The sequence below is a fragment of the Ovis aries genome, chromosome 13 (assembly GCF_016772045.2).
Source record: "Ovis aries strain OAR_USU_Benz2616 breed Rambouillet chromosome 13, ARS-UI_Ramb_v3.0, whole genome shotgun sequence".
In the NCBI taxonomy this organism is placed as follows: Eukaryota; Metazoa; Chordata; class Mammalia; order Artiodactyla; family Bovidae; genus Ovis; species Ovis aries.
The window spans coordinates 5,027,618-5,315,975 of record NC_056066.1 but is presented as its reverse complement, the minus strand read 5'-3'; the positions used below and the strand labels follow the sequence as shown (position 1 = coordinate 5,315,975).

Sequence of the window (288,358 nt, the reverse complement as noted above, 5' to 3'; positions counted from 1 at the left end):
TTTCAGGCTCTCCTTTTCATCACTGTGCAGTATCCAGTTGCAGGAAGATGCGATTATTAGTTTATCTATTCAACAGCTGATGAACAGTCAGGTTGTTTCCAGTTTTGAGTAAACACGAATAAAGCCATTCTGAACATTCATATACAGCTTTTTGTTAAAGAGCTTCACTTTTTTTGAGTAAATACTTATGAATGGAATGGTTGGGTCATATGATAAATGCACATTTAACAATATAAGAAACTGCCAAACTGTTTTGTAAAGTAGTTGCTTCATTTTACCTTCCCACCAGCAGGCATGAGAGTTCCTGTTGCTCCACATCATTGCCAACACTTAACACTGTCAAGTTATTTTTTTTCTTTCTGATTTTAGACATTCTTCTTCTTCTTTTTTTTAATTTAAAAACCTTTAATTCTTACATGTGTTCCCAAACATGAACCCCCCTCCCACCTCCCTCCCCACAACATCTCTGTGGGTCATCCCCATGCACCAGCCCCAAGCATGCTGCACTCTGCGTCAGACATAGACTGGCAATTCAATTCTTACATGATAGTATACATGTTAGAATGCCATTCTCCCAAATCATCCCACCCTCTCCCTCTCCCTCTGAGTCCAAAAGTCCATTATACACATCTGTGTCTTTTTTCCTGTCTTGCATACAGCGTCGTCATTGCCATCTTCCTAAATTCCATATATATGTGTTAGTATACTGTATTGGTGTTTTTCTTTCTGGCTTACTTCACTCTGTATAATCGGCTCCAGTTTCATCCATCTCATCAGAACTGATTCAAATGAATTCTTTTTAACGGCTGAGTAATACTCCATTGTGTATATGTACCACAGCTTTCTTATCCATTCATCTGCTGATGGACATCTAGGTTGTTTCCATGTCCTGGCTATTATAAACAGTGCTGCGATGAACATTGGGGTACATGTGTCTCTTTCCATTCTGGTTTCCTCGGTGTGTGTGCCCAGCAGTGGGATTGCTGGGTCATAAGGTAGTTCTATTTGCAATTTTTTAAGGAATCTCCACACTGTTCTCCATAGTGGCTGTACTAGTTTGCATTCCCACCAACAGTGTAGGAGGGTTCCCTTTTCTCCACACCCTTTCCAGCATTTATTGCTTGCAGATTTTTGGATCGCAGCCATTCTGACTGGTGTGAAGTGGTACCTCATTGTGGTTTTGATTTGCATTTCTCTGATAATGAGTGATGTTGAGCATCTTTTCATGTGTTTGTTAGCCATCGGTATGTCTTCTTTGGAGAAATGTCTATATGCTGTTGTTGTTCGTTCACTAAGTCACATCTGACTATGCAACCCCATAGACTGCAGCACACCAGACTTCATTGTCCTTCACTGTCTCCCGGAGTTTGCTCAAACTCATGTCCACTGGACCCATGATGCCATCCAATCATCTCATCCTCTGTCATGCCCTTCTCCTTTTGCCTTCAGTCTTTCCTAGCACTAAGGTCTTTTCCAATGAGTCAGCTCTTAGCATCAGGTGCTCAACGTATTACAGATTCAGCTTTAACATCAGTCCTTCCAATGAATATTCAGGGGTGATTTCCTTCAGGATTGACCGATTTATAATAGTATTTAATTATGGATTTAATTTGTATTTTATTATGATTAATGTTGTTGAACATCTTTTCATGTGATTATAGGCCATCCATATATATTCTTTTGTAAAGTGTCTATTCAAGTCTTTTACTCATTTAAAAGTCAGATTTTTTAAATTATTGAGCTGTAAGAGTTCTTTATATAATCTAGATTCAAGTCCGTTGTTACCTACAGTCAGCAAATTTTTCTCCAGCTTGTGGCTTGCCTTTTAGTTTCTTTTATGGTGTCTTTCAAAGAAGTAGCGTCTTGTGCTTTTTTTTTTTTTTTAATGCTGACAATCTCATTTTACTCTCGAAACAGTTACTTAGATGAGTCTGGTATTGTTTTAACATTTTAGAGATAGGGAATCTTATAGGTTCACTGTTGTGTTCAAAGTCACACAGCTTTTCAGAGCAATGCCAGTATGAGACCTTCAGTTCTCAGATTCTAAGTCTATACAGAATTTGATGTGTTGACTCAGGAGCAGTTCAAGGTTTACCTTCTTGTTTGCATCTAAAGAGAACTACTTTATGGGATGACCTAGTCCCTGGCAGATGGAGGACTTCAAGGCTCTCGTGTGAATCTGTATTCCAGCTGCAGCTGTGTGATCCCACCCACGAAGGGAAACATGGAGAAAGAGCAGGAGCTACCAGCAATTTTAAATTCCTTCAAGCTGAAAGCTATTTATTAAACTAGACAGATGATGGCAGAGCAAGATCCTGCTCCCTCTCATCCCCTCTGACCTCCCATCAACTTCTGTTCCTGTCTTGGTCTTTTAAAAAAAGTGCTTTTTAATGATATCCATAATTCATAAAAAGAAACGATAAAATCAAAACATATTACTACTGGCTTATAAATGCCTGTGCTATTAATTATTAACAGCCCAAGAAGAAAGTTGGGATGGATCCCAAAGGTGAGAGAGATAAAGGCAAAAGTGGGAAAAAAATAAAGTTGATTGGAAACCTTTGGGTACCAACCTTTGTACCCAAAGGTTTCCAGTTTGGACCATGCATATTAATTAGGGATTTAATCCTTTTCTCAAGGAGCAAGCAGAAGTTTAGTGAACACGGGGCCTTAGCAATCACCTAATGAAAAGCTCTCATGTCACATAGGGGAAAATCCTGAAGCCCAAAGCAAGGCCTCCCTTGTTTCTCAAGAGAGTCGTGGATGGAGCTAGCAGTGAGACATGTTTCCTTTAACTGCCAGTCCTGTTCTGTATTCTATTCTGTCTCTTTCATTGCCACACTTGACATCAAGGGAGGATAAGTGTTTTCCAAAATAAAGGGACTCATTTTCTGCAAAGCCTAAGAATCAGTCCCCACTTTCACTGTTTCAAACTCAGGGCCATTTTTCCAATTCAAATAGAACCACTCTCTCCTCCCCTGGAGACAGGGAGCAAGAACCAGCCTGCCTGGGCAGAACCAATCTAATGGTGATTTACCTAAAGAAGATCAATATTCTTAATCCCTCCTAGCACCTGGAATTCTCTTATGGGAATATATTCTTTAGGATGAAGTGAAGTGATGTCAATTTCCCTATAAGTGAGAATTCATGATGTCAATTCCCCTATAAAAACTACTCCTCCCCCGAGTAGTGAAGACTTCTGCCGTGTCCCGCCCACTGTCTGCCGCACATAGTAAGGTGTTGCTCCAGGACCCTTCCTGTAAGATCCTATCATCCAAAACTATGGATGTCTCTGCCCCTGTCTCCAGGCTCTTTATCTGGTCTTGAGCCTGGGCAACTACAAGGCTTGCAGGGTGCAGCCCAACTAAGGGATGACTGTCAGATGCTAGAATTCTGCTTAGAGATGTTTCAATTGAATAAGGAATTCAGAACGTTGACTACCCAGACTGGATACACCTCTCCCCTTTTACTTCTTTGCCCAAAGGCAAAATTAACTCCAGGACTTTCCAACAGGACCTCAGCTCTAAGAGGCAGAAGACTGCAGCGTCAGCACTTTCTGGCAGCCTTTCAACCAGGCTTTCACTTCTAGCCACGCTATGATACCCTCTTCTATTTTTATTTTTAAAGTCAAAATGTATGAGATTTTTTCTCTTCACTGTCTCTATTTTGATTGTGAAAGGTACACAAATATGTAACAGCACCTTTTTCTTATTCCTAACATGCATAAGAGAAGACGATCAAACTAAACAATAATGATAAAGACACACAGGTACGTCCACTTGGGACCAGACACACCACCTCCATGGAAACTCCCACTCACCCTGGTTTCTATGGAAGGTCTGGCATCAATGAGAAAGGTACTTAACACTCTGTGGGGCGGGGGTGGGGGAGCAAGGGCCAAGTTATGTGCTGATGTGCAGGGGCTTGATTCTTAGTGATTTCTCCAGTCACTCCAAGATAGATTGTGTCTTCTATTTTTGGATTCACACTGGAAAGACAATTAAATTAAAGGGCTATTCATTTCACTATGTTTGTCTCCAGGCTACTCAGACAGAAATGCAAATGGCTTCTATTGAGTGAGTTTTCTGCCTCAACGAGAACAAGATTGTTAACACCAAACCCTGTGTACTTCAGAGTTCCACATGCATGAAGGGGGAGAAATACAAATTCCAACCCTGGATGCTACCTGAAAGCTCCTGTGAATGCAAATAGATATTATCCTAAATGAAGGCGTAGTTAGCATCTATGGCCACTCATGGGTCCTTAGAACAGTTGTCAGAAATGGGTCTGCTTACTGATATGGACATAACTGGGAGAAAGGAAGAAGAAATTCTTTTTTTCCAACTTCACTCAGGAGAGTGGAGAAATGACAGAAGGTACATACATTGCTCTGTATGATAATAAATAATAAACATAAAATAATAAGTACATAAACATCACTTCTTTGATGTTCCTTCCTTACACAGCAGCAGGTAGCCTTGCATCAAAGAGAGTTCCCAGCAAGCCTATGGCTCCCAGCTCCCAGTTTCAAATCCCACAAAATGGAAACAGTAAACTGTCTCAAAATTTCAAACCAAAGGTCCAGAAATGAGTTGTGCTGGCATGATTGGCCTGACTTACAATGACCAGATCAGAGGCTGAAGAGCAGCTGACTCAACACGTCAGGGCCCATGGTGAAGCCGTGAGGGAAGATGGACGGAACTGGGTCATTAAGGGCTCTTGAGAAAGGATGGGTGGGGAGTGGTGACCGAGGAGCTGACCCCACCTGTTCACTCCATGTGTATATGGCCAGGAAGGACCTTTAAAAAATAGGTTAACTGGTGGCTTGTCCACAAAAAGAACTAGAAGCAACTAGAATTTGCAATGTTTTCCCTTAGAGAAACATGTAGCATGTGGGACATGAGATTGCCCTCCAGTAGTCCTTGCTCAAAAGTAATTTCCATATTGAACAGATGACCTTCCTTAGGGAAAAAGTAAGACTTTCAAACTAGCCTATAGTCCATAAAATAACAGTCTGCAACCTGCCATTTGTAGATCATTTCAGGGCCTGGCCGGCCCAAATTGAAACTTGCCCATCACCAGCGGCAGATGAAATGTGAGGTTCCTCTAATAGCAGGGCTACCAGGGCCTCTGCGATGGAGAGGACGTGGGTTATGACGGTTGTTGTGGCCTTCATTATTTACAAAGACCTATCTGGCAGGATATAATAAGCAGAACAAAATTTGAGACAACAAAAATGTCTCAGTGTTTATGAAAGCCCAAACTATTTCCCAGGAAAAGAAGTCATTTAGAGCAAATTGAAAGCACTTGACTTCATCTTCACTTTTATGAAAAAAAAAAAAAAAATCCCCAACTGAGGACAATTCAACTCAGTCTTTGAAATTCACATCCATCTAAAAATGATTGGAAGGAAGGAAGGAAGAGGGGGAAAGCAAAGAAAAAAAGGGAGGGAGAAAGGGATCAAAGGCTGGTACAGAGCCCAGAATGTGAACAACATTTGACCATCTTGGTAACATGCCTCTCAAGTCTTGAAATCCACTCTTTTTTTTTTTCTCATATAATAAAACAAATGTAAGTTTGAGGCCTAATCTTCTATCAGGTAAATTCTCCTCTGAAAAGTCTGTGGTTTTTTGGCAAGTGCCCCAGCTAGTAAATTGGATCAAAATGAACGGGCAGTGTTTGATTCTCTTCTATTCCTACTACCCACAAACAAAAGCAAAGATAACGGAAAATGCAAGCCAACATGTATCAGAATGTTCACAGCAGGTCTACTCATAATAACCAAAAACTGGAAACAACCCAAATGTTCATCAGGAATAGAACGGATAAATAAATCGTGACACGTGTGCACAACGCAATACTAGCAACAAGAATAAACAAACTACAGCTACAGGCAACAACAGGAGACAACCTCATGAGGATGATGTTTAACAAAAGAAACCAGATGGAGTGGAATACTTATCACAATACTTCAATTACACTACAGTTCAAAAGCAGACAACCAGTTTATGGTGATGAAAGCCAGATCAGTGGTTAACCACTGGGGAAAGGGGACATGCAGGCACCCCTGGAATGTTCGTCAGGTTCTATTTCTTGATTTGAATGACAGATACACTTTGTGAAAATTCATCACGCTACACAAGTATCGCTGGTGCTTCTTTCTGCATGTATATTTTACTTCACTAAATACCTTCCTTAAAATTGTGTATGATATGAGTAAACTTTGGGGGATGATGGAAATGTGCTTTGTTTCAAGTTCGGTGGTGATTACAAGATCATACTAACCAATCCACACAGTTAAAATTGATGAATTTATTACCTGTAAACTATAGTTAGTAAAACTTATTTTTAAAAAGATTTTATGAAGAAGAGTTCTACTCTCTACACACCGAAGCAGTTTGAGAACAATTCAGAACAAAAGCAAGTACTTGCTTTTACTCCTGAGCTTTATTCTGTAGGAGGAACAAATCAAAGCCTCAAATGCTTAAATGTGTATAAATTAACAGAATTGTTGTTGTGTAGTCACTCAGTCATGTCTGATTCTTCGTGATCCCATGGACTGTCACTCGCCAGGTTCCTTGTCCATGGGATTCTCAAGACAAGAATACTGGAGTGCGTTGCCATATTCTTCTCCAGGGAATCTTCCTGACCCAGGGATAAAACTGGCATCTCCTGCACTGGCAGGTGGATTCTTTATCATTGAGCCACCAAGGAACCATAAATTATTAGAAGTCCTCAAAGGCAGAGATCCTGTTTATACTTGAATCCTGTTTATACTTCGTATTAGCCAGTTGGAAAACTGAGGCTAGGGATTCTCCTTTCAATCCTTATAATCCTCTAAATTTCTCCTAGTGTCACCAATGTGCCTGTTCAGTTCAGTTCAGTCCCTCAGTCATGTCCGACTGTTTGCGACCCCCTGTGCATCACCAACTCCCAGAGTTTACTCAAACTCATGCCCATTGAGTCAGTGATACCATCCAACTATCTCATCCTCTGTTGTCCCCTTCTCCTCCTGCCTTCAATCTTTCCCAGCATCTGGGTCTTTTCAAATGAGTCAGTTATTCACATCAGGTGGCCAAAGTACTAGAGCTTCAGCTTTAGCATCAATCCTTTCAATGAATATCCAGGGCTGACTTCCTTTAGGATTGACTGGTTGGATCTCCTTGCAGTCCAGGGGACTCTCAAGAATCTCTTCCAACACCACAGTTCAAAAGCATCGATTCTTCGGTGCTCAGCTTTCTTCACAGTCCAACTCTCATATCCATACATGACCACTGGAAAAACCATAGCCTTGACTAGATGCACCTTTGTTGGCAAAGTAATGTCTCTGCTTTTCAATATGCTGTCTAGGTTGGTCATAACGTTCCTTCCAAGGAATAAGCATCTTTTAATTTCATGACTGCAGTGTCCATCTGCAGTGATTTTGGAGCCCCCAAAAATAAAGTCTGACACTGTTTTCACTGTTTCCCCATCTACTGCCATGAAGAGATGGGACCATCCATGATCTTAGTTTTCTGAATGTTGAGTTTTAAGCCAATTTTTTCACTCTCCTCTTTCACTTTCATCAAGAGACTCTTTAGTTCTTTTTCACTTTATGCCATAAGAGTGGTGTTATTGGCATATCTGAGGTTATTCATATCTCACCTGGAAATCTTGATTCCAGCTTACGCTTCATCCGGCCCAGCAAGTTAAATAAGCAGGGTGACAATATACACTTTGACGTACTTCTTTTCCTATTTGGAACCAGTCTGTTTTTCCATGTCCAGTTCTAACTGCTGCTTTCTGACCTGCATACAGGTTTCTCAAGAGGCAGATCAGGTGGTCTTGTATTCCCATCTCTTTCAGAATTTTCAAATTTGTTGTGATCCACACAGTCAAAGGCACTGACAGTCAATAAAACAGAAGTAGATGTTTTTCTGGCACTCTCTTGCTTTTGCAGTGATCCAACAGATGTTGGCAATTTGATCTCTGGTTCCTCTGCCTTTTCTAAATCCAGCTTGAACATCTGGGAGTTCCCAGTTGAAGCTGTTGAAGCCTAGCCCAGAGAATTCTGAGCATTACTTTACTAGCATGTGAGATGAGTGCAATTGTGTGGTAGTTTGAGCATTCTCTGGCATTGCTTTTCTTTGGGATTGGACTGAAAACTGACCTTTTCCAGTCCTGTGGCCACTGCTGAGTTTTTCAAATTTGCTAGCATGTTGAACACAGCACTTTGACAGCATCATCTTTTAGGATTTGAAATAGCTCAACTGGAATTCTATCACCTCCACTAGCTTTGTTCAAAGTGATGCTTCCTGAGGCCCACTTGACTTCACTCCAGGATGTCTGGCTCTAGGTGAGTGATCATACCATCACGGTTATCTGGGTCCTGAAGATCTTTTTTGTATAGTTCTTCTGTGTATTCTTGCCACATCTTCTTAATATCTTATGCTTCTGTTAGGTCCACACTATTTCTGTCCTTTATTGTGCCCATCTTTGCATGAAATGTTCCCTTGGTATCTCTAATTTTCTTGAAGAGATCTCTAGTCTTTCCCATTCTGTTGTTTTCCTCTATTTCTTTGCATTGATCACTGAGGAAGGCTTTCTTATCTCTCCTTGCTATTCTTTGGAACTCTGCATTCACATGGGTATATCTTTCCTTTCCTCCTTTTCTCTTCACTTCTCTTTTTTTCTCAGCTATTTGTAGGGCCTTCTTAGACAACCATTTGGCCTTTTTGCATTTCTTTTTCTTGGGGATGATCTTGATCCCTGTCTCCTGTACAATGTCATGAACCTCCATCCATAGTTCTTCAGGCACTCTGTCTGTCAGATCTAATCCCTTGAATCTATTTGTTACTTCCACTGTATAATCATAAGGGATTTGATTTAGGTCATACCTGAATGGTCTATTGGTTTCCCCTACTTTCTTCAATCTATGTCTGAATTTAACAATAAAGAGTTCATGATCTGAACCACAGTCTGCTCCCGGTCTTCTTTTTGCTGACTGTATAGAGCTTCTCCATCTTTGGCTGCAAAGATTAAAATAAATCAGATTTTGGCATTAACCAACTGGTGATGTCCTTGCGTAGGGTCTTCTTTTGTGTTGTTGGAAAAGAGTGTTTGCTATGACCAGTGGGTTCTCTTGGCAAACCTCTATTAGTCTTTGCCCTGCTTCATTCTGCACTCCAAGACCAAATTCGCCTGTTACTCCAGGTGTTTCTTGACACTCTACTTTTGCATTCCAGTCCCCTATAATGAAAAGGACATCTTTTTTTGGGTATTAGTTCTAGAAGGCCTTGTAGGTCTTCATAGACCCGTTCAGCTTCAGCTTCTTCAGCGTTACTGGTCAGGGCATAGACTTGGACTACTGTGATATTGAATGGTTTGCCTTGGAAATGAACAGAGATCATTTTGTCATTTTTGAGATTGTATACCAGCACACTGTGGTGACTGTGCCCCAATGATGCTGCCAAACAACCAAGCACAGAATCTTCTTTACTGCTCACCCTTGTGGCTCAGCTCTGCTGATTGTCCAGGGCTTGCTCCTCTGTCTGGGGTCAGGCTAGCCACTTCCTGATACAAGTGGCCTCAACTGCAATGACCAGGGCAATGTGGCACGGTCGTGGTCCTCCCAGGTGGTCCTGGGGATACTCACCTCCTGAGGTCCATGCCTGTGTGCAGTTGCCTCCCACAGAACAAAGAGCTTCCTGTATAGAATAGAATCTTCCAAAGCTAACATGGGTATTTCAAGGCTTAGGCACAAAAGGCAATGTAACATCTGCCTTGCTCATTTGCATCACATAGTAAGTGAAAGCCAGACAGCATGGCATGGAGATAGACAATGAGCCCAGTGGAGAGAATTGGATGGTAAGGAACCAAGGCCTGAACATTCAACACCAACTCGCTGGACACATTCAAGAGCTGTCTAGCCCCAGCCAAGACTTCAGATGGCTTTAACCCCCGAGACAGCACCAATCAGCTAAACCACACCTGAATTCCTAATATCTTCTAGAAACACCAAAAGATAATAAATGCTTATCATTTTATGCTACTAATCTTTGGGATAATTTGCTATGCTGTCATAGATCACTAGCATTCTGAGCCTACAACACGTAATCCTCATTATTCAATAGACTACCCTGGGTACATTCTCATGAGAGCAGAGATGCAGGACAGTCAGTGAAGGAAGGCCTGCCAGCACTTTCCAGGTCTCTACTTGAATGCTGTCTCCAAAGATCCTTTTGGCCAAATTAACTCAAAAGGCTCAGGTCATCTACTGTAATAAGGCATTATAAAGTTACATGGCAAAAAGCATGGTTGGTGGTTTTGAAATGTGTTCACAAAGTCCTTGACACCACCTTATTTATTTATTTTTTATTGTTGTTGTTGTTGTTTTTTCCTGCACCTCATGGTATGCAGGATCTTAGTTCCCCGGAAAGAAATCAGATCCGCACCCTCTGCAGCAGGAGTGCAGAGCCTTAACCACAGGATCACTAGGGAAGCTCCAGAACTGCCCATTTAAAAGCAGGGACTATTTTCCTTCCTCTTGAATGCAGGTTGGTCTTACTAACTCTGTTAATTGCAAGTGTCTCACTTCTAATAAATAGAAGGATGGCACGTGAGCTAGGTCATAAAAAGGATAGCTTCTGCCTGGCTTTCCCTCCTTCACATTCACAGGTTTCTTGCTCTGGACAAACCAGCCGCTTGTCACAAGGACAGTGGAGCAGACTTGTAGGGAGTCTGCATGGAGAGGTATGTGCGTGTGCTAAGTCACTTCAGTTGTGTTCAACACTTTGCAACCCCATGGACTGCAGCCCACCAGGCTCCTCTGTCCATGGGATTCTCCAGGCAAGAATACTGGAGTGGGTTGCCTTGTCCTCCTCCAGGGGATCTTTCCGACCCAGGGATCGAACCCGTGTCTCTTATGTCTCCTTCATTGGCAGGTGGTTTTCACCACTGGCACCTCCTGGGAAGCCCACATAGAGGGGAACTGAAGCCAAATACCAACAACTAGCACCAACTTGTCGCCACATTGGAAGTGAATCCTCTAGCCCCTGCTCACATCTTACGTGCAAATGAGATCCTAATATCCAAGCTACTACAGAATATTCCTGACACACAGAAACAGGAGAGGCAGAGGTGTGTTTGTTTGTTTCTGAGAGTTATGTTTTATTCAGTGGGAATTTTTGGAACTTTAAGCCTGGCAGAGAGCATCTTGGTAGCCAGATGCCAGAATCTCTACCATTAATGTCCTAGAAAGCTGGATGTCTTCACAGCTCCCTTCACCTGAAATGGAATCTGTGCCCACTTCATCTTGCTGCTCTCTTCCAGTCACAAGTCTTGTGCAGGTAAACATTGTTGGCAGAGTTTATTTGCAAAGAAAGATGGGGACGTGAACTGTGAGCTCCCTTCTTAGGAAGGTGTTGTTCAAAAGATTGAAAATATCCCAGGAATAGGCAGGGTGTTGAAATGGCGCTGAGTAGGAAAATTGGCGAATTCTCACTTTTCATCCCCAGAAAAAGTCACCATTACATTACTAAAACATAGATAACTAGAGAAACTACTCACAGGTCTTTCTGTTTCCTGGAACCCAAACTGGCAAATGAGTGTCATCTCCAGAGCCATTTCTAATCATTTGGTAGTGCCTGATTGAGTTGCTAAGACGAACCCCAGGATCAGGTGAAAAGAGATCCGGGATTGAGTTGTGGTGATGCCTTAGGTGCTGTGTATTTCTGTTAAAATTAGGTACCTGCAAAAATAAATGTCCTTAGTCTCTCTAACTTTTCTCCATGTCTATAAAGAGGGGTGAAACACCCTTTGACCTTTTATAACTGTTTACATTAAAACTGTCACCTTTTAGTCACCTTTCTGAGGTGGCAGGCAGGCCAATGCACGCCCTCTTTATATCACTCCAGTACTTGGCAGAACCAAACACACAGAACAGCTCTTCTGCTGAGTACAGCCTCCTGCTCGTCTCCCTTTCCTCTCCCCACCCTCATGTAATTTCCCAAATCCCCAACCAACTCTTTTCCTCCCAGGACTCGCTCATTCATCTTATCTTTCTCTCTCCTTTCCCTGAAATTCAGCCAACGGTATAAATAAACTGTGGACAAACAGTTCCTACACTTTAGGCTTGCCATTTTCCTGTTTGGATGGTGTGGTCTTTCTCCATGTGAGTCAACTTGGCTTGATTTCAGTCACCACTCAGAGTCCAACTTTGGGACTGGCCAGAAGTCTACATTAAAGAGGCTTCCCTATCTCAAGACTAAACATCACACCTCTTGTGCAATAGTTTCAGTGGGGCAGATTCTCGCCTCTCCTCAGCCATGTTACAAAGCAGGGCATTTGCCTGGGCCTAGAGCAGTGCTTCTGAGGCTTCAGTGTGCAAACCAATCACCTGGATTGGTTTAAAGAAGATTCTGTTTCACAGAGTAGGGCCAAGACTCTCCTTTCCCATCAAGGTGATGGCAATGATGCAGATGCTCTGGTCCACAGACCACACTCCATCTAGCTATGTTCTGGAAGACCCAGTCTCACCCTCGTCCCGAGAACTTTCTGCAGTTTCTTCTTACCTCTCTCCTCTGGATCACATTCCTTCTCCATCCTTACCCTAATAATGCATGTCCATTCTTCCTCCACCCCTGATCATAATTACTTTACTTATTCGGTGAATCAAGAATCACTGAACACCTGCCATAAGTTAGACACCGCACTGGGCACGAGGGCAAACAACATTACTCCTGCTCATGTGGAACTTAACACTCCAAAGAGAAGACATTAACAAATAATTATTCAATAATTAGTTGCAATTGTAAGAATGCCAGGAATGAAAATTGTAGGATGACGTGAGAGCAAATAATGCAGAAAAGTCTAACCAGGCTCCTCGGTCCTTGGAGTTTTCACTTTGCACGATCTCCTCTGGTCTTATATAAACACAGTCTTGTCTACACTGAAGAAAAGCATCCAAAGGTTCTTCCGTGACCTTTCACCTTTCCCCTTGAGCATGGCCATCGGTGTGCAGTTGGTGTTGCACGGCTACCCTCACCTTTGGCAGGAAGACACACGTGGCATGGAGGTTATGGTTGGCAAGAGAGTCCGAGGCTTCCCTAGCTCCAGATTAATCTCGGGCCGCCTCATGCCATCCTTGCCCCTTGGCTCTGCTTCTTAACAGCACTGACCATCTGCACAGGCAAGCTGTTCACTCCCAAATTCTAGTCGGCCCTTCCCCTTCTCACAAAAAGACAGGAAATGTGATGCCCTCGTTTCTTCCCTCTCATGACCTCTTCTGCTGACCGGTGACTTGGCTATTGCCAGCAAATTGTGCTCATTAACACTTGGTCTTTAATAGTCTTTCCTCAAAAATGTCAAGCTCTGGGTCTACCTGTCGTAGCAGAGATGCTGGCTTCCTTGGACTCAGAAAGCTTCAACTGCAGTAGTTGCCCTTTCCAGTCTCACAGAGGATCACCTGGGCAGAAGAAGGAAAGGCTTGGAGATTACAGAGCCACTGTAACTGGTGTAGGATAAGGTCTTCCATGGTGTTTTCCCTATAGTTCATTTCTGTATGGTATCATATTCAAGGAAATAATAACCCATTAGCTAAAGGGTATCTACAGAGCAAGTTGAATCTTTTCTGAAATCTCTTGAAAAAGGATTTGTCCATTTTAACTTAAAAGACAATTTAAGGTCTCGATTGTGATATCTGTACTTTTTTAATATATTCACATTTATAGTAGCTTCTCCAATGTCTTCTTTCTACTCCCTCTCTTAAAACTCTCCTGCCTCTCCATCAGAACAGACCCATTGCACTTCCAGGCCCTTCATCACTAACCGTTTCCCTCCCTGGATTTCTTCTGCCAAAGTCTTAAGACGATCGCCCTCCCCTCTCTCCAGCACTGCTCATCTCAGCAAGGCCTACCACTCTGCCCCATGGCCTGAGTAGATCCAGGACCTGGAGGAATATCCAGAGCTCTTCCCCTGAGGATCCTGCCCCCTGGGAGGAAGGGCGGGCAGATGTGGACCCTCCCACCTCGTCTGTGCTGGGTTTTGCTCCTCACTGCCACCTCACTAACCCCAGGAATTAATTCCTTTTATTTCAAGGAAAAAGGTCAGGATAGTTATCAACATTCTAGTGTTCGATGATTAAGAAAATGGAGAAGGGCTAATATGAAATCATTAGCTGTTTATTCAGCTACTAGCACCTGCATTCAATTAAAAACACATCTGAGGGACTTCCCTGGGGGTCCAGTAGTTAAGAATCCCCTGTGCAACGCAGGGGCCGGGTGGACAACCCTGGCTGGGGAACTCAATCCCACATGCAGTATAGCAGCTAAGCCTGGATGCTACACTTACAGAGCCCACGTGCCTCAACCAGAGAGTCTGTGTGCTCTCTAATGAAAAAGTCTGTACAACGCAATGAGGATTCCATGTGCTGCAATTAAGACCTGATCCAGCCAAATAGATAAATAAAATAAACACTCTTTAAAATTTTCTTAAATGCATTTATACGTTCAGTTCAGTTCAGTTCATTTCAGTCGCTCAGTCATTTCCGACTCTTTGCGACCCCATGAATCGCAGCACACCAGGCCTCCCTGTCCATCACCATCTCCCGGAGTTCACTCAGACTCACGACCATCGAGTCTGTGATGCCATCCAGCCATCTCATCCTCTGTCGTCCCCTTCTCCTCCTGCCCCCAATCCCTCCCAGCATCAGAGTCTTTTCCAATGAGTCAACTCTTCGCATGAGGTGGCCAAAGTACTGGAGTTTCAGCTTTAGCATCATTCCTTCCAAAGAAATCCCAGGGTTGATCTCCTTTAGAATGGACTGGTTGGATCTCCTCACAGTCCAAGGGACTCTCAAGAGTCTTCTCCAACACCACAGTTCAAAAGCATCAATTCTTTGGCGCTCAGCCTTCTTCACAGTCCAACTCTCACATCCATACATGACCACAGGAAAAACCATAGCCTTGACTAGATGGACCTTAGTCGGCAAAGTAATGTCTCTGCTTTTGAATATACTGTCTAGGTTGGTCATAACTTTTCTTCCAAGGAGTTAATTTCATGGCTGCAGTCACCGTCTGCAGTGATTTTGGAGCCCCCAAAAATAAAGTCTGACACTGTTTCCATTGTTTCCCCATCTATTTCCATGAAGTGATGGGACCGGATGCCATGATCTTCGTTTTCTGAACGTTGAGCTTTAAGCCAACTTTTTCATTCTCCTCTTTCACTTTCATCAAGAGGCTTTTTAGCTCCTCTTCACTTTCTGCCATAAGGGTGGTGTCATCTGCATATCTGAGGTTATTGAGATTTCTCCTGGCAATCTTGATTCCAGCTTGTATTTCTTCCAGTCCAGCGTTTCTCATGATGTACTCTGCATATAAGTTAAATAAGCAGGGTGACAATATACAGCCTTGACGGACTCATTTTCCTATTTGGAACCAGTCTGTTGTTCCATGTCCAGTTCTAACTGTTGCTTTCTGACCTGCATACAGATTTCTCAAGAGGCAGGTTAGGTGGTCTGGTATTCCCATCTCTTTCAAAATTTTCCACAGTTTATTGTGATCCACACAGTCAAAGGCTTTGGCATAGTCAATGAAGCAGATCCTGTATGTGAGACAGCAAAAGAGACACAGATGTATAGAATGGATTTTTGGACTCTGAGGGAGAGGGAGAGGGAGAGGGTGGGATGATTTGGGAGAATGGCACTGAAACATGTATACTATCATGTAAGAAATGAATCGCCAGTCTATGCTCGATGCAGGATACAGGATGCTTGGGGCTGTTGCACGGGGATGATCCAGAGATGATATGGGGTGGGAGGTGGGAGGGGGGGTTCAGGATTGGGAACTCATGTACACCCATGGCAGATTCATGTCAATGTATGGCAAAACCGATACAGTATTGTAAAGTAAAATGAAGTAAAAATAAAAATTAAAAATAAATAAATAAATAAAAAGGCCTTTAATGAACATTCAAAAATTCAATAAAACTGACATAACAACAACAACAAAAAGCAGAAATAGATGTTTTTCTGGAACTCTCTTGCTTTTTCCATGATCCAGCAGAAGTTGGCAATTTGATCTCTGGTTCTTCTGCCTTTTCTAAAACCAGCTTGAACATCAGGCAGTTAACGGTTCACGTATTGCTGAAGCCTGGCTTGGAGAATTTTGAGCATTACTTTACTAGCATGTGAGATGAGTGCAATTGTGCGGTAGTTTGAATACTCTTTGGCATTGCCTTTCTTTGGGATTGAAATGAAAACTGACGTTTTTCAGTCCTGTGGCCACTGCTGAGTTTTCCAAATTTGCTGGCATATTGAGTGCAGCACTTTCACAGCATCATCTTTCAGGATTTGAAACAGCTCTACTGGAATTCCATCACCTCCACTAGCTTTGTTCCTGGTAATGCTTCCTAAGGCCCACTTGACTTCACATTCCAGGATGTTTGGCTCTAGGTGAGAGATCATACCATCATGATTATCTTGGTCGTGAACATCTTTTCTGTACAGTTCTTCTGTGTATTCTTGCCATCTCTTCTTAATATCTTCTGCTTCTGTTAGGTCCAGACCATTTCTGTCCTTTATTGAGCCCATCTTTGCATGAAATGTTCCCTTGGTATCTCTAATTTTCTTGAAGAGATCTCTAATCTTTCCCATTCTGTTCTTTTCCTCTATTTCTTTGCATTGATCATTGAAGAAGGCTTTCTTATCTCTTCTTGCTATTCTTTGGAATTCTGCATTCAGATGCTTATATCTTTCCTTTTCGCCTTTGCTTTTCACCTCTCTTCTTTCCACAGCTATTTGTAAGGCCTCCACAGACAGCCATTTTGCTTTTTTGCATTTCTTTTCCATGGGGATGGTCTTGATCCCTGTCTCCTGTACAATGTCGAACCTCATTCCATAGTTCATCAGGCACTCTATCTATCAGATCTAGGCCCTTAAATTTATTTCTCACTTCCACTGTATAATCATAAGGGATTTGATTGAGGTCATACCTGAATGGTCTAGCCATTTTCCCTACTTTCTTCAACTTGAGTCTGAATTTGGTAATAAGAAATTCATGATCTGAGCCACAGTCAGCTCTTGGTCTTGTTTTTGTTGACTGTATAGAGCTTCTCCATCTTTGGCTGCAAAGAATAGAATCAATCTGATTTCGGTGTTGACCATCTGGTGATGTCCATGTGTAGAATCTTCTCTTGTGTTGTTGGAAGAGGGTGTTTGCTATGACCAGTGCATTTTCTTGGCAAAACTCTATTAGTCTTTGCCCTGCTTCATTGTGCATTCCAAGGCCAAATTTGCCTGTTACTCCAGGTGTTTCTTGACTTCCTACTTTTACATTCCAGTCCCCTATAATGAAAAGGACATCTTTTTTGGGTGTTAGTTCTAAAAGGTCTTGTAGGTCTTCATAAAACCGTTCAACTTCAGTTTCTTCAGCGTTACTGGTTGGGGTGTAGACTTGGATAACTGTGATATTGAATGGTTTGCCTTAGAGATGAACAGAGATCATTCTGTCATTTTTGAGATTGCATCCAAGTACTGCATTTCGGACTCTTTTGTTGACCATGATGGCTACTCCATTTCTTCTGAGGGATTCCTGCCTGCAGTAGTAGATATAATGGTCATCTGAGTTAAATTCACCCATTCCAGTCCATTTTAGTTCGCTGATTCCTAGAATGTCGACGTTCCCCCTTGCCATCTCTTGTTTGACCACTTCCAATTTGCCTTGATTCATGGACCTGACATTCCAGGTTCCTATGCAATATTGCTCATATATACATAGGCTATTCAAATATCTTTATGTGTATGCACCCTCGCACACACATGTATAGATTTGGATTTCCTGTATTAAATGCCAATCCTGCCAAGATGATAACTCTCCCCATGACCCCTTCACCACAGTCCCTTGTCCATGGCCCACAGGCTGGAAGCCAGATATTCCTGTCACTTAATTAGCTTAGTGAATATTTAATCACACACTACCAACATTTTAAAACTTCGCCTTAACACATTACTTTTCATGAACTCTCCAAAGTGTTCAAAGTTGTGAGCAGATTAAGACTCATCTTGGCCCTAAGCATGTTTTAATTTTAGGATTATTGGAGGGACAGAGTTAATCAAGTTTCTTTGACATGTATCCACCTATTTTGCTCCATAGAAAGCCCCACAAATCCTCACACTGGTGTCAGTGCCGAGCCATCCCTTGTGGATGCTAATTGTACACAACACTAAAGGAGCATGTGGATGGCACTGGCTTCCTAACATGCAGCTTTGTGTCATAATCGCTGTTTACCAGCTGGGACATTGATGGAGCATTTTACAGCACAGCCTTCGCTACCCTCATGAAATATTATAATCACATAAAATGTTATGCTGTAGGATTGTAAGGAATATGGAGGCTGCTCTTGGCATCTGTACCTTAATCACCTCTTTTCATGGCTTTGCTGCCCACTTAGGAGTCCTTGGAAAGCTTCTTGCTGCATGAACAGGGGTGTGGAGTTGAAACAGTCACGCCCTGCAGACAGCCTCATTTCCAATTCCAGTTCGACAGCTCATGCAAGGTGGTGCCAGGAAGCTCTCTCGACTGTCCTGTGCTCTTATTTAATTGGCATTTCCTCAGACTCCAGAGCAATCATTTTTATCACTCAGGTATGAGAAACTCAGGAAGCCCTGATACAGATACTTAAACCAACTTAGCCACACACCTCTCAAAACTTGATCCATAGCTACCATTCAAGCTGCTCTGAGTCCTACCAAGTAGAACCTTGGCACCAGAAAAACAGCCCCAAGTTCTCACCTTAAGCATTAGCGGTGTGGATTGTCTGGGCCAAATACTGGAATCAGTGACAAAATTTTTGTCCTTATCCAGTCTGCAGTGACTCTGGGCAACAAAAATTCCCTGCTGGCTTCCTAAGATTTCAAACAAACTGTGATCCCAATGCAGACACAGTGTAGACTTTCCCCCACTGCCTGAAATCAACCAACTTTCTGGGGAATGGAAGAGCAATTTGTAGCAGGAGCACAAAAAGGCCTCTTGGTAAACTAGAGAGTCCACTTGGAGTATTACTAACTTCTGCAAAAACTGGAAAATTGGCTCATTCAAAGATGATGAGCTGACGTTCCTGGGTTCAGAGACTAGCTCTGCCCCACCGCCGCCCCTGCCCAGGGTAGCTAGCTTCTGACGCCTTGGGGGGTGCTCTCCCCGGGTCAGGTAGTGAGGGGGCCGGGCGGCCAGCCTGGAGGAGGAGCCACCCACACATTGCTGGTGTGGGTGCTATCATCCACAGAACCAGTGTCCTTTTGATTCCAAGGCGACCGCCTCTTCTTTATGTGGGTGATCCTGATTTTAGCCAAGTCACAAACAGACAGAAGTCAGACAATGGGGCTGGAAGGGGAGAAAGAGCCACTCCTGCCCACGTCCGTCAGGCCTGACCCGCGGGTGTTCTTTCAGATGCTCCAACACTCCGATATTAAATGGCTGGCCCTGTGCCCTTGGGCTCCAGGTTCTGTTGCACGTCCCTATCATCTGGGAGCCTTTTACAGTCACATCCAAAGGCAGGGGGAGGGAGCCAGGCATCGGCAGTTTTGAAAGATCCCCAGAGTGTTCCCACATGCACCAGTTTGGGAACCACAAGCAAAGTGGCTGCGAGCACAGATGGCAGCGACAGGGATGGGTCTGACTCCTCACTCCACACCAGCTGTGTGCCCTCGGACAAACTTCTGAAGCTTGCTGTGCCTCCATTTTCTCATTTATAAGGTGTAGTATTTTAAGAATAGTGCCAGTGTTTACCTCAAGGTGTTTCCAAGAGGATTAAATGGTGTGTTATTTGTAAAGTGCTTAGTTCAGCTCCTGGTACCTGCTAAGAGCTGTGAAAGTTTGTTAACAAGAAAAACACATGCAAGCTTGTTTCTGCCCCAGGGCCTTTGCTCTTGCTTTGGCTGAACCAAACCCTCCCTGAGTGCCATGGCAATAGGCAGCCCACCTACACTAGGTACACTCTTGGTGCCCTTTTTTATTCTCATGGCTTTCGGTGTGCATTTATTGAATATGTTTAAGTTGGGCTTCCCAGGTAGCGCTAGTGGGGAAGAACCTGTCTGCTAATGCAGGAGACGTAAGAGATGCGGGTTTGATCCCTGGGTTGGGAAGATCCCTTGGAGGAGGTCATGGCAGCCCACTCAAGTATTTGCGCCTACAGAATCCCATGGACAGTGGAGCCTGGTGGGCTACAGTCCCTGGAACCACAGAGTGGGACATGACTGAAGCGGCTTAGCACACACGCGCGTGTTTAAGTTGTCTCCTCCACTGGAATGTAAACCTAGCAAGAGCACATCTGCCCTCTGTCTAGAATAGCACCTGCATGAATGAGAGGCTGAAGGAGCATGAACACTGGGGTGAACCTGATTCCCCCGGAATGGGAAGGGCAGGTGCTGAGGTCCAGGCTTTGGGACAGTCACCCCTCCACAGGCCACCAATAGTTCATGATTCAGACATAACCTTGGGGCTTATTGTGGGCGCGATATCACTCACACACGTTAGCATCTCCAATTAAACCTTGTGCAAGAGGAAACTTGTTCATAAACAAGAGAAGTGGCCTCTCCCTGAAAGTCTAGACCCGAGGAGACTACACCAGATAAATCCCTCATATGAATTCTCTCACTTCATTTCAGCAAATACTTCATCTCTTTTATTAAGTTTACAGCTTTTCTATTTGCATTTTTATACATTGCTGTCCCCACCCAAATCAGGGTCCCCAGCTCCCATTCACTATGTGGGTCTGAGAAAATAGTCATCAAGAATTTTAACAGGATGAAATACATGTGGACCATATCAAAGATAGTGAAGATTTAGATCTTAGATGGATAGCATAGTGTAGTTGTTGGTACCAGAGCTGTCTCTGAGAACCTCACAAGGATTCGACCTTTCCATTTGTGTCAATCATGCTATGGCTATGCTCCATTTCACGTTGTTCTATTGTTCAGTTGCTCAGTTGTTTCCAACTCTGTGACCCCATGGACTGCAGCACGCCAGCCCCCTCTCTCCTGTACTATCTTCTGACTTGCTTCTTGCTCAGTCACTCGGTCAAGTGTAACTCTTTTGTGACCCCATGGACTGTAGACTGCCAGGCTGCTCTGTCCATGGAATTTTCCTGGCAAGAATACTGGGGTGGGTTCTCAGGGGATCTTTCTGACCCAGGGATTGAAATCCTGTCTCTTGCACCTCCTGCATTGGCAGGCAGGTTCTTTACCACTGTGCCACCTGGGAAGCCTTTAGTATCTCCCAGAGTTTGCTCAAATTCATATTCATTGAGTCGGTGACACTATCTAACCATCTCATCTTCTGTCGCACCCTTCTCCTTTTGCCCTCAACCTTTCCCAGCATCAGGGTCTTTTCCAATGAGTTGGCTCTTCACATCAGGTGGCCAACGTACTGGAGCATTAGCTTTAACATCCATCCATTTCATAGAAGATGATATGTTCTAACCAGGAACCTCAAGTGGATCTGAGGGTGATTTGAATTAGAACGTCACCTCCCTTTACGGGCACACATGTAAATGAACTGTGAATTCCTGCAGAGGAGAGCTCCCATTTTAGCTTATTTCAGATTGGAGCCACCAAGTGGCCCACTATGAAGTTGAGAACCTAAGTCAGCCAAAAGTCCATGGACATGACAAAGATCTCCTGAGTGTGTAGTCTATGAGATTTCACTGAAATTACTGAAATGCTGATGTTTCGGGAACGGGTTTGTAAAATTTGAACTTATAAACTCAATTCATCACAATGAGAGGCCATATGGCCCCAAGTCTAGTCTTTTCTCAGTGGTTTGCACCATGCTTGGCTGAAAGAATCAGAAGAAACCTCATAGAGGGGGCTCCAGACCCAAGTGCAGAATCTTCTAGCCCTGCCCTTTTGTACCTCCTCCACGTGTGGTGCCCAAACTTCTGTGAAGTGGTGTTTTGCAGTGGGAGATTGCCTAGCAGATATCAGCCAGACAGTTTCGCCCTTATCTTCATTAGTGCGCTCCGGAGGTCCAGGGTTCTGTTGCCACGGGGCCACCAGGAGAAGTTGCTACTGATCTGAAAGCTGACTCACAGTCAGGGACTTGGCCTTGCGCTTCCAGCTGCTTTCTGCTCTGTGTACATCTGGAAAACGTCAAATGCAGTGCTAGAATGGGTGTGCTCTGCTCACCAGGCTGAACTATCTCATCTGGCTCTCCTTCTATCCCCCACCTGGCTGCTCCTGGCCACACTCAGTCTCGGGCTTTCAGATCAGTGCTTCCCAAACTTTAATCCACACACACATCACGGGGGATGTCTTAAAATGCAGATTCTAATTCTGAAGTTCTGAGGCAACGCCAGAGACTGCTTTTACAACAGGGGCTGGAAGTGGGGGCAGAGATGAGATGCTGCTGACCAAGGACCACAAGGTGAACAGAAAGTACATAAGCCATCAAAGTCTAATCATTGAAAGTGACCTTTGACCATGAGGGTTCACATTAGAAGGGAGGCTTGGTGCTTTTCCATCCTCGGGAGAATCTGCCATTTATAAGACAAGAAAGGATGGTGTTCCTGTGAAATTCTAGTCTAGGGGTGGTCTCAGTTGGGGGCAGACCAAATTATCTGAAATCCTGATGATCTATGTCGCGAGGACACACTTGCACCCTGAGCAGCGCCTGTGCATGGTGCTGGTGCCAGATGCTCCAGGGGAGTGGCTGAAGCAAACACAAAGGGCAGGGAAGAGCCCCAGGGGGACAGGACACAAGCTCTCTCCTCCTCCACCCAGTAAACTCTGGACCTGAGCTGCTGCTTTCTCCTGCATCAGGACCACGGGGCAGGAAGCCAGGCATGGAAACCTCTTCTGCAGGCTCAGCTGGCCCATAAATTCTGCTTTAAGACCTATTCCCTGAAGAGACATCACCAGCAAAAAGGCAGTAGGTGGCAGGAAGTGGTTAAATCCAACTCATTGCTTTATCATCAAGAGCAGCTGATGGAGGAAGCCTGCATGAAGCTCCCCAACTGCTCTTTCTCCCTTGTTCTTCTTAGGATTATTTTATTTATAGCTGGGAACAAATAATTACCTACAGCTGCGCTTCTCAATTGCAGGGCACTTAAGGCAGCTTTTCCACCCACCAGGTTGTTCCTCCCGGAGTCTTCTCCTGGGAGGAACTGCCTGACCGCCTTCGCCACCACCCTGTGACCTGACAGTCTTTTTTTAGTCATAGGAGGACTCAGATTATCAACCAAGAATCTTCCACACGGGCCCTCTCTATGACTTGTCTGTAATGCTTAGATTTATTCCTTTAGCCCAGTGCATTATCAGAGGAATAGATTTGAAGACATATACACATAGCTCCCTACAGGGTCCTTCTTGGAATTATGAGAGACCCTGTGTGGTGATTAGTTTAGCAGGACTTAGGAGCTAGAGCTCCAAACAGACTCAGATTGGAATTCTAGTCTGTCACTTCCCTGGTGGCTCAGAGGATGAAGTGTCTGCCTGCAGTGCATGAGACCCGGGTTTGATCCCTGGGTTGGGAAGATCCCCTGGAGAAGGAAATGGCAACCCACTCCAGTATTCTTGCCTGGAGAATCCCATGGACAGAGGAGCCTGGCAGGCTACAGTCCATGGGGCAGCAAAGAGTCAGACACGACTGAGCGACTTCACACGCACACAGTTCCTTTAATTCTCAATTTTCTCATCTGCGTAGTGCAGACTATGATATAGTACCAACTCCACTGCTGCTGCTGCTGCTAAGTCCATAAGTCGCTTCAGTTGTGTCCGACTCTCTGCGACCTCATAGACGGCAGCCCGCCAGGCTCCGCTGTCCCTGGAATTCTCCAGGCAAGAACACTGGAGTGGGTTGCCATTTCCTTCTCCAATGCATGAAAGTGAAAAGTGAAAGTGAAGTCATTCAGTCGTGTCCAACTCCTCATGAGCCCATGGACTGCAGCCTACCAGGCTCCTCCGCCCATGGGATTTTCCAGGCAAGAGTACTGGAGTGGGGTGCCATTGCCTTCTCCCACCAACCCCACTGGTGCAAGGATAAAATGAAGGCTTGGCAAGTATTTACTTGCATGTTTGCACATAGGATGTAGTCAACAAATGCTAGCAGTTACTACATGAGTGGTGGTGAGGAAGGGATACACCAGAGACACCAGAACCACAGAATTAAAGCCGGAAGAGGCCCTGGAGGTCAACTAGCCCAGCACATCTCAAAGTTTATGGGGCCTGAAAATCACCAGGAGAGCAGACTGTTGGGCTCCACTTCAAGATGACTGGACTCAGTAGGCCAAGGGTTATTGTTGCTGTTGTTCGGTCACCAAGTCATGTCCAACCCTTTGGACCCCATGGACTGTAGCATGCCGGGCTTCCCTGTCCCTCACCATCTCCCAGAATTAGTTCATTGAATCAGTGATGCCATCCTAACATCCAATCCTCTGTCGTCCCCTTCTCCTCCTGCTTTCAATGTTTCCCAACATCAGGGTCTTTTCCAGAGAGACAGCTCTTCACATCAGGTGGCCAAAGCATTGGAGCTTCAGCTTCAGCCTCTAGTCCATGAATTTGCATGTCTAATAGGATCTCAGATGATGCTTTCAGTACCAAGTACCTAAACTAACCCTTTACCGGGTTATGAGAATCCCTAGTCCCATCCCTCCTATTCCTGTAAGATCTCTTATAAACTCTATTTTGCAAGTCCTTTGATGGTGAAGAAAAGGAAATCAGTCCTCGTTGGTGATCTATAATGAATCATGGCCTTTACATGTATTACCTTATTCTCACAATAATTTATGGAGCTATTTATGGTTGTTTCCTGTTTTGTTATTTTGTCTTTTCAAGATGAAACTGAGGCTAAAGATAACTTTGATTGCCTCAGACACTTTCACACAGTAAGAAATTGAAGAACCAGGATTTGAACTCTGAGACGTGAATTCCTCTGTCAGTGATGTTCACTTGTATCTGGGAATAATATTTGATTGTCCTGTCGGGCAATTCCTTAAAGTTAGAATATGTTTTCATTTTTCTACGGAGCAGTAAGCTTCCACTGTCAGTTCACAGGGCCTGATTCTACTAGATCTTCAGTAGAATTAAAAAATCTTAATATCATTTCGGTAAAGAGACAATAGTCATTCACATTGTTGCAAATCTGATAATGGTTAAATGTATAGCTCCAAAGCTTTTAATAGTATCCTCTAGTTTAAATTTTGACTCTCCCACTTTGTAGCTGTGTAACTTTAGGCAATTTCTAATTTCTCTGTGCCTCCATTTTATTAAGCCTGTAACATGGGAATAGTACTAGTACCTTCATTAGAATGTTGTGAGGAGAAATAGCTTTATGTATATATATAACAACACAGAAATTTTAGCTTTTATTATTTTAATCCATAAAGTCTTTACAAAGTCTTCATGAAGCCCTTTGTAGCTGAGATCTTAAAAATTGGAGAGGTCAGATTTTTACCCCCTCCTATGTATGGCTACAGTGTATTTAGCTGTATCTTCTTTGAAGTCCTTGCTTATGATTAGAGGTGATAGATAAAAAGAATAACAGGAGCAACCATATTTCATCAGCAAGAGGTATGAGTTCAACCAACCAACTTGCTATGTAGCTACTTTGTTTCCCTGAAGAGGTGAATCTGCTTCTTGTATTAATACTTTAAAGTAGAAAGATGGAGTCTTCAAGGTGCTAAAGGAGACCCCCCGTGTGTGTCCCAGCTGAAGCTTCCTACAACTCCAGGAGAGTCAGCAGAGGGGAAGATAGAGATACTTAATCATCAGAAGCTGGAGAACTTTTCAAAAATCATTTGTTAAGTTAAAGACATAATATAAACTATGAAGCAAAAAATTAGTATTATTTTTACCTCATCAAGATTGACCGGAAAAAAAAAAAAAAAGAAAAAGCCTGAATACTTTTTGGTCCCTCGCATTAAACAGTGGAGTCTATTTCCTCAACACTAACTCTGAGCTTGGCCAAAATGATGCAGCAGAAATGATGAGTGGTACCAGACTTGGTGCTATACCAGCACCAAGCCTGGGCCCAAGAGCCCTTGCTCTCTAGTTGGGCCTTTGCCATCACCTCATGAAGGAGCACAGGCTGGCCTGCTGGAGGATCAGACACACGCCTCCTTTCCCCCAGACGAGGGAGTGAGGCCATCCACGACCAGCCAGCCTCCTCCCTCTTATCAGACGATTATAGACCCCTGAGAAATCCAGTCAGGATCAGGCAGGTCTGGTCTAAAACAGCAGAACCACCCACCTGCTCCAGAGATTCATGAGAAATGATAGGTTCCTTGTTTGGTCCCTTCAAGTTTTTAGGGTTTTATTTTTTTTTTTTCACAGCAATAGCTAACTGATATACCCCCTGCAGTGTTGGTAGGGATAAAATAGCAACGATAACCATATTAAAAGCACAACTTGAACTGTCAGTTTTCTGCCATATTTGATTTGCAAAAATCACAACTTCATGTGGACCAGCGTAATATTATTAAAATCTTCACATGTGTCAGGTACTAAGAGAGACCTTTTTACCTGGATTATACCATTTAATCTTTATGAACACTCTGTGAGGTAGGTACTACTATTTCCATTTTATAAATAAGGAAATAAAGGCTCAATAAATATCAGTTAATGGAGTGAATAAGAGAAAGAGTAACATTTCTCAAGGTCACAAGACCAGTGCTCAGTGGGATAGGAATCTGAACTTTGTTGCTGTTGTTCAGTCGCTAAGTCGTATCCAACTCTTTGTGACCCCGTGGACTGCAGCTCGCCAGGCTTCCCTGTCCTTCACCATCTCCTGGAGCTTGCTCAGACTCATGTCCATTGAGTCGGTGATGCCATCCAACCATCTCATCCTCTGTCATCCCCTTCTCCTCCTGCTTTCAGTCTTTCCCAGCATCAGGGTCTTTTCCAACGAGTTGACTCTTTACATCAAGTGGCCAAAGTATTGGAGCTTCAGCTTCAGCAACAGTCCTTCCAATGAATATTCTGGGTTGATTTCCTTCAGGATGGACTGGTCTGATCTCCTTGTAAGAAGATCTGAGCTTAGATTGGCTTGCTTTCTCTAATGTGCTTTCTATAACAGGAAGCAGATGGTAATGACATTTATCAAGACTTCACTTGGCGTCAGGCTGTTCTAAGACCTTTACATGCTTTATCTTGTTTAACCATCACATATAAACCTGTGAGGTTGCTGTGATTCATGCACAGGGAAGCCAAAGCACTGCAACGCTCAGTGACGTAAACAAGGTGATGCAGAAAGAAAACTACCAGGCCAGAATCTGAGCCCAGGCAAGGCTCCGGGAACTGTTGTCGACCATACACGGCATCTTTCAGGGAACTGAGAAAGGAGAAAGTTGCGTTTTTCATAAGCAGTGTCCTTATAAACCTTTTGCATCTCTGAACTTGTCTCTATTATACCAGCTTCACCGTAGTGAGAAACTCTGGTTTTAAAAGGCTCTTCATTCTCAAGAGGGCATATGTAGTCCTTTTGCTTCTATCTCCACATTGCTGCTGCTGCTAAGTCACTTCAGTCATGTCTGACTCTCTGAGCCCCCATAGACGGCAGCCCATCAGGCTCACCCGTCCCTGAGATTCTCCAGGCAAGAACACTGGAGTGGGTTGCCATTTCCTTCTCCAATACATGAAAATGAAAAGTGAAAGTGAAGTCGCTCAGTCGTGTCCGACTCTTAGTGACCCCATGGACTGCAGCCTACCAGGCTCCTCCATCCATGGGATTTTCCAGGCAGGAGTACTGGAGTGGGGTGCCATATTACATGTCAATTTTGGGGAAACCAGGTTAACCTCCTCACGGAGACATGACAGATGTCTGTCCTGCAAGGTCCTTGGAGCAGCCTCAGAGTTCTCTTTGGAAGCTGACCACCACAGCCTGAGATCAGTATTCTCCATCAGTATAGCATCTCTGAACTAAGGCATTATCGCTAGAAAGCCTTTTTAAAAATGCAAATGTGTTACCTGCGAAGGTTAACATTAATTCATTTGCATTATGCAAACTTAAATCAAGAGACACAAACTTAGGAACCAACAGAGACCAGAAACATAAAGGACATGATGGAAGCAGGCCCCGTGTAGTGCAAGAGGGGGTGGCGGGGACTGTGGCAAATTGAGGCATGTATGTCCACTCTAAATGAAGATGCTGGTACTCACATCGAAGCAACTGCCACCATTGCATAGCAGATGTTTTATTTTACAAAAAAAAGATGAAACATCTAGATACTTGTGGGCAATTTCTCCTTAAAATACTGCAAGGAAGAAAATTAAGCTTGAATTGGTCCACAGGAGGCAGATTTGACATCTTATGCTGAGACCCTGTACCATTTCCTTAAAGTGAACCATCCCAGGTATGGTGCCTGTACCAGCGACATCAACATCACCTGGGAGCTGCTTAGAATGGTGAGATTTTAAGCCCTGTTCCAGAGGTCCTGGACCCAGTCTCTGGAAGGGTGAGCCAGGTTTCTGGGTTTGACAAGTCCTTCAGGTGATCCTTTCATACACCAAAATCCCAGTGACCCAGATGCAGTAAGTACCAGATGTGCAGGGTGTGGGCAAGGAGTCAAGGGCAAGATCCAGGGCTAATCAAGTGGAGGGACTCCAGTCCTCAAGGTCAAGGAGCAGAAAAGGGAGGCCAAGCAGGCATCCCAGGAGCTCAGTGAACTGGTCTGTCATCTGTGAGTCCCCTGGGGCCTTGCATGGCCTCTCAGTGGCTGCTCCTCCAAAGCCGAGGTACTGACTTTCTGAGCCTGATACCCCTCCCCTCCCAATTCCCAGGCAAGTGACATTGTGTTCCCCTGTTTGCAGAGCACTGTCAGGATGAAATCTGTCCTGAAGCATGTCTCCAAAGTTGTCACCGTGCTCAACTAATTAGTCAAACGTTTCCATCTGCCTCGCGGCTCACCACACTTTTCATATTAATTTTTTATGCAAATATGATTCTGGGGAAGAATGATGTCAAGCAGAATGGTAGGTACCTCACTGCAGCCAGAACAAGATACATGCAATCTGCAAAATCTCCAGAAAGGTCAAGTTAAACTAAGCATTTTTATTTGGGCTCCCCTGAGGCTTAAAGATAACTTTAATTAAAGTCATGAAAATGTCTGAGATACATATATATAGTATATATAACGGAGATATTGACATAACCTCCCCACTATAATCTTAACTGTATAAGAAGCTGGCCAAAAAACCAATCATTCAAAGCACAGTTCAATTAATTTCTCGTTCCTTCTTCTTTGATTCACCCTCATTTTTTGCTTAGCCATGTAATTTTATTCTTTCTGTCTTTATATTATTTGCTTCCTTCTTTTTTAAAAATCTAAGTTATCTTCCAATAACAAATTCCACTGTATCCGTGACCTCGAAGATGATAAGGCAGTAGATTAAAGCCCAGGAGCAGCTTGAAATGTCAGGGATGACTTGAAAGAAAGGGTCAATTGTCTAGTATTAATTCAGTAATAACTGGAGAAACGTGACTCTTATTGCGTCCTTCTGGGCAGAACTATCTGGGATCTGATGAAGCTCAAGGCCACTGCAGGGTAAAGGAAAGCAAATCTTGGATAGGGGCCAATTCTGACTCCAGTACTGACCCCATATTCAAATTCCAGCTACAGATAGGTCTTTGCTGGGATGAAAATGAGACTCAGGGTTCTGATCATTTCCTTTCCTCTGTATCAGGGAGCTAATGATGCAGACAAAGCATGCCAACACTTAGTGCCTCAAAACAAGAGTCATTTATTAAAGATCTGGGGGTCTACCCCATGGCTCTGCTGGTCTGGGCTGGGCTCCACCACGTGTCACCACTATGCGGTCACCTGGTGGGTCGCCTATGAACTCACTGGTCTAGTTTGGCCTCACTGGCTGTTCACTCAGCTGCCTACAGAGCCGACCTTGTTTCTGGGGAGACTCACAAAGATGGTATGGCCGAAACTGCTGGCACCCTGCCTCGTACCCCAGGATCCCTTCAGTTGGTGGGTTCCCCATGCCCACCCCCTTGGGTGAGTTGTGCTTTGTGCTTTGTTGCTGAGGAGTGGCCCCAGGGAATCTTCTCAGGGGTGCCCTTGGGGTCCTGGAGCTGGCAGTTGTGAGGGTTACATCCTACTTTTTTTTTTTTTTTCTGCCTGACTAATCTGTGCAGCTTGCATGATCTAAGTTCCCCAACCAGGGATAGAACTCAGGGCCAGCAAGGAAAGCAGAGTCCTCCTCACCAGACTGGACAAGGAATCCCCAAGTGACAGGGAATCCCCGAGTTACACCCTCCTGACCGTTTCTACCCAAAGCATGAAAACTGAGCTGCCTTATTCAATGGAGATAAACTCCAGAGCATCATTAACGCTTCAGGACAGCCCTCAGAGTCAGGCTGAAGCTGGCAGTTTGCTGGAAATTGAATCTTTGTTGGGCCTCTTCCCAGGCCCTTCCTGCTCCCCTGACTCCCTCCTGGGAGCACTCCCTCAAGAGACCGTTGGCTCACGTACCCTCACCTCAGGGGCTGCTCCAGAGAGACCGTCTAACCCCAACTGCCTACCCAGAGCACAGAGCAGCCTTGCTCATCTGTGGGCTGCATATATGGCTTCCTCACAGAAGTTCACGCGAAGGGACGTTTCCTAGCGGATAAGAATAAAACCACCTCATAAAGCCTGTTTCTGTCACTGAAAAGACAGACACATTGAGGTGAAGCAAATTCGTGGAAGGGACGCAGACCCTGAGGACAGAACATACTAAGGACTTGAGTCACGTTCTGATGCTAACCTGGGGACACCCATTGAATCCCAGGAGAGAGAGAGCATGCGTCCCCCCTGGGGTCCTCCCTCCCCGCCCCCTCCCTCCTCAGAGCCGGCTCCGCCCCCGGGTCCTCCCTCCCCGCCCCCTCGGTCCTCCCTCCCCGCCCCCTTGGTCCTTCCTCCCTGCCCCCTCAGTCCTCCCTCCCCGCCCCCTCCCCCCTCAGAGCCAGCTCCGCCCCCGGGTCCTCCCTCCCCGCCCCCACGGTCCTCCCTCCCCGCCCCCTCGGTCCTCCCTCCCCGCCCCCTCGGTCCTTCCTCCCTGCCCCCTCAGTCCTCCCTCCCCGCCCCCACCTCCTCAGAGCCGGCTCCGCCCCCGGATCCTCCCTCCCCGCCCCCTCCCTCCTCCCTCCCCGCCCCCACCTCCTCAGAGCCGGCTCCGCCCCTTCCCTGCTCTGTTCTGTCCTTTGCTCTCCTCCCCACCAGCCCCTCCTTCTCCCCCTCTGTCCCTTGGGCTGCCTCCCATGCTTCCTGCTCCTCCTCCCTCCTCCCACCCTTCCCGTCTCCCTTCCTCTCCCACTCCTCTCCCTCTCCTCCTCTCCCTTACCCCGCTCCACTCCCTCCTCCCCTCCCCCACTCCCCAGCTCAGCTCTTCATCATCATCGTCATCTTCCTCGTCATCGTCATCTTCTAGAAGATGCTTTCCCCCGGAAGACTTTTCCTCTATCAATTTCTGTGTATGGTCATCAGTAAGGGCTTGTGAGCCAGCAGTCTGGCTCAACGCACAAATCTGGCCTGACAGTAGCAGGGTAGCTGCTCTGAGGCGTTTCCATCAGCAGGAATGTCATCTCAGAGATTCACGGCCACAAAACTGAAGACGCAGAAGCAGCAGCCCTTTTCCACCAGGATTTTTATTGGTGTTGCAGTTTGCAGATCCAGAAGGCTTGATTTATCTAGCAGGAGATCAATGTGAAAATACTGTCAAGCTTCTGGAACTAGGAAGATATTTAGATCACTCCCCTCATGTACATCATATTTATGAAAGGAAAAGATAGTGGGTGGATTGTAAATTTGAAAAACCTGGAAGGAAAAATTCTATTCTTTCCAAAGTCAGTCTTTTATGAACTTCTTTTTAAAAGGTTGAGCTCGATGGTAAATACGTTGGTTGAGCGTGCCTTAATTTCTGGTTTTCCAGCAGTACTTTGCAAAAGGGGCATCTTTCAGGAATTCTGCCTGGGCCCCTCCAGATCATCCATGGCCATGTATGTTTCTACCCTTTCCCCTGCACCCCACGCAAGGGCAACCACCAAGCCCATCCATACACTGAGAGCTGGATAAGTCAGAGAAATAATTGTGTCTCTCCACCTTTCTGAGAAAGATGAGGCACACAAAGCAAAGCATATACAGAAAATCCAAGAAATGAACCAAGGCCCAGTCCTGGTCTGAGGGTCAAGGGTCCCATGTCCCAGACCAGATCTATTATTCTTTTGTGACCTCAGGCCCAGCATTGGACCCTGGGGGCCTCATTGTGGTTGATTATAAAAATGGCCACAATTGAATGTGTTTCCCCCATCTACGCTCTGTGTTGGTTTGGTTTTGAATATTTAATTAATTAATTTATTTGGTGGTTCTGGGTCTTAGTTGCAGCATGCAAACTCTTAGTTATGGGATATGGGATCTAGTTCCCTGACTAGGGATCAAATCCAGACAGCCCGCATTGGAAGTGCTGAGTCCAGAACCTTAACCTCTGGACCACCAGGAAAGTCCCTCAGTGCTCTTTGCATGTGTCTCTCCTGCATCTTCCATCAAGAAGAGGAGTCGGGCTTCCCTGGTGGTCCAGTGGTGAAGAATCCACCTTGCAGTGCAGGGGACAGCAGTTCAATCCCTGGTCCAGGATGATCCCACATGCAGCAGAGCCACTAACCCCGTGAAAGAAAACCAAACTGTTGGTTGCTCAGTTGTGTCTGACACTTTGCAATTACACAGTCTGTCCATGGGATGCTCCAGGCAAGAATCCTGGAGTGGGCTGCCATTCCCTTCTCCGGGGGATCTTCCGGACCCAGGGATCAAACCTGGTCTCCTCTGCTGCAGGCAGATTTTCACTGTCTGACTCATGAGGGAAGCCTAACTAAGCCCATCTGCCACAACTAATGAGCCACAACTAACTGCCCGTGAGCAGCAGTTCCTGGAATGCACACTCTCTGCAGCCCATGACCCACAACATGAGACTCCACCACAATGAGCAGCCTGCGCACCGCAGTGAAGAGCAGCCCCCTCACTGCACCTAGGGAGGGCCACATGCAGCAATGAAGGCCCACTGCAGCAGAAAAAAAAAAAAAAAAACAACCAGAAACAAAAAGGAGTCTATTTCCTGCCCCTTAGTCTGGTGGGCCCTGTGATTTGCTTTGGCCAATAGAATGCAGCAGGATGGCAGTGCCAGGTCTGAGACTAAGCCTCAGGGCCCTGGAACACAGTGGCTCCCTTTCTTAGAACCCTGCCCACCATCATGTGCAAAAGCTCAGGCTAGACTTTGAGGGGATGAGAGGCCGCGTAGAGCCCAGATCCACCATTCCAGCCCAGCCCTTCCTAGACCAGCCAGTTCTCAGCTGAGTGGGCGCTGCCCACAAATGCCCATGTTTAGCCCAAAGAGACAGTGAAAACTGCCCAGTTACACCCATCCCAAATGTGTGGCCAACAGTATCATACACTAAATACGTGACTGTTATTTGAAGTCACTGTCTTAGGGTGGTTTGTTATGTGGCAAGGTTTAACTGACATCCTCGGTTTATCTGCACAAAAAGGGGTAGGACATAAATATCTCATTTGTTAGTTGTTTTCTGAAAAACCAAGTCTAGGAAAAGTTAAGACCCAGAGCTGAGCTGTACAGAACGGTAGCCTCTAGGCACATGCAATAATGTAAATTTAAACTTGATTAATTGACATTAAATCAAAGCGAAAAACTGACTGCTTTAGTCACGCTGGCCACATCTCAAATGTTTAATAGTACCGTGTGGCCAGTGGTCACTGAATGGAGAGCAGGTACCAAACGTGCCTGTGATCCCAGGGCACTGCCCTGGAGGTGCTGGCAGGAACAGCCAAGAGAGTGAGGCTCATGGTGGACCCGACAAGGCCAGCTGGACGTCCTGACCCCACCGTCTACGGAGGCACTCCCAGCACACAGTTCCACGGCAAGCGGTTGCACATCCCCTTGAAACGCTCACATCTATATTTTGAGTCTTCTGCTTCACCTAGAGTCTCTAAAACATCAAGGAGTCTTTGGACTGACTGCAAACAAATTCAGAATGTTAGTAAGACCGTGGAGGAGAGAGGCTCTCCATGTAGCAAAGTCTTCAGACAAGACTGCAAGGTTTCCCTCCTTCAGGGGATTGTCCTAGTTTTTATTTTAAGCGGTTTTGTTTTTTTCTTTTCCATGTTGATTAGGTTGATAACTGACTTTATCTGCATTCAGTCCTTAAAGAGGATTGATGGTTGATTAGTGTGTGGGTGTCAGTGTGTACATTGGAGGTTTCCTCCCAATTCTCTTTCCACTTTTTTCCCCTCTCTAATGCTCAGGGCTTCCTCTGACTTCAAAGAACCAGAAAAGACTCAGAGGAAAAGGGGTGTCTGACCTAATTAAGGATATAGATTGAGATTTTTCTCTCTTGGTTGATAAAAAATTCCCTTTTCTTCACAAGCCTCTTTCCTATGTCCTGGATAAAGGAGACTCAGAGAACCACCTTCCTTCTGCTCCTGGAAGAAGTATTGTCCCTACAAGGAGCCCAAGGCGAGGAGGGCAGATGAGGCCCCGAGACAGTGGCGGTAAGAGGGGGCCATCAGCAGGATGGTGGGGACGGTGCAGCCACCTCCTGCCTCTGGGGCATCCTTGGTCTCATTACTTGTCCTCCTGTGCCCGGGGACCACATTCATTAAGGGAGGGGGGCAGCTGCTCTCACATGATAAGGGTTTGATGGATGAATACAAGAGAGGCCCTGAGGACAGCTCCTGGTTCAGGGCAACAGCTTAACATGTCAGTGCGCCGTCCAGGCCCTCTGAGAGCCAGGCCCTGGTTCGGGGCGTCCACGCCCTAGCTCTCTGCACTCTGTTGCTCACGGCGGGCACCTGAATCCTTTCTCAGAGGCCTGCCCCTAAGCTCCCAGAGCCACAGTACCCACTCAGGCAGGCAGCCTAGTGCCAGGTGTCATCCCAAGCAGTGACTGCTGGGCAGCAGTCACGAAGCCCAGCTCCCTTGACAGTGAGTGCTGCCCTCGGGATCGGGCTGAGGCTAGGGCTCTGCCTGGAATTGCTGCCTTGCTCCTTCCCCTTTTCTGTCCTGCTTCCTCTGCCCCCCAGCCCCCCCACGAGAGCAACTGCCAGTAACCCACGTGCACAGGAATCCTTAGCTCAGGCTCCGCTTCCAAAGAACCAGACCTAGGATGGTAGCAATTACAGGAATAATAATGATGATGATGATCACTATTTTTATTATTTGCAACCCACTGGATGTGCAGCCTGCCAGGCTTCTCTGTCATGGAATTCTCCAGGCAAGAATACTGGAGTGGGTAGCCATTCTCTTCTCCAGGGGATCTTCCTGACCCAGGGAGATTCAGGTCAGGAAGGAATCTGCATTATCAGGCAGATTCTTTACCATCTGAGCTGCCAGGGAAGCCCCTTTATTTTTGCAGTTATGCCATAAAGTAATTTAAATTCCTAAGTAAGGTGATGATCATAATTTCTCCAGCACTTTTCAAAGCACTTTCCTTTTCCTGTCAGTCCATTTTTAAGATCAGATGTTCTGGGAACAAGGATTCAATGAAAACCCCGTCCACTCCCTCTTCTCTTCCTCCCCCTGGCAATGACACAGACACGTTAGTAGATACGACTAAGCTTGATCCTCTCCCTACCATTCTCCAATCAGCCATCTCTTTGGTCCCAGACTGCATCTGTTAGAGCATGGTCCATCCTTAGAAGAACAAAACCTGGGAAAAGACCCCCACGGACCCCAGGTAGCAATGCTTCTGAATCTTAAGTCTCCTTCAGAATTCTTGCAGGGCAGTTAAAACACAGGGTCCTGGGACTTCCCTGGTGGTCCAGTGGTTAAGACTCTGCACTTCCAGTGCAAAGGGCCGGGCTTTGATCCCTAGTTGGGGATCTAAGATCCGACAGGCCACACCACCAAAAATTAAAAACAAAACAAAACACACAGACTCCTGAAGGGTCCTGATTCAGTAGGTCTGGGTGGACTCAGGAATTGGCACCTAACAAACACATAGACAATGCTGCTATACAGACCCAGCTGGAGGAGCATAGGCTTAAAAGTCCTGTGGCTCCATGGGGAGGGGCACCACAGGAGGAGGGCCACAGAGGGGCTGTCTCTGAGTGGCAGGGTCTGGGGCAGGGTCTGGAGCAGGGCCCGATTAGCTGGCTCTCACGTGGTGTGTTCTCAGCCATGCAAGAAGTCCAGAGTCACTCCAGGACTTGGGAAAGGCAGAGTCTGCCACATGGCAAGAACACGTGATGCTGGTTGCTGGTTGCTACTGCCACACATTATCACCAACTTAGCTGCAAAGCAACACACAAGTTTTTATTAGAGTGCTGGAGATCCCAAGACTGAATTGGGTCTGACGGGGCTAACGTCAAAAGCAACGTGTCTCGTGGAGGCTGGAGGAGAGAATCTACTCTTTGTCTTTTCCAGACTCCAGAGGCTGCCCCACTCTTTGGTTCCCGGTCACTTCCATCAGACCTCTGCTCTACGATCACTCCTCTTCCTCCGCCTCTGGCCCTCCTGCCTCTCTCCTGTCTCCCTCTTGCCTCTAGGCCTGGGCTGCCATTTCCTCCCTGCCACCATGTGAGCCAGCTTGGGCTGGGCTGCTGGAGGATTGGACCCTGTGTGGAGTGGAGGTGAGATGTCTGAGCTTACCCTAGACCATCAGTGCCCTGGTGACCTTTCAGATGCCTACAAATGCTTCCATGAGCCTAGCCAGACTCATGAGGAACCACAGTTACTCAATCCATTACATTTTGGGGTGGTTTCTTAAGTGCAGACCCCCTCCCTGGGAGGAGGGCTGGTGGGCAGTGTGGGTGCTTAAACCAGGTCTAGCTTACAGATGTCTCTTACCTGGTCACGACTCAATCTGTGAAGAATCGGGGGGCTTCTCTGGTGGTCCAGTGGCTAATACTCTGTGCTCGCAGTGCAGGGGGCCTGGGTTTGATCCCTGGTCAGGGAACTAGATCCCACTTGCAGCAACTAAGAGTTCACATGCTGCAAATAAGACTTGCTGAGGCCAAATAAATATTTAAGAAAAAAAAAGAATTTGGGGGAAATCATTTTAAATGTCAGACTTATAGCTCATTGCAAAATAGTAGAAGAGCTCATGGAAGGGAGCGTGAGGAGGCCTTCTGGGATGGTGAGGACATTCTGGTTATTGCTCTGGGAGGCGGCGGAATGGAGTGTGTTTAGTTTGTCAAAATCCATTGAGCTACACACTTAAGATTTTACTCTTTTCTGCAGATATTTCATACTTTAATTAAAAGTCAAAATAAAGTAAAATTTGTTAAAATAGGACCTATGACACAAATGGAAGGGCCTGATGAATTTAACTCCCTGATCCGGGAGCCCCAGACAGAAAGGAGGTCTCAGCCCTGGCCAGTCAGCTCTCCCCTCACCCCATCATCTCACCCTTGACTCATGATGTCAGGGGCCTATTTCCTACAGGCTTCTGAGTTTGCCAGTTATTGAAGGATGTCTCTTATTAAACCAGCTTCTAGAAGGAACTTCTGCGCAAAATACTGTCATGGGTTGACGCATCTCTGAGGGACTTCTCTGGTGGGCTAGTGATGAAGAACCCATCTTCCAGTGGAAGGCATGTGGGTTTGGGATGTGAGATTCCACGTGTCACAGAGCAACTAGGCCTGCGTGCTGCAACCACTGAGCCTATGGATTCTCTAGCTGCAGCCAGAGAAGGCTCCATGATCTGCAGCTAGAGAAAAGCCCTATACCACAACAAAGACCCAGCATGGGCAAAAAAAAAAAAAAAAAAAAGCATGTTACAGAACTAACTTCTATTCAAAACACTGCCATGTGTCCATCTCTCTCTGGTTCTCCTTGTTTGTTTAAATGATTTTGGCAGTAACAGTTGGATCCCTCTTCCCTCATGGGTGGTTGGAAGGCAGCTGGCTAAGGAGAGATTGTGTTCTCCAGCCCTGCTTGCATCCAGGGATGGCCATACAATGTGAGTGAGAGTGGTGAGTATCCTTTTCCCTTCCAATTCTGAGGTTAAGAAGCAGTTGGAGCTGATTTTCAAAGACATCAAGACCCAAGACACAATAGCCATACAGAGCCCAGGTCCAGGAATCAGCATGGGAAAGGAAACCATCTGCTGATTGGAACACCCCAGCTGGGCTCTCAGGTGAGTAAGCAATACCACATTATGATAAGCCACTGGACTATATTTGTTTCTGCTGCGGGAGTTACCCTGATCAATATGCTATTTCATCCCATGGTTATTCATGCGTTCACTCATTCAATAAATATTCATAAAATCTCATATGCAAGGTTCTCTGCCAGCTCTCTGCCTGCAAGGATCTTATATGCTGGCTTAAATATAAGGACAGGCTACTAATGTTTGTTTGCCTTCCTGTGTGGCAGTCCACAGATACGTGACTTTACAGAAATTAGAACATGTGGTCATCGTACTCATCCTACAAGATAGGTGTCATAGTCCCTCATTTATTAGTGAGGAACTCAAGGCTTGATGGAGTCCAGGAAACAGAACCTTCTGACTAACATCTGTGTTTCCCTCAATACATTATACTGCTTTACACTGTCAGGCGAGGGACTTCCCTGGCGGCCCATTGGTTAAGACTTTGCCTGCCAATGCAGGGGACATGGGTTCAATCCCTGCTTCAGGAAGATCCCACATGCTGCAGAGCAGCTAAACCCACGCGCCTTGACTCCTGAGGCTCGCTGGCTCCAGAGCCCATGTTCTGCCACAAGAGGACCTGCTACACTGAGAAGCCTGCGCATCACAACGAAGATCCAGTGCAGCCAAAAACAAAGAGATAAAAAGAACTGCCAGGCGGGTTATTGAGGGTTAAATGGCACAAAAGAGCACTGTTGAACTGCTGGGGATGTTCAGAGATCACCGACTCTTTCAATACTCACACTTTCCCTGGGCGCCACCACCCACTGATTCAGCTGCTTCTGTCTGTGCGCTGGCTGAGTCCAATCCTGGACTTTTCTGATGGTGATATTTCAGGGGCCAGAAAGGTCCTGTAGCCACCAAATTGTGCCAAAGTGGCAAACAAACAAACAAACAAACAATCCCATTTAAGGACTCCACCAAACGGTAACTGCAGTGTCCTTGTACTGAGTGACTGCTCTTGGCATTGCTTTCTTAACCTACCTTTTTCCCTCCATGGAACTGTCTTGGTAAAGCCTGGCTGGATGAGACTACATGTGGAACTACAGAATGATCTTACACATTATTCTCATTCATTCATTCAGCAAATAACTTAATATCTCCTCTGTTCCTGGTGATGTGCTCGATTTTTCTCCCTATGTTAATTAATTTCAGGCACATTCTACTCAGGAATATTCTCAGCATCCTAACTTGGCTGTAAAATTAGAGGCTTTGCATTGCCTTTCATGTAAATACCAGCGGGGGAAAAAAACCACATGCAGTTAACAGCATATAGAAGCTTCAGATCTGGCACCTTTCCGTGGGACTGGATTGGAGTCTTACGGAAATGGACAACCCACAGACATCAAGGCTTCCCGTCTTAGTTAAAAGAGATACAAATTGCTTCCCCAGTGCCTCTTCTCGGGGGAATTGCCCAAGATAAAATGCTGAGGTTGCATGAATCCTCTCCAAGTAGAAACCTGAGACAGATGCCATTACTTTTTCATGTCATTCAAATGAGCTTCCTTTGAAAAAATAGCAATGTGTTTGTGCTGGGGTCCTTGGTATTTTATTTATTTTTTAAAATTTTTATTGGAGTACAGTTGCTTCACAAGGGCTGTGTTATTTTCTGCTGTACAGCAACACGTATACAAATATCCACTCTTTTTTGGATCTCCTTCCCATTTAGGTCATCACAGAGCACGGAATAAAATTCCCTGTACCACACAGTGGGCTCTCATTAGTGATCTATTTCACACATAGCTTCGCAGTACATGTATATGTCAATCCCAGCCTTCCAGTTCACCTCAGTCTCTTCCCTCCCTCCATGCCCATATGTTTGCTCTCTCTGTCTGTGTCTCTATTTCTGCTTTGCAAGTCGGTTCATCAGTACCATTTTCTAGAATCCACATGTATACATGCACATATGATATCTGTTCTCTTTCTGACTTACTGCACTCTGTATGACACGGCTTCAGTAATGACTTTTTAGGATGGCAGAGCAAGACCAGTGGAGCACGAGATGTTCCTTAGACATTTAACAAGAGTTTCTTTTCGCAAAGGCACTTAGGCTTCTCTGCTGATATGAACCTTTGCCATTTGCCCAGCTTGGAACACTCTCGGTTTCCTCCATTCATGAGTCAACACATACTTGCGGAACCTGCACGGCTGGGCTCCGAGCAGGGTCCGGGGGTGAGGCGATGTGTGAGTGGCAGTCACTGCCCCTGCCTTTCAAGCTTGGAAAGGCTTTGCCTTTGAGGCTGTGTTCTCCTCGAGAGGCCTCTCCACCCTTCAGTTCGTCCATGCCCCTCCCTGAGGACTGTCCCGGACAGGGGCAGTCTGTGTCTTATCCACCTCTGTGTCTCTAATGGGAATTACAATGCCTTGCTTTTGGGGTGAGGGCAGCTGCTGAGCCCATATCATTGAATGAAGAACTGAATGTTCTACAGGATAGTTTGCTCAGATATTATAAAAGGAACTGTCTATTTTCTATTTCACACAAATAGCCTGTTTTGTTGCCCAGGGCCTAGAGATCAAGAATAAAATGACTGAAATACTCTCCCAGAAGCTCTTCTTTCTGTTCTGCAAGGGGAAAGATGTTCGTTTGTTCATCCTTTCAACAAATATTTATTGACTGCCTCCCAGGGCCATTACTGGGCCATTACTGTCCCAGGTCTAAGACACACACAGCCCTGCACTAGCGGAGCTAGCCTACACGTGAAGAGGAGTGACAGGGACCAGTAAATACACCAATAAATAAACAAGGTGATTTCTGACAGTGATAAACAGTGCTATGAAAAGTAAAAAACAGAGTGTCCTAGTTATTATTATGTCATTCTATCTCCTCCTCCAAATATGTCATACCAAACTGCTCCAGAAGCTAATGGCATTAAACAGACCATTTAACTATGTTCAGGGACTGGGTAATTTAGAAGTTTGGCAGGGCACAGTAGACATACATTGCTTCTGTCACGACACCTAGGGCTTCATCTGAGAAAATTCGGAGACTGGGGCACATGACTTCTGCAGGCTGCAGGCACCTAGTGTACGTCTCTGGTGGCTGATGCTGACTGTCACCTGGGACCTGGGCTGTGGACACCGATTGGGGCACCTGCTCTGTGGTTTGGGCTTCCTCCAGCATGGTGGCCTCAAGGCAGCTGACCTTCACCTACACAGGCTCACAGCTCCAAAAGCAAGCATCTCAGCAGGCAAGGCAGAAACGCCATGGCCTTTATTTAATGACTTGACTTCAGAAAGTACGTGAGCTATGCCATCATTTCTGCTGCGTCCTATAGGTTTTAACAACATCTTCAAGGTTGGCCCAGATTCAAGGAAGAAGAACTTAGGTCCCATCTCAGGATAAGAAGAGTGTTGCAGTTTATAGACATGATTTAGAACTGCCACACAGGGAATGTGATGGTGGCCAGGAAGTCAGAAAAGGCCACACTCAAAAGTCACTCAGATGCAAGTGACTGGAAAGCCATCTATATAACAATATGGGGAAGTGCTTTCTAGACACAGAACATACTGCCTACAGGAAGCAAGCATCGGGTCCAGTCCTTAGAATAGAGAGCCTACCCAGTGAATCCGACTACAACTGGGTGATTAAGCCTTTCCAAGCTTGAGGCTTAGTATACAGAAAGTCACCTTCCCCAAAATGTAAGTCATATTCTCCAATATCAACTTTATTTTAAAAAAATCCACCTCCATCTGACATTTTTATTTTTGGGGGAGGGGAGTGTGTGCCATGTGGCATGTGGGATCTTAGTTCCCTGACCAGGGATCAAAGCTGAGCCCTTGCAGTGAAAGCAAAGTCTTCACCACTGGACTGCCAGGGAAGTCCCCTCCACCTGTCATTTCTAAAATCTCACTTCTCAGTTGCTTCAAAACTTGGGTGAGGAGGAGGGATAATCTTTATGGATGCCCTTCTGAAAACTTGTAGTGAGTGGAGGAGTGCTCCAGGAACCTGGAAGAACATCAAGGGATGTCACTGGTGGGTCAAAGTGGCAGAGAAGTTCAGGATGCAGGCGGGTGGACACAGAAATTCCAGATGCCTGTGCAGGTCCTGGGGCTTGTCTGTCTTACCGTCTCACTCTGCATGGGTCCCCAGTGCCATGACACAGGCAGGTGGCCCTAAGCCTCCGGTGCCAGCCCCACAAGGCTTCACTCTGATACAGGCTTTGTCCATCAGCTGCAGATGGTGACTGCAGCCATGAAATTAAAAGATGCCTACTCCTTGGAAGAAAAGTTATGACCAACCTAGACAGCATATTCAAAAGCAGAGACATTACTTTGCCAACAAAGGTCCATCTAGTCAAGGCTATGGTTTTTCCTGTGGTCATGTATGGATGTGAGAGCTGGACTGTGAAGAAGGCTGAGCACCGAAGAATTGATGCTTTTGAACTGTGGTGTTGGAGAAGACTCTTGAGAGTCCCTTGGACTGCAAGGAGATCCAACCAGTCCATTCTGAAGGAGATCAGCCCTGGGTGTTCTTTGGAAGGAATGATGCTAAAGCTGAAACTCCAGTACTTTGGCCACCTCATGTGAAGAGTTGAGTCATTGGAAAAGACCCTGATGCTAGGAGGGATTGGGGGCAGGAGGAGAAGGGGACGACAGAGGATGAGATGGCTGGATGGCATCACTGACTCGATGGATGTGAGTCTGAGTGAACTCCGGGAGTTGGTGATAGACAAGGAGGCCTGGCGTGCTGTGGTTCATGGGGTCACAGAGAGTGAGACATGACTGAGCAACTGAACTGAACTGAACTGAACTGAGTAGACTTATTTGTGGAGGCAAAACAGTGAGCACAAGTGAAGGTCTCAGTGAAGGTGCTAACCTTGGTCACAAGGCACAACCTGACTCTATGCCACATAGACAGCAAGCGTCAGCCAAGGATTAGGGCTTGAGAAGCAAACACTATCATGGCCTCAGCAAGGAGCAGCCTCATTCAAGGCAAGATCTCCATGGGGTGGTCTCAGGTGAATGCTAAAGATTACATGCACTTTGTTCTTGGTAAATGAAGGGTTAATAGGGTAGCAGAGATGTGCCTGCAAACGGGTCTCTCTGCTCGGGCTGAGTGTCCTTGCATACGAGGCGTTCTGCCAAAGAGTCTGGACACAGCCTTGAGTTTAATGGTTTGCAAGGGAGCTCCCTCGTTTGCAAGGGAGCATTCCCTTCTTGAGATAAGAAGGAGATGGGGGCTTTGGGCAGACTCTGCAGTAGACAGAGATTTCACTCCCCTTTGCTATACGATAACATGTATGCACCTGCGCTGTACTGAAAAGGCTTATTCATGCAGTCTGGAACTCTGCCTAGGGGGCTTTTATAATAAACGCAACTAGTTGTTTGCCCAGTTCTGTTCCTCTGGCCAGAGTGGTGTCCTGTCTGTCTCTTGTGTGTCTCGTATGTTCTGTGTCATTTCACTCATAATCACCAGTAATCTACAGAAAACATCCCTACATCCAAGAGACACTTGGGGAGGATACTTACGCCTAAAGTCCAGTAACAACCCATGGACACTGTACCAGTGTTAGCTGCAGGGCTTGGTTGTGTTAGGAGGTGGGAGAGGGAGTGACGACGGAGGAGAGATGGAGAACAGACACTAATGGCCTCCACTGCACCCACCAACGGACTCACTTTTCAATGAGCATTGATCCTATATTCAAAGAATAGCACAGTGAAGGAAAGACACGGCGAGCTGGCCTCACGCCCGTGTGTCATGCTCCAGAGCTGGTTCTCCCTGCCCCAGGCCCAGCCCGTCGTGAAATCCCATGACTCAGAGCACAGCTCTCCACACTGACCTGGAACCCGGTCAGTTTCTACCTACCTGACTTAGTGTCTTCAAGTTCATCTTCAAAAGGGGAGGCGGAAAGCATGCCCTGGAAACTGAGTCACTCACAGCCTTTACCATCACAGTTATTCTCTGGGAAGACATGGTGAACGGAAGAGTGGAAGGGATGAGGAGAGAGTCGGGCAGAGAGATCCATTAGCAGTGGCAAGAGTTCGTGGAGCTTATTTATTGACGGTGGGAAAGGGCTTGATGAATATTTAAGCAAACAGCTTAGTGGGATGAAGAAACGCCTCTCCCAGGAAGGAGAGGAAATACACGTATCTGACTGATAACTGATTTCTTTCAGTCCGTGAAAGAAAGAGCTGATTGGTGGGTTTGGGATGGACACATCCCCTCCCCTTTTCCAGCCTCTCTGCTCACGTCTCCTGAGAGAGGCTTGAGGACAACAAGCTTCAGGGCTTGGGTCCTTCTCTGGGACAACAAAGGGGTCATGATATCTCAGACCCATGTTTTCCCTTAATAGGGAAAAGCTTGTGCTGGGAAACCGAACAGCCAGGGAAAGGAGACACACAGTTTCTGACATTGGATAAGACGGTGCCAACTCTATTAACAAACAGCACAGGGCGTTGAGTGTAGGGATGTCATATATAGGTGTGTATAGTGTGCCTGAGGGAGCCATTCACATCACAGACTACGCAAACATTGCTCTCCTCCGTTGTGCAGTATACAAACCACACTGCTGTACGTGACTGTCCCGGGGACGTGGACCTTTGTCAATTATTAAGCTAATGTGAAAATTCTGTGAGTTCCTTTGGTATTAGTCCTTTGAAACACTAACAGCTTTCTATTGGTGAGGCCTTAATCCAAACTTGATCGAACATTTGGAATAGCTTTTCTTCCTGAGAATTTGGGCAGGTCTGTGATTGTATATCATTTCCCAGGCTCTTTTTAGAGTGTTTCCATTCCATGCTTGCCTTCCCATCACAGTGGAGTGAAAACGACGCCCTGTCTTCCCAGCTGTATCACCGGTACTGCTGATGTGAATGCTGTATTATAAACTGCTTGCAGCTAGAGTTCAAGTCAGTCAAAAGTATGGCTTCCTCGTCTTCACTTGAACTGTTGAAGTCTGCGAGTGAGTGAAGGAAAGGACTGATTCGGATTTGATCAACAGGACAACTGTCCTAGGAAGTCCTTATGTGACTTGCCTAAGGCTTCACAGTCCTCCAGCAGCACGACTGGCCTTAGAAGCTTCATGTCTGGGAATCCTGTCAGAGCTCTTGGAGTTTGAAACTATTTATACATCATTTAGACAACGATGACTTACAAATATCCATTTGTTGCTTAAAGGAATGATAAATAGAGTAGACACTTGAGACTTGGGAAAAATATGTCCCAAGGTCCTTTGTGAATCTAGAACTGTTAAAATACTATTAAAGCTATAATTCTCCAACTAGGTGGGGGAGTTTGAGGTCAATGCCCCTAGAGATTTTTGTTGGAATCACAAAGAAATTGTGTATTGTTTAGGAAAAGAATATTCAACATACCAACTGTATTTTTAATATAAGCCATAGAACACAAAGGTCAACAAAATCTCTCGATGGGTGGAAAGAGAGAGAAAATAAGCTGAATGCCTTTCAAAAGACATAATTTAAAAGAAAAAAAAACAGCTTGAGTAACTGTCTACTGAAACATGTAATTTTTTTCCATAAGAGACAGTAAATTATAACTGAAAATTTTAAGTGACCCGTTCAGACTCTTGAATATTCCATAAATATAGGATTAAAATCACAGATGTGAGCTTCTGTTGCGTAAGATATTTTGCTCTTTAATTTATAGGAAACTTTGACTGTCCAACTAAGAACAGTCTCCCATGTACCTCTGCATTCTTTTGATTTCCACTGATGCACTAGCAGCTGAATTTCTTGGGGGTAAGGGCAGTTTTAAGGTAGTAACAAAAAAAAAAAAAAAAAAGCTATTGTTCAGCTGAATTGCAGTATCATTTAGGTATCTTTTTGTCCCAAAGAGAAAACTCCAATCATACAGGCTGGCACAATATCAGAATTTACTTAATTTGGCTTAAGTATCTGTAAAGTCCAGGAGGAGAGTTGGCTTGATTCAGTCCATACCATCATGAGGGCTGTGGCACCTTGCTTCTGCAATTGTGGTAGTTCTGTCCTTGTTTTGAGGCTGGCTTCAAGCAGCTCTTCCATATACTTCCTTGTTGATAAAGAGAAGTGAGACAGACAGAGGGATAGTCAATCTTGATCTTGACATTTCACTCTGGCTCCAGTAGACTTATTAGGAAAAGGATCCCAATTCTCCACTTCTCCCTGAAACCATGCCCTTTGCAATGTGAGCTTATAGTTCCTCCCATCGTGAAGTGGAGTCTGTATCTCTATTTTTTGAATTTGGGCTGGCTTCCTGACTTGCTTTAGGCAACAAAATATGGAATACGTGACAAGAGGTTAGTTCTGAGTAGGAGCCTCATGAGAAACATTCTCACTCTCACTTGGAATTCTGTCTCCACCATAAGAACAAATTAGGGGCAATGAAAGACTACATGGAGTAGAGATAAGCCATCTTCATTGAGACCAACCTCAATCAAGCTACAACCAACCACCCATATACATGTGAGAGTCCGGCCAGGAGCAGCAGGCCTGCTCCCTGATCTGCAGTGGACTACAGACACGCAGGTAAGCCCATCTGAGGGCAGAAGAACCACACTGCTGATTTGCAGAATTATAACAAAAGCTCATCACTTAAGTTTTGGGGTGGTTTGTTACATAGCAATAGCTAAATGACATGCAGTTCTTTTTAAATCACTTGGTCAACCCACAGCCAATCACTATGACTGACTCTAATCCAATCAAGGCCACCTTGAGCTGTGATGCCAAAAAGTTCATTTGGGTTTTTCCATAAGATGATACAAAAGCCTGAACGAACTTTTGGGCCAACTCAACAGAAGTGGAAACCAGAAAGAACATCATAGGTTATTAGAAAGGAGATAGAAGGTAGCTGGACAGTGGGGATGGTTGCACTGTGCTGTGCTGAATCAGTCATGTCTGACTCTTTGTGACCCCATGGACTGCAGCCCATCAGGCTCCTCTGTCCATGGGATTCTCTAGGCAAGAGTACTGGAGTGAGTTGCCATGCCCTCTTCCATGGGATCTTCCCAACCCAGGTCCCCCCACATTGCAGGTGGATTCTTTACCAGCTGAGCCACTAGGGAAGCCTGGGGATGGCTAGGCGGTGGCAACACCCTGGCTACCACTATAGCTTCAAAAGAGCTCCCAGGTGGGCGAGGATGGAACGGGAGGATGAGGAGTGCGCCTCCCCCTCGGGGTTGGGGGTGAGTGGCTCTTACCCAAAAGCCAGCCACACAGTACATTCAGATATTTCATCTGCCTCCACAAAGTTACAAGTTACTAACAGCCCCGAAACTTCCAGTTGCTTGAAAACTCTTGAAATGAATATGCCAAATCCAACAATGTCAACATTTTAAGTGCAAATGGTTTCTCACACTCCGTATTACAAATATATATATATATAGGCCAAATTCCACGTCTTTTAAGTTCAGAAAGCCTTCAAAGGAGAAAGCTGACTGCACTAACTAGGGCACATTTCCCCATGAGTATCTGATGCAGACTTTCAAGGCCCATAAGTCACACATCATTTTCTTCAGGAGCTTTGTGCAGCTGAGGCTTCCTCCTGCAATACAGATCAGTGCCACAAAACTGCCTTGTAACACTGTTTTCAGGGTTAAATTAAAACACCATCATATTTTGTTTAAATATGCCTTTCAAATTTTCTGTTCTAGGTGTTTTTTCTTTATGCAAGTGGAAAAAGATAAAAATTATGCTTAATATTTTTTTAAAAGGAAAAGAAAGCATATGCAATATAAGCATGCTAACACAACAGGTATAAATGTTGCAAAAAAAAAAAAAATCACCCAGGACAAAATCAGCAATGGCAGCTGAACTTCAAAAGGGCCAAGAGCTACCATTAAGGAAGGAAGATGGTATTTCTTTCCAGTTGGGGGAATAGATAATCATGGGGTTTCTGTGAGTCCACATCCCATGCACTGCATTTTTTCTCTTGAATCTCCCTTCTGCTTCTGGAAGAAAAAGACCTATTGCATGCATGTACTGGGAGAAGTGAGCTGCAGTCCTAAGAAAATGATTTAAAGGCACTTTAAAAATTGTATTTGTAAGCAGTCAGGCTTTTATTACTAGACAGCGTATCAAAGCTTAGGGGAAGCCTCTGGCAACTGATGAAAGAAGGAATTTTGGTGTAAAAACTGGCCAAATGGACTGGAGTGGATTTAATGTTAAAAACCCTGTGGACATTTAAGGACTCACTCATTAAAACTTATGGAAAATTGGATTAGATTAAACAGCTGTGGAAAACAGGGGCATGTGAATAAGAGGCCTTTCATCTTTAAAATGTTCCTATAACTCGACATATTTAAAGCGACCTCAGTAGATTATTGTGGTGCATTAACCATACTGATCGCCTCGATTCATCACACTTGCCTGTATCCATGTCCTTCAGTATCAGCCTCCCTAAACCCTGCGCTGGGACATGTGATGCTCTTTGGCTAACGAAACCAGAAAACCTGACACATACAGATGTTTCAAAAGTGCTCAGGTATGTTCTCTTTCTCTCTTCGATTCCTCTCATTCTTGTGTTTACAAGCCCAGCCTTGCCTGCTGGAGTCAGTCCATGAAGCCCACAAAGTCACCTCAGTTTCATGGGGCTTGAACCTATGAAAATACTGCATCCAGAAAATCTGGGAGAAGATAGTCATAAAATCTTTAAAGAATCTTTTGTCTGACCTCGCCTCTGCTGCCAAAACCTGTATTAGTTATCACTTGAGACATAACAAATTGCTCTGAAATGTAGGTAATTAAAAAACATTAAACATTTATTATCTCATGGAGTTGCTGTGGGTCAAAAATCTAGGTCCAGCTTAATGGGACCGGTCTGGCTTGGGGTTTCTAATGGAGCTGAAGCTAAGATAGGTGTAGGCAGCTGAAGACTTGACCGGGCCTGGAGCACCTGCTTTTGAGATGACTAACTTGCAAGCCTGTTGTCAGGACATCTCAGTCCTGAACCACATGGATCTCTCCCCAGCATGGCTTGAGGGTCCTCTCAACATGGCTGCTGGCCTCCCCAAAGTGAATGGCTGGAAACGGCAGCTCAGTATCGATGGTGTCTTCCATAGCCTGGTTGTCAGAATCCCACACCATTGTTTGTGCGATATTCTACTGGTTTCACAGATTAGTTCCATTCCATGTGTGTGGAACCTCACAGTGATTTGAATATGAGGACATCTTAGAGGCTGACTTCTGCATATGATTTTATAGATTTGATCTATAAGCCAGTGCTCAAAGAACCACGTGTCCTTCCAGATTAGTCTCTTGTATTACCTAATGTTTTCTCACCTTACCAGCGTGTAGGATCCAGGGAATGCTACTTCAGTGGTTTACCCTGAAACCTGCAGACTCACTGGCTACCAGACGGCAAGATCTCAGTCTGTCCCTTTCCTTGTGTCTCTCTGGCAGCCAGCAGCACTGGCAGATGATAGTCGTATTTGCCTCGTTTAATTCTTTATAACCCCTGCGTCTGTCAACTGCTGTTGCTTCTCTTACACCACTGGTCCACGTGGCCGTTTCTGCATGGAGCTGTCCTCGGCGCCTGTTCTCTCTGATGCTACTGCTGTTGCTGCTGCTGCTACCTGACCTTCCGTTCCCAGATGCCTCCAGATGCTCTGATGTTGAAGAGGCCTCCAGCAGGTCATGTTCTCAGAGCCACCAGCCCCTCTCTGAGCTGTGGTGCTCACCTCTCTGGCTGAATGGAAGGAACCTTCTTTTCCGTCATGTGTGCAGGTGTATGTATGTGCTTGCGTGCAGATGTGCACGGGGGCTTCCCTGGCGGTCTAAGGGTAAAGAATCCTCCTGCCAACGCAGGAGGTTCGATCCTTGCATTGGGAAGATCCCATATGCTGCGGAGCAAATAAGCCCACATGCCACGACTTCTGAGCCTGCACTCTGCAACAATGAAAGCCACCATTGTGAGAAGCCCATATATTGCAACTCAAAAGTAACCCTCACTCGCGCAACTAGAGAAAGCCCAGGTGCAGCACTGAAGACCCAGCACAGCCACAAATAAATAAACAATTTAACAAAAGAGGCGCGTGAAATGCATTTTTCTGTTTTAATCAGCCTACATTTCCCGCCTTACTATGATGCAGAGGAAGGTGGAAGAGGAAATTTTGAGATGTCTGCTTAAAGATTCAAATGAAGTTGTGAGAGGTAGCTATACACATGACCTGGGACTCAGGTCTCGGCTGGAGATATGAATTTAGAACTCAGTGTATACATCCCACCCCTAAGCAGTGGAGCTAGCTCTTGAGCTTTGCCATGTGCCTGTCATTTATACATTTTATCCTGTTCATAGGCTCTGTGGGCCAGTACTGGAGGAAGCACAGTGAGCACAGGTCCTCTCTGCCCCTGATGTCTGGGGCCTCTGCTGGAAGTGATGAAATGGCTGGGGCTAGAGCAGCAGGGCTGCAGAACCCACTTCCAAGCTGGCTTCCCTCTCGCATCTCATGCCTGGGCGGAAGGGCAGACTTAGCTGGGAATGTTGACCAGAACGCCAACATGCAGACTCTCCAGCGTGGTGGTCTCTGGATGTTTCTAATGTGACTATGCAAGGCTCTAGGAGTAAGCATTTCCAGTGAACGAGGTCATGTCCTTTGCTGACGTAGACTTTGAAGTCACACAGCATCACTTCCGCTGGACTCTAAGGACCACTGGAGTTCAAGCAAGTAGCCATTGACCCTATCTCACACTGAATGGAGTAACAGAGAATTTAGGGTCATGCTTAAAACTGCCATATCTGACTCATCATCTATCTCCTGGGTGGAAAGAAAGCTCTGTGATCCAGGGATTTTTGTCTCTTTTTTTAAACTACTGTATCCCCAGTACCTAGAAATAGGAATATTTGTTGAATGAATGAATAGGGATATAAAACCATGGAAACAGATGAGATCACTTAGGAAGAAAGTACTAGAGAGTTACAGAGCTCAACACTGAGCCCCTGGGGACATGCCAACATCTGGGGTCTGACAGAGGAGGAGGAAGAGACAGAGCTCTTTCCTATGGATCCCCTTAACCCTTGAAAATCAGTCAAGGGGACATGTCTTTCTAGAACATTTGCTTCAGTCTCTGGATCAGTATCTGGTTTTCTGGAATTCTCTGTCCTTGTGGCCTCCAGCTCACTTCTTCATGAGGACAGGACAGGCGAGGACTTGTGCACATGTAGGCCCCAGGGTTGGCCATGGGGTAACTGGGGTTGGACTGGGATGGATGGAGTTGAATGTATGGGCTGAGGAGACCATGCATGAGCAAGGAGGCCCCTGTTTTGTGCTGTGAGATAAAGACAGGATTCCTGGAGAAAGGATGTGGGCTATGGGCAGGAGCCCAGGAGCCAGGGACCCACCTCTCCTCAACCACCATGTTCCCTGGGGCAGGCCTCTCAGGGACCAAGCGTTCAAAATTTGAGCTTGGCCTTACAGGCTGCTACAAAGTCATACTTTTGTCAAGGTAGAATACTAGAACATATTTTACTTAGTGGTTTGTTAGCTGGAGTTACAACTTTTAATATTTAAACATATAATATTCAGGTAGCCACTTGCACAACTGTCCTGGGCTGTATAATTCTTCAGGTTGGGCTTGGTTCAATGGAGGGTCTGGGGTAGAAATGTTGGTGGTACTACTTCCAGAAGCCAGAATATCTCAGACTCAACTCCAGTTCAGACAAACACTCACAGCACTTGCAATTAAAATCTGCTAAAATTAGATTAGGTTGCCACCCAGGGAACTATAAGAATGCCCTAATGAAATCACGATCTAAACGTCCAGGCTTCTCCCAGATATGATTAACCAAGATCAAGACTGTAGAATGCTTTTCCCATTTAATTAAGAATTTTATGAAGTAGGAGTCTTCATTTAAGCAACTAAGCATACATGTCAATCCCTGCATTTAAGTGGATGTACATTTTGTTTTAAAATTCCAAAATCCAGCATTTATGAAAACCTTAGGCTACATTATATGATACCAGAGGTGGGCTGATCAGGGACCCCTTTGCCCATGTGTGTCTGAAAAAGCCATGTTTACTTTCAAACATGCTTTCAGCTGTAACTGACTGAATGGGTCCTGTCAGCCTAGCTAATTAAATTTAGGGGGGAAATTGTCTCTGTCTAGGAACTACTGTACCATGCATGACCTCTTTGATCTGATTCCGACTACAATTTAAAGTAATTTTTTATTATGGAAATTTTCAAGTATATACAAACACAGATTGTACAGCAAAATTCATGTATGTATCTCTCATCCAGTTCAACAATTATCAACTTTCTTTTCAATTTTAAGTTTGGTTGTAATTCTACACTTCCATAATTCTCAAACTGAATCCTCTTCTTGATTGAAAGCAATAAGTTTTTTCTCATTTTAGAATTGCTTTTCTTTTACATTCAGTTCAGTCCAGTCACTCAGTCGTGTCTTGACTCTTTGCGACCCCATGGACTGCAGCACGCCAAGCCTCCCTGTCCATCACCAACTCCTGGAGTTTACTCAAACGCAAGTCCATTGAGTCAGTGATGCCATCTAACCATCTCAATCTCTGTCGTTCCCTTCTCCTCCTGCCTTCAATCTTTCCCAGCATCAGGGTCTTTTCAAATGAGTCAGTTCTTAGCATCAGGTGGCCAAAGTATTGGAGTTTCAGCTTCAGCATCAGTCCTTCAAATGAATATTCAGAACTGATTTCCTTTAGGATGGACTGGTTGGATCCCCTTGCTGCCCAAGGAATTCTCAAGACTCTTCTCCAACACCACAGTTCAAAAGCATCAATTCTTCGGTGTTCAGCTTTCTTTTTAGTCCAACTTTCATATCCATACATGACTACTGGAAAAACCACACCTTTGACTAGATGGACCTTTGTTGGCAAAATAATGTCTCTGCTTTTTAATATGCTGTCTAGGTTGGTCCTAACTTTTCTTCCAAGGAGCAAGTGTCTTTTAATTCCATGGCTGCGGTCACCATCTGCAGTGATTTTGGAGCCCCCAAAATAAAGTCTGTCACTGTTTCCACTGTTTCTGCATTTATTTGCCATGAAGCGATGGGGCCAGATGCCATGATCTTCATTTTCTGAATGTTGAGCTTTAAGCCAACATTTTCATTCTCCTCTTTCACTTTCACCAAGAGGCTCTTCCCATTGTTAACCAGAGAGGAAAAATGCTTCCAGGAAGAAACTGGAAAGAAGACATCTATTTAACACTGCCTTTGGGGGTTAGTGCAAAATGACAGGACAGTAGGAAGCAGTAGAAAGAGCTCCCTCAACAAGAGAAGCTAAATGATTCTGAGACTGGCTCCCAATCAGGTGTGGCATTGACAAGGCCCTGATAATGACCTGTGAAAGACCGCTTTCTGGTTGCACTTGGTAATTTGTTTCTCTAACCAGAGCATCTTAGCAGGAGTTTAAGAAGAAGGTACAGTTCCTTGTAAATGGCAGGCACATGGCAAAGCCTGAGAACGAGTTCCTTTTATCTTTTTAGGCTGCAAGAAGCCACGTGTGCTGCCTCTCCTTGTCCGCTCTCCTGGTCCGAGATCAGGGGTCTGGCTGCAGTTGCCCAGGTTCCCACTTGCCCTCATCATGGGACAGGGGGCCTGTGGCCTCTTCAGGGGGGTCTCTGCCCCTTCCTCTCCCCAAACTGTTGTGAAGTACTCTTGTGTTGTGAGAGGCTAGGGCGGTTCTCACCCCATCACCTTTCCTGATGAATGTGGGCATCGGGTGGGGCGGGAATGGGATGGATTGCCTGAGCTCAAGGGTGAGAGCTGGAAGGCGGGGAGCAAGGGGGTGCTGCCATTGAGGAAAGACACAGAAAAGAGAGGGACACACGCAAGCCAGGAGGGTCTCAGACTTCCCAGATGAGGCTGACTTCAGGAAACTCGACACCATCAGAGGCTCCAGGTATTCTGAGGCTACCCCGAGCCACACTGGGTTCTTTCTTTCTTCTTAAATTTATTCTTATTGGAGTGTTGCTGCTTGACAGTGTTATCCCCGTGACCTCTGCACAACAGAGTGAATCCGCTCTCTGTCTACGTATGTCTCCTCTTTTCTGGATCTCCTTTCCATTTAGGTCACTACAGAGCACCGAGCAGAGTTCCCTGTGCGTTACAGTAGGTTCTCATTAGCTATCTATTTTATGCATACTTTGTACAGACTTGGTTCTTCCTGGTGAAGGACACATCCTTTCAGTGTCTCCAGGGCCCGAGGGCGATGCTTGACAAAGATGTCAAGGGGGGCTGATTTCTTGTCTCCCCCCTCATCCTTAAATAGCCGCTGGGTCCGCCCTACACTCTGGGCTCTATTTGGAGGCCCCAAAGCTGAAGAGCCTCTGAGCAAAAGCCCTGGGGAGGCCATTCACGGAACCCTAACGGACGGCTTGGCAAGCCTCAAAGGCTCCTTGGGGAGCATGGGAGGCGGGCCAGGGAGGGTCCCAGCCCTTCTTGGCTTGTTGTGATTCAGCATCACTGTTGCCCTTCCTCCTCCTTCCAAAGACTTGGCCTCTAGAGGAAGCTCTACATCGGTCTCTCCCTCCCTCTCATTCCTTTCCTGACTAATCTGGCTGCATCTTCCTGTTTCTAGTCACTTTCCTGCTCATTTCTGAAGCCGTCAGGAGTTGGAGGCCAAGGTGACCTGTAGATGGAAGATCTGGTTTTCTCCATCTGGTAACTGTCTGCCTGGAAAGAAGGGAGTTTCTCTGCCATTACAGGGAAGAGCTCTGTTCATCTCCTACCTGACTCTGGAACTCGGTCTGAATAAACAGTAAAGAATGGCAATAAAACCCACCACAGACACCCGAAATCCACCCCAAGTTAAGAGTTCTCTGCACATTTGGTCAGTCTGGACATGGGAATCTTACCAGAAATGGCTGCAGTCCACTCTGCTTTCTCGGGAGCTGTCTGTAGAGGGAAGCACATTCCTCCTGAGTGCGAAGAGCGGAGGAAAGGCGGATGGGAACCTTCCACCTGCGTTGCTGGGCAGAAATTCGCCCAGGAGATGTTCATGTTCAGCCCAGGCTTCTGATTGGTGGATGGCAGCCAATCTCTGGGAAGCCCCCGGGGCCTGAGGCACCCATTCACATTGGATGCTCCCTCCAAACCAAACTGGACCTATAGTCATGGGGCTTTTCCTAAGGGGAAGACTGATTTTTCTAGGGCATGAGTTGCTTCTTTCTGGATTTTTGATAAACCCACGTGGCAAATAAATCTGACATTCGGGAAAGGCATGCAATTTCCCCCCAGATTTATAGCAACTCTTTTAGCAACCGAGGCTCTGGCTGGTAACTTACAGTAACCAAGCATAATTCCTCAGTGGGGAACACAGGGTCTAGGATACTCCACCAGTGGAAACTTTCTGTACTGCGGGAAAGGAACAGAGAGAAAACAGGGACGCGGGTGAGGGAGGGGTTCCTCAGAGAGGAGAGGAATGGAAGCAGAATCAAGGGCATTGCCTTATTTTCCAAAAGACCGGAGAGGAAAGAGCAGACTGAGATATACACATGCGAGGTGACAAAGCAGCGTTACAAAGGCTACACAGAACACTGTTCACCAAGGTCACAGAAGACAGAGCAGGTCAAGCAGGTTCTCGCCAAGCAGACCTTAGGAAAGCAGGCGATACAGCCAGCCCATCAGCTGCTGGGCTCTTCCTAAACTTTTCCACCTGCTGAGATTCTCCTGGGTGGTCCCAGGTCAGGAACTCTCTAGAAGATGTGGAAGTGGGCAGCTCCCAGGAGAGAAGTGACATGATGTTTCCTGCTCACCTGAGACCCCATCCTTCCTCTCTGCTCCTGCTACCCGCCCCTATTTATATCCTCCCAGGACTGGCTGAGCTGTGATTCCCCAGTCCAACTCCCTCTTTCCTTCCTGACCCTCTGAGGGCCAACACTGCCCCTCTTGGTTCCTAGAGGAAGCTCTTGGACCAGCACAGGTTTCCTGGGGTCTTGCTGTTAACAGTGATGAAGACATTCGAAAGGGGACTTCCTTGGTGGTCCAATGGTTAACCCACCTTGGTGGTCCAATGGTTAACCCACCTTCCACTGCACTGGGTGCAAGATCAGGCTAAGATCCCACATTCCTCATGGCCAAAACACCAAAACATAAAACAGAAGTAATATTGTAACAAATTCAATAAAGTCCTTAAACATGGTCCATATCAATATTAAAAAAAAAAACAAAACACACACACAGAAGGGAAAGGCTCCTTCCCACCCACCTCCACAGCCCTTTCTTAGCTTCCCAGGGCCTGGCTTTTGAGTACAACTGCACAGCAATGCCAAGGGCAGGTATACAAGAGCAGAAGGGATGCTGTAAGTGACTAGACAAACATGATACTGAGGTGTCTACTAGCTCCAGGTGAAGACTCCAGGGTGAGGAGCTGGAGCTAGCGGGCAAGAAGTGGTCTGGGGAGAAGACACAGTTGTGCCTGGAGGACTGGGCACCTCTTGGTAGAACAACCAACTAGTTACCTAGGGAGGAGACCTGCTAAGGGAATGTTTCGGCAGTTCAAGGGATTCCTTCTCCTCTCCCCTACAAAATAATCATGTTCATTAGTGCCTTTTGCTCAAGTGGAGTCTCTGTGGACAACTTCAGCAGGAACTGAGCCTAGGGGCCAAGTTAGAAGGAGCACCGTGTGTACGTGTGGGCCCCTCCCACATTCCGGGGAAATGTGCTCACTGCCTGGTGACATAAATGGTCCAATTAAATGAAATTGGGTCATTTGTAGAGACACAGAGGGACACAGAGTGTCCTGTCCTACAGAGTGAAGTAAGTTAGAAAAACAAACATCCCGCGCTAATGCATATATGTGGGATCTAGCAAAATGATATAGAAGACCTTATTGGCAAAGCAGAAATACAGACAGATGATAAACACATGGACACCGAGGGGGAAAGGCTGGGGGCAGAACTGGAGTTGACACACATCCACTGTCGATGCTATGCCGTGCCGTGCCCAACTGTGTCTGACTCTTTGAGACCCCATGGACTGTAGCCCGGCAGGCTCCCCACTCCACGGGATTTCCCAGGTGAGAATACTGGAGTGGGTTGTTAGTTCCTCCTCCAGGGAATCCTCCCCACCCAGGGATCAAACTCTCATCTCCTGCACTGGCAGGCGGATTCTTTACCGCCACACCACCTGGGAGTGCAAAGCAACTACACTGCAGTAAGACTTAATTTAAAAAATCTACTAAAAAATTTTTAAAAGGAAATGTGAACATAAATAAATGGTCCGGTTAGCCGCCCCTACTTACTCACAGCCTCCGCCACATGCCTTTGCTGAACTTCTCAGTAAAGAGATGGAGCCTAAATCCCCCCACCCCCCGTATCGGGGGGTCTTCTGACCTATGCTGGCTGATAGGACACAAGTGATGACTCGCAAATTCTGAACCCAAGCCTCGACAGGTTCCCCCCCCCCCGTTTCCTCCTGATGCAGGTGACTTTCCTGGCCTCGGTCATCACCATGGAACCACACCTGGGCTAGCTTGCTGGAGGACAGACAGAGCAAAGTGACCCAGCCAAAGGTGGCCAGCCCTCACACGTGAGGCTGTCAGTGTGCAGAGCTGCCCAGACTGCCCGCAGCAGCTCCAAAACTTAGGAGCACAGAGGGATTTCTTCTGGCCGCTGAGGGTGTGTGTGCTTGTTATGCAAATGAATGTATTATAAGTACCGACAGCTACAGAACAGGCTGGACAGGAGCTACCACTAGGACCAGGGAGATCCACTGGGCCTGGAGTGGAGATCAGCCTGGGCCTGGAGGCTGGGAGAGGACATGTCAGCCCGAGTGGCTAGCACACTCCTGAAGGAGGTGGAATGTTCCAGAGACAGGGCTGAGAACTGGAGTCCCAAACGTGGGCAGGCACTGACACCAGTTAATGGTGATCTTAACTTAAACAAGTGGCATGGTCCGTGGGCCAGACACTGATGAAAGGGCTGGGTCTCTAAAGTTTGGGGGTGCAGGTTAGAGGGCTGGGGTACAGGGAGAGTGAAATGAGTGAGCCCAACAGGCAGAGGTCAGGGTCAAGAGGTCAAGGAATCAGAGACTGGGCCTTCTGAAACCCCGCATTTATTTCATCCATTAACACCGCCAACAGTGGTTTGGTTTTGTTTGGGGTGAACTGGAATGGCACCCCACTCCAGTACTCTTGCGTGGAAAATCCCATGGACGGAGGAACCTGGTGGGCTGCAGTCCATGGGGTCGCTAAGAGTCGGACAAGACTGAGCGACTTCACTTTCACTTTTCAGTTTCATGCATTGAGAAGGAAAAGGCATCCCACTCCAGTGTTCTTGTCTGGAGAATCCCAGGGACGGGGGAGCCTGGTGCACTGCCATCTATGGGGTCGCATAGAGTTGGACATGACTGAAGCGACTTAGCAGCAGCAGCAGCAGCAGCAGCAGCAGCGTCCATGGTTTCAGAACATAAGCATCAGACTGATTCCAGGGCGTGTGTGATGCCGGAGTCCCCAGCAAGGAACAGAGTGCAGAAGCTAGATGTGCACGTGTGTAAAAGTTTTAGCACAACTTGTCTACACCAGGGGTTCTCAACCTTTCATGGGCGTCAGAATCACTCATTCGTGTTGTCAGCTTTGCAAAGAAGTGACTGGCCCCTAAAAGAGAATCTCTGGGCGTGAGGCTCCTGAAGTAATATTTTGTAAAACAGAGAATACAGAATAAAGGGATCAGAAACGAACTTCCAGGAAACCAGGGCCCAGCACTGATCCTGCAGATGGGTGCATCGTGGTGGGGGGGCGGTGGAGTGCCACCCTCGGGGGGACACGACTCAGCTGCCAGGGCTCCTGACACACCTGTGTTTACCCGAGTAAAAACAATCAGCCGTTGAAACAGTCCCTGCAATAGTCACATCACTCATAATAAAGGTTAAACCTGCTCTCAACAGACAGCAAATAATGTCAAAGCTAAAACCAATTTTAATTCCCAAATATTTGGAGAAGGGGTTATATCCAAAATTGTCTAAGACTCTTAGCCATGAAAAGAGCTTACTTTGACTCTAGCAGAACTAGGAAAGGGGCTATTCTTTTACCTGCAAAACAGAGTCCTCCTAGAAAATGTCTTCAAAAGGTCTTTCAAAAACTCACCAAGTACTCTCACACCCAGCTTTTCCAGGGTATGTTTCTGAAGAATCCTAGGTAATTTCCTAGCACAGAAGCCATTTGATACACTAGAATCTATCTATCTCATTTGCCTCTCATATGGCACCCCACTCCAGTACTCTTGCCTAGAAAATCCCATGGACGGAGGAGCATGGTAGGCTGCAGTCCATGGGGTCGCTAAGAGTCGGACACGACTGAGTGACTTCAATTTCACTTTCACCATCACAGAATATAAATAATTATTAAAAATTAAGTTAAAATATGAGAATTCCACAACAGCTCCTTGTAACTTTATATACTCTCTATTCACTGGATATTTTAAAGGATAGCAACAAAATGACTTTAATTTTCGGCATTGACAACTTCCTGAAAGTGTGTGCAAACTGGTTTATGTACAAGCGTACAGAAGAGGAAAATGCGTGGGTTTCATGTGTGGCCTCTTATATTTTGTTTCGCATAGCACTATTATGATGCTTCCTGTTTGCCAGGTACTGTCACAAGCTCTTTAGAAATATTAATTTATTTAATCATCAACAACTTTGTGAGGAAGCACTTATTACTGCCCTCTTACGAGAACTGAGGGTCAGAGAAGTTAAGTAACTTGCCTGAAACCACATGCAATTAGAGCTTCAAATCCAGGTAGTCTTCCTGCAGCCTAAGTTATGAACCAGCACCCTAAGTGGATTTTCTTGTTTTTCTTCTTCCTAAAAAGTCCTGAGTGTTCACTGGAAGGACTGATGTTGAAGCTGAAACTCCAATACTTTGGCCACCTGATGTGAAGAGCTGACTCATTGGAAAAGACCCTGATACTGGGAAAAATTGAAGACAGGAGGAGAAGGGGACGACAGAGGATGAGATGGTTGGATGGCATCACCGACTCGATGGAAATGAGTGTGAGTAAATTACAGGAGTTGGTGATGGACAGAGAGGCCTGGCGTGCTGCAGTCCATGGGGTTGCAAAGAGTTAAAGATGACTGAGCGACTGAACTGAACTGAAAAGAATCTTAGAATCAAGGATAGGTACCTATAAACCATCTACAGAGGATGGTAGAATAAAAGCTGTTTTCTTTCCCTCTCCATAAATGTAAATATACGACAAGAGGCTTCACTCCAGTCTCACAACCCTGCTTCTGCCTGGATGGTGCAGCCACTGGACCCTGGCCAGAGTCTCTCCTCTGTTCCTCTGGAATCCTCATCCTCCTCTCCATTTCCCAGCCCTCTCTGAGCTTTGCGTGCGTTACTCATAGGTCCACCCTCTCCTCCTGCCTCTAGTCTGATCTAGGCTGGCCTTCCTTGCGTTCAGAAAAATGGTTTTAAAACATGAAACTGCTGCCTTATCTATCTCAAATATCTTCAATGTCATTGCTTTATTCTGCAGATAAAAGCCAATAATTCAGCTGAACGTGTAAGTGCTCCCCGTGCCTGCCCCGTTCATTACCCTGTTCCACAGCTGGCACACAGGAGGCAGTCTTGTTCTCCCACAAGTACCCTTTACGTGAGCTGTACTAAGCGGTTTCCGATACTATCCCTCTGCTCTCTCTTCTGGAATTCCTTTCATCCCTATCTGTGAGTCTGTGTGTGAGTGTGTGCTAAGTCACTTCAGTTGTATCCCACTCAGTGACCCTATGGATGGTAGCCCACCAGACTCTTCTGTCCATGGAATTCTCCAGGCAAGAATATTGGGTTGCCATTTCCTCCTCCAGGGGATCTTCCCAACCCAGGATCAAACCCACATCTCTTCTGTCTCTTGCATGAAGAGAGTTCTTTACCTGTTCTTTATCCGGTGGGTTCTTTACCATCAGCGCTACATGGAAAGCCCCAATCCTTATTTCTTCCCTTCTGTGTCACGAGTCTACGCTAGATGATTCTAACACATCCTTCCAAGTCCAGCTCAGCATTGCTTTTCTTCCACCAGAGGCTGATCTAGATGCTCCTTCTCATTGGTAACCAAGGCATTTTTCTACTGCGTCTTAGAACTACTGGTGTATTCCTGCACAGACTCCTCCCTGGTCATCATTCTCCTGGGAGCTACTCAAAGTGTGATCTGCAGACAAGGCTGTCAGTCAGTGTCGTGTGCAGGCTCCCTGAGAGGCCATTTCTGAGGCTCCACCCAAGAGCCACCAAATCAGCACTTCTGTGGGTGGGGGCCAGCCATGCACAAGGCTTGGCGCTAACAGGAGGGCAGCACCACACAAGAAGCCACTGAAAGCACTTGTCTCCTAGCACCTTACTGCCTAGGATGAAGCCAAGGATCCATAAACAGTCAATGAATGAATGAATGTTGAGTTAATCCCCCAAATGATCCATTAAACCTATCTTTCCTGGGAAGCTACAATACTAAAATTCCTTAGTCCACTAATGCCTCCAAATGAGGCAGTAGTATGAGTAGTATGAGTTTTGAACTGGATAAGGCTCAGGTGTTCTGAGTGTTTATTTCAGCACTATTGGACAAGGTGCAGAAAAAAATTTAAGTTTGGAGCTGGTTAAGGCAAGCACAAAAGTGAAAATTCTCTAAGATGTAAAGAAGAGTATTTTTATGGATTCTACTATATAGCAGAAGGTGGCACTCTCCATTTCAAGCTTTGAAAGATTATTTGAAGCTTCCTTAAATAGTTATTATCTTCCTTTTGATTACTTTTTGAACATAATAGTTTAGGAAGGAAAATGCAAATTGTACAGACACAGTGAAGACTGCTACATATCAAAATATTATTTTTGTACTTTTCTAGTTTCTCACAAAAGAGTCTTTATGCTGGTCATGAAGATTTACAGTAGCACTTTTTGATAAAATGAACAAGGCCTTCAATGAGGTAACACCTCAAATCAGTCAGAATGGCCAACATGCTGGAGAAGGTGTGAAGAAAAGGGAACCCTGATACACTGCTGGGGGAGGGGGGTTGGAATGCAAATTGGTACAGCCACTGCGGAAAACAGTATGGAATTTTCCATAAAAGACTGAAAATAGAGTTGCCATATGATTTAACAATCTCACCCCTGAGCAAGTATCTGGACAAAACTGCAATACTAAAAGATAAAAAAAGATAATTCAAAAATATACTATATTCATAGCAGCAGTATTTACAACAGCAAAGACAAGGAATCAACCTAACTGTCCACCAACAGAGGAGTGGATAAAGATGAGGTGCATACACAATGAACTACTACTCAGCCATAAAAAAGAATGACGTAATGCCCCCTGAAGCAACACAGATGGACCTGGAGACTGTCATACTAAGTCAAGTCTGAAAGAGAACACCACGTGATAAAGCTTACGTGTGGAATCTAAAATACAACATAAATGAACTTATCTCTGAAACAGAAATAGACTCACAGATAGAGCACAGTCTTGTGGTTGCCAAGGGGAAGGGGCTGGGGGGTAGGATGGATTGGGAGCTTATCAGATGCAAACTGCTATATAGAATGAATAAACAACAAGGTCCTGCTGCACAGCACAGGGAATTGTATTCCCCAACACTATAATAAGCCATAATGAAAAAAGAATGTGTATGTATGTGTTCAGCAGAGTCGCTCAGTGGTGTCTGACTCTTTGTGACCCCATGGACTGCAGCACGCCAGGCCTCCCTGTCCAACACCAACTCCAGGAGTTTAATCAAACTCATGTCCATTGAGTTGGTAATGCCATCCAACCATCTCATCCTCTGTCATCCCCTTCTCCTCCTGCCCTCAACCTTTCCCAACATCAGGGTCTTTTCAAATGAGTCAGCTCTTTTCATCAGGTGGCCAAAGTATTGGGAGTTTCAGCTTCAGCATCAGTCCTTCCAATGAATATTCAGGACTGATCTCCTTTAGGATGGACTGGTTGGATCTTCTTTCTGTCCAAGGGACTCTCAAGAGTTTTCTCCAACACCACAGCTCAAAAGCATCAATTCTTCAGTGCTCAGCTTTCTTTATAGTCCAACTGTCACATCCATACACGGCGACTGGAAAAACCATCGCTTTGACTAGACAGACCTTTGTTGGCAAAGTGATGTCTTTGCTTTTTAATATGCTGTCTAGGTTGGTCGTAACTTTTCTTCCAAGGAGTAAGCATCTTTTAATTTCATGGCTGCAGTCACCATCTGCAGTGATTTTGGAGCCCAAAAAATAAAGTCTGACACTGCTTCCATAGTTTCCCCATTTATTTGCCATGAAGTGATGGGACCAGATGCCATGATCTTAGTCTTCTGAATGTTGAGCTTTAAGGCAACTTTTCACTCTCTTCTTTCACTTTCATCAAGAGGCTTTTTAGTTCTTCTTCACTTTCTGCCATTAAGTGTGGTGTCATCTGCATATCTGAGGTTATTGATATTTCTCCCAGCAATCTTGATTCCAGCTTGTGCTTCATCCAGTCCAGCATTTCTCATGATGTACTCTGCATAGAAGTTAAATAAGCAGGGTGACAATATATAGCCTTGAAGTACCCCTTTCCCAATTTGGAAACAGTCTGTTGTTCCAAGTCCAGTTCTAACTGTTGCTTCCTGACCTGCATACAGATTTCTCAGGAGGCAGGTCAGGTGGTTTGGTATTCCCATTTCTTTAATAACTTCCCACTTTGTTGTGAATCACACAGTCAAAGGCTTGGCATAGTCAATAATGCAGAAGTAGATGTTTTTCTGGAACTCTCTTGCTTTATTGATGATTCAATGGATGTTGGCAATTTGACCTCTGGTTCCTCTGCCTTTGCTAAATCCAGCTTGAACATCTGCAAATTCATGGTTCACATACTGTTGAAGCCTGGCTTGGAGAATTTTGAGCAATACTTTGCTAGCACGTGAGATGAGTGCAATCATGCAGTAGTATGAGAATTCTTTGGCATTTGTATATTTACACACACACACACACACACAATGTGTGTGTGACTGTAGCTGTACAGCAGAAACTAACAACACTGTAGATCAAGTATACGTCAATAAGTTAAAGAATACAAAATTAAATTAATAAGCCCACTAGTATGATTTATTTAAAAAATTTTTCAGGTATAGTGTAATTGTTCTAAAATAAACTGATGTAAAAGAGATGGTCTATTAAATATAAACTGTTCATCAAAGTCATAAAAACAAAAAACACACTTCTATTTTGAAAGAATTTCTGTACTGCTGCTGCATGAAGTGAAAAAATCATCCCTGCCATCTAAAGCACAGCCCCTCCTCTTACCACTCAGCTTGGTTACTACTGGAGTTAGTGGGAACAAACCAACAATTCAGGGGTAGCATTTTAACAGGAAACGTTAACTATGTCCTATACACAAAGTACGGATTTGATACAGCTAATCGTGGGTTTTCTGTTTAACTATCTCTCTTGATGTTTGGCTTTTCAGATGGCCAAGTATAAAACAGTAGCATCTGCTGCTACAACTGCTGTCCAATGGATATTTTAAGTAAACAGGCAAATAGAAAACTACCATTATAAGGACATTTTAAGATCTGCATAAATAGGAATGGTACCTTCCCCACCACCCCCACTCAAAAAGGCTGAGAAGAAACAACAGAAGGGGTGCCCACGTTAGGCAAACGCACCCAGACTCCTCGGTGACTCATCTACAGATGCTAGAGTCATATACTGCGTGGTGTGTGTGTGACCAAGTCAACCACTGTCTTCCTCACAAATAGTTACACTTAGCAAACTGTATCTTGGCTGAGCAACTTTTCTCACCAGCCCTTCGGGTAGTTATAGAAATAAACAAAGAGATTCTATTGTTGAAATTTCCCCCTGGTTTGTTTTGTTAGATGATCTTAAAAAAATGGAGGATAACGTGAAGTTTTGAGCAAAGCAAGCAGCTAGCCAATAAATGTAAATGGCTCAGAAAATATGCTGAAACGTATTGATTAGAAATTTAAAAGTACAGTAATCTTCTACTACAGCACCTCAAAGGCAAACACAGTCCTCTCTAATACAAGATACTGCAGGCGCCACTTGCTTGTTTTGGCCTCTTTCAAAGTGAGTTTCATGCTGCTTACTTCCTCAGGAATAATTTTTCTCCTTCCTGTTTTGTTTTGTTTTTTCTCCTCAACGTTAAGTCCATGGCTTTTGTAGGGAAGTCAGAGTCATTAGGAAGAAAGTGTAATTTCAGTGAAGTGTGGATCCTGAATGCCAACAGTAAAGAAGGATCATTTCCAATTGCCTTGGGATATTGAAAACAAACACATGTGGGTTAAGCTTAAAGAGCACCAGAGAGGAGATGACGGCTAAGATTTTGCTGGATTAAAGATCTTTGCAATTCAGGCTGTAATTAAGCTGATAAGAATGGGTATTTCCAGTTCTCTCATTCTATGGAATAATTCCAAAATTCCTTTGAGCAGGTTATGTTATAGAAACTGAACCAAGTACAAGCAAATACACAGGGCTTTACAATAAACTCTAGTACAAAAGTAACAAAGTTATACTGAAAAAAGTTATAGTGAAAAAAATGCATGTATATAATTATGTGTGTATATAAATGTACTTGATATAAGGAAATATAATGGAAAACCAGTTGAGGACATAAAATTTTATTCATCACTATCATGTCACATTGATCTTTCTTCCTAGATGTAAGGTATTCTAACAGCAGGGATAAGCAGTACTGGCCACACTAAAGCTAGATGTGATTTGCCATCAACAGCAGTGAGCTCAGGGAGCTCTACAGGCATGTGAGCAACGAAGCCATCAGAATGCCAGCCAACTACAAAACTCCGCAACTGGAACATAAACGCATCCACTCACTCTCTCCCACTGACTTAACACTCAGGTTTTCAACAATGCAACTGATTAACATATTCATTATTCTATTATTCTTTACCGGATTTTTAGTTCTTTAGGGATCAATGATATGTGAGTAACTTAGCAAACAAATGCTCCTGCAAAAACCATCTCTGTAAAAGGTTAAGTGGCACCAAAATGCCAGAATGGGTTTTTTTTTGACCACTTTAAGGAACCTTCAAAAATCTTAAGGAAGACAAACATATGAACCGGTTTTATTTTATTTGCATTTAACATGATTATACACATTCATGTGTCTAACAAGATCTGCACTGTTACATTAAAAATACAGTACAATAACATTCAACATGAGGTACTTCATATTTATATATTTTTCCTTCATAAATAATGCTGTAAGCTCCTGAATTCAAGCACTCTAATGCACAACTGGCTAGTGTCTTGAATTAGCAAGCTTATTTAGACACCTTAAAAAAAAGACAGTTCAGTGCAATAATTATGTAGAAATTAGACCATTTACTTAAATACTATATTAAGATATGCTTAAAGATTGTTACATTAGAACTGCTAGCCTAGTTCCCCTTATCCCCAGGATATAAACGACAACAAAGACTGCCAGATACGTGGGGAAAAGCATCTACAGGGCAGTGTTTAATAAAATTGTGTTTATGCATTCCAGTTGCTTGCCTTGTCAGAACAATGATTTCTAGTTTTGAAAGCTACAAAATTTTAGATTATCAAAGAAAACAAAGCAAGCACAGTAGCCTTAATTCCATGTCACTGAAAATGCAGAAGGGAGAATAGGATTTAAAAGATAACATTTTTTTATTTTAAATACAATCTTCAAATTTATAAAACAGCTCTTGGCACCAGCCAATCAGATGACGGATTTCTTTTTCTTCTAGTGACAGCGATTATCATAAAATTAAGTTCTTCCATATCCAGTACAAAGGATCTCATGGGGCTCTCACCCAGCAGTTTCCCAGCCTCTGGAGGGCAGCTACTAATAGGAGCACTGGTCATGGGTGTTACTGAATGAACAAGGTTATCACACTCCTCCCCGAACAACAATCTAGTATAATGAAATTAGTGCTAAAAAGTTTCTTCTCCTCTGGCTTATAAATAAGTGCCTTCCAATCAGGTAAATCTATAGTCTACCAAATGTAAGGTAGCTATGAGTTACTGAAATGTTTAACCATAATTTATAAACAAAACCCTCTGTAGAAATATTTTTTAAAATTGAAAACCTACCTCCGTTTCATAGACAGTTTGCCACTACTACTATCTGTTATCCTGCTAATAAGAAATAACTGTTAGATAATTTTGGAAGCTTGTCCTGGGAGCGCTCATCTGTTAATCACTGGTAACAGCTTCTGACCCTCCATGCTAACAGACATAGATAAGGGCAAAGACGACTAAAACATTTCTGTAATCCAGTGTTTTTCCCCATCGGGGAAGCCGGCCGAAGCAGCAGCCCACGTCTACGGGGGAGAAGCAGCCCGGAAGCACAGGCAGTCCCCGTCTGCGGGCTGGGTGGGCCCGGCAGGGGGACCCTTCTGTCCCAGCCCTGCTGGCCGGGCAGCAGGAGACAGTTCCTGAGCCGGTGCACACGCACGTGCACGGGCACCCACGCACATACCCACCCCGGGACTAGCCCCCGCTCCAGAGCCAGCTTCGGGCTCACAGAACAGGAGAAGGAGGTGGCCAGGGACCACACTCTGGGTGGCGGGGAAGCCATCTCAGGATCACACTGCGCAGAAAAGTTGCCCAGAAACACACGGATACTTCAACTGGGAGCGACCACAGTGTACACCACTAGGGTCCCGGGCACTAAGCCAGCACAAGCCTTTGCTGAAGGAGAATGTTTTGATGAGCTTTTCCCTCCTTTGTTTACACTATCCATGGGGGGGAAAAAAAGAGAGGAAACTGGATGTGATGCTGAGGCAGTGAACATTGAGGTCTCATCAAGTTTATCACTCCAGACCACTTTTTAAAACCCTGCAGGCACATACTGGCTCGCTCAGATGGTCACAGGCCAGATTCTAGCAGTCCAGGAATGGGACAGAATCATAATTAACGAACAAGAGAGAGTGTGGTCAAAGCAGATTAAGTAAAATATACTTCAGATTAAAAAAAACACAAATGCATAAAGTATCTTATTACATTAACATGTGGCGCTACAAAACTACTGTTATTCCACTCATCTGAAGAAATCGTTTGGTCCTCTTTTCACGGGAATGGGGGAATAGGAATTCTATACAGTACAACTTTTGAAAACCAGCAAGTGGCAGGGATCAAAAGCTAAGCACGGAGAAAAGAGCTTGACTTTTTCAAACTCTGGATTATAATGTGCCATCAATTAAACTATTTGTCATGTGGGACTTTTTCAGGCTTCCTTTTAAGACTATTTTAGTTTCAATTAACAGACTTGCAATTTTTCTCCAGTTGACAATAAAGTTTTGCAATTTAGTTACTTCTAAAAGAAGCCTCTGTACTGGAACTGCCTGTCTTCTAAACTAAAGGAACATAAATCTGCTTGTAGCAAAAGTTGTGATCTAAAACTTCCAATTTCTTACTTGCTTTACCTTCCGTTGACAGCTGCAGTTTAAAAATTTAACAAACTTATGAATTTAGGATTTAAGAAAACGCAATGTCCAAAAGCAAATGCCCAAAATATTTAAAAGGAAATAAGAAGGTAAAGATGACTACTGTCTACTTTCTAAATTATTACTTATTATCAAGCAAAATGTCTTTCAAAATTGTACACTGAGGTTTATCTGTTTGGGGAGAGGGAGGGTTTCCGTTTAAAAATAATTGCTACTGTTACTTTAGAGTATTTCTTTCTCTTTGTCAAAATAAAGCCCAAAAGGAAATCTGAGGTGATCCAAAAATCTTCTTAAACTGGGAGGTCAGTGGGGCAGTTGGAAAAGAATGCAAAATCTCCCCGGGTGGATATATGCAACTCTAAGAACCACAAGCCTTGCTAAGAATTTGGCTTTCCGGCATACAGTTAAAAGCTGAGTGCTGCATTTTTGCCTGTACATAGCGAAAAAGGTTGAAAGAAATCAGAACCGGCGCACAGCTCCGTTCCTTAAGAACAGCCCGCGCCGATGGCTGGCTGCGGCCGAGCTGAGCGTGAAGCGGAGAGCCGGCGCGCTCAGGCGTAGAAGATGAGCTCGGGGATCTGGCCGCCCTGCACGCCCGTGCCGTTGGTGCTGTCCGACGAGCACTGGAACTGCACGGTGACCTTGCCGCACTGCACCTCCGTCATGCCCTCCTGCCCGAAGTAGCTGAGCTCATTGCCGTCCAGGATGACGCTGGCCGTGTAGAAGGTGTCCGGCTCGATCTGCACCGGGTACTCGAACCACACGGGGAACGTGCTGCTTGAGCCGTCCGAGAAGTACTTGCTGAGGTTCTGCCCCAGGACCACGCCCTGCCGCTTGAGCTCGATCTTGGCGCTGTACTCAGCCGAGCCGCAGCTGGAGCCGTACAGCCCGAAGCCTGCGATGAAGACCCTCTTGTCCACGGCGAACTGGATGCTGTCGCAGCGGCCCCGGTAGCGCCACTGGTTGCTCCGGTAGGCGCAGGACTGGAAGCGGTGGCAGCGCTGTGGCACCAGCCCCTTGCGGGCCTTGCTCACGAACTGCAGCTCGGGCTTCTTGGCCGCCGTGTACCAGAGGAAGATGTCGTTGGTCTCGTTCAGAGTCAAGACGCCGGACTGCGCAGCACCGTTGGCGAAATCGTCCAGGGCCATGGTCGGGATGCGGATCAAGTAGAGCGCCTTGCCCAGCACCTTGCGCTTGTTCTCGATGCTCAGAGCCAGATCCTGCCGCTGGCATTCCACCTCAGCCCAGTTGAGAGCGGCCTCGAAGACCACGATTTCTTTGGCATTCAGAGTTTCCCTGCGGAGGATGCTTTCCAGGGTCTGGAAGTCGATGTCGCAGAACCCCTCGGACTTGAGCGCCAGCTCGGCCTGGGCATCGATCACCTCCCAGCAGCGCTGGGTGAGGTCCGGCTCCTCGAACAAGCAGCTCTGGGACAGGAGCACACAGGCGTTCTTGGCGCTCAGGCTGGTCTCCAGGAAATTGACGCAGGCCCTGGCGAGGTGAGGGACGATGTACTTTTTGGCAGCATAAAGAGTGGCCAAGACTGTGTCAGCAGCCAAGTCAATTTCATCACAATAGATGTATCTGCAAGAAAGAGTCCAGCGTGTAAATGGAATTTTCACCAAATGAGCGTGTCCAGCAAGAAAAGATGCAGCTACTTTCAAATTAGTTCCAAGAAAATCATCTTAAGTGACAGTTATTACAAAAATGATTAGACATTATAACAACATCTGAAATACATTCATAAATCATGAACACTTCAATTTAGTAGAAAGTGTGTATAATTAAAGACATTAACTTCATGTAATCACTCTAGCCTCTATTTTAAAGCTATGTTCCCTGTCCTCTCAAAGAGGGAAAAAGAAAATTGAGGATTCGAGAACTGTTTGAGAAAGGACTGAGATCAAAGACAGTTAATATTAGGGAAAAAATAGCAAAATTATATATATATACACTGAATTATAATTAGAAATAATCCCCATGTTTTAGGAAAAATATATGTATACAGTTTTACTTAAAAATGTTTCTGTGCATTCAGATGGAAACAAATACATTTAATACTATAATGTTAGCAATGACTGCATCTTGATGCTTTTAATTAAGAATGACTTGGATTTTCCTGAAGCACAAAATAAAATCTGATCTTAAAAAGATATTTTTCAAGTAGTCCCAAGTTCTATGGATTTTTAAGTATGGGCTTCGATGCTTGATGCTATCTCACAGTTAACTTTATGTAGAATCCAATGCAGGCTTTGTATCTGCCTTTTTTTTTTAACTCTAAATTCTTTCTTCTCCACACATTCCTTCTACCTTCAGAATTAAAGAATATATTATTTCTATATATATTTAATTAAAAGACAAATAAAGCCTCAATATGCACTATTTGTGTGCTTCTCTGAAGTGTCTGTATTTCAGGAAACACTTCTTACTGTTTTGGGAGACAGTGGCAATCTCCCAGGATGGTATGTCAAGGCAGAAATCATCTGCTTCTTTCATATTCTATTGTTGACCAAGAGAGGTCAGTGAGAACTGCGCACAGGTGAAAAATACATATTAATAAACATAATTTTTAAAAAATTTCTAGCTAAGGTGCTTAGCAACTTGCTATTAAGTTTTCCTTAGTGAAACAAGAAATTAGAGGGCTTCTGGAAGAAAATACAAAAAAATATAAGGATGGCAATGAGAAAAAGGACCGCAATCACAAATGGAAGCTGCATTTTTGCTCCGAGGAAGCCCTTCCTTGTCTCTGAGAGACTAAGACAGCAACTGGCAAGATGGCAAGACTGCTGGACAAAATACCCACAGCAGTGATGCTCTGACCGGAGCATGGGGACCGTAGGAGGACTCTGCAGCATGGTCAGCACTTTGCAGCTCTCACCCTGGAACGGGCAAGTGAACAGTTTTCTCTTCCTTCCTGACAATGCCCTTTTCAGTAGTACTGGTGCTTCACCCACAAGGCAGGGCTGAAGCCAGCCTGGCCTCCGCTCCCCCAGGTGATCATGCAGTGCTGATCCAGCATGGCACGGCAGTAAATGGCACCTGCTATGCTTCTGATTCTCGCCGCTTTACATGGACTGCACGTATAATTTTAAAAGCTGTGTCAAGACATATTCTAGGCAACACATTTATAAGAAAAGATGCTTGTCAAATGATGAATCAAACGGCTTTGGTGAAATGGAACTTTGTGACTAGTACTCGGGCTTTCTAATTATGTACATATTTCTGCAGCAACAGAACACTCTACTTGACTACAGTGACGCCAAAACACCAAACTGGTGTCAGCATTCTCCTCTGCAACAGAAACAATGTCAAATATACAAAGCTAACCTCACCGGGGGCGGGGGGGGGGGGGGGGGAACAGCACACAAAAATTCCTAAAGGTAAGACAGGTTTCTGCAAGTAGATCTCTAAGAGATTACAAAAGTCATAAAGTCTCTGTTGGTTGAAAGTGGTGGATTAGTTTATGTTGTGGTACTTTACACGCTCCTTTGCCTCTAATTTCCCAACCTCTCCCACTGTGAAAGTTCTAAAGAGTAGCAGATGGATTTCAAAACTAGACTATAAATAAAGAATTACAACACTTTAAAGTTCAGGAATTAACTATAATACTTATTTTTCAGTAGGCAGAAAACAATATATATTAACATTTTAACTGTTTGTGGGATTACTGTCCAACTTGATCCAATGAATAATTTTTTTTCAACAAACACTGTAATGCATTTCAATGACTCAACATCCCCACAGCAGCACATACCCTTGAACTCTGATACACTTTGGTCTGCTAGAATAAGGCTCAACAAAAATCACCTAAATATCACTTAGAATAATCACTGGACTCTAATCACACACTGTAGACTATAACACTCTCCAGCATCAACCCATGTCAGAGAAGAAGATTCTATTTATCTGTTTAACCTGTACTGGATTCTGAAAAAGACTCATGAGATAGAAAGCTATTTTTTAAATAAATGTACATCTTATAACTGTATTTCTGAATGACCAATTAAAGTTTTTCCAAAGAAATCCATATAAAACTATAGAAAATTAATCAGATCTTTCAAAAATTTCTCCTTTACTACAAAACGCAAATGCTTCTTACCCTTGAGAAATGGTCCGTGACTTTATGTGAGAGCATGTGTATGTACATGTGCATCAAGATCAGATAATTAACTTTATATTTGTTGATAGGAAACAGTAACTCCTAGAAAACTTTAAAACCTCCTAACTGGTAGAGTTTAAATAATGCATACAATTTCTGGAATTGTGACACCAAAATATAATTTATGTGTTTTTAAAGACTTCACACAGAGAGAACATACTCTATTAGATAATCCTTAACCAGAAAGTTATTTTTAATTATAAGCCATTAAAGATGAAATCACTGTGTGCCTCTTGCCCCCAAATCCCATGCCAAGGTGTGATTAGAAACGCCTGCTTCATTCCACATGCTTTCCATGGAACGATGCACAGAAGTTTTCTTTGAAAACATTTATTAGGTAAAGCAGCACCCTCTTTCTTCATCGGCCTCTCTTTTGTATTACCTGGAAGTTACACTTAACTGTGAAGCCAGCAGAGCACAAACATAGCACAAACAAACTCTTTCCAAACATACGTGTGACGCTTACTTCAGCATGGCGAGAAAAGCAGCAGGGTCGACATCTGGTATACGGATCTCATCTTTGTCCTCGGCAAGTTCTCCGTAAAACATTGCATGGAACACAGAGCTCCCAACAGCTAAAACGTACTGTGGAGAAGGGGAAATCTTATTTCATGCACCAAATTGAAAACATTTTCAGCAAATCATTCCAGAAAAACAGCTCTAAAGTGATCAGCTTTAGCGAACACAGAGTACCTAACACCTGCTCTACTGACAAAGCCAAGGTCCAGAGGATCTGGCTGTGAAAGCAAAAGACAGAAGTTCATGCAAACCAGTCTCTGTGCTGCTAGTTATCCAGGCTTTCACAGGTTAATACACAAAGTCCCTCATTATAAAGTAAATGAAAGCACGTCTAACTGATTTCTAGAAGGGTCAGCATATGACTTTCAAAACCTATCACAACAGCTTCCCATGACTGGGGAGTGAAGAGGGCATGTTTTTGTGGGGGATATAAAGCAGGGTACAAGGAAACAAAGAAAAAAAATTAAGCATGGCCAGGGCCCTCTGGAGAGGCTGTGCCTGCTCTGTGATGGGGGGAAACCAAGCACTGCCTGCAAGCTGCCCAGCCCGTCCCGGGCTCAGGGAGAGGGTCCCTCTGTGGAGAGCTCAGGGCGAAACCGGTAATGCAGCTGTTGCTTACTTTGTGTCCTGGCAACCGCTGAGTCCCGCCTGGTGGCCCAACCACAAAATGTACATCTGCCATCAGATCATTATTGAACATCACCGCATTTCTATAAACAGAGGCAATTCATTAATTCACAGCATTGTAACACCCCCTCCCCAACATAAAAACCCAGGAAAGAGTCGCAAGATAAACAACCGTTGAGTAACTTCGGGGTAAAACTACAAATAAAGGTTCTAACTATACAACTGCATTTGTAATCACTGCAAACACATGGAAGTAACTAAAGTTTATTTTTTTTTTAAGTTATCCAAACTTTTTTTTAGACTTAAGGACAAAATAAGAGGTTTCTGTCTCCTATAACCCAAAGAAACAACCCTGTCACTTAAATGTTACAGCTTACAAAAACATTTTTATCTAAGAGGAAAACAGCTGTACTGCTCTGGAAAAGATACAAGGCAGTTTTCCATTACCAATAAAACTGCTGGGAAAAGAGGAAACACAGATTTATGTTAAAATACATTACAGGTTGTGCAAAAGCAGAGACTTCAACACAGGAAAACTTTTCAAGTAAATATGCTGGCCGGGCACTTACCTCTCCCTAATGGTGGGATAGAGCCCCTGCCAGTTCGGGGCAGGAATAAGGTTGTTGTTACTGAGATTCTGCTGGTGGTACTGCTGGACAGTGGTGCTGCTGGAGCTGGCTGGTTTTTTGCGGGGGAATATATCAGCAGCCATCTTCTTCTTCTTCTTAGTCTTCAAGGTAATTATTTCATAACAAACTGGAGGCAACTTGCTGCTGCTGTTGCTGCTGCTACTGCTGCTGCTGCTGGGATTTGTTTTCTTCGAGCTTTTCTTGGACCTGTTCTTTACCGTCTCTGGAAGCATCAAGAAGAAGGTGAGACATTTCATGTTCCTTTCCTTGTCATCTACCATGAGTACAGTAGGTCTCTCTTTAGAGCCAGATATCCCAAGTCGGTGCGAGCATCAGGGAAAAGAGGCTAGCACGAGCTGAGATGAAAACAGAAACCAACAAGCTGATATTTTGCTTCTTTTCTCAGGCAGGCAAGGTGACCTTTTTACTATGTTGAATGAGACACTGGTTTTAAGTTTTATCCAGTACTGGGTCTGTTAAATACATCCCCATCGTGATTCCTGTTTCTCTTATTTGCTCATAAAAATAACCCAGTTTCCTAGATCACCTGAAAATGCTACACTGAGAGGAGACGACAGGCAGAGAGAGCCGTAGTGCTTGTTTTCTGAATTAGGTTATCAAGATGTGCTGGAGCTGCGTGAGTCTGTTCAGCCGGCTGAAGTTGTGTGGTGAATGGACCGGAGGAGAGTAGGTATTACAGCCCTGCAGATGGAGTCAGACAGCCAGTGCTCAGAGCCAATAGCTGAAGTCACCAACCATGATTGGACCAAGCCAAACAGTGACACCTATTGTAGCGTGCATAGTTCTGACGTTAAAGGAACAGCAGTTGCATTCTCTTGGCTACTATGTGTACATTTAAATAAGATAAACACCTATGAAACATATTTGAAAACAGGAAGAGTTTATGTCCACAGATTTCTCTTCAGCAGACGTGCATTTTTATTTCCCCAGTTAAACAGGCAGGATCAATTAACAAAGCTTAGGGACTGATATCTACTCTCTGTTTCTAGTAAAATCCTTCTCCTGGCAGCATTTAGTTTCTAGTACTTCAAACAAAGCCCTCCATTTTACCAGCTAAAAGGGATTACACATAGAGAAGTCATATTAAACTCATTTATTAATGCTTAACATAATAAAAGAATGAAATTTTTCTTTTTCCATTTTTAGTCTCTTTTAATGCAAGTTAGAGTCTAGTGCAAAACAGGAGATGAGGTCATGTGTTCATTTTACCTCCCAGGGTTTTCTAGCTCTTATAATGAACTTTGATAGGAGTCCCAGATCACAAAATACTGTTAATTAGACTGAAATGATACCAGCAGGTTTAGCTGCACTGAAAAATAAAACTCATTCTGGATGTAAAAATAAGATTCAAATGAGACCAATCTGGTAATCAGCATTTAAAGGTTACAACTCACTAAAAATATGTGAAATGGGGCCCTGTTCAGAACTTCGAAAAATCCAAACTAAATGGTATGGTTACATTTAGCTTCATCACAATTTTAAAGAATATAAGCCACAAATTCTAACACACATTCATTAACAAGGCTATCCAAAATGATGTGTGTTCTGATGCTGTGTAGTTGAGATGCAAACAGGTTCCCTCTGCTTTGGATCAGAATAACACCAACTCCTGTGTGGTTTTCCGGAGAAGGCGATGGCACCCCACTCCAGTACTCTTGCCTGGAAAATCCCATGGACGGAGGAGCCTGGTAGGCTGCAGTCCATGGGGTCATGAAGAGTCGTACACGACTGAGCGACTTCCCTTTCACTTTTCACTTTCATACATTGGAGAAGGAAATGGCAACCTACTCCAGTGTTCTTGCCTGGAGAATCCCAGGGACGGGGGAGCCTGGTGGGCTACCGTCTATGGGGTCACACAGAGTCGGACACGACTGAAGCGACTTAGCAGCGGCAGCAGCTGTGTGGTTTTCACAGACGTGAATCCTCCAACAGTTTCTCGCTTTGCTGAGTAAGGACAGGCCCCACACACGCATAGGTACCTCCAGGGGGCCTGATGAGACAAGCTCTGCACTCTCGCTGCTCCCAAGGGCCGCCCCATCTGCCGCCCCTTCAGAACCACAGCCCGGGGCTGCACCAATGCCATCTGAACAGCCAGTGCCTGACAGCGAGGGTCCGTGAACGGGCCCTTCGGTCACTGTTCCAACCAACCATCTACAAACAGCACACTGGAAACCAGACTTTAACTCCCTGGGACTCTGGGTCACTGAAGTCAGTCGAGGAGGGCCCTGTTCACTGTCATCACTGTATTCCCAGACCTGTTTACAAAGCCTCTGCAGGACAGACTGTGAGCAGAGCACCACGGTCTTCAGCACAGGTTCTTCATCCCTGGTTCGTACAGACCCTGACGCGCTGCTCTTGTGCTACGTGTACCGCCTTCTCAGTCACAGGGTGAACAGACACGTGAACACGTGCGTGCGCACACACACACTTCCAACTGCCTGCAAACACACTTCACCACAAAGTGCGTGTGTGAGCAAGAACGACAGAGAGGGAGAGAGGGAGTGAAACACATGGAGAAGGGCACGGAGGAGGAGGAGCGCATTCCACCAGAGACTTCTCAGAACACAACTAGACCAGAGGGTCTCCGCAGGCTCCAGCACCACTGAGCTTCCTGACCACCACCGTCCCAGGAAAGGCTCCACGCCAGGCAGCGCCTTTTGACTGGGGATAATTCCCTGCGTATTTCTAACAAATCTAGTAGCTGGCTTTTTAGGTCAGAAGTAATCAATTAGAATGGAAGGGAAACGAAGGCTTTTGAGACAGACTTACCAGCAGCTGGAAGGACAAAACAGAAAAAGTATAACAGGCAGACACAAGCATGTAGTTTTGTGGGTTTTATTCATTTTTGCATATAGTTCAACAGCCTTCACCTGTGCCTAGAAAAAGCACTGCTCTTATGTGGCTAGAATAAAAGAGAAAGAGCACGTGATAATTTAAGAAAGAAAATTATATAATATTTTAGAAAATGCTCTTTATTTAGAAAATTAAGTTTTGCGGAGAAGCTTGGAAATGTGTGTTAAATTGGAATCACCTAAAACAGTGCTGCAAAGAGAAGTCTTGCCTTCCTCTCGGATGTGGGGACTGAGGAGCATGGCTGTTTTAAAGACGTGTCTTTCACTACAAAAACTAATCCAGTTTTTAAAAAATAAGAAAGACATTTTAATTTCTGTAGCCAATTTGGAAAGCCATGAAAACGCTAATACAACCCTGACAAGAGCTTACTGAGAGTTCCCTCTCACCGCGGCAATGAGGCAGTCAATACACGGCCTTGCTCCTGCACACGTGGTCCAGGGCGCAGCAGCAGCATCTCCTGGGGGGACGGGGTGGGGTGGGGGGGGTGTGCTAGAAACCACGGTCCTGGCCTGCTTCTGCATCAGAATCTGCGTTTTCAACAAAATCCTCCAAGTCATTTCTGTGACATTCAAGTCTGAGAAAACCTCATACAGATGATTAAGGGAATGTTGTAAGGTCTTCTCAAGGATCAGTATCAACATCCGGGGCCATATATCATATTCAGTTTTCAAACGAACAGACAGATAATTCAAAATAACTTCATTTTGAACCTTCATGTCTTGTTCTGAAATTCTGATTAGCCCCTAAGAGTCAGATTCTATGAGTCAGATGCGCATACTGAGAGGGCCAATGGGGAGGCCACCAAATACTTTTCAATACTCAGGAAAAGAAGCTCAAGCCCAAATTATTTTAAAGGGTGATGAAAGAGACAATTACTGGGAAAAATGAAGGATTAAAAAAATGCCAAGTGTGGAACAGATGAATAACTTAATTTTTAAAAATAATCCACCTCACAGCTACATTTCCAAAAATTAGCACTGTGGTGCAGCACAATTAGCAATCCAATAGTCTGGTTCAGTCCTGGTTTTACAAATTAGAGCTCTGTGTGTGTTTACGTGTGCATGTGTGCTGGCAGGGAGAGTGTCTGAACAAATCATTTAGCCTTTAAAGCGCCTACACAGTGAAGAGGTTCATCCAGAATTGATGAGTGTTTCTCAAACTTTATCCTCAATCCACAGTAAGAAATCTATTTTTGTCTTCAGACCTAGTACTGACATAAACACACAGATCTCTACACAAAGAAAACACAGGTTACAAAACTAAACGCCTGCTTGGCATGTTGTGAAACACTATGGTATTTTCTGTTTCATTCTTTTCTTTTAGATATTGGTTTTGATACAGTCACTTGACTTAAAGACGACAGCTGAAGCAACACTGGTCTAGGTTATTTCTAAGGACTTCTAAGACTTAACATCCAGGGTTTTTCCTACCGAGAATTTGGATTAAGAACCACCAGATAAGGAAAAGACAAGGCTGCATCAACCTAATGGAGCCCATGAAGCCCCTCAAACTGCACACAAAATTGGGAGTTTGCATTTATTGTTTTTGAAAAGAGAAGCCGTATCTGTCTTTTAGAATAATTTATGATGCAGAATACCATAAAATGTTATGGAAATCTCAGATTAATTTGAATAGTCAAAATATTCATCATATCACTTTTATTTTCTGCTTTTATTTCTGTAGTTTATTTATTAAACACAAATAATGGCTTCTTTCCTTCCCTTGAAATTAACTTCAAATAGTTAAAACCCCCTCTATTGAATCTGTAACCCAGAAACACCACCCACTGGGTTGAAGAATAAAGAATACCAGCCTGGTATCTACCATCAAATTTCACCTCTAAAATGTCTTTCTGTCTAGCATATTACTTGTTCCTACATGTCCTGAATTTTCAAAGCTGTTATGAGACATGGTTAATTTGCCCTAATAAAGTAAATAGATAGGTCAAGTCAAGAAGCCCATCAATTTTTATGAAAGTATTCTCAAAATACAACATGCTGATCATCCAGTGTAGCAGGTGTTGGGCATGCAAGGGAGACCAAGATTAGAAGCCAGGCTTAAAAGGTTAGCTAACAGCAGTGGATTTCAGGTAATTTTATAACTGCTGGAAAGTTCAATCACTTTTATCTCTTTCCATCCAATTCTCAGTAATAATAAAACTATGAACAGGATTTAAACTCACTTAGTTCATCTTCCTGACCACTGGAAGGTTTGCCAGACACCCTACCTTCATATCCCTTGGACTGCAAGGAGTCCCTTGGAAAACAAGGAGCTCAAACCAGTCAATCTTAAAGGAAATCAGTTCTGAATATTCACTGGGAGGACTGATGCTGAAGCTGAAACTTTAAAACTCTGGTCACCTGACGCAAAGAACTGACTCACTGGAAAAGATCCTGATGCTGGCAAAGACTGAAGGCAGGAGGAGAAGGGGACGACAGAGGATGAGATGGCTGGATGGCATCACTGACTCGATGGCCATGAGTCTGAGCAAGCTCCGGGAACTGGTGATGGACAGGGAGGCCTGGCGCACTGCTTCCACGGGGTGCGCAAACAGTCGGACGCAACTGAGCGACTGAACTGAACTACCTTTATATAGGAGAATCTAGTTTATTCAGTTTGGGGACTGGAGTAAGGTTTGGAACTAAAAAGATGAGAGCAATGATTTAATGCAACTCTGTCCCAAAGATAAGGTAACCAGGGGGTCCAGAAGATTAAGGGATTTGAGAAAAGGCCAGAGTTAGGTTGTGGGCAACGTCTGGACTAGGGTGCAGATTCCCTGAGTGCTTTTTCAACTGCGTCTATTCTACTCACTCTAATTTTCGCCCACAGTAATCACCCCACATCCTTATGTAATGCTTTATCTTTGTGTTTCCAATCTACTTTAAAAGAAAACTACAGGTCCAAATTTACAGCTTTGAAAACCATGAATATACACATACTCTCTGCCCTGCAGGAAGAAACTGCTGGACAAATGTGAAGCCCCTTTCTGGAAAGAAATGGAGGGGACCTTAACAGGAAGGAACCCAGGAGCACAGCAGTCATGGGGAAGCAGTAACAGAACAGGCTCTCCAACAAAATGAAAATTAGAAAACCAGCTATTCACGGTTAGCACCCACAAATCCTATGTCAACAACTAACAGCACTGGCAACTCTTGTTCAACTTGCTCTAAGCCTGCACTCCTGCCTGGACTTGTATTTGGTTTACTGCAAGACCTAAACAGCTACAGCAGGGAAGGTGACTGAAGTTTAAAGAAGGCAGGCTGGACACTTCCAGGACCTAACAGAGAAGAGCAATGTAATCTGATACATTACGATGGAACAGTGTTTTGGTTTTGCTTATTTTTCTCTTCAACACTGAGCAAAAGTTATGCCTGTGATTTTCCCCTCCTGTGATTTTGGAGGGGAAAAAATACATATATAAGTGATAAAATGTTGACAGTTCCTAAAGATAGCAGCAGCTGCTGGGAAACAAGACTATATGTATGCTAAATTTGGAAATAAATATTGAGTCAAGCATTGGCAACACAGTATAGTTAAGCACCAATAATACATGACCTTAGGGTTAGTTACTCAGAATCTGTGAGCCTCATTCTCCTAGTCTGTCAAATGGGGTGATTCCACTCAGCTCACTCCTTTCAGGATGAAAGGCAAGATTATAGGTCTGTGAAAGCATTTTGATAAAAGCTGAGAACACTCTGCAAAGGTAAATTTCCACTATTAGCAACAATGGTACCCAAAGCAGGGAACATCAGTGATACAATCTTCCAAAACACAAACACCCAAAGATTCATCTGGCTGCCTGCCCTCCTCATCTCCCTGCTTTACAGCATGGACATTCATCCATCAGCAGGCTCGTTCGGCCCCACCGAGCTGGCCCCGGGCTGCTGCGCCTCTCCTTCCGAAGCTGCAGGTGAGGCTCAATCAGGATGTCTGTGGTGCACTGTGATCAGGCCCCACCCAAGGCTCGACTGTGCCCCTGGAGGACACACTCCAGGCTGAGTGCCCTGGACTTCAAGACTACCTATTGTCAGATGCCCAGCTGTGCCCTCCTCCTGAGAGAGCCCAAAGCAGCAGGCAGTCCAGAGCCACTCAGCAATGTCCACAGCAGCAACTCAGTTTGGCCTCTCAACAACGACCCGCTGTGAATTCTAGCACCAAGTACAATGAAGCTAAGACAAACCCTTGGGCAAGGCGTGCCTCCGTGTGGCTGGAGGAGGACGCTCACGGGCTGCTTCACTGCATTTCCTTCGGGTCGTTTCCTCCTCACCAAGTCCCATCCAACCTTAAACTGTACGTTACATTTGGGTAAACTGTCCAGAGGCAGAATGTGACAGTTCTGTGAAGGCAAGAACAATGATTCTTTTAAAATTTCATTTAACAGTTAACACGACATTTGATGATTATAGCTGTGTCTGGGTGTACTTTGTTTGGACTATTAACTCATCTAAATGCCAAATCATTCTCTATCATATGTTAAATGAGGTGATCCTGAAAAAGACCGTATAAAATATATCATACAAGATACTCTAATGATAGATATTTAAAAGACTACTGCTATGATCTCTTTTGTCAAGTTTAAGATACTTTAGTACACCAGGTAATCAATTGCTAATTTACATGTACTCTGTGTGATCGCATATTAAGTTTCCTCGTGTGTAAAATTGCTGACTACATAATCTCTTATCTAGATTTCTAGAATTAAAGAATCTGTATAATGTTCGGCAGAAATAATTATTTATATTTTAATATTATGATTATGATCAAGGCCACCTAAAACTTTATGTATTATATAGACATGTATTGCAATTTACTGATTGTAAGATTCCTTTTTCTCTCACCGCCCCCCCCAACATTTTAACATCTCTGAAATTGGGTTGAATCTTATAATCGATGGCATTTTATAACTTTAAGCTCCTCCATGTTCTTGTTGGTACATAAAGGCATACCTTACAACTGATGGCTCCTTACAGTCAGTGAAATAAAGTAAAAGAGACATAATTCAAAAGGAAAAAGAAAAAAAAGGGCTCTCTTCTTTAGGTTGGCTAATTATTCTGCTAACCAGGTAACATGACGGCTCAGAATTCTGGCTGAACTACATCAGAATAATCGAGCTTTCATCAAGTAGTTACTTGATCAAGTATTAATATATAATCGAAATTCTCAACTGACACTACTACTGTTGACAACCGACGACACGGTAAAGCTTATTTTGGATAAACTAAAGCCAGGCCTCAGGAGGTCTCTTCTGAGAAGGCCCAAGGCGGGGGCTGCTCAGACCCCAAAGGGGACATTAATCCCATCGAAGACACCAAAAGGGAAGGCCCTGCCCACCACGGCTGCAGCTTTCTCCAGGTTTGCTGTTGGGTTTAGTTGACAGAGGATGAAAATAATGTTTTAGTCAAAAGAAAAAAAGTTTTTCCTAAGTATTTTTTTTTACTTTAGCTAGTGTGTATATATATATGTATATATATTCTGATATTTGGAAGACAATAACCAAAAATATCTCCATAATTAGATCATTAAAATTCAAAGGCCTCTTCACTTATGCACTTAACTAAAGAATGTGTGGCTTTATCAGATGAAGTCACCCTTTCCCGGAGGGCACATGAACGGGAAGAAGAAATCCCAACAGCCTTCAAACCAGGTGTTCCGTATCAGTTCTGATGGTTAACAGGGTGAGTGCCTGCATGCTCAGTCGTGTCCGACTCTTTGTGACCCTACGGATTGTAGCCCGCCAGGGTCCTCTGGCCATGGGATCTCCCAGGCAAGAATACTGGCGTGAGTTGACATTTCCTTCTCCAGAGGGTCTTCCCAAGCCAGGGATCACCCCTGAATCTCCTCCTGCGTTGGCAGGCAGGTTCGTTATTACTGGCGCCGCCTGGGAAGGCCTCTTAACAGGGCAGGTGTCGCAAACCAACTTCCCCAACCTCCACAAGGGAGTGAAAATGCTCTGCAAGATGAAATAAGATTCCCAAATACCAGTCACGTCACCGTGTGTGTTTGCCCTAAGTTACTCAATGACACTTAGAAATAAGCACTGCTCTGGTGGCTCACAAGGCAAAGCATCTGCGTACAATGCGGGAGACCAGGGTTCAATCCCTGGGTGGGGAAGATCTCCTGGAGAAGGCAATGGCACCCCACTCCAGTATTCTTGCCTGGAGCATCCCACGGACAGAGGAGCCTGGTGGGCCACAGTCCATGGGGTCGCACAGAGACACGACAGAGCGGCTTCACTTCACTTCTCTCCGCCAGAGCGTCCCTGGTGACTCAGCAGTAAAGAATCCGCCTGCCGATGCAGGAGATGTGGGTTCAATCCTTGGGTCAGGAAGATGCCCTGGAGAAGGAAAGAGCGGACCGGTATTCCCGCCTGGGGAATCCCGTGGCCAGAGGAGCCTGCCGAGCTACAGTTCACGGGGTGGTGAAAGAGCTGGACATGACTTAGCAACTAAACACCAGCAGCAACAACAGCACAGCTCTGCTCCTCGGTGAACCACACTGCCCGCAGCACCTGCAGGAACGGTATGCACCACCTGAGACACTTTTACCACTGTAAAAGCAGGGGGATACTCTTGGTAAAGGCAAGGCCAGATTAAAAGAAAAAAAAATTCACTTCCTATGTAGCAAAGCCACACAGAAAAGACTAGTTACCAGTTTTGTGTTTTGACCATCACCACACATGTCCACAAGGGCCTCTATTAATTACTATTTAATGAAATGCCTTCCTTCATTTCTATAATGTACGTGACTAGAATGAAATATAGTTATTTTAGGCAAACAATACAAGATCTAAAAATAAGAGAGGTGCTACACAGAGAGAAACCATCCTACAGGAAAACACAAACACATCTCAAATTACCAGGCATCTTCACGCCCCACTTTTAACCTATGTTTTCTGGAGTGGAGACCACCGCATGAAAATGAAAAAACGCACATATAGTTCTATACTGAGTCACAAAAATATCTTCTAACAAAAAATCCAAGTAGGATTAGAAGCCTGTGACAGAGGGTTATTATGGAAACCAGCTTCTGGCAAAAACTCAAAGTAAAATCTGTTTCTGCTTTGAATCCAAATAACAAAAATATGTTTTATGCTACTTTTAATTAGGTTTAAAGTCTACAGTCCCCCCACGATGTTCTGAAGGACACAATACAAAGGCACACTGACGGTAAACGTGGGCATAACCTTAACTGTATCAACACCAAGGAACATTCAGAGACAGCCACCATTTGATGCAGGAATCATCTTTTGGCACCACTGAAGAGCCCCTTGTTGCTTCCATCTCTCACGCTGTTCTAATCAGAATTAAAGTTGAGGGGTTTCTGTACTTAGTTTCATTGCATGTGTCAGAACTAAGAAAATCAGGTGTTTCCAACAAAAATTCCATTCTAACGATATATTCAGCAAGTTTTTCTTTAGTTAGAAGCTACTCTGTAAGTAGGTCAATACTTGAACTGCCCAGAGATATAGAATAAAATAGCTGTTGTAAACCAACGCTCGAGTAAGCCTCACTTAGAAAGTCAAGACTATTCATGAAAATATGTACTCAGATTTGGGTCTCCCCAGTCTCCGCACCCATAAAAATAGGCAGAGCATTTACATGTGCACCTTAACGACAATGAGCAAATCAAAAGCATTCAAGTCAAAACACATCTTCAAAAAGAAGCAACTTAACTGCTAGCACCTCAAAGTTTTGGCTTGGGGTTTTTTTTTTTTTTTTTTTAGTTAACACTCAGAGAGGCAACCATTTCATCACAGTCAAGAACTCATACAAGAGCCACTGTTATGATGATGACTGGAGCCAAACCACTGCAGAGCTGACAGTCTCTGAAAAGGGTGATCAAATTTACAAGAGCCAGGCCTCCGCACAAGCACTCCACTAGCCAGCTGTAGGGACGCCGCGATCCACTGGACATTCAGTACAGGAGACCTGGCCAAGGTCAGTATTTCTTTAATGCAACACTGTTCCAAAGAATTTAAAACATGGCACAAAAAGGAAATGAAAAGTGATATCTAAGTAGCACATGGCCAGGTCTTCACTAACTGCTCTGTGCTGCTCTTCCTAAAGAGGTCATCACGGGAAGAAGGGTGGCCTGTCTCCATATCAGCATGCTAGAAGTGCGCACCAAGCACTTATCCAGAAAAAAAATAAATAAAAGAAATCCTGCCTCACCTTTCTCAGTGAGGGGAAGCCACAGTTTGCAGTGCATTCTGGATCTCCACGACCTGCCTCCAAGGCCTGTGACCTGTCCTCTTCACTGACTCCCTTTACGAACAAGACTGTTCTCGAACTGAAATGAGCCTGCTGCTTCCTGCCGTCCTCACTGTTAGGAGCCTTCCGTCCTTCACGCTGCCGTCCTGAGACACCTTGACAGGGAGGGTCTCCGGGCCTCCCAAAGACGCACTGCCTCACGTTTCACCTGCCTCAGGAGGTCGGACAAGGTGAGTTCTCCGAGGGCCTCCCAGCAAGCCCCGATGGCACCACTCCCACCGCCGGCTTCCAGCTGCTCTACAGCAGCAAACAGCGCGTGCACACTTCTCAATCCACCTGGAACCCTAGACTGCCTCGGGGAGTGCAACTGGCCCTGGGCTGAAGAGGAGGGTGGCCAAGCCTCTAGCTTTCTGAGACGCGGCTTCACAGAAGAGACACCGGTGAAGAACCAAGACATCTGGGCAACAGTGTCCTGAGGCTTGCCGAACATGTCTGGGCACAAACACAGCTTTACAACCCTGCATCCACCGAGCATCTAGTCCAACTGAAGATATTACAGCTCAACTGAAAGCAAGTCCCCACATGCGCTCAGACCAAGACTTCGCTTCATTACCATCTAAAACTTACTGGAAGACAGATCTTCACACACTCAGAGAGAAGTGTGGGCTAATGAGGAGCAAGACTCCGTTACCCGGACAAAGCTGCCTTTATCAACTGGTCTCAGCTCATGGTCTAGCATATTTATTCATAAAACCAGTAGAGAATTTTAGTGATTTAATGAACTAGGAAGGATAATAAATTCTCAGCGACTCACATGAAAGGAGGAAAGCAGTCATATGAATAATCTTAAAAAGTGGGTAATTAAAAAGACGTTTATATGTGGCTTTGAAATGTGTTTCATTTGTACTTAACGCTGAATGGGTGAATTTCCACTACATTAGACACACCCAATCTTCAAACAAAGTAATAAAACAGGCTTGTGTGTTTAGGGCTGAGTATATGAACAGTCTGGAAACTCACCCCCATCCTGCAAACAAGCCACACAGCTAGGGACGGGCAATGTCACATTTCAGATTACTGCACAGCATAGGCACAAGCAGAAAAACTCACTTAACATGTGTGTGTCTCCATAAAAACATTCTACTGTAAAGAACTGGAGTGTTAAGTAATCACGTGTTTGTTTTTTTCCCCCCAAAATAAAGAATTCTCAACCTCAGTTTACATACTGTCTGACATTACTGGAGTAAGCATTAACGGAAATGATCCCATCAACAGTGGAGGAGCTGAACAGCCTAGCCATGGCTGCAGGCTCTTGCTGGTGTGTTTATTCCAGTCTTACCACCAGCAGCGATTTTTAAAATCACTAGTAGGGTTAAACTGCTAAGAAGTAATGGCTTGAATTGTGCACTGGCAAAAAATATACCTTGAATTTCTAAATAACAAGTTCAGCTGGCTGGAAGAATACATTTTTTTCGAAGGTGGGATGAGGTGAAAGCAGTTTTGCATCTGTTGGTTAAAGTGTGTGTGTTTTAACATATTAAGTATTTTAAGCAGGTCTGAATTGCACTGGTTCAGAAGGTAACTGACACAGGTACTGAAGCCCTCTGAAACCGCCTTGTGACACTGGCGGTGGTGATGCGTGACCAAAAGCCCTGCCTTCTACTCCAAAAGGAAAAGGGGGCTTCAAATACACAAGGACTGGTCTACCACCAGGCTCGGGGACTCTTTTCCCTTTTCACAGCTGAACTTGCTGGTTCCTAAACCTGGATGGTCACTCCAGTGGACCCTCAGCAGCCAGAGTGAACATCACCGAAAGGCACGTCAAGGGGTCTTGACCTCCCCGTGCCTCCCCAACTCATACTTGGGGGACTTGGGGGACTTAGGAACCATGATGAAACAGCTTGTGTGAAGGCAGATTAGCTACTGTGTGTTCCTTTGCCATAATCAATGGACTGTCTCACGGGGAATCTTCAGGAGATCCAGCAGTAAATACTTTTGATTTTATTAAATCTCAACCCTTGAGTATACATTTTCTTATATGAGTATACATTTCCATGAAATGGAAAGTATGCTTAAAGCACTTCTGTTGAAACTGAAACAGAATGGTTGGCATGGGGAAAAAAAAATTGTGTGAGAGCTGAACCAGCCACTTATTTCACGGAACACCAATGCACTTGAGAAAATATGCAAAATATGCTTATTCACACTTAGGTATTTAGAAGACATTTCTTAAAAATGAATGCAATGAGCTGACTACTTATTGCAAATGAAAAAATTCAAACCTTAAAGCAAAAGTTGGGATTTTGGAATTCTTGATTACGCCACTATGAGCTTGATCGCTTCCCCAGACTGTCACAGACTTCTTAAAGACCATTTCTGATTAACGGTTGGTGACATTAGTTTTTTAACATTGTATAAAGAAACATGTCAACATTCTAAAGATCCGCATAACTCAGTGAACCAATATTTTCTAATAGTATTGCAATTACATTAAAGAATCATGCATGTTGGTAAAAGGTTCATTCAAAGTACACAACAGACCAGTGGATTTTAGTATAAGAGGAATACAGAAAGTTCACTGATGATTTCATCAGTTGATTCTACACAGCAATCAACTTTTAAGAAATTACCATTCAAGTTTCAGTGAGGTATCAGAGAATATCCACCATTATCTCAAAAGACTATTAAGATGCTCAGCTGCTGTGAGGCCATGTTTTCTTCATAAGCTTCAATCAAAACATTTATTTCTAAACAAAAAAATATTTAAATTTTTTTCTTTGTTTTCATTTTTATTTCAGTAAATATTACATAAACAAAAGCTCGCTGGGTTTCTTGAAATATTCAAAAGTATAAGAATCCTGAAGTCAAAAAGTATAAGAACCATTGATGCCCACTTGACATAAGGAGTTTGGATTTTACTCTAAGTGTAATTGTGGTAAGCTATTAGCAGTGAAGATTCCTTTAAAAAAAAAAAAAAAACCAAAACTTTAAGTGATCAGGGCCAGGGTTTTACACATAGCTGTTTTTTTGGTTCTACTCTTCCAGAAAATAATAATTAATTTCCAGAGTATAATTCTCAACTATTAGGTAGACAGAAGAGAAGACACGAGAAAATGACCATCTCTGTCACAAAAACTTAACAGCAGTCCTGGAGGTAATATTCCATGTTTTATTACATTGCTTGGCATCTTAACTTTGTTCCATCCTCAGAAAATTCAAATGCAAGCTGCAAGATATAGACATATTATTCAACGATCTTAAGAAAAAAATTTAAATGAGCTTTGAATAGACTGTTGTCTCTAGTAGCGTCACATAAACCAGCAAGAAAGAAGCAAGTTTCTCTCTGATAGCTTGCTCTCTGCTACGGGAAAATGAGTAGTAGTAACTTCTGCAAGGTAAGCATGGTTGCCAACATTTAGGAGAATTTGTTCACATTTGCCTTCATTTAGAGATACATTTGCCTGGAGACTCCCAGGAACAGGGGAGCCTGGTGGGCTGCCGTCTACAGGGTCGCAGAGTCGGACACGACTGAAGCGACTGAGCAGCAGCAGCGGCAGCAGCAGCAGAGATACATTAGATAGAAACTGCCTGCTCTTCCAACACATCATTTTAATTGTGGTTTATGTAGTATCAAAATATTCCTCTAAATAACTGAAAACAGTGCGATGGAAATAAAGTTTAGGTTAGGACTCTGCAGAAGTCCAAACAAAGGGAATACATCTACCAGCTGTGACTTTTCATTTAAAAACTGCCTTTTCTTAAAGGGCTGGTGTTCACTTTCTGAAAAGATCTTAGAGGTTGTGTCAGTAGGCTTGATTCTCCTCCCTACCTTACATTCAGTAATTATTATTAAAGAAAGACTCTAAAATCATACAGATTGATCTGATCTCAAGAATATGATCTTCCTATAGTCCAATCCAAACACCATTAAGTTTAGACATCTCTAACTGACACCCTCCTGATCGAGTACATCGCGATCTGGTGAGGACTTTGAGAATGTGATGGGAGCTGTGTGCTGTCCCGGAGCCCAGGCCCAACTCTGGCATTTTGAGGCATCCTTCCTGGCACGGACAGGGGAAAGCAGCTAACAACACGGCTCAGAGTCTCAGGTACGCTTGGGCTGATCCCATAGTCCCAAAGAAGACTTGTTCAATAGTGTTGCATTAACTAGAAAATCTACTCATTCCCATAAATGCTTTCTCCAGCGTTTACTAGTATGTGTTGAAATCCTCCAGTGGAGGGGTGGGGTGTTGGCCACCAGAGACCCAGCCAGGCCAGCTTCTAGCTCCTCAGCTCATCTCCTGAGGCTGCAGGAGGGGTGAGGGAAGAGATGGGAAGGGTGGGGGGGAACCTGGGGTGTACACAGTGGGTGTGTTACATGGGTTGGGGACAGGCAAGGGCTGTGCCAGAGAGGAAGCAACAGTCAGAACAGTTGTTGGGTGTCTGAACCGCCAAGGGGATCAGCTTCTCACACTTTTAATGTGGACGTTAACATTATTTTAAGAAAAGAGGCCTGCTGTAACCCCAGTCAAGAATTTTATTATTTTCTCAACTTTCTAGGAATATAGGTCATTTGACTTTCCACTACACATCCCATGAACACAGGTATGAAAATAGGTAATGGTCTAGATGTAAGCCCTTGTCTTTGCAGAGGCTCACAGTATAACGGCTGATGGCCAAAACCAGCCCGTTGGTACAGAGTAGGTGTGTTTGCTGGTGCTGGACAGGCAAAATCACCACTTTTAAAAAACTGGCGGATATAAGAAAAGGTGGCAATTAAAAAGAAAATCTTCACGAAGAAAACAAACATTGTACTTACCCAGGTCCCCAGCCCAGGTGTGTAACTATAAAAAGCAAGGTGTGCTTTCCAAGTGGGCTATCCATTAACAGCCTAAACTAAGGGCTATTTTGTAATTCAACAGCAGAAAAGCAGTGCTTTCCATTCAACCTTGGCCAACAGCACTGACTGTTTAAGAGTTCAAAATAAACTGTAACAGTGATAACTCTTAAAGAATGAATCTCTGTACTAACAAAACACAAATACAATGATCGGAGCTTCAAAGACAACACAGATTCTTCAAGTGACATATTCAGAATAGTGGTGCTTATGACATTTTATTTCTAATATGTATGGTAATCATGGCTAAAATGTTTCACCTTCTAAATATGGGGACCTACCCTGTTCACATCACTATTACTGAAAAGTTAAGACTTAAAATAGGGAACTCGATATGTTTTGTAGGAAACAGTTTAGAAATTGAAGGACATGTTCTTTGTCTACCTCACCGGTACTGGATTTATGCATTTCTAGAGAGAACACACATCACGGTTTTGGTTTATTGTCTATTCTTTGGCTGCTGACATGATCCCTAAAATCATCTTCTTCTGGCACATGACACCACTCAATTGTGCCAGCAATTCCAACAGTACAAAACACATGAATATTTCGTGCCCTACAGAAAGAGAGGGAGCCTGACGTTTCTGAGACGTACTGAGACATGAAGCGCAGCAAAGGAGACGCCAGGGACGAAGGGACTGTACGCGGAACTGGGACGACTGCTCTGCTGGAGGGATGGCCACAGCGCACACGTGTCGGGGAAACAGGGCAAAGGCCTGACTGCCTTTGATTTTGCGGATTTAATACCATGTTCAACTACGTGCTTCTCTGTGGCTCTGAAGGACTTCAAAACCATCTTATATAAGAACTTATAGCTAGAACATTGGAAGAAAAAGGACTTAAAGATGGGGAGAGAGATGGGCTTAGAGATGGGGAGATATCTGAACAGCAAGAAAACACAGAAAAGAGAAAATAAGTAGCTGCGTCCTATTCTGAGATGGGTTAGAGACTAAACAAACCGTAGATCGCTGATACTCACCAGGGATAGCAGGCCCCTTTATTCTGAAATGTTCCTCACACCATTGGTTAAAAACTGAAAGCCAAAGAGAGCAGATTCTAGAATTTAATCCACATCATTCCGATGTGAATTAATGCAGTTGGCTAAGACTTTCTGACAGTTAAGTGGCCTGTTCCTACACTCTGGCAGGCTTCAGCACTTTACAGGCAGTACCCTATTTAATCCTCATAACCACTCTCTGTATTATTATACCCATTATGAATTATACATGTTCTGCAACTTCTGTTTTGCTGGGGGGATGCTAAATCACCAATGTTGGATCCAAAGATGCTATACAACTACTCTGCTTTATGAGAAAGTCATGGGAAAAAAATGGAGTAGACTATATTCATTTATTCAAAAAAATTTTACTGACCACATTCTGTGTATCAGACACTTGAGACACATTAATGAACAGACATAAAAATACTTGGCCACATGGAACTTACTGTCTAGCAGGACAGGGAGAGTCACCAAAAATAAGAAATAAATAAGTCATACAGTAATTTAGACGCTACAAAAAATGGAAACAATGCATTCCACAAAGGACACAAGGCAGTTTGCCTTTGTAAACACCGGGGACATCACTGCTGAGACTGCAGTTCAGCGAAGACCTGAAGGTGCAGAGGGACACAGGCAGAATGAACACCCTGGATAAAGATCTCAAGGGGGAATGTGCCTGCAGGGTTCCAGGGTCAGTCAGGAGGGAAGGCTGGCCGGACGGAGAGCATTCCATTCCAGGGAAAGGACTGGAGGGGAGGTCATAGTGGGGGAAACAGAATGCACTGGGCTTTGCGAACCATCATGAGACTCTGACTTTTACTCTGAGGGACATGGAAAGCAGGTGAAGAATCTGAAGCATATCTGACCTATGTATGAAAAAGATGCCTCCAGCTGTTAGGCTGATAACGTACTAAAGGGAAGTCAGGACGGTGAAAGGAGAGGCCACTGAAACCACCCAGGCAGGAGATGCTGGAGACCTGCAGGAAGGCGCCTGCAGCAGAGCTGGGAAAATGGGCTGAGCTCCTGGGTGTATTCTGAGGACAGGATTGTGGAAACATCCAGAAGACAAAGCAGCAGGATCTGCTAACAGCCTGGATGTGGAGTGGGAGAGAAAGAGAAGAGTCAGGATGATTCCATGGTTTCTGACTTAAATAACCTGAAAAATGGAACTACCCCAACACAGAAACTGGGGCAGGCTACAGGAAGGACAGGTTTCCAGAGGAAGCTCAGAAATTCTGCTTTAGTCTTTAAAAGTGAAGTATCTTTTACATATTCAAGTCAAGAAAGTAGATGGATAACACACATCAGGAATTTAAGAGTGCCACCCCAGCTGGAAGTATACACTGGGAGTCTTAAGAAGCTGCATGGTATTTTATTAAAATCTTACAATTATTTGTGACAGAAGCCCTACAAAAACTGAGCCCTAAGCACTCCAAATTAACAGGCTGGTGGGGGGTGGGGGTGGGAAGCAACATTAAAATTTTAAAATGACTGAAAAGCCAGTGATACAAAAGGAAAAGCAGGAGACTGTGGTGTCCTCAAAATCAAATGAAGAACGTCAAATTAAAAAGGGAATGACCGATTCTATCAAGTGCTGCCAAGAGATAAAGATGAGAGATGACTGTTGCAATTTGCAATATTTTCTTTTGAAAAATCCCTGGAAAAACCCCACTCAGCCCCCATCCCAGAAGACATGAATATTGTATTAAATATGTTATCTTTTTTCAAGATTTTTAAAATAATGTATCATTTTATATTGACATAATTTATAATTATATAATAATTACTGTTATCATGTAATTAAATGTGTAATTTATTTTTTACGTTGGTCTCTGCTGCTGCACGGGCTTTCTCCAGCTGCAGCGAGCCAAGGATCCTCTCTCCCCGCCGTGCATGGGCTTCTCTGGCTGAGGAGCACAGGGTTCAGGGCGCGCGGGCTCCAGTAGTTGTGGCACAAAGGCTTAGCTGCTCAGCAGCATTTGGAAACCTTCCTGGACCAGGGATCGAACCCACCCCTCTCCTGCGCTGGCAGCCGGATTCTTTACCACAGAGACACCGGGAAGCCCCGAATATGACGTTACCTTTTAGTTTTGTCACGAACGGAATTTATTTTTCTAAAGAACTATTCAAAAGGGAAGGATTTACTCCAGTTTAATATTTGAGACTCAAGTCAGTAGATTTGTTAAAGAAATACTAGTGATAAACTGTAGCTGCTAACAGTAATCTGCTAATATTCCATTCCTCAGTTCAGTCTCTCAGTCGTGTCCGACTATCCGTGACCCCATGGACCACAGCACGCCAGGCCTCCCTGTCCATCACCAACTCCCGGAGTTTACTCAAACTCATGCCCACTGAGTCAGTGATGCCGTCCAACCATTTCATCCTCATCCCCTTCTCCTCCTGCCCTCAATCTTTCCCAGTACCAGAGTCTTTTCAAATGAGTCCTATCTCTTAAAAAAAAAAACCCTCTAGGTAAATTGGAAATAAAAGGATAGATTTTCTCTGTCCTGATGAGAAATTATGATAAACAAAAGCCAATACTGTACTACTGTTTTTCCTATTAAAGAACAAAAGTTTGCACATTATTGCCATTACTATTTGATAATGTTCCAGAAGTATTTTATAATATTCCAGAAGGCTAATACTACAGCAGTCTGCCATACAACCAAAATAAAAGGTATAATTATTAGAAAGAAGTAGATTCAAGTGTCACTATATACAACTGATTATATAACTAGGAAACACCAAAAAATAAACTGCAAAGCTCTTAGAATAAGAGCCAGGTATAATACAAAGAACAAAAATCAACAATCATCTTATACCAGCAATAGCCAACTTGATGAACCCTTCACAACAGCAACAAAAACATAGATACCTAAGAGAACCCTAACGAGAAATGTTAGGACTTAATAAAGATTAAGCAAGCAAACAAAACACCTCTGCTAACAGACAGGTCTGTGTAACTTTACACATCCCTTCAGGAAAACAGACTGTATACATGACGGTCCCTGTCAAAGAAGCAAAATCACTGGACACTTCTCAGTTCTAAGGATTCATCTGCAGAGCCCTCCAGGTTAAGACGGCATGTTTAACAAAACATCAAGCATTCAAACATCCTCCTCCTGCATTCCACACAGTTGTCAGTGAAGAGAGCTTTCCAGAAGCCATGCATCAGGCATATGAGACCTGTCGTGAAGATGACAGCACAATCAGGACAGCGGGAAGCAGACAGACAAACAGCAACTCTGCAGGCCTGAGAGGGGGACGCCCGTGAGGCGAGCTGAGACGCACTCCAGTCTGCTCAGACTGGAGGAGAAAGGGTCAAGGCAGGTAAACTAAACCCTACTTCCTGGATGCCCTTCCCACCTTCTCACTGTGGAGTTCTGCCCCACAGTCCCAGAGCCCTAACAAACTGGACCTGATTAAGTCTTCAGACTGCGAGAGCACCAGAACCTTCCCCAAAGTGAAGAGGATGCTAAGACTCCAGCCAGAGGCCTTGGGATCACTGGCAGCTGGACCCTCTCCCAGCACAGGGTGCCACCAGAGGACCAGCCTCTGACTAGCCCAAGAGGAAAAGATCGTACTTGTGGTCCCAGGGAAAAACTCAAAAAACCCATCAAGAGCCTAAAGGCTGCCACTGAAGAGCCTGAGGGGATGGAGAGATGGCCACTTACTTTAAGTAAGTATTTTAGTACTCTTAGATTTAATTACGTGCACGTATTAGTATAAAGATAATAAGATCATCTTTACCTGAAAGGACAGATGGCTATAAGTAGGATTTTTAAAAGAACAGCGTGACTTGCTCTAGCAGATATTTCCATATATCCTAAATGTACAATTAAAAAGATTTAGCACTGATTAAGATTAGAGATCAATCACTGATGAGTAAGACCTCAAACAGACCCAAAAGTTAGTCAAGATCCTAAAATACAATAGAATGGAAGACCACAACCCAGTGAAGGGCAGACTGTCTAACAGATCTGCTGGTAGACAGGGCTGACTCAGGAGGAGAGGGTGCTGCAAGGCAGTTCACACCCACGTGCTAACAGAAAACTAAATGCACAGACCCGTACTGTGCCAAGTCACTTAGCCGTGTCCGACTCTGTGACCCCATGGACTGCAGCCGGCCAGATTCCTCTGTCCATGGGGATTCTCCAGTTAAGAATACTGGAGTGGGTCGCCATGCCCTCCTCAAAGGGACCTTCCCAACCCAGGGAAGATCTCCCTCATTGCAGGTGGATTCTTTACCAACTGAGACACCAGGGAAGCCACTGTACAAATCTAATACATGTTAAACAGACATTTCAAAATCATTTTAAAAAATCATCAATTAAGAATAAAACGGGCAAAGTACCTGAACAGACAATTCTCAAAAGGCAAATGAACGAATAAAAAGCAAATTACTAATTTCACTAGCTACCCAAAAAATATGAATTAAAGTAAGGCCACATTTTCCCTGCAAATCAGGAAAGATCAAACACTGGAGTGCTGACACTACAGGAAGACCATCTAGCGCGTAAGGGAATCGATGTGTCCTGATATAAGCAATTTGGCAGCAGGCCTCAAGAGTTATAAAGGAGTTCACCTTTGCCCCAGGAATTCTGCTATAAATCTAGCCTGAGACATCAGAGACAGTGAGACTTTCAGACAAGCGCCTTTACCCCAGCTCGACCTGTGTGTCTATTACTTTGTGAGCCTACCTCCTCTGCCAGACTCTGCTGAAGACCTTGCTCTATTTCTATTTGGTTCATTCCACTGCTCCAAAACTCTATGTTGCAGGCACAATTATTACCCCTATTCTATGCATAAAGGAAGCACAATCAAATAATTAGGTAATTAAGGTCACTTAATCGGAAAAGGCCAAGATAAAGTGTATCTATGCAGACAAATAAAATGGGACAAACGGAAGCACATCATGCCGTGTAGAGCTGTTTATTTCTGGATGACACTGCTGTGATTTTTATGTCCTTAAGATTAGGTGAAGAAAGCTGAGCGCCGAAGAATCGATGCTTTTGAACTGTGGCGCTGGAGAAGACTCTTGAGAGTCCCTTGGACTGCAAGGAGATCCAACGAGTCCATCCTAAAGGAGATCAGTCGTGGGTGCTCATTGGAAGGACTGATGCTGAAGCTGAAACTCCAAGCCTTTGGCCACCTCATGTGAAGAGCTGACTCACTGGAAAAGACCCTGATGCTGGGAGGGATTGGGGGCAGGAGAAGAAGGGGCCGACAGAGGATGAGATGGCTGGATGGCATCACCAACTTGATGGACATGAGTTTGAGTGAACTCCGGGAGTTGGTGATGGACAAGGAAGCCTGGTGTGCTGTGATTCATGGGGTCTCAAAGAGTTGGACGCGACTGAGCGACTGAACTGAACTGAGGATCAGGTAAGAAGTTACCTTCTTAGCTGCACAGCATAACTGCTGAACTACAAGGTCCATCAAATCAAAGGGTTTTCCACTATTTTTCTTTGCTCAGAGTAAAATGGGGAAAATCAGCCTTACAAAATTTGCTTGACAGTCCAAAAGTTAACTAGCACATAAAACCAGAGTAGAGAAAACTTCTTCAATCCCTAATACATGCTGGAAATCTCTGTACTACCATAAGCATTTTGGATTGACTGATCAGATTCTGATCATCTACATAGCAAAGTTTGAAAGATTTCAAAACACGGACAAGCCTGGAGACACGTCTGAACTATTTTACATGAACAGTTTTAAGAGTTCCTTGCAAAATAAACTGGAATGAATTGGCGAGGGAATGGGAATAACTGTTTTGTGCATAAAAGAACGAACATTTTTTAAAAAACCTGTCTTTGTTTAGATGTGTGTGTGTTGGGGAAGGGAAGGAGTGGGTGAATCTGTAGAACTGTGCCTTTCCTTCCCTATTTTAAAGTATAACATTACAAGTGGTCTAACTTTTGGCAAAGAATCATGGCAAAGAACTTTCTAGGAATTAAACAATTTACAAACTGACAATGGTATCTAGTCACAAATTAGCAAAGGTTTTGGCAAGGATGTAGGGTTATATTTCACTTTTAAAACTTCTTAAGTATGTCTTCAGACTTTAGAAAAATGACGCTTACCCTTCGAAGATGTGTGTGCCCCAAAGGAAAATCAAGGGTTCTTTTTAAAGGTGCTTTTCATCTCTTTTAGAACTTTGTTACACAAGTTCTTAGTGCAGAGATTGGTAAAAGAGAATCTCTTCAGGGGAGAACAGCAGAGCTGTTCGTATTGTCACTCCATACAACAGCACTGATAAATAATTCTGTAATCACTTAAAGAAAACCTGGGACTGTGTGAACACACCTTTACCTGAGCCGAGGCCAAGAAAAGGGGGATTCAAACTCTTTAGAAAAGGAAGCGTCCTCTGCAGCAAACCAAAGGTAGACCCGCCCACTTCCCCTGGAAGACCCGTTGCTATGGTAACCCGCAACTATCTCACACACACACAACCCCGCCGCCCCCCCCCCGCCCCGAGTCAGAACTTACTGGGGGAGGGGATCCTCCCAGAGGCTGTGGAATGGATGGCTAGAAAGGGGGAGCTGGGGAAGGGTGGGGAGGGAGGCTGAGGGCGAGTTAGAAGAAGCCAAGGCAGGGGTCAGAGAGGGTGGCCTTACTACTAAGAAATTCAACGCAGTAGTTAGAACAATGCCTGGACGCCGGAGTCGTGTTTAGCCGAAGTTTGAACCTTTAGAGACGCTTCCCTCCGTCCCCTGGCGGGGAACAAGCTACTCTTTGTGAGTTCCTGCCTATGGAGAACGAAGCTAGCGTTTCATCTCAGCAGTATCAAACTGCTACTTCGCAAAACTCAAAACCTGACTTTCTTATATTAAACCGGTGCTTCCCAAACTCTGCTGCACCGCTGGAATCACTGAGGGAACTTTACATACCGCGTTTTACTTGGTCTGCAGTTTTGAGCCTAGAGTTTTAAAACTCCCCGGTGACGCTTTCGTGGAGCCAGTTTTGGGAACTACAGTACTCCAAGATGTGGCTGAGAGTATTTAAATCAAAGGATGAAAGAGAGACAGAAAAGGGGGTAAAGAAAGCACAATCATCGCTCTTTGTCTTTTCACGGCTAATAATAGAAATTAGCTGGCTTTCTCCAAGCGCACACAGGACAATAGGTTTCTTGATAAATAGGAGTCCCCGGCATGCCCTAACAATACTTTCTTTGAGATAACAAGACCAGGCAATATAAGTCTATTCTCCCCAAGAGAGCAAATACCCTTCTTACCAAAACACCAAACCTGCACATCTATCTCAAGAGCGAATGGGCCGTGAACACCGCTCAGAACTTGGAGGACGAGCTGCAGGACCACAAGGAAACCGAACTGGCAGAAGCCCAGCAGCGTTTGCCTGGGCCCCGCAGCCCCCGGGGCGGCCGAGGGCGGGGGTCGGTCCCCGGGACCTCCGGCGCCCCGGGACAGTCACTCCGGGGAAGTTTGCTCGCGCTCAGCCCTCGGCTCCCAGGCGGGGGGCGCGGCCGCCACCTGCTCGACGGCCCCTCCCGGACCGCGGCCGCCTCCCGGGGTCGCGCTCGCGGCGGGCGCCCGAGCGGCCGGCAGGGCCCTGGGGGCTCGCCTCGGCCCTCCCCGGGGTCCTGGGCTGCAGCGGGCCCTGCCCCGAGCCGGACGCCGGGACCAGAAAGGGACCGGCGCCGTCCCGGGGAGCCCGTCCGAAAACCGCCTCCGCGGCCCGCGCCCCCAGAGCCGGTGCCCCCCACACCGCCCGCCGCGGCCCCCACTCCGCCCGCAGCCCGGCCCCGGCCCGCCGCGCTCGGCCCCTGCGGCCCGCGGTCGGGCGCGCGCCCCATCTCGGCGGCCCGGCGCTGCGCACGCGCGGAGGCGCCCGCCCGCCCGCCCGCGGCGCCCTCACTCACCGCGCGCCGGTCCCGTCTCCGCAGGCGGCGCCGCCGTGAGTACCGCACTCCGCCCGGGCCGGGGGCAGCTGCTCAGGCCCGGACCAGGGCTCTCGGGGATGCGGCGCCCAGCGGGCTCGGCGGGGACCCGCACGCAGGGTACGCTCCGTGGGGCCGCGCGCGCGCCCGAGCTCGGGGGGCGGGGTCGAGGAGTGCGCGCGCCCGAGCGCCGGGGGCGGGGCCGAGCGGTCTGCGCGCCCGGAGGCGCCCCTGGACACCGGGCATGCGCACTGCCCTGCCTGCCCCTGCCCTGGCGGCGACGGGCGCTGACCCTGCACCAGTGAAACCTAGGCCGGTGGACGAGCGCCAAAAGGCACCCTTCACGGAGAGGCAAGCTCGCCGTTATCCCACAGGCTGCAGTCTTTTACTCGGTGTCATTTGTCAGTTAAAAGTGTTAAACATCTATTGAGAACCTACTTTGGTAGAGCCTTCGTGCAGAACGCGGAACATACTCAGGTCATGGGGAACCAATTGCATTTGGCTTTGGGATTCCTTTTCGGATACTGGTTCCAGTCCTCTCTTTGACCAGATGAGAAAAGCGCATAGAGATTCAGTTAAGTCGCTTAGTCGTGTCCGACTCTTTGCGACCCCATGAACCGCACGCCGGTCCGGTCTCCGCTGCTCCCTGTCCATCACCAACTCCCGGAGTCCACCCAAACCCATGTCCATTGAGTCAGTGATGCCATCCAGCCATCTCATCCTCTGTCGTCCCCTTCTCCTGCCCTCAGTCTTTCCCAGCATCAGGGTCTTTTCAAATGAGTCAGATCTTGGCATCAGGTGGCCAAAGTATTACCCATTACCTGAATCTGCAAACCTTAACAACACTGTTAAGCAATTTGGGGAATGAGACTTGCCGCTGGCTAGGGTCTTGAGAAAACTTAGCCTAGAGGGGAAAGAGATGGAGTCATAAGATCAGATCACCTGGATTCTGCAAAGGCAGAAATCACACACAACACACACAAAATCAAATAATACATGAACTTTTCTTGGGGCCAAAATTGAACCTGAATGAAGGTTCATAGTGAAGGGCAAAAACGGTGGGTAGAAAGGTATTGATGCTCCTTTAGAAAAGACTGTTGATGCTTCACTTCAAATTTTCAGCTTTTTTCATTAGACAATTGATAACTACTAGAGATGTCAGGGAGAAGGGTCCAGTGGTGTGGGGGTCTGATTAATGCTGAATTTTGGAACATAAAGTGAAGACCAGACATGAAATGCTATTGAAGTATTAGGGTCCTGAATTCAAGTGTTGGCCTCAGGGAATGCGTGGACACGTTTTCAGAGATTGTGAAAGACAGAATTCCCTAGTTTTTGTCACTGTTTGAGAAATAGCTCTCTATTTCTCATGACGATACCTACTTTATTATACTTGATCATCAACCTTGGTAGATATTTATTAGTGGATAAATTAGACCTCTAAAATATACAGCTACAAACCCTAAATACTAGACCCTAGATACAAACCCTAAATATTTTGGGTTGACCAAAAAGTTCATTTGGGTTTTTCATAAGATGTGATAGAAAATCCCAACAAAATTTTTGGCCAACCCAATACTTCTTTTAAAATGAATTTGGCCCTGGGAGAATATACTTCTTCTTAATTGAAAAATAAAAGCAACAACAACAACAGCAACGTTAATTTGGGAGATAGTACACAAAATGAAAAATAAATCGATTTTGGAAAACAGAAAGTTCTTTTATAAACTCCAGATCCTTCATAGCAAACTGTTGGATGTTGTGCAGTTGTTCGGTGCTTATTGTATTCGATTGTAATGTCAGGGAGGAAGAAATTTCACTCTACCCTTCTGGCTGGTCTAAGAATTAGGTTGAGACAGAGTAACAGGAGAAAATCAAAACAAAAGTTTAATAACGTATTCATGGGAGAAAGCCAAAAAAATTGAGTAACTCACCAAAATGGCTCAAACCCCATCTTAAATATCTTCAGTTTAAAAATAAAAGTTGTTACCAACTGTGGCTGGGACTTCAGAGGGGAAGAAGACAATTCTTATGAAGGTGGAAAAGCAAATGTTTGGTAAATAAATGTTTTCTAGGCCCTGCAGAGACAAGAAGACACTGAGTAGACTCTGATCTGTAAGCTGTTCCCCTACCACCCTTAGCCCATATATTTTTTTGGTTGGTGTCTCTGGTAATAGCTCTGTTCCTGGAATATGCCTTTTATCTGAAACAATTAATTTTTTTTTTTTTTTTTTTTTACTGCACTGCACATCATGTGAGACCTTAGTTCCCCAACCAGGTATCTCACCCAAACCCCTTGCATTGGAAATGTGGAGTTCTAACCACTGGATCACCAGGAAAGTGCCTGTTTGTCGCAGTTATGGGGAAGGTCAAAGTTTCTTCCTGAGTCTTTTGGGTTTGATTGTTTTCAGTCTGAAAAAAATCTGCATACCAAAGAGACATTTGGGATGGCAAGTTTTGTTCCCCTTCAGTAGCATGGAATCATAATATTTACTTTGTATGATGGTTAATTTTATGTGTCTATTTGGCTAGGCCACTGTACGCAGGTATTTGGTCAAACATCGTCTGCATGTTTATGTAAAGTTGTTTTTTTCAGGTGAGATTGACATTTAAGTCAGTGGATTTTGAGTCAAGCAGATTGCATTCCATAATGTGGGTGGGCCTTATACAACAGAATAAGACTGAACTCCCTTGGAAAAAAAAATAATTCTGGACTTGAACTGCAGCTCTTCCCTGGGCCTCCAGCATGTCCGCTCACCCTGAAGACTTTGGACTTGTCGTCCTCCACAATCATGTGAGTCAATTCCTTATAAGTCTCTCTCTTTTTCTCTCTCTCTAGTTGGTTCTGCTTCTCTGAAGAACCCTGACTAATATACCTTGTGTGGTTATGAATATAAGGTAAGTTAATTATCATCTGAATCTAAAAAATGGGTATTATAATCTTTAATTTATAAGGTTGTGTAAAGTTAAAATAAAAATGAGTAAATCACCCAGCAGATGTTAGGGTCTGAATAAATGGCAACTACTATTACTTTTGAATGAATGCCAAAGGTAAAAACCAAAAGAGAAGAGAAGGTGGCTATTGAGCCTGTGAGATTTTCCTTAATTCCCTGGATAATACTATTAAATTTTAAAAATTGATTTAGGAGATAACAAAATTTTGGTCTCCCTAGTTGATATAGCAAAAAAGGTGATACACTGAAAAGGTGATAACATATGAAGATTTTGATTATTTGCAAGTAAATGCCTAATGAGTCATTAGCTAAAGATCGCTGTACCAGACATGCAAAGCAAAGACATGAGTTCACATCTGAGCATTTTATTTCAGTTCAAGTGCCAGTTCAATTAACTCTACTGGCTACCAGGAAGGAGAAACCTTAGAAGTGTTTACACTGGAAATAATTCCCAATCTTAGAGTAGGTGCGTGATATAGCACCCAATCAGTGTGTTTATTGAATCTGTTTTGAGACAAGGCTATAGCTGTTAGGAGCATGCAAAAATGGATAATATATTCCTTTTAATCTACAAATATTGCCATTTATTACATACTAGGCAACATTCCTGATCTCGGGGAACTGGTCAAATAGCCTGTGAGTAACCATAGCTGTAATTTAAGACAGAATGTGGCAAGAGCCTCAGGAAGAACATAGATGATTGAGCTATTTGTACCTTGTTCAGGAGGCTGATGCTGGGGGCTCCCCTTCCTCATCCTGCCTCCATTGTGAGCCCCAGTTTTGCACAGTTTGGTCTGATGCAAACCAGTGAAGTAGAGGAGTATCTTTTAAAAACGTTTTGAGCAAAGTGATGAATATTAAATAAAATAACCTTCTCATTCCCCTGACTCACTCACTTCAGAGCTTACAGGGTATAATAAGAAAGGGTGCGGCAGACCTCTTCAAGCCATTCAGAGGTGAAAGCTGCTCTTTTCCTCATTGTCTTTCTTTTCATGTCAAAGCTGTTGTTTTGTTTAAAGGGGAATTTACTTTAGAGTTAAAAACAGAAAACAAAAACAAATCTAAGGTAAATTCCCCTGATCTCATGAAGATTTATGAGGAAAATACATAAAAAATGAACATGACAATAGCAAATGGTGGGGACTGGTGTTCCTAAAAGGACAGGGAATATTTGAGTTGGAAACCATGAACCAGGTGGCCAGAGATGGCCATCGTGTTTACCTGTAGCTGCTGCCATGATGTGACCTCCTTTTTCCTTTTGGCTGAGAATAAAAGATTCCACCGTGGATGAGAATAAGCCAACTGTAGGACTGACAAAAGCAAGTGATTGAGGGGGAAATACACAGCAATTTTGTCATTTTTAAATAATCAGGATGTTAAATTGTATCATAAGAATTTGTGAATATATTCATTTCAGGAGTTTTGCCACAGTGAATGGGAAATAAATTAATCTGGGATTAAAGGAAACTCTATACTAGAAAAGGAAGAGTTTTAATAAAATCGCAAGGAATGGCCTCCAGCCATGGATGTTAATTATCATCTGATGAATAATAATGATAATAATAGGAGATGTGAAATAAGTTAAAAGATACATGCTGAGTCAAGTTTTTTAATTTTTTAAAAAAATTACCAACCCTGGAATGGTCCATTGCAAATTTAAGCAATGCGCTGGCGTTAAATGGTTTACAATTAGCTGAAAACACAATTAGCTCTACGCTACAGTTTCATACACAGCATCTTTTTTCTGTGATTTTTAAAAATTATTACTTTAAAAATATTCAACTTGATTAATATCCTGAGTGTTGCCTACTCAATAAAGAGAATTGCAATACACTTATTTCTTGTTGTTGATGTTGTTTAGTCATAAGTCGTGTCCAATTATTTTGTGACCCCATGGACTGTACCCCACCAGGCTTCTCTGTCCATGGGATTTCCCAGGCAAGAATACTGGAGTGGACTGCCATTTCCTTCTCCAGGGGATCCTACCAACCCAAGGATGGAACCCAAGTCTCCTGCATTGGTAGGCAGCTTCTTTACCACTGAGCCACCTGTGAACTTACTTCTTTCTATAAGAATATTTGATTATCAAAAATCAAAATTTGTCAGAATGCCCAGCAGGCACATTTGCTGTGATTTTTTAGATCTTACTTTCCTCTTCCCTGTTAATATTTTATCCCACTGACAAATGTCATTGATTGACACACAGCTTCTCAATATGATGACTTTGCACATTTTAATTATACTTGGAATTTTAAATGCTAAGTAAACTTTCCATCAGAGCTCTTATGATGGCTCAGTGGTAAAGAATCTGCCTGCCAGTGCAGAAGACGCAGGAGATGCAGTTTCAATACTTGGGTCGGGAAGATCCCTTGGAAGAAGAAATGGCAACTCACTCAGTATTCTTGCCTGGGAAGTCCCTTGGACAGAGGAGCCTGGTGGGCTACGGCTGATGGGGTAGCAAAGAGTTGGACATGACTTAGCAACTAAACAACAATGAATTATTTTCCATAAGCAATGATAAAACCATGTGGCAAACCCAGGACCGGGTTACAGAGGGTTATTTCTTTAAAAATGAACTGCCTACAGAATATTATATCTAGTTTGCCAATGTAAACACATACTTCATTAAGCAACAGTTTGTAAAGTCGCATGAATATTAAAATTATTTATATTCTAGTTTAGTGGGAGAGTTGAGGTGAGTACTGTCTGATGGAAAGACGTGTTAGCCACAAATTCGAGCTACATATGAAATTTAAAATTTTCCAGTAGCATTTTAAAGAGAAAGACTAGGTGAAATAACTTTAATAATGTCTTTTATTTAATCCAGATATTCAAAATATTATCATTTCATCATGTAATGTGTGTAAAAATTTATTAATGGCCTATTTTACATTTGTTTTCGTACTGAATCTTCAAAATCTGGTTCGTATTTTCCTCTTATAGCTCATCCTAATCCAGACAACAGTTTCAAATAGTCCTTGATAGTAGCTGCCTGTGACTAGGTGCCGTAGAACTGGACAGCAAAGATCTAGGACTCGGGCATTGGTTCTGAAACGTGGCTGCACAGAGGAATCACCTGAGAAAAGATGAAAAAATGTTGATACCTGTGTCATGGACCCATGATTCTGGTGTATTTGCTCTGGGCATTGGGAATTCAAAACCAAATTCAGGTGATTCTAATATGCAACAAAGTTTGACAATCACTAGTTTTATTTAAGGCTTTAATGTTATGAAAGCACTGTCAATTGTCCTTGAAACCAATGGAATTTAAAAATCATGCTGAAACATACTAGTGATATGCCATATATGGCACATGTAGATCACTAGTATTTTTATTTCTTTTTGGCTGCACTGGATCTTTGTTGCTTCTTGCAGGCTTTCTCTGCTTACGGAAAGCGGGGTCTGCTCTCTGGTTGCTGTGTGTGGGCTTCACATTGTGATGCCTTCTCTTACTGCAGAGCATGGGCTCTAGGGCGCGCAGGCTCCAGTAGTTGCAATGCCTGTTTCTCTGTGGCACGTGGGATCTTCCCCAATCAGAGATCAATCTCATGTCCCCTGCATCGGCAGGTGGATTCTTATCCACTGTACCAGCAGGGAAGTCCACTAGTATTTCTTAATAAAATTAACAGTTGCTAATAAGATTTCAAGTTTTGGTTATCTGGCCATGAATTCGGCTGTAACGTGGACAATTCCAGTCAAGATTTAACTTCAGTTCTCAATGAGAACTGTTAAGTATGACATTTCTGTATTTGTTCCCTGGAATTTTTAACCTTATGTTTGTTTAGCAAATCTCCTAATAGAGAAATCAACTCTGACAATGGAATCACAAAATTTGTCTATGATATCTGCATTTATTTAATATGTTTAACTCTTGTGTCCAATTATTTAATATGCTTAACTCTTATTTTCTTACTGAAAATATAAGAGCTAACCCACATTCATGACAAATATTTCCCCTCCTTGTTTCTACTCCATGATTGTTGATTATCTGTACCTCATATATCAGATATATTCTAATACTGCTTAGTAACAAACCACTTTAAGAGTTAGTGAATTTAAAACAACAACCTTTATTATCAATACTTCCATCAAGCCTCTGACTCTGCTCTGCAATTCTGCTCTGGGCCAGGCTTGCCTAATCTTGCCTGAACAATCTCAAGCATCCTCATTTAGCTGGTGGGGTGGGTGTCTGGAGGCTAGTTGGTCTAGACTGGACAACTGGAATAACCCAGCACTGTTCCTTGTTGTCTCTAATCTTCCAGCAGGCTAGCCCAGTGGGTTCTCAGAGTAGTGGTGGCCTTCCAAAAACTAAAAGTATGAAGGCGCATTTTAAAGCGTCTGACTGCATGAAGTTGATACTGTTTCATTGGCCAAAGTAAGCCATTGGCAAGCCCAGAGGGGATACAGGCAGGTTCATTCAATCTGCCAAGCCTTGGTCCTATTTGATTAGTCTTATCACACTTGACTCTGTGTATTTCCAGGTGTTGTTACTCTGCAGGGTATGTTGTTGTTATTTGTTTTTTATAAATCTGTTCTGGGTATTGCAATGTTGAATATCTCTTCCTATTGTAGATAGGATTTCTCTTTCTCTGAATGTTGCTACTATCCTTCTGTCTTATAGAACTTTTCTTTGGGGTTTAGTCATTTTTATACTTTTAAAACCTCTTTTAAAACTGATTCTATAGATGAATAACAGAAACAAATACAACCTTTGATCAGCCCAAAAATCAGTAAACTGATATAATATGTTCAAAAGACTGTGCATTGTATTGAGTTCCAAAAATGTTTCAAATGCTTTATATTTCATCAAAATTCTTAACCTGATTTCAAAATCATTAAGTAAACCAATACTTATATACATACAGTGTTGATAAATACTTCCTACTTATCTGTTATCCATTTAACATTTGTAGTTCATATGTGTGTTTTCCAATGTATTTATTTGTAATTAATGGCTCAATTCAGCATATATAAAATCATTTCTGGTTGAATTTTCAAGAAATTAGAGTAAAGAGTAATATAGAGAGATTTTCTCAAAACCAGACTTTAAAAGGCATTGGATCTTATCACTTGGTTATATGACTGAGCTGTGTTTTTAAGAAATAAAAGCAAGTACATTTCCTTCTCTGGGTTTACTTACTTGGCATCTGTGGAGGTTCAGAGTCCTATAGAAACCTTTATCCTTTTTCTATTTAAACAGTCATTGTAAACTGTTTGTTACTAGGCTGTAACCTTACAAGAGTAAATTACAGTTCATGGAACTGTGAATTACCATGCAACATTCTATGCCTACATGAGTAATGACAAAAAATAGATGAAGAAAACACCACCTACTTGTATTGCTCTGTTTGCCATTCTCAAAAAGGTTATTACTGCGCAGCTTCCCATAAGCTGGAAAAGGTATTATTGCTGATCAAATAACTTGGAATAGAAGAAGCCCTGAGGAGTCTAATTCTTCCAAGGTTAGCTTTGTAAGTTGGGAATATTCTGGAATGTGATAGCAAGAAGTTGTATCCTACTGGACATTCTTGGGGTGATTTTCCTCAGAAACCAAGCCCTCCAAACAATTTAAGTGCAAGTAGTGTTGTTGGAGGTGGTCCAAGGAAACACTGATAGTGAAGTGAAGCACGGGGAAGTGAAACGCTGAACAGGAGCTTGGTGCTTTGGGTGGTGGAACTGGAATCATTATGCACCGATTCTCCTCTAGACCATAAAGAATGAGGTTCTGCTCCCAGTTCAGTTCAGTTCAGTCACTCAGTCATGTCTGACTTTGCAGTCCCATGAATTGCAGACCACCAGACTTGCCTATCACCAGCTCCTGGAGCTTGCTCAAACTCATGTCCATCAAGTTGGTGATGCCATCCAGCCATCTCATCCTCTGTCGTCCCCTTCTCCTCCTGCCCCCAATCCCTCCCAGCATCAGGGTCATTTCCAATGTATCAGCTCTTCGCATCAGGTGGCCAGAGTATTGGAGCTTCAGCATTAGCATCAGTCCTTCCAATGAAAATCCCAGACTGATTTCCTTTAAGATTGATTGGTTGATCTCCTTGCAGTCCAAGGGACTCTGAAGTCTTCTCCAACACCACAGCTCAAAAGCATCAATTCTTCAGTGCTCAGCTTTCTTTATAGTCCAACTCTGACATCCATACATGACTACTGAAAAAAACTGGCTTTGACCAGACAGACCTTCGTCGGCAAAGTACTGTCTCTGCTTTTTAATATGCTGTCTAGGTTTGTCACAGCTTTTCTTCCAAGGAGCAAGTATCTTTTAATTTCATGGCTGCAGTCACCATCTGCAGTGATTTTGGAGCCCAATAAAATAAAATCTGATACTATTTCCATTATTCCCCCATCTATTTGCCATGAAGTGATGGGACTGGATGTCATAATCTTCATTTTCTGAGTGTGGAGTTTTAAGCCAGCTTTTTCCCTCTTCTCTTTCACTTTCGTCAAGTGGTTCTTCAGGTCCTCTTTGCTTTCTGCCATAAAGGTAGTGTCATCTGCTTGTCTGAGGTTATTGATATTTCTCCTGGCAATCTTTATTCCAGCTTGTGCTTCTTCCAGCCCAGCATTTCTCATGATGTACTCTGCAAATAAGTTAAATAACCAGGGTGACAATATATAGCCTTGACGTACTCCTTTTCCTATTTGGAACCAGTCTGTTGTTCCATGTCCAATTCTGTTGCTTCCTGACCTGCATACAGGTTTTTCAAGAGGCAGGTCAGGTGGCCGCTTCTGAGTTTTCCAAATTTGCTGGCATATTGAATGAAGCATTTTCACAGCATCATCTTTTAGGACTTGAAATAGCTCAACTGGAATTCCATCACCTCTGCTAGCTTTATTTGTCATGATGTTTCCTAAGGCCCACTTGACTTCATATTCCAGGATGTGTGGCTCTAGGTGAGTGATCACACCATCATGGTTATCTGGATCATGAAGATCTTTTTTTTTTTTTAATAGTTCTTCTGTGTATTCTTGCCACCTCTTAATATCTTCTGCTTGTTAGGTCCGTACTGTTTCTGTCCTTTATTGGGCCCGTCTTCACATGAAATTTTCCTTTGGTATCTCTAATTTTCTTGAAGAGATCTCTAGTCTTTCCCATTCTATTGTTTTCCTGTATTTTTTGCATTGATCACTGAGGAAGGTTTTCGTATCTCTCCTTGCTGTTCTTTGGAACTCTGCATTCAGATGGGTATATCTTTCCTTTTCCCCTTTGCTAATTTTAGCTTCTCTTCTTTTCTCAGCTATTTGTAAGGCCTCCCCAAACAAGCATTTTGCCGTTTTGCATTTCTTTTTTTGTGGATGGTCTTGATCATCACCTCCTGTACAGTGTCACGAACCTCCATCCATAGTTCTTCAGGCACTCTGTCTATCAGATCTAATCCCTTGAATCTATTTGTCACCTCCAATGTATAATCATAAGGGATTTGATTTAGGTCATACCTGTCTGGGCTAGTGGTTTTCCCTACTTTCTTCAGTATCAGTCTGAATTTGGCAATCTGAGCTCCCAGGAAAACTGATTTCTCTGCACTTCCATTCAACTCTTACTTGTGAGTTAAAGGTGGTTCAGTGACCAGAAAAAAAGGCAAAGAATCTCAATTGCTGGCAACTGGAGGCGAGGTATCTTGCACTAGTAAGTGTGAGGGGATGTGAGCAGGGCAGCTCCACGTGCGTCAGGTATACATGGACACAGAGGGGCATCATCAGGCCTGTCCCAGGGGCCTGGGAAGCTAAATATTGTTTTAATTTCCCTCGATGATAGTCTCTTGTCCCTTGATTTCTTCTCTGATCCTCTCTGATTTCCTCAACCTCTCAGTATAGGAATGCCCTAAAGATATGCATAGCAGATAGTGACCCACTATTCCCTGGTTGCTCAGATGGTAAAGAATTGTCTGCAATATGGGAGACCTGGGTTTGATCCCTGGGTGGGACAATCCCCTGGAGAAGGGAATGGCTACCCACTCCAGTATTCTTGCCTGGAGAATTCTGTAGACAGAGGAGCCTGGCAGGCTGTGGTCCATGGTGTCACAAAGAGTCGAACATGATTGAGTGACTGACACTTCATGCCCAGGACAAAATGGGTTTGCCAGATGACCCGGTTACTTGCACACCTGAGCAGGGCGCCTTACATCCAGATTGTTTCCAGAAAGTTTGGGAAAATTGTACCAAGGTAGCAATACCTTGGAGATGATCTGAAGAAAGGGCATTAGTCAATTTCCATCCAGGCCAGTTGTTCTCACCTGGAGGAAATTTTAACCCTCTTTTCCTTCCTGGAGATGTTTGGCACTGGCTGGAGACCTTTTTGCTTGTCTCATCATGAGGGGGAGCATGGTTAGAAGTCAAGGCTGCTGCTGAACATCTTACAATGCACTGGAGAGCAGTTCCCATGCCACAGAGAATCAGCCATCCTAAAAGTTCAGTTGTGATAGCCTTCAGGGACTCTGATCTAGAGAAAAAACATCAGTGGGAAAGGAAGAAGCTACAGGTCGTTCATTCCAATTTCGTCTCCTAATCTTTACTCCCAATTTTTGCTCTAATAAAGTTTCCATTGATTTCTAAAGGTGTTTCTAAGCATGTTGGGAGGCTCATTATGTTTGTGAAACTTGAGTAAATTGAATAAAGGAATAGCATTCTGACCTTTTAAAATGTTTTCAGATGCTGGGCACTGAATTGAAATGTTAAATCCAAAGAACCAACTAATGCCGATTAGCAGTGATATGGCAAAAAGGGCAGTTTTCTTTTGACAAACCAAGTCACGAAGGACAGAAAGAGACTGACACTCAGTGATTAATTTCTGGAAATGTGGCTGAACGAATCAAATTATGGATCATTTGATGCCATTAAATTTGAGTTCCTGCGTTATATGTGGACCTTTTGCTTTTCAGGCATTCTCAGTGTGTGAAATTGAATGTGCCATTTACAAGCTATCATGTAATTTTCTGTTTTCTGAAACAAAGGCAACAATCTGGGTACATTAAAGACCATTATATAATTGACAAACCTGCTTTTTAAAACTTGATCTAAAACACAATTACTGTCATATGCTAAAGAGAGTTATCCTTAACAGTGAAAAAATCATTTAAAAATTAAAATTAAAACCCTCTTTGCTTTATTCCAACAAAAATGTCTTCCTTGTGTATGCATTTTCACAGTTTACAGAGTTTCTTTTTTTCATACCTGTTAACTCACTTGATTTTCAAATTAACCCTGTGAATAGAGTAGATATCATTTTTCCCATTTTTAAAATTAGGAAGCTAAAATTCAGAGAACATAGTTTACTGAAATAAAAATTTGGTTGTCGGGAATTCACTGGCAGTCCAGAGGTTAGGACTCTGTACTTTCAGTGCCAAGTGTGCAGGTTCAATCCCTTACCTGGGAAATAAGATCCTATATCCTGCAAGTCAAGCAGCCACCAAAAAGAAAAAAAAAAAAATTGGTTGTCTTACAAATAATGAACACTAAGGGCTTCCCTGCTGTCTCAGATGGTAAAGACTCCCCCTGCAATGCAGGAGACATGGGTTTGATCCCTGTGTTGAGAAGATCCCCTGGTGAAGGGAATGACCACCCACTCCAGTATTCTTGCCTGGAGAAGTCCATGGATAGAGGAAACTGGTGGCCTACAGTCCATGGTGTCACAAGGAGTCAGACACGACTGAGTGACTAACACTTTCTCTTGTATCAAAACCATATGGTGTTGTTATTTGTAAGACAAGCAAATTTTTATCACATCATATTATATATTTCTTTGACACTGTTTAATATCAAATTTTAAAAATGTTATCAAAGTATATATAACATACCTGTGGAAAGGTATGCAGATCATAATTGTGCAAATCAATTAATTTTTGCAGCCTAGAAGCATCCATGTAACTAGCAGTATTCAAAAGCAGAGACATTACTTTGCCAACTAAGGTCTATCTAGTCAAGGCTATAGTTTTTCCTGTGGTCATGTATGGATGTGAGAGTTGGACTGTGAAGAAGGCTGAGCGCTGAAGAATTGATGCTTTTGAACTGTGGTGTTGGAGAAGATTCTTGAGAGTCCCTTGGACTGCAAGGAGATCCAACCAGTCCATTCTGAAGGAGATCAACCCTGGGATTTCCTTGAAAGGAATGATGCTAAAGCTGAAACTCCAGTACTTTGGCCACCTCATGCGAAGAGATGACTCATTGGAAAAGACTCTGATGCTGGGTGGGATTGAGGGCAGGAGGAGAAGGGGATGACCGAGGATGAGATGGCTGGGTGGCATCACGGACTCGATGGCCGTGAGTCTGAGTGAACTCCGGGAGATGGTGATGGACAGGGAGGCCTGGCGTGCTGCGATTCATGGGGTCACAAAGAGTCGGACATGACTGAGCGACTGAACTGAACTAGCACTCAGACCAAGAAGCATAGCTTGACCATCATTCCCAAAAGCCCACCTCACACCCATTTTGAACACCACTACACAATTCCCTAGGGTAACACCTCATTTGTTTCTGATGGTATTGGTTCATTTTGCCTGTTTTTAGATTTTCTATAAATGTAATCATACGTTGTATCTCTTTTCTGTCTGTCTTTGCTCAGTATTAAGTTTCTGAACTCCATTCAGATTTTGGGTTTGGTTGTAGGTCATTCTGATTATTCATCCCATGTGTGGCTATTTCAAAATTTCATCATCCAATGTGACCATTGATGAGCATGGTGGCTGTTTTCCAGCCACAGTGGTGTACATGTACATGTCTTTGGTGAACACAGGGACATATTTCCATTGGACTTAAACCTAGAAGGGCAACCCACTCCAGTATTCTTGCTTGGAGAATCCCGTGGAGAGAGGATCCTGTCCGGCTACAGTCCATGGGTTTGCAAAGACTCCCACAACTGAGCAACTAACACGTATATACCTAGAAAGAGGATTGCAGAGTCAGAGGATTTGTGTATAAGACAGCTTAGTAGACATCACTCAACAAATTTGTTGTACAGATTTACAATTCCAACAGCCATTGTGTGAGAGCTGTCTCTTATCCTTGCCAACGCTTCATCTTATGTCATTTTCACCTTATTCCTTCTGTTAGGTGTGGTATTGCCTCATAAAGATACTGCACTTTGTTTTAATTTAGTCTAATTTTTATTTTTTAATTTTATTTTTACTTTATTTTTCTTTACAATACTGTATTGGTTTTGCATTGAGATGACATTATTTGTATTGCCATGAATCCACCACGGGTGTATACGAGCTCCCAATCCTGAATCCCTCTCTCCCCTCCCACCCCATATCGTCTCTCTGGATCATCCCCATGCACCAGCCCCAAGCATCCTGTATTGTTTAATTTTTTAAAAGCAGAATGTCTTTTATTTGAATACTTTGTTGGTACAGAGCGTGTGGAGGAGGAAGACTTTTTAAGGAAAAAATACCACTGGCAGCAATACAATTAAAATGGAAAAAAACCCCATAATTTCAAATATAACACAAATGACAGATACATTAGCATTCTCTGAAGCCCACTTAGGGCAGGCCATCATCATCTGATAAGTTGTAGTTTAATTTAAACACACTTAAAACATGAATATTTGGAACTGTCAAAAAGAAATACCACAGTTATGAAAGATGACCCAGCAAATCAAAGAGTGTATCATGATTAACTAAATATCTTTATTGGAACCAGCATGTGAAAATTAGAAAACAGTGAAACCATTTGCTTAATAAAACACCGCAAACAGTGTTTGTTTTATGAAGTGAAAGTGAACGTGAGTTGCTCAGTTGTGTCTGACTCTTTGCGACCTCATGGACCATACATTCCATGGAATTCTCCAGGTGAGAATACTGGAGTGGGTAGCCTTTCCCCTCTCCAGGGCATCTTCCCAACCCAAGGATCAAACCCAGGTCTCCTGCGTTGTAGGTGGATTCTTACCTGCTGAGCCACAAGGGAAGCCCAAGAATCCCAGAGTGGGTAGCCTATCCCTTCTTCAGCAGATCTTCCCGACCTGGAATCGAACTGGGGTCTCCTGCGTTGCAGGTGGATACTTAACCAACTGAGCTATCAGTTTGTAGCATAAATAAGACTGTGTTGGACATTTCATATTGAAATTTATATTTCCAATACAAAGAATAGGCTCTGCCTATTATAGCAGGATGACACAAATTTAGTTTTCAGTTTCTCCAGATTCCCAGAGTGAGACAAGAGCAGCAATGAAACAAGTCTCAGGATCATCTGAGACTTCAGCCAGCAACCAGCACAGCTGGTGTAATTTTCCCAGATCTCCTTGAACGTCACCCTAGTTTACTGTCTCACTTTTCACTGGAGACACAGTAAGCACCATTGTTATTGTTCGGTTCCTCTGTCATGTCCCACTGACTCTTTATGACCCCCATGGACTGCAGCATGCCAGGCTCCCCTGTCTTGCATCATCTCCTGTAGTTTGCTCAAACTCATGTGCATTGAATCAGTGATGCCATCTAACCATTTCATCCTCTGTAGCCCCCTTCTCCTCCTGTATGCACTCTTTCCCAGCATCAGGGTCTTTTCTAATGAGTTGGCTCTTCACATCATGTGGCCAGATTATTGTAGCTGCAGCTGCAGCTTCAGCATCAGTCCTTTCAATGAATAACCATAGTTGTTTTCCTTTAGGATTGACTGGTTTGATCTCCTTACTGTCCAAAGGACTCTCAGTCTTCTCCAGCATGACAGTTGGACAGCATCAATTCTTCAGCACTCAGCTTTCTTTGTGGTCCAACTCACATCTGTGCATGAATACTGGAAAAACCATGGCTTTGACTAGATGGACCTTTGTCAGTAAAATAATTTCTCTGCTTTTTACTATAGTGCCTAGGTTTGTCATAGCTTTTCTTCCAAGGAGCAAGCGTCTTTTAATTTCACGGTGGCAGTCACCATCTGCAGTGATTTTGGAGCCCAAGAAAATAAAGTCTGTCAGTGTTTCATCGTTTCCCCATCTATTTGCCATGAAGTGATGGGACTAGATGCCATGATCTTCGTTTTCTGAATGTTGAGTTCTAAGCCAGCTTTTTCACTCTCCTCTTTCATTTTCATCAAGCGACTCTTTCATTCCTCTTCACTTTATGCCATAAGGGTGGTGTCATCTGCATATCTGAGGTTATTGATATTTCTCCTGGCAACCTTGGTTCCAGCTTGAGTTTTATCCAGCCCAGAGTTTCCCATGATGTACTCTGCATATAAGTTAAATAAGCAGGGTGACAATATACAGCCTTGCCGTACTCCTTTCCCGATTTGGAACTGGTCTGTTATTCCATGTCCAGCTCTAACTGGTGCTTCCTGACCAACATACTGGTTTCTCTGCAGACAGGGAAGATGGTCTGGTATTCCCATCTCTGGAATAATTTTCCACAGCGATGTTGTGATCCATACAGTCAAAGGCTTTAGGATAGTTAATAAAGCAGAAGTAGATATTTTTCAAGAATTTTCTTGCTTTTTTGATGATGCAAGGAATGTTGGCAATTTGATCTCTGATTCCTCTTCCTTTTCTAAATCTAGCTTGAACATCTGGAATTTCTCGACTCATGGACTGTTGAAGCCAAGCGTGAAGGATTTTGAGCATTACCTTGCTAGCATGTGAAATGAGTGCAATTGTGCCATAGTTTGAACAGTTTGGCATTGCCCTTCTTTGGGACTGGAATGAAAACTGACCTTTTCCAGTCCTGTGGCTGCTGCTGAGTTTTCCAAATTTACTGGCATATTGAGTGGAGCACTTTCACACCATCATCTTTTACGATTTGAAATAGCTTAGCTGGAATTCCATCACTTGACTAACTTTGTTCATAGAGAGGCTTCCTAAGGCCCACTTGACTTCGCATTCCAGGATGTTTGGCTCTAGGTGAGTAATCACACCATCGTGATTATCTGGGGTCATTAAGATCTTCTTTGTATAGTTCTTCTGTGTATTCTTGCCACCCCTTCTAAATATCTTCTGTTAGGTCCATACCATTTCTGTCCCTTATTATGCCCATCTTTGCATGAGGTGTTCCCTTGGCATCTCTAATTTTCTTGAAAAGATCTCTAGTGCTTCCCATTCTATTGCTTTCCTCTGTTTCTTTGCCTTGTTCACTTAAGAAGGCTTTCTTATCTCTCCTTGCTATTCTTTGGAACTCTGCATTCGGATACATACATCTTTTCCTTTCTCCTTTGCCTTTCACTTCTCTTCTTTTCTCAGCTATTTGTAAGGCTTCCTCAGGCAACCATTTTGCCTTTTTGCATTTCTTTTTCTTAAGTATGTTCTTGATCTCTGCCTCCTGTACTGTGTTATGAACCTCCATCCATAGTTTTTCAGGCACTCTGTCTATCAGATCTAATCCCTTGAATCTACTTGTCACTTCCACTGTGTAATCGTAAGGGGTTTGATTTAGGTCATACCTGAATGGTCTAGTGGTTTTCCCTACTTTCTTCAATTTAAGGCTGAATTTGGCAATAAGGAAATCATGATCTGAGCCACAGTCAGCTCCCAGTCTTGTTTTTGCTGACTGTACAGAGCTTCTCCATCTTTGGCTGCAAAGAATATAATCACTCTGATTTCGGTGTTGACCGTCTGGTGATGTCCGTGTGTCCATGTCTGTGGTGTTGTTGGAAAAGTGTGTTTGCTATGACTGATGTGTTCTCTTGGCAAAACTCTTTTCCACTTTGCCCTGCTTCATTCTGTACTCTAAGGCCAATTGCCTGTTGTTCCAGATATCTCTTGACTTCCTACTTTTGCATTTCCAGTCTCCTGTGATGAAAAGGACATCTTTTGGTGTTAGTTCTAGAAGTTCTTAGAGGTCTTCATAGAACTGCCCAACCTGGGGATCTAGCAAACAGACTGGGAATCCACAGGTAATCTGACTGTGAAGACCCGTGGGATTTGATTACAGAACTTCCGCAGAATGAGGGGAAACAGAGACTTTCCTCTTAGAGAGCACAAGCAAATTCCTGTGAGTGCCAAGACCCCAGAGAAAGGCACAGGGACCCTACAGGAGACTGAACCAAACCTACCTGCTAGTGTTGGAGGGTCCCTGGTGGAGGTGTGGATCTGTCCTGGCTCACTGTGGGGACAGAGGCACTGGCAGCAGCAGTCCTGGAAGGACTGGGGGGGAGGGGCCCTGGAAGGGGCCCCTGAGTGTAAGTCCTCTTGGAGGTTGCCATTAACCCTACCATAAAGCCCATAGACCTCAGGGCCATGTTGCCTCAGGCTGAACAACTAACAAGGAGTGCAACCCCACACTTAGACGATGATTGGATGAAAGCTATGCTGATGGTGGCCTTGCCCCACAGAGCAAGACTCAGTTTTCCCAACTACCAACCCCTCCCATCAGGAAGCTTACACAAGCCTCTTAGCCTCCTCCACCAGAAAGCAGACAGAAAAAGCAAGAAGACCCACAATCACACACCAGCTAGAACCAGAACTGCATCACAGAAAGTTAACCAGGAAGACAAAGCAAAGGGTTTTGTCCAGATGAAGGGCCAAGGTAAAATCCCAGAAAAACAATAAAGTGGAGATAGGCAACCTTCTGGAAAAAGAATTTAGAATAATGATAGTGAAGATGATCCAGGATCTTGAGAAAAGAATGGAGGGAAAAATAGAGGAGATGCAAGAAATGTGTACTAAAGACCTAGAAGAATTAAAGAACAAACAATCAGAGATGAACAATCCACTAGAAGGAACCAATAGCAGAATAACGGAGGCAGAAGGACGGGTACTGGAGGTGAGAATGGTAGAGTATCACTGCCACATAACGGAATATGGAAAAAAAGAATGAAAAAACAAAAATAAAAGAAGGTGGCCTAAGAAGACTTCTGGGACAACACTAAACACACCAACATTTGCATTATGGGGGTCCCAGAAGGAGAAGAGAGAGAGAAAGGACCCAGGAAAATATTTGAAGAAGTAATAGCTGAAAAGTTCCATAACATGGGAATGAAATAGTCAGCCAAGTCCAGGAAGTGCAGAGAGTTCCAGGCAGTATAAACCCAAGGTGAAACACACCAAGACATATAGTAATCAAAAATTATAAAAATTAAAGCCAAAGGTAAAATATTAAAAACAACAAGGGAAAAATGACAAATAATGTTCAAGGAAACTCTCATCAGGCTATCAGCTGATTTCTCAATGGAAACTCTACAAGCCAAAAGGGAATAGCATGACATATTCTAAGTGATGAAAGGGAAGAACCTACAAGCAAACATACTCTACCCATCATGGCTCTCCTTCAAATCTGATGGAGGAATCAAAAGCTCTCCTGACATGGACTGGCTGGGTAGATAAGAAAATGTGCATGTATGTACTTCCACTTAGCACATCACTCTACTTAACTCCCCAAATTATGTGTGATTATTTCATATTTTTAGGTTAATCATGTTTCCAGTGTGGCTTGCAATTGTAATTATCTTCTGTTTTTTTGTCTATTGTTGTGAAAACTTATAAATATCTTTTAATTTGTGATTATGTAACTATTATTTGCTTAATACCATTGTATCATGATTGGTCAACAGAAAATAATAGAATTCTATGTCACTAAAACTAGCATTGAACAGAAAAACCTGTACTCACTTTTTAAAATCTAGATGCATACCGGATTTATCTCGGAACTTTTTGAAAAATACAAATGCCCAGGTATTGCTATTCTTATACAAGGTCCAGTTGTGTTTCTAATGAGCAGCCATGTTTAAAAACAACTGGACTATATGATGATCTTTTATTTTTATCTAGTTTGTTTCACTTTATCCTTTATCTATTTCATACTCAGTGTTCCCATTTCATTTAGGTTTATGTTTTCCAGTTTGTCCATTTCTTTTTGTTGTTGTAATTTCTTAAGCTTTTATCAAGCATAGTAGAAAAGCTTTTGTATACATATGTATGGGGCTTCCCTGGTGATTTAGCAATAAAGAATCCACCTGAATCCATTCATCTAGGAGACGAGGGTTCAATCCCTGGGTTGGGAAGATCCCCTGGAGAAGGAAATGGCATCCCACTCCTGTATTCTTTCCTGGGAAATCCCATGGACAGAGGAGCCTGGCAGGCTACAGTACATGGGATCACAAAGAGCTGGATATGACCTGCCAGCTAAACAACAGTATACATAGATACATATACATATGTATGTATAATATAATATATATATTTCAGATTTTATGAATTTTTGCTAGTTAAAAACTTATAACCTTTTGATTCTACTTGTTTGCTTAGTGTGAATAGAATACTTGATTTCTAATTTATATTCACTCAAAATCAGGATATAGTTTCATGTATTTTGGCATCTAATATTACTGCTAAAAGTCTACAAAGTTCATTATCTTAGTGATTAAAAAAATTTTGACTAAGACTTGAAACATCTAATCCACTTCTGAAAATAATAGAAATACTATGTTGTAAGGAAAAAAACAAACAGGAAGTTAACAACTGATACAATATTATTAACTAAAATATAGGTTTTGTTCCTGTTTCACAAAATTTTATTCTAGTGACCACTGTTTGTTTCCCTATGTTATTCAAGACCCCATATTGTATTTAATTGCATTGAAAGGGCTAGGCTGCCCACTCCAGTATTCTTGGGCTTCCCTGCTGGCTCAGTCAGTAAAGAGTCCACCGGCAATGCGGGAGACCTGGGTTTGATCCCTGGATTGGGAAGATCCCCTGGAGGAGGGCATGGCAACACACTTCAGTATTCTTGCCTGGAGAATTCCCATGGACAGAAGAGCCTGATGGGCTACAGTCCATGGGGGTCACAGAGAGTCGGACATGACTGAGTGACTAAGCACAGCACAGCTTTAGCTGTATGCAACAAATCCTGGTAAACTCTCTTTACATTTTTGTTCTATTACAAGTAAGTCCTAGTTTTCCGTGTTATGGCTTCTTAGATGTACCCAACATTTAAAAATGAACATTTAATTTCTAAATACATGGGATTTTGCTTGAAGTACCTTTAATATTAATCTCTCTTACTTCAGTTCAGTCACTCAGTTGTGTCCGACTCTTTGCGACCCCATGAACCACAGCATGCCAGGCTTCCTTGTCCATCACCAACACTGAGAGCTTGCTCAGTCTCATGCTCATCAAGTCAGTGATGCCATCCAACCATCTCATCCTCTGTTGTCCCCTTCTTTAGCATAGCCAATGAAACAGAAGTAAATGTTTTTCTGGAATTCTCTTGCTTTTTTGATGATCAAACAGATGTTGGCAATATGATCTCTGGTTCCTCTGCCTTTTCTAAATCAAGCTTGAACATCTGGAATTTGTTGGTTCATGGACTGTTGAAGCCTAGCTTGGAGAATTTTGAGCACTACTTTACTAGTATGTGAGATGACTGCAATTGTGCAGTAGTTTGAACATTCTTTTGGCATTGCCTTTCTTTAGGACTGGAATGAAAACTGACCTTTTCCAGTTTTGTGGCCACTGCTGAGTTTTCCAAATTTGCTGGCATACTGAGTGCAGCACTTTCATAGCATCATCTTTGGGGACTTGAAAGAGTTCAACTGGAATTCCATCACCTGTACCAGCTTTGTAGTGATGCTACCTAAGGACCACTTGACTTCATACTCCAGAATGTCTGACTCTAGGTGAGTGATCACACCATCATGATTATCTGGGTCATAAAGATCTTTTTGTACAGCTCTGTGTATTCTTGCCACCTCTCCTCAATATCTTCTGCTTCTGTTAAGTCCACACCATTTCTGTCCTTAATTGTGCCCATCTTTGCATGAATGTTCTCGTGGTATCTCTGATTTTCTTGAAGAGATCTCTAGTCTTTCCCATTATATTGTTTCCCTCTATTTCTTCGCACTGATCACTTAGGAAGGCTTTCTTATCTCTTCTTGCTATTCTCTGGAACTCTGCATTCAGATGGATATATCTTTCTTTTTCTCCTTTGCCTTTCACTTCTCTTGTTTTTCTCAGCTGTTCATAGTTTAGTTCAGTCGTGTCCGACTCTTTGCGACCCCATGAATTGCAGCACACGAGGCCTCCCTGTCCATCACCATCTCTCGGAGTTCACTCAGACTCACGTCCATCGAGTCCGTGATGCCATCCAGCCATCTCATCCTCGGTCATCCCCTTCTCCTCCTGCCCCCAATCCCACCCAGCATCAGAGTCTTTTCCAATGAGTCAACTCTTCGCATGAGGTGGCCAAAGTAGTGGAGCTTCAGCTTTAGCATCATTCCTTCCAAAGAAATCCCAGGGTTGATCTCCTTCAGAATGGACTGGTTGGAGCTCCTTGCAGTCCAAGGGACTCTCAAGAGTCTTCTCCAACACCACAGTTCAAAAGCATCAATTCTTTGGCACTCAGCCTTCTTCACAGTCCAACTCTCACATCCATACATGACCACAGGAAAAACCATAGCCTTGACTAGACGGACCTTAGTTGGCAAAGTAACGTCTCTGCTTTTGAATATACTCTCTAGGTTGCTCATAATTTTTCTTCCAAGGAGTAAGCGTCTTTTAATTTCATGGCTGCAGTCACCATCTGCAGTGATTTTGGAGCCCCCAAAATAAAAGTCTGACACTGTCTCTACTGTTTTCCCATCCATTTCCCATGAATTGATGGGACCGGATGCCATGATCTTCGTTTTCTGAATGGTGAGCTTTAAGCCAACTTTTTCACTCTCCTCTTTCACTTTCATCAAGAGGCTTTTTAGCTCCTCTTCACTTTCTGCCATAAGGGTGGTGTTATCTGCCAATCTGAGGTTATTGATATTTCTCCTGGCAATCTTGATTCCAGCTTGTGTTTCCTCCAGTCCAGCGTTTCTCATGATGTACTCTGCATATAAGTTAAATAAGCAGGGTGACAATATACAGCCTTGACGTACACCTTTTCTTATTTGGAACCAGTCTGTTGTTCCACGTCCAGTTCTAACTGTTGCTTCCTGACCTGCATACAGATTTCTCAAGAGGCAGGTTGCGTGGTCTGGTATTTCCATCTCTTTCAGAATTTTCCACAGTTTATGGTGATCCACACAGTCAGAGGCTTTGGTGTAGTCAATAAAGCAGAAATAGATGTTTTTCTGGAACTCCCTTGCTTTTTCCATGATCCAGTGGATGTTGGCCATTTGATCTCTGGTTCCTCTGCCTTTTCTAAAACCAGCTTGATCATCAGGGAGTTCATGGTTCATGTATTGCTGAAGCCTGGCTTGGAGAATTTTGAGCATGACTTTACTAGCATGTGAGATGAGTGCAATTGTACAGTAGTTTTAGCATTCTTTGGCATTGCCTTTCTTTGGGATTGGCATGAAAACTGACCTTTTCCAGTCCTGTGGCCACTGCTGAGTTTTCCAGATTTGCTGGCATATTGAGTGCAACACTTTCACAGCATCATCTTTCAGGATTTGAAACAGCTCCACTGGAATTCCATCACCTCCACTAGCTTTGTTCATAGTGATGCTTTCTAAGGCCCACTTGACTTCACGTTCCAAGATGTCTGGCTCCAGATTAGTGATCACATCATCATGATTATCTGGGTCGTGAAGATCTTTTTTGTACAGTTCTTCCGTGTATTCTTGCCACCTCTTCTTAATATCTTCTGCTTCTGTTAGGTCCAGACCATTTCTATCCTTTATTGAGCCCATCTTTGCATGAAATGTTCCCTTGGTATCTCTAATTTTCTTGAAGAGATCTCTAGTCTTTCCCATTCTGTTCTTTTCCTCTATTTCTTTGCACTGATGGCTGAAAAAGGCTTTCTTATCTCATCTTGCTATTCTTTGGAACTCTGCATTCAGATGCTTATATCTTTCCTTTCCTCCTTTGCTTTTCACCTCTCTTCTTTTCACAGCTATTTGTAAGGCCTCCCCAGAAAGCCATTTTGCTTTTTTGCATTTCTTTTCCATGGGGATGGTCTTGATCCCTGTCTCCTGTACAATGTCATGAACCTCATTCCATAGTTCATCAGGCACTCTATCTATCAGATCTAGACCCTTAAATCTATTTCTCACTTCCACTGTATAATCATAAGGGATTTGTTTAAGGTCATACCTGAATGGTCTAGCGGTTTTCCCTACTTTCTTCAATTTGAGTCTGAATTTGGTAATAAGGAGTTCATGATCTGAGCCACAGTCAGCTCCTGGTCTTGTTTTTGTTGACTGTGTAGAGCTTCTCCATCTTTGGCTACAAAGAATATAATCAATCTGATTTCAGTGTTGACCATCTGGTGATGTCCATGTGTAGAGTCTTCTCTTGTGTTGTTGGAAGAGGGTGTTTGCTATGACCAGTGCATTTTCTTGGCAAAACTCTATTAGTCTTTGCCCTGCTTCATTCCGCATTCCAAGGCCAAATTTGCCTGTTACTCGAGGTGTTTCTTGACTTCCTACTTTTGCATTTAACTCCCCTATAATGAAAAGGACATCTTTTTTGGGTGTTAGTTCTAAAAGGTCTTGTAGGTCTTCATAAAACCATTCAACTTCAGTTTCTTCAGCGTTACTGGCTGGGGCATAGACTTGGATAACTGTGATACTGATTGGTTTGCCTTGGAGATGAACAGAGATGATTCTGTCGTTTTTGAGATTGCATCCAAGTACTGCATTTCGGACTCTCTTGTTGACCATGATGGCTACTCCATTTCTTCTGAGGGATTCCTGCCCGCAGTAGTAGATATAATGGTCATCTGAGTTAAATTCACCCATTCCAGTCCATTTTAGTTCGCTGATTCCTGGAATGTCGACGTTCACCCTTGCCATCTCTTGTTTGACCACTTCCAATTTGCCTTGATTGATGGACCTGACATTCCAGGTTCCTATGCAATATTCCTCTTTACAGCATTGGATCTTGCTTCTATCACCAGTCACATCCACAACTGGGTATTGTTTTTGCTTTGGCTCCATCCCTTCATTCTTTCTGGAGTTATTTCTCCACTGATCTCCAGTAGCATCTTGGGCACCTACTGACCTGGTGAGTTCCTCTTTTGGTGTCCTATCATTTTGCCTTTTCATACTGTTCACGGGGATCTCAAGGCAAGAATACTGAAGTGGCTTGCCGTTCCCTTCTCCAGTGGACCACAGTCTGTCAGCTGTTCATGAGGCCTCCTCAAACAACCGTTTTGCCTTTTTGCATTTGTTTTTCTTGGGGATGGTTTTGCATCACTGCCTCCTGTACAGTGGTACAAACGTCCATCCATAGATCTTCAAGCAGTCTGTCTATCAGATCTAATCCCTGAAATCTATTTGTCACTTCCACTTTTTAATCATAAGGGATTTGACTTAGGTCATTCCTGAATTGTCCATTTGATACTAATTTCTCATTTAAATGCTTTCTTTGTAATCACCCCTTGTGTTTTTTACAGTCTAATTTATTGGAGACTTTCCATGGCTAAGTCAAAGATCTCTCTTGGTAAATGTCTCACTGACTCAAAAATACGTGAGTTATTTTCAAATATCTTTTGATATTGGTTTCTAACATAATTCCACAGTAATAAGAGAGCAGACTCTGTGTGATTTCAGTACCTTTAAATCATGAAATGTTTGTACCTTGTGTTTTGTCCCTGAATGTGTTCCTGTTTATTCTAATTTACAGTCTATGGGAACTTGAGTAGAATTTGTAGCCTACTGTTGTGTTAAAACTATATAATTCTTGATTATGTTGAAATGGCTAACAGTGCTTTTTAGGTCAACTATATCTTTCTGCTTCTCTGTATATTCATTCTATTACTTTTTGAGAGTTTGATGTCGAAACTCCAACTAAAAACCTTAATTTAAAAGAATGATTGTATTATATAGTGGAACTATATGTAACCTTGCTGTGTATTTTCCTCTCCTGTAAATATGCTATCATGCTCTCATAATTTAAAAAAGTTAAAAAAAAGTAGAAGAGCCTAACCCTTCTCAGAAGACACTGAACTAGATAGAAGTAACTCCACACAGATAGATACAAAATATTGAGGATGACTTCAGACAGATTATGCACTTTTCTTAGGGAAAAGTGGACTAGGATTGGTGGGAATAATACATGAAAAGACTAGGTTTCTCAGCTACAATGCAGATCACACTGGCATCCAGGGTGATAAGTGCTTCCACCTGGACCGTGGAAAATTCGGTGGAAACCTGTGTGTTCCCTACATGGTGTGTTAACTCACACTGTTTAGGCATTAGGTCCTGGGTTTGGGCAGCTAGTCATAAAGAACTTAATGGAACAATATTAAAGAAAAAATCATTTCCCTGAAATATAATTTGTAAAACAGTGATAAATTTATCTGCTATTCCTTTCAAGTATAATTGACACGCTCTTCAGAGTCCATAATAAGTTTTCATTCTTTCCCCTAGTAATGTAGATTTGTAAGGAAATTCAAGATTGATTTACTCTCTTGAGCAAAAGGTAGGCAGGGAATATAAATGAAAAGATAAAGTGAGCTAGAAATGTGGACCTTGCCCTTTGTAAAGGAAACAGCTCTGTTTCCAGCCCCTGTCTATAGTTGCTGTGTGGTAATAAGAGGCCTCATGTTATCAGACCTTCTGAGAACTCAATAAAAAATGGAAATTTGAACACTTCTAATATTAAAATTTTGTCAGTTATTAAAAAAAAACTACTACTCTGCTAGCCAAACCTCATAAACTGTAAGGACATGTTTTCACAACAGAATAAACTCTGAAGTTATTGCTTAATTTTGAAGTTATTATATTGAGGTTTATAATTAACTTTTTGATATTGAATTTGATTTATTGCTTAGTTTTAGCTTACATCTACTTTTTTTCTCAGCCCTTTGCATTCTCAGTGTTATGTTTACAGTCCTGATATAAAACCAGTCCCTTAACCAGTATCTGTTAATCTGCTCTCTTTTCTTGGGGCTCCAATGTTAGAAGTATCTTTAGTGTACGTAATTGTCTAAACATCTGTAGTCAATAGGAAAGTGAAAAGAACAACAAATAGAATTTGAAACTTGCATTCTGCTCCTGTGTAACCTCTGTTTCTTGTCCATGGAGACAGTATCACTGGTTGCTATATAACACTTAAAGTCTTGGAGAATTACAAAAAGGCTTCTTTGAGTGTTTGCTATTGTTCAGTTGCTGAGTCATGTCTGACTCTTTACAGCCCCATGGACTGCAGCACGCCAGGCTCCTCTGTCCTCCACTACCTCCCAGAGTTTGCTCAACTTCATGTCCATTGAGTCAGTTATGCTAACCATCTCATCCTCTGCTGCCCACTTCTCCTCTTGCCTTCAATTTTTTTCAGCATCAGTCTTTTCCAGTGAGTTGGCTCTTCGCATCAAGTGGCCAAAGTATTGGAGCCTCAGCTTTAGCAACAGCAATCTCTAAACTATGTGACCTAAACATTTATACTTCCTAATATAAAATAGAAAATTTTCAAGGTCTCTTATTTTGCTCAAATACGAATATAGTTCAGTCCCACAATTTGAAAAAAAATGAAAAGTAGTATTTTACTGCTTGGGATAGCAAATATTAGAAAAATTACTAATAGTAACTTTTGATGTGGATTCCTTTTGATCTGAGTCTTGGGTTTCTTTCACTTCAGGAAGAAGTGTAAATTGGCATAACTTTCAGAAACTCAGTTCAGTGTTGTGCTATCTAATGAAAAAATACGCACACTTATCCTTTGATTTAGTAATTCTACTTTTAGGAAGCACATTATAGCACTGTTCATAATCATAAAGCAGAAGCAGTAATTCAAATGTCGTCTTAATAAGAAAAACATTGTATAAATGTTGACACAGTCAGTGGTATATTTTGCATTCACTGTTGATCTAAATTTGTTCACATGGAAGTAGTATATGTGAAGCAAAAAGTAGGATTCACAACATTTCTATTATGATGCCATTTTTATTACAGAGGCATGTGCTGATCTGACATAGAGAAGAGAAGAGAGAGAATGAGAGAGAACAAGCAGCCTTTGCTTTGCACGGTAGTGTGGCCTATAGAATGCACTGTGAAAACTGCTCCTTGCCACCTGTTTTAATTGTATAAAGAAATGAAAAAAAAATATCTAAAATTTATATCTGTCTGGGTGTGTGTCAGTCACTCAGCCACGTCTGACTCCGTGTGATCCCAGGGACTGTAGCCTGCCAGGTTCCTTTGTCCGTGGAATCCTCCGGGCGTGAACACTAGAGTGGGTGGCTATTTCTTCTGCCAGTTCTATGCCCAGGGATTGAACCCAGGTCTCCTGCATCGTGGGCAGATTCTCTGCCATCCGAGCCACCTTAGAAGCATTAAGGATTGAAGTGTTTTATTTCTTTAAACAGTTATCAAGTGCGGTTTGAATAATGCCTGTCTGCTTCTCTGTCATATAACTTACGATGTGGAACAGCCATCTTTGCTGTGTTGTGAATTGTCATTCTCCTTTGAAAGTCTGAGTCATCTTCCAACATTTTACTCTTTGTACCATGAATCATGACATATGTCTGAGAGTTTCCTTACCGGCATCACTTTGGGACAGCTTCTTCTTAGAACTACGTTTCTCATTTGTGTCTATAAATGTCCCTTCATTGAGCTCCTCTTCAACGGTAGCAGTGTCAACATTCCACTGGGCAGCTATTTCTTCCGTGTGTGTGCTCAGTCGCTCAGTCATGTCCAACTCTTCTGCAATCCCGTGGACTGTAGCCCACCAGACTTTCCTGTCCATGGAATTTTCCAGGGAAGAATACTGGAGCAGGTTGCCATTTCCTTCTCCAGGGAATCTTTCCGACCTGGTGTTGACGTCTGTTGCGTCTCCTGCTTTGGCAGGTGAACTCTTTACTACTGCACCCCCTGGGAAGCCCATTTCTTCCATAGTCCATTTATATTCTATTCTTACTTCACTTCTAACATTATTCCTGGTGGTCCAGTGGGGTAAGACTCCGAGTTCCCAGTGCAGGGGGCACAAGTTTAATCCTTTCAGGGGCACAAGTCAGGGAACTAAGATCCCAGGGGAAAAAAATTATTATTTTTTTTTGCTTAACTTTCACTTTGTTGGCCAATTTCCTCTATTATTCATTTTTGAAAAAAATGTAACCATTTTATCCCTGGAAGACAAAGAGGGAACACAGCTACAGACTTTGCTGTCTGTGTGAATGGAATAGCAAATGCACAGTGATCCATCCCTGACAGACTTTGAAGGAAATAATATCACTGGTCACTGACCATGATGCATGTGTCATTTGTGAAGTGGTTGGTGGGCTCAAGAGCTAGAAGCAAAGTTTGCACTTTCTGCAATTACTCAAGGTCAGTAGAACAAGAAAACTGAATTTAGATTCATGGTGTTGGGGGACTAAACAACTAAAAACTAAACCTTGGCAGCTGGAAGTTTTGCATGTCAATGTCATGCACATCAGGGACTGCATGGAAAGAGCCTGGAAGAGCTTGCAGCAAGATGTTAAGTGGGAGTGGCTCTCTCTGGGTTTTGTATTTTTAGGTGGTTTTATTTTCTATTCAAAAAATACGTCCTTGTGTGTATCCTAAATTTCTCTACAATTAATATGTTATTCATATAATATAAAATATAAGCTGTTAAGAAAAAATGTAGTGCTTACTTTTTTCTCTTATAGAAGCTGATAGATGGAGATTGTCCCTAGCATATGGTGGCAAATAGAAACTGTTCTTTAAAAATTCTAGGAAGCACACTGGAGGAAGAGAGATGAAAGTTGGAGGGGAGATATTGGTTGAAGGAGAGTTATGGTTTAAGTGGCACAGACTCTTGAGCATGTCTAAAAGCTATTGGGAAGAGTGTGGTTTAGAGTATGAATAAGAAGAAAAGGATAATTCATACTGTAAGACCCCTAAGAAGGGATGGGCAGGAGTTCAGGCATGGGTGGAAAGGCTTGATCTTGGTTGGGGAGAGGGACCCCTGTTTCATTGATTCAGAAGAGGGTGGAGAGAGAATGATTTAGTGGAGACGCGCATAGCGTCTACTCTCTCCTCAAATGGGTTAGAGCAGTGGTTTTGAGCCAAGCACTGTCTTAGGTGCTTGAGATACATGCATGAATGACACAGACAAAGACCTTATGCAGTTGGAGTCAATTTTGATCATTTCTCTTTATTATTATCATTATATTTTGTTATGTTAATGTGGCTGCCAACAAAGGTCCGTCTAGTCAAGGCTATGGTTTTTCCTGTGGTCATGTATGGATATGAGAGTTGGACTATGAAGAAAGCTGAGCGCCGAAGAATTGATGCTTTTGAACTGTGGTGTTAGGGAAGACTCTTGAGAGTCCCTTGGACTACAAGGAGATCCAACCAGTTCATTCTGAAGATCAGCCCTGGGATTTCTTTGGAAGGAATGATGCTAAAGCTGAAACTCCAGTACTTTGGCCATCTCATGCGAAGAGTTGACTCATTGGAAAAGACTCTGATGCTGGGAGGGATTGGGGGCAGGAGAAGAAGAGGACGACAGAGGATGAGATGGCTGGATGGCATCACCAACTCGATGGACATGAGTCTGAGTGAACTCCGGGAGTTGGTGATGGACAGGGAGGCCTGGCGTGCTGCGATTCATAGGATCACAAAGAGCTGGACATGACTGAGCGACTGAACTGAACTGAACTGAACTGAACTGAATGTGGCTGCAATTTTTTTCTTAGAAGTTAGTCGGGCTCTTTCTGGAAGGAGGCTGGCGGAGAGTTGAGGAGGCCCGAAGGGAGAGTATGAAATCCTTGTCACTAAGGACAGAGAAACTTACACCATTTAGGGGAACATTGAGGAGGTCCTTTTGAAGTTGACCCCAGTGCCTTTATGCAGAAGCCATTGTGTACACTGTTAAGCAGCTCTCTCTCCCCAGCCATGCTTGGTTCAGGCAGAGATCTACAGAAGCAAAAAGGAAGGTTTAGCTAAAAGAAGACTCAAATTTCTTTTTATCTCTGTGCATTTGTTCCTGATTTTATCTCTACTTGTTTATGCTTTATCTCATTTTTCTTGAGTGCACATGACAAAAGTTTATCTATTTTATTGATATATTCAAATAATATTCTTTTTTTTTCTTTTTATCTCCAATATATTGTTTTCTATTTGGTCAGTTTAACTCTCATTTATGTTTGTTCATTACAGTGAATTTTTTTCTCAGTTAGCTATCCATGAATACATATTTTATTTATTTTTTTCCTGCTTAATCATGAAAAGCATTTATTACTGTACATTTTTCTAAAGATAACTTTGGATGCATGAAGTTGATTTTAATATATACTATTGTCCAATCTGTAAAATTTTTATAATTTAATTATAACCTTCCATTTTCTCCTTTTTTCCCAAGAGTTATTGAAATAGAATTTTCAGATTTTCAGTGGGTTAGAATCAATTTTGATTCCAATGGCTTAGAGTCAAATATTAGATATTTGGCTTTATTACATTATGGTGAAAGAATGTGGGGATATAATTTATCCTATTACCAAATTGATTAAGGTTATGTGTATGTTTCTTCCAGTCCAGCATTTCTCATGATGTACTCTGCATATAAGTTAAATAAGTAGGATGACCATATATAGCCTTGACGTACACCTTTTCCTATTTGGAACCAGTATGTTGTTCCATGTCCAGTTCTAACTGTTCCCTCCTGACCTGCATACAGATTTCTCAAGAGGCAGGTTACGTGGTCTGGTATTTCCATCTCTTTCAGAATTTTCCACAGTTTATTGTGATCCACACAGTCAAAGGCTTTGGTGTAGTCAATAAAGCAGAAATAGATGTTTTTCTGGAACTCTCTTGCTTTTTCCATGATACAGTGGATATTGGAAATTTGATCTGTGGTTCCTCTGCCTTTTCTAAAACCAGCTTGAACATCAGGGAATTCAGGGTTCACGTATTACTGAAGCCTGGCTTGGAGAATTTTGAGTATTACTTTCCTAGCATGTGAGATGAGTGCAACTGTGCGGTAGTTTGAGCATTCTTTTGCATTTCCTTTCTTTGGGGTTGGAATGAAAACTGACCTTCTCCAGTCCTGTGGCCACTGCTGAGTTTTCCAAATTTGCTGGCATATTGAGTGCAGCACTTTCACAGCATCATCTTTCAGGATTTGAAACAGCTCCACTGGAATTCCATCACCTTCATTAGCTTTGTTCATAGTGATGCTTTCTAAGGCCCACTTGACTTCACATTCCAGGATGTCTGGCTCTAGATTAGTGATCGCATCATCATGATTATCTGGGTCGTGAAGATCTTTTTTGTACAGTTCTTCCATGTATTCTTGCCACCTCTTCTTAATATCTTCTGCTTCTGTTAGGTCCAGACCATTTCTGTCCTTTATCAAGCCCATCTTTGCATGAAATGTTCCCTTGGTATCTCTAATTTTCTTGAAGAGATCTCTAGTCGTTCCCATTCTGTTCTTGTCCTCTCTTTCTTTGCAGTGATCGCTGAAGAAGGCTTTCTTATCTCTTCTTGCTATTCTCTGGAACTCTGCATTCAGATGCTTATATCTTTCCTTTTCTCCTTTGCTTTTCACTTCTCTTCTTTTCACAGCTGTTTGTAAGGCCTCCCCAGACAGCCATTTTGCTTTTTTGCATTTCTTTTCCATGGGGATGGTCTTTATCCCTGTCTCCCGTACAATGTCATGAACCTCATTCCATAGTTCATCAGGCACTCTATCAGATCTAGGCCCTTAAATCTATTTCTCACTTCCAATGTATAATCATAAGGGATTTGTTTAAGGTCATACCTGAATGGTCTAGCAGTTTTCCCTACTTTCTTCAATTTAAGTCTGAATTTGGTAATAAGGAGTTCATGATCTGAGCCACAGTCAGCTCCTGGTCTTGTTTTTGTTGACTGTATACACAAGCTGAAATCAAGATTGCCGGGAGAAATATCAATAACCTCAGATTGGCAGATGACACCACCCTTATGGCAGAAAGTGAAGAGGAGCTAAAAAGCCTCTTGATGAAAGTGAAAGAGGAGAGCCAAAAAGTTGGCTTAAAGCTCAACATTCAGAAAACAAAGATCATGGAATCCGGTCCCATCACTTCATGGCAAATAGATGGGGAAACAGTGGAAACAGTGTCAGACTTTATTTTTTAGGGCTCCAAAATCACCACGGATGGTGACTGCAGCCATGAAATTAAAAGACGCTTACTCCTTGGAAGAAAAGTTATGACCAACCTAGATAGTATATTCAAAAGCAGAGACGTTACTATGCTGACTAAGGTCCATCTAGTCAAGGCTATGGTTTTTCCTGTGGTCCCGTATGGATGTGAGAGTTGGACTGTGAAGAAGGCTGAGTGCCAAAGAATTGATGCTTTTGAACTGTGGTGTTGGAGAAGACTCTTGAGAGTCCCTTAGACTGTGAGGAGATCCAACCAGTCCATTCTGAAGGAGATCAACCCTGGGATTTCTTTGGAAGGAATGATGCTAAAGCTGAAACTCTAGTACTTTGGCCACCTCATGTGAAGAATTGACTCATTGGAAAAGACTCTGATGCTGGGAGGGATTGGGGGCAGGAGGAGAAGGGGACGACCGAGGATGAGATGGCTGGATGGCATCACGGACTCGATGGACGTGAGTCTGAGTGAACTCCGGGAGATGGTGATGGACAGGGAGGCCTGGCGTGCTGCAATTCATGGGGTCACAAAGAGTTGGACACGAGTGAGCGACTGAACTGAACTAAACTGAAGATGCCGTGAGTTCTATAAAAAAAACAAGGAAAAGAGTTGAGGTGGAGATAGCAGGCTGCACTCCGTTTTCATTGGTGTGATCAGGAAAGGTCTCCAGAGGAACTTATACTCAGGCAGAGTAGTAGAGGATAAAGGTTTGTGGGGAAAGCTTTCCCTGGAGAGAGTATGGAAGAGAAACAGGGAGCTGGGGGCACTTGCAAGGGAATTATTACAGTGAAAGGTCGTGCTCTTGGGATTAGACAGATAAAGGAGGAAGAAATACGCCGTCAGAAAATTACGGGCCTGTATTTCAGCAATCTCCGAAGAACTGAAGAACTTTGTCTCTCAGGGTTTGTGACTTAGCGAAGTAGGTAGAGCAAAGGTGGTGGACAGAGTTGGGTGTTTGAACTGAAGATTTTAGCGACAGTGCCGTTTTCGGCGATGGTATTATCTAGGATGTGACGTGAGGTGGTGACTTAGTTGGATTCGAGAATACATTGGTGGTGAAGGGATAAGGTCTAGGGATCTGGAGTGTTGGAAAGTTCATCTTTACAGCTGTCATTTAGGAGTCTGGGCAGAGAGGAAAACTAGATACCAAAATAAGTTTATTTTACTTTATTGTTGGATTCTCTATGTTTTAAATAGACCTAATCTATGTGACTTGTTGACTTCTCAGCTTTCTGTTAAATCTTCGTGCTAGGTGATTATCATTTTTTGTTTTGTTTGTTTGATTCTTGTCATTTGTATTACTTGCATTTTAAAAGTCCCTGGAAGACTGAATTAACAAATACGTCATTGCTCCCAGGGGAAATTTTAAGTCAGTTTCCTGCAAGCCTCTGATCACATTTTTGTCCACTGATCAATATATAATATTTTATATATGTTTCTGTTTAAAGACATCTTATTTAATATGCATTTCGGTTCATTAACATTGAACTCATGGCCAACAACATCATAACTTATGCCTGAATGAAGTGCATCTGCTGCTGCTGCTGCTAAGTCGCTTCAGTCGTGTCTGACTCTTGCGACCCCATAGACAGCAGCCCACCAGGCTCCCCCACCCGTAGGATGCTCCAGGCAAGAACGCTGGAGTGGGTCGCCATTTCCTTCTCCAGTGCATGAAAGTGAAAAGTGAAAATGAAGTTGCTTAGTCGTGTCCAACTCTTAGCGACCCCATGGACCGCAGCCTACCAGGCTCCTCCATCCATGGGACTTTCCAGGCAAGAGAAGTGCATCTAACACCACCTATTTCGTCTATAAGGTGCATTCAGCCTGCTTGTGCTTAGAGGCTTACTGGCAGTTGAGCTTTTTGCCTAGAGCCATTTTAAACAGTGAAATCACCAACAAAAGCATGGAAATGTGAAAAACATAGCAGTATATAGACCATAAAAAGGACACTGGCTTATAGTCTGAGAGCTGAAACAGGGAAGCAGAGCAGAACCGGATGACTTCAGCAGAGAATTGCACATTGGGAGACCCAGTTTTTATGCCACTCTGTACATATTTGTGAATGACTGCAAAAGTGCCCCAAGTATAGATCTGGGGTTTATAAATACATTTTTTCAAGGAGGCAAATTCACAAATATGGACTCTGTGGACAATAAGGAGCAGCTGTACACTGTGAGATTATTAATTGGCTGATTGCTGACTCTAATCTTTCAATGAAGTTTTTATAATTTTAGAAAATTAAATGAATCCCTTTGCCCAAATTAAAACTTCCTGTCTCAAAAGCTTAATTTTGGATAGTACTTGCTATTCTGTATTATATATATTGTAATAGCTATAATATTGTTATTCTTTTTATGTTCTGTTTGTATTTTCCTGGAATGTGCTTCTCCATGTAGTTAAATTTTATTTTGAAGAGAGTCTGAGAATCATTGCCATATAATAAACAATTTAATGAACACACGTTTTTATAATTGCTTTGGCTAATTTCATTTGTACAACCTTCTATTTTGACTTCAGGATTTCCAAGTTTTGAGGGGGATTTCTTTATTTTCTTCTTCCATCTCTGTGCTACATGATCAAACTTCTGTTTTGCTTTCTGTGGTCACTTAAAAGTTATACATTGTAATTCTCTACTACTAGTGATAACTTTAGCATTGATTGCTGTTTTTTTAATCAAAAATTGAGTAGATACAATAAATATGGTATAAAGCATATGAGGATATAAAGAGTAATAATGCAACAAAACCCTAGTACCATTGACACAGTTTGATAGATGGGACATTTCCATTGGAATTGAAGGGCCCCATTCCCCATGCTAATCGCATACCTCCCATTTCCCTCAGAGGTAACTAGTCTGAATGATGTGTTGTATCATTCTTCTGTCATCTCTTTTACCGTGTATGCTTATATGTTGTTTTCATATAGCATGTTTTTAACTTTATATCAAGGGCTCAGACTGCATGTGTTTTTCTGTGACTTGCTCTTGGGGGCTTAATATTGTGTTTTTAAGAGTCATCTAGATCAGTACATTTAGCTGTTCAATTGAATAACACAACTTACTTACTAAGTCTACTGATATTAGAAATTGGTGGCTTTTTTTGTTGCTGTTTTTGTTTTGTATTGGCAGTGTCATAAGCATTCTTGTATAAATCTCCTGAAGCATGGGAATAATGATTTCTCCAGGGTAATGATGTCTTCATTCTAAAGAATGAAGTTGCTGGGTCATAAGATAATAGCATCTTTAACTTTCCTTTGCCACTGTATGCTCAGTCGTGTCCAACTCTTTGCGACCTCATGGGCTGTAGCCAGCCAGGCTTCTGTGTCCATGGAATTTTCCAGGCAAGAATACAGCAGTGGGTTGCCATTTCCTCCTCCAGGGCACCTTCTCGACCCAGGGATCGAATGCACGTGTACTTTGGCTCCTGCACTGGTGGGCAGATTCTTTACCACTGAGCCACCTGGGAAGCCCTTAACTTTCCGAAACATTGACAAATTATCCTCAAAGTTTCCTTTTTTGTTTTCTTCTCTGGGGAGTGATTTTGGAGTCCCCCCAAAATAAAGTCTGCCGCTGTTTCCACTGTTCCCCCATCTATTTGCCATGAAGTGATGAGACCAGATGCCATGATCTTAGTTTTCTGAATGTTGGGCTTCAAGCGAACTTTTTTCACTGTTCTCTTTCACTTTCATCAAGAGGCTTTTTAGTTCTTCTTCGCTTTCTGCCGTAAGGGTGGTGTTATCTGCATGTCTGAGGTTATTGATATTTCTTCTGGCAATCTTGATTCCAGCTGTGCTTCATCCAGCCCAGCTTTTCTCATGATGTAGTCTACATATAAGTTAAATAAGCAGGTTGACAATATATGCCCTTGATATACTCCTTTCCCAATTTAGAACCAGTCTGTTGTTCCATGTCCAGTTCTAACTGTTGCTTCTTGACCTGTATACAGATTTCTCAACAGGCAGGTCAGGTCATCTGGTATTCCCATCTCTTTCAGAATTTTCCACAGTTTATGGTGATCCACACAGTCAAAGGCTTTGGCATAGTCAATAAAGCAGAAATAGATGTTTTTCTGGAACTCTCTTGCTTTTTCAGTGATCCAACAGATGTTGGCATTTTGATCTCTGGTTCCTCTGCCTTTTCTAAATCCAGCTTGAATATCTGGAAGTTCATGGTTCACGTATTGTTGAAGCCTGGCTTGAAGAATTTTGAGCATCACTTTACTAGCATGTGAGATGAGTGCAATTGTGTGGTAGTATGAGCATTCTTTGATATTGCCTTTCTTAGGGATTGGAATGAAAACACCTTTTCCAGTCCTGTGGCCACTGCTGAGTTTTCCAAATTTGCTGGCATATTGAGTGTAGCACTTTTATGTATACTACATAAAAGTGTAGTATCATCTTTTAGGATTTGAAACAGCTCAACTGGAATTCCATCACCTCCACTAGCTTCGTGTGTAGTGATGCTTCCTAAGGCCCACCTGACTTCACATTCCAGGATGTCTGGCTCTAGGTGAGTGATCACACCATCACGGTTATTTGGGTCATGAAGATCTTTTTTAAAATAGTTCTTCTGTGTACTCTTTCCACCTCTCATTAATATCTTCTGCTTCTGTTAGGTCCATACCATTTCTGTCTGTTATTGTGCCCATCTTTGCATGAAATGTTCCCTTGGTATCTCTAATTTTCTTGAAGAGATCTCTATAATCTTTCCCATTCTGTTATTTTCTTCTATTTCTTTGCACTCATCACTGAGAAAGGCTTTTTTTTTTTCTCTCCTTTCTATTCTTTGGAACTCTACATTCAAATAGGTATATCTTTCCTTTTCTCCTTTGCTTTTCGCTTCTCTTCTTTTCACAGCTATTTGCAAGGCCTCCTCAGACAGCCATTTTGCTACTTTGCATTTCTTTTTCTTGGGGATTGTCTTGATCCCTGTCTCCTGTACAGTGTCATGAACCTCTGTCCATAGTTCATCAGGCACTCTATCAAATCCAGTCTGTTAAATCTATTTCTTACTTCCACTGTATAATCATAAGGGATTTGATTTAGGTCCTACATGAATGGTCTAGCAGTTTTCCTTACTTTCTTCAATTTAGGTCTGAATTTGACAATAAGGAGAGTTCATGATTTGAGCCACAGTCAGCTCCTGGTCTTGTTTTTGCTGACCGTATAGAACCTCTCCATCTTTGGCTGCAAAGAATATAATCACTCTGATTTCAGTATTGACCATCTGGTGATATTCATATGTAGAGTCTTCTCTTGTGTTGTTGGAAGAGGATGTTTGCTATAACCAGTGCATTCTCTTGGCATAGCTCTATTAGCCTCTGCCCTGCTATATTCCGTATTCTAAGGCCAAATTTGCCTGTTACTCCAGGTGTTTCTTGACTTCCTACTTTTACATTCCAGTCCCCTATCATGAAAAGGACATCTTTTGGGGGTTTAAGTTCTAAAAGGTCTTGTAGGTCTTCATAGAACCATTCAGCTTCAGCTTCTTCAGCATTACTGGTTGAGGCATAGACTTGAATTACCGTGATGTTGAATGGTTTGCCGTGGAAACGAACAGAGGTCATTCTGTCGTTTTTGAGATTACATCCAAGGACTCCTTTCGGACTCTTCTGTTGACTGTGAGGCCTACTCCACTTCTTCTGAGGGATTCCTGCCGACAGTAGTAGATATAATAGTCATCTGAGTTAAATTCACCTATTCCAGTCCATTTTAGTTCGCTGATTCCTAAAACATTGATGTTCACTCTTGCCATCTCCTGTTTGACCACTTCCAATTTGCCTTGATTCATGGACCTGACATTCCAGGTTCCTATGCAATATTGCTCTTTACAGCATTGGACCTTGCTGCCATCACCAGTTATATCCACAACTGGGTGTTGTTTTTGCTTTGGCTCCATCTCTTCATTCTTTCTGGAGTTATTTCTCCAGTGATCTCCAGTAGCATTTTGGGCACCTACCAACCTGGGGAGTTCATCTTTCAGTGTCCTATCTTTTGCCTTTTCATACTGTTGATGGGGTTTTCAAGGCAAGAATACTGAAGTGGTTTGCCATTCCCATCTCCATTCCCTTTGTCAAATTTTATTCCTTCCTTTCTGCTTTTCTACACTTCCCAATTTTCTACAGTGGACATCCATTTCTTAGAGTAAACTTGAGAGGTAATACATAGCTTAGTATTTGACAGTGTGGACCTCTTCAGAGTGCCTGGGTTCACACTTGGTTCCACTGGTTACTACTTGTGATATTAGGCAACTAAGTAATCCTTGCCTGCCTTAATTTATCTTTCTGTAAAATGGAAATATAAGATGCACCCTATCTCACTGGATTTTTTGAGGTTCAGATGAATTAAACTTAGTGAAAAGTTCACAGAAAATAGTAAGTGTTAATCATCATCATAATCATTTTGGTTATTTTAGGTGATTATAGAACAGGGTGCTATTCATTTAATCCTCTTTTCTCACTGATTCTGACTCCTGGAACATTAATATTTCTCTTCTTTTTATAGTGCAAACAGAGTGTGTTTTGATGAATGATCCAGCCTTCTGGGATCACCTCCCAAGTAAATACTTGTCTTTGAATCATTGTCTCAGGGTCTGCTTCTGGGAGATCTCAGACTGAGACATAGATTTAATGCTGAGAATGCTAAATTGAAGGAAACATGGATAAACCTAAAATTTATGACAGGCTACCCAGGAAACAGGACAGAACTTGTTGGAATGGAACAAACATTTCTTAACTATGAAAAGCAGGGCTTGAAAGCAAGAATGAACTTGTTCAGTAAGTTCCTGTTTGCAGGGAGAGTTCGCGGTGTTGATTTTGATGTGACTAGTGGTTCTGGGATGTAAACTAGCCATCAGAGATCAAAGCAAGTAGAAATACCACCAAGACATTTCCTGGAGTACATTTCGTACTATTGTCCAGTTTAAAAAGAAATCAGGGGATATGAATAGGAAATTCATGCAAGCAGAATGAGATGAGTTCATCTGTAGAAGTCATGAGAAACACTTAAATTTATCATAGATTTTAAATGCTTCTGTAAACAAATGTCTGATTATTTTTCTGGCAGTATTGCATTTTACAGAACCAGATTGACCCTCTAAGTGAAAACAATTTAAAATGCTAACTAAAATATAAATAATCTATTTTTAAATGCAAGCATGAGTGGGTAAGAAAGTGTAGAATTCTCAGAGGCCAGAGGCTGATTGGGAACAGCAATCCAGACAGGCCTGCAGAGTCAAGGCTGGCTTCAGGCTGAGGGCATTTGCAAGTTCAAGGGAACTTGAGAGCTGGTGGCTTCCACAGCCTGAATTGGGGGTAGAGTCGGCTGGGATCAGGAGACAAGGCCAGTGCTCACCTACGTAAAATGAAGTCCTCAGAGTAAAGATAAATGGAGAAATAAATTGTCCTCGTTGTTTACCTTTTCCAAACCCTCCCAAGTTTCACACCACCTGGATCAGTAAGGCAAGCAGATCATCTCAGACCATGGCATTCAGTGGAAAGGGCAAAATACCCTCTGAGAGACTAGAGTCACAGGATACTCCTCTCCCAGGTTTGCAATCCAATTCCTATAACTGGTGTGGTCTGAAAAACTTCAAGCTGTGAATTGAACTTCAAGTTCTACTTTTAAGGTAAGATTAGCTGCTTTAATAAATCCTGTAATATTAGTGGATTAACATAACCCATGTTGATTTCTTGCTTATACACATCTGGTTCCCAGAGAACAGGACCTGGCGTTGGGAAGCTCTCTAACAAGAGACCCACCCATCTTTTTGTCACGGGGTTCATAAGGCTCCCTGAGCACCTGCATCTATCTGTAGGGGGAGAAGCAGAGGATGCTATGTGAGGGCATTCATGAGTGATGTGGCAGAATATGAAAAATGGCCCCAAGGAATCATGCCTTCGTGTGCCCCTGCTCATTGTGACTTTGAAGCTTCTCCCATAAACGGTGGGAATCTGCTTCCCCATGTCTTGATTTGAGCTAGACATGAGGTGTGTGTTGGCTAAGAGAAATGTAGGGGATGCAACTTCCTGGGGATTCTGAGCTGAAGCCTCAGAAGGGGGTTGGCAACATCCACATTTTCCCTCTTGGAGCCCAATCACCATGTAGAAAGGATGTCCAGGTCCCACTGGAGAGAAGGGCCACAGAGAGGCCATGAGGGATGGGGCCATCAAGTGGAGAGACAGGATACCAAGGGGAGAGTCACGGCGCCCCAGCTCACCGTGAGTAGTGGGCCCCTGATGCAGGAGAGAGACGATCGTGGACTTCCCAGCCCATATTAACTTACAGACTAGCGTAGTTGCATAACTGGGCCCAGGTAAGATAGCAAAATACTGCCTAGTCAACTGACGGGCTCATAAGAAATGATAGAATAGTTGCTGTTTTAAGGCACGAGGTTGTGGGAGTTGTTTGTCACACGTCAATAGGAAGCTGAAACAGGTGTTCATTCAGCGGCAGGGTTTCTATGGGATACATTTAGAAATTGGTGCATCTAAACAGGTTTAGAAATATGGTGAAATACTGTAGACATATTTCACTAACAAGAATTCAGGCCCAAGGCCATCCTTAACTACAAGGATGCCTGGGAAACAGTCTCATTATATACCTAGGATGAGGAGGAACATGTTTTGGTGGACAACTAGCTTGTTTCCAAAACAGAAATGAGCCCTGTTCCATAGATTCCAAGCACTTAGCACAGGTAGAAACAAACAGTGCCTAAAGAAATCTACCTATACTTCAGATTTCAAAGAGTCAGAATACAGTTTGGAATAAGCCTAAAGATGAAGGAGACATAAACTCTGACTATTATAGCTATTTAAAAAGAACACAGAAAGATAGAATGCCAAGAAAAGTGAACATAAACTGATTTCCCAAAATATGATGTATCAACAATGACTCAAGAGTAACAGGAAATTTGAGTGGCCCTATAACCACGAAAGATAAGGAATAAGCACTTAAAAGCTTCTCCACAAAGAAAATTCAAGGTCCTGACAGATTTCTAGGCAAGCTGTAACAAACATTCAAAGAAAGAATACTTTAAATATTACTCATGCTTTTCTAAAGAACAGTAAGAGAAAAGACTGTCCCCTAACATTTTATGAGGTGAGTATAGTCATGTCGTAAAAACCAAACAAGAAGCTCAGGGAATGGAAATTTACAGGATATTCTCACTCATGAACATAAGTCTAAAAATCTGAAAGAAAATTTTAGCAAACTGAATTGAGCAGAGCATAGAAAAGATAACACATCATAACCAAATTAGATTCATTCTAGGAATAGGATGTTGGTTCAAAAATATATACAGTTAAATTATATTTATATAACAAATTATATGTACAATTATAGATATATTAATAAAATTCACTATATTTACACATCAAAAAACTCTGGGTTCCAATCAGGCACATAAGGAGATCGGACGTTGTTACACTGCTCTAACAACAACTAAAATATTGAAGAAACTGAAAATCAGCAACTCTTCTTAGATCCATCAGAGAATTGGTTCACCAGCAGGGCAAACTGCTGACCTAAATATTGGTGACACAGTCAGGAAGGTAAAGAGAATCACTTTGCAGGGGCAGAAACCTCTGTAAGAATCAGTTTAGGGGGAGGAAAATCTCAACTGCAATTGAATTTTTGAAGGCTCAGTGTGGAGAAGTCTGTGGGTGAACAACTCCATGGGGATGCAGTCTTGACAGCGTGAGGGATGCCACGCTTCTGTGAGTTTTACTTCCTGGAGCTCCATTGTGTTTTCACAGAGAAGACAGGAAAGAAATCCCTTCCTGCTTCCAGTGGGGGCAGGGGGGAAAGCAGCCATGTTGAAATATGCCAGATCATTCTCTACTTAGCAAGCCCTGCCCTCAGAACAAACTATTTGACCTGAGCCTAAACTACTGGGATTCTATCAGAGTCTAGCTAACCTGGAGGAAATAAAGAACACCTGTCTTCATCCCTTTTAGTCATTCTGCCCCATCTAAGTTGGGGGAGAACCACGAGGCCCCTGTAAAGTCCACAGTCCAGAGGCACAGGCTCATTAAAAGACTAAGACCTATCATAGAACCACAGGACATTTCCTCTCCCCAACGCTCTCCCCAACGCTCATTACAAAGGCCTATTTCCTGCATTTCCTTTTATCTAGTATATCATGATATCATGCCCACTTTCAACGTCATGTCACTTTCAATGACAAAGCATACTAAAAGCAAAAAGCAAAAACAAAAAACCAGAGCAAGTATCAGAACCAGAGTCATATGGGAGGGGTGTTGCAACAACCAGATTAGCAATTTAAATCACCATGATTAACATACTAACAGTTTTAATGGGAAAACTAGACAACATGCAAGAAAATGCAGAAAAATGGATATTCTAAGAAAGAAACAAAAAGAAATGCTAGAAACTAAAACACTAACATAAGTGAAGAATGTCTTTGATAGGCTAGTTAGTAGAAGGAATATGGCCGAGGAAAGAATCTCTGAGCTTGAGAACATGTGAATAGAAACTAAGAAGCTGAGAGAAAAAAGACTGGGGGGGAAAAAAAAAAAAGGAACAGACTATTCAACAACTATGGGGCAATTACAGAAAGTATAACATACCTATGATGGAACATCAGACAGAGAAGAGAGAAAAGAATAAGATAAATATTTGAACCACTAATGGTTTAGAATTTTCACAAATGTCTGATGCCAGACCACAGATTCAGAAGCTCAGAGAAGAACAAACTGGAAAAGTGTGAACAAAACGAAACAAAAAACTACAGCTGAATGTATCTTTTCAAAGTGAAAAAAAAAAAAAAATCAAAGATAAAGACAAAAAATTGAATGAAGTCAAAGGAAAACACCTACTCTGTGGAGGAACAAAGATAAGAATTACATCTGATTTCTCAGAAACCATTCAAGCAAGAAGAGTGCAGTGAAATATTTTAAGGGTTGAGAGGAAAACACCACCAAACTAGAATTCTGTATTCGGCAAAATTATCCTTCAAAAGTGAAGGAGAACCTAAACATTTCTCAATTGAGGAAACTTGTTGCCTATAGGACTACCTTTCAAGAAATGTTAAAAGAAGTTGTTAGAGAGACAGAAAATGATATAGGTCAGAAACTCAAACCTTCATAAAGAAAGGAAGAGCATTAGGGAAGGAATAAGTAAAGGTTAAAGAAATAACAGATTAAAAGAGAAAATATGCTAAAATCTCGATAGAGTTAGGGAGGAAGTTTCATGAAATTAAGCTTATATTTATTACATGTATTTAAAAAAGACTTCTGAACAAATTAGGGAGAAATTATGTTAGTTTGATAACTATCTTACGAGGAAAGAAGGAAGGAATATAACAAGTATATAATTTTATGTGAAAATTCTAATGAGTTTAAGAACAAAGAAGATAGGAAAAAAGCTTGCTGTCACTGCATCTACTGGATATTATCAAGTGAAATGGGTCAAGAATTATAAAACATAAGGATTGGAAGGAAAGATATAAAGCTGTCATAATTCAAAGCTACTATGACTGTCCAGTAAAAAAAAAAAAATCCCTCCAAAAAGCTACAGACATATTATTATAATAGACAAGAGAATTTAGCAAGTTTGCTGGAACAACATCAATATAGAGAATTTAATTTTATTTCTGTAAACCATCAGTAGTAGATAGAGAAATCGTGATTAGCCAAAAACTGATTTAAAATGAAATTGAGTACTAGCCTGTGATTTTCCACAAAACCACGAGTTGAAATATTGATTGATGCCCTTTTGATTCTATGTATCTGTTTTGTTTAGAATTGACAGCTTAACAATATGGAGTCCTCTGATGCTTAAAAATGGTTTACATCTCCTTTTATTTCAGTCTTCTCTATTTCCCTCAGCAGTGTTTTGGAGATTTCATTGTATAAGACTATTACATTAATATTATTTTGTTCAAGTTATCATTAGGTATTTCAGGTTTTTGTGCTATTGTAAGTAGTATATATTTTTTTTCATTTCATTTGAAAATGCTTCATCACTTATTAGAAATAATAAAACCTAATAATAAATAAAGCTATAAAATAAATCAAATAAAACTAAATTAAAACTAATTAGAAATAAATTTTAAAAACTCCTAGAACTAAATTTTACCCAGTGGTAAATAATCTTCTTGCAATTCAGGAGACAGAGACTCAATCCCTGGGTTGGGAAGATCCTCTGAAGAGGAAATGGTAACCCACTCCAATATTCTTGCCTGGGAAATCCCAAGGAAAGAGGAGCCTGATGGGCTAAGTCCATGGGGTCAGCCAGAATAGGACATGATTCAGCACGCATGCACGTCAGCAAAGAGAGATGTTAAATCTAAATTTTAACAACTGTTTATCCTCAGGGGAAAAGAAATAAAATTGGATCCTTTAAACACACACAGTTGCCATTGGATAAAATATTTTAATTTGAAAGGCAAAAGTATAAGACTCTCAAGAGATAATCCAATCATATTTATGATATTCAGATAAAGAAGGATTTCTTAAATAAAATTCAGTTGATGAAGGACAAGGTTAATGAATTTAGATATATTAAAAACAATTCTGTTTTTCAGTACACAGAGAAGCAGCACTGTACAGGAGTTGGGACCACACACTTGAGTGACCAATGCCCTGGGTTTAAATCCTGGCTCGGCCACTTCCTACCTTACACTTGAGCAGATCATTGACATTCCCTGCCTGTCTTTTCTCAAGAGTAAGATAAGGTTGATAACAGTTCCTACATCATAGAGTTGATTTGAGGATTGAGTTATAATTGGATAGTAAATGTTATATTGTTATATAAATGTATATAAGATAAAAATTTAAATAAGACATCAATGAGAATGAAAAGTCAATTTAAAAACTGGGAGAAGACATTTACAGCACTTAACAACTGACCCAAGGTGTTAGAATATTTATCTATCTCCATCCATCCATTCCTTTTCATGCTGTTCCTGGGGTTCTCAAGGCAAGAATACTGAAGTGGTTTACCATTCCCTGCTCCAGTGGACCACATTTTGTCAGAACTCTCCACCATGACCCGTCCCTCTTGGGTGGCCCTACATGGCATGATTCATAGTTTCATTGAGTTAGACAAGGCTGTGTGTGGTCCATGTGATCAGATTGGTTAGTTTTCCATGATTGTGGTTTTCAGTCTGTCTGCCCTCTGATTGGGAGAGACTGACTGAAGGGGAAACTGGGTCTTGTTCTGATGGGCGGGGCCATGCTCAGTAAATCTTTAATCCAATTTTCTGTTGATGGGTGGGGCTGTGTTCCCTCTCTGCTATTTACCTGGGGCCAAACTATGGTGGCAGGTCAGGTGGTCTGGTATTCCCATCTCTTTCAGAATTTTCCACAGTTTATTGTGATCCACACAGTAAAAGGCTTTGGCTTAGTCAAGAAAGAAGAAATAGATGTTTTTCTGAAACTCTTTCTTTTTCCATGATCCAGCAGATGTTGGCAATTTGATCTCTGGTTCCTCTGCCTTTTCTAAAACCAGCTTGAACATCTGGAAGTTCACAGTTCACGTATTGCTGAAGCCTGGCTTGGAGAATTTTGAGCATTATTTTACTAGCATGTGAGATGAGTGCAATTGTGCGGTAGTTTGAGCATTCTTTGGCATTGCCTTTCTTTGGGATTGGAATGAAAACCGACCTTTTCCAGTCCTGTGGCCACTGCTGAGTTTTCCAAATTTGCTGGCATATTGAGTGCAGCACTTTCACAGCATCATCTTTCAGGATTTGAAATAGCTCCACTGGGATTCCATCACCTCCACTAGCTTTGTTCCTGGTGATGCTTCCTAAGGCCCACTTGACTTCACATTCCAGGATGTCTGGCTCTAGGTGAGAGATCACATCATCGTGATTATCTTGGTCCTGAAAATCTTTTTTGTACAGTTCTTTTGTGTATTCTTGCCACCTCTTATTATCTTCTGCTCTGTTAGGTCCCTACCATTTTTGTCCTTTATTGAGCCCATCTTTGCATGAAATGTTCCCTTGGTATCTCTAATTTTCTTGAAGAGATCTCTAGTCTTTCCCATTCTGTTGTTTTCTTCTATTTCTTTGCATTGATCACTGAGGAAGGCTTTCTTATCTGTTCTTGCTGTTCTTTGGAACTCTGCATTCAGATGCTTATATCTTTCCTTTTCTCCTTGGCTTTTCGCTTCTCTTCTTTTCACAGCTATTTGTAAGGCCTCCCCAGACAGCCATTTTGCTTTTTTGCATTTCTTTTCCATGGGGATGGTCTTGATCCCTGTCTCCTGTGCAATGTCACGAACCTCCGTCCATAGCTCATCAGGCACTCTATCTATCAGATCTAGGCCCTTAAGTGTATATCTCACTTCCACTGTATAATCATAAGGAATTTGATTTAGGTCATACCTGAATTTTCCAATAAACTGTGGAAAATTCTGACAGAGATGAGAATACCAGACCACCTGACCTGCCTCTTGAGAAACCTGTATGCAGGTCAGGAAGCAACAGTTAGAACTGGACATGGAACAACAGACTGGTTCCAAATAGGAAAAGGAGTACATCAAGGCTGTGCATTGTCACCCTGCTTATTTAACTTACATGCAGAGTACATCATGAGAAACGCTGGACTGGAAGAAGCACAAGCTGGAATCAAGATTGCCAGAAGAAATATCAATAACCTCAGATATGCAGGTGAAACCACTCTTATGGCAGAAAGTGAAGAGGAACTAAAAAGCCTCTTGATGAAAGTGAAAGAGGAGAGTGAAAAAGTTGTCTTAAAGCTCAACATTCAGAAAACGAAGATCATGGCATCCGGTCCCATCACTTCATGGCAGATAGATGGGGAAACAGTGGAAACAGCGTCAGACTTTATTTTTTGGGCTCCAAAATCACTGCAGATGGTGACTGCAGCCATGAAATTAAAAGACACTTGCTCCTATCTGTGACCAACCTAGACAGTATATTCAAAAGCTAAGACTTTACTTTGCCAACAAAGGTCCATCTAGTCAAGGCTATGGTTTTTCCAGTAGTCATGTATAGATGTGAGAGTTGGACTGTGAAGAAAGCTGAGTACCAAAGAATTGATGCTTTTGAACTGTGATGTTGGAGAATACTCTGTCTTGAGAGTCCCTTGGACTGCAAAGAGATCCAATCAGCCCATCCTAAAGGAGATCATCCCTGAGTGGTCACTGGAAGGACCGATGTTGAAGCTGAAACTCCAGTACTTTGGCCACTTGATGTGAAGAGCTGACTCATTTGAAAAGACCCTGATGTTGGTAAAGATTGAAGGTGGGAGAAGGGGATGACAGAGTATGAGATGATTGGATGGCATCACTGACTCAATGGACATGAGTTTGTGTAAACTCTGGGAGTTGGTGATGGACAGTGAGGCCTGGCATGCTGCACTCTATGGGGTTGCAAAGAGTTGGAGATGACCGAGCAGCTGAACTGAACTCAGTCAAACTGGAACTTGTGAAGTTTATAATGCAGGAATTGTCAATCTATTTTAAAAATGAAAGAGCTAATACATTAGGAAAGTTAGTCAAGGAAGTGCAGCTAAAGAAAGAAAGAGGGAAGAGAAGGAGGAGAAAGAAAGTAGGAGGTAGAACCAGGACACACACCAGATTTTTCTCCATCCAAAGCACTTCTTTTTTCTAATACTGTAGTTGGCTTGAGGATTTATTTCAGGAAGACATTAAGAGATGTAAGGACAATTCCGTTAGAGTGTGTGGGTGCATGTTTAGCTGGAAGACTTAATAAATCTTTGAATCTGCACATGGGGTTGTGGTATTTTGGTTCCAGGTCTCCCCTCTAAGGGCTCACATCACAGAAACTAGCATTTACTTTTAACTTTATGCCTTTGGGCTGGACACAGAAGTGACTGTAAACTCTCCCACAGCCCCTTTTGAGAGCCTCTTGCTCTTTGAAGTTTATTCCATATTTAAAATGGACTCAAAATAGTATTGGGTCATTTTCCTACTAATACAGCGGTATGATCTAAATGATCAAGGTAAAATGAATGTACATTATGCAATTTTAAAAGAAAATAATTTGCTTTTTTTTAAATTTTAAGCACTGAAGTAGAGAGATGGATAGAAGAAAGAAATCATTGAAGGAAATTAAACTAGGGATCAAGGAAGGGCAGGCTAATAACAACCAGCTTAATTATAATAATTTATAAAGGCTCATTATAGGAGGGTTTTCAAATATCATTCATTGGATCACAACAGATCTGACCTGGTGTATCTTAAGTAAGTCGCTTCATTAGTAATCAGTCTGAAATCTTGAGGACTGCCAGACAAGCATCTGCAATCTGTTATTAGTGGGGAAAAATATAAATTATTTTGAGCCACGGAGTATGTGGTTATCACTTAATGCACCATTATTAGATATTTTAGAGAGAATTGACAAATGGCACAATTAGGAGGAGCCAAACCTTCTAATTTAAGAAAACTTTGAGATGGCGTTTTCATTTTGTGCACAGGCTAATAATTAGAGCCTGCTTTACATTCTTATTTTGTCTTTGTGTTGTGACTTCCGACTTTGGCTGGCGGTTACTGTCTCTGGCCTAGATTAACCTTTTCCATCTGTGAATAAACATGACTTATCCATAAAGAACCTGGTACTTAAAATGGCTTACAGTTTGTTAGTTGCTCCATTCCTTCTGCTTTTTGAGATTTTTCACAAAGTGGCTTCTGTTTGTCTGGGTTTTCAGTGTGCTAATACCTCACCATTTAAAAACTAGGGCTTTAGCACAATGAGGTTACTGCAGATGGTCAGTGTAGTGCCGCTTAAAGCGTGCTTCCCAAGCTGGCAGCGTCAATGTCACTTGGATGCTTGTTAGAAATGCGGCTTCTCAGGTCTCACCCAGACGTACTGATTCAGAGTCCCTGGCTGGCAGGACCCAAAGAATCTGTGTTTTAAATAAGATTTCCAGGTGCTTTTTATGTACAACAAAAACTTGAGGTATAGCAGTTTATTGCTGGGATCAGTAAGCTTTTTCTCTAACGGGCCAGCCAGATCATAGGTATTGTAGGCTTTGTCGGGCTGTGTGTGGAGATGTAACTACACGTCTCTGTCACTATATATAAAGAAAAAGTAAGCGTAAACACGCATATGGCTGTGTTCAAATAACATTTTATTCATGAAACACAAAATGGGCCCGATTTGGCTCAGGAGCCAGTTCACTGAGTACTATTAGTATGTCTGGATGTTGGGAAACAGAAAGAAAGAAAATGAAGCTTGTAAATGCCTGCTGTGTACTGGGTTGGCCAAAAAGTTCATTTGCTTTCCCTGTGAGCTGGCTCTAGCAGCACTTAGAGGTCCTTAACTTCATTTGAAACAATTTTATGAAATTGTACTTGTGAAAGCTATTCTATCCATGTGCACTTTAAAAAAAAAAAAAACTTACCCAAATCGGTGAATTTTTGTATAGCCATTTTAATATTAAAGATGGAAGAAAAAAAAAGAAAAATTTGGGGCTTATTATGCTTTATTATTTCAAGAAAGGTTAAAAAAAGCAACTGAAATGCAGTAAAAAGTTTATGCAGTGTATTGAGAAGGTACTGTGACGGATCCTGTCAAAGGTCGTTTGTAAAGTTTCATGCTGGAAATTTCTCACTGGACCATGCTCCGTGGTCAGATACACAAGTTGAATTTGATAGTGATCAAATCAAGACACTGATTGAGAACAGTTAACATTATACCACGTGAGCATTAGCTGGCACACTCAAAATATCCAAATTAAGTGCTGAAAATCATTTGCACCAGCTTGGTTACGTTCTTCATTTTGATATTTGGGTTCCACATAAGTGGAAAAAACCTTCTTGACTCTATTTCCACATGCAATTCTCTACTTATATGTAACAAAAATGTTGTTTTTTTTAAGACAAGTTGTGATAGATGATAAAAAGTGGACATGTACAGTAATGTGGAATGGAGGAGATCATGGGGCAAGTGAGATCAACCGCTGCTGGGATCAAGCACATCAAAAGCCCGTCTTCATCCAAAGAAGGTGATGTTGTGTCTGTAGTGGGATTGGAAGGGAGTCCTCTATCATAAGCTCCTTGTAGAAAATCAAGTGATTAATTCTAACAAGTGCTGCTCCCAGTTAGACCAACTGAAAGCAGCACTCGACCAAAAGTGTCCAGAGCTATCAACTGAAGACACATAATCTTCCATCAGGATAATGCAAGATTGCATATTTTTTTGATAACCAGGCAAAAACCATTAGAAGGAAACTGCTGGGAAGTTCTGATTCATTTGCCATATCTACCAGACATTGCCCCTTCGGATTTCCATTTATTTAGGTCTTTATAAAATTCTCTTAATGGAAAAAATTGTAATTCCCTGGCAGACTGCAAAAGGCTCCTGGGACAATTCTTTGCTCAAAAAGATAAAAAGTTCTGGGAAGATGTGAATTCAAGTTGCCTGAAAAACTGCAGAAGGTAGTAGAACAAAATGGTGAATATGTTGTTCAATGAAGTTTTTGATGAAAGTGAAGAATGTATCTTTTATTTTTACTTAAAACTGAAGGAACATTTTGGTCAACACAATACAAAGCATCTCTTATTTACCTCCAAAACATAGGCCTGCCGTATCTAGCCATGAGGATGATGTGCTGAAGAACAACAGTTGGTGACATTTGGATTTGTACAGTACACAACCTGGACAGCTTTATGTGGGGGTGCCAGGTTTGCATCATCTTCAGCTTACAGAGAAAGTAATTGCCCAGAGATACACTGCCAGCTGGTGTCGGAACCAGGATTAATCATGGGTCTGTCTGACTGTGGAAATTGCTCTGCGCATTGATTCTGCTGAAAAATAGGTAACATAGCTGACTCGAGCTGTAGGCTGTATATATTCCCCTTTCAAAAAGCATGAAGGCAAAACTGGCCATGGACATTGTAAGGATGAGAAAGAAAGAGATTGTGTGTATCGAAGAGAGACTCAAGAAAATACTGTTGATAATAAATTAAAAACAGCAGCTTCTGAACAGTTACTTTAGGACAGCACAGATATTAATGTTATGGCAGGCTGGTAGTAAGTTTCCTATTAGTTAGCTACAGACACATAACAAACCACCCCAAAACTGAAAATAAGAGTTTATGATCGTACCTGTTGTCTTGGCCCCGCTCACTCATGTGTCTGTGGTTCACTGTGGGTTGGGCAGCTACTCCTTCATGTGTGAGAGCTGGCAGAGTGTAGACTAGTCTAGGATGATTTTAGCAAGGACCACTGGACTCTGCTCCACGTGGTTAGCCTCTCCCTTTGGTTAACACAGGCTTTTGCTTGAGGTAGGGCTTCCCTGGTAGCTCAGATGGTAAAGTGTCTGCCTATAATGTGGGATACCTGGGTTCGATCCCTGGGTCGAGAAGATCCCCTGGAGAAGGAACTGGCAACCCACTCCAGTATTCATGCCTGGAAAATCCCATGGACCAAGGGCCTGGTGGGCTACAGTCAATGGGTCGCAAAGAATTGGACGCGACTGAGCGACTTCACTTGCTCGACATAAGTTCTCAAGAAGAGAGTGAGAGAGACTTCCCTAGTAGTCCAGGGGTTAAGACTCCATGCTTCCACTGCAGGCATTTGATCCCTGGTTGGGGAACTAAGATCCCATATGCCTAATGACTAAGATGGGGTCATTTCCCCACTTCTTGAGTTTTGTCTGCCCTTGTGATTTGCTTTGGCCTACAGATTACAGCAGAAGTAATGGTGAACTATTGCAAACATAGCCTTCCATGGTCTTGGGCCCTGCCCATTATCCGTGTCCAGCCTAACCTGCTGGAGGGGAGGTTTCATATTGCACAGACACAAGCTCTCCTAGGCTAGCAGTGCCTTGCCTACCTGTAGCTGACCAGAGATGAGTGGGTGAGCCTCGTGAGTCCAGAAGAACCACTCCCTTGAGCCCAGCTGAAACCCTGAACCCACAGAGAGCTGAGCTAACCACAAAGTGGTTTTTTATGGCACAAGAACTAACAGTACATGTCATACAAGTAAAATGACCACCCCTCTGTATCCTTTTCTATGGATGAGGTGGGTGGTATTTACCCTTTCTCTCTAATTTGAACTTCATCTAAATACCAGTGTGGATCTCCTGGCTTGTCTGCGGTTACTATCAATTCAACCAGCATCTTTGGAGGTATGCTGAGAAGTCTTCAGTATGTAATTATTACCTGCATGCAATTCATAGTCCTGTGGGGAAGCGAGCTCTGTAAGTAGATCCATGACAGTACCATATGATAGAGCTTTGGAAGCACAAGGCTGTCAAAGAAGAGAGTGTGGTTTACTGTGCTAAAAGGGTGGCTTTCCAGAACTATTTCCCGGGCAGAGGGAGTGAAATTCCAGCATCAGTGACATGTGCAAAGGAGAGCAGATTCCAAAGAGCACAATAGATTCAGAGAATAAGAAGTCTGGAATCTAGGACATTTAGGAGCCTCCTCAAGCTCCAGGTTCTAGGGTCCCCACTTTCCCCTCTGTTTAGCTCAGCCTTTAGGGGAGTAGCTGTAGTAACTGCATCTTTCACATATTCATGATCTTAATTAACTCTAGAACTGACAATGGTGTTGAAGTCGCTAATATCTGATTTTATCTCCAAGCCTCCTTTTACGCTCTGAGTAAAAAGTTCCCTTTGTTAAATCCTCTCTGACAATACTTAGTGTGCATTCTTGTTTTCTAACCAGAGCATGACTGATCCAGTTCTTCAGGGAAATGATTCTGAGGTTGACAGGAGGATAATTTTGAAGAGGATTGAGTGGGGAGAATGGGAGACAGGGAAGAAAACAATTGGAGATCAAGACAGGACTTCAGTTTCTTCCAGGCTAAAGTTATGAGGCATCTTAACTAAGGCAGGGGCTGTGCGAGAGAACATGCGCTCAGCCCAAGGCAAAAGAGCCGTCCTTGATTCTTCTTTCTCTCTGCACCCTCAGCCCCCACCGCAACACCCGCACAGACAGCAGTTCCATTAGCGAGCACACTCAGTCCCCCACGCAGGAATGCTCTGAGCCTGGCACCGCTTGGCTACATCTGCTGCAGAAATTCTAGTCGAAGCTGATGCCTTTCCTGCCTCAATGATGAAGTAGCCTCCGACTTTTTCCCTTTCCCACTCTGATTTCCCAGATAAGGCAAATCCAGAGAAGCAGAGCGTAGACCAGTATTAGCCAGAGAGCAGCCAGTGTCCTTCTTGAACAACCATAACCCAGACCGCACTGTTGCCCGCTTGAAGCCCTGTTCCAGCAGATTCCGCGGGTGGGAGGGAGTGGAAGGCTCTCCACGAGCGGGCCCCGCCCGTCTCTCCGGTGTCACGTCTCCTGTCCCGCCTCGGGCGCTGCCCTCTGTCCTGCGCCCGCGTGGCTTCCCCGAGCCCTGCGCCCGCAGCGCGCGCCGCTCTGGGCTCCGCTCTGCCGCACCGCACCCCGGGGCTCTCCTGCCTCCTGCCGGCCGCCCGCAGCTGCCCTTTCTCATCCTTCCGCTCTCAGTTCAGAGGTCGTCTCTTCAGAGACACCGTTCTTCTCTTTCCTTTCCCATCCAGAGCTCACCTTGGCTCATCGTGTTCATCACATTCTTATTTCCTTCTCTTCACAGCATTTATCTGAGTGCATTTCACCTCTTTTAATTCCTCCCTCCCTTCCCCCTCCCTCCCTGCCCCCTTCCCTGTCTTCCTTTTTTTTTTTTTTTCTAGTCTATTTTCTGGCTTCTCTCATTACAGTGTAATTGTACATAAACACAAGGGCAGGGACCTAGTAAGCACTGATTAAGGAATTGAAGAGCGTTAAATAAGGCATTTAAAGAAAACGTTTCGTAGGTCAGTTCTACAGGGTGTGGTGATTGTTTAAGCATGGGAGAAAGGGGAAAGGAAGGAATGGAGAAAAGCGCCTAGATTTCTTGTTATATCAGGTTTCTGGGTGATGCCAGCACTTTCAACTAGATCAGGACTATCCTTGGAAGAGTACATCTGGGAGAGGAAATGATGGAATTGATGTGGGGCTGTAAGGGTCTTGCATGCTATGGAATACTTGCGGAGAGGTCTTTGTTGTTTCGGTTGCCAAGTCCTGTCTGACCCTTCTTGGCCGAGGACTGCAGCATGCCAGGCTTCCCTGTCCCGCACCATCTCCTGGAGTTTGCCCAAGGAGGAGATGTCTACTACATAGTAAAAATTTGGGTCTGGAACTTGGGGGTGAAGGGCAGGCGCTGGAGGCAGAGCATTCATCATCATGACTATAGATAAACATTTATGCAAATATTTATAATTTGACAACCCCAGTTATAGCATATATCCCTATTAGCATTTAAAAGAAAAATATATTCACAGATTTGAAGAATAATATATGCATTTATAAGTACAAAATTTAATATTTAAATATATTGATAGGTATGAAGATAAACTCATATGCAAACATCTACTTAAATGTACATTTTAAAAGGCTTTATTTACATTCTAGGATGTTAGTAAGTAGATGTAGGGCATGGATGGAATGAAAGGTGGAGTTTATAAATTTTAGAAGCTCTAGAATAATTTAGAACCATTTTAGAAGCATATTGCTTTGAGGCCACACCAGACTGTATTTATGCTAGACTTCCGGCATTTGGTATTGTAATAAGCAAACAGTTTGTACTTTTGTTTCTTTGTTTCTTTGATTTTTTAAGTCCATTTCCTGCTCCTGCTGAGAATCTGTCATCTTAAGCTGAGGGAATTACAGTGGGATTGTTTATTTGAGTCATCCCACTCTTTTCTGCTGGTTTTCTTGCCTAGCAAACATCACCAGATTATATGTAAACTGGTGAAAAATCCAAAGTGAAATGGGTATAATTATTCCATTTGAACACTCTTATTGGGGAGACCAAAGGGTTTCCTCTATATTATGACCTTTAATGTGAGAGAAAGTGACCTTCTTTATTTCAGTGCTTGGAGAGGACACAGAACTTGTAAAATCACCGCATTTATCATTAGGCAAAATACTCTTTCACAAGTCACTACTATATTTTGGTATTTCCAATGTAACCTAAGTTTCTTCCTGATAAACTTATTACAAGGAAGTACCACCTGGCAGGTGTAAGCAAACAGGTAAGAGCCCTTTAGCTTTCACCTTTAAGCGTGTTCTGTGTCAATAGGATGCTCTCTATCTGCAAATGAGTCGTTTTTTTCAAATATTGATACATGGACTATTTTCTCTGAAATTATTTTATATAACTAATTTGTTTAGGAAATAAAAGTTTTAATTGGAGGATAATTGATAATTAATTTACAGTACTGTGTTGGTTTTTGCCATACAGCAACGTGAACCAGCCATAGATATGCATGTACTCCCTCCCTCCTGAACCTCCCTCCCACCTCCCCTCTACCCTGTCACTGAGCACTGGGTTTGGGTTCCGTGCATCATACAACAAATTCCTGCCAGCTGTCTGTTTTACATATGGTAACGTGTATGTTTCAGTGTACTCAGAAAATCCTATCTTCTACACTTAATCCAGCAAATGTTTGTTGCCTGTATATTAAACAGTGCTTAAGTGTGGGAAGAGGGGGAAAGGGAGTGAGCAGACCACCACCACAGTGTAAGGTGTGCTATGAACATGTTGCATCAAACTTATGTTATCTCCATAAAGGCTGGGTTCATCCAGTAGTCCCAGAGGTATTATTCTTCAGGAAAAGGAGAGGGAAGGCATGCCATTTCCATTAAGGGCACAGACTCCAGAGCCAGTCTTCCTACACTTGAAAGTTGGTGTATTCATCAAAAGAAGTAGTACTAGCTGCTGTAACAAAGATCCCCAAAATCTCAGTGACATAAGCCCAGGAGGTGACCTAACTCACACGCCACTGCCCTGGCAAGAGGACCTCCTGGCCCCCTCATCCTGTAAGCGTTGACTCAGAGGCCCAGGCTCTTCATGGTGTGGCTCTGCCATCGTGGGGTTATTTGCTTCTAGCCAGAGAGAAAGAGAAAACAATAGAAAACTGTGCCATGTATTTGAGGGGCCAAGCTAGAAAAGTGACCATCAGCCGTTCTTCCCACCTCCCAGTGGCCAGAACCCATCACGTGGCCCCACCTTGACGCAGGGGCAGTTGGAAGTGAAGTCTTCTTGTGGAGCTGGAAGGACAGTTAGTTGGGCACCCACATAGCATCAGCTCTGCCATGCCTGGTTCTACTGTTTGTCAGCTTATGAGTCTCCTTATGTCTCTGTTTCCTCCTCAGTGAAATGGAGATAGTAATAGTCCTGACCTCAAAGTGTTGTCACAAAGATTCAGTGGGTCCAAATGTGTAAAGTGCTTGGAAGAGTGCCTGTAAGCATAACTGAAGTGTTAGAATTCCTACTTTATATTGTGAGGAAAAATTACCGTAAGGGACATAGGAAGGAAAATAGGATTTCAGAGTGGGAAGAGACCGTTTTTATGGGGGTGGGGAGTGTGACTAGCAGAATCGCCCCCACAAAGATGCTCACACTGTCACCGGTGGAACCTATGAATGTGTTAGGTTGCCTGGTGAAAGGGACTCTGCAGATGTGATTAAGGTTATGGACCGTGAGATGGGGGAGGGGGAGATTGTCCTGGATTATCTGGGTGGCTCAGTCTAACCACATGATCTATTAGGAGCAGAGAACTTTCTCGACTGAAAGCAGAAAGGATATGACAGAAGTCAAAGAGAACCTAAGCTTGACAGGGACTGGCTTTCTCAACAGAGGGGCCATGGACTTCACTACTACAACCTGAAGGAATAGAATTCTGCTAACAACCCAAAGGATTTGTAAAATAGATACCCCCCGGCCCCCCACCCCAAAATAAAACCTCCATGTAAGAGCCCAACTGGTCCACACATCAACTTCCTCCTTGGGAATCTTTAGTAAAGGGCTGAGGTAGGCCTGCCTTGATTTCTTACCTACAGAAATGCAAGATAATTAGTGTGTGTTAAGCCATTAAATCTGTGGTGTAACTTCTTACGACAGCAATAGGAAACTAATAGAGACAAAGGAAGGTATTCATAATAGAAAAGGCCCTTGAGATGGACTTGAATGACTTGTTACTTAGATAAAATGAGAGGCTCTCTTAGAGTGACAGAACAGCTTTGAGCAAAGGAGGGGGCTGAGAAAGTAGGGTGGGGGCTTGTCCGCGTTGAGTTTCATACAGTGGCAGGAGTTAATCTGCAGGGTTAATGATTGATGGATTGGAGTTGTGGTGTGGAGGCTCTGAACTTCAGGCTGAGTTTGTCCTTGATCCCACAGCAGATGAGCAATGATCGCTGCCTTTTGATCAGAGGAGCGTGGTGCTCAGGGACATCCTTAGGATGATGTGGAACAGTCGGTGAGCGGGACAAGTCAGGAGCTGAGATGGTGATCCGGGTGATTCCATGGTGGATCATGAACTAAGGCGGTAGCTTCCAGAGTGGAAAGGCGGACACTCTGCTAGACTGTTCTGGGTCGGGCTCTCTAGGTGAGGGTCCATGGAAAGGAACTTCCCAAGGAGTTGCTCTCAGCAGAAACCAGTGAAGGGGAGGAAAACAAAGTCAGAGAAGGAGAAGAGACAGGCCAGGGGGAGCTTTCAGAGAAGCCCCTGCCCAGGCTCGCCCCGCAGGGCGCTCTGGAGCATCAGCACTGCCTCGGAGTTGGTTTCGTTTGTCAGCACGGAGCTGGGCTTTCCTCCTTCTGCCCTGCTCACCCCTTGGCGGTGGGCCAGCCTAGGGTGATATAAACCCCCAGGCACCAGGAGTAAAGAGTTCCTGTAGTTCAGGGCGCTTTCTGAAGCAGACCTCAGGTACAGACCATTGGAAGCAAAGTGGCACAGCCTGCTAGATGGGCATGCTGAGCTGGTGGAAGTGGCTCCACGTGCCTAGGGGCTCACTGACAGCTGCAGCTACGGATAGAGTGATGCCTGAGGATAGAGTCACTGATGGGATGTGACGGTGGGCCAGATGGAAGGGAACCGAGGGCAGCACAGACCCCACGGCCCTTTGTCCTGGGAGAATGAAGGTGCCTGTGCTGGGGTTAGAAACATCAGGAGGGAAAATCAGGCCAAAAAAAGGGGGACAGGGAAGATGGCGGCATCTCTCTGGCATACTGTACAAAACTCTCTTTTCCATAAACAAACGTTATCCAGAACAGCAAAGTGAAAGTCGCTCAGTTGTTTCCAACTCTTTGCAACCCCATGGAGTGTACAGTCCATGGAATTCTCCAGGCCAGAGTACTGCAGTAGGTAGCCGTTCCTTTCTCCAGGGGATCTTCCCAACCCAGGGATCAAACCCAGGTCTCCCGCATTGCAGGTAGATTCGTTACCTGCTGAGCCACCAAGTAAGCCCAATTATACTAGAGAAAGCGCCTGCAATGCAGGAGACCCAGGGATTGAACCAAGGTCTCCTGCATTGCAGATGGATTCTTTACGAGCTGAGCTACCAAGGAAACCCAGAATACCGGAGGCTCAGCTTATTTTCCAAGTGATGCAAAGGCCTTACAACTTTCTGAGTTGTATGAATTCCAAGCTTCTGTGATGGTTCAGTTCTGTTCAGTGGCTCAGTCGTGTCGGACTCTTTGCGACCCCATGAATTGCAGCACGCCAGGCCTCCCTGTCCATCACCATCTCCCGGAGTTCACTCAGATTCACGTCCATCGAGTCCGTGATGCCATCCAGCCATCTCATCCTCAGTCGTCCCCTTCTCCTCCTGCTCCCAATCCCTCCCAGCATCAGAGTCTTTTCCAATGAGTCAATTCTTCACATGAGGTGGCCAAAGTACTGGAGTTTCAGCTTTAGCATCATTCATTCCAAAGATATCCCAGGGTTGATCTCCTTCAGAATGGACTGGTTGGATCTCCTTGCAGTCCAAGGGACTCTCAAGAGTCTTCTCCAACACCACAGTTCAAAAGCATCAATTCTTCAGTGCTCAGCCTTCTTCACAGTCCAACTCTCACAGCCATACATGACCACTGGAAAAACCATCGCCTTGACTACACTGACCTTAGTCGGCAAAGTAATGTCTCTGCTTTTGAATATACTATCTAGGTTGGTCATAATTTTTCTTCCAAGGAGTAAGCGTCTTTTAATTTCATGGCTGCAGTCACCATCTGCAGTGATTTTGGAGCCCCCCAAAAATAAAGTCTGACACTGTTTCCACTGTTTCCCCATCTATTTGCCATGAAGTGATGGGACCAGCTGCCATGATCTTCGTTTTCTGAATGTTGAATTTAAGCCAACTTTTTCACTCTCCTCTTTCACTTTCATCAAGAGGCTTTTTAGTTCCTCTTCACTTTCTGCTTTAAGGGTGGTGTCATCTTCATATCTGAGTTTATTGATATTTCTCCTGGCAATCTTGATTCCAGCTTGTGTTTCTTCCAGTCCAGCGTTTCTCATGATGTACTCTGCATATAAGTTAAATCAGCAGGGTGACAATATACAGCCTTGACGTACTCCTTTTCCTATTTGGAACCAGTCTGTTCTTCCATGTACAGTTCTAACTGTTGCTTCCTGACCTGCATGTAGGTTTCTCAAGAGGCAGGTCAGGTGGTCTGGTATTCCTATGTCTTGAAGAATTTTCCACAGTTTGTTGTGATCCACACAGTCAAAGGCTTTGGCATAGTCAAGAAAGCAGAAATAGATGTTTTTCTGGAACTCTCTTGCTTTTTCCATGATTCAGCGGATGTTGGCAATTTGATCTCTGGTTCCTCTGCCTTTTCCAAAACCAGCTTGAACATCAGGGAGTTCACAGTTCATTTACTGCTGACGCCTGGCTTGGAGAATTTTGAGCATTACTTTGCTAGCATGTGAGATGAGTGCAATTGTGCGGCAGTTTGAGCATTCTTTGGCATTGCCTTTCTTTGGAATTGGAATGAAAACTGACCTTTTCTAGTCCTGTGGCCACTGCTGAGTTTTCCAAATTTGCTGGCATATTGAGTGCAGCACTTTCACAGCATCATCTTTCAGGATTTGAAACAGCTCCACTGGAATTCCATCACCTCCACTAGCTTTGTTCATAGTGATGCTTTCTAAGGCCCACTTGACTTCACGTTCCAAGATGTCTGGCTCTAGATTAGTGATCACATCATCATGATTATCTGGGTCGTGAAGATCTTTTTTGTACAGTCCTTCCGTGTATTCTTGCCACCTCTTCTTATTATCTTCTGCTTCTGTTAGGTCCAGACCATTTCTGTCCTTTATCGAGCCCATCTTTGCATGAAATGTTCCCTTGGTATCTCTAATTTTCTTGAAGAGATCTCTAGTGTTTCCCATTCTGTTCTTTTCCTCTATTTCTTTGCACTGATCGCTGAAAAAGGCCTTCTTATCTCGTCTTGCTATTCTTTGGAACTCTGCATTCAGATGCTTATATCTTTCCTTTCCTCCTTTGCTTTTCGCCTCTCTTCTTTTCACAGCTATTTGTAAGGCCTCCCCAGAAAGCCATTTTGCTTTTTTGCATTTCTTTTCCACGGGGATGGTCTTGATCCCTGTCTCCTGTAGAATGTCACAAACCTCCATCCATAGTTCATCAGGCACTCTATCTATCAGATCTAGGCCCTTAAATCTATTTCTCACTTCCATTGTATAATCATAAGTGATTTGATTTAGGTCATACCTGAATGGTCTAGCGGTTTTCCCTACTTTCTTCAATTTAAGTCTGAATTTGGTAATAAGGAATTCATGATCTGAGCCACAGTCAGCTCCCGGTCTTGTTTGTGCTGACTGAATAGAGCTTCTCCCTCTTTGGCTGCAAAGAATATAATCAATCTGATTTTGGTGTTGATCATCTGGTGATGTCCATGTGTAGAGTCTTCTCTTGTGTTGTTGGAAGAGGGTGTTTGCTGTGACCAGTGCATTTTCTTGGCAAAACTCTATTAGTCTTTCCCCTGCTTCATTCTGCATTCCAAGGCCAAATTTGCCTGTTACTCCAGGTGTTTCTTGACTTCCTACTTTTGCATTCCAGTCCCCTATAATGAAAAGGACATCTTTTTTGGGTGTTAGTTGTAAAAAGGTCTTTTAGGTCTTCATAAAACCATTCAACTTCAGCTTCTTCAGCATTACTGGTTGGGGCATAGACTTGGATAACTGTGATATTGAATGGTTTGCCTTGGAGACGAACAGAGATGATTCTGTCGTTTTTGAGATTGCATCCAAGTACTGCATTTCAGACTCTTTTGTTGACCATGATGGCTACTCCATTTTTTCTGAGGGATTCCTGCCCGCAGGAGTAGATATAATGGTCATCTGAGTTAAATTCACCCATTCCAGTCCATTTTAGTTCGCTGATTCCTAGAATGTCGACGTTCACCCTTGCCATTTCCCTCCTCAGTGCCTTGATTTCTTTCCATTTTCCAAAAATATCTACCTATTTTTTTGGCTCCAAAATCACTGTAGATGGTGAGTGCAGCCATGAAATTAAAGACACTTACTCCTTGGAAGAAAAGTTATGACCAACCTAGATAGCATATTCAAAAGCAGAGACATTACTTTGCCAACAAAGTTCCATCTAGTCAAGGTTATGGTTTTTCCAGTGGTCATGTATGAATGTGTGAGTTGGACTGTGAAGAAGGCTGAGTGCCAAAGAATTGATGCTTTTGAACTGTGGTGTTGGAGAAGACTCTTGAGAGTCCCTTGGACTGCAAGGAGATCCAACCAGTCCATTCTAAAGGAGATCAGTCCTGGGTGTTCCTCGGAAGGACTGATGCTGAAGCTGAAACTCCAATATTTTGGCCACCTGATACAAAGAGTTGATTCACTGGAAAAGACTCTGATTCTGGGAGGGATTGGGGGCAGGAGGAGAAGGGGACGACAGAGGATGAGATGGCTGGATGATATCACCGACTCAATGGACCTGAGTCTGAGTGAACTCCGGGAGTTGGTGATGGACAGGGAGGCCTGGCGTGCTGCAACTCATGGGGTCGCAAAGAGTTGAACACAACTGAGTGACTGAACTGAACTGAACTGAACTTTCACACAGAAGGGTGACTTGGATGGAGTGTGATTGAATGCTCTTACTTCCTCTGAGGAAACATCAATGGATGGCAATGTTTCATTGTTACCAATAATGGAAGTTGAACTAGATATTGATCACAGTAGTATATTACTCAAGTTAACCAGGAATGAACAAGAAACCATTACTCTTTTTCTCTGTCTTCCAGGGTTTGTCTAAATGAAAAACAAACAAAAAAAAAATTCTATTGGTAATAGTATATATATAATAGCACACTGTGGTAAGCAAACTAAATTGTGATCCATGAGAGAAAGGACCACACGCTGGAAGAAAACAACAAGCAAGTATTTCCTAATTTAACATAATTACTGGATCTTTACTCCAGGGAGAAGAATGAGGAGAGTACCGCTTCAGTTCAATTTAGCAGACAATATTTGGGTGATCTTTATGGGCAGGAAGCTGTTCTAGATCTTGTGAGAGCTAGGGAACACCTGAATCTCAGCTTCTTGGATGACGTGCTGGTCTAACATGTGAGATGTATCAATACATTCTTCAAAAGCAATCTGGAGAGTCCCTACAAACTTTGTCTCTGGAATGACCATGTAAATTTAATCTTCACAGTGCCTTTCAGCTACATGATCCTGTGCAAGTCATTTCACTGCTTTATTCAAGATTCATTGATTGACTCCTGCCCTGTGCCACGCGTTGGAGACAATGTAACCTTTAAGCCACCCCCGAACTCAAGGAGATGATAGCATCTTTCTCAGCGTGGGTGCTTGGAGGTTAACATTACCTCCCCTTAAAGAGCGGTTCCTAAATGAGCAACATCCACAAAATCTGGGCACTTGCTCAAAATGCAGATTCTTTCTTTTTTTTAAAGCCTCATCATTTATTCTCTAAATTATCAAAGATTGAAAATCATCCAAGACATCTTTATATTGGAGCAAACATGAGAATATTTTATTATCATCTTTAAAATCTTAGTCTTGTTATTATTTTTAAAACCATTTACATTACTGTCTAGTCCATAAGATAACATTAGGAGAAAATATTTTAGTGAGAAGTGGCAACATCTGGGGATAATTCATTTCCTTTCCCCCCATTAGATCACCAGTTTATTACAAAAGGTTATAACTCCTGAGCAGTGAGAGAAATACAAGGAGCAAGGCGAGGGGAGAGGGTGTGGGGCTTCACGCCCTCTCCAGGAGTGCCAAGATGCAGATGCTGAGTCTGTCCCACACCTGCTGAACCCCAGGCTCTAAGGATGGGGTTCTCAAATCTGTACAAGCCCCTCTGTGCTTCCCAGGCAGGCTCAAGTTCGTGAAGCACTGGATTCAGTGATGGAACATGTAAGAGGTGGATTGCGTGGTGACTAAGGCTGCCCATCTGGAGCCAGGCTGCCTCTCCACCTGCACATCAGACAACCGTGGATCAGCACACCCTGAACCTCAGGGTCTCTATTTCTTCATCTCTTCAGGGGCGAATAGTGACACAAGGAGTGTGTAAGCACTTAGAAGAGGGTCTGGCACCTTGTCTCAAGAAACGTGACCCGTAGTCATTGTTGAAGGACTTGGCTTAGTCAGTATTGGCTATTTTTTTTGTGGGCGGGGATGCTCAGTGGATTAAGACCTTTGGGTTCAAGTGAAGATTCTTTTAATTAAAGTTAGCTCTAAGACCTCAGGCAAGCACTTAACTTCAGCATCTCTGAAAAGGGAATGATACTAGCCAGCCTATCCTGGATTTTCCTGAGGATGTACAGGGATTTTTAGCATGGTTCCTAATAATATTCATTCAGTTCAGTTCAGTCGCTCAGTCGTCTCCATCTCTTTGCGACCCCATGGACTGCAGCACTGAAGAAGGCAGGGGCAACCCACTCCAGTACTCTTGCCTGGAAAATCCCATGGATGGAGGAGCCCGGTAGGCTGCAGTCCATGGGGTCGCATAGAGTTGGACACGACTGAAGTGACTTAGCAGCAGCAGCAGCAGCTGGACTGCAGCAAGCCAGGCCTCCCTGTCTATCACCAACTCCCAGAGATGACTCAAACTCATGTCCATTGAGTTGGTGATGCTATCCAACCATCTGATCCTCTGTCATCCCCTTCTCCTCCTGCTTTCAATCTTTCCCAGCATCAGGGTCTTTTCAAATGAGGCAGTTCTTCGCATCAGGTGGCCAAAGTGTTGGAGTTTCAGCTTCAGCATCAGTCCTTCCGATGAATATTCAGGACTGATTTCCTTTAGGATGGACTGGTTGGATCTCCTTGCAGTCCAAGAAACTCTCAAGAGTCTTCTCCAAAACCACAGTTCAAAAGCATCAATTCTTCGGCGCTCAGCTTTCTTTAGAGTCCAACTCTCACATCCATACATGACTACTGGGAGAACCATAACCTTGACTCGATGCACCTTTGTTGGCAAAGTAATATCTCTGCTTTTTAATTTGCTGTCTAGGTTGGTCATACCTTTTCTTCCAAGAAGCAAGCATCTTAATTTCATGGCTGCAGTCACTATTTGCAGTGATTTTGTAGCCTCCAAAATAAAGTCAGCCACTGTTTCCACTTTTTCCTATCTATTTGCCATGAAGTGATGGGACCAGAAGCCATGATTTTAGTTTTATGATGTTGAGTTTTAAGCCAACTTTTTCACTTTCTTCTTTCACTTTCAACAAGAAGCTCTTTAGTTCTTCTTCCCTTTCTGCCATAAAGGTGGTGTCATCTGCATATTTGAGGTTACTGATATTTCTTCTGGCAGTCTTGATTCCAGCTTCTGCTTCATCCAGCCTGGCATTTCATATGATGTACTCTGCATATAAGTTAAATAAGCAAGGTGACAATATACAGCTTTGACATACTTCTTTCCTGATTTGGAACCAGACTGTTTTTCGGTGTCCAATTCTAACTGTTACTTCCTGACCTGCATACAGATTTTTCACAAGGCAGATAAGGTGGCCAATATTCCCATCTCTTTCAGAATTTTCCACAGTTTGTTGTGCTCCACACAGTCAAAGGCATTGGCATAGTCAATAAAGCAGAAGTAGATGTTTTTCTGGAACTCTCTTGCTTATTTGATGATCCAACAGATGGCAGTTTGATCTCTGGTTCCTCTGCCTTTTCTAAATCCAGCTTGAACATCTAGTTCATGGTTCACATACTGTTGAGGCCTGGCTTGGAGAATTTTAAGTGTTACTTTACTAGTGTCTGAGATGAGTGCAGCTGTGCGGTAGTTTGAACATTCTTTGGCATTGCCTTTCTTAGGGATTGGAACGAAAACTGACCTTTCCCAGTCCTGTGACCACTGCTAAGTTTACCAAATTTGCTGGCATATTGAATGTAGCACTTCACAGCATCATCTTTAAGGATTTGAAATAGCTTAAGTGAAATTCCATCACCTCCACTAGCTTTGTTCATAGTGATGCTTCCTAAGGCCCACTTGACTTCACATTCCAGGATGTCATTACATTATGCTGTTTATAATTCTCACTAAACACAGCCTATGTTGTAGAGCTGTATCCAGACCCAAGGGCCATGCTTATCTTTGGCCTTGCTTCTCAAGGGCCATGGCTTATCTTTGGGGAGACAGTCAGAAGGGTAGGGAGAGATCCAATTAATTTGGCTTGAGTCCTCCTACTTGGATCTGAGAATTGACTGGTCAGTCCATTTTTATCCAGTTGAGAGTTTGATGACTACAAAGTTAATATGGAAAAAAATCATAAATTCTCTGTGAGATATTCATGAACAGGATGATAGAAATATCATACTATAAAGCTGTAAGCTGTCTCCTATGCATTGGGGAAACCAGGCTTTTTCTCTTTTCTCTCCATCTCCCCTTCCCTCCCTTCCTTCCTGTCTTTTAATTATGTGTGTGTGTGTGTGTGTGTGTGTGTGTATTGAAGGTCCACTATGTACCAGGCATTGTGCCAGACATATGGTTCATTGGCAAACAAAATGAGACACAGTCTCTAAACAAAACCTGCGTAGACCCTTGTGATGTTATAGAAACATAGACCTCCATTTATTCACCTGAAAATGTTTATTAAATATTTACTATGTTCTAGGCACTGTTCTTGTCATGTGCAAGATTCATACAAATGAGTATAAAATTTTAACTGAAAAAAATACAAAGAAGAGAGGTCAGTAATGCTAGGAGACTTTATAATAGGGATAATTGGGAAGATCATGGGATATAACCAAGAAAAAACAAAGTTGACAATAATTTGGTTTGTTTTCTTTCTTGTCTTTTTCCTCCTTATGTCTAGTGAAGGGTGATGTGAGTACAGAAGAATGTGTAAAGCATGAGACGAACACTCGCAGAACTTTGACACGTGAACCCATGCGTGTCATCAGTGCCCAGATTAGGGATCAGAACAGTGCCAGCCCCAGAAGCCCTCCTCCCGCCCACCTCCAAGTCACTGCCCCCAAAAGTGACAAATATCCCAACTTCTAAATCACTGACCTTTAGTTTTGCTTATGTTTAAACTTCATGAAAATGGACTCATACAGTGTAAACTTCTTTGCACCTGAGGGTTTTCCTCCTCAACATTACATCTGTGAAGTAGATTTATGATGCTTTGTGTATAGTTATAGATTGTTCATGTTCACTGCTAGGTAATATTCTGTGGGTATACCACAATTATTTTTCCATTATGCTTCTGTTGGGAGTTTGGATAGTTTTGAATTGGGGACGATTATGAATAATGCTGCTATAAATATTCTGTTGTATATCTTTTGGTACAAAGATATATACTTTCTACTGTGTATATACCCAGAAATAAGGTTGCTGAGTCATAGAAGGTGCAGATGTTGCACTTCCACAGATATGTTGGTTTTTCTAAGTGATTGGACCAGTTTTCAGTCCCATTGGCAGTGCATGGGATCTCCATTCAGCAGTGGTTTCTAACCAGGTACATCCTGACCTTGTCCTTCTCCCAAGCATAGTGGCTCCCCAGTAACCTTGCGTCTAATATCCCTCCTAAAATAGAAAGTTGTGGTCAGGGAAGTGAGAAGATGATAGACTGTTTTCTCTAGCTAGTGGGAACAGTGTTTTGATCAAGTTTGACCTTCCAGAAAGCAATTATGATACTCTACATTAAGCAATATAGTGGGTTGGCAATTCCTTTTAAAACTTCCTGTGTCTACTGCTCTTCACTGACTGAATGTCTAAGCATGTTCTGGATGGGATAAATAAAGAATCTTATATAGTGTTCTGATGGCACATGTATTTCGCTAGAAAAGATGAATGGACTGTTTCAAATTTTGCTCAGTAGCAATTTTCCAGCTACTTGGAAACTAGAATAAAAGTCATGCTTTATTGGTTGTTTGATACTACACCTTAAATGCTCTTGTGAATCAAAATGAAAGTAAGTGAATTCTAAAGGTAATGTGCAGATGGCCCCCAAAGTATGACCTTGGCCTTGGTCTTGCAAACTCTTATCACTAAAGAAAGTGCACAAATTTCCAATTTGCTAAAACCCAGTCTTATGGTCCAGGGATCCTGGAAAAGAGATGAATCTTAAGGTCTAAAGTCAGGAAAAGTTTAGGATGAATAACAAGAGGGCTTCCCAGCTGGCACTAGATGGGTTTCCCCAGGCAAACCTGCCTGCCAATGCAGGAGGCGTAAAGACACGGGTTTGATCTCTGGATCGCGAAGATTCCCTGGAGGAGGGCATGGCAACGCACTACAGTATTCTTGCCTGGAGAATCCCATGGTCAGAGGAGCCTGGCAGATTATGGCCCATAGGGTCGCAAAGAGTCGGACATGACTGAAGTGACTTAGAATGCACGCACGCATGGAACAATGTGAGAAGCAGCTAAATAGGGCTATCATAAGGAATTTATGCTAATCCAGTTTCTATGAAATAGAAATCAAATAGGAAGAAAAAATAAATCAGAAGTAGAGGAAGCTTGGTTAGGAAGATTGATTGATGTATCAGTCAGCATGGGCTAGGCTATTCTGGGTAACAGTCTCAGTGACTTACAATTAAAAAAGGTTTCTTGTTGAGACTTCATGCTATTTGCATGCTGTCTATAGCTTTGTTTTGCATCTTCTGCATTTTTAGGTGCAGGCTGACTAACCTGTGTACTAGTTATCTCTGGACACATTAATGTGGCAATTTCAGACCACTACAAATCTGTAGCAGTATTCAGGAATAAGCATCTATGCTTTTTGCTGAGTTACCTGCCTGCTGGACAAGTCTGCTGATCTGGGTGAGGCTCAGCTGACCTCAGCTTGGCTCCCTCACATGTATGGTGGTTGACTTGCAATGGACTGCTCCAAGATCATCTCAGAGGAGACATCTCATCTGTGGTCCCTCATTCTTCATCCTCATTCTTCAATAGGCTAAGCCAGGCTTGTTCATGTGACAGTATCTGTGTTCCTGCCAATTAGGTTATGAAATAGCACATCATGGCTTCTTCTACACTCTACTGGCCAACCAAGTCATGGGCAGCCCAGATTCCAGGAAAGAGGAGCTCCGCCCTTGATGGAAGTTGCTACAAAATCACCCATTATGTAGAGAGCAGTGAAGAGTTGGAATCATTTTTGCCATCAGTGTTCTAAAATCTAGAGCATTGCTGGTCAAAAAAGCAGTGAACATAGGAAATCTTGTCTTACAAGTGACACACCTCACTTCTCCCATGTTTCTTTGTCAGCATAAGTCACGTAGCCATTGTAGTTTCCTGATGCCGACGCAATAGGGAAATAGACTACTCTATCACAGAAGGGCAGTGAATATTTGTAAAAATAATAGTCTTCCAAATAAAGAGAGAGGGAAAAATACAGGTTTATTCAAGTGTGTCGGTGCCTCACAGACTTTGTCCTGGCATGAGAATGTTTTCCAGAGGTGAGACATGACATGAAAATGTTAATAATACCCTTTTATGTTTCCAAAGGATTGTCCCTTGAAAGTCCCTGGAGCATTTAGGGACTCCCATTGTCATAATCTCTAGTTCAATCAATGCAGCCTATTATCAACTGACCCTTGCAAGCAGCAGGCGTACGCTTTGTGTCTGATATGGCAAATTGTACAACAAACCCCAAAAGAACCCTGAAAGTAGGTATGTTTTCAGAAATTGATTTTCCCATCCAGTCAAAATATAGCAGGTAGTAATCCAAGTTCACAAACTTAGGCGCGTAAGAAAGTCAGCTCTTTTTATTTCCTGTAACTCTAGTTAATTTCTATTATGAGCCTCTATGCCACAATGAAGTACAAATTTGATTTTAATTAATTCAGGATTTCCCTGTGCTTTCCTGGGACTGGATGTCAGCCCCAGGGCTTTCACTGTGCCATGACTTGAGTGGTATGGCATCAGGGATACGGAGTCCTCTGTCGTGTCTGCATCTGTTGAGCCATCCTTCACCCTGTTTCTCATCTTTGTTTCCATAGACTACTGCTGCACAGTCCTAAGATCTGTCTGTAAAGATCACAGAGGGGACTCTCTCTACCCTACTTCAGGCCTGCTGGGCCAAAGCAGTGGGCAGCCTGGGGGTCTCTGTGAATCCCTTCACTATTGCCATGCCATCCTGGGTCTTCAGGAGGCATTCTACAGAGACCCAACCATGACAGTGTTGAAGGCAGGGCTGTTGTGACATCAATCAGGGTCAGTTGTCCAGACAATCTGCTTCCCTTTCCATTTCAGGCTCTTACTGAACACCTAGGATTTTACCAAAGGAGATCTAACTCCTTTGCTTCTCTCCTCCAAATCTATCTTGCTGTTATTGTTTATCAATCTACTCCCAAGAAACTGAGCATAAAATTTCATGGTTTTTCTCTTTCAGGCAATCATCTGCATGCTCCTCCCTACTCTCAAGTCCCTTCTTGGTTTGAGGGGCGGGTAAGCTGGTAAACTTTGCTTTTGCACATCTTGTTGTTTTTGCTGTTTAGTCGCTAAATTGTGTCCGACTCTTTGCAACCCATGGACTGTAGCCCAGCAGGCTCCTCTGTCCATGGGATTTCCCAGGCAAGAATACTGGAGTGTATTGCCATTTAATTCTCCAGGGAACGTTCTTGACCCAGGGATCAAACCCACATATCCAGCATTGATAGGCAGATTCTTTACCACTGAGCCACCAGGGAAACCCATTTTGCACATCTTACCTTGTCCCAGATCTATTTTATTATCTGTGTGTGTGATCATCTTTTCTTCTCCCAACAGGACCTAAGCTTTTAAAACCCAAAAACCCAGAAAGCAATTGTTGTTTGTCCCCTAGTTAGCAGGAGTGAAAATAACAAAAGCAAAAATGATTGGTTTTTGGTGCACTGATAAATGCTTAACAACCTGTTCTTACACACACACACACGTGCACACACACACAGGCAGAGCCTGGATTTGTAGTGTTTTGGTGGCCATGGCATAAATATCCCTACCGTGACTGATTTCAAGTTACCACTGCAGCATTACTGAATATAGAATTGGGAACAGATGGGCATTGCTGTACCATTATGTAGCATTTTTGCCTTAAAAATCAAAAAGACAATCTCAAGATCAGAGCAAATGCAGTAAGCTATTTAGAAACTGATGAATCATGAGTACTTATTTTCTTTGTTTTTTAAAACTATAATTTATTTAATTATAAGTTTATAAATTTAATTTTTAATAGAAGTTTGATTTAACCAGCAAACAAAATTCCTGAAAATTTCACAACAGGCTCCCATCACACCACAGTTGTTAATATTTGAATACCACTGTTAATATTTTATAGCCACATTCCTGACACAGAGAAAAGTAGCCGTTTATTGCTCAGAGTGTCGGGTGGGTCAGTCATGATTGTGAAATGTTTTCCGTGCGTCTGAGCCCTACCTCACAGTTTCAGACCCACTTGCGATGTGGCACCAAACTCGTGCTTGTTTTGTCTTTTGATTTATGCTCAGCACCTTTGTTTTTTTGTACTAATGTGGAAGGCCCGGTGTGGGGACAGTCCACACCCACTGGAGCAACCCTTAACTCATGGAGAAAGAAGGTGATAGATCATCACGTCTCTAAATCCATCCTCATTTGCAGCAAGCCCCAATTCCCCATGGCTACAGTAACCCCATAATGGACAGTTGGGCTGAATATTCCCCATCCTTCTTATATTCTCTGTTACCATCTCTCCTGGTCCCTGAGCAAACCTCCTAACAAACTACCTATTCATAACCCCATGTCAGGCTTTGTTTTCAAGAGGACTCTCAACTCAGTCACTCACTTAATGTCACACTGTTATTTTATCAACAGAAGAGCTTATGCAACTTGAGGGTATCTATAGGAATTTAAACCATGCACAGGTACTTTTCAAACAGAAAAACTGTGACATTTGGACCAGCAACTTAGATTTTGTAGAAACAAAACAGACCAAAGAGCAGTCGGTGGTTTAGGCCCTCTCTGGTACAGAGGCAGACGATTTCTCTCTCTGTAGGCCTTGGGACTTCAGCTGGCCTAGGGATAGGCCTCAGCTTTCTGGGAAACAGCCTTATGAGACCATCTGTGATCATCTTGCTTTACAGATATGTGTCAGAAGTGACAGGTTGTAGTTTTCAAGATGACTGTGATAAGATCTCTCATCCCACGCGTTGTTCTTACAGTGGGAGTTTGACACACTTGCCATCAAAAAGTGGAGTCTGTGTTTCCTCCCCTTAATCTGGACAGGTTTGAGGTTATATCAGAAGGAATTAATGTCAATTTCTAAGGCTGTTTAATAAGTGGTCATGTAGCTTCCACTTGGTTCCCTTAGGACAGTTTCTTAGAATTCTGAGTCACGTGTAGGCAGTCCAGCTCCCTTGAGGCCAGCATGTTGTGAGGAGGCCCAATCTAGCCCATGTGGAAAGGTCACAGAAAAATCCCTGAAAGAGCTTTGAGAGAAAGAGGCCCATCTAATCCCTAACTGCTTCAGTCTCTTGCTGTTTCAGAGGCCCCAAGTCAGAAATACCCAGATAAATCCTTTCTGGGGGCTTCCCAGTTGGCTCAGTGGTGAAGAATCCTCCAAGCAGGACACACAGGTTTGACCTCTGGGTCAGGACGATCCACTGGAGAAGGAAAGGGAAATCCACCCAAGTATTTTTGCCTAGGAAATCCCATGGTCAGACGAGCCTGTCAGGCTACAGTCCCTGGGGTTGCAAAGAGTTGGCCACAACAGAGTGACTAAACCACCACCACCGCCACAGAGTCCTTCATGAATCCCTGTCCACAGAAGCCATGAGAGAGAATAAATGGATTGTTGTTGTTTATAATTACTAGATTTTAAATGTCATGGACAATAGTAACCAGAATGAAAGAGTCACCCAATCCGTGTACTTGCCTTCACTCTGGTGGATGGCCAGGCTTATCTCCTACCGTGAGAATAGGAATGGGCTTGCTGCTCAGCTGGGGAGCAGTTAATCACTATAAATATATATGTTTTTAAGTGTGGAGTTAATAGTCACAGCTCTTGATGACTGAAACAACTAAGTATAATGCTGAAGGCCTCTTGAGTTACATGTTTTTAAGGAGAGGTATTCTTTTTTTTTTTTTGAACTTTATGATTTTTATATAATTACAAATTGACAGAAAGTTACAAGAATAGTACAAATAAGTCCCATATACCCTTTATCCAAATTTACCAATTATTTTGCCACATTTGCTTTATCATTCCTCTCTTTCTCTTCCATTGCACATACACAAATACTCACACATATTTTTTTTTCCCCCTGAACTGCTAAGAAAAGTTACAGAAGCTATGCCCATTTACCTCTAAACTATAAACGTGAATCTTCTAAAAACAAGGGTATTTACTTCAATAAACAAGGCACATTGTCAGATTCAGGAAATTTGATATTGGTAGAATACTAATATCTAACCAATAGTTATTATCTGAAGTTTTGAAGTCAAATCAATAATGTCCATTTTACTTTTTTTCCCTCTGGTCCAGGATTCAACTCTCGTTCACACATTGCGTTTAATTTCTCTGTTTCCTCATTATCAAAAAAGGAGTTACTCTGTTTCTCAGCTTTCTGGAGAATATGTCGCTCTCTTTGTCTTCACTGTTAGAGAGCTTTACTGTTAGCTCTTAAGGCTCACCTGGCCTTCTTCTGCTTTTGTAAGGCTGTTTTGGAGACAGCTGTCTGAAATGGTCTCCATCTCTGGCTTTACAAAATGAGAATAGAAGAGCCTTCGCCCAGCCCGGGAGGGTGCAGCTGCCCAGGTCAACCCAGAGTGTCAGTGGAACGGAAAGACGTCTGCAACCTGACTTTGATGCAAGAAGCAGGGCACCCAAAGCTGGTGCTCTGGGACAACCCAGAGGGATGGGCAGTGAGGGGGATTCAGGATGGTGGGAACATGTACACCCATGGCTGATTCATGTCGATGGATCACAAACACCACAATATTGTAAAGTAATTAGCCTCCAATTAAGATAAATCAATTTTTAAAAAAAGAAGCAAAAGAGTAAATCAGAAGCTTAAGGAATTGTGTTTCCTATCAATAAGTAAGTGATTTGTACTTACTACTCCCCTTGAAATTGGAAATACTTGTTGTGTGGCTCTGAGATGGATGTGTGATGTACTTGGGATTGAAAACACGGAAGGTCCATCATTCTGTCTCCATCCATCTGACTCTTCGAGGCCCCAGACTGTTTTCTTTCTCATTGTGAATTGTAAGCGGTATAATGTCTCTGGTTTCTTTTTTTTTTTTAACTCCATTAAGGAATAATTAATAAATATAATTGTATATGTTTAAAGTGTACAGCATACTTTGACATACATTGTGTGATGATTACCAAGATCGAGATGATTCATGCATCCATTACTTAATAACTTTTCATTTTTGAGGTAAGAATGCTTAAGATTTACTCTCAGCAGCTTTCAGGTGTACAGTAACATATTATTAACTGGAGTCACCATGCTGTACATTAAAATGTCAGAACTTCTTTTTCATATAATTGAAAATTTGTACCCTTTGACCTACATTACCTGTTTCTCTTCTCCCCCACCACAGCAACCATCATTCTATTCTGTATTTCTCTAAAGCGACTTTCTTTTTGTTAAGATTCTACACATACATGAAACATACAGTATTTGTCTTCCTCTGTCTCGCTAACTTCACTTGGCGTTATTTTCATTTTCACCCTCCCAGTTCATCCACACGGCTGCAAATGGCAGATTTTCTTCTTCTTTTTTTAATAATATAATATATATATTCAGTTCAGTTCAGTCACTCAGTCGTGCCCAACTCTTTGCGACCACAAAAATCGCAGCACTCCAGGCCTCCCTGTCCATCACCAGCTCCCAGAGTTCACCCAAACTCTTGTCCATCAAGTCAGTGATGCCATCCAGCCATCTCATCCTCTGTCATCCCCTTCTTCTCCTGCCCCCAGCTCTCCCAGCATCAGACTCTTTTCCAATGAGTCAACTCTTCACATCAGATGGCCAAAGTATTGGAGTTTCAGCTTCAACATTACTCCTTCCAATGAATACCCAGGACTGGTCTCCTTTAGGATGGACTGGTTGGATCTCCTTGCAGTCCAAGGGACTCTCAAGAGTCTTCTCCAACACCACAGTTCAAAAACATCAATTCTTCGGCACTCAGCTTTCTTCACAGTCCAACTCTCACAGCCATACATGACCACTGGAAAAATCATAGCTTTGACTAGACAGACCTTTGTTGGCAAAGTAATGTCTCTGTTTTTAATATGCTATCTAGGTTGGTCATAACTTTTCTTCCAAGGAGTAAGAGTCTTTTAATTTCATGGCTGCAATCACCATCTGCAGTGATTTTGGAGCCTCCCAAAATAAAAGTCTGACACTGTTTCCCCATCTATTTCCCATGAAGTGATGGGACCAGATGCCACGATCTTCGTTTTCTGAATATTGAGCTTTAAGCCAACGTTTTCACTCTCCTCTTTCACTTTCATCAAGAGGCTTTTTAGTTCCTCTTCACTTTCTGTCATAAGGGTAGTGTCATCTGTATGCCTGAGGTTATTGTTATTTCTCCTGGCAATCTTGATTCCAGCTTGTGCTTCTTCCAGCCCAGCATTTCTCATGATGTACTCTGCATATAATTTAAATAAATAGGGTGACAATATACAGCCTTGACGTACTCCTTTTCCTATTTGGAACCAGTCTGTTGTTCCATGTCCAGTTCTAACTGTTGCTTCCTGACCTGCATGTAGGTTTCTCAAGAGGCAGGTCAGGTGGTCTGGTATTCCCATCTCTTTCAGAATTTTCCACAGTTTATTGTGATCCACATAGTCAAAGGCGTTGGCATAGTCAATAAAGCAGAAATAGATGTTTTTCTGGAACCCCCTTGCTTTTTCCATGATCCAGTGGATGTTGGCAATTTGATCTCTGGTTCCTCTGCCTTTTCTAAATCCAGCTTGAACATCTGGAAGTTCACAGTTCACGTATTACTGAAACATGGCTCGGAGAATTTTGAGCATTACTTTACTAGCATGTGAGATGAGTGCAATTGTGCGGTAGTTTGAGCATTCTTTGGCATTACCTTTCTTTGGGATTTGAATGAAAACTGACCTTTTCCAGTCCTGTGGCCACTGCTGAGTTTTCCAAATTTGCTGGCATATTGAGTGTAGCACTTTCACAGCATCATCTTTCAGGATTTATCCACTCATTCATCAAAGTACATTTAGGTCATTCTATGGCTTACCTGTGTGTAAGGCCTCCTCAGACAACCATTTCACCTTTTTGCATTCCTTACTCTTAGGGATGGTCTCGTAAGTTCTCCTGTGCAATGTCACGCATTCCATCCATAGCTCTTTAGGCTCTCTGTCTATTACATCTAATCCCTTTATTCTATTTGTCACTTTCACTGTATAAACGTTTTGGATTTGATGTAGGTCATACCTGAATGGCCTAGTGGTTTTCCCTGCTTTTTTCCATTTTAAGTCTGAATTTGGCAATAAGGAGTTCATGATCTCAGCCGCAGTCAGCTCCTGGTCTTGGTTTTGCAGAAAGGCAAAATGGCTGTCTAAGCAAGCCTTACAAACAGCTATGGAAAGAAGAGAAGCAAAAGGGAAAGAAAAAAGGAAAGATATACCAATTTGAATGCAGAGTTCCAAAGAATAGCAAGGAGAGATAAGAAAGCCTTCCTCAGTGATCAGTGCAAACAAATAGAGGAAAACAACAGAATGGGAAAGTCTAGAGATCTCTTCAAGAAAGTCAGAGATTACAAGAGAACTTTTCATATAAAGATGGGCACAATAAAGGACAGAAATGGTATGGACCTAACGGAAGCAGAAGATATTATGAAGAAGAGGCAAGAATACACAGAAGAACTATACAAAAATGATCTTCATGACCCAGATAATAATAATGGTGTGATCACTCACATAAAGCCAGACATCCTGGAATGCAAAGTCAAGTGGGCCTTAGGAAGCATTACTACGAACAAAGCTAGTGGAGGTGATGGAATTCCAGTTGAGCTATTTCAAATCTTAAAAGATGGTGCTGTGAAAGTGCTGCACTCAATATGCCAGCAAATTTGGAAAACCCAGCAGTGGCCACAGGACTGCAAAAGGTCAGTTTTCATTCCAGTCCCAGAGAAAGGCAATGCCAAAGAATGCTTAAACTACACACAACTGAACTCATCTCATATGCTAGCAAAGTAATGCTCAAAATACTCCAAACCAGGCTTCAATGGTATGTGAACTATGAACTTCCAGGTGTTCAAGCTGGATTTATAAAAGGCAGAGGAACCAGGGATCAAATTGCCAACATCTGTTGGATCATAGAAAAAGCAAGACAGTTCCAGAAAAACATCTACTTCTCCTTTATTGACTATACCAAAGACTTTGACTGTGTGGATCACAACAAACTGTGGAAAATTCTGAAAGAGATGGGAATACCAGACCACCTGACCTGCCTCCTGAGAAATCTGTATTCAGGTCAGGAAACAGTTAGAACTGGACATCAAAAAACAGACTGGTTCTAAATCGGGAAAGGAGTATATCAAGGCTGTATATTGTCACCCTGCTTATTTAACTTATATGCAAAGTACATCATGAGAAATGCCAGGCTGGAAGAAGCACAAGTTGGAATCAAGATTGCTGGGAGAAATATCAATATCCTCTGATACACAGATGACACCACCCTTATGGCAAAAAGCGAAGAACTAAAAAGCCTCTCGATGAAAGTGAAAGAGGAGAGTGAAAAAGTTCACTTAAAGCGCAACATTCAAAAACTAAGATGATGACATCTGGTCCCATCACTTCATGGGAAATAGATGGGGAAACAGTGCAAACAGTGACTGACTTCATTTTGGGGGGCTCCAAAATCACAGCAGATGGTGATTGCAGCCATAAAATTAAAAGATGCTTGTTCCTTGGAAGAAAAGTTATGACCAACCCAGATAACTTATTAAAAAGCAGAGACATTACTTTGCCAACAAAGGTCCATCTAGTCAAAGGTATGGTTTTTCCAATAGTCATGTATGGATGTGAGAGTTGGACTATAAAGAAAGCTGAACACCAAAGAACTGATGTTTTTGAACTGTGGGGTTGAAGAAGACTCTTGAGAGTCCCTTGGACTGCAAGGAGATTCAACCAGTCCATCCTAAAGGAGATCGGTCCTGAATATTCATTGGAAGGACTGATGCTAAAGCTGCATCTCCAGTACTTTGGGCACCTGATGCAAATAACTGACTATTTTTAAAAGATTGACTATGCCAAAGCCTTAGACAGTGTTTGGATCACAATAAACTGTGGATAATTCTGAAAGAATGGGACTACCAGACCACCTGACCTGCCTCTTGAGAAACCTATATGCAGGTCAGGAAGTAACAGTTAGAACTGGACTTGGAACAACAGACTGGTTCCAAATAGCAAAAGGAGTACGTCAAGGCTGTATATTGTCACCCTGGTTATTTAACTTGTTTGCACAGTACATCATGGGAAATGCTGGGCTGAATGAATTGCAAGCTGGAATCAAGATTGTGGGAGAAATATCGATAGCCTCAGATATGCAGATGACACCACCCTTATGGCAGAAAGTGAAGAGGAACTAAAAAGCCTCTTGATGAAAGTGAAAGAGGTAAGTGAAAAAGTTGGCTTAAAGCTCAACATTCAGAAAATTAAGATCATGGCATCCAATCCCATCACTTCATGGGAAATAGATGGGGAAACAGTGGAAATAGTGTCAGACTTTATTTTGGGAGGCTCCAAAATCACTGCAGATGGTGATTGCAGCCATGAAATTAAAAGACACTTACTACTTGGAAGGAAAGTTATGACCAACCTAGATAGCATATTCAAAAGCAGAGACATTACTTTGTCAACAAAGGTCCCATCTAGTCAAGGCTATGGTTTTTCCAGTGGTCATGTATGGAAGTGAGAGTTGGACTATGAAGAAAGCTGAGTGCCGAAGAATTGATGTTTTTGAACTGTGGTGTTGGAGAAGACTCTTGAGAGTCCCTTGGACTGCAAGGAGATCCAACCAGTCCATCCTAAAGAAGATCAGCCCTGGGTGTTCATTGAAAGGACTGATGTTGAAGCTGAAACTCCAATACTTTGGCCACCTGGTGCAAAGAGTTGACTCATGGGAAAAGACTCTGATGCTGGGAGGGATTAGGGGCAGGAGAAGAAGGGGATGACAGAGGATGAGATGGCTGGATGGCATCACTGACTCGATGGACAAGAGTTTGGGTGAACTCTGGCAGTTGGTGATGGACAGGGAGGCCTGGAGTACTGCGATTCATGGTATCGCAAAGAGTCAGACACGAATGAGCGACAGAACTAAACTGAACTAATGCTGGGAAGGATTGAAGATGTGAGGAGAAGCAGATGACAGAGGATGAGATGTTTGAATGGCATCCCCGACTAAACGGATATGAGTTTGAGAAAACTGTGGGAGTTGGTGATGGACAGTGTGTCCTTTCGTGCTTCAGTCCAATGGGTTGCAAAGAGTTGGACATGACTGATGACTGAACTGAACTGAAGTGAACTGAACTGGCTTGCCTATTTTGAATAATGCTTCAGTGCACATGAGGGTGCAGGTATTTCTTTGAGATACTGATTTCAGTTCCTTCATGTATATGTTCGGATGTTGGATTGCTTCATCTTATGGAAGTAAGGCAGGAAATAGACAGATGGGTACCAGCAACTGCCTCCTGTTTGAGCTTCATGGGGCACCAAGAATTGGGCTTCAGGCTGGACACTGTTAGCATGTTCTGAGACAAGAGATAGATGCGCCCCAGTTAAGGAATTTACAGTCTCTTGTTTGCCCTCTGAAATGGAGGGGCAAACGAGTAAATAGCCAGGTTTTTTCTCTTGTAAACACCTTAAGGTGATAGTCCTGGCAATAGTCAAGATAATCATGGCAAGGACAAAGAGGGGTAAAACCCTGTTTGAGTAAAGGATTAAGGGATCTCTGCTTCCCCCTTTTTGGGTTAAGGGAGAAGCTAAAAATGCTAGAAAGGCTCCTTGGGGGTGAAAAGTCAGGGGATAATGCGAGGTCATAATGAGTCTTGTTCCTCCCAGAAGCCTTCATTTCAAGATCCTTCTTGGCTCAGGGGTGCATGCACACCCAGAGGAGGGTCCCAGGGTAGGCTAGGTGTGGAAAAATAAACCTGATAATTGGCCTGAAGGAAGACAGAGACTCAGAAGAACGGCCTACATCAATGAAATGACCACCTCTTTACTGCGCTCCTCCTTGATGAGGCAATCCGAGCTCAGGTTGTAAAAGTATTTCCGGACACAGAGCATTTCAGAAGAGTGAGTTTATTAAGAACAAAGAGCAGGGATAATGTGAGCAGTGCGAGTGCAGTGGGCTGACCTCCTGACAGACCAGGGAGAGGCGACAGTTTCCGTGGGTTAGTAGCCAGTTTTTGCAATCTCAAGACAAAATTCCTGCTGAAAGGCTGGTGTTAGGTGATGGTTACAGCGCTAAACGATGAACACCTGGGTGGGTATTTTTGCCCAGTATGAGTCCAGCAGCCCGCTGGTGATGATCAGGGGGAACTTTGGGCAACAGTTACCAGGGGCCCAGTCAGTTCCTGAGGTGGCCCTGATTCTGGGCTCTGCTTCTGTGGCCTTGGTGCAAGGCTTTACACCTGTGACTATGGGGCAGAACTCAACACTCCTCACTCAGGGGACATGCACACCCTTTCTCTCTGCCTTGCTTCTACCTTAACCGTTTCCCTCTGGACTCTCCCACTTGTTATGTTGTATCTCTAATAATACACTTTGTACCTGCATTTACAGTTTCTGCCTCCATGACAAATGTATTTTTCACTAGGGGCAAAGATCCATGGGAAAATAGCTTCTAGCCTCTAGCCCTTGCTGGTGGTGACTAGGATGCCTGGCTTTCATCCAGGCCACTCAGGTTCAGTTCCTGGGCAGGGAATTAAGCTCTTGCTTCAGGCCACCGCTCAGGGCTGCCTCGTTGAGATCAGAAGTTCTATTTTTAATCACTTGTTTCTTCTTAACCTGGTAGCTCCCCACATTTCTAATGCGTCTATGTCTATAGTAACACATCAGAGTCACACATTGGGATGGATTCTAGACAAAATGGGATCATGTTTGCAGAAGTTGAGTACCTGAGTACCACAAAGACTACTTGTGAAATGAATAAAGAGTAGCACTTGCATGTTAGACTTCAAAATTATGCTTTTGTGATTAGTAAAACACAGATTATTTGGTTAATGAATTGAATAATATATTTTGTCATCTATTTTTTCAATCAATTAATGTTAAAGTGTAACAGTATCATGTACAAAACAATCCACTGAATTTTCTTTAAAAGTAGGGTCTACTGCATCAAGAGTTTGGGGCATTATTAAGTAGTTAATGAGCTATCTCCATTAAAAGAGTCACAGTCAATATTCCATTTACTTCCCAACCACTTCACCAAAAGGCAGCATATTCCTTGACTTGAAACACTTTACTTCCATAGAAAAAAAATAATTAAAAAAATTTGAAAACCTTTTTCAAAAAAGGTTTGGGCAATGAAGTTAGTAAAGAAATGTGTATGCTTAAAAAAAATAAGTGTAGATTATGAAACACCTTTAAATGTTAGGAACACTGTGATAGTGTTAAAAAAAAAAAAAAGGCTGAGGCATAGAATCTTGACTTTAGCTCAGTTTCATATATTATGTACTGTCTTAACATAACCTTCAGGAGAAAGACTGCAAATTGAGTGCCACACAAATAGTCATAAGAATGTTTGTATGATCTTGTCAGAAATAAGAAAAAGCTGTATATACCGTTTAAAAGTAGAAGAGCTGTTTTAAACTCAGTTCAGTGTCACAGAGCTCAAGACTTTGATTTCCTACATGTTACTAAATGGAACATTCCAATAATCTAGAGCCAAATGCAGGGGAGAGGGAAAGGAAAGTTGAAAAGTTATGAAAACATTAATAATGCTTTAGAGAAATCTGTAAGTGCAGTAGTTTTGTGGAAAGCTCAGTAGCCTTTCAGGGCTGTGTGGAAGGATTTTGGCCTTCTGCTTTGTGTACAAGAAGAGCCACCCCTGGATCCAGCTGATTTATTGTGGTTCTTTTGTTCTCATCGATCTGCATAAGAAAGAGAAAACGTTCTCAGGTAGTATAAATAAACTCTAAAATCGAGTGGATTAAAATAAAGCTCTTGAAACCATAAAATTTGAGATGGAGCCCTGAAACCTTACTCTGATGTTATCTTAAAAAGTACAATAGTCTTTCCCTGAGGAAATATTTCATACACATAAATTATTTCTCTCTGTCTTGCTGTCACATACACATACATGCTTTTTGGTGATGGTTAGGTTAAGAATTTTTTTTTCCCTTCAAATGCTTATAAAAATGCAAACCTTTGGAAAGGTAATTTGAATTTATATTTTAAACAGATACTTAATGGAACTAACATATCTACCAAACATGTTGTGACGTGCACTAATTGAATCCGAAATGAAACTCAAACATATTTAACTGGGCTGAAAACATTGGAACAAAGTATATGTTCTCCAAACCTACTGAACAGCAAGAAAATTGAACTATCAGTATCTTTTTTGATCCAAAACAGTGATTCATTTGGAATTTCTATTCCAGCTTCAAATGAAAATTTATCCTAAAAGTGTTCTGGATTTTATGTGACTGTTTGGCCAGGTCACTTACTCCTTCCAGGGAGCCCTTGAAGCTCTGTTGTAGACAAACAGCTGTGAGGACCCTGGAGAAGAGATGGGATATTTTTTTCACAAATAAATGATTAAGCATAATTGGTCATAAATAATAATAATCCCCACTGCTTTCTCAATAATTTCTAGGTTTTATCTGTTGGAGAAACTTTTGAACAAATATCCATCCCATGTACAATCGTTTTAATTGGAATTTAGGAGATGGTTAATATCCACAATAATGCATCCAGATAAAATCGGTGGTCTTAAAAGGCCAACTTGTTTTTGCCACTGCTCCAATTAAAGTGTAGCAGTAAAGAGTGAAACTGACATTGATTTTCCTTTTGCTTTTTTTGAAAATAGATTTTTCCCTTGATGATGAAAAAGAACGCATCCTACAGCACTGATTTTCTTTCTTCTATAAGGTTGCTCCTAATGTACTTTCAGTTATCTACTGGATAATGGGCAGAGTTTAGTACCAATTAATCCACTGCTATGGTATTTCCTTCTGCTTGTTTTCATTCAACTCATTTCCAAATACCAAGGAGGAAAATAAGGAAAAAAGCAAAGATAGGCATTTAGCCTTGTGAACTGCACTGAATATGTCACTCAAAGGCAGATTAACAACAGCAGTTTTTCACACGGGTTGGGGGGGAGGCCGGCAGAAAAATTATATTCAAGACAATAAATGAAATACACTAAGCTACTAAGGATTTGAAAAGAGGCTGTAAACTACAGAAGGGAAAACCAAATTATTTTATGCGAATGTATCACACCAAACCAAAAATTCAGTCAGAATGGAAGTTTGACTTTGGAATACTCCCTTTCAGCACTGTCATTTACAATTGTGTCTATTTATAATGTGAGTGCTGAGGGGTGGGGGTGGGGAGGGGGCAGGGAGAGGAAATGAATCATCAAAGATGTTTTGATTTCATGACTAAGGTTCAACTGGAAGCTTATCTCCCTGATTCACCCTGCTATACCATATGGGTGTACACCTTGAGTTACAATTTCCTGTTATTCTTTATTCCTGTAAAACAAATGCAACCCCAAGGTGAAAAAGAGCTATAATGGGCATAAAATGTCTCTGTCACTACAGGCCAAAAAAGCCATCCAGACCTCCATCCTGTTTCAATAATGTCTGTTTGCGTGCATCAAGGAAACACGGGGTTCTTTGTGGAAACCTCCAATATACTTGGAAATGTTTTATGGTCATAAAGTCACTCCTTTCTCAATTTAATATTAGCTCCAAGGGAAAACATCTCTTATGCTGAATGGCAACAGCCTTCAAGACAATAAGGATCTTTGGAGGGTCTTTTAGCTCCAAATGCGTCATACCTGGACCTAGTGAAGGCTGATGGGGACAGCTAACCAAGGGTGTTTACAGCCCTGGGTCGCTGGGTCAGAAAAGGGACCAAACCACTAACCTACATTTTCCTTTGAGAGATACACAAAACATTCCCTCCTGTCAAGCTGGTAAGCTTATATTAGTTCTAATTTCTTAAGGAGGAATTATGCCTGCATCTAGAATATATGCATTACCAAGATGAGCTTGAAATTGAATCTTGTTCAGGCAATCAAAACAACTTTGGTGATTCACTTCCTATCACTGAGCTAAAAAAGTGAAGGCACAAATAACCACACTTCACACATAATTATCTCGAAATGCAGCATTTCACAGATTTGAGAGTCATTTCTAGAACCCAAGTTCACAAAATTCCCTCCTCCACCATCCTGCAGTGACCTGACCTCACATCCACCTTCCCTACTGCCCTCCTGCCCATGTGGGTGGCATGTAGGATGCAGTTGATGTGCATGGGGGAGTGCACATGACGTTCATATCATTAAGCGTAATTGAATGCTCAGTCCTGGAAGTAGGCATCTTGCTTCTTTTATGAGATGTGGATTTGGGATGAGGAGGAAGATTAACTGTGTTATGCAAAAATATAAGCACTTTATTGAAAAGAAATGGTATCCTCAAAAAAATATAAATTGATCCATTTATACAAAATACAAAAATAGTCATATCTTGTCTGTGCTGTTATTAATAAAACTAAAGACAGTGATAACCCTGGTGGGGATTGTTACAGGAAGGGAACAGATAACCTTCTGGTTTTGGTCAAGGTGCAAAAACATGGAGTAAGCTCTGAACTCCACATGTGAATTTTTAGAAGCTTCCTTTCCATTGAGTCAGTGATGGTATACAACTATCTCATCCTCTGCCGACCACTTCTCCTCCCGCATTCAATCTTTTCCAGTATCAGGGTCTTTGCCAATGCGTCAGTTCTTCTTATCAGGTGGCCAAAGTATTGGAGCTTATGCTTCAGCATCAGTCCTTCAAATGAATAGTCAAGATTGATTTCCTTTAAGTTTGACTGGTATGATTTCCTTGCAGTCCAAGGAACTCTCAAGAGTCTTCACCAACACAGTTTAAAAGCATCAATTCTTTTGCCCTCAGCCTTCCTTATGGTCCAGTTCTCACATCCATACATGACTACTGAAAAAAACTATAACTTTGATTAGACAGACCTTTGTCAGCAAAGTAATGTCTCTGCTTTTTATTATGTTGTCTGGGTTTCTCATAGCTTTTCTTCCAAGGAGCAAGCATCTTTTATTTTCATGGCTGCGATCACCATCTGCAGTGATTTTGGAGCCCAAGAAAACAAAATCTGACACTGTTTCCACTGTTTCTCCATCTATTTGCCATGAAGTGACGGAACTGGATACCATGATCCAGTTTTTTGAATGTTGAGTTTTTGGCCTGCTTTTTCACTCTCTTTCAATTTCATCAAGAAGCTCTTCAGTTCTTCTTTGCTTTCTGCCATAAGGGTGGTGTCATCTGCATATCTGAGGATATTGATATTTGTCCCAGCAGTCTTGATTCCAGCTTGTGTTTCATCCAGCCTGGAATTTCACATGATGTACTCTTTCTATAAGTTAAATAAGCAAGGTGACAATATACAACTGTGACATACTCATTTCCCAATTTGGAACCAGTCTGTTGTTCCATGTCCGGTTGTTACTGTTGCTTCTTGACCTGCATACTGATTTCTCAGCAGGGAAGTAAGTTGGTCTCGTATTCTCTTCTCTTTAAGAATTTTCCATTTTGTTGTGATCCACACAGTCAAAGGCTATAGTGTGGTCAATGAAGCAGAAGTAGATGTATTTCTGAAATTCTCTTGCTTTGTCTGTGATCCAGTGGACGCTGGCAATTTGATCTCTGGTTCCTCTGCCTTTTCTAAATCCAGCTTGAACATCTGGAAGTTCTTCGTTCAGCCTCACTTGGAGAATTTTGAGCATTACTTTACTAGCATGTGAGATGAGTGCAATTGTGCAGTAGTTTGTGCATTCTTTGGCACTGCCTTTCTTTGGGATTGGAATGAAAATGGACCTTCTCCAGTCCTTGGCCAGTGCTGAGTTTTCCAAATTTGCTGGCATATTGAGTGCAGCATTTTCATAGCACCATCTTTTAGGATTTGAAACAGCTCAACTGGAATTGCATCACCTCCATTAGCTTTCTTCATAGTGATGTTTCCCAAGGCCCACAAGACTTCACATTCCAGGATGTCTGGCTCTAGGTTAGTGATCACACCATTGTGGTTATCTGGGTCATGAAGATCTTTTGTACAGTTTTTTGTGTATTCTTGCCACTTTTTCTTAATATCTTCTGCTTCTGTTAGGTCCTTTATTAAGCCCATCTTTGCATGAAATGTTCCCTTGGTATCTCTAATTTTCTTGAAGAGATCTCTAGTCTTTCCCATTCTATCGTTTTCCTCTATTTCTTTGTGCTGATCACTGAGGAAGGCTTTCTTATCTCTCTTTGCTATTCTTTGGAACTCTGCATTCAAATGGGTGTATCTTTCCTTTTCTCCTTTGGTTTTCACTTCTCTTCTTTTTTTAAAAAAAATTATTGTTTATTTATTTATTTTTTTTTACTTTACAATATTGTATTGGTTTTGCCGTACATCAACATGAATTGGCCATAGCTGTACATGTGTTCCCAATCCTGAACCCCCCCTCCCACCTCCCTCCCCATACCATCCCTCTGGGTCATCCCAGTGCACCAGCCCCAAGCATCCTGTATCCTGCATTGAACATAGACAGGCAATTCATTTCTTATATGATATTATACATGTTTCAATGCCATTCTCCCAAATCATCCCACCCTCTCCCTCTCCCACAGAGTCCAAAAGACTGTTCTATACATCTGTGTCTCTTTTGCTGTTTCGCATACAGGGTTATCATTACCATCTTTCTAAATTCCATATATATGCATTAGTATACTGTATTGCTGTTTTTCTTTGTGGCTTACTTCACTCTGCATAACAGGCTCCAGTTTCATCCACCTCATTACAACTGATTCAAGTGTATTCTTTTTAATGGCTGAGTAATACTCCATTATGTATATGTACCACAGCTTTCTTATCCATTCATCTGCTGATGGACATCTAGGTTGCTTCCATGTCCTGGCTATTGTAAACAGTGCTGCGATGAACATTGGGGTACATGTGTTTCTTTCAGTTCTGGTTTCCTCAGTGTGTATGCCCAGAAGTGGGATTGCTGGGTCATAAGGCAGTTCTATTTCCAGTTTTTTAAGGAATCTCCACACTGTTCTCCATAGTGGCTGTACTAGTTTGCATTCCCACCAACAGTGTAAGAGGGTTCCCTTTTCTCCACACCCTCTCCAGCATTTATTGCTTGTAGACTTTTGGATCACAGCCATTCTCACTGGCGTAAAATGGTACCTCATTGTGGTTTTGATTTGCATTTCTCTGATAATGAGTGATGTTGAGCATCTTTTCATGTGTTTGTTAGCCATCTGTATGTCTTCTTTGGAGAAATGTCTATTTAGTTCTTTGGCCCATTTTTTGATTGGGTTGTTTATTTTTCTGGAATTGAGCTTCAGGGGTTGCTTGTATATTTTTGAGATTAGTTGTTTGTCAGTTGCTTCATTTGCTATTATTTTCTCCCATTCTGAAGGCTGTCTTTTCACCTTGCTTATGGTTTCCTTTGTTGTGCAGAAGCTTTTAATTTTAATTAGGGCCCATTTGTTTATTTTTGCTTTTATTTCCAATATTCTGGGAGGTGGGTCATAGAGGATCCTGCTGTGATTTATGTCGGAGAGTGTTTTGCCTATGTTGTCCTCTAGGAGTTTTATAGTTTCTGGTCTTACTTTTAGATCTTTAATCCATTTTGAGTTTATTTTTGTTTATGGTGTTAGAAATTGTTCTAGTTTCATTCTTTTACAAGTGGTTGACCAGTTTTCCCAGCACCACTTGTTAAAGAGATTGTCTTTACTCCATTGTATATTTTTGCCTCCTTTGTCGAAGATATGGTGTCCATAGGTGTGTGGACTTATCTCTGGGCTTTCTATTTTGTTCCATTGATCTATATTTCTGTCTTTGTGCCAGTACCATACTGTCTTGATGACTTTGGCTTTGTAGTAGAGCCTGAAGTCAGGCAGGTTGATTCCTCCAATTCCATTCTTCTTTCTCAAGATTGCTTTGACTATTCGAGGTTTTTTGTATTTCCATACAAATTTTGAAATTATTTGTTCTAGCTCTGTGAAAAATACCATTGGTAGCTTGATAGGGATTGCATTGAATCTGTAGATTGCTTTGGGTAGTGTACTTATTTTCACTATATTGGTTCTTCTGATCCATGAACATGGTATATTTCTCCACCTATTAGTGTCCTCTTTGATTTCTTTCACCAGTGTTTTATAGTTTTCTATATATAGGTCTGTAGTTTCTTTAGGTAGATATATTCCTAAGTATTTTATTCTTTTCGTTGCAATGGTGAATGGAATTGTTTCCTTAATTTCTTTTTGTACTTTCTCATTATTCGTGTATAGGAATGCAAGGGATTTCTGTGTGGTGATTTTATATCCTGCAAGTTTACTATATTCATTGATTAGCTCTAGTAATTTTCTGGTGGAGTCTTTAGGGTTTTCTGTGCAGAGGATCATGTCATCTGCAAATAGTGAGAGTTTTACTTCTTCTTTTCCAATTTGGATTCTTTTTATCTCTTTTTCTGCTCAGATTGCTGTAGCCAAAACTTCCAAAAATATGTTGAATAGTAGTGGTTAAAGTGGGCACCCTTGTCTTGTTCCTGACTTTAGGGGAAATGCTTTCAATTTTTCACCATTGAGGATAATGTTTGCTGTGAGTTTGTCATATATAGCTTTTATTATGTTGAGGTATGTTCCTTCTATTCCTACTTTCTGGAGAGTTTTGGTCATAAATGGATGTTGAACTTTGTCAAAGGCTTTCTCTGCATCTATTGAGATAATCGTATGGCTTTTATTTTTCAGTTTGTTAATGTGGTATATTACATTGATTTATTTGCAGATATTGAAGAATCCTTGCATCCCTGGGATAAAGCCCACTTGGTCATGGTGTATGATCTTTTTAATGTGTTGTTGGATTCTGATTGCTAGAATTTTGTTAAGGATTTTTGCATCTATGTTCATCAGTGATATTGGCCTGTAGTTTTCTTTTTTTGTGGCATCTTTGTCAGGTTTTGGTATTAGGTTGATGGTGGTCTCATAGAATGAGTTTGGAAGTTTACCTTCCTCTGCAATTTTCTGGAACAGTTTAAGTATGATAGGTGTTAGCTCTTCTCTAAATTTTTGGTAGGATTCAGCTGTGAAGCCTTATGGACCTGGGCTTTTGTTTGCTGGCAGATTTCTGATTACAGTTTCAATTTCCATGCTTGTGATGGGTCTGTTAAGATTTTCTGTTTCTTCCTGGTTCAGTTTTGGAAAGTTGTACTTTTCTAAGAATTTGTCCATTTCTTCCACATTGTCCATTTTATTGGCATATAATTGCTGATAGTAGTCTCTTATGAGGGAGAAGTCAATGGCACCCCACTCCAGTACTCTTGCCTGGCAAATCCCATGGATGGAGGAGCCTGGTAGGCTGCAGTCCATGGGGTTGCTAAGAGTTGGATATGACCGAGCAACTTCACTTTCACTTTTCACTTTCATGCATTGGAGAAGGAAATGGCAATCCACTCCAAAGTTCTTGCCTGGAGAATCCCAGGGATGGGGAAGCCTGACGGGCTGCTATCTATGGGGTCACACAGAGTCGGTCACAACTGAAGTGACTTAGCAGCAGCAGTCTCTTATGATCCTTTGTATTTCTGTGTTGTCTGTTGTGATCTCTCCGTTTTCATTTCTAATTTTATTAATTTGATTTTCTCCCTTTGTTTCTTGATGAGTCTGGCTAATGGTTTGCCAATTTTATTTATCCTTTCAAAGAGTCAGCTTTTGGCTTTGTTAATTTTTGCTATGGTCTCTTTTGTTTCTTTTGCATTTATTTCTGCCCTAATTTTTAAGATTTCTTTCCTTTTACTAACCCTAGGGTTCTTCATTTCTTCCTTTTCCAGTTGCTGTAGGTGTAAAGTTAGGTTATTTATTTGACTTTTTTCTTGTTTCTTGAGGTATGCCTGTATTGCTATGAACTTTCCCCTTAGCACTGCTTTTACAGTGTCCCACAGGTTTTGGGTTGTTATGTTTTCCTCTTCATTTGTTTCTATGCATATTTTGATTTCTTTTTTGATTTCTTCTGTGATTTGTTGGTTATTCAGCAGCATGTTGTTCAGCCTCCATATGTTGGAATTTTTAATAGTTTTTCTCCTGTAATTGAGATCTAATCTTAATGCATTGTGGTCAGAAAAGATGCTTGGAATGATTTCAATTTTTTTGAATTTACCAAGGCTAGATTTATGGCCCAGGATGTGATCTATCCTGGAGAAGGTTCCGTGTGTGCTTGAGAAAAAGGTGAAATTCATTTTTGGGGGGTGAAATGTCCTATAGATATCAGTTAGGTCTAACTGGTCTATTGTATCATTTAAAGTTTGTGTTTCTTTGTTAATTTTCTGTTTAGTTGATCTGTCCATAGGTATGAGTGGGATATTAAAGTCTCCCAATATTATTGTGTTATTGTTAATTTCCGCTTACATACTTGTTAGCATTTGTCTTACATATTGTGGTGCTCCTATGTTGGGTGCATATATATTTATAACTGTTATATCTTCTTCTTGGATTGCTCTTTTGATCATTATGTAGTGTCCTTCTTTGTCTCTTTTCACAGCCTTTGTTTTAAAGTCTATTTTATCTGATATCAGTATTGCTACTCCTGCTTTCTTTTGGTCTCTATTTGCATGGAAAATCTTTTTCCAGCCCTTCACTTTCAGTCTGTATGTGTCCCTTGTTTTGAGGTGGGTTTCTTGTAGACAACATATATGGGGTCTTGTTTTTGTATCCATTCAGCCAGTCTTTGTCTTTTGGTTGGGGTATTCAACCCATTTACGATTAAGGTAATTATTGATAAGTATGGTCCCATTGCCATTTACTTTATTGTTTTGGGTTCAGGTTTATACACCCTTTTTGTGTTTCTTGTCTAGAGAATATCCTTTAGCATTTGTTGGAGAGCTGGTTTGGTGGTGCTGAATTCTCTCAGCTTTTGCTTGTCTGTAAAGCTTTTGATTTCTCCTTCATATTTGAATGAGATCCTTGCTGGGTACAGTAATCTGGGCTATAGGTTATTTTCTTTCATCACTTTAAGTATATCTTGCCATTCCCTCATGGCCTGAAGAGTTTCTATTGAAAGATCAGCTGTTATCCTTCTGAGGATCCCCTTGTGTGTTATTTGTTGTTTTCCCCTTGCTGCTTTTAATATTTGTTCTTTGTGTTTGATCTTTGTTAATTTGATTAATATGTGTCTTGGGGTATTTCGCCTTGGGTTTTTCCTGTTTGGAACTCTCTGGGTTTCTTGGACTTGGGGGATTATTTCCTTCCCCATTATAGGGAAGATTTTAACTTTTATCTCCTCAAGTATTTTCTCATGGTCTTCCTTTTTGTCTTCTTCTTCTGGGACTCCTATGATTCGAATGTTGGAGCGTTTAATATTGTCCTGTAGGTCTCTGAGATTGTCCTCATTTCTTTTAATTTGTTTTTCTTTTTTCCTCTCTGATTCATTTATTTCTACCATTCTATCTTCTACTTCACTAATCCTATCTTCTGCCTCCATTATTCTACTATTTGTTGCCTCCAGAGTGTTTTTTTAATCTCATGTATTGCATTATTCATTATATATTGACTCTTTTTTATTTCTTCTAGGTCCTTGTTAAACCTTTCTTGCATCTTCTCAGTCCTTGTCTCCCGGCTATTTATCTGTGATTCCATTTTGATTTCAAGATTTTGGATCATTTTCACTATCATTATTTGGAATTCTTTATCAGGTTGATTCCCTATCTCTTCCTCTTTTGTTTGGTTTGGTGAGCATTTATCCTATTTCTTTACCTGGTGGATATTCCTCCTTCTCTTCATCTTGTTTAGATTGCTGCGTTTGGGGTGGCCTTTCTGTATTCTGGCAGTTTGTGGAATTCTCTTTATTGTGGAGTTTCCTCACTGTGGGTGGGGTTGTATCAGTGGCTTGTCAAGGTTTCTTGGTTAGGGAAGCTTGTATCAATGTTCTGGTGGGTGGAGCTGGATTTCTTCTCTCTGGAGTGCAATGAAAGTGTCCAGTAATGAGCTCTGAGATGGTTTTGGAGTAACTTTGGGCAGCCTGTATATTGAAGCTCAGGGCTGTGTTCCTGTGTTGCTGGAAAATTTGCACGGTATGTCTTGCTCTGGAACTTGTTGGCCCTTGGGTGGTGCTTGGTTTCAGTGTAGGTATGGAGGCATTTGATGAACCCCTATCGATAATGTTCCCTGGAGTCAGGAGTTCTCTGATGTTTTCAGGATTTGGACTTAAGCCTCCTACTTCTGGTTTTCAGTCTTATTTTTACAGTACTCTCAAGACTTCTTCTATACAGCACCGTTGATAAAACATCTCTTTTTGAAGACAATGGGCTGCTTTTCTGGGTGCCTGATGTCCTCTGCCAGCATTCAGAAGTTGTTTTGTGGCATTTACTCAGCGTTTAAATGTTCTTTTGATGAATTTGTGGGAAAGAAAGTGGTCTCCCCGTCCTATTCCTCCACCATCTTAGGACTGCCCCTCACTTCTCTTCTTTTCAAAGCTATTTGTAAGGTCTCCTCAGACAGCCATTTTACTTTTTTGCATTTCTTTTTTTGGGGGATGATCTTTCTGTGAAGAAAGCTGAGCACCGAAGAATTGATGCTTTTGAACTGTGGTGTTGGAGAAGACTCTTGAGAGTCCCTTGGACTGCAAGGAGATCCAACCAGTCCATTCTGAAGGAGATCAACCCTGGGATTTCTTTGGAAGGAATGATGCTAAAGCTGAAACTCCAGTACTTTGGCCACCTCATGAGAAGAGTTGACTCATTGGAAAAGACTTTGATGCTGGGAGAGATTGGGAGCAGGAGGAGAAAGGGACGACAGAGGATGAGATGGCTGGATAGCATCACGGACTCGATGGATATGAGTCTGAGTGAACTCCGGGAGATGGTGATGGACAGGGAGGCCTGGCTTGCTGTGATTCATGGGGTTGCAAAGAGTCGGACACGACTGAGCGACTGAACTGACTGAACTGAACTTTATCCCTGTCTCCTGTACAATGTCATGAACCTCCATCCATAGTTCATCAGGCACTCTGTCTATCATGCAACCTAGCAATTGAATACCTGGGCATTTCTTCCAAAGAAATTAAGATTTTTGTTTGATCAAAAATCTGCACATGATAGTTCATCACAGCTTTATTTAATATAAAACCAGAAACAACCAAGATATCTCTCAATGAGTTGTTGTTCAGTCGCTTGGTCATATACAACTCTTTGTGATTCCATGAACTACAGCATGCCAGGCTTCCCTGTACTTCAGTATCTACTGGAGTTTGCTCAAACTCATGTCCATTGAGTCAGTGATACCATCCAGTCATCTCATCTTCTGTCGCACCTTTCTCCTCATGTCCTCAATCTTTCCCAGCATAAGGGCCTTTTCCATTGAGTTGGCTCCTTGAATCCAGTGGCCAAATCTGACGCCAGAGCTTCAGCATCAGTCCTTCCAATTAACTGTTGTTGTTGTTCAGTCACTTAGTGATGTCTGACTATTTGTGACCCCATGGACTGCAGCATGCCAGGCTTCCCTATCCTTCACCATCTCCTGGAGCTTGCACAGACTCATGTCCATTGAATCGGTGATGCCATCCAACCATCTGGTCCTCTGTCATAACCTTCTCCTCCTGCCTTCAGTCTTTCCCAGCATCATGGTCTTTTCTAATGAGTCAGCTCTTTGCATCACGTGCCCAAAGTTTTGGAGCTTCAGCTTCAGCATCAGTCCTTTCAGTGAATATTCAGGTTTGATCTCCTTGCTGTCCAAGGGATTCTCAAGAGTCTTCTCCAACACCACACTTTGAAATCATCAGTTCTTTAGCACTCAGACTTCTTTGTGGTCCAGCTCTCAATGTGTACATGACTACTGGAAAAACCATAGCTTTGACTAGATGGAACTTTATCAGCAAAGCGATATCTCTGCTTTATAATACACTGTCTAGGATGGTCATTATTGCAAAATTCAGACTTCAAAAAAGTAGGGAAGATCACTAACCATTCAGGCATGACCTAAATCAAATCCCTATGATTATACAGTAGAAGCAACTAATAGATTCAAGGGATTAGATCTGATAGACACAATGCCTGAAGAAGTATCGATGGAGGTTTATGACATCGTATAGGAGACAGGGATCAAGATCATCACAAAGAATAAGAGATACAAAAAGTCAAAATGGTTGTGTGAGGAGGCCTTACAAATAGCTGAGAAAAGAAGAGAAGCTAAAGGCAAAGAAGAAAAGATATACCCATCTGAATGAAGAGTTCTAAAGAGCAAGAGAGATAAGAAAGCCTTCCTCAGTGATCAATGCAAAGAAAGAGAGGAAAACAACAGAATGGGAAAGACTAGAGATCTCTTTAAGAAAATTAGAGATATCAAGGGAACATTTTATGAAAAGATGGGCACAATAAAGGACAGAAATGGTATGGACCTAACAGGAGAGGAAGATATTAAGAAGAGATAGCAAGAATACACAGAAGAATGATACAAAAAAAAAATCTTCATGACCTGATAAGCATGATGATGTGATCACTCACCTAGAGCCAGACATCCTGGAGTGAGAAGGCAAGTGGGCCTTAGGAAGCATCACTACAAACAAAGCTAGTAGAGGTGATGGAATTCAGCTGAGCTGCTTCAATTCCTAAAAGATGATGGTGTGAAAGTGCTGCACTCAATATGCCAGCAAATTTGGAAAACTCAGCAGTGGCCACAGGACTGGAAAAGGTCAGTTTTTATTCCAATCCCAAAGAAAAGCAATGACAAAGAATGCTCAAACTACCGCACAATTGCACTCATCTCATATGCTAGTAAGTAATGCTCAAAATTCTCCAAGCTAGGATTCAGCAATATGTGAACCATGAACTTCCAGATGTTCAAGCTGGATTTATAAAAGGCAGAGGAACCAGAGATCAAATTGCTAACATCTGTTGGATCATTGAAAAAGCAAGAGAGTTCCAGAAAAAACACTTTTTTCTCCTTTATTGACTATGGCAACACCTTGACTGTGTGGATGCCAACAAACTGTGGGAAATTCTGAAAGAGATGGGACTACCAGAACACCTGACCTGCCTCCTGACATATCTGTATGCAGGTCAGGAAGCAACAGTTAGAACTGGACATGGAACAACAGACTGGTTCTGAATAGGGAAAGGAGTATGTCAAGGCTGTATATTGCCACTCAGCTTATTTAACTTATATGCAGAGTACACCACGAGAAACACTGACCTGGATGAAGCACAAGCTGGAATCAAGATTGCCGGGAGAAATATCAATAACCTCACATATGCAGATGACACCACCCTTATGGCAGAAAGTGAAGAACTAAAGAGCCTGTTGATGAAAGGGAAAGAGGAGAGTGAAAAAGTTGGCTTAAAGTTCAGCATTCAGATAACGAGTTCATGGTATCCGGTCCCATCACTTCATGGCAAATAGGTGGAAACAATGGAAACAGTGTCAGATTTTATTTTCCTGGGCTCCAAAATCACTGCAGATGGTGACCACAGCCATGAAATTAAAAGACGCTTATTCCTTGAAAGGAAAGTTATGACCAACCTAGATAGCATATTAAAAAGCAGGAATATTACTTTGCTGACAAAGGTCCATCTAGTCAAGGCTATGGTTTTTCCAGTAGTCATGTATGGATGTGAGAGTTGGACTGTAAAGAAAGCTGAGCCCCAAAGAATTGTTGCTTTTGAACTGTGGTGTTGGAGATGACTTTTTGAGAGTCCCTTGGACTGCACGGAGATCCAACCAGTCCATTATAAAGGAAATCAGTCCTGAGTATTCACTGGAAGGCTTAAACTCCAATACTTTGGCCACCCAATGCAAAGAAATGACTCATTTGAAAAGACCCTGATGCTGAAAGATTGAGGGCAGGATGAGAAGGGGACGTCAGAAGATGAGATGTTTGAATGGCATCACTGACTCGATGGACATGGGTTTGGGTAAACTCTGGGAGTTGGTGATGGACAGGGAGTCCTGGCATACTCTGTTTCATGGGATTGCAAAGAGTTGGACACAGCTGAGTGACTGAACTGAACTGATGATAGATATATATTTCTTTTTCAAAGTTATTGCCACACTTTTCCAGAGTGGCTATATCATATTATGTACCCACCAGCTACGTGTGGGAGATCCAGTTTCTCCCCATCTTTACTCACGTTTATATTATTAACTTTAATTTTAGCTTTTCTAATAGGTGTGTTGTCATGAGTCATCGTGGTCATCATTTTAATTTCTCTAGTGGCTAATGATGTGAAACAGTTTGTCATATGCTTATTTGCCTTTCCTGCGTCCTCTTCAGTGAAACGTCTCATCATATTTTTCACCTTTAGTTTGTTTTCTTTACATTCACTTTTGCCAAGTTAATTGCTTCAATATTTTTAGCTTCTTCTTAAAAGAGATTAAGGTAGTTTTTCCACTCTAGTATCTACAGGCTGTGATTTCTGCTAGTGATGATTGATTCTTCCCACATCTCCAGAGTGCCTCTGCTTTTGTACCGCCTTTACAGTACTCATCTTCTTTATTCTGTCTGAAAACCCACTTTCTAGACTCTTTGCCTCCTTTGTTACTGATGGAACTTCAAAGCCCTCGTGGACTCAGATCAAATGGCAGCTCTTTCAGGAACCGTTGAATTTTCCTACCAAATGAACATAAGTATGCATCCCTTAAATTTGCACAATACTGTAAAAAATATTTCCAGGTGGCACCTTGACAAATACTGTTGGCATCACGGCCATACGGCACTTGGCATTTTTTTCCACTCTGACTTCTGTGGCAGCAGTGACTGCCCCTTGTCTTTCTTTGCCCAAGGGCCTTCTCTGGCTTCCAGAAGCTACTGTGCCTGAGCAGACTTTCTGAGAGTCATCTGCAATCAACGGGACATAAACACTCCAGCTTCTTCACCTCTGACTTGAGATTACCCAGAATCCTCAAGTGGGATTAAGCCCCCATTGCCCACAGTGGTAACTGACTTGAAAACACATCTCTTATTGACTGCCTTTCCTGTCTCTTTCGTAATGATATTTTCTGAGGTCCCTTTCTGCATAAACTCAAATAATTGTCTCCAGTTCTGCTTTGGGGGAGCCCCTAGGTAGGCAGCATGTGTTACTTTCTGCTGCCTCACTCTTGGTCTTTCCTACTAAACTGACAGGAAGGAAGATAGAAAGAGAGAGAAAAAAATAAGAGGATATCATGGTAGAGAGAACAGCAAGTTAAAAGGCCATGATGCCAACGTACTCTCGGTGGGTTCAAAGAAGAATAAAGTATCAGTCGGGCTGCAGTGAAGGGAACGAGGATAAACATGGTTGAAGTCAGAGATGAGCTCGGGTAGCAAAGGTCTAATTTTCCCTTCCTTCAGAGAAGGAATGAGAGAAAAGATAAGGACAAGTGGCTGAGGAGAGTTTTATGGATGAATGGCTTTGGAAATGTAATATTTCTCATTAATATCATCAGTGTCTGCATCTTTAATATATCATCAGTGCACACAGGCTATTTCTCCTGGTATTTTAAAGTTATTAATGCACATAATAAACCTAATTAGAAAACTTAGGATATTCTTGTTAAATGGAAATTTGGATATGTGAACAAGGTTCCAGGTTATATATTTTTTCATTAAACAGATGTGAAGTCAGCACACATTGTTGGGTTAGGTATGATGATGCAGTTAAACTGACAGTCTGTGAATTGGGCAGGGACCCTAGCCATTTTCAAACTGGGATGTACTGGCCATTGAATTTTAGTTAGGCTATTTATGCTACATTCTCAGGTTATTAATCTCAAAAATGAAACCACCTGAATCTTGACATACATGCTTCCCAAACCAAGGGGTAACAGCATTAACACCAACCAGCTGTATCTGTGACCGGAAGCCATGAACCTTTTCCATAGAGCTGAAAAATAGATTTCATTCTTAAGCTGAGACACTACCATTTATCTAATAATTGATCAAAGTCTGTAAGAATCAGTGACTCTGAGGAGGAGAACATTCCCTGGAGACCAAGCCGACAGTGCACAGTGAAGTCGCTCAGTCGTGTCTGACTCTGTGCAACCCCACAGACTGTGTAGCCTACCAGGCCTCTCTGTCCATGGGATTTTCCAGGCAATAGTACTGGAGTGGGTTGCCATTTCCTTCTCCAAGAGACCAAGATGGGAGGTATCCAAATCCATTTCCTTTATGTTTGAAGGTAGACTTTCAGATTTTAAGTTTTACAATGAACATGAAAAGATGCCTGGCATCACTAATCACTGGGGACATGGAAATCAAACAACAGTGAGATACCACCTCACACCTGTAAGAATGGCTGTTATCAAAAGGATAACAAATGCTTGTGAGGAGGTGGAGAACAGGGAACCATGGTGCATAGTTGGTGGAAATGTAGATTGGTGCAGCCACTATGGAGAACAGTATGGAAGTCTTTCAAACAATTAAAATAGAACTACCATATGATCCAGCTAATCCTCTTCTGGATATAAATGTTTAAAGAAATGATGTCAGGCCTCAAAGAGATATCTGCACTCCCATGTTCACTGCAGAGTGACTTACAATAGTCAAGACATGTAAACAGCTAAACTGTCTATTGACAGATGAAGGGATCTGTCTTTTTATTTATCTGGATCCATGTATATAATGGAATATTACTTAGCCCAAAAAGAAGGAAAATCCTGCCATGATAATAAGATGGGGGAACCCTGAGGGCATTATACTGTGTGAAATAAGTCATAGAAAGACAAATATTGTATGATGTCACCTATATGGGGACTCTTAAAACACTGAACTCATAGAAACAGAGAATAGAATGGTGGTTGCCAACGACTAGAAGCTGGGAAAATGGGGAGATGTTTGTCAGAGACTAAACACGTTTAGTTACAAGTTCTAAGGATCTGAAGCACAGTGGCTTTAGATGACTGTATAGTATCATAAAGTATATGGTGACTATAGTTAACAGCTGTTGTTGTTTAGTCAGTAATATAGTTCGAACATTTTTTGCAACCCCATGGACTATAACCCGCCAGGCTTTCCTGTCCATGGTATTTCCCAAGCAAGGACTGGGGTGGCACTTCCTCCTCTTCGGTGCAGTTTCTTCACTCAGTCATGTCCGAATATTTGTGACTCCATGGACTACAGCATGCCAAGCTTCCCTGTCCTTCACCAAACCCAGAGCTTACTCACACTCATGTCCATCAAGTCAGTGATGGCATCTAACCATCTCATTTTCTGTCATCCCCTTCTCCTCCTTCATTCAGTCTTTCCTAGTATCAGGGGCTTTTCCAATGAGTCATATTTTCGCATAAGGTGGCCAAAGTATTGGAGTTTCACCATTAGCATCAGTCCTTCAAATGAATATTCAGGACTGATTTCCTTTAGGACTGACTGGTTTGATCTCCTTGCAGTTCAAGAGTCTTCTCCAACAAAACAGTTTGAAAGCATCAATTCTTCAGCACTCAGCCTTCTTTATGATCCAACTCTCACATCCATACATGACTACTGGAAAAACCATAGCTTTGATTAGACAGACCTTTGTCAGCAAAGTAATGTCTCTGCTTTTTAATATGATGTCTAGGATTGTCATAGCTATTCTTCCAAGGAGCAAGCACTTTTAAATTTCATGACTGTAATCATCATGTGCAGTGATTTTGGAGCCCAAGAAAATTAAGTCTGTCACTGTTTCAATTATTTCCCCATTTGTTTGCCATGAAGTGATGGAACCAGATGCCATGATCTTCATTTTTTGAATGTTGAGTTTTAAGCCCACTTTTTCACTCTCTCTTCATTTTCTGCCATAAGGGTTGTGTCATCTGCATATCTGAGGTTACTGACATTTCTCCTGGCAATCTTGATTCCAGCTTGTCCTTCATCCAACCTGGCATTTTGCATGATGTACTCTGCCTATAAGTTAAATAAGCAATGTGACAATATATAGCCTTGACATACTCGTTTCCCAATTTGGAACCAATCTGTTGTTCCATATCTGGTTCTAACTGCTGTTTCTTGACCTACATACTGATTTCTCAGGAGGGAGGTAATGTGGTCTGGTATTCCCATATCTGTAAGAATTTTCCATAGTGGTTTTATGATCCACACAATCAAAGGCTTTAGCATAGTCAATGAAGCAAAAGTAGATGTTTCTGTGGAATTATCTTTCTTTTTCTATGATTCAGTAGATGTTGGCAACTTGATCTCTAGTTCCTCTGTCTTTTCTAAATCTGGCTTGAACATCTGCAATTTCTCTGTTCATGTACTGTTGAAGTCTAGCTTCAGGAATTTTGAGCACTACTTTCCTAGCGTGTGAGATGAGTGTAATTGTGCAGTAATTTGAACCTTCTTTGGCATTAGCTTTCTTTAGGATTGGAGTGAAAACTGATCTTTTCCAATCCTTAGCCAATGCTGAGTTTTCCAAATTTGCTGGCATATTGAGTGCAGCACTTTCACAACATCATCTTAGAATTTGAAATAGGTCAACTGGAATTCCATCACCTCCATTAGCTTTGTTGTGATGCTTCCTAAGGCCCTCTTGACTTCACATTCCAGGTGTCTGGCTCTAGGTGAGTGATCATACCATCATGGTTATCTGGATCATGAAGATCTTTTTTTGTATAGTTCTTCTGTGTGGTCTTATCACCTCTTCTTAATGTCTTCTGCTTCTGTTAGGTCCATATCATTTCTGTCCTTTATTGTGCCCATCTTTTCATGAAATGTGCCCTTGGTATCTCTAATTTTCTTGAAAAGATCTCTAGTCTTTCCCATTCTATTGTTTTCCTCTCTTTCTTTGCATTGATCACTTAGGAAGGCTTTTTTATCTTTCCTTGCTATTATTTGGAGCTCTACATTCAAATCAGTATATCTTTCCTCTTCTCCATTGCCTTTCAGTTCTTTTCTTGGCTATTGTAAGGCTTCCTCAGACAACCATTTTGCCTTTTTGAATTTTTTTTTTCTTGCAGATGGTTTTCATCACTGCCTCCTGTACAATGTTACGTCCATAGTTTTTCAGGGACTCTGTCTATCAGATCTAATCCCTTGAATCTATTTGTCACTTCCATTGTATAATTGTAAGGGATTTGATTTAAGTCCTACCTGAATGGTCTAGAGGTTTTCCCTACTTTCTTCAATTTATTTCTGAATTTTGCAAGAAGAAGTTCATGATCTGAACCACAGTCAACTCCCAGTCTTGTTTTTTTTGACTGTGTAGAGTAGAGCTTCTCCATCTTCAGCTGCAAAGAATATAATCAATCTGATTTCCATCAACCATCTGGTGATATCCATGTATAGAGTCTTTTCTTGTGTTGTTGGAAGAACGTGTTTGCTATGACCAGTGCCGCCTTTTGGCAAAACTCTGTTAGCCTTTGCCCTGCTTCATTTTTCACTCCAAGGTCAAGCTTGCCTGTTACTCCAGGTATCTCTTGACTTCTTCTTGACTGAAATCTTTTGAATTCTAGTCCCCTGTTTTGAAAAGGATATCTTTTTTGGTATAAGGTCTAGAAGGTTTTGTAGATCTTCATAGAACTGTTTAACTCCAGCTTCGTCAGCATTACTGGTTGGGGCATAGACTTGAATTACTGTGATATTAAATGGTTTGTCTTGGAAATGAACAGAGATCATTCTGTCATTTCTGAATTTGCACGCCAGTACTGCATTTTAGACTCTCATGGAGTATGATGGTTACTCCATTTCTTCTAAGGGATTCTTGCCCGACGTAGTAGATACAATAGCCATCTGAAGTAAGTGTGCCCATTGCAGTCCATTTTAGTTCAGTGATTCCTAAAATGTTGATGTTCACTGTTGCCATCTCCTGTTTGACCACTTCCAATTTATGGTGATTCATGGACCTAACATTTCAGGTTCCTATGCAGTATTGTTCTTTATAGTGACAGACTTTTTACTTCCGTCACCATTCACATTGTTTTCGCTTTGGCTCAGCCTCTTCATTCTTTCTGAAGCTATTTCTCTGCTCTTCTCCAGTATCATATGTACTCAGAGGTCAGCACCTACTGACCTCTGGAGTTCATCTTTCAGTGTCCTATCTTTTGCCTTTTCATAATGTTCATGGGGTTCTCAAGGCAAGAATACTGAAATGGTTTACCATTCCCTTCTTCAGTGGACCACGTTTTGTCAGAACTCTCCACCATGACCTTTCCATCTTGGGTGGCCCTACATTGTCATGGCTCATAATTTCAGTGAGTTAGACAAGACTGTGATCCAAGTGATCAATTTGGTCAGTTTTCTGTGATTGCATTTTTCATTCTTTCTGTCCTCTGATGGATAAGAATAAAAGGCTTGTGGAAGCTTCCTGATGAAAGGGATTGGCTGTGAGGGAATCTGGATCTTGCTCTGATGGATAGGGCCATGACTAGCAAATCTTTAATCCAATTTTCTGTTGATGGATGGGGCCACGTTCCCTCCTTGTAGTTTGGCCTGAGGTGAAACTATGGTAGACATAATGGCAGAAATGGCGACCTCCTTCTAAAGGACACTGCGGCGGCTCCCAGGACTGTTGTGTTCAGTGCCCCTGACCCTGCAGCAGGCCGCTGTCGACCCATGGCTCTACCAGAGACTCCTGGACACTCACAGGCAAGTCTGGTTCAATCTCCTGTGGAGTCACTTCCCCTCTCTCCTGGGTCCTGGTGTGCACAGACTTTGTTTGTGCCCCCCAGGAGTCTGTCTCCCCAGTTTTGTGGAAGTTCCACAATCAAATCCCACTGGCCTCCAAAGTTAAATTCCCTGGGGTTCTTGGTCCCTTTGCTGGATCCCCAGGTTGGGGACTCTGTTGTGGGCCCTACAACTTTTGTAACAGTGTGAGAACTTCTTTAGTTCTCCTTCCCTAATAGTTAACAACACTATACAATATACTTGAAAGTTGCTATAAGAATAGAACTTTAATGTTACCATAACAACAACAAAATAGTAAATTATGTGAAGGGTGTGTTAACTGACCTTATTGTAGTAAACTTTCACAATATATACATGTATCAAATTATCACACTGTATACTTTAAACTTATGCAATGTTATATATGAATCATGTCTCAATAAAGCCAGGGCAGAGAAAAGTTAAGCCATGAACAAGGAAAAGAAATATAAATACCCATTTTGGCATCTTCCTTATTTGCATTTTCAGGGTTAAAATACTTTAGGAGAGATAATTATTATTTACATTATAGTAACTTTCTCTCAGTTGTGTACCTTTGTTTGGTAACCCTGTTATTCTACAAATTACCCCCCAAATGTAGTGGTTTAAGATGACAGAAGAATTTATTTGGGGCGGAGCTCAATAGACAATAGCTGTCTCTGCCACATTTGGTTTGTGCTGTAAATGGGTCTGGATGTTGGAATCATCTTGAGATCCACTCCCACATGTGTCCTGCTGAGAAGCTGAAACAGTTGGGGCTGGTAAGATCAGGGCTCCTGGGGCAGGGCTATCTCTTTCAGTGGGAGATGTCCACGTGGTCTCCCCTATGTTGCAGCCTCAGTGTGGTTGAACTTCTTACATATTGGCACAGTGTTCTCAGAGCACACACCCCAAAGGATTGCATCAGAAAAGCCATACTGCCTCTACTACCTAGTCTCGGAAATCACACATCACACATGTACTGCAGTCTATTGACCAACACACTCACACACTCACAAGGTCTGCTCACATTCAAGGGAGGAGACACAGCTGGAGGAGCGTCGTGCCATGTTGTCAGAAGACTCTCCCTCTTTGGAAAACAGTGTCAGAGCATCTTTCCTGATATGTGCTGAACTGCAGACCTGTGAGTTCTCTCCCTAACAGGTAGATAACTCACACCCTTCAAGATCTGCATCTCCTTGAACAGAACAACTGGAAACAATAAAAGGATGAAGAAAACACTCATATTACATACCATGCCCAGCATTTTTATACCTGAAATCAGACAGAACTGAGTCTGAATCTCAGCTTTGCTCCTTTCAACTCAGATTTCTTCATCTGCTAAAGTGTATAGAATTCCTACCTCAGGGTAGTTACAGTGATTAAAAGCAATAGTTCAAGTAAACCCTGGACAGAATGCCTGCTTGTATACTTACAGGTTTTAGAGGGGAGTGTTAATGATGGATGGAGATAGAAATTAATAGTAGTAAAAGCAGTGAAGTATTTTTAAAATTGTCTGTTTTGAATCGTCTGTAGATTTCCTTCTCTGTGGTTCCCCTAAATTGCACAATAAGTGAGCTCCCTTTAGTTTTATGCCATTCAAGTTGAAGAACATTACTGCTGAGTATTAATGTGTATATTTGAAGAATGCACATGGATTTGAATTAAGCAGAACCAAATCAAGTGTCCTCTTAAAAGATACTTCAATTCTGTTCTTGGTTCAGTGCCTAAATCACTGTGGAATTTGGTGCTGGTATACCTTGTTTTGGAACAATGATTACATGGCTTTAGGGTTGGCCCTTTCTACTGCAGAAGATCTATGAGTTTGGATTTGGAGTGAAACCTACAAATACTGAGTGGGAGGCAATTGCCCTCAGAAGGGAGGCTGCTGCGCTTCAGGAAACCTGTGAGCTGACTGGGGGTTCCTAGGCTCCCTCCTTCCATCAGGGCCCCAGGCTCCCCTCCTTCCATCAGAGCCCCAGGCTCCCCATTTCCATCAGGGCCCCAGGCTCCCCCCTTCCATCAGGGCCCCAGGCTCCCCCCTTCCATCAGGGCCCCAGACTCCCCCCTTCCATCAGGGCTTCAGGCTCCCCCCTTCCATCAGGGCCCCAGGCTCCCCGCTTCCATCAGAGCCCCAGGCTCCCCCTTCCATCAGGGCCCCAGACTCCCCCCTTCCATCAGGGCTTCAGGCTCCCCCCTTCCATCAGGGCCCCAGGTTTCCTCCTTCCATCAGGGCCCCAGGCTCCCCGCTTCCATCAGAGCCCCAGGCTCCCCCTTCCATCAGGGCCCCAGACTCCCCCCTTCCATCAGGGCTTCAGGCTCCCCCCTTCCATCAGGGCCCCAGGTTTCCTCCTTCCATCAGGGCCCCAGGCTCCCCGCTTCCATCAGAGCCCCAGGCTCCCCCCTTCCATCAGGGCCCCAGGCTCCCTCCTTCCATCAGGGCCCCAGGTTTCCTCCTTCCATCAGGGCCCCAGACTCCCTGTTTCCATCAGGGCCCCAGACTCCCTGTTTCCATCAGGGCCCCAGCTTCTCTCCATCCACAGAAACACCGCTCCCCCCCCCCCCCCCCCCCATCACTTGCTTTCCAGGCTCCTCATTTATCATGGAACTGCAAGCTCTCCCTCAGCCTCTTTACAGTTCTCCTCAACTATTCATTTGGTCTTCCTCTCTTGCTCTGCAATTCATTGAAACCTTGTAGGTTCTCCGAGGGCAAGTAATGTGTGCTTTACTTCAGTGATTCTTACATCACTGCATACACGTCTAACCCCCAGCACTGCCTAGACACTGTTCTCAGTCTGAAGAGGCACCCTGAGCTCCAGAAGCGCTCTGTTTCAAGCTGGCTCCCCCACAAGCATACCTGGAGGCCTGGATTCACGTGCATGGAGCATGTTTCCGAAACATACCAGTACATGGGAGGAAAACTGGGGCCACAAAGAGAGGAGCAGCCAGGAGGGACATTTTCCAGTAGGTTCTACCCTATGGACAAGTGGAGCTTGATCCTGTTGGGGAGCCCTGGGAAGCAGTGCAGGATGCATTCCTCAGAGTGATCCCACCCAAGGGGGGAAAGGCCTGGCCTGTCTACCCTCCCATCAGCTCCTATCAGTTCCTGGGGCCCCTCTGCAGTAGTTAGTCCCACAGCTAGAGAAAGCTCTCAGGCAAATAATTGTGTGTGATAAAAGGTTCTCCATTGTGGACCGAAGTAATGGGGCAAAGGGATGTATTCCTTTTGTGGGGCTACTGTAACAAAATATCACAAACTGGGTGGCTTAGACAAGGAGAAATGAATCGTTTCACTGTTCTGAAGGCGGGAAGTCCTAAATTAAGGTATAGTCCACCTCTGAAACTGGGGAGGCATCCATCCTCGCCTCTTTCTGCTTCCAGTGGACTGCGGGCAACCATCGACTTTCCTCAGCTTGTAGGTGCCTCGCTCCAGTCCTGTGTCCACTCCTGTCTTCTCCATGTCCACCTGTTCACACCATGTCTTCATTCTGTCTTCCCTCTGTGCACATCTCCCCTTTTTATGAGGACACCCTTTGGATTAGGGTCCACTCCAGTGACTTCAGTTTTCCTTGATCATCTTGATAAAGCACCTACTTCCAAAGAAGGGTACATTCTGAAGTACCAGGGGTTAGGATGTCAACAAATCTTTTGGGGGAGACAGACGAATGACAAGGGACAAAAAGCTCAGTGCTAGCATCATCTGATGCAGTGTCTGCAAGCGCAGTGGAGAAAAATATAGAAAGGAAGCAGGATATTCCTTTGTGATTCCTAAAGCCTTAGCACAGTTCTACACACAGAGTTGGAGTTAAATAAATGTTTTTGTCTTGGCTAAACATATAAATGGAGAGAGCATAACTATTCACATTGTTCTTCACTGGATATGTAATATCTATCAGTGATCGTCCAGTTAGTGCACTCGGTCTTTGTGGGTCTTTTGTGTTTCTTGTTATTTTAATGGTTTGTTTATTTACAAACTAAGGATGTTTAGCGTCTCCATATGTTGGAATGTTGAGATCAGTAAAATGATCAAGTAGAAGTAAATTATAATTTACTTTTGTAATCACAAAATTTTAATTTTAATTGTAATTGTAATTTTGAGAATTATTTTGAGGAAGAAGGGTTAAAATTTTGATATCTTTGTTGATAAAAGTGCCTCCAAAAACAAAAAAGCAATTTTATAATGTGTTAGCCTGAAATTGGAGTCAACATGGAAATGTCTCCTAGCTTACCTGAAATGGTCACAGGGATACAGGGAATTTTGCATGAGGCTCTCATCTGGTGTATTTAATTTTACTATTATTTTTAATGCATTTCCTTAGCGACTCAGAAATGGACATTCTAAGCACTGAAGGTATAATTGTATAAAAACGCACTGGCTTTGTTTTAGTTTCACAGTGGTAGAAATTATAGCAATACAGACCTTCTTACTCTGTATATTATGGGGAAATGACATTAATGCGAAACAATGGTTGATGACTGAGAGGTGTTGTTAAGCAGCACAGTGACAGAAAATCCCCTGAATAATTACCAGGCATAAAAAAGGGAACGGGTCAGTGCTATAATCCCTTTCTGTTATTAATTGGAAAAAGGATGGTTTTCATCTTATTTTGACGGTCCTTACCTAAGCTATTAACAGATTCTCAACTCTGCATTGCTAGGTTAAGTCACCAGTTGCAGCTGCTGATGACCGAGCATCCTCTCCCTGCTCTTTGCAGTCTTGCTCCTTGGGGTTACCTCCCCTGAGACCCATCGGATCCATTAGGTACTGTTCTTAAAAGACACAGTTTTGTTCTGTTTTTCCCTGAAAGCTACTAAATACAGTTTGAATGCCAGTGCTTTCAATTAAACCTCCTAGGTTTTGTACTTGTGTTAAATAGGCCATCACCAGGGTTGGTTGCTTCCAGTAAATGTAGAACTAAGGGAGACTGTAGGGCATAGAGACAGATGATCTTTTTAAACATTATAATGGAGATAAAAGGTTGAGCAAACTGCTCTTTTTCTGGCTTGAGTTAGAATAGAAACATTGTAAATGATACTCTTAAACAACTGAGCCACCGTAAATATATCCACTGACGGAGGAAAAAGAACGAAAACGACATTTATTTAACTGTGTTAGTTATTGGCAATGTGTATGTTAAAACCAAAAAGTTGAGCGATCCGGTGTTCAGGGTTGATTTCATACGTAGCAAGATTGCATAGTGAAGAGACAGTTAAATGACGGTCCTTCCTGCCTTGTCCTTCTTGACATCTTTCTGTGGCCTGTGTGGAGGACTGGGTCAGCCTCCCCTGACTGTTCTGCACACTGGCCCCCCAGGAGGACAGTCATGAAGCCTGTGTCTCCTGACCCCCTCCTCCCCTGGGCACCAACCGCTCCTCACTGTGAGCACCTCTGACTGTCTTCCCGAGCACCCTCTTTGTCAGTGGAAACCAGACTCGGCCATTCGCAGAGCAGGTCAGAGGTAGGCTGAGGTCCCTGTCCACGCGGGCAGGTCTTAGTCTGCCCCCTTCAGGTGAGACCGCTCTGGGTGGGGTGCAACCCACCCTCATCCCAGATGTCCCTGGTTGGATGGAGCTCTGATTGCTCACAGAGGTCATCTGCCCGTAATGTACCCAGTGTTGGCTTCCTTCTTTGCCTTCTCTTGTTTCCTGGGATCGCCCCAACCCCCAGCCCCAAACTACCAGCACTCACATCTTTGTGTTATGAAGATGTTCGTGTTTTAGACATAAAGAAGCCCTTTGGCCTTTCTAATTGCCTTTTTCTTCTAATCTCAAAGTGATATTTGTAGCCAGCCCAGATTTTTCCAGAAACCTGTTAATACTGCTTAACATTTTAATATTGCTTTTTTTTTTTTTAAACACCAGGTCAGATTGTTTGCCTGAGCATGATTGTATCTTCTAACCCTATTTAGTCTTCTCAAGCTCTCCCTTCCAGAGGATTACTTAAAGCACTTGCTTCTCAATCCAGAGGTTAAGTAAAGTAACCTGGTCATACAGATTGGATTTCAAGTTCAAGATGTCCTGAGGAAAACTTCCTGCCTGACTCCCAGTACACAGCATCTCCCAGTAGTTCAGAGTGCCAAGTAGCACAGTGGTAACTTGTTAGGTTGGAGGTTGCCAGGTTCTTCTTTTCCCTTAAACAGCACAAGAAAAAAACAGAAACCAGAGCCAGGGTCCAGGCTGTTCCCTGAGACCACTGTGCCTGAACTCTTATAGGCCAGATAAGTTGTTCCACTGCTTGTGTGTGGTTAATGATCTTTCTGCAGGCCTTTCTCAAAGGAGAGGAATAGTGCTTAAAATTACGCTTCAGTAACTTAAAGGAGGAGTCTCCATATGGTTTCCTAACTCTTAAGAGATGACGATGTCACATCTTCTGGAAATTCAGTAAGTTATCTATGGTCTAAAATATCCAGGATTTTTGATATGTACATATTATGGTTAAATAAATATGTGAAGAATTTTTTAAAAAATGGGTCTGTGAACAGTAATAGTAATAGTGGTTTGCTTTTTTGCTTCAGGGAAATAATTATTGAGATCTACTGTGTACATGTTAAAAAAATTTTTTTTAATATTTATGTATTTGGCTGCACCAGGTCTTATTGCAAGATGCACAATCTCTTTTAGTTGCAGCATGTGGGATCTAGTTCCCTGACCAGGGATGGAACCCAGGGTCCCTGCACTGGGAGCACAGAGTCTTAGCCACTGAACCACCAGGGAAGTCCCACATACTGTGTACATGTTTTAAAAGCTGTTCCCTTATGCACGATGTTGTTGTTGTTCAGTCCCTCACTTGTGTCTGACTCTTTGTGACCCCATGGACTGCAGCAGACCAGGCTTCCCTCTCCTTCATTATCTCCTGGAGCTTGCTCAAACTCCTGTCCATTGAGTCAGTGATGCCATCCAGCCATCCCATCCTCTGGTGTCCCCTTCTCCTCATGCTCACAATCTTTCCCAGCGTTGGGGTGTTTTCCAATGAGTCAGCCACCAGTACTTCAGGTGTCCAAAATATTGGAGCTTCAGCCTTAGCATCAGTCCTTCCAATGAACATTCAGGGTTGTTTTCCTTTAGGATTGACTGGTCTGATCTCCTTGCTGTTCAAGGGACTCTCAACAGTCTTCTCCAGCACAACAGTTTGAAAGCATCAGTTCTTTGGCGTTCAGCCTTCTTTATGGTCCAACTCTCACATCCATACATTACTACTGGAAAAACCATAGCTTTGACTATATGGACCTTTGTTGGCAAAGTGATCTCTCTGCTTTCTAATAGACTATCTAGGTTGGTCATAGCTTTTCTCCCAAGGAGCAAACATCTTTTCGTTTCATGGCAGCAGTCATTGTCTACATTGATTTTGGAGCCCAAGGAAATAAATTCTGTCACTCTTTCCATTGTCTCCCCATCTATTTGCCATGAAGTGATGGGTCCAGATGCCATGACCTTAGTTTTTTGAATGTTGAGTTTTAAGCCAGTTTTTTTCACTCTTCTCTTTCACCTTCATCAAGAGGCTCTTTTATTTGAGGTTATGCATGGTGGTTCCTCACCAAAACTCAGGGCTGGTGGTATTTATGCATCCTAGAAAATTCTGTTCCCTTCTGCTCTAAGTTTTCTTGCATGTAGACTTGGAAGAAGTGAGTGTATCATACCCAAATAAGAGAAGCATGCAGGATGAAGGGGAGAATTAATAGGAAGGCTAAGCTCTTAAATAAATGCAATTATATTTATTTCTCATGGCCAGGCTCCCAAGCAAGTTTACCCAAGAAGCACTCCAAAATAGTTTTTGATGATTATCTATCATGTAGAAAAAGAAGTAAGATGATTGATCTGTTCTTTGTAGAAATGCTTCAACAAGAAGATGATGGTGGTTCAGTCGCTAAGTTGTGTCCAACTCTTGCAACCCCATGGACTGTAGCCTGCCAGGCTTCTCTGGGCAACAATATTGGAGTGGGTGGCCATTTCTTTCTCCAGGGAATCTTTCCAACTCAGGAATCGAACCCAGGTCTCCTGCACTTCAGGCAGATTCTTTACCAACTGAGCTACGAGGGAAGATCAGGGACAATAGGATGAGGGCCACATAATCTAAATATTAGTTTCTTTCCTCCATCTACCAACCTATCAGGCTCCACCAAGGCCACAGAGATAGAATTATTAACGTGGACTTCCTTGGTGGTCCAGTGGTTAAGAATCTGCCTTCCAATGAAGGGACATGGGGTTCACATCTCTGATCTAGGAAGATGCCACATGCCTCTGGGCAACTAAGCCTGTGTACCCTAGCTAAAGAGAAGCCCGATCCCACATTTTGCAATGAAGATCCCACATGCCACAACTAAGAGACCCAATGCAACCAGAAACAAATGAATCAGTTCAGTTCAGTTGCTCAGTCATGTCCAACTCTTTGTGACCCCATGAATCGCAGCACGCCAAGCCTCCCTGTTCATCACCAACTCCTGGAGTTCACTCAGAGTTGCATCCATCGAGTCAGTGATGCCATCTAGCCATCTCATCCTCGGTTATCCCCTTTTCCTCCTGCCCCCGATCCCTCCCAGCATCAAAGTCTTCTCCAATGAGTCAACTCTTCGCATGAGGTGGCCAAAGTACTGGAGTTTCAGCTTTAGCATCATTCCTTCCAAAGAAATCCAAGGGCTGATCTCCTTTATAAAGGACTGGTTGGATCTCTTTGCAGTCCAAGGAACTCTCAAGAGTCTTCTCCAACACCACAGTCCCAAAGCATCAATTCTTTGGCACTCAGCCATCTTCACAATCCAACTCTCACATCCATACATGACCACAGGAAAAACCATAGCCTTGACTAGATGGACCTTAGTCGGCAAAGTAATGTCTCTGCTTTTGAATATGCTGTCTAGGTTGCTCATAACTTTTCTTCCAAGGAGTGTCTTTTAATTTCATGGCTGCAGTCACCATCTGCAGTGATTTTGGAGCCCCCAAAAATAAAGTCTGACACTGTTTCCACTGTTTCCCCATCTATTTGCCATGAAGTGATGGGACCAGATGCCATGATCTTCATTTTCTGAATTTTGAGCTTGAAGCCAACTTTTTCACTCTCCTCTTTTACTTTCATCAAGAGGCTTTTTAGTTCCTCTTCACTTTCTGCCATAAGGGTGGTATCATCTGCATATCTGAGGTTATTGATATTTCTCCCAGCAATCTTGATTCCAGCTTGTGCTTCTTCCAGCCCAGCATTTCTCATGATGTTCTCTGCATAGAAGTTAAATAAGCATGGTGACAATATACAGCCTTGACGTACTCCTTTTCCTATTTGGAACCAGTATGTTGTTCCATGTCCAGTTCCAGCTGTTGCTTCCTGACCTGCGTACAGATTTCTCAAGAGGCAGGTCAGGTGGTCTGTATTCCCATCTCTTTCAGAATTTTCCACAGTTTATTGTGATCCACACAGTCAAAGGCTTTGGCATAGTCAAGAAAGCAGAAATAGATGTTTTTCTGGAACTCCCTTGCTTTTTCCATGATCCAGTGGATGTCGGCAATTTGATCTGTGGTTCCTCTGCCTTTTCTAAAACCAGCTTGAACATCAGGAAGTTCACGGTTCATGTAAGTAAATATTTTTTAAAAAGATAGGCCCTGAGAGAAGTCATTTTTCTAATTTGTTCCTTCAGGAGTGTTTTATATGTTATTAAAAAAGTACACAAGTAGATAGTGGCCAATACCAAAGCAGCGTATTTCCCAAGTTAGGGAAGGCCTAAAAGTAGATAGACATGTGATATTACCAGGGGAGAAACATAGAAACAGAACTGTCATATAGGAAGTGTCCTATAGAACTATACAGGTAGCTGGAATATAGAATTACTTCAAGAAGTAACAGATGTACCTCTAAAGCATTTGGGCCAAAGTGCACAGCCAGTATCATTAGAGGACCTGAGGCCCTCCAGAAATCTACTGAATAATATAAAAATTTTAAGAAGACACTCTGTACAGCGTAAAGTTTGAGAAGCATTGCCTTAGAGCCTAGACTTATACTGTTTGATATGGTAGCTGCTAGCCACGTGTGGTTATTAAGCATTTGAAATGTAACTAGCCTAAATAAACATACACGGTAAGTGAAAAATATGCACCCAATTTCCAAGATGTGTAGTATAAGAAAAATAGTGTAGTAAATATGTTTCAATAATCTTTATATTGATTACATATTGACGTGATAATATTCTGAATATATCAGGTCAAATGAAATATATTTTATACAAATCATTTTACCTGTTTATTTTTATCTGTTTAATGTGGTTACTCGAGAATTTGTAATTACATATGTTGGCTGGCCAAGATGTATAAACTTACTATAGCCTGTCTCTCCTACTGATTACAATTAAAAACCCTGGATAGAATATGAAAAAAAAATTACTTGAGATCTTTGCAAAGGAACAATATCAAATGGATTAGGGATTGGAGTCAAATCTAATTCCAAAGAAAGGCAAAGAATGTTCAAACTACCACACAATTGCACTCATTTCACATGCTAGCAAAGTAATGCTCAAAATTCTCCAAGCTAGGCTTCAACAGTACATGAACTGAAAACTTTCGGATGTTCAAGTTGGATTTAGAAAAGGAAGAGGAACTGAGATCGAATTGCCAACTTCCTTTGGATCACAGAAAAAGCAAGAGAATTCCCATTAAACATCTAATTCTGCCTCATTGACTACACTAAAGACTTTGACTGTGTACATCACAACAATCTTGGAAAATTTTTACAGAGATGGGAATACCAGACCACCTTACCTGCCTCCTGAGAAACCTGTATGCAGGTCAAGAAGCAACGGTTAGAACTAGACACGGAACAACCGATTGGTTCAAAATTGGAAAAGGAGTATGTTAAGGCTGTATATTGTCACCCTGCTTATTTAACATATATGCAGAGTATTTCATGCAAAATGCTGGGCTGGATGAAGCACAAGCTGCAATCAAGATGGCAGGTGGAAGTAATAACCTCAGATATGCAGATGACACCACCCATATGGCAGAAAGTGAAGAGGAACTAAAGAGCCTCCTGATGAAAGGGAAAGAGAAGAGTGAAAAAGTTGGCTTAAAACTCAGCATTCGAAAAACTAGGATCATGGCATCTGGTCCCATCACTTCATGGGAAATATATGGGGAAACAGTGGAAACAGTGTCAGACTTTATTTTGGGGGGCTCCAAAAATCACTGCAGATGGTGATTGTAGCCATGAAATTAAAAGACGCTTACTCCTTGGAAGAAAAGCTATGACAAACCTGGATAATATATTAAAAAGCAGAGACATTACTTTGCCAACAAAGGCCTGTGAAGTCAAAGCTATGGTTTTTCCAGTAGTCATGTACAGATTTGAGAGTTAGACTATAAAGAAGGCTGAGTGTCAAAGAATTGATACTTTTGAGCTGTGGTGTTGGAGAAGACTCTTGAGAGTCCCTTGAACTGCAAGGAGATCAAACAAGTCAATCCTAAAGGAAAAGAATCCTGAATATTCATTGGAAGGACTGATACTGAAGCTCTAATGCTTTGGCCACCTGATGCAAAGAACTGACTCATTCCCTTATGCTGGAAACATTGAAAGCAGGAGGGGAAGGAGATGACAGAGGACGAGATGGTTGGATGTCATCACAGAATTGATGGTCATGAGTTTGAGCAAGCTCCAGGAGATAGTGAAGGACAAGGAAGCCTGGCATATTGCAGTCCTTGGGGTTGCAAAGAATGGAACACGACTTACCCAATTAGATGCATTAATAAAATGATATAGCTAGGCTAAAAGAATAGAAAAAGATATACCATGCAAACCCATTTAAAAGAGAACTGGAAGAGTTATGGAAGATTACCATAAATAAACAGATGTCTTCATCAAGAAGACATAAGAAGAATCCTAAATGTGATGCTAACCTAGCAAAAAAGGACCAAAATACATGAAGTAAAAAATGATAAAGCTGAAAAAAGAAGTAGACAAATTCACAATGGTTCTTGCCAACTATAAACTTAATCCTCAGGATTTGATAGAACATTTAGACAAAAACTCAGCAAAGATAAATTGAAAAATTCTATCCATCAACATCATCCTTTATTGACACATACAGAACCCTCCAGCTGACCATGTAAGAGTGCACATTCTTTTTATGTGCTTTTGAAACATTCACCAAGGCAAATTCTGGGCCATAAAACAAACCTTAACAATTTTTTAAAAAGTGAAATAATGTGTAACAGTATTATATCACTATTGAGATTTAAATTAGAAATCAATATAAAAGAGCTATGTGAGAACTCTGAAACATTTTAAAATTAGAGCATTTATTTCTCCATCTATTTGTGTCTTCTTTGATTTCTTTCATCAGTGTTTTATAGTTTTCTATATATAGGTCTTTTGTTTCTTTAGGTAGATTCATTCCTAAGTATTTTATTCTTTTTGCTGCAATGGTGAATGAAAGTGAGTATACTACCCAAAGCAATCTATAGATTCACTGCAATCCCTATCAAGCTACCAATGGTATTTTTCACAGAACTAGAACAAATAATTTCACAATTTGTATGGAAATGCAAAAAACCATGAATAGCCAAACCAATCTTGAGAAAGAAGAATGGACCTGGAGGAATCAACCTGCCTGACTTCAGGCTCTACTACAAAGCCACAGTCATCAAGACAGTATGGTACTGGCACAAAGACAGAAATATAGATCAATGGGACAAAATAGAAAGCCCAGAGATAAATCCACGCAACTATGGACACCTTATCTTTGACAAAGGAGGCCAGAATATACAATGGAGAAAAGTCAATCTCTTTAACAAGTGGTGCTGGGAAAATTGGTCAACAATCTGTAAAATAATGAAACTAGAACACTTTCTAACACCATACACAAAAATAAACTCAAAATGGATTAAAGATCTAAAAGTAAGACCAGAAACTATAAAACTCCTAGAGGAGAACATAGGCAAAACACTCTCCGACATAAATCACAGCAGGATCCTCTATGACCCACCTCAAGAGCAATGGAAATAAAAGCTAAAATAAACAAATGGGGGCAAATTAAAAGCTTCTGCACAGTGAAGGAAACTATAAGCAAGGTGAAAACAGAGCCTTCAGAATGGGAGAAAATAATCGCAAATGAAGCAACTGACAAAGAATTAATCTCAGAAATACACAAGCAACTCCTGAAGCTCAATTCCAGAAAAATAAGAGACCCAGTCAAAAAATGAGCCAAAGAACTAAACAGACATTTCTCCAAAGAAGACATACAGATGGCTAACAAACACATGAAAAGATGCTCAACATCACCAATTTATCAGAGAAATGCAAATCAAAACCACAATGAGGTACCATCTCATGCCAGTCAGAATGGCTGCAATCCAAAAATCTACAAGCAATAAATGCTGGAGAGGGTGTGGAGAAAAGGGAACCCTCTTACACTGTTGGTGGGAATGCAAACTAGTACAGCCACTGTGGAGAACAATGTGGAAATTCCTTAAAAAACTGGAAATAGAACTGCCTTATGACCCAGCAATCCCATTGCAGGGTATACACACCGAGGAAACCAGAACTGAAAGAGATGTGTACCCCAATGTTCATGGCAGTACTGTTTACAATAGCTAGGACATGGAAGCAACCTAGATGTCCATTGTCAGATGAATGGATAAGAAAGCTGTGGTACATATATACAATGGAATATTACTCAGCTATTAAAAAGAATGCATTTGAGTCAGATCTAATGAGGTGGATGAAACTGGAACCTATTATACAAAGCAAAGTAAGTCAGAAAGAAAAACAATGCAGTAAATTAACACATATATATGAATTTAGAAAGATGGTAATGATGACCCTATATGTGAGATAAGAAAAGAGACACAGAGATTAAGAACAGACTTTTTTTCTAATTAATTAATTTATTTTAATTGGAGGCTAATTACAGTATCGTTGCCGGGGCCCAGCCCCGGTGGATCCAGGGAATTCAAAGCAGGGATGGAGTCGGAGTCTTGGAAAGGACTATTTAATTAGGAATATAAAGAGAGATTAACAAAGAATAGTGTAGTAGGAAAATTAGTGGAGAAAAGATGCTGAATAACTTGATTTACGTGGAAAACTAATAAAGTTCCAAGACAAGGAACTTGCACTGTCTACGTTAGGCCACTGGCGCCCACTTGAATAGCAGAGGGTGCCCCGTCTTCGGCTCCCTCTCACGTGTGTCTTAAAAGCCAGGGCAAGTAAGTAGACTCGGAGAGCCTCCATGCCCCAGATGGGAATTCGGCCTGAAAATAGAGTAAAGAAGACACGGTGGAAACCAGTCTTTCCAGTGACTGGCCCATCCTCTATTGTCCAGAAAGGCCCTTTATACCTTTTTTTGTACATAGAGATTAATGGATAATATAAAATTATGCAGTGTCAACAGCCCTGACTCTTATCGAGACCAGGCTTTCTCTCTGCATACATATCTGTATACATAAGTCTTAGGTGATTTACATCATCTTCCGGGCAGAAGGCCAATTAACATTTTACAGCCCTTTTCTGATAAGGGTAATAGTGTTGTTCTTCCCAAAGTCTGGTGCCACTCTCAGAAAGCACTAAATAAAATTACATTCTTGCATAGCAATGACACAACAATTTATAACAAGAAAGTGGAGTACAGTGATTTATAACAAAGAGAAAATTCATTAACTCAAAAGTCTAGTATTGCTAACATAAAAAACTACTATATTCCTATTTCTGCATCTTATTTACATTGATTAATATCTTCCCAGGTGCCTAAAAGATAAAGGATATGGAGGCCTGGCGGCAAACATTAACTCAACAATGGAACCCTTCACCAAACTGATTCTTAGCTCTAAAAGGCTCTATATCTTTAAGATGTTTTAAGCTCCGTGCCTCTCACGGTTGGGGGCTGTAAACAATCCACAAATTGTAAAAGTCTGGGCAGACTGGTCAGATAAGTTAGAAAGCCATCAAAGGGGTTTAAACCGAGACATTCTTTTTATATGCAGGAGACTGTTGGAGCTCTAAGTTATCTTTTTCCAGAGAAAGGTGGTAATGTCAAAAGATTATAGTATAGCAGACAGTAAACAGACAGATTTTGGTTTGGGGGTAGATGCTCAGACAGAGGACCCCTTGAGACCTGACTTGCCTTGCCCATCAGGCCTTGACCTTGTCATGGGTGGGAATCTCCCGTGCTGGCTCCCGGCATCCTGTGGTGGTTTTTGCCATTCATTGATATGAATCATCCACGGGTGCACATGTGTTCCTCATCCAGAACCCCCCTCCCACCTCCCTCCCCAAGAACAGACTGTTGGACTCTGTGGGAAGAGGCGAGGGTGGGATGATCTGAGAGAATAGCATTGAAACATGTAGATTACCATATGTGAAACAGTTCACCAGTCCAGGTTCAATGCATGAGACAGGGTGCTTGGGGCTGGTGCACTGGGATGACCCAGAGGGATGGGATGGGGAGGGAGGTGGGAGGCGGGTTCAGGATGAGGAACACATGTGCACCCATAGCTGATTCATGTCAGTGTATGGCAAAAACTACTACAATATTATAAAGTAATTAGCCTCCAATCAAAATACATTTAAAAAATAAAAATAAATTAAAAAAAAATTTAAGTATTTATTTAAAAACCCATGGGTTATTGGCAGAAAAATGGAAAAAGGATACAAAGATCTAATGGGATAAATAGCAAAACAACTTACAAAGTGATAAACTTAATCATTACCAATAATTATACTGAATGTTGGTGGTATAATCCCCCTACCCCACTTCCATTAAAAGGCACATATTTTCAGATTGGTGAAAAAAATAATGACCCAATTATATGCTGCCTACATGAAACCAATTTTAAATACAAAGATTCAAAGTAGAATAAAGTCAAATTTGGTAAATGATGTATTATGATAATAGTAAGCAAAAAAAGATCAAGTGGGTGTATTAATACCAGACAGTGTATTTATAGACAAATACTTTACAGCAAATATCATCAGAGATAGAGAAGGCTATTCCATAGTGATAAAGGGGTAACTTCCTCAAGAGGACATATAATCATAAAAGATTTACTTATCTAATAATATAACTTCAACATACATAAAGGAAAAAATAATGGTAGAAATGAAAGAACAAATTGGCATGTTCACAATTATAGTTAGAAATTTCAATAATTGATAGGTGAGGTAGGCCAAAAATCAGTAAGTATTAAGAAACATTCTTTGTAATATTTAAAAAATTCTTTTCATGTGAACATGGAACATTCCCAAGATAGCCTATATTCTGGGTTATAATGAAAGCATTTATAAATTTAATAGGATTAAAGTCATACCAAGACCCCCTGAAGGAATGGTGACCCACTCCAGTATTCTTGCCTAGAGAATCCCACAGACAGAGGAGCCTAGCAAGATTGAGTCCTTTGGGTTGCAAAGAGTCAGACACAACTGAGCGACTAACACACACACACACAAGAATGTTTGTCACAGTGGAATTAAAATAGAAATCAATAGCAGAAAGATCTGTGGAAAATTTTGGCATGTTTGTAAGCCAAATAACACACATCTAAATAAAGAAGGACGAAGACTGAAGAATGGATGCTTTTGAACTGTGGTACAGGAGAAGACTCATGAGAGTCCCTTGGACTGCAAGGAGATTAAACCAGACAATCCTAAAGGAAATCAACCTTGAATATTCATTCGAAAGACTGATACTGAAGCTGAAGCTCCAATACCTTGGCCACATGAAGTATTGGTGACCGACTCATTGGAAAAGACCCTGATGCTGAGAAAGATTGAAGGCAAAAGGAGAAGGAGGTGGCAGAGGATGAGATGGTTAGCATCACTGACTCGAGGACATGAATCTGATCAAACTCCAGGAGATGGTAAAGGACAGGCCTGGTGTGCTGCAGTTCATGGGGTCACAAAGAGATGGACACAACTTAGTGGCTGAACAACAACAAGAGAAAATTGTGAATGAGTTTTTAAAATAATTTTAAGTTAATTGTTTTTTGGCTATGCTGGGTGTTCATTGTTGCATGGGCTTTTCTCTAGTTGCAGCAAGTGGGAGTTAATTTTTAGTTGCGGTATGTGGGCTTCTCATTTCAGTGGCTTCTCTTGTTGCAATGGGTTCTAGGGCCAGAGGGCTCAGCAGTTGTGACTTCCAGGCTCTAGAGCGCAGGCTCAATAGTTCTTCACATGGGCTTAGTTGCTCCTCGGTATGTGGGATCTTCCCAGATCATGAATCGAACTCATGTCTGCTGCATTGGGAGGTGGATTCTTTACCCCTGAGCCACCAGGGAATCCCCATGAAAACTTTTATGCCAGTAAGTTTGACAACCTAGATGAAATAGGCAAGTTCCTTGAAAGCCCCAAATTACCAAGGCTGAACCAAGAAGAAATAGATAACCTGAGCAGCCCTAAATTATATCCTGGACTGAATTTTATATCCAGCCTGAATTGAATTATATCCCATAATTTAGGATATATAATTACTTTATCAAGATAGTTTAAAGGATTGAATTAGTGGTAAAAAACAAACAAACAAACAAGCAAACCCCTTCTTCTAAAGGTAAATCCAGACCCAGATGGCTTCACTGGCGAATTCTGTCAAACACTTAAGAAAAAAATAATAACAATATTAGGCAAAGTCTCCCCAAAAATTGAAGAGGAGGCAATACTTTTGGACCCTTTCTCTGAAGCAACCAAAACCCTGATATCAAAATGAGACAAAGATATTATATGAAAAAGAAAGGACAGACTAATATTTCCACCTCGGGAACATAAGTACAAAAATTCCAAACAAAATTTTAGCAATTCTAGTCCAACAATTAAAAAATGAGATAATCCCTCATGACCATGTGAAGCGAAGTATATTTCAAGAAAACAAGATTTATTTAACATTCAAGAGATCATTTAACTCACCATATTAAAAAGCAAAGAAGCAAAGAGCTCTCAGATACATCAACAAAGACCAAGTGTTAGTTGCCCAGTCATGTCTGACTCTTTGCAACCCCATGGACTGTAGCTCACCAGGCTCTTCTGTCCATGGGATTCTCTGGGCAAGAATACTGGAGTGGGTTGCCATTTCCTTCTCCAGGGGATTCTCCCAACCCATGGATAGAACCTGGGTCTCTTACATTGCAGGCAGATTCCATATGGTCTGAGCCACCAGTGCAGTCCACATCAACAGAAGCACAGTCTATAAAAGAAAAATTGACAAGTACTTTTTCTATATTAAAACTTTTGGTCTTCAAAATACTTGGAGAGTGAAGAATTACAGACTAGGAGAAACTGTTTGCAAACTGAATGTCTCACAAAGAACATTTATCCACAGTATGTGAAGAACACTCAAAACTCATTAAGAAAACAGCATATTAAGAAAAATATGCAAAATATTTGAAAATACTTTACTAAAGAAGATACATGATGGTAAATACATACATGAAAAGATGTCTAACATCATTAACAATTAAAATATGTAAATTGAAGCCTCAGATATGCAGATGACACCACTGTTATGGCAGAAAGTGAAAAAGAAATAAAGAGCCTCTTGATTAAAGTGAAAGAGGAGAGTGAAAAAGTTGGCTTAAAGCTCAACATTCAGAAAATTAAGATCATGGCATCCAGTCCCATCACTTCATGGGAAATAGATGGGGAAACAGTGGAAACAGTGGCTGACTTTATTTTTCTGGGCTCCAAAATCACTGCAAATGGTGATTGCAGCCATGAAATTAAAAGACGCTTACTCCTTGGAAGGAAAGCTATGACCAACCTAAATAGCGTATTCAAAAGCATAGACATTACTTTGCCAACAAAGGGCTTTCTAGTCAAAACTATGATTTTTTCCCAGTGGTCATGTATGGCTGTGAGAGTTGGATTATAAAGAAAGCTGAGCACTGAAGAATTGATGTTTTTGAACTGTGGTGTTGGAGAAGACTCTTGAGAGTCCCTTGGACTGCAAGGAGATCCAACCAGTCCATCCTAAAGGAGATCAGTCCTGAATATTCATTGGAAGGACTGATGCTGAAGCTGAAACTCCAATACTTTGGCCACCTGATGCAAAGAGCTGACTCATTTGAAAAGACCCTGATGCTGGGAAAGATTGAGGGCAGGAGGAGAAGGGGACGACAGAGGATGAGATGGTTGGGTAGCATCACTGACTTGATGGACATGGGATTGAGTCAACTCCAGGAGCTGGTGATGGACAGGGAGGCCTGGCGTGCTGTGGTTCATGGGGTCGCAAAGAGTCAGGCACGACTCTGAGCGACTGAACTGAACTGAAGGGTAACTTCTCAGGTGGATTCTTTACCAGTTGAGCTACCAGGGAAGCCCTAGTAGGGTAGCACTATATACCTATTAGAATGGCTGCAATAAATAAAACCAACAGTGCTAGCTGCTGGTGAAGATGTTCCACTAATGGAAGAGATACATTGCTTGTGAGAATGCAAAATGGTACAGCTACTATGGAAAACAGCCTGGCAGTTTCTTACAAAGTAAACCATGTATTTGCTCTCTTTCCCACCTGTCTCACAACTGGGTGGTTATTCAAGAGAAATGAAAATTTATGATTTATGTCTATATATAAATGTGCACAGATGTTTATATGCAGAATCTTCAAAATTGGACATGACTAAATGTCCTTCAGTGGGTGAAAGGATAAAAGGTACGTTCCTAAGAGAAAGAAGACTCTTAAGAAAAGAGGAGCAGACTTGATATTTGCCATAAGAAAGAAAAACTACTTTATTTGATAGTTTAAAGCAATCAGTCTCTAAAGGCTACTACTATCTGACTTCATATATATGACATCTGGATAAGACAAACTAAAGGATGGGCAACCCATCAGTGTTTGCCAGGATTAGATTAGGGGGAATATTTGGATACAAGGGAGGAGGAAGAGCTAGTCATTTTGGAGGCTGGTACTGTTCAGAATCTTGGCCATGGTTGTGGATACATGATGGTGCATTCATGAAGGCAGAATAATGGGTCCTGAAGACGCTCACCTTCTTATCCCCAGAGCCAGTACATATGTTATGCTATGTGACCAAGAGGAGTTAAAGTTGTGGGCAGAATTCAAGCTTCTAATCAGTTGATCTTGAAATAGGAAAATTATACTGAATTATCCAAATGGGCTCAGTGTAATTACAAGTGTTCTTAAAAGTGGGAGAGGGAAGTGAAGAGGGGTCACTCTGATGTAACTGAAGGAGGGCTCAGCTTGCCTCTGCTGACTTTGGAGATGGAGCAAGGGGGCTGCAAGCCAAGGGATGTGGGGCACCTCTAGCTGCAAAGAATAAGGAAAGGGGTGATACCCAGAACCTTCAGAAAGAAGTGCAGTCCTGTCCATGCCTTAGTTTTAGCTGAGTGAGGACCGTGTCAGACTTCTGTCCTACAGAACTCTGAGATCATACATTTGTGTTGCTTACTGCACTGTTTGTAGTATTTTGTTATGATGGCAATGGAAAACTAATACAGTAGTCATGTGCCCAAACTTAAAGAATTGTGTTTCAGAAGCAGACTTGACTTCATGTTAATTAAAAAATAAATTGAAAACTTTTAGGTGGTTCACAGTGTATTTCTGTTGGACAGCACTGGTGTAGACACCTCAAAAGCAGTGTATATGTGTGTGTGCTCAGTCATGTCCAACTTTTTGCGACCCCAAGGGCTGTAACCCGCCAGGCTCTTCTGTGCATGGGATTCTCCAGGCAAGAATACTGGAACGGATTGCCATTTCCTTCTGCAGGGGATCTTCCCAACACAGGGATCAAACCCACGTCTCTTGAATCTCCTGCCTTGGCAGGCAGATTCTTTACCACTAGAGCAACCTGGGAAGTCCCAGGAATACCTTTTTACTCTGAGTATCCAGCACAGTGGCTGGTGTGAAACATTATAAGTACCAAACATCTGTTAGACCCATATGTGAATTAGGAACGTTGACGGGCACTATGCACTGCTTCTCTTCTTAAGCTTATCCTCCAGACCCCAGAAACTCAAGGACTCCCTCCCACCCAAAAGTTCCCGGTGATACATCCTCCTCTTCCTGACCTATTTCTAGAGCCAAGAAAGATGCGTATAAATGAATCCTTTGTTTTAAAATGAAGTGAACACAGGGACTCTGTTTTGTAAACCAAAGTTGAGTACATAGACCTGCGTGCTTGAGCTAGAGAGTATTTGAAATAATCACAGAAGACACAAGGTTTTGGTTATCTTCAAGGAGTATGCGACCATTTTGGATGAAAAGTTGCTGCAGATTCTGCATTGTTTTCTGAACTCTGGCACTTCAGTATTACTGTGAGTGTCATTTTTGATCAGCAGTTTTTACTATGTCATATTGTTTAGAAGAGGTTTATTTCATACCTTTCTGTTTTCAAAAAAGGAGGCAAAGATTGCTCTTACTTAGAAAATAACATTTTGTGTAAGACACTTTCATCTTTAATGTATGGAATCCAAAAAAATTTAGAAGAAATCATGAACATTGTTAATTTTCATGGTCAGAGTTAGCTCACATAGTTCAAGAAGATTCTTCACTTTTTGAGAGAATTTAAAAACTAGTGTTCCTTAGAGGCTATAGGCATCTTGAAATTACAAGTAAAATTTATGTGCTTATTTTTCTTGGAGACAAGAAACATACCTTTCATCAGCATCACAAAGAGACTAGCTACTGCCTTAGCAAATCATGAAAGTCCACTATGGAGAAGAGTTATTTCATATGTATTACTCACATATCAGTTTTCCAAAATGTATTTTGTAGAGCAATGGTCCCAAAAGCATCACTAAGAGGAACAGGATTCTATTATGAAATCTTGGGAAACATATTCTACTATATGTACTTTTGGAGATTCTTTATATATATCACATTATTTGTTACATCCTAGGTCTTGAGAAAATATACTCCATAGTTAAATTCCACCTCTCACTAGAGAGCAGTATTGTTGCTGCATTGTGTAGACGCATTGTGAATCTAAAGCCATATATTTCATATAAATCTTTGTTGAGTCCCATGTGTTTTTATTAAAACTGTATGCATTTTTATAATTTACAGTTTAAAGTTCTTAAAGAAGTTTGTTTATCTTAAAGAAAGCTGTTTATATGAATGAAGAAAAATATTTTAGCTTGTGAATGATTTTGGCTAAATACCAGTCTTAATTATCTACTGAAGGGAGATACTTTCACATTTAAGAAGGAACTATGATATTATTTTAATTGAATTCAATAGCAAAAAAACAAGCAAAGCATACCCACTCAATTACTGTTTCTTCGTTTTACATTTCCAAGGAGATTTATAGAGAACTTACTGGAAAAATCATGTCTTAGAGTATTATAGGTATTCAATACATGGATCTACTGAATCTTTACTACAGAGTACAATGAATCTGAATCTTCACCTGAATCACTCTCCTGGGATAAGAGAGGTTAGTAATTTTTAACCAGCTTTATTGAGATATAATTTACATGCCACAAAATTCTCCCATTTATAACATGCATGCAACAGTATTTTCTAGTGTAGTCACAGAGTTGCATAACTGTCACCTTTAGGATGTTTTCATCACTGAAAAAAGAAATTCTGTACCCTTTAGAGGTAAATCCCATCCCCACCTCCCCTCTAGCCCTAAGCAACTAGTCATCTACTTTTTTTTGTCTCTATGGATTTGCCTATTCTGGACACTTCATAGAAACAGAATCACACAGTATGTGGTTTTCTGCAATCGCCTTCTCAGCACAGTGTTTCCAAGGTTCATCGATGTTGTGGCATGCGTGAGTGTTTTATTTCTCTTTATGACAAAAATATTCTACCGTAGAGATGCGCCACATTTTATTATCTATTCATCAGTTAATGGGCATTTGGGTAGCTTCACTTTTTGATTCTTTTGTGAGCACTGGTATATACAGTTTTATGTAGACATGTTTTCAATGCGATTGTGTATATACCTCAGGGTGGAATTGTTGGGTCATTTTGTAACTCTATTTGACTTCTGAGGGATTGCTGGACTATTTTTCTCACCCTGAATACTCTCAACTAAGCTAAATCCATTTTTGAGCCTCTCTAATGAATCGGTCCTGGGTGTTCTTTGGAAGGAATGATGCTAAAGCTGAAACTCCAGTACTTTGGTCACCTCATACAAAGAGTTGTCTCATTGGAAAAGACTCTGATGTTGGGAGGGATTGGGGGCAAGAGGAGAAGGGACAACAGAGGATGAGATGGGTGGATGGCATCACTGACTTGATGAACGTGAGTTTGAGTGAACTCCAGGAGTTGGTGATGGACAGGGAGGCCTGGCGTGCTGCGATTCGTGGGGTCGCAGAGTCGGACATGACTGAGCGACTGAACTGAACTGAGCGAATTTTTAATTTCAGTTATTTAACTTTTCTACTCAACTTTCTTTTTGATTTGTTTTTATAATTCTCTTTATTGATTGATATACTGCATTTGAAAACACACCATTGTCACACTTTCCTTTAATTCTTTAGACATGATTTCCTTTAGTCTTTTGAACATAGTTAGAATAATTGACAAAAAGTCCTTATCTACCTAGCCAACATCTGGGCCATTTTATAGACATTTCCTATTGGCTGTTTTTTTCTTTTGTAGAGGCAATATCTTCCTGTTTCTCTGTGTACCTCATAATTTGTGGTTGAAATCTGGACATTGTAGATAATGTAACAACTCTGGTGTCTGGCACTTCCCCCCGCCCTTGCTCTTACAGTCCTGTATGTTACTATTGCTGTTTGTTGTGGTTGTTTTTTCTTATTACTGCTTTTTGTTCAGCAGCTTCCCTAGACTTAATCTGTAGATTCTATATTCTCCACAGTGTGTTCCCTAAGTTCTTTGCTAACTTTTTTTTTTTTAAATTCTTGTTTTTATTTTTAAGACTGGTACCTAAGGCTCACCTGGTGTCAGTATGCTGTACCAGTTGCCCAGGTCACTGGTAGTTCAGAGTTCCTTGATTGCCTTGAGGCACTTTGTCTTCCGCCCACATTTTTGCATGAGGTTCTGTTTGAAGCACAACTTCAAATCTCAGGCAGTATAGGAGTTTGCCTTAGATTCCTGCTTGCTTAGCACTTCAGAGTCAGTCAGAAATGAATGACTAGGCTTTTTCCTTTCTTGGGTTGTTCTTGGGCTGGGGAATGTCCCTGATCGTGGGCACAGGCTGCACACGTGCCCAGCCTTCTAGATCCTCAGGAATGTGTCAGAGCTCTTCAAAGTTCTCTGCCGTCAGCTAGCTCTCCTTCATTTCTTCCTTCTCCATTTTTGTCCAGGTTCTTGTTGGTCTCAAGCGAAGTTACAGCCTCTGGCAGCTGTGAGGTTAAGTGTTAATAGTAAATTGCTATTCTTTTCACCAGTGCCCTGGGAATAGGACTATTCTCACCTGATCTGAGCTTTAAGTTGAATAAAATAGAAACAACAATGGGGGCATGGGGGTTTTCCCAAGAGCTGCTAATTTTATCAAAAGATTGACTGTCCTGCAGAAATGGAGCTTTTACTGGAGTCCCAAAGAGGTCAGTGTCCTGTTGAAGCTGCAGGCATTCCATGGTCACCCCACCCTTCAGCTGGGGAGGGAGAAGGGTTGGGATACCTCCCATGAAAATGACACAGACGTCACTGTTTTTTAAATGAGATTCAGTAGTTTTTCTTGAATGGATGTTTTCTGATGAGCTATTTTGTTCTGTGCCTCTGATTAAGTTGCAGAATTCTGAAAAGGTTGAGTATAGATTTTCTTGTATTTTCATTGTCGGTGGGGGTGTGGATTCACAGAGGTGTATGCTTTACTATTTCAACTGGATCGTCTTCCCACTCCGGTATTCTTGCCTGGAGAATCCCAGGGACAGAGGAGCCTAGTAGGCTGCCGTCTGTGGGGTTGCACAGAGTCGGACACGATTGAAGCGACTCAGCAGCAGCAGCAGCAGTCTTAACTGAACTCAAGTATTGAATAAACAGCCATGCTGTGCACCCCTGTGCTTAGTCAATAAATGACTTAATGAATGGAAAGTACTCAGAAGAGCTTTGGGGCACATGTTGTAAGTACCATGAGCATGTGGGCACATGAGTGTTGGCTGTGATGACTGTTTTTCTTCCCCTGCCCACCACCCCGCACCTCCACTCCTCCCCACTCCCCGCCAAGAGCACTGTCTCTCTTCTGCTTCAGTGTTTGGAGCATAGTGAAGAGGAGACTATTTGAAGCTGCAACTCTGTGAAGCCCCTGATAAGGGAGGAACACATTTAAGATGTATTTTCAATGATTTAACATTGTAACTAATAACCAGTGCAAAGGGCTTCAAACCCCAAGCTAGCCTTGCAGATGGATAGCTTCTCCTCAAGCTTGGGAGTAAAACTGGGGTCAGAGCGAGCTGTGACTGGAAATTCAGTGTGATGACAGAGGTACTAAACAGTACTGAAGATGTCTCTGTTCAACTGTTCTCAAATCTAGAGATAATCAGTGCATTTCTCTTATGGAAATGTTTATCTTAAGCTATGCTAATGTACTATGCATTTACCCCAAACTCTGTCTTCAAGTCGGTTCCACCTCTTGGCTCAGAACCTACTTGAAAATCCAGTATGTTATATTCAGATATTGTTACCCTAATCTATGTAAGCGAAACTATTTGTACGGTGATCTGCCCTTCTTCAAGATTCAAGTTAATCATTTTATGGTCCAAGATGAACCATTTGGTGCCAAGATTATCCCAAAGTGCATCTTATGGGTGAGGGGCCTGGTGTCATTCTGAGTTTTAAGACATTCTTTTCTTTCATTAACAGACTGCTAGTGACTGTATAACATCCAGCTGAAGACTAGCAGGGGAATACTCTTTCTGCCCCCTTCTGATGCCTATGTCAGAAGCTTTCTCTGTCTCCTTTATATTTTAATAAAACTTTATTACACACACACACACACACACACACACACACACACACACACACAAATAAGTGATCTCACTTCAAGAAACCTAATTGAATAGAAAAGCACTGTTTCTCTTTTTCTTTTTAAACTCTGTTTCTAAGGATCAAGGCTGCCCATGGCCAAGTTGCTAACGGGATCTGTTGATTACAGTGAGACAGATAAAAGGAAATTAGAAATTAGAGGCCTCCTGAATTAGGTTATTTTACATACACCTTATAAATGGAAAACAATTCACCATTCTATATAGCAGTGGTCCCCAGTCTTTTTGGCTACAGGGACTGGTTTGTGGGAGACAGTTTTTCCATTAACCAGGTTTGGGGGTTGGTATTGGGATGATTCAAGCACATTATATTTATTGTGCACTCTATTTCTACTATTATTACATCAGCTACACCTCAGATCATCAGGCACTGGATCCCAGAGGTTGGGGACCCATGTGATATAGAACATTTGATCTGGGTAGCATAATCCCACAAGGGAAAACACCTGTGTGAAGGTGAATAAAATTGTCCTTTTGAAGCAATATATCAAAATACAGAAACAAAATGCCTTGATTTTTAAAAGAATAAAAAGTTACATGAAATTACAAAAGCTTTAGATAATCCATGACATATTGACCTCAAATCTATGGGCAATGCAATCAGTAGTCTTAAACATGTAACAAGACAAGGCTGGGTATTTGTATTTATTAGTGAAAAAAAAAGGAAAGTCCTGCTTTTTGATGACCCTGGAATTTAGGCAGGAAGTGACCAATCTAAGAAAATGATGCCAGGAGCCAGATTTGCACAGTGGGTTTTCATTTTAGTTTTGTTTGCAGAGAAGCACAATCTACGTGATTTTTGTTGTTGTTTTGTGTTGTTTTGTTTTGTTTTGTTTTGTTTTGTTTTGTTTTTAAGGACACATAGACAAAAGGGGACAGGCCAAGGCATTCTCTTGACCCCAGGCACCCTGTATAGGTGCCCCTTCCATCTGCTCCAGGGAAGGCTGCATGACTCCAAGGTTGGAAGCCTTGGAAACTCAAGGAGGCAGCTCAGCTGTGTAGTAGTCACTGCACTGCGGAGAATGGTGGCAGCTGCCTCTTAGGTGGAGGCTGTCAACCAGGGCAGTTAGCAGGGAAGATGGCAAGCTGTGGTGTGTGAATTCAAGTGAGACACTCTCCTAGGGAAGTCCTGGGAAGAACTATCTGAGGCTCGGGGAGGAACCTTGACCTACCATCATGCTCCAATCAGGGAAATCTGAATGATTGCTATGAATATGACTGCTTTAATATTTAACACGGGCTTCCCTGGTGGCCCAGATGGTAAAGAATCCACTTGCAATGTGGGAGACCTGGGCTCAGTCCCTGGGTTGGAAAGATCCCCTGGAGGAGGGCATGGCAACCCACTCCAGTAATCTTGCCTGGAGAATCCCCATGGACAGAGGAGCCTGGTGGGCTACAGTCCAAGGGGTCACAAAGAGTAGGACACAACTGAGCGACTAAGAACAGGACAGCACATTATCTACACACCAGTGAGAATTTAAGATACCCCTCCTATACGCCCAACGAAGTAGTATAGTATATTTCCAAATCTGTGTTGTTTCAGGGGGTGGGATGGGGGCTTCATGCTACATAGCATGCAGGCTCTTAGTTCCCCAACCAGAGACTGAACCTGTGCCTCTTGCAGTGGAAGTGAGGAGTCTTAATCATTGGACTACCAGGGAAGTCCCTACCCTGATTCTTTAAGGCTGCTTTTATTTACAGTTAGTAAATGAGGAAAGGAAGGCACAATAAGGTAAGCTGCTTTCCCAAGGGTGCACATCTAGCGTTTGGCAGAACCAGCTCAAATCTTGTTCATCCCAAATGTTATTATCATTTTAGGACATCGTCTGTCATACACCTGTAGAAGTACACTTCTTACTTGCACCTTCAAAGTGTCTGAATACCAATGTAGAGTAAGCAAAAAAGGCCCATAAACATCAACAACCGCACACATCAGAGGACTAGGCAAAGAGGTTAAAAAAGAACTTCTGTTAGTGTGTTTTTGGGTCCTACAAAATCACAATGAGAAAACTGTGAGGATGGAAATTTTCCTGCAGGAAAAGTGCTCCAAACAATGCACAAGAAACCTGACTCACAGGCTATCACTGTGATAAGTTAGTGTCCAGTAGCCAAAGCAACAGTTGCTTTCTATTCATTCAACCAAGTTGGGAAAAGAAAGTTACTGTCAAAAGCTGAGATGCTGATAATTGCATATGTGAGCTTCCATTTTAAAGCAAAAAGCATTACTGAAGCTGGCATCAATCCAGGGGAAGAGTAGTCAATATTAGAACAATTTGAGTGAATTTTAAGAATTGAATGATGAAGAAGAAAACCCTTTATGTCTAAACATAAATTAACCAATTCTCAAGGGATCCAGGAGTACTAAATTACTCTACAAATTAGCCTGCAGGATATTACTATCCCAGTAGAAATCATGCTGTTACATGCGAGAGGCTACCCTTTTGGATAAATAATTTTTATTAAAAGTTTTCTTTCTCAAGGATCTGGACCCGAAGATCTTGGCCAGTTTCTGTATTTGATTTTTAAGATGTTAGAGCCGTCAGTGCTGAGACTGCGAGTGAGTCCCACTTTTATGGACTGAATTGTACCTCCAGCCCCCGGTCTGAATGTTGGAGCCCTGACTGCTAACGTGACTCTGGTTGGAGATAGGGTCTTACTTAAATGACGTTCAAATGAGGCCATAAGGGAGCGGTAGGACTAACCCAGTAGGACTGGTGCCCTTATAAGAAAGGGAGCGGCACCACGGTCCGCACTCAAGGGCAAGGTGATGGCACAGTGAGAAGCCGTCTTCACGGCAGAAAAGGTCCCCACAAGACACCTGTGCTGCTGGCATCTTGATCTTGGACTTCCAGCCTCTAGAACTGTGATAAAATACATGTCTGTTGTGTAAGCCACACAGGCTGAGTATTTCCGTACAACAATCTGACCAGACTAACGGTGCACAGCAACATCCTCAAATTGGAGTGTGGCTGTTTCACGTGCCTTATCATATGTCAGCATCATTTAGCATTCTTCTGTCAGTCCATAGAGAAGGCTTCAAGATAAGTGAGTGATTTTTACTACCTTTGTGTGAAGTTTAAAATAAGTGACATGAATTAAGCTGGGCAGATCTCCTTTGTCTCTCAGTTTATTTCCACTGCAAATCATTTACATGTATCTATGTAAATTTTGTATGTGCCTGGCTTCTCTTTCAACTGTAAATAATTTTGTTACCTTTGGAGTTGTCATTTAAATACCACTTAAAAAGTATTTTTACAAGGACTTTGCAATATCACAGGAAAAGCATTGGTCTTTTAATTCTGTAATGCTTGACATTCATCCAGGAAGAAGAGATGATCTAAGGAAAATGCAGATGAGGCATACATAATTTTTAGAGCTCATGAAAGGTGTGGATGAAATTAAGTTGTCTCCAGGTATTTATCGTATGGGCCATTCATTCTTTCAGCATAGTTTTTGAGTACTAATGTTGAACTAAGTTGACAGAGACACAGTAAGCTTTATGCAAAGCACTCATTTAATCAGCTCTAAGCCAACTCTTCTATGACCCTTTACCTTTTCTAACTAGTTTTCAAAAATAGCCTTGTTCTTCTGTGAACTCTTTAAGGAAAGATACCCTTTTTACCTTATTTCAGTGTCTCGAGAGACTCGTATTTATTACAAAATATTGAATTGTATTGAGGGCTACCTGAACTAATTACTTTCTTTTGCCCTTTAAAAACTGGAGTTAATAATAAAACTACAATAGATTTATAATAAGCTATTTTATCCTAAGTGTGTTTTAAAGCCACTTTTTTTTTCCATTCTCTGAGACCCAAAGAATACAAATATTTCCCTGGAAAACTGGGCAACTCTACAAACTCATGGCAACTCCTTCAAACAAAAGAAGAGAAAAGTGGATCCATTTAGCCAGACAATAAAAATTAAGTTACTTCGATTTTGACTAAAGAAAACATCTTCTTTTATGGAAGAATTTCAAAACTTCAAATTACAATTTAAAATGATAGCTGAAGGGCATAATCTACAGGAAGGCAATTTTTGTAAGATATATTAAACTTGAACTTTTCTATTATATTTGATGAGATGTAAAATCATACCATTTTAAAACTTAAAATCAGGAAGGGGCCTTGGAGAGCTCCCATTGAAAAGCATATCACAAAGAAGAGCTCTTCTGTGTGTAAAAATGCAAATTTGCCTTTGAAAGATGGAGCAGCATTTCCCCAGAGGTCTGTCTACAGAGTGATTTTCAAATAAAGACACTGATAGTTAAAATAAAAAAAAGAGAAGAAAGAAAAGTTGTTTTCTTAATATCTGATTTAAAAAAACGCACACACTACAAACCAACAAATAAACATCCATCATCTATGGTGCCTCTGCTAAAGATGCTGTATGTTGCCATGGCACCACAACGGGGTTGCTAGCTGGCTTGTCCACCTGGGAGAAGCCTGGCATTGCATTCTCCATACCCACACAGTATTAGGAGTCTCAGCAGTTTGTTAGGCTTTGCTTTTTCCCTAATTTTCTATCCCAACACTAAATAAATAATTCCTGGGCATTGAGCTATATCAGAAATGGCAAGAGGTTTGGAGTGAAACATAGCCAGATTTGGAATCAACTCTGCCATTTACTAAGTAAGTGGTCTTGGTCAGCCACTTCAGCACTCTCATTTTTAATTGAGTACTGGGAACGTTGATGCCTGCTCATGACATTGTTGTACAAGTTAGAGACAGTGCATCTAATCTAGATAGTGAGTCTAGTACCCAGTGGGCACATTTACCAGTATTCAGTTTGTATGTGGAATTGACCAATTTGTCATCCAGCTGTAGTTTCTCAGTTTCAGTGCAGATTGAGTTGTGACCAGTTTACTTGTGTGAATCTAAACTAGTTTGGATGAGGTCAAGTGAAAAATAGCACTAGACATGTTGCCTTTATGCTAATTCAGAATCAGTGAAAGCCATGATATCACATATCACAAGCCATGCTGTCCCTTACTAAAATAGTGGCAAACACACACACAAATACACTGCTTCTTTGAGCAACTTTTCCACCTTTATGCAGTCTCCCCTAAATGCACAAGAGTCATGATGAATATCATGAGCATTTAGGTACACAAATGTTTACTGAAAACCACTGTGTCAGGCACTTTACAAGATATCTAGGTAGCAGCTATGAACAGGATGGTCACAGTCATGAACTTCATGGTGTTAGAGAGAAAACAGACATTTAAAATTACTTATAAGCCCCTTTTCAACAGATTTTTTACTCCACTTACAATCCTATGAAAATTTAACAGTCAATTTCCTCAGAACCCAGTTCTCAGTTATGAGATACTGGCTATTTCCTGCTAAGGCAATAAGGCACCAGACCATATATTTATATTAGTGTGTAGTGCTCTGTTGCCAAAAAATAGTTCAATATCTGGAGTAAAGACTTCTGAGCAAAGAAGAAAAAGTAAAGGGGAATAGAAATTGGTGTCTCCTGGTCTGGGCAACCCAGGTTAAGTGTATGTAGTAAATAATCTGCCATAAAATGTGTTCTCATTCTTCCTATTACTTTATTTGCCTTTAATAATAGAAAATGAATGAGCCTAGCCATAGCCATTATGTATCTTACACACTTGGTCACCTAGGCTGGGTCTATTAGCAGGAATGCACTGATCCAACTGTCCAATGAAAGTCGGACTTTGAAAATTCGGGTTCAAAAAGAAATCAAATGTGGTGTATCAGAGGTGGGGGATGGGAAAGAAGGACTCAGAGACAGGTGATCAAAAGGTACAACCTTCTAGTTGTAAGATAAGGAAATATTACAATGTAAGGTACAGCAAGATGGCTGTAATTAATGCTACTATATTTTATAAAGAAAACTTGATAAGAAAGTAGATTCTAAGAGTTCACATCTCAAGAATTTTTTTCCTTTCTTTTTACTATGTCTCTATGACATGATGGTTGTTGACTAAACTTTTGCTAATCATTTCACAATATATGTAAATCAAATCAGCATGCTGTGCACCTTAAACTTATACAGGATGTATGTCGATTATTTCTCCATGAAACTGGAAAAAGTCAGGTATGAGTTGATGTTACTGGCTTTGAAAACTCTTAGCAGTATTAACAAAGCTACTAGGTGTGTATTCTCTGATTTGGTCATTCTATTCCTAGACGTGAATTCAACAGAAGTACACACTATTTTGTTTCTTTTTTCTTATTTTTTGGTTTCCCACCTTTGATACTAGTTAAATTACTTCCTCCTATCCCAGATGTGTGTGGATTTTATATCTACTTGAGTAGTGTAGTTGAAATTTTCTGTTGACCGCATTGAAGTACATAAATTTTAACTTTAATTTGAAAAAATAAATCAGATATGTGAAAAAGTAGAATGAATGGTATAATTAATCCTGTATGCCTAATTATTCTGAAGCAATTTTTTTTTAAATTTTGGTTACATTTGATTTATGATTCCAATCTTTCTTTTCTTTACTTTTTCATAATGTAATTTACTTTTTTAATGTGGATGGCTTTATTTTCTACCTAATTAACAGTCTGATAATTTGACAAGGAAAGATGACTCTTATCAAATATATTTATGCTGTATTAACATGATGAATTCAACAGTAATGCATACTATGTTTACCAGGTAATATGTATAGGAATTCTTATGGCACCACTTTTTTAATAGCCCCAAACTAAAAGCAACCCAACCGCTCATCAATAAATGGCAGAGAGGCCATCTACCAGTGGCATAGTTCACGCGATGGATGCGGCACAGCAGTGACAGCGAGCGATCTGGAGCTGCACGCAGCATCCCGCCTGAAGCTCATGAACATAATTCTGAGCGAAAGAAGCCAGGGAGACAAGGGTCCCATGTACGCCTCTTGTTCTTCCTAAGCAGGCTGGACTAACGAGTAGGGTGTTGGAGACCAGGATACTAGTGACCCTTGGAGGGCAGTGACAGAAAACACAAGGAGCTTCCGGACTGCTTGTGACGTTCTGCTTGATCTGGGCGCTGGTTTTATCCATGTGCTCACTCAGTAAACAGTAATTTGTGATTAATTCTGAATTAATATCTGCACACTTCTCAGTATATACGTCACACGTCTACAAAAACTCCCCCTGCCCTAAAGTTAGGTCTCTTTCATAACAAGTGGAAGTGGGGAAAGGTGGTCAAAAAAATCTATGAGAAGATCAGCAAGTTCATTATGATCCTTGTACCTAAAAAGGTCTGTGAGGCAAAGATGAATCTGACCTCTCTGCTTCAACGTCAGCACAGTCTTTTTACCCTGTGGTTTTCAACTTTTCTTTTTGGAGATAATTGAATCCAGTGGTTTATGCAGTGATTGAACCAGCACTTGTTCCAACACAGTCCTTTTATTATCCGCTTTTAATTGTTGGCGTCCCACACCTCAGTGAAATGAACAGTACTGAATTTTGGCTAAAAGCCTCCCAGGTTATGAGTAAATAGGCTGCTCAGACAGGGCACTGCAGTGACACAGCTCAACGGATGGTCGGGCTGGACTAGAAAGCGGAATCTGAATGGATGACTTTGTTCTTCTCCAGAGACGACCATTGTTCTTGTGTGGGCATCGATTTATTTGCCAGTCAGTCACAGAGCCTCTATCCTACTCCAGGCCCCATATTTAAATACTGGGAACAGGGGGAAAGCCAAATGCAGTCCCTGTCCTCATGGAACTAATGGTCTAGCCAGGGAATAATGCATTTAACAAATAGCTTGAATGATGGGCTCTATCACAGGAGTGAATTACACAGAGGGCCTTGAAACAGGAAATAAATGGCGTATCCTTTCTAGGGATCAAAGGGGACTTTGTTGAGAGGGTAACAATTGCACTTGATTGTAGAGAATAAGGTGGAGCTTAGGAGGAGGGCAAAGGGGGAAGGGGAACCCACTGTGAGGGGACAGTCTCTGAGGTCGGCACTGTCACTGTGCTCTTGCATGACGAGCTTGGAGGGAGCAGGGCGCGGACGGGGCAGCTGAGGACAGCAAGGCGCACCCGGAGGGTCTCAGTGCCACCCAATATGCTGCTGGTGTCCTGCCCAGACCCCTTCGCCTGGCTACTGTCTGCTTCCTCCCGCTGAGGTGAGTGTGGGCTCATTTCTGCCCCTTCTCCAGAGAATTTCCCTCAGTCAGTAGGAGCCACCTCATCTGTAGTGCCTGCAAGGTTACAGATCTCCCCAGGGAAGCCTGCTGCTGGTAGAGACCCGAGGCTGTGAGAGGCCGCTGCTCACCCCGTAAGCAGGGAGCTCTGCGGGGCTGTGCACGCCCCAGAGCCCCTGTGGGCTGCAGAGAACAAGGCTCCAGCACCGGCACACCCCTGCACGGCCCCCCGCGCCCGTCCTGTCTAGTTCCCCACCCCATCCCCCCGGGAACACACCTCACCAATGATAGGCACAAGCGTTCCTGACTCAGCTTGTGGGGAGTCTGACCTAGGCCTTGGATTTCAATTCTGTAACTATTATTAGTAGGGAGCCAGTGAACATTTTCAGTTGGTGGAGTGACGCAGTCAGAACTGGATTTTATAAAGTAGCAGCAGCAGCAGCAGCAGCAGTGGGCTTCCCAGGGAACGACAGAGGACAAGATGGTTGGGTGACATCACCACCTCAACAGACATGAGTCTGAGCAAGCTCTGGGAGATGGTGAAGAATGGGGAAGCCTGAGGTACTGCAGTCCATGGGGTCACAAAGAGTCAGACACGACTGAGCTACTGCACAATACAGTACATTCCAGGTGGCGCCAGTGGTAAAGAACCTGCCTGCCAATGCAGAAGGTGTAAGAATGCAGGTTCCATCCCTGAGTGGGGAAGATCCCCTGGAGGAGGACAAGGCAACCCACTCCAGTATTCTTGCCTGGAGAATCCCTTGGACAGAGGAGCCTGGTGGGCTACAGCCCACGGGGTCACAAAGAGACATGACTGAATCGCCTTAGCAAGCATGCTCACAAAGTTACAATGTCTCATGAACTGTGAATGTGACTTTGAGAATAATTCCTTTTATTTTTAATGTATGCTGCTTTTAAGCACTGTTCTAATATAACTTCTTGATGCCCGTCCTTTGTGTGATGCTACTTCTGTGAGAAGAATGTGATTATGTGACGGCATCTGGGAAAATGGAAAGGGAGTTTTCTCTATGTTTATTAGTTTATTATAATTGAGTTCCAGAATTTTCCCGTTCATTTAATTGTTTTCTGATAATGGTTTTATCATGTTTCTTGTAGCAGTAATTACTTCTCATTTCCTTGTACTTTCTTTGAACAACACTCTGATTCTATAGTTCATTATTTCACAATGTTGTTAGAATTAGAACTTTAGTAATTGATCACTGGTGAGAGAGGTGACCAGCTCTCACTGGTTACCTGCTCGGGATCACTTGAACAATGTAATTAAGTGGCTTTCTTTTCCTCCCTTCCTTCGTCTCTCCTTCCCTCCCTCCCTCCTTCCTTTCTGTCTCTTTCTTTCTTTCTTGGCTGGATAATTCAACATGTTAAATGTATAACAGTTAGGCTTCTATCACAGAATAATTGCCTTTTAAATTCTGTTTTATAAAAACTCACTCTTGCTAATTAGTTGACCTTTATGAATAAAATATGCACGTTTCAGTCAACAGGTGCTGGGGTGATGATAGGTGCTTTGCTGTAGAGTGTTATTCTGTTCACTGGAAATATAATTGTCTTTCCAAAACTGTAATATTCAAGTCTTGATTCTTGCCATGTGAAGAAGAGAAATTTATGTACCTATACAAGGTCTTCTCAGTCACAGAGGAAAGGAATAAGACTTTATTTAAGATATTAGATATATTAGAAACCCATTGCAAACTTCAAATGAAGAATTAGTCTTATTAAAAATAAAGATGTTATGCTCTCCTTTTGTCTTTACTTGCGGAAGCTCTGTTTAATCTTCAAAGCTAACTCAGAAGATCACTTCCTCTGTGAGCAGGGAACTGAGGGCCTATGTTTCTGATCAGAAGCCAGCCCTTCCTCTTCCATCATAATATTTAGCTCTGGCCCTCTTCAATGACCATTGAGCACCCTCTTGGACTGTAAATGTATGAATTTCAATTAGCTATTGCGGCGTAACCAACTCCCCCCAAACTCCGTAGCTTAAAATAATAAAATACGTGTTATGGATCACAAGACTCTGAGTCAGCAGGGCTGTCCTGGCCTCTTCCGGGATTACAGGCATGTCTGTGAAGTGAAGTCACTCGGCCGTGTCCGACTCTTTGCAACCCCATGGACTGTAGCCTACTACACTCCTCTGTCCATGGGATTTTCCAGGCAAGAGTACTGGAGTGGGTTGCCATTTCCTTATCCAGAGGATCTTCCTGACCTAGGGATCGAACCCAGGTCTCCCACACTGTAGGCAGACGCTTTACCGTCTGAGCCACCAGGGCGTGTCTGTGGTCAGCTCCAAACTGGGAGGCGGCTCTGCCCTTCACTGCTGGCTCTTTACAGGCTTGGGCTCAGCAGGCTGCTGTTGGTCCAGGGGAGCCTCGGCCGAGACAAGCGGGCCGGGACTGACATGGGCCCTTCTGCCGCATTCTATTAAAGTAACTGTCAGGGGGGCTTCCCTTGGGTCTCAAGTGGTGAAGAATCCGCCTGCAATGCACGAGACGTGAGTTTGATCCCTGGATCAGGGAGATCCTCTGGAGAAAACCCACTCTGGTATTCTTGCCTGGAGAATCCCATGGACAGAGGAGCCTGGCAGGCTAGAGTCCATGGTCCCAAAGAGTTGGACACGACTCAGCAACTAACACTTTCACTTCACTTTCAAGGCAACCTAAGTGCAAGGAGTGAGACATTGGCTCTGCATCTTGAAGGAAGACATCGCAGGGCCACGTTACAAAGAACATGGTTCAGAGGAGGGTGAAGCATCAGAGGCTTTTTGCAGTGCGTATATCACATATACACGTTTGTTTACATGTCGTCTCTCTATCAGTCTGCAGTCTTCTTGAAGATAAGGTAATATTTTTTCATCTTGTATTCCACCATTAACGGTATTGTTTAGAATGAACAACTGTTGATTTTAAGATCACAGCATCTCTCCCTCTTTTAAATGATCTAGCTCTTTGTTTACCCTTTGTCACTCCTATCTGGTGTGGTTCTAGTGGGTTTCTGGGGTTCTCAATTGGGTGCCCTAACTCAAAGAGCTGGTCAAGGGATCAGGGTGAAGCTAAGTCTGGGGCAATGAGAATCTCTCAGAAATTTCACCTGAAAGGCCCATGTAAGGAGAAGATGTGGTTGAAGCTCCTCACCTTCTTTCTTCTTCTTTTTTTAACTTTGTATTTTGCATTGGAGTATAGCCAGTTATCTTCCCTGGTGGTGCTGTGGTAAAGAACCCACCTGCCAGTGCAGGAGATGCAAGAGATGTGGGTTTGATCCCTGGGTCAGGAAGATCCCCTGAAGGGGAGCATGGCAACCCACTGCAGTATTCTTGCCTGGAGAATCCCAAGGACAGAGGCGTCTTGTGGGCTATAGTCCATAGGGTCGCAAAGAGTCAGACACGACTGTAGCAACTGAGCATGCATGCAGTCCCTCATGGTCCATCAGTGGTGATTTAGCTGCTAAACAATCATAACAACACAGCCAATAGTTTGTGATAGTTTCAGGTGAACTGCAAAGGGTCTCAACCATAAAAATACCTGTATCTATATATCCTTGCCTTCTTGAAGTCTGGTTCCTTAAATCTTCCTCTGGTTTTAAAGCCCCACAGTAAACATCCTTTATCTTTCTTCTTAAGGACAAATATCTAACTGTCATAGGGACTTTCAGTTCAGTTCAGTTCAGTTGCTCAGTCGTGTCCGACTCTTGGTGACCCCATGAATCGCAGCACGCCAGGCCTCCCTGTCCATCACCAACTCCTGGAGTTTACCCAAACTCATGTCCATCCAGTCAGTGATGCCATCCAGCCATCTCATCCTCGGTTGTCCCCTTCTCCTCCTGCCCCCAATCCCTCCCAGCATCAGAGTCTTTTCCAATGAGTCAACTCTTCACATGAGGTGGCCAAAGTATTGGAGTTTCAGCTTCAGCATCAGTCCTTCCAATGAACACCCAGGACTGATCTCCTTTAGGATGGACTGGTTGGATCTCCTTGCAGTCCAAGGGACTCTCAAGAGTCTTCTCCAACACCACAGTTCAAAAGCATCAATTTTTCGGCACTCAGCTTTCTTCGTAGTCCAAATTCACATCCATACATGACCACTGGAAAAACCATAACCTTGACTAGACGGACCTTTGTTGGCAAAGGAATGTCTCTGCTTTTGAATATGCTATCTAGGTTGGTCATAACTTTCCTTCCAAGGAGTAAGTGTCTTTTAATTTCATAGGGACCTTACATGCTGGTAACTCAAAAGGTTGTTGAGTGACTGAATGAAAGCAAGAATCCTCCAATCACCGACTGTCTTTATCATATAAGAGTATTTAGCATAAGCTTTCCTGGGACATCGGTGCCTTTGGTTTCATCTGCCCTATAACTCTTTCTCTGAGAACTGTCCCCACCCTGCCCCAATCTACATGCTTAACGTGGAGCCAACAAGTTCCTGCAAGGCACCTTAACTTGGGGCCAGAGGATATTCGGTTAGGATAGTCGTTGAGTTCCCAGGGTTTGTGAATGGGAAACCAAGACAGTCAGACAATCTGAAAACACAGTGTGTTAAACTAACACACAAAGGTGCTGTGGAGCATCTTTCCACCTATACAGAGACCTTTGCTGTGAGTGTCTGGACCTCTCTAAACTTGCATTTCCACATCTCTGAAATAGATCACAGTATCTACCTTGGAAGGCTGTTTAAACTCTTACATGTGGTCCTGAGTGTGAAGACCCTTGTACAATTCTTCGTGTAAAGGAGGTGGAAAGTTTAGTTTTCTCTCATCCTCCGATGTGGGTCTCCTTTCATGACATATCTGCTTATTGGGTTCCTGAGTTATTCTGACAACAGATCTCATACGAAATTCGTATTATGTGCCAAGTATTTTGTTAGGAGTTTTATTTAGCAAAGTGAATCAGCTATATGTATACACATTTCCCCTCTTTTTTGGATTTCCTTCCCATTTAGGTCACCACAGAGCACTGAGCTGAGTTCCCTGTGCTTTCCAGCAGGTTCTCATTAATTATTTACTGTATGCACAGTGTCAATAGAGCACGTGCGTCAGTCCAGTCTCCCATTCACCCCCTGCTCCTTTACCCCCATATGCCCTACCTTTGTTCTCTACGCCTGTATCTCTTTTTCTGCTTTACACATAGGTTCATCTGTACCATTTTTCTAGATTTCACGTATATGCATTAGTATATAATTTCACGTATATGTATATAGTATTTGCTTTTCTTTTTCTGACCTACTTCACTCTGTATGAGTTTCCAGGTCCATCCACACCTCTGCCAATGAAACTAATACAACATTGTTAAGCAACTGTACCCCAATAAAAGATTTTAAGAAGAGTCTTACTTAGTGGGAATAGTACTGAATTCTTGAATACCACCAGATGAAGTAGTTTGCATATCTTGACTGACTTAGTTCTCAGAACAATCTCCTGGATGAAGACTTCCACCGTCTGACAGGTGAGGAAACCAACCCAGGACCCTGTCTCCTGTTCAGTTCTTCTGTCTCCATCAATCTTCCGCCCTTTGCCAGTACCTTCTCAGTCTTGTGCCCTTTGGCTCAGACCAGAAACGCTGATATTTCTGCGTCCCCCAAGGATCTGCGGATGAAGCTGCTCACACTGGAGGTGACTGGACTTTGGTGCTCTGCTTGTCTCACACCGAACCTAACACCCCCTTGTGGCTTAGAGTATAAATGTTTCAGGTGTCTATTTGCAAAAGTTTGGGGGTGATGTTAGAATGATTTTTTCACAATAAAGTGTGTGGGGAAAAAACAGTTCTTGGAGAAACGTTTTCAGGTAACCAGAACATACAGCCTTGCAAACTGCCCTTAGGAAACGGACAGAGGCAAAGTACAAAGCTGACCTCCAGTGCTACGGTGTTGTGTAAATCAAGGCTGATTCTACTTGTTGAATGACTTCTTGTTGTCAACGTGTTCCATTGCATCATTTTCAAATGTAAAGAGCAAATGCAGGATTCTAGATTAGCAGTAAACATAAAATTACTTTAGAACCCACCCCCTCCCCCCATTTCCTCACCTGCTTTTTCTTTGTCAAGAGTCAGGAGTCTCCTAAGAAGATAAAATGTTCTGATATGCAGATTTTGGAACTAAAGTGTTCTGCCCAGCCTTGGTGGCGAGAGTGCTTTTCCAGCGTATTTTATTTGCAGTGCCTGTGAGTAGGAAATGTGCTCACAGCCTCATTATTGAAGAGAAGGCTGTGTTTTAAAATATGTGAATGATTAGCTCTATAAGGAAATTCTAATGGGAGGGAACAGCAGAATGAAGACTCTCAGAGAGATTAGAAACTGGGTGAGGATAACCCAGCTCATCTGGAAGAGGTAGGATTCAAATCTGAGCTTTGCTAACTTTACCCAGCTACTTTTTAATGCCATTTTAATGCAGAGTTGGTAGCTGAGATACTTAAAATGATCTTCTGTGCCTCTCTGTCTCTGGGACATCTCAAACTCAACACATCTAGCATTGAACATCTCATTTTTCCCCAAAGCTGCTCTTTGTTTGCAGCTTGCTCCAGCTTAGTGCAGGGCAACTCCATTCTTCAGGTTGTCCAGGCCAAAATTCTTGGAGGCACCCTTGATTACTGTTTTTCTCTCATGCTTCCTTCTAATCAGTCGGAGAATCAATCTTGTTTTATTGACATTCAAAATATAGTAAAAATCCAACGCATTTCTCTAAACCTTCACCATTACCACCATTATCTGAACTGCTGTTATCTCTTTGCTGCTGCTGCTGCTGCTAAGTCGCTTCAGTCGTGTCTGACTCTGTGCGACCCCATAGACAGCAGCCCACCAGGCTCCCCCGTCCCTGGGATTCTCCAGGCAAGAATACTGGAGTGGGTTGCCATTTCCTCCTCCAATGCACGAAAGTGAAAAGTGAAAGTGAAGTCGCTCAGTCGTGTCCGACTCTCAGCGACCCCATGGACTGCAACCCACCAGGCTCCTCCACCCATGGGATTTTCCAGGCAAGAGTACTGGAGTGGGGTGCCATTGCCTTCTCCGATCTCTTGTTTAAGTTGATGCAAAAGCCTGTTAACTGGCCTCACCCTAGTCTTGCCTCCATACAGCTAATTGAATCACTCCAAGAGCTCTCATTTCCTTCACAGTAAAAGCAGACCTATGAGATCTGGTGTCCTTTGCTATGCCAGTCCTCCCCTACCCCTGCTGATATCTCTTTATTCCTCTCTCCCCTTTGCAACCCTCCCCTGGCACATTGGCTGCCTCATTGCTCCTCAAACAGAAACTAGCCAAGTTCCTGCCATATAGGATCTTTTCACTGGCTGTTCCTTCTCCTTGGGACACTATTTTCCAAAATGTTTACCTGGCTCCCTCTCTTACTTTCTTGGAGTTTTTGCTGAAATATCACCTTTTATTTAAAAACTGCACCCCAACCCTGACAACAATTTCCCTTATCTTACTTTAAACATGTGTCACGCTTACCTTCTTCCAATATACAATGACATTGATTGTCGATTTATTTGTTTTCTTCTCCCTCGCTCCGTCCCTGTTAGTATGTAGTCCCCTGAGGGGAGAGGCCTTTGTTTTGGTTCCTGATATGTCCCGTGTGCCCAGGACAGACTGGCACACAGTGGCACTCAGTCAGTGCATGATAAGTGCATGGATGAATAAATGCATGAGGCTTAACTGTTTCAGTTTGAGCATCTGTCTTTTAATTAAAATGGCAGCTGTACACAAGGATATTTTGGAGTTGAATGACTAATGGAGTAACACATAGATTTTTTCTGAGTTTGATCGAATTCATTAGAGTGGGGCTTCCCTGGTGGTTCAGTGGCAAAGAATCTGCCTGCCAATTCAGGAGACATGGGTTTGATCCCTGGTCCGGGAAGATCCCACGTGGGCAGAGAAACTGAGCCTGTGCACCACAGGCTGCAACTGCTGAGCCCGTCTGCCACAAGTCCTGAAGGCCGCTTCTAGAGCCCATGCTCTTCAATAAGAAGCCTGCACACCACGGCTAGAGTAGCCCTCACTCTCTGCCATGGAGAAAAAAAATCCAGCAGAGCAACAAAAACCTGGTATAGCCTGAGAAAGAAAGGAAACATTATTACAGTGGAGACTGCACAAATCCCAACATACACACACACACACGTGACTTTGGTTCCTCTTATCAGGTTGTTTTCGCTGTCCTTTTACACAAGAATTTCTCTGCAAGGCACACACTTAATCACTGAGACATTGAAGAACTGCCTCCCTTGTCTATCAAGGACTTTGGCAAATTCTCTTTCATTTCAGTAGCAACTAAACAAGAGTTGAATAAAATGTCAAATATTTATGAACTTTCAAATGGAACACTTCAGGTAGTCTATTGGAAAATGAGTTAACTATTCGGTTATTTCTTTTTCTTTTTTCTATGTGAGCATTTTCCACCCTGTCAAAGGACACATTAGCCATCCTACCCCAAATGGGGACACTTCATGGGTTCATAGAGTGCTACAAAATCCATGTTCCCACAGGATTAAAATGTTCTTAGTCTGCTTACACTCTGCTTGCTCATAAGTTTAGTCCCAAGTTGCAAAGGAAGGAATTATTGCAAACATTTTCAAGTCTCATAAGAGAATATGTACTCACATATGTGTATATGTATTCATGGAAAAGAACTGGAGAGAACCATCTCTAAATACTACTCTGTTCTCTCCAAGGGGCAGGGCCCTGGGGAATTGATGTCCATTTCCTGTGCACACCTCTTCTGAGGTGTTCTAACATATATTTGAAATATATTTCAAAATATTTCTGGACTATTTTGTGTGTGGTTGAACAAAAGTTCCAAACCCCTTCCTCAAATTGTAAAATTAGGATCTGCATCCATACTCTAATATTTTTTCATCTTAAAGAAGGAAGTTACTACCTACCCAAATATTTTAAAAATATTCCTTCTTCATACTCATTCTCCTTCAGTTATATTTTTTTCAACCACTTTTATAGCTATGAAGTTTGGTCTTTATGCATTTTCAGAAGGCCATGTTTTACAAGAGACACTATTGTTCTTATATTCAGTCCTTGTTATATTATTTTATGTATATTATTATATATATTATATTATACTGTTCTTATGTTATGTTCTTATATTCAGTCCTGAATATTGATTGGATGGACTGATGCTGAAGCTGAAGCTCCTATACTTTGGCCACCTGATGCGAAGAACTGACTCATTGGAAAAGACCCTGATGCTGGAAAAGATTGAAGGCAGGAGGAGAAGGGGACGACAGAGGATGAGATGGTTGGATGGCATCACCGACTCGATGGACATGATTTTGAGCAAGCTCCAGGAATTGGTGATGGACAGGCAGGCTGGCGTGCTGCTGTCCATACAGTGGCGAAGAGTCGGACACGACTGAGTGACTGAACTGAACTGATTGTTCTTTTTGGTGGTTCAAGCTCTGATCTGATCTGATTATTGGAGGGTTATAAAGTCTTGGTATCCTCAACACTCTGTGACAAATTCCGAGTAGCCTATTGGTGAAGAACAGTGATGGCTATCCCCATGAAGATGAAATCTCCGTCTACTGCAAGTACGATATTGAATCTGGAGCTTAACATGTTCCTGGCTCTTCAGGCAATCAGTATTTGCCCACAAACAGCTTGTGGAAAATAAGTGATCATTGGCAGTTAGACGTCATGTCCCATAAATATTAAAAGTCCTGGGCTGCCGGCATGTGTCAAAGTAGAGCCTGGAACTTCCCAGTTGTTGGTGACATCTTCCAAACTGCCAACGGCAGGACTTTCAAACTAATCAAAGTTTAAGGCAAATAAAGTACTTTCCTTTTTGACATCACTTCTTTTTGTGGAGGCAGCATTTTGCAAATTCAAAGAGTCTTCCATATATATCCCATAGATCCCACAGACACACAGTGTCAGTAACCTTAGAAATCCTGCTGACCTTGCTATTTACTTGAGCAGAGAGGATCCCTCCGTCTGCCACCCCCAAAACTCTGAGAAAATAACCAATGGCTTCAGTAAGAAATGTTCATCACAGAAGGGGAAGAGAGGATTCAACTGTCACCATTAATAATCCAAGTTTTAAGAAGAAAGATGTAGACGTATTCTGAAATGGCTGTGACTGTCCTTGCAAATCAAAACCGGTCCAGGTTTTTGTGTTTTGCTGAAAGCAGAACACAAAACTGTGAGGACCCATTATGTTGAGCTATATTTAGAAGCAATCAGCTTAAAAAGAGAAGTGTATTCCTCCTCTGTGACCTGGAGTTCTTCCCATCTGAAAACAGGTGCAGGGATGGCGCTGTCTACGTGCGATGCATAAACATAATATATTTCTTGAGGGCATTTTTTTCCCTCTCAGATACTTGTTTTTATTCAAGATTGTTCCATTGTCAATTAAATGCTAACTTCACTTGCATTCTTTGCTGCAAGGAAGTGCTTATTCATTAATTGGAAAGAAAAAGAAAAATCTGCAGCTGCCCAAGTGGTTAACTAAACACTTTCTCTTTTCAACATCATCTGTCAAAAGTAATGTCTGACATTATGAGAGGAAAAAGATAAATACACCAGGACATTTGAGAAAAATCAATTCATTTTAGCATTACATTATTTTTGTGAGGAAAAAAAGTGAATGAACTCTTTGTATTATGTGTGCAAATCATAACCACACATATTAAAATATAGAAGGCTTGTTTATCTCAGTTTCTGAGCTCTGCCTTACCCAAAATTTCATTTCTTTTAAAAGATGTGTGATGACCTTTGGGTTTCTAGAAAACTCTTCAGTTGAATGTGTCACTGCCCTTAATAGGCTGCTGATGTTTGCCTCAAGGTTATGACTACTTCCCTAAATTACTATTTGTGTTTTAGCAAGACCATAGTTTATTCATTAAAAAGATATACCTTCAGATTCTTGATCAACAACTTCCTTCTTTTTTTGTAACTTATCTAAGGAGCAAAGAACAGTTTTGAAATTTATTAAAACATAGATTTAAGTATATATTAGAGCTATGGCTACTTAACATAGATTACGTTCATTTATTAAGTATATTGATTGCATTAATTATGCTGATTGTGTACAGAACTCTACCACAAAATAAAATAAAACCTTGTAAAAGTCATTCATTTATAATTAACTGGTCAGCAGGCTGTTCAGTGCCAGGAGGTTATTTCACCTCTAAAACCCCTGATAATTCTGTCTTCTTTCCCAACTGTTTCGGTGGCAGAGAATTATTCCTTACAGTTCCACTTGACTTTCCTCTTCTTTGTCCTCAGGACATGGGATTGATCTGTCACATCTGCAGGACAGCACTAATAAAATTGTCCCTAGAGCAGAAAGTGATTTGTTTTTGTGGATTTTTTTTTTTCTTTCACTTTTTGGCTGTCCCGCATGACTTGCAGGATCTTAGCTTCCCAACATGGGACCAGGGCTCAAGCCCATGCCCCGTGCAGCGGGAGCATGAAGTCTCAACCACTGAACTGCCAGAGAGGCCCCAGAAATTGACTGGTTTTTTTATTTACCTTCTTCCATGGGGTGCTGCAGTCCATGGGTCGAAAAATGCTGGACATGACTTACTGACTGAACAATAATTAAAACAAAATGGTTCTTGAAAATCTTCCCTTTTCATAGAATGCTGTATCCCAATATTGCCATGTTTACAAATTCTTCTTGTCCTCCAGTTTTAGCTCAAAGCCACTTTCTCCCAGCAGCTGCTCTCAGCCATCCATTCCTGACCTCACACTGAAATGACCTCCCTCACCTTCACTGTTATAATACAAAACTTTAAACATGTTTTTTGCATGCCTCTAATTTTCTCCTGTAATTTTGGGCTCTATTTCATTATGCTGTGTTTACAATGTGTTGCATGCTTTTGGAAAGCAGAGCACAGGATTCATTCTTTTTGTACTCGTCATTCCATTCAGCAAAGCTCATTGTGTAAAGGGAGCCCCCCAGTCATGTGGTGATGAAGAATGAACATATTTATACCACTCATGACATTTTTATTTTACAAATACCAACACATTAGGGGGAAGGGCAAGTTAGACGTCAAGCTTTTCAATGAAAATGATAATATTTAACAAAGCCTCTATATTCTGTATTTTTCAGGTTGAGATACAAAAGTTATGGTGACATACAGAAAGGAAGTTCAGATTACACAGAGGGAAAAAAGAAAACTCCTCAGTGCTGCAAATATGTCATGTTTGTTTCTTTGTTTTTTAATTTTTTACATCCATCAGTTCAGTCAGTGAGTTCAGTCACTCAGTTGTGTCTGAATCTTTGCAACCCCGTGGACTGCAGCACGCCAGGCCTCCTTGTCCATCACCAACTCCAGGGGCTTGCTCAAACTCATGTCCATTGAGTCAGTGGTGCCATCCAACCATCTCATTCTCTGTCGTCCCCTTCTCCTCCTGCCTTCAATCTTTTCCAGCATCAGGGTCTTTTCCAGTGAGTCAGTTCTTTTTATCAGGTGGCCAAAGTATAGGAGCTTCAGCTTCAGCATCAGTCCTTCCAATGAATATTCAGGACTGATTTCCTTTAGAATTGACTGGTTTGATCTCCTTGCAGTCCAAGGGACCTTCAAGAATCTTCTCCAACACCACAGCTCAAAAGCATCAGTTCTTCAGTGCTCAGCCTTCTTTATGGTTTTACTTTCACATCCATACATGACTACATACTACATCCATAGTAACAGGAAAAGGACTAGAACCAAGAGTCCTTTAGAGATAGAGTCACTTCCCAGTAAATATGAAAATGTGCTCTCAACTTCTTTGGAACCATTTCTAATGAATAATGAATGCCCTTGAAAGAATATGCTGCACTTTGTTTTAAGCACAGCTAAAATATAAATTAAAACTAATGCATTATATATTCTATACCTCTGTGGGTTTTTTTTTCTTTTTTTTCCCCTTCTGTCCTGAGGAGAAAGGGAGATGTGGAATGTTGGGAATTATTTATAAAATTAGCACACATTCCTCCCATTAACATGGAAAATATCTGACCCACAGTTGCCCCAGTCTGTTCACTGCTATGGCTATACTATGGATAAAAGTACCTATGCTTCCACAGCCTTCTGGGCTTACCACAAAACTCTGGGTAAGCAAAGCTGTATGGTTTTCAAAACTGTCATCTTTAGTAGATTTACAGACATAAAGAGATTGTCATTAAATTTTGTCAGTGACCCTGAGCTTGGAATCATTTCAAACTTGCACTTTCAACCAGGAGTGGGCAAAAGTCTCAGGAGCAATTAGGAGCAAATAACAAAATTAGGTTCCATACACAGGGTAAAAGGTGAGTAGAAGAGAATTGAAGTACTGATTCGGTAATGTTAGGTAATTTAGATCCCCCTAAATAATTATTTCTTCTTTGCTGGCAGTCCTGCAATTACTCAGCAGGGTCAGCTGCTGGCAATATTAACATAATCAGCCTTGGGGAGTGTAAAAATCACCGCAGGATCTTGTTAGAATGCAGATTCTGAGGCGGCACTTCTGGGCTGCAGTCTGAGGTTCCACATTTCTCTTTTTTCTCTTTGCTTTTCAAATTTCTCTCTTTCTTTTTAATTAAATAACAATTAATTAATTAAAATGCAACACGACTATATTTTAACACACAACCAAAATTAAATTGATGGCAATAAAATATGGTATTTCATTTGCATCGCATGACAAATGGTTAACATCCTTAATCATACATGCATTCTTAGAAACCAGTAACAAAAACACTGATATACCAAGTCAAATGAAAAAAAAGAGAGAGAAGAAAAAGTAATAGCGCAAGTGACTAGCAAGGATTAAGCATATATGAAGATGAACAATAACAGAAGAAAAAGAATTTATTTATAATACCATATTACCAAAGATCAAATATCTAACATTCGCACAGTTTTAGGAAACAGACTCACATAAACACTAGGGAACAAGATTGATGAGGTCCTATCTGTATAGTAGGGGAAATCTAGTTTGGATTCAAACTATACATTTTAGATATCTTGAATATCTTTAGTCCTATAAGTTCCAATTTGTTGGAGTTATTTTGACAAATTATTTGGATAAATTTACAGTTTATGTATTGATAATGTTCACTGCCTATCTTCCCTTTTTTAAATTGAAGAATAGTTGAGTTACAATATTATATTAGTTTCAGATATACAATGTAGTAATTTCATATTTTTATAGACTATACTGCATACACAGCAATTATAAAATATTGACTATTTTCCTTGTGCTGTACATTACATCCTGTAACTTAGTTATCTTATACCTGGTAGTTTGTATCTCTTGAACCCCTTCACCTATCTGCCCTTCATCCAACCTCTGTCCCATCTTGTAATCACTAGTTTTTCTGAGATTCCACATTTTAACTGGCTCCCAAGTAATGCTAATGCTACTGGTTCTTAAAGCACTCTAATCAGAATAACAAAGGTCTACATTTTCACTATCTATACAGCATTTGATGGCTACATGTGGATACTGAACCCTGAATTGAGATGTCCTATTTCATTCGACACTTCTCCAGTAGCATATTGGGCACCTACTGAGCTGGGGAGTTCATCTTTCACTGTCCTATCTTCTTGCCTTTTCACACTGTTCATGGGGTTCTCAAGGCAAGAAGACTGAACTGGTTTGCCATTCCCTTCTCCATTGAACCACGTTTTCTCAGAATTCTCCATCATGACCCATCCGTCTTGGGTGGTCCCACAGATCTGTCTTGGGTGGCAAGGATCCCTTAAAAGAAATAGAGCAGCCCTCATAGTCAACAAAAGAGTCTGAAATGCAGTACTTGGGTACAATCTCAAAAATGACAGAATGATCTCTGTTCATTTCAAAGGCAAACCATTCAATATCACAGTTATCCAAGTCTATGCCCCAACCATAATTTTGGCAATTATCAATAATGCTGCCATGAACATTCTTATACAAGTACTTTCAGGAATATGTTTTTCAGTTCTTTTAAGTATTTACCTAGGAATGGAATTGTTGAGTCATATAACATCTGTTTCAATTTTTGAAGAATTCAATTTTTTTCCAAAGTAGTTGAACCATTTTCACTTTCCTTCTAGCAATTCATGAGCTTTATAATTTCTATATATCCTTGCTAACACTTGAACCAGTATCAGAACGTTATTATTAACTAAAATCTATACTTTATTTGTATTTCTTTGAGTTTTGCCTAATGTCATTTTGTTGTTGTTGTTCCATGATCCCATTCAGGATACCACATTATCTTTGGTTGCCATATCTCCTCAGGCTCTTCTTGATTTTGACAGTTTCTCAAAGTTTCTTTGTTTTTGAGGATCTTGGCAGTTTGAAAAGTATTGGTCAGTGATATTGTAAAAAAGCCCTTCTATTGGGGTTCGTCTAATAATATTCTGATGATTAGGCTGGAATTATGGGTTTGGGGGAGAGAGTTTGCAGAGGAAGATCATCACATCGTATTAAGGGTGCATACTATCAAAATTATTTATTCCTGTTGATGTTGACTTTGGTCAGTTAGCTGAAGCAGTTTTTCACAGTAAAGCTTTTCCTTCAAAAACATTATGTTGGTAAGGATTTGTGGATACTTGTTCATACTTTGGATTATAATCAAAAAAAAAAAATAATCCAATGTCATTTTATTTCATACTGCTCAAATTATTCCAGATTGACCATTGAGAACACTTTGAATTTGACATACTCCAATCATTGGAAGAAACGTTATGACCAACCTAGAGAGCATATTCAAAAGCAGAGACATTACTTTGCTGACTAAGGTCCGTCTAGTCAAGGCTATGGTTTTCCCTGTGGTCACGTATGGATGTGAGAGTTGGACTGTGAAGAAGGCTGAGCACCAAAGAATTGATGCTTTTGAACTGTGGTGTTGGAGAAGACTCTTGAGAGTCCCTTGGACTGCAAGGAGATCCAACCAGTCCATTCTGAAGGAGATCAGCCCTGGGATTCCTTTGGAAGGAATGATGCTAAAGCTGAAGCTCCAGTACTTTGGCCACCTCATGTGAAGAGTTGACTCATTGGAAAAGACTCTGATGCTGGGAGGGATTGGGGGCAGGAGGAGACGGGGACGACAGAGGATGAGATGGCTGGATGGCACCACTGACTTGATGGACATGAGTCTGAGTCAACTCCAGGGGATGGTGATGGACAGGGAGGCCTGGTGTGCTGCGATTCATGGGGTCGCAGAGAGTCGGGCACGCCTGAGCGACTGAGCTGAGCTGAACCGTTGTGAGGTTTGCTTTTGTTTCGCATGCAGGTATGCCAAGTCTCTTCCGTTGTGACCGACTCTTGTGACCCCATGGACTGTGGCCCGCCAGGCTCCTCTGTCCATGGGCTTCTCCAGTCAAGAATACTGGAGTGGGTCCCCATGCCCTCCTTCAGGGGATCTTTACGGCCCGGGGATTGAGCCCACATCTCTTAGATCTCCGGCATTGCCAGGTGGGTGTTTTACCACTAGCGCCATCTGGGAAGCCCCGTTGTTGTTTCAGCACTTTATCTTGTGTTGCTGCAGGGTGTCTAGGTTCATCTTGTATATTTCCTTTGTTAGTTGTGGGATCAGCCACTTCTCCTAGGATCCTTGGATCCTTTTATTGGATAATGCTATCCCAAAACAGGATTTGGGCATTAGATTGTTTATTTGAGATCTGTTTTGTTTCTTAATGTAAGCTTTTTTTTTTTGCTGTGAACATCCCTCTTGAAACTGCATTGTCTGCAACCCATAAAGTTTGGTATGTTGTGTATCCATTTTTGTTTGTCTCTAGATATTTTTTATTTCTCTTTTGATTTATGCTATTGGTTGTTCAGTAACATATTTTTTACTCTTCACCTATTTGTGAGTTTTCCAGTTTTATTTTTGCAATTTATTCCTAGCTTCCTACTATTGTGATCATGAAAGATACTTGATAAGGTTTCAGTCTTCTTAAGTTTGTTGAGAATTGTTTTATGATGCAACATATGATCTATCCTTGAGATTGTTCTATGTGAGCTTGAGAAGAATGTGTATTGGATGCGTGTTGATTTTGGATGGAATATTCTGTAAATATTTGTTAAGTCTATATGACCTAACATGAAGTTTAAGTTGAGTGATTCTATATTGATTTTCTGTCTGGATGATCTATCCATTTGATGAAAGGGGGAGATTGAAGTCCTTGACTATTATTGTGTTACTGTCTATGTTTCCCTGTAGGTCTGTTAATATTTGCTTTATATATTTAGATGCTCCTATGTTGGGTGCATGAATATTTACAAAATTATATTCTTTTGTTGCATTAACACCTTTAAGACTATTCATTTTATTCCAAGTGTGATGGGAAGCTGATAGTAGATTGTATTTTCCAAAGCTGGGAACAACCATATCACCTGTGCTTTTCCAGAAGGTGAACCTCTCATGCCCCCATTAAAAGGTGAAGTCAAGTTTCCCATTGCTTGATTCTGGACTGGTTTTGACTACTTCAGTGAACAGAGGATGGAGAAAGTGATGCAGTATGATTTCTGTGGTTGAGTAATAAGGCCAATATAAATTCTGCCTTGCTGATGGGAGTGCTTGTGCGAGTATCATGGAGGCCACTGGACTAAGGAAGCCACACTATATGGAGAGACCATGAGCCAGTGCTTTGGTCAGCAATCCTAGTCTTCATGCCATGTGCTCAAGTGAGTGAATGAGTCTTCTGATCATTCCAGCCACCAGACCTTGAATCACTCCAACCTTTGAGGTTTCCAGTTGAGGCTCAAAACATCACGAAACAGACAGTTTACCCTCTCTGTGTCTTGTGTGAATTTCTGACACACAGAGAATTTGAGCATACTAAAATGATTGCTTTAAACCACTAGGTTTGGGGATAACTTGTTATGTAGCAATAGCAACTAGAACAGGGCTGTTGGGGGTCTTTTGACTTGGAAAGTGATATGATTATATTTGTATTTTAAGAGGACCACTCTGACTGTGGAGATCAGACTATAGCAAAGCAAAAGTGGAAATGGGGAGACAAGGCAGGAAGCTATTGTTTTTGCACAGGACAGAGATGATTGTAGTTTGCGTAGTGTGACATTGGTACAAGAGAGAAGACATAAAAATGAAGCCAAAAGACTTGCAGGTGAATCAGTAGGGGGCACAAGAGCAAGAGAGGATTTAGGATGGCAAGGGTTTCTGGACTGAGCAACTGAGTGGTAGTAGAGGTGAAGAGAATGAAGGGAGGAGCAGATTTAGAACATATTAAATTTGTGATACCTTTGAGACATTCCAGTGAAGATGGCAGTTTTAAGAGATAGTTACATGTGCCTGCAGTTTAGGGTAAAAATGGAACTGAAAAAAATAAAATTGAAATATGAAAACATGAATGATACTTAAAACCATATACGTGGATGTCATAATTTAAGGAATAACTTCCAGTTAGAAAAAAATGTCCTTATACTGAGCCCTCAGATACTCCAGCATGAAGAGGAAAATACATCATGGAGATAACAAAATAGGAAGAAAACCAGACAATTGCAGTATCCCAGAAACCATGTGAAGAAAATGACTTACTGAGCAGTGAGTCATGGAGTGATTCAAGTACCACTCTTGAATACAGCAAGTTTAGGAAGGAGAATTGATCGTTGTATTTGACAACCTGGAATGCATGGGTGATGTTGACAGGAGTCATTTAGTGAGTTGGCAGAGATCAGTGTCTGAACAAGAGAGGAAATTAAAGGGTAAGTCACTTTTTGAGGTGACTTACTGTAAAATGGCAAAGAGAAATAGTAGTGTAGTTGAACAAAGGTATGGAGTAAAAGAAGACTTTATTGACAGTGAGAGATGCTGCAGCATGTTATAGAATGTTTGTATGCTGCTTATAATGATTTGATAGAAAGGGAGAAGATGGATGATGCAGGAAAGAGACACTTACTTGGAAGATCTAAATTAGTGGGTGGGCAAGTGGTGAGTCAATCCAGCATCCATGTGGAATTCAGAAAAGGAAACATCTTTCAGTAGGGGAGGCAGAGTATATAGGCTCTGAGCAGAAAAGTTGATAAATTGGCTGCTATAGAAGATGGGAGTCCTATTTGATTGTTTTTATTTTCTCAGTGAAATAAGAAGTCATCACTGATAGAGAGGATGGTCTATTTGCTGGGGATGGGAGAACTGAGGAGACATGAAATAGTTATCTCAATAAAAAGGAAAAATTGACCAGGAAATTTTAGACTTCCTGGGAATCACTTAGGTAGCACTTGAAGTCAGTAGTCAAGAATATGAGGTGAGGTCATTTACCAGGGTGTGGCATTTTTCTCAAACTGTGTTCAGCTATTTGAGAGTGGATTCCATGTGTTTAAAGAGGAGATGGAGTTTTGTTTGGTAATTTCAATAGCGAGAAAGAGATAATGGAGTTTAGGTGGAGTAGATTGAAATATGTTTCTAGTTTTCACTTCCCCCAGTAAATAAGATTATACATCTTCATCCCTTGCTGTGTGACTTGCAGTTCCTGCCATTAACCATTGTCTCAATGACCTTGGGACCCAGCCATTTGACTTCCTTTGGCCAATAGATTATAGCAGTTGTCATGCAAGCAGTGACTTGAAACACACTTATATGATTTAGCTGATTCTATTGAGCTCTTTGCCATCATGAGAAAAACCTGCTCTGGGCCACTGTGTGTCCCGGAATGAGGTCACATGGGCCAGATCTGAACCAAGTTTTCAGTTTGATACTGAGCTGACTCAGCTGCCCTGCAGATGCATGATTCAGAAGTAAATCTTTCTTCTTATCAGCCACAGAAATTTTGGACCATTTGTAGCATTATTTCAGCAGAATTCTGATTAATACATGAAAGTATGATCCTGCATATGATAATATGAGGTTTCATCCTAATGATGAATCAAATCTACACCAGAAAAGGAGGAAAATGAAGCTATAAAGGAGGAAACAGACAGCGACAAGGTGGCTGAGTCAATAAGTGGGAAGTCACATTACAGGGGGAGTCAGTCTATTAGAAAGCATGAGCTAGAAGGATGAGGGAAAGGTGAGAGAATGGGAGACCTGAACTTGAGAGTTGGAAGGGACAAAATTACTGGTGATGTCAAGAAAATGACCAGGTCCAGAGATGGCTGTGGTAATATGTGGCTCAAGAAGGAGAAAAGGCAAGGGGATGATTATAGTAAAAGATGAGAAAGACGAAGTTCTGGGGGTTAAGGTGATGGATAAATCATCTACATGGCCATTTCAATGACCAAGAATGGTGACTGGAATCCTGTTGGAACTCAAAAATCAGGGAGATTATGAAAGTCTTTCATAAGTGAGAAAATTTCTAGTAGATCTATTGGTGGCAGAATCAAGGAGGAAGAGTAGCTGATGTAGCCCAATGGCAAGAAATTCAAGGAAGATGGAGTTTAGGGAGATGAGAAGAACACCTGTTTGGAAGCAATGATAAGGACTGAAGATTCTTCCAGCTTCAGTAGTAAAGGGAGCGAGAACAAAACCATTATGGCAAGTCCTCTGGGTAGCTACAGGGAGACAGTTCTTGGGGGCAGCCTGGTTCCAGGTAGGGACACATGGAAGGGAGTTCATTTCAGAAAGGAATGAGGATATTAGGGGATTTAATAAATGTACACTGTGTGTACAGATGTGATAGTTGGACCAAAGAAGGCTGAGTGCCAAAGAATTGATACTTTCCAATTGTGGTGCTGGAAAAGGCTTGTGAGAGTCCCTTGGACTACAAGGATATCAAACCAATCAATCCTAAAGGAAATCAACCCTGAATATTCATTGAAAGGAACGATGCTGAAACTGAAGCTCCAATAATTTGGCCACTTGATGTGAAGAGCCGACTCATTGGAAAAGACCCTGATGCTGGGAAAGATTGATGGCAAAAGGAGAAGCGGGCAACAGAGGTTGAGATGGTTAGACAGCATCACTGACTCAATGGACATGAATTTGAGCAAACTCCGGGAGACAGTGAATGGCAGAAGAGCCTGGCATGCTGCAGTCCAGGGGATCAGAGAGAATTGGACACGGCTTAGAGACTGAACAACAGCACAAGAACAACACTGTGTGGGTTAAAGGAGATGGACAGGAAGGCATTGAGTTCAGTTCAGTTCAGTTCAGTCGCTCAGTCGTGTCTGACTCTTTGCGACCCCATGAATCACAGCACGCCAGGCCTCCCTGTCCATCACCAACTCCCGGAGTTCACTCAAACTCGCATCCATTGAGTCAGTGATGCCATCCAGCCATCTCATCCTCTGTCGTCCCCTTCTTCTCCTGCCCACAATCCCTCCCAGCACCAAAGTCTTTTCCAATGAGTCAACTCTTCACATGAGGTGGCCAAAGTACTGGAGTTTCAGCTTTAGCATCATTCCTTCCAAAGAAATCCCAGGGCTGATCTCCTTCAGAATGGACTGGTTGGATCTCCTTGTAGTCCAAGGGACTCTCAAGAGTCTTCTCCAACACCACAGTTCAAAAGCATCAATTCTTCGGCGCTCAGCCTTCTTCACAGTCCAACTCTCACATCCTTACATGACTACTGGAAAAACCATAGCCTTGACTAGACGGACCTTAGTCAGCCAAGTAACGTCTCTGCTTTTGACTATACTATCTAGGTTGGTCATAACTTTTCTTCCAAGGAGTAAGTGTCTTTTAATTTCATGGCTGCAGTCACCATCTGCAGTGATTTGGGAGCCCTCCCAAAATAAAGGCTGACACTGTTTCCACTGTTTCCCATCTATTTCCCATGAAGCGATGGGACCAGATGCCATAATTTTCATTTTCTGAATGTTGAGCTTTAAGCCAACTTTTTCACTCTCCTCTTTCACTTTCATCAAGAGGCTTTTTAGTTCCTCTTCACTTTCTGCCATAAGGGTGATGTCATCTTCATATCTGAGGTTATTGATATTTCTCCCGGCAATCTTGTTTCCAGCTTGTGTTTCTTCCAGCCCAGTGTTTCTCATGATGTACTCTGCATGTAAGTTAAATAAGCAGGGTGACAATATACAGCCTTGACGTACTCCTTTTCCTATTTGGAACCAGTCTGTTGTTCCATGTCCAGTTCTAACTGTTGCTTCCTTGCCTGCATATAGATTTCTCAAGAGGCAGGTCAGGTGGTCTGGTATTCCCATCTCTTTCAGAATTTTCCACAGTTTATGGTGATCCACACAGTCAAAGGCTTTGGCATAGTCAAGAAAGCAGAAATAGATGTTTTTCTGGAACTCTCTTGCTTTTTCCATGATCCAGCAGATGTTGGCAATTTGATCTCTGGTTCCTCTGCCTTTTCTAAAACCAGCTTGAACATCAGGGAGTTCACTGTTCACATATTGCTGAAGTCTGGCTTGGAGAATTTTGAGCATTACTTTACTAGCATGTGAGATGAGTGCAATTGTGCAGTAGTTGGAGCATTCTTTGGCATTGCCTTTCTTTGGGATTGGAATGAAAACTGACCTTTTCCAGTCCTGTGGCCACTGCTGAGTTTTCCAAATTTGCTGGCATATTGAGTGCAACACTTTCACAGCATCATCTTACAGAATTTGAAATAGCCCCACTGGAATTCCATCACCTCCACTAGCTCTGTTCGTAGTGATGCTTTCTAAGGCCCACTTGACTTCACATTCCAGGATGTCTGGCTCTAGATGAGTGATCACACCATCGTGATTATCCGGGTCGTGAAGATCGTTTTTGCACAGTTCTTCTGTGTATTCTTGCCACCTCTTCTTAATATCTTCTGCTTCTGTTAGGTCTAGACCATTTCTGTCCTTTATCGAGCCCATCTTTGCATGAAATGTTCCCTTGGTATCTCTAATTTTCTTGACGAGATCTCTAGTCTTTCCCATTCTGTTTTTTTCCTCTATTTCTTTGCATTGATCGCTGAAGAAAGCTTTCTTATCTCTTCTTGCTATTGTTTGGAACTCTGCATTCAGATGCTTATATCTTTCCTTTTCTCCTTTGCTTTTCACTTCTCTTCTTTTCACAGCTATTTGTAAGGCTTCCCCAGACAGCCATTTTGCTTTTTGCATTTCTTTTCCATGGGGATGGTCTTGATCCCTGTCTCCTGTACAATGTCACAAACCTCCATCCATAGTTCATCAGGCACTCTATCTATCAGAGAGACCCTTAAATCTGTTTCTCACTTCCACTGTATAATCATAAGGGATTTGATTTAGGTCATACCTGAATGGTCTAGCGGTTTTCCCTACTTTCTTCAATTTAAGTCTGAATTTGGTAATAAGGAGTTCATGATCTGAGCCACAGTCAGCTCCTGGTCTTGTTTTTGTTGACTGTATAGAGCTTCTCCATCTTTTGCTGCAGATAATATAATCAATCTGATTTTTGTGTTGACCATCTGGTGATGTCCATGTGTAGAGTCTACTCTTGTGTTGTTGGAAGAGGGTGTTTGCTATGACCAGTGATTCTCTTGGCAAAACTCTATTAGTCTTTGCCCTGCTTCATTGCGCATTCCAAGGCCAAATTTGCCTGTTACTCCAGGTGTTTCTTGACTTCCTACTTTTGCATTCCAGTCCCCTATAATGAAAAGGACATCTTTTTGGCTGTTAATTCTAAAAGGTCTTGTAGGTCTTTATAGAACCGTTCAACTTCAGCTTCTTCAGCATTACTGGTTGCGGCATAGACTTGGATAACTGTGATACTGAATGGTTTGCCTTGGAAATGAACAGAGATCATTCTGTCGTTTTTGAGATTGCATCCTAGTACTGCATTTTGGACTCTTTTGTTGACCATGATGGCTACTCCATTTCTTCTGAGGGATTCCTGCCCACAGTAGTAGATATAATGGTCATCTGAGTTAAATTCACCCATTCCAGTCCATTTTAGTTCGCTGATTCCTAGAATATTGACGTTCACTCTTGCCATCTCCTACTTGACCACTTCCAATTTGCCTTGATTCATGGACCTGACATTCCAGGTTCCTATGCAATATTGCTCTTTACAGCATCGGACCTTGCTTCTATCACCAGTCACATCCATAGCTGGGTGCTGTTTTTGCTTTGGCTCCATCCCTTCATTCTTTCTGGAGTTATTTCTCCACTGACCTCCAGTAGCATATTGGGTACCTACTGACCTGGGGAGTACCTCTTTCAGTATCCTACCATTTTGCCTTTTCATACTGTTCATGGGGTTCTCAAGGCAAGAATACTGAAGTGGTTTGCCATTCCCTTCTCCAGTGGACCACATTCTGTCAGCTCTCTCCACCATGATCCGCCCATCTTGGATTGCCCCATGGGAATGGCTTAGTTTCATTGAGTTAGACAAGGCTGTGGTCCTAGTGTGATTAGAATGACTAGTTTTCTGTGAGTATGGTTTCAGTGTGTCTGCACTCTGATGCCCTCTTGTAGCACCTACCATCTTACTTGGGTTTCTCTTACCTTGGCATGGGGTATCTCTTCACGGCTGCTCCAGCTGGGTTAGATAGGAGGATAAACAGGGCTCATTAAGTTTAAGAGCCCAGGATAACCTTTTGTGACTGAAGGAAAGAAGAGAAAGGTGTGATGGAATTGTTTCTGATGTTTTTAGGGGCCTGGGCCATCAGGCGGTTTTCAGTGGAGAGAGAAGACTGTCTTGCTGGGCATTAAGGAGGATCTGTGGGGTCTCCTCAATTCTGTGGGATGTAGTGTTGAGACAGGGAGAGGTGGACTTAGCTTTCTTGCAGCACATCTGAAATTGTTCAAATTATGTCTGCCACCATCCTTAGTCTAATTCTGTGTTCACTTGTCTTTTCTACCTCCTGATTTCACCTTGACTCTCACTTTCACTAACTTTCAGATTTTAGTTTATTTTTTTCTATCCTCTGGTCAACGAAAATGCCCTCAAGATAGAATCTGAAGATAAAGTATTATTGTTGTTGTTATTCTATTCTTAACAGAATTGATAAGTTAATAATGGAAGTGAACGTTACTCAGTCATGTCGGACACTTTGTGACCCCATGGACTATCCCCTCCATGGAGTTCTCCAGGCCAGAATACTGGAGTGGGTAGTGGTTCACTTTTCCAAAGCAGAGATCGAACCCAGGTCTCCCATACTGCAGGTGGATTCTTTACCAGCTGAGCCACCAGGGAAGCCCAAGTTAATAATTACTTATTAACATATATTGGACAGTTACTGTGCATCAGGCATTGTGCTTCTTGTTTTACTTAAACTATCTCATTTAACCCGCACAACATCCCTGAGGTGAGAAACAAGTATTATTTGTTTTATGACTGACGAAATGGAGACTTGAGGGACTTCTGTCATTTCTCCAGGGCTACTCACAGGGCATGGGTTGAAGGAGCATTCACGTCTGGGTTTTGGCTCTGAGTCCTGAGTGGTTCACTTTTCCAGCCTGTGGCTCAGTGGAAGTCCTTAGGTGATTCTGAGCAAGTTGGGGCAGTGGTAGCCCTGGGGGCTGGCCCCTCCTTTGTGCAGTCTAGCACGCCACCTGCCATCCTTGCAGACTCATCTGCTCTGGGTCAGCTTGTGCTGACTTCAATGGCAGAGGGGTCATTCTTCTTCTTTGGAGCAAATTGTCTACTTCCTCTCCATCACAGCTTCTGGCAGAAGGCTCTGTACCTAACAGAAGCCTAAAACAATAGGTTGTTTGCATGACTTAAGTTACCCAGACATCTCCTTAAGTCCTCAAATCAAGGGTATATTCAAACTCAATGGGGAGTTGAAACAAAATTAAGATTTGGAGTCCTACACAGTGAAGACTGTTGTTGTTTAGTTGCTCAGTCGTGTCTGACTTTTTTGGGCCCCATGGACTGTAGCCTGCCAGGCTCCTCTGTCCATGAGATTTCCCAGGCAAAAATACTGGAGTGGGTTGCCCTTTCCTTCTCTAGGGGATCTTCCTGACCGAGGGATCCAACCTGCGCCGCCTGCACTGGCAGGCAGATTCCTTACCACTGACGCACTGGGGAAGCCCAAAGACAGTTGTTAGCAAGGCAATGGCACCCCACTCCAGTACTCTTGCCTGGAAAATCCCATGGACCGAGGAGCCTGGTAGGCTGCAGTCCATGGGGTCGCTAAGAGTCAGACACGACTGAGCGACTTCACTTTCATTTTTCAGTTTCATGCATTGGAGAAGGAAATGGCAACTCACTCCAGTGTTCTTGCCTGGAGAATCCCAGGGATGGGGGAGCCTGGTGGGCTGCCATCTATGGGGTCGCATAGAGTCGGACATGACTGAAGCGACTTAGCAGCAGCAGCAGCACTTCCCTAAGAACGAGACTTAGTATAAAAATGCAGGGAGGACCAGCCCAGATGGCAGAATAGAACAACTCCGAGGTAAAATTAGAATGTTCTGGCGCTCAAGTCGCACTCTGAACTGATCAAATTAGGATTACTGAGGCAGCAGCCAGAGCTCAGTATTTCCAAACTCGATCTCACTGGGCCACCAAAATTGAGAACCACTGGTTTAGGTGCTAGTATTTGCTCGTTCTACCTAAGGCATCATTGCATTTCTGTGATGTGGGATCTAGAGTGCTGGAAGTAGCAGGTGCTATTGGAACACTGATGTTGGAAGACCTGGAATGTCAGTGATGGCCTTTTCCTGTTTCCACACTGTTTGCTGGAGCAAAGCTCTCATGTAAATGGCTATTTATTCCACTTGGTCTTGCCACTCTCTTCTCTCTTGTTTTAATCTCCTACCTCCAGTCCCTGCATCTAGCTTTCACTTGATTTGTATCCAGTTCTGCCTCTGCTGAAATGAGCTTATTTGGCTGCTTAGTAGACAAGGCAATCACTCCTGAGAATTGCATTTGAAAGCAGAATGAAATGTTCATGGTTTGCACTATCCCAAGATCCATTCTTCTTGATAGAGGTGACTGGGTCACTTGGGCTGAATTGGAGAAGCTTTCTTGGCTTTGTATTCTGAGTCCTTCTAAGCCGCCTGACAATTACTGACTCTCTTCAGGCTGTGCTGGCCGATGGGAGCTGACATCGAGCCTCAAGCTGAAAGGGAACCACAGCCAACCTTCGCCATTAGTATTCTCAAGTGTTAGTCCCAGGGAAGTGTGAAGGGAGAACCTGTATTTAAGACCTGTGAGAAGGGAATCTTGAACCTGGAAGGTAGAAAAGCACTCAACTAAATGTCAGGGAATCTATTTCTTTGCTGTGCTTTGCTTAACCCTTTATGGGCCTCCAGTAGATTGATTGCAAAAACTTGCTGAAGCAATTCACCCCTCCCTGGATCCACATCACTTGCAGTACTCCTCTCGCCCAGAAATGCAGTTGACTTCCTGACCCCTTGAATCGAGGTGGGACGTGTGACCCGCAATGACCAATGGAATCCAGAGGCTGTGACTTTGTGTCAGTTCTGAACTGCCTCTCAGGGGGCCTTACACTCTTCTGCTCTTCTGTCCTAGAACCATGAGATGCCTGCTGGAACAAGAAACCCCAGGGCAGAAAGCCTGGTTGTCCCAGCTCATGACCTTCTTGAGCCTGTCTCCCCCAAACATGCAAGAGGGCCCAGCTATATGAGAGGTGAGCACTTCTGTGAACCAATATGACTGTGTGGATCTGGCAAAGACCAGAAAAGCCATCCACTTATGGCCCACAGACTCATAAGCAATCGTCCCTGTTATTTCAAACCATGGAGTTAGGATTGTTTGTTCTTAATACCTAGCAATAGCTATTTGATAATGGCCTCAATGATCATACCTTTGAAGGAAGGATTGCTGGGCTGATGTCTCCAATAATACAATACAACAATAATATAATACAATATAAATAATAGTAATACAATAATAATAGTATAATAATACACAAATACAATAATCACCTGTGATGTCAATCTAGTGATTCAGAACCACTAGATTGGGCTAGGCCTCAAATTCCATGCTCCTGTAAAATTCACAAGTAGCTCTGATACACTTTTGAAAGAAAAAAAAAACCCTGTAAGGATTTTTATGGCATTAAAAGTAGATGATTCTCCTATAGGAGACCCCATTTTAGGATTATGATTCACCATAAGAAGCAAATGTCTGGATAAAGTCAGAATCCCATGATGACAGTCCACGAATGAAAGGACATAGAAACTCCCTAAAAGACCATGTTCTCTGAGGGTTGAAGGTATTTACCAGCCTCTTCTCTTCTCTGTCTTGACTACAAATTATTTTCTTGTAGGAAATAGAAATTCACTGAATAAGTCAGGGAATTTATTACATGGTTTAAGGAATTCTCTCAAAATGTATGACAGAAAACACAGCCAGGGTTTTCCAGGCTTAAACTTGGAAATGAGAATATCAGGAACCAAGAACGTCATGTTGCTCTTACATACTTTCTCTTTTTCTTTTCCACATCCCCACAAGAGCTCCTTGGTCCCCCTGTGTCTATCCTGTATTCTCTTTCCCTCCTTCTTGCAGACTGCCTTGCTCAGTAGCCTACATACCCTCCCTAAAGAGAGGAGATTTGGTCTTGGAATTTGCCTGACATTCTGGTTGCATGCAGCTTAATGCCATTGTGTCCCAATTACGAATTGCCAGGAGGAGGACTATAGACCAATTCGAATCCAAGGTCCAAACCCAGTCAAACCCCCTTGAAAGGGAGCGTTCTAAAAGACTTCCTTTTTGGGTCTGAGAACAGGTTTGTAAAATATAAAGTATGGAATTAAGAGGGAAATATTCCTGAATGTAATAAGTGACTTTTCTAGGATAATCTATTGGATTTACATGAATCATCAGGTTAACACACATGAAAAGGCATTGACCAAATTTCTGAATTACTTAAAATTTGATTATACCAAATCACTATTACATACTACTGTATGCATATGTTTTTGCAATTTTCATTATAATTTGCATTTTTGTCAGAGGGAAACACTAGCTACCTTGAATGTGTAGGTAGTGCCTCTCGGTTGTCAGAATACAAAACAGACTTGAATTTATGCTTTCCCCTACATGAACATCCCCATGCTGCATCCTGCGTCAGACATAGACTGGCGATTCAATTCACATGATAGTATACATGTTAGAATGTCATTCTCCCAAATCAGTCCGTTATACACATCTGTGTCTCTTTCCCTGTCTTGCATACAGGGTCGTCATTGCCATCTTCCTAAATTCCATATATATGTGTTAGTATACTGTATTGGTGTTTTTCTTTCTGGCTTACTTCACTCTGTATAATCGGCTCCAGTTTCATCCATCTCATCAGAACTGATTCAAATGAATTCTTTTTAACTGCTGAGTAATACTCCATTGTGTATATGTACCAAAGCTTTCTTATCCATTCATCTGCTGATCCACCTCCCAGAATGCTGGAAATAAAAGCAAAAATAAACAAATGGGATCTAATTAAAATTAAAAGCTTCTGCACAACAAAGGAAAATATAAGCAAGGTGAAAAGACAGCCTTCTGAATGGGAGAAAATAATAGCAAATGAAGCAACTGACAAACAACTAATCTCAAAAATATACAAGCAACTTCTGCAGCTCAACTCCAGAAAAATAAACGACCCAATCAAAAAATGGGCCAAAGAACTAAATCGACATTTCTCCAAAGAAGACATACGGATGGCTAACAAACACATGAAAAGATGCTCAACATCACTCATTATTAGAGAAATGCAAATCAAAACCACAATGAGGTACCACTTCACACCAGTCAGAATGGCTGCGATCCAAAAATCTGCAAGCAATAAATGCTGGAGAGGGTGTGGAGAAAAAGGAACCCTCCTACACTGTTGGTGGGAATGCAAACTAGTACAGCCACTATGGAGAACAGTGTGGAGATTCCTTAAAAATTGCAAATAGAACTACCTTATGACCCAGCAATCCCACTCCTGGGCATACACACCGAGGAAACCAGAATTGAAAGAGACACATGTACCCCAATGTTCATCGCAGCACTGTTTATAATAGCCAGGACGTAATCATTTTTTTAAATGACCGAAAAAGAAACACAAACCTTCAAGAATAATTTTACCAGCAATCTGGTTAATCTATTTCATGGTTTGATTCCCAGGTGCAAGGCATATGTGCTCAAATTAATGAGAGGATTTGGCTGATAAATTTGGAAGGTGCAGAAATGATTGATGTTTTGCTATATTTCTATGTAATGATATTAAAACAATCTATGTACACAGCACCATCACACATAGTCATTTCACTTAAGTTCAAGATCAACTGTGTATTCAAAATTAAGTAAAACATAATCTAGTTTATATTTTAGCAAATGTTTTAGGAAGCCATGACTAGTGATATCACGGAGTTTTATGCTTTAGTTTTAGGGTTTTATGGTGGACATTAATCAATTAATGACATGATCATTGTTGGTTATAAAAAGTGGCAAAGGCAGTGATGGAAAATTATAAGCAGCTTTGAGAACATAAAATTAGGACACATTGTGATAAGGTCAGGGGGCTGATGGTGGAGGAAGTGATGTTTGCATGCAATCGGATGGATGCATAGTCTTGAACTAGGAAAAGACCAGTTGAGGTAGAGGAACATTTGTGGTGCAGAGCAGTGCAGCGCTGGAGAAAGGAATAGAAGGCCCGGTGGGTGGAGCCAGAGCCTACTGGAAAGCTAAGTAAGGCTGGAGAGAGGCAGGTTCCACATTTATATACCATTTTCAGGGCTTTATATACCATTTTCAGAATTTCTGCCTTTATCCTGAGAACAACAGGAAAGCATTGAATGAACTTAAGTAAATGAGCAGCAAGAAAAGGTTTTCTTTCTTTCTTTTTAAATTGGAGGATAGTTGCTTTACAACGGTGTGTTACTTTCTGCTATACACCGATGCGAATCAGCTATAAGTATACATGTATCCCCTCCTTCATGAGCCTCTGTCTCACCCCCTTGTCTGATCCCTCTAGGTCATCACAGAGCACCAAGCTGAGCTCCTTGCGCTATGCAACAGCTTTCCACAGCTATCTATTTTACATATAGTAGTGTGTATCTGTCAACTCTATTCTCCATTTTATTAATGAAAAGATTACTCTCACTGCTGTGTTGAGAATGGCCTAAGAAGCAATGGACAAGAAAGGTGTGAATGGACCAGTTAGGAAGCTGTAGTAAAGAGGTCATGGTGGCCTGAAGCGGTAGAATTGATACAGTAGAGAACTCTGCATGGGTGTGGAAAGACTTTCTAAAGAGTGTTCAGCAAGTCTTATTGATGGACTCGATGAGAGGTGTGGCAGACTCGTTGCAAACACGGCCCTGATTCTTCACCCTGTCTGCATCCCCTTCACCATTTAACTTTGAAGCATCCTCTGCCTCTGTCTCTGGACTTGACCATGTGCCTGGCTCTGGCCAATAGAATGAAAGAAAAGTGCTCCTGCGGTAGCTCCAAGTCTACGACTCAGGAAGCCTTGCTTTTCCTTGTGATTCTATCATCTCCACGAGGACATGTCCAAGGTGGCCTGCTGGAACGTGGAGGACACGTGGAGCAGATTCCAACTGCTCTGGTAGCCCTGTTAAGTCTGGTCCAGACCAATGGACAGCCAGTAGGTGCGCAGCCCAGTGAGTGAGCCCAATCAGAAGATAAAGCCCCCAACAAGTTCCCTGCTGACCCCTGAAATGTGAGGAATAAATACTACCATATGACACCACTGAGGTTTTGTGATTTTTTTCTTGTTCTTGCTACAAGCATTTTACATAACTGATACAGAAGCGAGGGAGAAAAATACTTGGAACACAGTCATTCATATGCACTGCCATCATGGTTCAATATGTTATATTAGCATAATGCAGCATTTGGAGAGAATAGAAAATTGGATAGATAAATTTTGATTAGAGGAAATTATGACCCTGAAAAGTTCCTAAGACATAGTAAGTAATTAATCAACATTTTTCACAAGTTGGATTTATAAAAGTGTTGGTCCTTATAGTGAATAATATGAGAAAAGAAGATCCCAAATGCATAGTTTAGATTTTTCATTTATTTTTCATACTTTGTCATATGCTTATAGTCAAAAATAATTTTGTTATGTGTTCAATTAACCATGATTCTAAAAAAAGGCAGAAAATCATATAGCACAGTGATGTGTAAGAAAAGAACAACTAAATTAAGCTGGCAGACTCCTGTGTTTCAGAGCATTTCCTGTTTCCTTGCAAGATTTGTGTTGGTTTTGTCCCTATTTTTGCACTGGCTCACCACAGAGTCACACAGAGGAAGACACAATTTATGGCAGGCACAAAAGAGTTCCCAACAGCGACACTGTGGGTTCAAAGTTTCATTTCTTCAAAGAAGATGTGAAAGGAGAAATTAAACAAAAAGCCCATTCCTGGGGCTTGACTGTGAAAGGAAAGCAGGTATGGGCCAGTCCACTTAAATGTCCCTGACCTCTATTTACTGATGTGCAAAGAGTTCTCACACTCTATCGTGGCAACTAGGGTGAGGTTTATAGGTTTATAGTATGTTTTTCTCTTAGATAAGAGAGGAATTCAGATATTTAGAGGAATAAAATTGCTTCTTTTTCTTTTCAACTTGGAGTGAGATTCCTTGATATTATTTTTGGATGTTCTTTAGTGGTTTTGAAGTGTGAGTGTACATAGGAATTATTAAGGAGTTTGTTAAACCATAGATCCCTGGATATTCTGATGTTATAGGTTTGGAATAGGGCCCAAGATCCTGCATCCCCAGCAGGTTTCTGAGTGATGCTGATGTTACTGGTCCATGTACCACATTTTGGAGCGGCAGGTGCCTCTATTCACAACTCTGAAGAGAAACATAAAATGCATTCTCTTAGGCAAATGATTTCCATCTTTTTTAAAAATAAATAAGTCCTCAATAACTGGTCCTGCTTTCTCATCACTGCTCTGAAAGCATGAGTGCAGATCAACATGCTATGTTGGAAAAAAGGGCATATTTCTTCCTAATAATCCATTTGCAATAATGGAAATTTGTAAAAAGTTACTACTGCTTTTCTGTCCTTTCTTGAGCCTCATGCCTTCCAGCACCTCACCAAGTCCGTCAAGCCAAGGAAACACAACGCTGTGAGCCTTAAATGAGAGGATGTGAAGAGTTCTGTTGTATCCTTTGTACACCTGCAGTGGCTGTTAGAAGGAAGGCAGCTTAAAGAAGCAACAAAGAAGAAAACCCATGAGTGGAAAGAGTCAAAGCTTCCTCCTCAGTGAGGTAGCACTTTCTATTTGATCATCATCAGTATGTGTAGAAGACAGAGCAGCATCATGTCCACTTTGCTGCAGAATTTTCTTGTTGAGCATTGTTGGGGCTATTCATTTTTTTTTTTCCAGCTTCTCTCATGTCACTGACATAGTCTGAGTGTGTGAAAAAGAGTGAAAGTGGGTAAGAAAAGTGTCTCTGGATTCTTCTCTTTCTTCTTAATTCTTCCTGATTTGTGTTCATTTTATAAAATGAGTAACTTGCATAAAATACAGAAAAGCATAAGAGTAAAAGAATTTGTGGGTATATTTCCCAAAGAAAATCACTGTTAGTACTTTAATTCATTCCCTTCCTTAATTTTTAGGTCTGTATGAACACATGAATTTTTTTTTTTTTTTACAAACCTGCATACACAGGTTTGAATCACTATTTTCTTTCTAATAACATCATGGACTCATCATGGTCCTGTTACTTCATAGCAAATAGATGGGGAAACAATGGAAACAATGACAGACTATTTCCCTGGGCTCCAAAATCACTGCAGATGGTGACTGCAGTCATGAAATTAAAAGACACTGGCTGCTTAGAAGAAAAGTGATGACCAACCTAGACAGCATATTAAAAAGCAGAGATATTACTTTGCCAATAAAGGTCCATCTAGTCATTGCTATGGTTTTTCCAGTAGTCACATACAGATGTGAGATTTGGACTATAAAGAAAGCTGAGTGCTGAAGAATTGATGTTTCTGAGGTGTGTTGTTGGAGAAGACTCTTGAGAGTCCCTTTGACTGCAAGGAGATCCAACCAGACAATCCTAAAGGAAATTAATTCTGAATATTCATTGGAGGGACTGATGCTGAGGCTGAAGCTACAAAACTTTGGCCACCTGATGCAAAGAGCTAACTCATTGGGAAAGAACCTGATGCTGGGAAAGATTGAAGGCAGCTGAAGAAGTGGGGTACAGAGGATAAGATGGTTGGATGGCATCACCAACTCAATCGACATGAGTCTGAGCAAACTCCAGGAGACAGTGAGGGACAGGGAGGCCTGGAGTGCTACAGTCCAATGGGTCACAAAGAGTTGAACACAATTGAGCTACTGAACAACAACATCATGGACATTTAAACACAATTTCTATGCTGTAGAATTTGCATCTTTATCATTTATGGTCGTTTATTGAACTAATTCTCTATTGCAGGTTTAGATGTTAAAATAAGCATTTCTCGATTTTTCTGTGTCCCTGTCTCCCTCTTATACATTTCTTAGCTTCTAGGAAAGTAAGGACTAAGATCAGAGGAAAAGAAAAGCTCAAATCTGGAGAATATTAAAGTAGTAAGAACAATGTTTTCCTTGGGGATATTGCACATCCCTAAATACCTGAAGCCTGAGTTTAAACTGGTCACTCACAGGGAGACAAGAGACAAAACCTGGGATCCCGACAAGTAAGAAGCAGAGCCAAACTCTAGGAAAGGAGGGCTGCACCCATACAGGAGACCTGGAGGGTATCTGCTGAATTCAAAACTATAAGCTCTATAGTGCAGGGCCTGTGGAGGGCATCTACTTCTAAGCAGTTGTGATATTTGTTTTCTTTATTTGTTTTTTTGAACTTTCATAGTTTTGCTGACTGTACAGATATGCTTAGTTTATGAAAGTTTATTGAGCCTTTACTTAGATGTGTACATCTTTCTGTGCATATAAACTATAACAAAAAGTATAAAACCTCATAATGCCGATATGATTTCCCTTCCAAACTCATACGGTGAGCAGATGTTTTAACTTGTGCTGGAGTGGCAGGGTTCCATATTCCTGACAGAAGTAAATGCAAATCTGCTTTGGAGAAATGTAAATTAAGCTCAGAATTCTTAAGTTCTGAGAACTCATAAGTTCAATAGTAAAATGAGCCCCCATTGGAGAGAGTCAACAGAAACAACCCATTTTAGAATCACACCTATGATGACAGTCAATATTGGAATTAGCAGATAATGAATATGAAATAATTATGATGCACATATTTAAGAAATAAAGGAGTATTAAAAGTGTGACTAAGAAATAGGAAATATCAGTATTATACTTAACAGTGAAAGAATTGAATAATAATTCTAGAGTTGTAAAATAAATTTTAAATTAGGAAATCAACAGCATGTTAAAATAATATGCAATTTTAAAATGTCTACTAGGCAAGAAAAAGTGAAAACAAGTGAAATTAATTTAAATGATATTTTATTTAACCCAATAAATTCAAAGTTTTATTATTCCAACACACAATCAATGTAAGATTATTAATGAGGTAATTTAATTTCTTCCATACAAGTCTTTGATATCAGAGTATATTTAACACTAAATATAGTATATACTAAATATACTTAATTATACTAATTATACTAAAAAATATATTTAGTATGCTAAATATACTATATATAGTATATTTAACACTTTGATGTCAGAGTTTATTTAACACTAAAACATGTCAATTTGGAATAGTCACTTTTAGACCATTCTCTACACACCCACACATTTATACTCACTGGAACTTATTTTTTTCTACTGTATGTAGATCAGCATTCACCCAAGACAGACCTTATGAAGCAAAACCCTTGATTTTAAATAGCTATGTGATTTTTTATTTATATTTTATATTTTATTTATATTTTGTACTTTTAATTTATTTTGTATTTTTAAAATTTTATTTTACAATATATTTTTAAAGATTACTTTCCATTTATAGATATTGCAAAATATTGCCTATATACCTCACGTCGCACAATATATCCTTGAGCCTACCTTATGCTCAGTAGTTTGTATCTCCCACTCCTCCACTCCTACATCGCCCACCCCTCCACTGGTAACCACTAGTTTGTTCTCTGTATCTGTAGTTCTGCTTCATTTTTGTTATATTTGCTAGTTAGTTGTATTTTTAAAATTCCATGTATAACTGATATCATACAATATTTGTCTTTCCCTGTCTGGCTTATTTCGCTGAGCATAATGCCTTCCAAGTCCATACATCCTGATGCAAACGACACCACTTCATTCTCTGTATGGCTGAGTAGTATTCCATTGTGTATGTACGCCACATCTTCTTTATCCCTTCATCTGCTGATGGACGCTTAGGTTGCTTCCAGATCTTAGCAACTGTAAATAATGCTGCTGTGAACAGCATTGGGATACATGTCTCATTTCAAATTAGTGGTATTAGCTTTTTCAGATATATACCCAGGAGTGGAATTACTGGATCATATGCTTCCTTGGTGGCTCAGATGGTAAAGAATCTGCCTGCAATTCAGGAGACCTGGGTTTGATCCCTGGGCTGGGATGATTCCCTGGAGGAGGGCATGGCAACCCACTCCAGTATTCTTGCCTCGAGAATCCCCATGGACAGAGGAGCCTGCAGGCTAAGTCCATGGGATCGCAAAGAGTTGGACACTACTGAGCAACTAAGCAGAGCACAGCATGTATTAATAATAGTTCTATTTTTAGTTTTTTGCGAAAGCTCTGTACAGTTTCTACAGTGGCTGCACCAAGATACATTCCCACCAATAGTGTATGAGGATTCCCTTTCCTCCACATCCTTAACAACATTTATTACTTTTTTTTTTTCTTTGATGATAGCCATTGTGATAGGTGTGAGGTGATATCTCATTTTGGTTTTGATTTGCATTTATTTATAATTAGTGATGTTGAGCTTGTTTTCATCTGTTTTTTGGCCATCTGCATTTCTTCTTTGGAAAAATGTCTATTCATTTTTTCTGCCTATTTTAAAATCAAGTTGTTTGGGGTTATGATGTTGAGTTGCATAAGCTATTCATATATTTTTATCATTTGCAAATATTTTCTCTCATTCAGTAGGTTGTCTTTTTGTTTTGTTGATGGTTTCCTTTGCTGTGCAAAAGCTTTTCATGTTAATTTGATGGAAGAAATGTGTGTAATTTATTGAACAATTTCCTACCAAGAGATATTTAGGTTACTTTTTCCTGTTTCAAATAAACTTGCAAGGAGTATCCTTTAAGCAAAAATGATTTGGACTTGTGTATTTCCAAGGCACAGAGTTTCAGATATGGATTTGCTGTGCAATGGATGATTTAAAGAGTAGCAGAGTCGATACAACTGAAGAGCTAGTTCAGTTCAGTCGCTCAGTCGTGTCTGACTCTTTGCGACCCCATGAACTGCAGCACGCCAGGCCTCCCTGTCCATCAGCAACTCCCAGAGTTCACTCAAACTCATGTCCATAGAGTCAGTGATGCCATCCAGCCATCTCATCCACTGTTGTCCCCTTCTCCTCCTGCCCCCAATCCCTCCCAGCATCAGTCTTCTCCAATGAGTCAACTCTTCGCATGAGGTGGCCAAAGTACTGGAGTTTCAGCTTTAGCATCATTCCTTCCAAAGAACACCGAGGGCTATCTCCGTTAGAATGGACTGGTTGGATCTCCTTGTAGTCCAAGGGACTCTCAACAGTCTTCTCCAACACCACATTCAAAAGTAGCAATTCTTCAGTGCTCAGCTTTCTTCACAGTTCAACTCTCACATCCATACATGACAACTGGAAAAACCATAGCCTTAACTAGATGGACCTTTGTTGGCAAAGTAATGTCTCTGCTTTTGAATATGCTATCTAGATTGGTCATAACTTTTCTTCCAAAGAGTAAGCATCTTTTAATTTCATGGCTGCAATCACCATCTGCAGTAAGTTTGGAGCCCCCCAAAATAAAGTCTGACACTGTTTCCCCATCTGTTTGCCATGAAGTGATGGGACCGGATGCCATGATCTTAGTTTTCTGAATGTTGAGCTTTAAGCCAACTTTTTCACTCTCCTTTTCACTTTCATCAAGAGGCTTTTAGTTCCTCTTGACTTTCTGCCATAAGGGTGGTGTCATCTGCATATCTGAGGTTATTGATATTTCTCCTGGCAATCTTGATTCCAGCTTGTGTTTCTTCCAGTCCAGCGTTTCTCATGATGTACTCTGCATAGAAGTTAAATAAGCAGGGTGACAACATACAGCTTTGACGTACTCTTTTTCCTATTTGGAACCAGTCTGTTGTTCCATGTCCAGTTCTAACTGCTGCTTCCTGACCTGCATATAGGTTTCTCAAGAGGCAGGTTAGGTGGTCTAGTATTCCGATCTCTTTCAGAATTTTCCACAGTTTATTGTGATCCACACAGTCAAAGGCTTTGGCATAGTCAAGAAAGCAGAAATAGATGCTTTTCTGGAACTCTCTTGCTTTTTCCATGATCCAGCAGATGTTGGCACTTGATCTCTGGTTCCTCTGCCTTTTCTAAAACCAGCTTGAACATCAGGAAGTTCATGGTTCACATATTGCTGAAACCTGGCATGGGGCATTTTGAGTATTACTTTACTAGCATGTGAGATGAGTGCAATTGCGCAGTAGTTTGAGCATTCTTTGGCATTGCCTTTCTTTGGGATTGGAATGAAAACTGACCTTTTGCAGTCCTGTGGCCACTGCTGAGTTTTCCAAATTTGCTGGCATATTGAGTGCAGCATTTTCACAGCATCATCTTTCAGGATTTGAAATAGCTCCACTGGAATTCCATCACCTCCACTAGCTTTGTTCATAGTGATGCTTTCTAAGGCCCATTTGACTTCACATTCCAGGACGTCTGGTTCTAGGTGAGGGATCACACCATCATGATTATCTGGATCGTGAAGATCTCTTTTGTACATTTCTTCTGTGTATTCTTGCCACCTCTTCTTAATATCTTTTGCTTCTGTAAGGTCCAGACCATTTCTGTCCTTTATCGAGCCCATCTTTGCATGAAATGTTCCCTTGGTATCTCTAATTTTCTTGAAGAGATCTCTAATCTTCCCCATTCTGTTGTTTTCCTGGATTACTTTGCATTGATTGCTGAGGAAGGCTTTCTTATCTCTTCTTGCTATTGTTTGGAACTCTGCATTCAGATGCTTATATCTTTCCTAACAGCTAGTTAGCGATCTGGAAAAAAGATCTGAAGAAACTACCCAGAATGCAGTGTATAGAGAAAAGGGAATGAAAGTATGAAAAAAGCACTTCAGATGCACATATACCTAAACAGAGACGAAAAGAAACGAAGCAGCGGGGAAAGAGAGTGGCTTTGTTCTGGCCTTACCACACAGATTGCGGGATCTTAGTTTCTGACCAGGGATTGAACCAGTGCCCCCTGCAGTGGAAACTCAGAGTCCTAAGCTCTGAACCACCAGGGAAGTCCTAAAAGGAGTGTTATTAAATGTGATGCCCAAGATGTCTCCAGAATAAGTTAAAGACACCAGTCCTCAGATTAAAAGGTCCCAGTGAAGCCCAAGAAAAATAAATTAAAAGACGCTCATCTCGATATATGATAGTGAACTCAGAGTACACAAAGGCTCTCACAATCAGTTATTTCAAAAAGAAGACAAATAGCATGTACAAAGGAATAGCTATGAGAGTAACAACTGGCTTCTGGAAGCAACATTGGAAGGCAGGAGTCAGGGCATAAGATTGATAAAGTGCAGGTGTTGGAAATACCTGTCAGTTTGTAAATGTATACCTTGAGCAAGAGCAAGGGGAAATAAAAATGTTTTCAACCACTGAGAGCTTTCACAAGTGGTAGACCTCACAAAGGGAGAGCATCAGGAATTTATTCAGGTAGAAAGAAAATAATTCCAGAAGGTATTCCTGAATGAAATGAAATAAATCAAAACTAAAATAATGAGTATGTTGTTAAACCTAAACAATATTGATTAAATGAAACAATGGTAATATCTAATTTAGAAGCTTAAAAAAATCAAGATAGACTTGAATTCTGGACCACAACCAAATCTTATTTAATAGGAGTGACTGGAGTGACTGTTTTAAAGTTCATTTCTTATGTAGAGAAGACTGAAGATACAGATGAACTTTAAATGTCTTAAGCTAATAATGCATGTTAAAATTTCCATAGGAGTCCCTAAAAAGTAGCAATTGAATGCAGAACTTTCAAGCTAGTAAGATGTTTGGGGAAAATAAACCTGTTAAAATGGCATGGAGAAAGGGTAAACCAACACATAAAAAATGAAACAGGTAGGTAGAAAATAAGCTGAGAAAAACAGAAATAAATGTATCAACACTTATCATCCATATATTAAAGAACTAAACTCCCTACTAAAATTCAATAATTTTTTTTTCTGTTCCAATAAACAACAAAAAAAGTGAATGCTTTTCAAAGACAGAGGCAATAGGAAAATTGAAAATTAAAGGTATAGAACAAATGTCTGTCATATACCAATTAAAAGAAAGTTTTTAGGAGTATAATAATACAAAATAAAATCAAGTTTGAGCAGAAAGCAATATAAGAGGGAAAGAGGATCATTTACATAACAATGAAAGTTTTTATTCATCTGAAAAATATGTTATAAATTTGTATGTATCTTGTAAAATAGACCTTAAATAAATAAACTGAAAATGTATAAAACTACATTTGTCATTGCTTAGTCTCTCAGTCGTTTCCGACTTTTCAACTCCATGGTCTGCAGCACACCAGGCTTCCCTGTCCTTCACCATCTCTGGGAGCTTGCTAAACTAATGTCCATTGAGACGGTGATGCCATCCAACCATCTCATCCTCTGTTTTTCCCTTCTCCTCCTGCCTTTAACCTTTCCCAGTGTCAGGGTCTTTTCTAATGAGTTGGCTCTTCATATCAGGTGGCCAAAGTATTGGAGCTTCAGCTTCAGCAGCAGTCCCTCCAATGAATATTCAGGATTGATTTCCTTTAGGACGGACTGGTTTGATTTCCTTGTAGTCCAAGGGACTCTCAAAAGTCTTCTCCAACACCACAGTTCAAAAGCATCAATTCTTCAGTGCTCAGCTTTCTTTATGATCCAATTCTCACATCCATACATGATTATTGGAAAAACCCTAACTTTGACTATATGGACCTTTGTTGGCAAAGTAATATCTTTGCTTTTTAGTATGCTGTCTAGGCTGATGATAGCTTTTCTTCTAAGGAGCAAGCGTCTTTTAATTTCATGGCTGCAGTCACCATCTGCAGTCATTTTGGAGCCCAAGAAAATAAAGTCTGGCATTGTTTCCATTGTTTCCCCATGTATTTGCCATGAAGTGATGGGATTGGATGCCATGATCTTAGTTTTCTGAATGTTGAGTTTTAAGCCAACTTTTTCACTCTCCTCTTTCACTTTAATCAAGAGGCTCTTTAGTTCTTCTTCACTTTCTGCCATAAGGGTGGTGTCATCTGCATATCTGAGGTTATTGATATTTCTCCCGGCAATCTTGATTCCAGCTTGTGCTTCATCCAGCCCAAAGTTTCTCATGATATACCCTGCATATAAGTTAAATAAGCAGAGTGACAACATATAGCCTTGAAGGGAAGCTAAAAAATTAATGTGTATGTTAGAAGATTTCAATATATCTGTCTCTCTAAGTGATTGATGGGTTAATCAAACAAAAATAAGACTATAGATGTTTTGAACAATGCAACTAGCAAGTTTGACATAATAGATACATTTAAAATTTTGTTCCTGTCAATGCATAGAAAATTTATGAAAATTAATTATACACTAGGAGAAGGAAATGGCAGCCCACTCGAGTATTCTTGCCTGGAGAATCCTGTGGATGGAGGAGTCTGGTGGGCTGCTGTCCATAGGGCCACACAGAGTTGGACACGACTGAGGCGACTTAGCATGCATGCATGTATTAGAGAAGTAAATGGCAACCCACTCCAGTATTCTTGCCTGGAGAATCCCAGGGATAGAGGAGCCTGGTGGGCTGCCGTCTGTGAGGTCGCATGGAGTCGAACACGACTGAAGCAACTTAGCAGCAGCAGCAGCAGCAGACCAGAAAGAAAATCTTTTAACTTTCTAAGATTTATAATCTTAATACTACATATTCTAACTTCAACATAATTTAGAAATTAATAACGAAGGTATTCTGGAAAGAAAGGGATGTGGAATGCAAGGGAAGGGTTAATTTGTCCAACAACAGGTCCCCTGAAGAATGGCTTTCCAGAAGAGAAACTGCCTCCTTCAAAGCTCCATGGAAACTGGCTGCAGTTTAGCACTTAAGATGTCAATTGAAGGCTTGGACTGCAGCCCTTGGATGAATCCTGCCAGGAGAGGGGCAGTGGCTATCAACACGGAGCTGACAGGAGAGAGCTGCGGCCAAGACTGCCGCATCTTATTTTACATTGTGCTGGATCCCTTCGTCAAGTAAGGGGAGACCCTCTTGCTTCTTCAGTAGCGATTCTTAAAAACCTTCAGATGGGACTTCCCTGGTGGCCCAGTGGTTAAGAATCCACCTGCCAATGCAGGGGACACAGGTTTGGAAAATAAGCTGGCTTTGCAATCCAGTTGTATAGTCACAACACCCGCACCTAGGAACTTCCACTCCAGAGAAACATGCACACGGGTATGCAGGAGTGTCCTTCCTCTGCTGTTTTGTAAGCCAGTGAGGTTGCAACACATAAAACCATACCATTCTCTGCCTGCAGAAGAGCCGTGCTCACAGACAAATGGAATCCGGGAAGGGCCACTTTATTGCTCCTTACAGAGGCTCCCAGAGAACCAACATTAGGGCAAGAAATTCACAAATGTTAGTTTCATATAGAGTTAGTGTAAATAACCAGGCAACATTTTTCATGTTGACATTATGGTTTCCAACATTTTTGAGAAATCAAAATAAAAGATTTGAATGTACTACTACACTCCCTTAACTTTCTAGACTATATAAAACATGTAGACTTTTGACATCATAGCAAAAAATTACTTGCTGATGAGCATAATTTTTCAAGTATGCATTGTTTGCTTTGTTGCTGTGGCAAGTCAACCAGTATTTGGGGTTGAGAATTTAATGTTCATATCTTTTTAAAAAAAATTCTAATTTATTTTTTTCCCTAAAATGTCTCTAAGTGAGTTTATAGCTTAAACATAATGGAGCTGGTGTAGGCATAATACTCCTGACCGTTGAAGGGGTCCCTTTAAAAATCCTTCAGGAAGTTAACTTGCAAACACCAACATTCTAACAAAGACACATATTTACCTAGGTATCAGAGTTAGAAAAATCAGTAAATTTTTATGCTACCATTTCATAGGTAAATTAGAATTTTATTTTGTTAAAATGGAGGTTTTTTAAATTTATGGTTGTTCACTTGGCGTAATGTTGTCATAAAACGTATCTTACTCTTGATCTGGAATTTGTTTTTCCTTTACAGTATTTCCCTTTGAGCTACATACCATATGGAGAAGTAGAAAAACACAGCTTTCCTGATTATTTACATTTTTGTGGATAGAATCCCTTCAGGGATTGCATAAAAACCCCACAAGACTTTTGGCCCAAAAAAATCACCAAAACAAACTCCGTTATATCTGAGATATTCCTCATTTGAGATACATTCATCTCTGCCTTCTTTTAAATTTTATTGTACCTATTATTGTTGGTAGCATTATGACTGCTCACCAGCATCTCCTTTTCCAGGAGCTAACATTGCCATGTGACTTGCTTTAGCCAAACTGAAGTGAAGTAATGTGTGTCATTTCTGGATAGCAGCATTTAATTGTTAGGATAAAGACCCTGGAATGCTGAATTAACACCTGTGGGTATAGGATTGCTGCCCTTGATAGTCACCTGTACCCAGCAAGTACACAATTTGAAAGCAAGAGATAAATATTTGATGTGTTAAGATGCTGAGGTTTTAGAGATATTTGTTGCTGTAACCTAACTTAACCTGCCCTGAATAATGTAATATACATCTAGTTACTTAAGGGAGAAATGCCTCTACTAGTAAAGATATTATATTTCATCACAAGAATTTTATTATCAGAATTAAAATGAAAAGCCCTCTACTGACAGAGAACTATGACTCCTCCAGTAATTCAGTCTCAAAACTTTGGAATTATCTGTGATTCTTCCATTTAATGATTTGCTAAGTGCTCTTGATAGCCTAAACAGAGACTAGGAGAGACTATGGTTCTAACACCTGTTGTTTAAGTTTCTAAAAAATTTTTTGGGGGGCAAGAGACATAATATTCTCTGTCTCTGTTTCAACATTTTTAAAAAATAAAGTTGAGCCATGATATTTAAAAATTAGTCTTCAGCTGTAATATGCTATGATCTTTTAGAATGTTTCTCAAGCAGGAATTTTTGTTTTGCTCTGTTGTGTGCTTATTTTGTCACAGCCTTCCATCAGCTCATGTTCTGGACTCTTGCCCTTTCTGCACCCAGTTCAGGCCTTTTCTTCTTAGAGCTCACCTTGATGTCCTCAAAAGTCTTTAATTCCTTTCTAGTGTATAGACGAGTTGCTAGATGCTGTGGACCTTGTAGAGCTGAATGTTTAAAACCCATAAGCTTTTTCAACTTTCAGAAAGGTCTGGAAACCACATCTCAGGGGCAGAAGTGATAATGTCTGCCATTGCTTTCCTAGCCCACCCCTGTGACCAACATCAGTAATCAAATGCAATATATGAGTGAAGGCACAAATTAGGGTCATTGTCAACATCGAGCTTTAGGACGTTACCACTTGTAAATCAGAGAATTAGACTTTCATTGAAATGTTTTTGTTTCCCTGGTGTTGTGGTTAAGCATCCGCCTTTAGCAGTGTTCTAGTCCTTTTCATTGGACCAATATTAATTGGAAGGACTGATGCTAAAGCTGAAACTCCAATACTTTGGCTACCTGATGTGAGACCCTGATGCTAGGAAAGATGGAAGGTGGGAAAAAAAAGGGGACAACAGAGGATGAGATGGTTGGATGGCATCACCAGCTCGATGGACATGAGTTTGAGCAAGCTCTCGGAGTTGGTGATGGACAGGGAAGCCTGATGCTGCAGTCCATGGGGTCGCAAAGAGTCAGACACAACTGAGCAACTGAACTGAACTGAGTCCTTCTCAAGCAACTCATCCCCACAATCTATTTCATTTTCCATAGGAGAATCTGTTGTGTCTTTATAGTCTTACTCATATTACTCCCTCCATTTATAATGATTTCTATGGAAACAGTCACACCTATTCCTCCAGCATAAACTCATCTCTATTCCCCACTGCCTTCTCCAACCCTATATGGTCTCCTTTAAAAATGTTCACTGATTGATATCTCCCATTTTCTGAGTGCCACACCCTTCCTCCATGACTCTAGTATCTCTGGAATTTACCAACAGAGGGTATACATATTGGCATATAGTTACTATCAATTGTGGTAGCATTTAAAAATGAACAAATATTTTATTAATCACCTATTGGTTGGAAATGCAGGAGTATTCACACCCATAAAGCATTTATTCAGGCTGCTGACGTTATTTGGTACACATAGGAATTCCACCTTGGAAGAAGTCTATGACACTCTACTTGTCCATGACCACAGTGGGAAACACTTCATTAACAAGTTTACGATGCTTTCCTTTCTTAGTGAGTTATATTTCTTTAGGGTAGGAATCACATCTAACATTTTTCTGTAGCATGGCACATTTCCCAGGCTCTCGGCATCGTCCCCAGCTACCAGGGGATAAGGATAAGCAGACACAGAAGAGAAGAATTACTTATTTTACTAAAACACTGCAGCTAACACACTGTTTAGAGATGCTGAGACATGTACCAATTATGAAATAGGGAGAAGGACAAGGCAAAAATATTTGTTCTATCTCAATATTTCCCAAAATAGGGTCCAGTGGACTGCTGCCAGTCTGTGGTGTAAAGTGCATAGATTGTGAGTAAATATTTAGAAGATTCTAACCAATTTTCCTATTATTCTTTTTGTGGTAATATTCATTCCTATTTAATTTCCTTGACAGTTGAATATAATAATGGAAGTCTGGGCTTGTAGTTTGTGTGGCTTGGCTTATTTTTTATTTCACTTTCTAATAACCGTTCTTAAAATTCTACAAATGCATATATATATATATATATATATATATATGTATGTATATATATCCTTGACAGATTGGAAATTAAAAATAAAATAAACTGGCCTTTCATTACAGATCATTTAAGAATTATTTATTTATTTATCTATCTATATTCTGATTTTTCTCTAGATCTTTTCCCTATGTGAAAAAGGATTCCTACTAGCACCAAAATGTCTAATTTTGGTTATTCTTTGAAAAGAAGAAATGTTTTATCTTGAAGACTTTTCTTAGAGATAATGTCAGCTCAATAATTATGCAGTGGCTGTTCAGCTTTTAAGTTAGAGACCTGAAACCAACTCACCCTCCTTCCTTAGCGAGTGCTATTATATTTAGAAAAATCAAGAAAACTGAATAGGTGGCGAATAGTTGGATTGTCCAACTGAAACTTTGAATTTCATGCATTTGGCTAGTTCTACCTTTAAATCATAAATATCGTTAAACATGGATTTTTGTCCCTGAAGAATGAATAATAACTGTTATATCCTAGGAACAGATGACATATTGTGCTCGGAAATAGGTTTCTATCCACAAATGCTGGCATTTAGAGGTTACCAGCTATATATAGGATATAGGAGGTATAAAGCCCATTAAAAGAATATAATTTGAGAGCTGCTGAAGTCATGTGGGGATTTGGTTCACCTACATTTTCATTTAAATTATATTCACAAGTAATGCCATTGTGGATGAAGTTGTATCATTAAAAGTGTCAGACACTTCAGACTCCATTTCCATGTGCCCTATTATATGAAGACCTGCAACTCGAAATTCTCTCCAGACTAATCTGAGAGGAAAATATAGGCTTTCATTCTGAATACATCCCAAAAGGGATTAAGTGACCTGATTTCAAGCAGAAAAAAAAATGGAACAGGCTATGTGATGACTAATTTGCCTTCCAGCAAAATAAAAGTAACAAACAACACTTTTATTCATAATAGAAGTTTCCCCCAAAGTCTACTTTTCTGCTAACTCCGGCATATTCTATTTGCAAAATATGTTTAATGTATCTCATGTCATGTGCCTCTGTTTGTGAATTCAGGTTTCCTCTTTGCAGGAGTATGAAATCCAACATCTATTTTAAAGTAAAATTAAAGATTTGCAGAAGGCATAAGAAACATACCACAGCAAATACATAATTTTCTTGGAAAGTAGGCCCTCTGAGTCTCTCACCTTCCAGGAGAAACATCATAGTTATCTGGTGAATATTGTCAGTATATTTGTATTTAATATGCAGTCTATTTGTTTTATTGAACAGGCTCTGATTTTGTCATGAAGTGAAAATAAATAATTGTAGCAGCTTTCCCACTGAAGTGAAATTCTCAATATACAAAATGATTTATGAGGGGGCCTACTAATTGAAAAATAAATATGTTTTCATAGAAATATATAAACAGCTTTGTACTGTCTCCTCTTTAGAGCCCTCTCATCTGGAACTCCTTACATTAAATTTTGTAGTTGTTATTCAGTTGCTCAGCCGCGTTGACTCTTTGCAAACCCCTTGGATTAGAGCACACCAGGCTTTCCTGTTCTTCACTATCTCCTGGAGTCTGCTCAAACTGACATCCATTGAGTTGATGATGCCATCCAGCCATCTCATTCTCTGTCATTTCCTTCTCCTGCCCTCAGTCTTTCCCAGCATCAGGGTCTTCTCCAATGAATTGGCTCTTCACATCAGGTGGCCAAAGGATTGGAGCTTCAGCATCAGCATAAATCCTTCCAATGAATATTCAGAGTTGCTTTTCTTTAGGATGGACTGGTTGGATCTCCTTGAAGTCCAAGGGACTCTCAACAGTCTTCTCCAACACCACAGTTCAAAAGCATCAATTCTTTGGTGCTCAGCCTTTTTTATGGTCCAGCTCTCACACACATACATGACTACTGGAAAAACCATAGCTTTGACTATACAGATCTTTGCTGGCAAAATGATGTCTCCGCTTTTAAATCTTTTTAAATTTATTAGTGCTTTTAAATTTCATTAATGCAAAATTTTGAGGTGCCTTAGTGATGATTTTGTTTCAGTATAGTAAATTGAATGGGATACTGGTTAGTCCAGATTTAATAGGTTTAAATATATATCATTGTAATCTTTTGATCCAGAAAATGATCCCTCTTTTAAAAGACTTTATCTCAGATTAAGAAATTTTATATCATTACTTTTAGGTGAGAACTTTGAAGATTATCCCATTTTTTTAATTCAATAGCATCTTTCGAGAAATAAGAGAAAGGAATATGTAAAAATGAGGAAGAACAGACCAAAATAGAATATCCAGTGTATACTTTAGTCTGAGATATTATTTCTGAAACTATTGAGAAACTGCCTTATCCTTCTGATCCTGGTATCAGGAAAGTGGTAAAAGCATCTGACAGGCTCACTAAAATCTGAATTTGCTATTATGTGAAGGTTTCAAGTGCTTCCTGAATTTTCCTAACTACATTCTTAAATGTTTGGAAAGTGGTGGCCATTAAAGACTGCATTTAAGCTGTACCTAGAGCCTCATCAGTCAGCACCTTTGGTATATGTCAAGACTGAACACGGATTTCTAATATGGCATCTAATGTTACAGAGGAGTGAGATGGCAAACTATAAGACAGGGAAGCTGAGAGACTGGAAAAAGAATTCCAGACTCATCAGCAGTGACTCTCTCTTGTCATAGGCTGTGAAATGCTTTGAAAGTGATCTCAAGGAGGAGACAAATTCTGAGTGTAACAATGAGATTTCAGGAGCATGGAGAAGCTGGCAAGATGGCTGAAATCCACAGATTGTGAAAGCTCCCTCAGTCAGCATTCCTCAGACCTAGTGTAAGAGGAATCACTGCTGGGTCTTGAGAGTGTTGTTGCCGTGTGGTTGCTCCTGGAGGGATATCAGTGATTCTTTGCTGTGCATGATAGATAAATAATGTAATTAAATATTCACATTTAAACTTTTAAAAAGAATAGCACCACTATCTATATAGCTGAAACCACTGAAGGGTTTTCTATTCTTATTGTTGCTTACTTCAAATTATGACTTCTTTTCCTGGACTTTCAACAATCCTGCCCTCCCCACTCCCAGAAAACTCCATATATCATGGTAGACTGTGTGGTCATGTCCTAAAAAAAAATCTCGTCTGCCACCATACCACGCTGAACACACCCAATCTCATCTTAAAAAAAAATAACTCACTCAAAATACTTTTTTTTTCCTTGTCTTTCAGGATAATTGTTCAAATGGAAGAGTTTTAAAAATGAACATATTCCTTTTTTCTCTGTTTCTTGTCAGTTTGGGGAAAGCTGTTCCATGTAATCACTAGTTAAAATTGTGAGTAGTCTCACTTTTCATTTTAGAACTTCTAAACCAAATACTATCTTGGTCTCTTCTTCCCTGAAGGAAATTTCACAAAAATACACCTCAAAAGCTTTAACTTGATGAGAAAAGAGCTGAAGAACTAGGACAGTCCATTTGAGGGTCACTCGTTTCTCAGGCTGAGGTAGCAGGAAAGAAAGAGTGTGCGTCCCTCTTTGGGATGCACCCTCTCAGGCCTCAATGTGCAGTGGAGGCTCATGTATTGGAACTAAGGATTAAATCTGGGCAAATTTCCAAAATAAGCAACATTTTCTTTCTCTTCACTATATTCCCCTTTCAGGTTTGTGGCTCCTCCTTCCATTTCCCTCTGGAATCCAGCATTCCTCTTCTCTTTTCAAAACACAAATCCCTAAACATATATCCCAGAAATCTGCTTATAAATCTCTTCCACTCTATTACTCTAGAGCAGCGCTCCCTAACTTTTTTAAACATCAGGGACTGGTTTTTGGAAGATGATTTTTCCATGGTCTGGAGTCAGGGGAATGGTTTGGGGCTGATTCAAGTGTACTACATTTATTGTGCACTGTATGTCTAGTTTATGGCAATCTCAGGATCACCTGGGTTTGATCCCTGGGTTAGGAAGATGCCCTGGAGAAGGGAACAGCTACCCACTCCAGGATTCTGGCCTGGAAAATTCCATGGACTGTATCGTCCATGGGGTCGCAAAGAGTTGTACACGACTGAGCGACTTTCGCTTCACTTTCACTTTCAGGATGTTCTGCTTTGACTTTAGGGCTGGGATTCCTGCCTCTGTGAGAATCGAATGCCACTGCTGGTCTGGCAGGAGGCGGAATTCAGCAGCACTGAGAGTGATGGGGCCGGCTGTCAGTACAGACAAAGCTTGCTTGCTTGCTGCTCTCCTCCTGCTGTGTGGGCTGATTTCCCACAGGGTGGGGACCCCTGCTCTAGAGGAGATAGAAATATTTGCTCACAAGTATTTTTTGTAGGAATATTAATGGTTTAACATGCAACCTCAGATATGCAGATGACACCACCCTTATGGAAGAAAGTGAAGAGGAACTAAAGAGCCTCTTGATGAAAGTGAAAGAAGAGAGTGAAAAAGTTGGCTTAAAGCTCAACATTCAGAAAACGAAGATCATGGCATCTGGTCCCATCACTTCATGGCAAATAGATGGGGAAACAGTGTCAGACTTTATTTTTCTGGGCTCCAAAATCACTGCAGATGGTGATTGCACCCATGAAATTAAAAGATGCTTACTCTTTGGAAGAAAAGTTATGACCAACCTAGATAGCATATTCAAAAGCAGAGACATTAGTTTGCCGACTAAGGTTCATCTAGTCAAGGTTACGGTTTTTCCAGCAGTCATGTACGGATTTGAGAGTTGGACTGTGAAGGAAGCTGAGCAATGAAGAATTGATGCGTTATAACTATGGTATTGGAGAAGACTCTTGAGAGTTCCTTGGACTGCAAGGAGATCCAACCAATCCATGCTGAAGGAGATCAGCCCTGGGATTTCTTTGGAAGGAATGATGCTAAAGCTGAAACTCCAGTACTCTGGCCACCTCATGCAGAGAGTTGACTCATTGGAAAAGACTCTGATGCTGGGAGGGATTGGGGGCAGGAGGAGAAGTGGATGACAGAGGATGAGATGGCTGGATGGCATCACGGACTCGATGGACATGAGTCTGAGTGAACTCCAGGAGTTGGTGATGGACAGGGAGGCCTAGCGTGTTGCGATTCATGGGGTCGCAAAGAGTCGGACACGACTGAGCGACTGAACTGAACTGAACATACATCATGATGTACTCTGCATATAAGTTAAATAAGCAGGGTGACAATAGACAGCCTTGACGTACTCCTTTTCCTATTTGGAAACAGTCTGTTGTTCCATGTTCAGTTCTAACTGTTGCTTCCTGACCTACATATAGGTTTCTCAAAAGGCAAGTCAGGTCATCTGGTATTCCCATCTCTTTCAGATTTTCCACAGTTTATTGTGATCCACACAGTCAAATGCTTTGGCATAGTCAAGAAAGCAGAAATAGATGTTTTTCTGGAACTCTCTTGCTCTTTTGATAATCCAGTGGATGTTGGCAATTTGATCTGGTTTCTCTGCCTTTTCTAAAACCAGCTTGAACATCTGGAAGTTCACGGTTCATGTATTGCTGAAACCTGGCTTGAAGAATTTTGAGCATTACTTTACTAGCATGTGAGATGAGTGCAATTGTGCGGTAGTTTGAGCATTCTTTGTCATTGCCTTTCTTTGGGGTTGGAATGAAAACTGACCTTTTCCAGTCCTGTGGCAACTGCTGAGTTTTCCAAATAAGAAAAGGAGTATGTTAAGGCTATATATTGTCACCCTGCTTATTTAACTTATATGCAAGTACATCATGAGAAATGCTGGGCTGGAAGAAGCACAAGCTGGAATCAAGATTGCTGGGAGAAATATCAATAACCTCAGGCATGCAGATGACATCACCTTTATGGAAGAAAGCGAAGAGGAACTAAGGAGCCTCTTGATGAAAGTGAAAGAGGAGAGTAAAAGTTGGCTTAAAGCTCAACATTCAGAAAACGAAGATCATGGCATCTGGTCCCATCACTTCATGGGAAATAGATACGAAAACAATGAAAACAGTGTCAGAGTTTATTTTGTTGGGTTCCAAAATCACTGCAGATGGTGATTGCAGCCATGAAATAAAACAACACTTATTGCTTGGAAGGAAAGTTATGACCAACCTAGATAGCATATTCAAAAGCAGAGACATTACTTTATCAACAAAGGTCCGTCTAGTCAAGGCTATGGTTTTTCCAGTGGTCATGTATGGATGTGAGAGTTGGGCTGTAAAGAAAGCTGAGTGCAGAAGAATTGATACTTTTCAACTGTGGTGTTGGAAAAGACTCTTGAGAGTCCCTTGGACTGCAAAGAGATACAACCAGTCCATCCTAAAGGAGATCAGTCCTAAGTGTTCACTGGAAGGACTGATGCTGAAGCTGAAACTCCAGTACTTTGGTCGCCTCATGCAAAGAGTTGACTCATCGGAAAAACCTCTGATGCTGGGAGGGATTGGGGGCAGGAGGAGAAGGGGACAACAGATGCTGGATGGCATCACGGACTCGATGGACGTGAGTCTGGGTGAACTCCGGGTGTTGGTGATGGATAGGGAGGCTGGCGTGCTGCGATTCATGGGGTCGCAGAGTTGGACACAACTGAGGTACTCAACTGA

General features: G+C 42.1%; 1 protein-coding gene and 1 long non-coding RNA gene across 5 annotated transcripts; one reads left to right on the top strand and one right to left on the bottom strand.

Annotated features, from left to right (window-relative positions):
* Positions 1 to 66,048: 66,048 nt before the first annotated feature.
* BTBD3 (BTB domain containing 3) lies at positions 66,049 to 99,334 on the bottom strand. 4 transcript variants are annotated; one of them, XM_060396846.1, is made up of 5 exons: positions 99,204 to 99,334; positions 74,284 to 75,215; positions 73,707 to 73,797; positions 73,035 to 73,153; positions 66,049 to 69,993 (listed from the first exon to the last, which is right to left on the bottom strand). In XM_060396846.1, the coding sequence occupies exons 2-5, from the start codon at positions 74,622 to 74,624 to the stop codon at positions 68,961 to 68,963; spliced, it is 1,584 nt and encodes a 527-aa protein (XP_060252829.1). In that variant the 5' UTR covers positions 74,625 to 75,215; positions 99,204 to 99,334; the 3' UTR covers positions 66,049 to 68,960. The 4 variants fall into 4 exon arrangements, with proteins under 4 accessions (XP_060252829.1, XP_004014207.2, XP_027832276.1 ...); XM_004014158.5 differs by having other exon boundaries at positions 74,284 to 75,045; XM_027976475.3 differs by having other exon boundaries at positions 74,284 to 74,566.
* A 158-nt stretch (positions 99,335 to 99,492) lies between these two features.
* On the top strand, positions 99,493 to 267,463 carry LOC121816291 (uncharacterized). Its single transcript, XR_006055804.2, has 8 exons — positions 99,493 to 102,012; positions 120,507 to 136,582; positions 238,696 to 238,882; positions 241,282 to 241,478; positions 245,122 to 248,181; positions 252,223 to 252,404; positions 263,281 to 263,398; positions 266,729 to 267,463. It is a non-coding gene; the product is annotated as an uncharacterized LOC121816291 (long non-coding RNA).
* Positions 267,464 to 288,358: the final 20,895 nt, after the last annotated feature.

Excerpts from the sequence above, each read along its gene's own strand:
- BTBD3 (XM_060396846.1), bottom strand. The coding sequence starts at position 74,624 with ATGGTAGATGACAAGGAAAGGAACATGAAATGTCTCACCTTCTTCTTG. Across the intron at positions 73,154-73,706 it reads AGCGGTTGCCAGGACACAAA|TACGTTTTAGCTGTTGGGAG; the intron begins GTAAGCAACAGC and ends CCTTCTCCACAG. Across the intron at positions 69,994-73,034 it reads GCTTTTCTCGCCATGCTGAA|ATACATCTATTGTGATGAAA; the intron begins GTAAGCGTCACA and ends TCTTTCTTGCAG.